The sequence below is a fragment of the Chelonia mydas genome, chromosome 18 (genome assembly GCF_015237465.2).
Source record: "Chelonia mydas isolate rCheMyd1 chromosome 18, rCheMyd1.pri.v2, whole genome shotgun sequence".
Classification (NCBI taxonomy): domain Eukaryota; kingdom Metazoa; phylum Chordata; order Testudines; family Cheloniidae; genus Chelonia; species Chelonia mydas.
In genome coordinates this window covers 2,309,518-2,593,999 of record NC_051258.2, presented here as the reverse complement: position 1 = coordinate 2,593,999, position 284,482 = coordinate 2,309,518, and the positions used below count along the sequence as shown (strand labels likewise).

General features: G+C 53.2%; 2 protein-coding genes, 2 long non-coding RNA genes and 1 pseudogene across 11 annotated transcripts in view; 2 read left to right on the top strand and 3 right to left on the bottom strand.

Annotated features, from left to right (window-relative positions):
• The window catches only part of LOC122463284, a 6,206-nt gene extending 3,359 nt beyond the window's left edge, over positions 1-2,847 (bottom strand). The window contains exons 1-2 of the long non-coding RNA XR_006286480.1: positions 2,836-2,847; positions 1,917-1,921 (exon numbers count right to left, since the gene is read on the bottom strand). This is a non-coding gene — a long non-coding RNA (uncharacterized LOC122463284). The remainder of the gene's footprint in view (positions 1-1,916; positions 1,922-2,835) is intronic.
• Positions 2,848-16,611: 13,764 nt separating this feature from the next.
• Positions 16,612-35,511, top strand: LOC122463255. The gene is made up of 3 exons (XR_006286439.1): positions 16,612-16,627; positions 19,095-19,097; positions 35,281-35,511. It is a non-coding gene; the product is annotated as an uncharacterized LOC122463255 (long non-coding RNA).
• A 40,627-nt stretch (positions 35,512-76,138) lies between these two features.
• LOC102946568 lies at positions 76,139-80,104 on the bottom strand (annotated as a pseudogene).
• Positions 80,105-139,392: 59,288 nt separating this feature from the next.
• Positions 139,393-202,934, bottom strand: LOC102939603 (40S ribosomal protein S2-like). The gene is made up of 5 exons (XM_007068398.3): positions 202,875-202,934; positions 201,114-201,609; positions 200,268-200,277; positions 192,099-192,199; positions 139,393-139,529 (listed from the first exon to the last, which is right to left on the bottom strand). The coding sequence occupies exons 1-5, from the start codon at positions 202,932-202,934 to the stop codon at positions 139,393-139,395; spliced, it is 804 nt and encodes a 267-aa protein (XP_007068460.3).
• On the top strand, positions 142,565-275,295 carry PHC2 (polyhomeotic homolog 2). Of its 8 annotated transcripts, XM_043531750.1 has the most exons (16): positions 142,664-142,962; positions 190,677-190,732; positions 211,993-212,211; positions 228,731-228,889; positions 229,883-229,960; positions 231,054-231,218; positions 236,269-236,358; positions 236,888-237,191; positions 250,643-251,103; positions 251,451-251,616; positions 267,044-267,246; positions 269,420-269,549; positions 270,967-271,081; positions 271,502-271,643; positions 272,406-272,697; positions 273,793-275,295. In XM_043531750.1, exons 3-16 carry the CDS (start codon positions 212,080-212,082, stop codon positions 273,945-273,947), a joined length of 2,592 nt encoding a protein of 863 aa, XP_043387685.1. In that variant the 5' UTR covers positions 142,664-142,962; positions 190,677-190,732; positions 211,993-212,079; the 3' UTR covers positions 273,948-275,295. The 8 variants fall into 8 exon arrangements, with proteins under 8 accessions (XP_043387686.1, XP_037737132.1, XP_043387685.1 ...); XM_043531751.1 differs by lacking the exon at positions 190,677-190,732 and having other exon boundaries at positions 142,565-142,962; XM_037881204.2 differs by lacking the exon at positions 190,677-190,732 and having other exon boundaries at positions 142,653-142,962; positions 236,203-236,358.
• Positions 275,296-284,482: the final 9,187 nt, after the last annotated feature.

Genomic DNA, 284,482 nt, shown 5'->3' with positions numbered 1-284,482 from the left:
TCGAAGGCACCACACCTAGGACAGGGTGGAGCGCTGGTGTCGAGCTCCAGGTGAGGGGCCTGCTTACACCCAGAATTTGCTAGAGAACCAGCTGAGTCCCTCACACCCTCCCAGACAGCTCTCCAGGCGTCTTTAATCCACAGGCAGCACTAAGGTGCTACCATGCTTGGCGCTTTGCCAACAGAACAGAAGCATTATCTAGTTAGCTCAACCCATGCTGGCAAGTTTTTGAGACCAACCACTGTCACTCTCTTCATTAATGTATCTGAGTCCCCTATGTCTCTCTCTCCACCACCACACAGCCTGTACATTGCAAAGCACATCAGCTGGTTCTCTCCTTGGGTGAATACCACTCCCATGACTTCAAACACACCCACATTGCCATCTACAAACAGGTTTTCATGCACACCAGATTCCTGTTGGCTTTAAAAACAATATGTGAAGTTGTGCCTGAAGAAATCAATCACCCTTTTCCTCCTCAAAGAGAGACTTCTCAGCACAGGTCTACAGTATTGCACAATTCAAAAGGCTGAATTCCTTCACCTGGGCAGCGGAATGTGCCTTCAGCAATAGGAACTTAGAAGAATCAAAGTCTATGATGCCTGTAAGTAAACCTCTGAAATTATGATCATAATCCTCTAGTTTATTAAAAGGAAGTGAGTGGCTAGTGATTTGAGCAGAAGGACTGGAAGTCAGGAATCCTGGGTTCCATTCCTGATTCTGCGAATGATTTCTTTTGTAACCCTGGCCAAGCCATGTTTAATGTTTGTAAAGTGCTCCTGTGAAATACACTGCAGGAGTACAAGACACTGTTATTGTCCGTAAAGTGACATCTGTATACACAGTGCTGCTCGCAGTTCTGCACCACAGCAAACAATAACAATTAAGATTAAGAACATAGAAGCCACCTGGCTCATACTTATTTGGTCACACTTCATATTAAGATTCATCTGCATCCGATGAAGTGAGCTGTAGCTCACGAAAGCTTATGCTCAAATAAATTTGTTAGTCTCTAAGGTGCCACAAGTCCTCCTTTTCTCTTCATAAATAGTTAGTAGATTTTATTAGCATGTCACAGACATGAATAGGCATTACAGATTATTATAAACTGTCATAGAATAAGAGGGAAGGTCTTCTCATGGGTTGGTAACTGGTTAAAAGATAGGAAACAAAGGATAGGAATAAATGGTCAGTTTTCAGAATGGAGAGTGGTAAACAGTGGTATCCCCCGGGGGTCTGTACTGGGACCAGCCCTATTCAACATATTTATAAATCATCTGGAAAAAGGGGTAAACAGTGAGGTGGCAAAATTTGCAGATGATACAAAACTACTCAAGATAGTTAAGTCCCAGGAAGACTGTGAAGAGCTACAAAAGGATTTCACAAAACTGGGGGACTGGGCAACAAAATGGCAGACGAAATTCAATATTGATAAATGCAAAGTAATGCACATTGGAAAACATAATCCCAACTAAACATATTAAATGATGGGGTGTAAATTAGCTGTTACCACTCAGAAAGAGATCTTGGAGTCATTGTGGATAGTTCTCTGAAAACATCCACTCAATATGCAGTGGCAGTCAAAAAAGCAAACAAAACATTGGAAATCATTAAGAAAGGGATAGATAATAAAACAAAAAATATCATATTACCTCTATATAAATCCATGGCAGGCCCACATCTTGAATACTGTGTGCAGATGTGGTCGCCCCATCTCAAAAAAGATATTTTGGAATTGGAAAAAGTTCGGAAAAGGAAACAAAAATGATTAGGGGTATGAAACGGCTGCCATATGAGGAGAGATTAATAAAACTGGGACTTTTCAGCTTGGAAAAGCGATGACTAAGGGGGGATATGATTGAGGTCTATAAAATCATAACTGGTGTGAAAAAAGTAAATAAGGAAGTGTTATTTACTTCTTCTCATAACAATGCTTATGCTCTGATAAGTTTGTTAGTATACAATCATAGAATATCAGGGTTGGAAGGGACCTCAGGAGTTTAACCCCCTGCTCAAAGCAGGACCAATCCCCAACTAAATCATCCCAGCCAGGGCTTTGTCAAGACTGATCTTAAAAACTTCTAAGGAAGGAGATTCCGCCACCTCCCTGGGTAACGCATTCAAGTGCTTCACCACCCTCCTAGTGAAAAAGTTTTTCCTAATATCCAACCTAAACCTCCCCCACTGCAACTTGAGACCATTACTCCTTGTTCTGTCATCTGCTACCACTGAGAACAGTCTAGATCCATCCTCTTTGGAACCCTCTTTCAGGTAGTTGAAAGCAGCTCTCAAATCCCCCCTCATTCTTCTCTTCCGCAGACTAAACAATCCCAGTTCCCTCAGCCTCTCCTCAGAAGTCACGTGGTCCAGTCCCCTAATCATTTTTGTTGCCCTCCGCTGGACTCTTTCCAATTTTTCCACATCTTGTAGTGTGGGGCCCAAAACTGGACACAGTACTCCAGATGAGGCCTCACCAATGTCGAATAGAGGGGAACGATCACGTCCCTCAATCTGCTGGCAATGCCCCTACTTATACATCCCAAAATGCCATTGGCCTTCTTGGCAACAAGGGCACACTGTTGACTCATATCCAGTTTCTCGTCCAGTGTAACCCCTAGGTCCTTTTCTGCAGAACTGCTACCTAGCCATTCGGTCCCTAGTCTGTAGTGGTGCATGGGATTCTTCCATCCTAAGAGCAGGACTCTGCACTTGTTCTTGTTGAACCTCATCAGACTTCTTTTGGCCCAATCCTCTAATTTGTCTAGGGCCCTCTGTATCCTATCCCTACCCACCAGCATATTTACTTCTCCTCCCAGTTTAGTGTCATCTGCAAACTTGCTAAGGGCACAATCCATGCCATCTTCCAGATCATTTATGAAGATATTGAACAAAACCGGCCCCAGGACCGACCCTTGGGGCACTCCGCTTGAAACCAGCTGCCAACTAGACATGAAGCCATTGATCACTACCCATTGAGCCTGACAATCTAGCTAGCTTTCTATCCACCTTATAGTCCAAAGGTCTCTAAGGTGCTACGAGTACTCCTGGTTTTTTTGCAGATACAGACTAACATGGCTGCTACTCTGAAACAAGAACTAGGGGTCACCAAATGAAATTAATAAGCAGCAGGTTTAAAACAAACAAGAGGAAGTATTTCTTCACACAACACATAGTCAACCTGTGGAACTCTTTGCCAGAGGATGTTTTGAAGGCCAAGACTATAACAGGATTAAAAAAAGAGCCTAATAAATTCATGGAGGATAGGTCCATCAGTGGCTATTAGCCAGGATGGGCATGGATTGTGTCCCTAACCTCTGTTTGCCAGAAGCTGGGAATGGGCAACAAGGGATGGATCACTTGATGATTCCCTGTTCTGTTCATTGCCTCTGGGGCACCTGGCATTGGCCGTTGTCAGAAGACAGGAAACTGGGCTAGATGGACCTTTGGTCTGATCCAGTGTGTTCTTATGTATGTATAAGCCCATCACTAGAAGGTGTTATAGATACTTATGAGGCATGGTTATAAGTACAGCTGGTTGGGAATTTTTTGTTAGCCATTTATTAAAATATACAATTCTTTATAAAACATGTATACATAGAATATTAATACACAGGGCAACTACTCATTCTAGTTAATACCTGGGCTGAAATCTGAGGCGGGAGTTAGGCAATCAGCTTGGCTAATGGAGAAAGCATAAATTAATTGGAACTGCATCACCCATAAACCCATAGGCCTAGGTCTGATTTTGTATGCTTTAAATAGCAATAATGACCCAGCCCAGGGCAGGTTTATGACGAGTTGTGATTAACAGCCCTTAGCCGTACAGGAGATCATTCATACAAATAAAATGCCCTGCACTACTATAACTATTGCTTAAGTACGAATCCTGGCTTTTGATGGCTTCAAACAACCTCACTGAGGTTCGTGATGCAGAGGAATAGTTTGCAAGATTGGCATTAAAGAGGACTCTCTAACCTAGCAGACAAGGCAGAACAAGATCCAGTGGCTTCAGGTTGAAAGCTAGACAAATTCAGACTGGAAATAAGGAGCCAATTTTTAACTGTGACATGATAAATCATTGGAACAGTTTATCCCTGGTTGTGGTGGCATCTCCGGCACTTGAAGCCTTAAACATTTGTTTAGGGATAGAATGGAATTTGTTGTGTTTTATATGTACTATACATTCTAGCTCAGCTGGAAGTTCTGGGTGCATGGTTAGAACTATTAGGTGAATTTCTCTGGCCTGTGTGACTCAGTAGATGAGACTACAGGATCATCTATGAATTCTGATGCATCCAGGGGTGAAAGTGAAATTGATCTCTTACTGCTACAGGGGCCGACTTTGGCCCCCCAGAAGGGGTGGCGCCTCAGCGGAAGGGGCGGGGGGGGGGGGGTCAGAGTCCACCAGCCACCCTATCTGCACTGCCCGGCCTGGGGCTCCAGGGGTGATTTAAAGGGAAGCGCCAGCCCCAGGGCAGCAGCTCCTCTCCCCCCTCCACCCACTCACCACGGCAGCGCTTTAAGCATGGTCTGCTGCCACGACAGCGCTTTAATGTCGCTGCCCCTTTTGCACCCCCTGTCGGTGGCCCTGCCGCTAGGGACTCGGCAGGGCTGCTGAGGGAGGCTGAGGGAGACATTAAAGCCAGCTGTACATGCTGGTACCGGCAGCCACGTTTTACCGGTACGCCCTACTGGCCCGTACTGCCTTACTTTCATCCCTGGATGCGTCCAAGAGTCCAGGCCTCCTTGAAGCAAGCCCTGTGGAGCTGTCGCTAAGTGGACATTGCAGGCCAAATTCATCCCCAGCGTATCGTCATTGAATTCTACAAATTAGATCCTAATTAGGCTCCAGATTCTCAGGAAGAATTTCTGGAGGAGCCACCCTGGCCTCATGGGAGGGGAAGCTTGCACTGCAAATAGGGTCTGTGCAGTATCAGTCTGTGGTTAAACAGAAGCCTTCCGCTTCCATATTACTGCTTAGCATTTCCCTGGGTCAAAGCACTTTACTAATCAGTGCTTCTCCGGGGCGGCTCACTAGATCCACCCCGGCTGGCAGGTGGGGAAAGTGAGACACAGCGTGGGGAAGTGTCTGGCTCAAGGTCACACAGAGAGTCAGTGTCAGAGCCAGGAATAGAACCCAGGCATCCTGCATGTAAGTGCATGGGCCCAAACAGGGAGATAGCATCACCTTAAACTTTAAAGATTCCAGGTGATAACCCAGGGAGAGTGGAGAAGGAGCCCACAGCAGGTCCTGTGGGGAATAATTTGCAATGATTGCAGAGGGACTGATTTGCAAACTTTTGGGTTTGGCTGCTGTTGTGTTAGCACTGCAGACTAATGCTAATGCCCGCCAGCACACCTCCACTGTAGCCAGTGAAAGTCCTTTTTGAACAGCTGTGGCCTCTGCTCCCCTCCCTTGAATGGTTTTGCACAATCCCTGGAGGCTTGGGACCATGGCACCGCTGTGAGTCATCAGAAGGAAATAAAAGCACCAGAGACAAAGACAGAAAGTGTCTGTCATGCAAATCACTGTAATATACATGTCGGGAGTGGGCGGCTGAGAGTTGCTTCCTGAAATACTTTCATCTGAAGTGGAGCAATAAAATGACTGGGTAAAGCACCTGGCTCAACCCTATTCCATGCACTAGGAGCTTGGGGTGGTCGTGCATCGACTTTCCCACACTTTGCTGGGGAAAGTCAACGTAACCCTTGTTCAGATGAGTGCCCTTGTCCGTATTATTTTCCCTCCTCCACCTAAGCATGAATGGACTTTTCCCCGATAGTTGAACGGGCTTCCAAACCCTCTCCTGGGAAGGGGGAGGGTCCCAGAGCCTGGGCTCCAGCCTGAGCCTGAACAGCGACATGGCAATTTGATAGCTCTGACAGCAAGTCCGCTGATACGGGCCAGATCTGCGTGTTTACCTGCGGTGTAGACAGACCCTTAGGGGTCTCTCCCCTGGGCTTGAGAGAGGTCAGCAAGCAGACAGCTCTTTCCCTACTCGTGGCTCGCCCTCCTGAAGGGAGAGACCGCTTATATACTGGCCTCTTTCCCAGACCTAGTCCTGGTTGGCTGAGGGCGAGGGGAGCCTTGCTCCACCCCACACTGCAAAGCTACTGGTGCCAGGCCCTTAAAGAAACAGTAACCCAGGTTTTACCCAGACAAGAGTTATTACCCTGGGACCTCTCCCTCTCTCCCAGCTTCTGCCTCTGCCGTTCCCTAGTTGGTCACCTGCTCCAGAATCCTTGGAAGCATAAAGGATTATGACCTGGAACAGGGGTTGACTGGTCCTGGTCTCTAATTCCTTCTTAAAGGGGACAGCCCACTTTGTTACAAGCATCCTCCCTCCCATGCACTGGTGCCTATTTCTAAGCCCTAGATTCACCAGCCTTGGTGCCTGGTGCAATTCTTCAGGGATGCTCTTGTGTTTTTCAAACTGTTTCTTCCCCAGCTAATCAGATCTCTCATTCCTGATCTGTATTACTTACCATAAATGAAGATTTGTTAAGGCATCTCTGAGGGGTTAATATTTAAAATGTCCGTCACACCCTATTGGCTTGCAAGAACTAACACCTCCATTTGCATGTGTCAGTATATTTTCAGGCTGACATGCAAGGAATCTGGCTGGCAATGAAAGGGCTAATCCAGCATTACGTGACTAGCTGAGCATTAGCCCTGTGTCAGGGTGAGTCAATACAGAATATTTCACTCTTGCTTTCCCTGACTCTCCAGTACCAGCCCGTCTGAGGGCAGAATGAGCCACACGCTCATAAATGCCCAGAGCATGCTCAGGCATCTAGCTGACTAAACCATCTCCCAGCTTCTTGCCCAATGTCTCCATATGGAGTCTTTTACCTGAAAATATCAGCGTTATACTTCACCAAAATGGCATAGGGCTTCTTCATAGAGTGAGCCTGCTAAAGGCGTGTACTTTACGTGCCTTTTAGAGCTGTGTCCATACGATGATCTTGCTGCGGCCTGCTCCAACAAGCGTATCCGTTAGTATTTGTACAAATACCTTACCTAACCCCTGACAGCTCTCTGTACTCCAGTAACCCTTTCCCATAGCCCTGTGGCACTGCTCCAGAGGAAGATGAGATAACTGGCTCTGTGGATGAGGGGAAAGTAGTGGACATGTTATTCCTTGACTTTAGCAAAGCTTTTGACACAGTATCCCACAGTATTCTTGCCAGCAAGTTAAAGAAGTATGGGCTGGATGAATGGACTATAAGTAATGGTCTCAAGTTTCAGTGGGGGGAGGTTTAGGTTGGATATTAGGAAAAACTTTTTCACTAGGAGGGTGATGAAACACTGGAATGCGTTATCTAGGGAGGTGGTGGAATCTCCTTCCTTAGAAGTTTTTAAGGTCAGGCTTGACAAAGCCCTGGGATGATTTAGCTGGGGATTGGTCCTGCTTTGAGCAGGGGGTTGGACTAGATGACCTCCTGAGGTCCCTTCCAACCCTGAAATTCTATGATTCTATGCTGTCAGCCATGACATCCATTCTGAGACTGTTTGCTGGAGTCTCAGAGAACTGGCCACATTGGTTTTGCTCCCATCTACCAGAATCCTCTTTTTTTTTTTTTTGCAGCATGGAGCAGAGACAGAGGCTGGTCTGCTGGATAGGGAGCTAGCCCTGAGAGACCTGGGTTCTATTCCCCACCATGGACTTCCTGTCTGACCCCAGGCCAGTGCTTTAAGGACAGAATTTCAAAGGTTTTTGGGCACCCAACGATGCAGCTAGATCTCGTGACTAACCAATTTATTTGAGCATAAGCTTTCGTGAGCTACAGCTCGCTTCATCGGATGCATACTGTGGAAAGTGTAGAAGATCTTTTTATACACACAAAGCATGAAAAAATACCTCCCCCCACCCCAGTCTCCTGCTGGTAATAGCTTATCTAAAGTGATCACTCTCCTTACAATGTGTATGATAATCAAGTTGGGCCATTTACAGCACAAATCCACCCCACCCCATTCTCTCCCCCACCCCACACACAAACCCACTCTCCTGTTGCGAATACAGACTAACACGGCTGTTACTCTGAAACCTGTCAAATCTTCTAAGTGCATTTGAAAATCTCTCTAGGTGCCTAAATACCTTTGAAAATCTGGCCTTTAGTCTGTGTGTGCCTCAGTGCCCCATCTGTACAATGGGAATAACAGCACTGCTGGAGCCTTACCGAGGGGCTAGGAGGAGAAATAGGTTAGACATTGTGAGGGGAAGCCTCAGATACCATGGTGATGGGACTACATAAGTACCAAAGGTACAGTGGGGACATCTCTATACATACTAGCCCTGCCCTGGGTCTGACCCCTTCTTTCCACCTACGCCCCCAAATCTCCCCCTTTTCTGAATGTAACCTGGGCTCAGTGCTTTGCTGTATTTTTTCTGAATCCCCTGTCTGTGTTTTCCCTAAAACAACCCCTCCTCCCTCTCCCACCTCCAGGGAGGGATTCCTCTTTTACAGCTAAACTTCCATACCCTTCACTTAATCACCAGCTCTTTCTTCTCTTAAGATATCTTATCTTAATCACCAGCCCTTAATCACCTGCCTCTGTTTGTAAACAAAATCCTGCCCTAGGGGCACCTCTCTTCTGCACAACTTAAATTTCACGTTAATGCTAGGCTGTAGCTAAGAGCTCCACCTGGGAGCTTGCACACCTGAATGAAATGGGGGCTCCCGCCCTCTCCTGCCCCCCTTAATTGGCACCCCTCCAGTATCCCTCTCTCCTCTGCTGCTGCTGTGTCCTCCTCCTTCCCCAGCCAAGGAGGCAGTGACCATCCACAGCACCACCCTCCATCCCAACAGTGCAACCCTAATCCCAGCCTGGTGCAGAGGGGAGGCACCGGCAGGACTAGAGTCCACCCCTCACTCACCCCACAGCAGAGGCTCTTGTTCCATGGTAGTGGGCCCAGCTCCCCCTGTTTCTGGCGTTGAGACCCAGTGCACGGCGTCGCAGCACCACTCAGGGCTCTGCTAGAGAAGTATGATTTTGGCAGCTGGCCTTGCTGGATGTGGAGATTTCAGCAATTCCAGGTGACTTCTGATTTAACAGAGAACATACAAGAATACCAGAGAAAAGCCCAGATACTTGCCATAGATGATGCTGATGGTGATACCCTATGTGCCCTACCCCTCACTGGTGAGGAAAAGAACAAATACACCAAAGTGAAAAAGGTGTTTGATGTCCATTTCATAGGCAGATAGAATATTATATATGAAAGGGACAAATATAATAGGAGGTGCCAGGAACAATGGGAAACAGCTGAGGCGTTTATTACTGCAGATCATAGGCTTGCTGAACAAATATGGAACGTTAAAAGAAGAATTAATAAGAGACCAGATAGTCGTTGGTATAAGAGACACCAACTTATTAACACAGCTTCAGATCTGACACTAAAAAATGCTATAGCAAAAGGGACAATGCAAGAAACCCTAAAGAAACAGCAATGTCACTTACATGCTACCAGCATAAGGGAGACAGCATCAGACAATATTGACACAGTAAAGAGAAAAGACCCAAATGTGAAAGGAGCAATCAGACCAAATTTACAACATAAGAACAGGTAGAGAGTGGGAGACCAAAGAACCTTATAGGAGGGAAAGTGGGCAAAGCTGTGGAAGATGTGGCAAGACATCAAGTCACAGCAGGCAACAATGTCCAGCAAAAGAGAATGTAGAATGTAAAATGGGACTTTTTGCTATAGTGTGCAGGTCACTAAAAGTAGCAGAAACAATCAATGACAATGCGTCCAGACTATATCCTCAGTAAAACAGATAGCCCCATAGAACACAAGCATGAATCTAAATGGTCAAACCTTACATTTAAAATTGATACTGGGGCAGCAGTCACTGCAATTCACAAAAAAGATTATACTTGATCCTAGGAAGGAGATCTGCAAAACTCAGATAAGATTCTTGGTAGAGCTAATACCACTACATTGGATGTTTATGGCCAATTCCATTGACAAAGCATGGAAAGTTCTTCAACAAATAGTATATGTAATACAAGACCTCACCCCACAATTTACCCAAGAATTTAAGGATATCATCAAATCCTTCCCCAAACAACTCCAAGAGAAACTCTACACCCTCATCCCCCACAAATCCACCCCAGGGACCTTCTACATGTTCCCCAAGATACACAAACAAGGGAACCCAGGCAGACGCATCTGATCTGGCCATGGCATTACTGAAGGGATATCAGGACTCATAGAAACCATCCTCAAACCACTCATCACACAGAGGGCCAGCTTCCTCCAGGACACAACTGACTTTCTCCAGAAACTCCGCAACATTAACAACACCATCCTCGCCACCATGGATGACACTTCCCTATACGCCAATATCCCTCACAATGACAGGATAGCTGCCAGCCTCAAATATTTACAAGACAATGGACAACACTCAGCTTTCCAAACACATCGCCAAACTCATCCATAACAACTTTACATTCAACAACAAACACTTTGTCCAAACCATGCGAGCAGCCATGGGTACTAGGATGGCTCCCCAATATGCCAACCTCTTCATGGACCACCATGAAGAAGAATTTCTGGACAAATGCACCACAAAACCAAGTATACATGTGAGATACATTGGTGATATTTTCATCCTCTGGACAGAAAACCTAAACTCCTTCATAAACTTTCATCACAATTTCAACCACCACAACCCATCCATAAAACTCTCCCTAGAACACTCACACCAGCATCAACTTCCTGGCCATCACAATCAGCTTCAACAATGGAACTCTACAGACAACTATATACAAGAAACCCCTGGATCACCATACTTATCTTCACAGCTCCAGTAACCACCCCAAACACACCAAGATACCTGTTATCTACATCCAGGCCCTCAGATATAACACAATATGCTCGCAGGAGAAAGTCCAGGATATACATCTTAACACACTCAAAACTGCCTTCACCAAACACTCCACCAGAGTAGTAGATCACAGCACAGAACAGGCCACCCAAATACCCCAAGAGAACCTGCTTCAATACAGAAATAAAATCCCCTCCTACCGCACACCCCTACTTGTCACCTATGACCCCACACTGGAACGCATATGGGGTATCATCAAACAGCTACAACCCAAACTCGATGGGGACCTCATCCTGAAATAAATCTTTCCTGAGCCCCTCTTCTGGCCTTTAAACAACCCCACCAACCTCTCCAAGCTCATCATCAAAAGGAAACTCCCCACAGACCAGGACCCACCAACTTAAAGCAGCACCAGACCCGGCCAGAACAACAGATGCAAAACCTGCAGACCTCTCTCCACTACTGCAATCAACATCCTCCACAACACACCTTTCACGATCCATGGGCCCTACGCATGCCTATCACAAGATGTGGTGTACTTCATCCAGTTCACTAAATGCCCCGATAACAATTATGTGGGTGAAAATAGACAGTCACTGCATTCTGAATGAACTCCCACAGGAAAATGATCTTTTCACAAACCATTCACTCCATATCTGATCTCTCTGTCCTCATCCTCAAAGGAAACCTGCACAACATTTTTAAAAGATTAGCCTGGGAGCTTAAATTCATAATTTTGCTAGACATTAAAAATCATAGGCTGAATAGAGACACTGGATTTATGGTTATTACAACAATCTATAACCCACTAACAACCTGCCTCCAACTGCTTCTCCACCCCTTTCCACCCTATGACTGGAGGGGTGTTAACAGGCCACTTCACCTTGAACGGTCCCTTGAAATGTGTGTTAACTACTTATGCTAAACAATCTGTTCCATCTTGTATTTAGCTGTGACATTGAATACATTTCCCAGACTTGAAGAAGAACTCAGTGAAAGTTCAAAAGATTGTCTCTCTCACAAATGGAAGTTGGTTCAATAAAAGATATTATTACTTCACCCACTTTTCAGAGTAGCAGCCATGTCAGTCTGTATCCGCAAAAAGAACAGGAGGACTTGTGGCACCTTAGAGACAAACAAAATTATTTGAGCATAAGCTTTCGTGAGCTACAGCTCACTTCATCGGATGTAGCTCAGGAAAGCTTATGCTCAAATAAATTTGTTAGTCTCTAAGGTGCCACAAGTCCTCCTTTTCTTTTCATCCACTTTGTCTCTCTAATATATAATACAAGGACTAACAACTTTCCTACTAGAGTTGCCACCAATACAAGGACACATAGTAAAGAATTTGTAAAGCATTAATGTCAAAAAGCAAATTATATTAGTGATGTATCTACACGTCTTCACAGGGCTAGAAAAGCTGTTAGGGGAGAATGAAATAAACCTGGATCCATCAGTGACTTTCTGTGCTCTCACAGCCCCATGCCACATCCCTGTGCCCTTGCTAGGGAAAGTCAAAGAAGAATTAAAGAGATTGGAAGATATAGGAGTTATCTCCCCGATAGAAGAACCCACTGACTGGTATATGGGAATGGTTGTAGTACCGAAGTTCAATGGCAAAATCCACATTTGTGTGGACCTTACACAACTTAATAAAGGCATGTTCAGAGAAAGACATGTTTCCTGCAGTTGTCTTTGATCAGACATTAGTTCAGGTATCAGACCAAAGTGGTCTCAAGGTTAGATGCTAGAACTGACAAATCTCCCTTTCTAATGATGCCTATACCTTTAACTATATTCATCATACCATTAGAAGGTACTGTTTCAATTGTCTTCCATTGAGGATATCCTCAGCACCAGAACATTTCTAAAAGAGAATCTCTCAGATTGTGGCAGGTTTGCCTGGCACCCTTTGCCATGCAGATGATGGGTTAGTATACTGCAGAAATAAAAGTAAACCTGATGAGAGACTATATGCAGCTTTGAGATGCTTCCAACAAGTTGGCCTTCCTTTGAGAAATGTGAATTTGGAAAGGAGCAGATATAATATGTAGGCGACATAATTAGCAAACAGGGAATTCAGTCAGATTCAGACAAACTGAAGATATTATTCGCCTTACCCAAACCCCAACATGTTTCTGGTGTAAGAAGATTCCTGGGCATGACAAATAATTCTGGGAATTTCTTACCAAATTTAGCTGATCTAACAAAACCCTTAAGAGATCTGCTTAATGATCACATCCATCTAGGGAAGCACATAACAAAATGCATTTAATAAAATAAAATACTAATAAACTAAAAGAACTACTGAGATCTCTGTAGCTGTTTAACTCTACTCAGTTAAATTGTCCAACAACAGTAGCAACAGATGCATCTTCAGATGGTTTAGAAGCACTGCTCACACAAAAGCAGCCAGAAGAAGACCAGAAAACTTTCTATGATTCTTCAGTTATATTGACTTGGCTATACTTACATAGACCTGCAGGTTTCAGAGTAGCAGCTGTGTTAGTCTGTATCCGCAAAAAGAAAAGGAGTACTTGTGGCACCTTAGAGACTAACAAATTTATTTGAGTATATTTTATGGCTGACTTAGAACAACGCTTCCTCAGCTCTCATCCCCTAATGCCCCTACTCTACTTGTACTACATTGATGACAACTTCATCATCTGGACCCATGGAAAAGAAGCCCTTGAGGAATTCCACCATGATTTCAACAATTTCCATCCCACCAACAACCTCAGCCTGGACCAGTCCACACAAGAGATCCACTTCCTGGACACTACGGTGTTAATAAGCGATGGCCACATAAACACCACCCTGTACCAGAAACCTACTGACCGCTATGCCTACCTACATGCCTCCAGCTTTCATCCAGGACACACCACACGATCCATTGTCTACAGCCAAGCTCTACCATACAACCGCATTTGTTCCAACCCCTGAGACAGAGACAAACACCTACAAGATCTCTATCAAGCATTCTTACAACTACGGTACCCACCTGCTGAAGTGAAGAAACAGATTGACAGAGCCAGAAGAGTACCCAGAAGTCACCTACTACAGGACAGGCCCAACAAAGAAAATAACAGAACGCCACTAGCCATCACCTTCAGCCCCCAACTAAAACCTCTCCAACACATCATCAAGGATCTATAACCTATCCTGAAGGATGACCCATCACTCTCACAGATCTTGGGAGACAGTCCTTGCTTACAGACAGCCCCCCAACCTGAAGCAAATACTCACCAGCAACCACACACCACACAACAAAACCACTGACCCAGGAACCTATCCTTGCAACAAAGCCCGTTGCCAACTGTGCCCACATATCTATTCAGGGGACACCATCACAGGGCCTAATCAGATCAGCCACACTATCAGAGGCTCGTTCACCTGCACATCCACCAATGTGATATATGCCATCATGTGCCAGCAATGCCCCTCTGCCATGTACATTGGCCAAACTGAACAGTCTCTACATAAAAGAATAAATGGACGCAAATCAGATGTCAAGAATTATAACATTCAAAAACAAGTGGGAGAACACTTCAATCTCTCTGGTCACTTGATTACAGACCTAAAAGTGGCAATACTTCAACAGAAAAACTTAAAAAAACAGACTGCAGTGAGAGACTGCTGAATTGGAATTAATTTGCAAACTGGATACAATTAACTTAGGCTAGAATAAAGTCTGGGAGTGAATGTGTCATTACACAAAGTAAAACTATTTCCCCTTGTTTATTCCCCTCTACTGTTCTTGTCAACTGCTGGAAATGGCCCATCTTGATTATCAGTACAAAAGGTTCCTCCCCACCTCTCCCCCCCCCGCACCCCACTTTCCTGCTGGTAATAGCTCACCTTTCCTGATCACTCTCATTACAGTGTGTATGGTAACACCCATTGTTTCATGTTCTCTGTGTATATAAATCTCCCCACTGTATTTTCCACTGCATGCATCCAATGAAGTGAGCTGTAGCTCATGAAAGCTTATGCTCAAATAAATTTGTTAGTCTTGAAGGTGCCACAAGTCCTCCTTTTTTATAGACCTCATTGGCACAGGTCATCCAGAAACTAAAGGCAGTGTTTGCTGGACATGGAGTTCCTGAAGTCCTCATATCAGATAATGGACTGCAATTTACCTCTGAAATTTTGCTAGCATTTGCACAGGACTCTTATTTTCAGCATCATATTAGTAGTCCACATTACCTCCAAAGCAATGGGGAGATGGAGAGAACAGTGCAGACTTTAAGAAGACTTCTGCAAAAATCAGTGGACTCATATAAAGTATTCCTGGAATAACAGTCAACACAGCTGGCATCAAGACTATTTCCAGCAGACCTTCTCATGGGGAAATAACTAAGGGTAACCTTTACCTATGACGCTAATACAGCTTAAACCTAAAAGTGGCCCAACCTGAAGGAATTTTGAAAATGAGATGCTGAAATAAAAATGCAGCACCAACAAAATGTCAGTGTTGAGCACAGAACAAAGGTACTACCCAAACTAGAGACCAGGGAACAAAATTTGGCTCAAAAGCTCCCAGACATTTGGAACTGGTGGAAACTCGGCAGAAACTCCCCCAGATCCAAAGGAGGAGGAACAGGGGTAAACAAGGAGGAACTGGGCTCATCATCAATATTTCCTGACACAGCAAAGAGAGGATCTGGTGTTATCTGGACTGGTGATCTGCTAGCCAATACCTCCAGTCCCAGACACAACCCTAGGAACCTCCGTCTTGCAGTGTTCAGTTATGCCTGCTGGATGCTGCAAGCTTATATATATATAAGTCAATTTAACAAAGAAATTGATATGTTCCAGGCTTGTTATCCCACGGAGAGTCTCTGACGCTTCAAACCAAATGCACTGCTTCAGGTAGAATAAAAAAAATTAACAACAACTATGAAAGATAGATTTTAAGTGATTATAAGTCAGAGCATAACTAGTCAGATTTGGTCAAACGAAATAAAAGCAAAATGCATTCTAAGCTGATCTTAACATTTTCAATGCCCTTACAAACTTAGATGCTTCTCACCACAGGTTGCTCTTCACCCAGGCTCTCCCCTTTGATCAGCACTTCAGTCGCTTGGTCTGTAGGTGGAGGTGGAAGAGAGATGAAGAGCATGGCAAATGTCTCTCCCTTTTACCAAGTCCTTTCTTCCCTCTTGGCTTCCTCCCCACTCCCCCTTCAGAGTCAGGTTTGCATTACCTCATCACAGTCCCAAACTGATCAAAGGAAGGGGGGGTGACTCACTCGAAAGTCCACCAGTTCCTTTGTTGTTGCCTAGGCCAGTGTCCTTAGTTCCTGTGAGGCTGGGCTGGGTTTGTCCCATACATGCCCTGATGAGGTGTGAACTGCCCCTCTGCCTCTGGAGAATTTTTGCCTGGGCTTGCTTTGAGCCATGAGGACACATTTTCAGCCTCATAACTATATACATGAAATTACAATCTATAACATTACTGTAACAATGATTACTATAGCAATACCATAATAACAATGCTCAGTACATCATGAGCCTTTTGAAGACACCTGACATGACAAACTTTGCATTAGATACCTCACAATCATATTATAAGAATGAATATGGGGGTGCTGGGTTTTCCCCCGAGGTACAGAATGTCACACTGGGGCCTGCGGTTACTCTGCCAGGAAGTGACCGCCTTCACAGGGAGCTCAATGCACAGACTCAACAGGAGTGAGAACATGGTCTGGAAGGCTGATCAGCTCACCTCAAAGACTTGCTCTTTAGAATGCTGCTCAGGACTATCTGAATGGAATTGATAAGGGGACAGAGCAGTGTAAACAGTTTTAATTAATTTAAAGGGTTTTTAATTGTTTAGTTCATTTATCATTTAAGTTTTAATCTTTATTATAAAGAAAGAGAGATGTTGAATGTTTATAGAGTTCTTGGTCTTCCAGTTACCAGAGAGGATGTGTTACAAGGGTGGCTTAATAAAAAGAGGGAATTTTCTAGTCACTGCTTAAAGCATGGCTCTTTGTGTTTATATCCTCACACTACATAGTGATGGTCAGGCTTCAACTCCTCCTCTCCTCCATCACTCATTCCATAGTTAACAGCCTTCAAGTATAAACACTTAGGCCAGATTTTCTGCTGGTGTCTATGGTGCTACCCCATCAGCATCAACAGAGTTTACACTAGCTGGGGATCTGACCCTTTGACTCCGGCCATCCCAGATACAGTGAATTACAGCAATTCAGTCTGGGGAGACCTGTGCATGGATCTCTGTAGCCAGGTGCTCATCTGAGAAGAAGAGAGAAAGTCTCCTGGCAAGATGAAGGTGGCAGGAGGCATTTCTGGTCATTCCTGTTCAGGTTCCTGGATTATTTATGTAACCCTTCTGCCTGTCAGAGCTGGCAGCAACAAGGGCCGGGTTCAGTGTCTAGGGGTTCTGTTCCAATAACACAATGCAAAACCAGCTTGAGCCCCCACACAGTGACCTACATACCACACCCCCAGGCACCTCCAAAAGGCAATACTTCCCCTCTCACAAGCACAGAGTCTGAGTGTAGCAAAAGCCTTTTAATAACAGTGAAAAACAATGTGGCATTATGTTGGGGAAACACCACCAATAGCATTTGTAATACAAACCATGAGTAAAACCCACCCCAGAAAATTGGGCCATGTCCTTTCCCTTTGGTTCTTGAGTCCAGCAAACCCCCAAATCACCCAAGGTCCCAAAAATCCAACAACCCAAAAGTCTCTGTCCCTGGTCAGTGCAGCCCCAGAGTTCGAAAGTTTATCTGCAGAGTTTTACCTCCCAGCCTGGATGGAAATGGTTGGGGGGGGGAGGCTAAGGGGCACCTTACATGGTCCAAAGCCAACTACCCTGCCTCTCCCTGGGGTCCACTTCACCAGCCGTACCACGAGTCACTCTGCTCCGCCAGCCGCTCCACTTCACCAGCTGTCCTACAAACCGCTCCACTCCACCAGCCGCTCCAGCCGTCCCATGAGCTGCTCCACAATCTTCAGGCCCCCACACCACTTAACAAGGTACTCAGTGACTTCAGCTCTTAATAATTTTAGCTCTTTATTGATTTACAGCTTGTGGTAGGGGAGCCTCAGTGCTGGGGCACCATTAGCCCAAAGTGAATTCAGCTCAGCAGCCTGTAATTAGACTCCTAGTAAAATCAAAATTAGCTCTGATATTCCACCATGAAGAGCAAAGCAGGTACAACTACTGTTTCAGACTCCACCCCCAACTAATACTTATCCCCAGCCTCTCAATTCACTGGGTTTTGGAACCCATGACCTTTGCCTGGCAAGTGTTGTTTAGTTGATGGCGAGTCCCTCCATCATAACAAAAGGCCAAGTACAGTTCCTCTGTCCTTGATTCACATAATCAGGATAACAACACTTTATTCTTCTTGCCCCAGTAACAGAGAAACTGGGGCTCCTACAGCAGCCAAAGTGACCATCTAGGCAGGGTGGGTGTGCCTATGCAAATGAGATCAGCCCCTAAAGTCCTTTTCCACAACCCGCCAAAACTCACCACCAGATGTCAGGGTACAGCTCATCCTGACTCTGCTTACATCTAAAAGCCAGGAAATGATTTGTTTCTAGAGCTGCCTTTATTTAGATCTGCTCATTGTGTCTCCTAAGCATAAGGCTGAAATGAACAGCAGGGCCAAAGTCTCCAGCGGGGGAGAGAGATGCAAACAGAGAGCCGAGAACAATCTAAATGCCAGTGTTACAGCTGGCAAAGGAGCCAGCCGAAAGGTGGGTGGCAGAGTGGCTCTAGCTGAGGTGGGAGAAGGGATAGCACCAAAGGGTTACAATCTTTCTAAGGCTTGGCTGGGCCGAGCCTTTCGCGTGATGTCCTGTTACTGACATGACAAGTTACTAGAGATCTCAGGGCTTTGTTAACCTTGGGAAAGTGCATGATTCCCCCCCACCCCGCCCCATCTCTTTTAGGTTGCCAGTAGCAACTACCCAAAGACGTCACCCCAGGCTTAAGGCTTTTCCCAGCAGCTCTGCGGTGTTTATTTTCCCTGCCTTCGCTTAGCGTCAGGCGCCTCTTTAATCCACGCCTTTCATCTGCAGCACATTTCCTTCAATCAGTTCAAACAAAGCAAAGTGATGTGTATCCGGGAAAGGAGGGCTGCCCACACCAGCAAAGGGGATTCATTCTAGGAGGATGGATAGCTCAGTGGTTTGAGCATTGGCCTACTAAACCCAGGGTTGTGAGTTCAATCCTTGAGGGGGCCATTTAGGGATATTGGGGATTGGTCCTGCTTCAAGCAGGGGGTTGGACTAGATGACCTCCTGAGGTCCCTTCCAACCCTGATATTCTGTGATCTGATCCAGGGCAGCCAAGGCTGGGGCAGCCTGGACAACCCACTGCCATTAGTGACTGGTCAGGAGGTGGGAACCCCCCACTCCCTTGGACAGTCAGGGTTCAAGATGTTCAGAGTCAAACCCACTGCAGGAGTCTGAATGTCAGGACACTCCCTGCAGCCAGCCAGCTGGGAGGAGTTTAGGAAGAGGAGCTCAAGGCAGATGGATGGGGGGAGGTAGCACCAGTCAGCAGCTGGGTCACTACCTGGGCTGGCCGCATTCCAGAACTAGTAGCAACGCAGAGCAGGGCTAGCAGGTGCATGGGACCTGCAGTAGAGAGAAGAGGGACTTTGGCTCCATCCTTGGCCTTTCACTGATCCCAGCGCAGACCTGGCAAGGGCTCTCTGTGTGCCATGTAGATAACCAAGCAGCACAGCCCTGCCCCCTAATGCTCACAGTCAGGTACCTCCCAGCATTGAATCTCAAGAGTGTTGGTCCAAGGTGCGCCAATAACTGGAACACAATAGAGTAGAGAGAGAGAGGCCTCTGCAGAAACTGAACCGTAACATTATCCAGAGATCCCAAAGCCAGAGAGGACCATCTAGCCCAACCTCCTAGCCAAGGCCAGAGACCCTCCCCCAGGGACCCCTGCATCCTGTCCAGTGGCCCAGCACTGCTGGGTGAGCTACCTGACCCCAGAGAGAAGGTCCATGACCCGAGAATGGAGGAGAACACTTCGAAGAAGGAGAAGGTCTCAGCATTGAAGGGGAGAAGGTCAGCGAGTTAAGGAGGAAGCGTAATGAATTAGAGGGGGAGGAGCTGAGCAAGGAGGTTAGAGGCAGTAATGCACAGAGCCTGATGGGCGGAACAAGCGGATCGTCTCATATTGACAGGTTTCAGAGTAGCAGCCGTGTTAGTCTGTATTAGCAAAAAGAAAAGGAGGACTTGTGGCACCTTAGAGACTAACTTAGTCTCTAAGGTGCCACAAGTCCTCCTTTTCTTTTTGTCTCATATTGTAACTGCCCTGCCCAAGGGTGGAAGGGGACATGAGAAGCCTTCTTTCCCTCCCGTGGCTCAGGAGAGCAGGTACTGCCACCAGCTCGAGCCACCCCAGGAGAGTAGGAGAGGCTGGTGGATGCAGGTCCAGCAGGTTGGATGCAGAGGCTGTTACCCTTTCAGCCCAAGAGGTTAGCCAATGGTCAGGGCCTTGCAGGTTGTTTGCACTAGGAGAAGAAATGGATGAGGGAGTCAGGTATTTCTTTGATGCAATCCTATTTATTTACAAAGACCCTACACTGTCCTGTTTTCCTGAACACAGGAGGAATCAAACAACAGGAGACAATTTTTTTTGCTCACAGTCCCATGCCCCTTTCCAGCCAGCACTTAGCCCAAAAGCTCTCTCGCTTTTTCTCAGGGTCACACAGCCCATGCTTCTCTGGTTGCCTGTGATAATACTTTGCTGCTCCTCTGTCTCTCTCTCAGGCAAACAATGCCCTGATCCCCGTGTTTGTATTCATAGAATATCAGGGTTAGAAGGGACCTCTAGTCTAATCCCCTGCTCAAAGCAGGACCAGACCAAGTACTGCCCCTTATTTTTGCCCCAGATCCCTAAATGGCCCCCTTAAGGACTGAACTCACAACCCTGGGTTTAGCAGGCCAATGCTCAAACCCCTGATCTATCCCTCCCCCAGTCAATCCCTCCACCCACACAGCTCATATTCCCGATTGGCCTGTGTTTGGGTGGTGGTGGGGAGGGGTTTGTTGGCTTCTCTTGTTTCAGCTCTCTGTTCCATAAAGGAGCTGAATTAATTTTACATCTACCCTGAATGAAGCATGACTGTTATGCCCACCAGCTGCAATGAGGTTTTTACCCTGTCCCCAGGATAGTGAGGATATACACACGCTGCTCCCATTTTAAGTGTGGTTGAGCTCCCACTGCAGCAGGGACTAGCTGAGAGCCACCGGTGGGATTCCAGCTGGCTCAGGCTCTTGGTCCTGCAGTGAATCTGCATTTCCCCAGCATGGGGCTGGGCCTTAAAGGTACAACGTAGTCTTTACAGGGGGTGCTGGTGAAAGCGGTTCCTAGGGTAATGTGCCACACAGAGCAAAAAACAAATACAACTGGTGCATCCACCCTTACAGATGAGATGCTGCTCCTCACACAGCTAGACCAGAGCAGGGAGGCTGTAATCACCACTAGATACCCTCAGTGCTGGCAGTCAGGGAAAAGTCACGGCCTCATTTACTAAGTGTTTCCTCTCCCTAGTTATGCAGTAGTAAGGTCAGTGTGCCTAGGCCAGGGCGTGCGGCCTGGCTAAGATGGGAATGCTGAGGATCCTCTAGAACTGAAGTCCACACAGGATGGATCCCGGGAGCCTTGTTGCTGCATTTACTTACCTGAGCCTAGTAAAATGGCCTGGAGGAAACAATAAGATGATCGTTACTCTTGGGAAGGGCTTTATTAATAACTTGGCATTACTATATTGGAGGAATTTGCGTAGATACAATTTAGATTGATCAGATGAGACTGCTATTCCCCTTGTTCCTTAACAGCTGACAAGCAGAGTAACGAGCTCCTTGGGTTGCCAGCAGAAACTGGTGGGTTGGAGATAATAATATCAAGTGAACATTGGCTGAAGATTTGTAGCCCCTCAGGCAATGAATATGCCACTCTGGGCTCTGCTTCCGCATCCATGTGAGACAGCAAGGAAAGGTGCATCACAGATCGAAGCCAGAAGCCAATAACCTGGTGTGGAATGGGTTCAGTTACTTAATAGGAATATAACACCCGTGAATCAAACCCTTTTTCCTGATCCTGATCTTGGGGAATGTTCTCATTTGAAACTATTCACCAGAGAATTTGTGGAAACACATTTTTATTTAGGTGCATTTCTATGTATTCAATCACCTACATGAGATACCCAGTTATGAAAACGGCGCCTTCTGTGTGAATCACACAGGAATATAAAGGGAAATATGTTTTGCACCCCTCAACCACACCTAACTGTGCAAAGGCATCTGTCTTTATCTGTCATGCTTACCCAGTAAGGAATTTAAGGCACGCAGGTGTCAGGCCAAAGAATAAAGGTATTTCAGTCTGACCCATGGTCATATGCCTGACACAAGGAGGTGCGTCTCAATCCATAGTTTAATTGCATCTGATTTGTTCCCAGGAAGATGGTTATGGTGTGGCAACAGCTGGTCTCAAGTTGCAGTGGGGGAGGTTTAGGTTGGATTTTAGGAAAAACTTTTCACTAGGAGGGTGGTGAAGCACTGGAACGGGTTACCTAGGGAGGTGGTGGAATCTCCTTCCTTAGAAGTTTTTAAGGTCAGGTTTGACAAAGCCCTGGCTGGGAAGATTTAGTTGGGGCTTGGTCCTGCTTTGAGCAGGGGGTTGGACTAGATGACCTCCTGAGGTCCCTTCCAACCCTGAGATTCTATGATTCTATTCCATTGTAGCCTATTCCCTTTCTCAGGTGGGACTGGATGTACTGGTATAAACACCTTTATGCAGCACAATTGCAGCCGCACAAGGCGTGTTGCACGGCTTTAACTCTCCCACCGAGTTAAGATGGTCTCACTCTCTAGTGGAAGCAAGCCCTAAATGAGCCACTAGGACCTACAGATTTGACCAGCAAAGTTACTCAGCCAGCCAGCAAAGCAACACAATGTAACACGCATGTGCCCCTGTGAAATTTCTCAACAGGTGCCATCTCCATGGGCACATCTGGAACATCCGGCGGTACAGCAGCTGCAGTGTATGTGGACATGTCATGGGGCCAATGGCCTTCAGGGAAATTAGGGCCTACTTGGCCCCTGAGCACCCTGTGGGCTACACTGGGAGCAGTCACGTGCTCCAGGGGGTGCCCCTTTAGCTAATTGAATTGGAGGAGCTGAGGTAGGCTATATAGGAAGTTGCTCTAGGGAAAGGGAGCTCTCTCCAGGGAGACCCTGTGGTTGCTGCAGGCTTGTGGAACAGGCCAGGAAGAAGGGTTAAGGTTGCCAGTAAGAGCCCCAGGAGAACTGTTAGATCCCTGGGGCAGGGACACAGTGAGGGACTCCTGTCAGTAAGCCCAGGAAAAGGGCTGGTGTCTACCTTGAGAGCAGAGATGCCTACCGTTTGAGCCTGGCTCCTGGGAAAGGAGGAGGAAGAGTGTGCTGGTGAGGAGAGAAAGGCCCTGGATGGGGGCAAGCCATGAAGAGGCTCTGAGCTGGAGTAGCAGAACAAGAGACTGAACCCCAGCGTAGTGGGCCCAGCAGCTGAGTGTGAGCAACAGGGAGGGCTGCTGGCAGTATGCAGATGAGAAGAGGCAAGAAGATGATGACAACTCTGGGAAGGAGTGAGCTGGTGCGTGGGACTGTCTCTTTACGCTGGTGTATTGGTTACTGATAAATAAAGTCTCCCCTGGATAAGGTATTCTTGAAGGCAAAATCTGAGTCGGGTCTGATTTATATAGTTAGAAGGGGAAACTGAGGCACAGGCCAGTGTGTAGGCCTGTGACAGGGCACATCTGAGATTCCCAGCAGCACAACAGGTGTTCTGCCCTGATGGCACCTGGTCCATGTACTTGGTCACACCTCAAGACTGTCCAGCAGTAGGAACGGCGTCCTGACTTAGGGCACCTCTTCACTGGCAATGTTAAAGTGCTGCCGGCTCACGTAGTCTCCCAGCGCTCTAAAAAGCCACCTCCACGAGGGGCGCGGCTCCCAGCGCTGGGGCACCGTCTACACGGGCGCTTTACAGCGCTGACACTGTCAGCGCTTGGGGGGGTGGTTTTTCACACCAGTGAGCGAGAAAGTTGCAGCGCTGTAACATGTCAGGGCAGACAAGCCCTTAGGATCTGCTGAACTCCGTGCAACCGTCCCTTTAACGGCCAAAGCTGAGGGCAGGAGCTGCCCCACCCATGGAGCAGCAGAGTGGCTTGTGCTCACTGAAAGTCGTCCACCTGCAAGTGCCCTGCTCACTGTGCTGGCCCAGCTGGCCTGGTTTGGGGATGGGGATGGGCAAAGCGAAGCATCTCCCTGGCCAGCTGCCAAGCTAAATTTCTCCCTCAACGCATAAAGCTCCTTAGTGCCCAGCCATCAGCCCAGTATCTGTCGGATCAGCAGGGGCCTGGGAAGAAACATGATTAACACTGAGGGGAGGGGACCTCACCATGCTGCTCTCAACACATTCTGCCCCCTCCCTTCCTTTATTTTTAATTACTTTGGATTTAACGAATTCTTGGCAGGGTCCCTCAGGCCCCTTTGCACGCCTTGGGCCACATAATCCCCTGAATGAGGCTCCCTGGGAGCAAGGTCAGTGTTGGTGCCACTCTCCTTTGCGGAGCTCGGGAGGCAGCTTTCCCACTCTGGGCAAGCACAAAACAGACCTCGGCGAGAACAATGCAGCCCAGGAGAAACAACAAACACCCCGGCCTGCATTGTCTCACCGGGTCCGATTGCAACTGCAAGCACTGTGCAGAGATCCTCCTTTGTTAGCACCCTCTGGATTCATCGCCCTCCTGCTCATGTCTTCCTCAGCACTGGGTCTAGGGAGGTGCTGCGTGCTGAAGACAGAGGGGGAGCCAGGTGAGTGCCAGCAGTAGGGGGGGCAGGACACAAGTGCTGTAATAACACCTCCGGGACATTGGGAGGCGCTGGCTAGGCAGGGATGTTTGCTTTGCCTGTAACTGTTGTAGTCACCGTGCCCCCTCCCCAGCATGGCTGGCCCCCTTCCTGCCTCTTGGAGCCTGGCACTGCCCGCAAGGGTGCGCTGGAGCGAAGTGGGAAGGGGCTGCCCCAGCCACCCATCCACCCAGGCCAGCTGTATTCTGGCCCAGAGTTTGCACGGAGAAGCTGTTGGGAGGACATCTGCCGGGGAATCTATCTAGTGTGGCCACTGCCGAAGGGGATCAGCGTCACCATGCCCTCTGTGTGGGGGCTGGGTTTCGTTGACTTCAGTGGGCACTGCAGAGCTCAGACCCTCTGCACAAAGCTATGTCCAGGGTGCAGTTAGCCCTGCAGACCCTGGGAGGTGCAGTAGGAACATGGAGGCAGACAAGTGGCCAATGGAGATGGCTAGACCCTGCTGTAACCCAGACCCATGGCCACTGCATAAAGTGCCTCCAGACCCAGTGACTTGGCCCCATCACCCCCCTGCCTGCGGGCTCCAGCCCTGGCCGGTTGTCATGCCTGGAGCGGCTGCTCTGCGCCTGAGTGACTGAATCTTCCAGCCTCGTCTCCGCAGCCATCTCGTTCTTCTGGCTGATCCCCCGTGTAACTACAGCCAGACCCACTATTGGTCTGGCCATGGGACTGAGAGCCAGGAGACCCCAGAGCATGGGGACAAGACTCACTGGCAGGTGCTCACAAGGTTCAAGCATGCTGAAGTAGGGACCAGTGCTAGGGGAAGGCCCTGCCCTGTTTGGGGGCATGGCAGGTGTGCTGGGGGGCAGAGAGGAGGCACGTTCCCTGTGCACTTGCACGAGGAGGGGGCACTGGATAACGTGCCCACGGGGCTGGGGTCTGCTGGCTAGGGACATGGCAAGGCCCAGTGTGTATGTCACACTCAGCATGTGCTAAATGGGAGAGCATGATCTGCCGTTCCCCTAAGCCGGCTGGATGGGTCTCACACTCCCTTTGGCTACGTCTACTCTATGAGCTGCGGATGCGATTTCCCCGCTCGAGGAGACCTAGCGCGACTGTGGGTAGCAGCGGCGGAGGTACGGCTGAGGCAGGCTGACTACGTACCCACCTGTTTCCCGTAGGTTTCACCCCCCAGCTCAGTGCACACGTAGCCTTCCAAGCCAGCTTCACCCGGCTTCCTGCCCTCACTCCCCCATGCCTATGTCTGGCAAGGGCAGCATTTTGCCCAATGTGTCCACATAGGCAGCTAGGTAGAGCCTCTGGAGTCAGCCTTACTGAGCTATCAGTGTGTGTTAGCGGTCAGGAGTAGCTGGTCTCTGCACGCCTCAGGTGTCAGGCCTCCTTCTACAGCACCCTGTGTATCCACCGCGCTTACCCTGCAGATCTGACTTAGTTCAGACAAGCCTTGTTCTTCCCTTGGGAGTCTGTGATCAGCAGTGAATACAGTGACCTGCCAGCCTTCTTAAACCAAAGTATTGTTCACGTCGCAATAGGCACAAATCATACAATAAAAGGATTGTACAACCACAATCTACATATCATCACCTAGGCAGGCCTAGCTTATTCAGACACCCAGCAGGTGCCTGTGTCTTAGTCTAGTTCTCCTGAACAGCTGCCCCCTCTCTTGAGAGACCCCTTTTAAAGCCCGATAGTCTTTTTGATCTCCGGTGTGTGCTGGCTTGTTCCTGTAATGGCTGTCTCTCTTCACAACTGTCACATCTTTGTGGTGAAGAAACTTATCGCAAGCTCTGTGTTTCCTTCCGTCTTGTTTCGCCATACAGCCCCTCGTACAGTAAGATCCCAATATCCGGCTCAACAGACAGTATTAGTAAATTAGTACAGGGACGCGCCGCATCCACAAAGCCACAGTCACACAAACTACAATGGCCTTTAAATGACCTGGTGTGATCGGGGTCCCCATCCTCTGTCCCCATCCTCCATCCATCTGATACCACAGGGCTGGCAGTCTGCATTTTGAGAACAGCTTGGACATTTTGCCTGAGCTTTGGAGAATGATGCTGAAGTTCTGGATTTCATCCACTCGTTGAGTGATGCTCATCTAGATCCATCCTCTTTGGAACCCCCTTTCAGGTAGTTGAAAGCAGCTATCAAATCCCCCCTCATTCTTCTCTTCTGCAGACTAAACAATCCCAGTTCCCTCAGCCTCTCCTCATAACTCATGTGTTCCTAATCATTTTTATTGCCCTCCGCTGGATATTTTCCAATTTTTCCACATCCTTCTTGTAGTGTGGGGCCCAAAACTGGACACAGTACTCCAGATGAGGCCTCACCAATGTCGAATAGAGGGGAACGATCACGTCCCTCAATCTGCTGGCAATGCCCCTACTTATACATCCCAAAATGCCATTGGCCTTCTTGACAACAAAGGCACACTGTTGACTCATACCCAGCTTCTCATCCACTGTAACCCCTGCAGAACTTCTGCCGAGCCATTTGGTCCCTAGTCTGTAACGGTGCATGGGATTCTTCCATCCTCAGTGCAGGACTCTGCACTTGTCCTTGTTGAATCTCATCAGATTTCTTTTGGCCCAATCCTCCAATTTCTCCAGGGCCCTCTGTATCCTACCCCTACCCTCCAGCATATCTATCTCTCCTCCCAGTTTAGTGTCGTCTGCAAACTTGCTGAGGGTGCAATCCACACCATCCTCCAGATCATTAATGAAGATATAGAACAAAACTGGCCCCAGGACCGACCCTTGGGGCACTCCACTTGATACCAGCTGCCAACTAGACATGGAGCCAATGATCACTACCCGTTGAGCCTGACAAGCTAGCCAGCTTTCTATTCACCTTATAGTCCATTCATCCAGCCCATACTTCTTTAACTTACTGGAAAGAATACCGTGGGAGACCATGTCAAAAGCTTTGCTAAAGTCAAGGAACAACACATCCACTGCTTTCCCCGCATCCACAGAGCCAGTTATCTTGTCACAGAAGGCAATTAGATTAGTCAGGCATGACTTGCCCTTGGTGAATCCATGCTGACTGTTCCTGATCACTTTCCTCTCCTCTAAGCACTTAGAACTGATTCCATGAGGACCTGCTCCATGATTTTTCCAGGGACTGGGGTGAGGCTGACTGGCCTGTAGTTCCCAGGATCCTCCTTCTTCCCTTTTTTAAAGATGGGCACTACATTAGCCTTTTTTCCGTCATCCGGGACCTCCCCCGATCGCCATGAGTTTTCAAAGATAATGGCCAATGGCTCTGCAATCTCATCTGCCAACTCCTTTAGCACTCTCAGATGCAGCACATCTGGCCCCATGGACTTGTGCTCGTCCAGCTTTTCTAAATAGTCCCGAAACACTTCTTTCTGCACAGAGGGCTGGTCACCTCCTCCCCATGCTGTGCTGCCCAGTGCAGCAGTCTGGGAGCTGACCTTGTATGTGAAGACAGAGGCAAAAAAAACATTGAGTACATTAGCTTTTTCCACATCCTCTGTCACTAGGTTGCCTCCCTCATTCAGTCAGGGGCCCACACTTTCCTTGACTTTCTTCTTGTTGCTAACATACCTGAAGAAACCCTTCTTGTTACTCTTAACATATCTTGGTAGCTGCAACTCCAGGTGTGATTTGGCCTTCCTGATTTCACTCCTGCATGCCCGAGCAATATTTTTATACTCTTCCCTGGTCATTTGTCCAGTCTTCCACTTCTTGTAAGCTTCTTTTTTGTGTTTAAGATCAGCAAGGATTTCACTAAAAGAAAAGGAGTACTTGTGGCATCTTAGAGACTAACCAATTTATTTGAGCATAAGCTTTCGTGAGCTACAGCTCACTTCATCGGATGAAGTGAGCTGTAGCTCACGAAAGCTTATGGTCAAATAAATTGGTTAGTCTCTAAGGTGCCACAAGTACTCCTTTTCTTTTTGCGAATACAGACGAACACAGCTGTTACTCTGAAACCAAGGATTTCACTGTTAAGCCAAGCTGGTCGGCTGCCATATTTACTGTTCTTTCTACACTTTGGGGTCGTTTGTCCCTGTAACCTCAATAAGGATTCCTTAAAATATAGCCAGCTCTCCTGGGCTCCTTTCCCCCTCATGTTATTGTCCCAGGGGATCCTGCCCATCAGTTCCCTGAGGTTGTCAAAGTCTGCTTTTCTGAAGTCCAGGGTCCGTATTCTGCTGCTCTTCTTTCTTCCCTGTGTCACGATCCTGAACTTGACCTTCTCATGGTCACTGCCTCCCAGGTTCCCATCCACTTTTGCTTCCCCATCTAATTCTTCCTGGTTTGTGAGCAGCAGGTCAAGAAGAGTTCTGCTCCTAGTTGGTTCCTCCAGCACTTGCACCAGGAAATTGTCCCCTCCACTTTCCAAAAACTTCCTGGATTGTCTGTGCACCGCTGTATTGCTCTCGCAGCAGATATCAGGGTGATTGAAGTCTCCCATGAGAACCAGGGCCTGCCATCTTGTAACTTCCGTGAGTTGCCGGAAGAAAGCCTCGCGCACCTCATCCCCCTGGTCCGGTGGTCTCTAGCAGACTCCCACCACGAAATCACCCTTGTTGCTCACAGTTCTAAACTGAATCCAGAGACTCTCCGTTTTTTCTGCAGTTTCATACTTGAGCTCTGAGCAGTCATACTGCTCCCTTACATACAATGCAACTCCCCCACCTTTTCTGTCCTGCCTGTCCTTCCTGAACAGTTTATATCCACCCATGACAGTACCCCAGTCATGTGAGTTATCCCACCAAGCCTCTGTTATTCCAATCACATCATAATTTCTTGACTGTTCCAGGACTTCCAGTTCTCCCTGCTTGTTTCCCAGGCTTCTTGCATTTGTGTATAGGCACTTGAGATAACTTGCTGTTTGTCCTTCTTTCTTAGTATGAGGCAGGAGCCCTCCCCTTTCGCGTTCTCCTGCTCGTGCTTCCTCCTGGTATCCCACGTCCCCACTTACCTCAGGGCTTTGGTCTCCTTCCCCTGGTGAACCTAGTTTGAAGCCCTCCTCACTAGGTTAGCCAGCCTGCTTGCGAAGATGCTCTTCCCTCTCTTCATTAGGTGGAGCCCATCTCTTCCTAGCACTCCTCCTTCTTGGAACACCATCCCTTGGTCAAAGAATCCAAAGCCTTCTCTCCGACACCACCTGTGTAGCCATTCGTTGACTTCCACGATTGGACGGTCTCTACCCAGGCCTTTTCCTTCCACGGAGAGGATGGACGAGAACACCACTTGCGCCTCAAACTCCTTTACCTTTCTTCCCAGAGCCACGTAGTCCGCAGTGATCAGCTCATGGTCTTTCTTGGCAGTATCGTTGCGTGGCCACGTGGAGAAGCAGGAAGGGGTAGTGATCCGAGGGCTTGATGAGTCTCGGCAGTCTCTCCATCACATCATGAATCCTAGCTCCTGGCAAGCAGCAGACTTCTCGGTTTTCCAGGTCGGGGCGGCAGATAGATGACTCAGTCCCCCTGAGAAGAGAGTCCCTGAGAAGAGAGTCCCCGACCACCACCACCACCCGCCTCCTCCTCTTTGGAGCGGTGGTCGAATAAGGCAACTTTATACCAGAATAACTGCACGTCTGCAGCCGCGCTCTGGGTTTTAGAAGTAGAACGATGTTGGTAAAAAAAATCTCATCCCTACCTGAAATAATGGTACCAGTGCAACTGTGGGCAGCCACTCTGAAACCTGTGGGCTTTATGTGCACCACAACGGCACGTGCCCTCTTCACCAGCACAGATCCCAGACCTACGTGTGTGCGTGCAGGGCAGGTCGTCATGCGTGCTCCTGACTGTCTGCAGGGGTCCCTCCAGCTCCCAAGAAGGCAGGATGTGCAAGCACAGTGAGCGCTTGTGCATTGTTGTGGGCACAACTGCGGTGCTAGTATCTGAGCATTTGTCCTTGGGTGTGAAGAGCAGGTGAGTCTCTCATGGAGCTCCCCTGGGCAGCAAACATTTTAGACAAAGAAAATCAAAGCTGCTCATCCAGTGTTTCCTGCACAAAGAAACGTTACATTCCAGGTGCAGAGACAGGGACTGTTAGAACTGTCCACAGTGGATTTGATCTGGTTTTTGCTCTGCCTCCGCATACCTTAGAGGCCTGTGTCCATCTGAAGGAGAGGGGCTCTTGCTAGGGGAGCACAAGGGAGGGGCAATGAATAAAGTGGAACACCTCCATAACAACTCAGTTGGCATCTGATTCGCAAACAAGCTGGTAATGGTGCCCCAAACCGGCTGTGATTGCAGGCAGCTTGAAAAGGAGCTGGGAAACCACAACCAAAGCCTAGGCATCTTTCCCAGGGAGGGTTTCTTTTGGAGGAACTTGTCTGAAGTTTGTGCAGGCCGGGGCAGCCCTGCATGGTAAAGGTTGAGTGACAGTCTTAGCTCTTTATTATAATCAGAGTGCCAAGCCGGCCAGAGGAAAAGCTTTATTTTAAGAGGGTATTTCTTAATGAGGCAGTATCACAATTCAGCATGATTCCCAGCAGAGAACCTACGATCTTTAATCCCTGGGCCTGAGAGTTTGTCACAGGGGTTTTGCTCAACAATCACCAGAGAGTATATAAAATCAGTTCTTACTTCTGGTGGCTAAGGTCTTCAGAGCCCCTCCCACACGTACACACTACCAGAGACAGAGGCCCCAGTAGACTCCTCAGCCTCAACACAGTCCCCTCAGACAACTGTCCCCAGCTTCAGCAGCTCCACCTGTGCTCCCATCAGTCTGCCCGGAGTGATGGAGTCCCGGGAGCAAGAAGATAAACTTGGTTTCTGAGGAGAAGGGGGCTCCTTACAGACAAGCTATCATCCCTCTGAGCTTCCTGGATGGGGGAGGGGAGAGCAAATTCCCATTCGTCCCCCTGAGACCCAGGCATTAAGGCTAGGATTCCCATAAGCCACCACATTGCCACCTCCTACTGGCAGACATCTCATCCCAAGAAGGTCCATCCAGAGGCAGCGTGGAGTGGAAGTTACAGTGCTCCCCCACCCAGGGGAGCATTGTGTAGTGGTGGATCTGCATGGGGGGCAGGCACTGATGACACCATGCAGTTCAGTGTCCCTTTCTCACTCGAAGGGAGCTATTTTCCATGCCAGGGGTATTTGAAAGGGAAGCTGAGAACTGATGAGGTACTGATGCAGTGTAAACTCTAGAAATGGCTTCTAAAGCCTCATCCTTCACCCACTTTGTGCCATGGGACCTGGTGGTTACAGACGGTCGGCTAGAATGCAGGAGGATCTCAATCAACTGCATGCAAGTGATGTGAGTGCAGATTAATTGCCCCTTGCTCAGCATCGGGGGGATGGGTCAATGAGTGACGTTCTGCACTAAGGGATCTCTTGTCGTTGGGCTTCTCATGCCTCCAAATGTCTTTCTTCTTCCAGATGTAGCAAATCTTCAAGCTCCTCATTCCAAAAGCATTTCAGAATCATTTTCCCATACACCTCTGTCTTGGCTCTGTGGATTTACAGGAGAGCAGAAGGAAGAACAGACCTTGGCTTTCAATTCAACGCAGCCACACAAATCTAGGCTGTTCACTCTGCCCCTGTTCCCCAGCTGCAGCCTGAAACTCGTGGAGTACAAAAATTAAGGTTCCATAGTTGGATCAGGTAATTTCACCTATTGTTTCTCTCCTGATCTCTGAGGTGAAGACACTAGCAGAGCTGGATTAAGGCACAGGCATGTGCCCAGGACTCCAGCTCCAGAGCCACGTGATTCCATCAGTCTTTGCCTCATGGAGAAAAGTTTGGAAGTGCCAGTGTAACTGGTGCAGTAGCGTCTGCCTGAGTCTGCAAACAGCCTGAAACAATTGCTCTGAGAGATGTACTACCTCATGCATCTTACCGGACATCTGTCACACCCAAATGAGGGAGGAGGCCATGGCAGTGGGGCCCCCACGATGAGCCCTCGCAGACTGCCTTAATCCATTCCTGGCCACTAGGTCACACTGTACCACAGCTTGATGCCTGATTTCGGTCCCAATGAAGTCCATGTCCTTGCCATATTTCAATGTTATTACACTGAAGCCATGGCCTGGCTCTCAGAATGCAGGGGAGAGCTGAGCAGTGCGGGTGGGAAGGACAGCTGTATAGGGGGGAGATGTCCCTAGACGTCACCCTTTCCCCCTGCCCAGGAATGCACAACCGTTCGGAGAGTGTAGGGCAGCAGTACCCTTTACACAGGGGAGCGGTCTGATGAGCGTGATGTGATTTATACTATGGTAGAGGCCTCAGCTGAGCTGTGCGTCCCATTATGCCCAGGGTGGCAGCTGGGCCCTCTAGGTGCTATTGTAATACAAACAATAGTCGTCATTACCTGGGTTTTAGGCCTTCAGAGCAAATCTACCAGGACTCGAAGGCAAACACCCCGTGGCTGAAGCTCAGGGTCCACCTGCCATGATGGCAGCTCAGTGCAGGGTCATGCACCAGCACCAGGGCTTAACGACAGGTTTCAGAGGAGCAGCCATGTTAGTCTGTATCCGCAAAAAGAACAGGAGCACTTGTGGCACCTTAGAGACTAACGAGGCCTTCAGCCAGCCAGCCTGGTCTGGGATCTGGAAGCTGCGTCACCATAATCAGGGAAGCCATTACTTAGCCCAGAGAATCAGTGTGTGGGGGTCAGTTCACCGTCCAGACAGGACAGAGCCTGCACACAGTGCCTCCCTTGTTCAGAGCCCTGGCCCTCGCTTTCCATACAGCTGAGACAGTTATTGCTGCCAGGCGAGTTTGTGTCTTTTACACCCCCTTATTTCCCTGAGCAGCCTCTCCTGTGGGACTCTCACACTCATTATCCCTCATTAGCAAAGCATCAGTCTCCCTTTGTTTGCAAATGGCTGATTTGCCATGGAACAGGGCAAGCTGTCACTGCCCATTGCTCACTGGCCTTCCCTCGCCAGGCCCATGGCTGAGAATGAGACCTGGCCTTCAGTGTCCTGCCTAAGCTCCACTGGGGCAGAACAATTTAATAAAGAGGCAGGAGTCCAGAGGCACAAGGGGTTGCTCTATCCTGAGCAGCCCATTGCCTCATCGCTGTGATTGTGCACGGTGGCAGGAAACAGCCTGGTGCTTCTCATTTCCTAGGGGATCATGGCTGTAGGGGCCAATTCCACTCCTGCCGGTCACTTAGGTACAAGCGCCAAAACAATGGGTGAACTTTATGCAGGCGTGGAGGTTCAGCTGCTCTTCGGGCCAGGATGCAGGCTGCGAAGGTCCCTGAGGGAGCAGCTCCCCTGTGAGAGCTCCAGCATTTGCTGTTTTGGCAAGTTGGAGAATCCCAAGAAAACATCTGTTTTATCACAGCATTCCCATGCTGCTGGTCCCCAGTGTCTGATGATACCAGATCACACACACGCACTTACCGAATAGCCATTGTTATTGGCAGTCAGGCATTACAGTGTCTGTGTGGTGATGGCAGCCCAGTGTGACACTTTCCAGGGGGACCCAGTGCTGTGAGGCATCTCACCCTACCTGCCCATAGCTTGAATCATAGAATCATAGAATATCAGGGTTGGAAGGGACCTCAGGAGGTCATCTAGTCCAACCCCCTGCTCAAAGCAGGACCAACCTCAACTAAATCATCCCAGGCAGGGCTTTGTCAAGCCTGACCTTAAAAACCTCAAAGGAAGGAGATCCCACCACCTCCCTAGGAATAGAATCATAGAATAATGATGAAGCAGCTCCCTGAAACCCCAAGCCTCTGGCAGCACCTGCACTGCCTTCCACGCCTCTGCAGGCTAGTCTCTCTGCCTCCATTTCCTCTCCTCTCCTTTATCTGTCTTCCCTATTCTCACCAGAAGATCTCTGCACTAGGGACTGCCTCTGACTCTGTATTTGTCCAGTGCCCAGCCCAATGGGGCTCTAATATCGGTTGGGGCACACAATATATGGGAATAGGACAGTGTCCCTGTGACAAATGAAAGGGGATCGGGGGGAGCTCTCCTTTATGGACCCAGCCAGCCAGTTAGCTATAAAATCCCTCTTAGTAGTTGTTCTCTACTTGCTTTACCTGTAAAGGGTTAAAAAGTTTCCCTGCATAGTTAAACGGAATGATTAGGGGTCTGGAGCACATGACTTATGAGGAGAGGTTGAGGGAACTGGGATTATTTAGTCTGCGGAAGAGAAGAATGAGGGGGGATTTGATAGCTGCTTTCAACTACCTGAAGGGGGGTTCCACAGAGGATGGATCTAGACTATTCTCAGTGGTAGCAGAGGACAGAATGAGGAGTAATGGTCTCAAGTTGCAGTGGGGGAGGTTCAGGTTGGATATTAGGAAAAACTTTTTCACTAGGAAGGTGGTGAAGCACTGGAATGCGTTACCTAGGGAGGTGGTGGATTCTCCTTCCTTTGAGGTTTTTAAGGTCAGGCTTGACAAAGCCCTGGCTGGGATGATTTAGTTGGGGATTGGTCCTGCTTTGAGCAGGGGGTTGGACTAGATGATCTCCTAAGGTCCCTTCCAACCCTAATATTCTATGATTCTATGAGTGGGCACCTGACCAAAAGAGCCAATGGAAAGGATAGAACTTTTTAAATTGGGAAAAAACTTCCCCTTTGTCTGTCTGTTGTTCTCGGGGAGAAGTAGAGACAGGGCTGGAACTATGCTGTAAGAAGTTTGGGGCCAGGTATGAAAAATCATCTGAATCAGACCTAGAAACTACTCACTTGAAACCTCCAGATATGTAAGTAGTTCAGGAAATGTCTAGGAAGATGCGATTAGCTTTATTTCTTTGTATTTCTCTATGGCTTGTGGACTCCACTGTGCTAGCCCCAAATGTTTTTGTTTTGCTTGTAACCTTTAAACTGGACTTCAAGAAGGTTATTCTTGATGCTTAATTCTTGTAAGTGGTTTTTTTAAATCTAGCAATAGCATGTGTTTTCAAATGTATTTTCTTTCTTTTTGTCTTTAATAATATTTACCTTTTTTAAGAACAGGATTGGATTTTGTGTCCAAAGAGGTTTGTGAATATGCTGTTTAATTAGCTGGTGGCAACAGCTGATTTCCGTCGTTTTCTTTTTCAGCTGTTTCCTGGGGGAGAGGTGAGGAGGGTGTAAAAGGGCTTGAGGGTACCCCACAGGAAGGAATTCCCAAGTGTGCCTTCCTGGGTTCTCAAGGGGGTTCTGCACTTGGGTGGTGCAGCATCTACCCATCCAAGGTCAGAGAAAAGCTGTAACCTTGGGAGTTTAATTCAAGCCTGGAGTGGTCAGTATGAATTGTTAGAATCCTTTACGGGCCCCCACCTTCTGCACTCAAAGTGCCAGAATGGGGAATCAGCCTTGACAGTCTCTTTAAATAGTTTCAAGTATCAGGGGGTAGAAGTGGTGTTTTACCTACGAAAGCTTATGCCCTAATAAGTCTGTCAGTCTCTAAGGTGCCACCAGACTCCTTGTTGTTTTTTCAATAGATTGCATGTCCTCTAGTGGCACTCACCAGGTTCTATATTTTAGAAGCCACCAGAAACCAGTTTGAATAGCAGCATGTAGCTGGGCCGTGCATGTTTGGGGATAGTTAGAAAACATGGTGATTTGGGACTCAGTGCGGCGTCTGTGTGCTGATTGGTATGTACAGATCAGACAGAACAACAGGGCATGCAAGTGCTATATGGAGATGAATAATAATAGTCCACTTCTATTTCTTGCCATTTCATTTCCTCTATACACACACATGGCTTTTGATTACAGTGGAAGTAGCAGCAACAGCTGTCATTACGGCGGCCTAACGGTTTCCATTTTATCCTTGTTTTCAGTCATTTTTACCCAAAACTTACACCTTTTGGGCTGAGATTTCTCTTGCTTGGTCCCTGCCCAAAGGTCTCTGGAAAACCTGAACAAAAGAGTTGAGTTGCACCATTCTGGGTTCCGAACCGAGGGAAGCTGTGGAGCTGCTCTGCAGTAACGGGCGAATTCTGTATGTTGACCTGGTCATCGGGACATTCAGGACTATCCAGGTTTAGCTTAATAGCAGGATGGAAGGAAAGATGCAGGCAGGAAGCAATGGCTTAAGAAAAGCCACCCTCCACCCTCCTGGGTAAACACTTGAGGGTTGTTACAGGTCAATGGCAAGGCACTGGCTGTGAGGAGTCTGGCTCAGACTCCTGCTGGGTTAGAAGGACTCTGTCTCTCCAGAGAGGGGGTTAATTGCTGGGGAGCTGTTTGGGGAAATGAGGTTAATGCAGGCACCTACTCAGATATCTGAAGAAATGCTTAGGCCTGCTTAGGTCATCATCCCGGGGGTAGGGACTAGGTACGATAGACGCACGAGTAAATGGGTGTTTTAAAATCTTTTTTCTCTAAATGCCTTGTTCCTGCTGTTAAAATTAAACCATGCTTTGGGTTCAGGTGACCGTCTAGTTACTCTGTACCTCTCAGACTCCCAAAGGGAAGACGTGCTGCTCCCAGAACCCAGTTGGACCTGCTGGGCAAGTACAATTGATGCTCAGGTCTGTAGCCCAAGGCAAAGGCCCGAGACCCAAGACCCGATGCCCAAGGGAACGCACTCAGAGAGCCCAGGAAGGGGACAGAAGTCCGCTAGCGCTGTAACCATGACAGAATTGAATAGACTTTTCCCAGTTCTGCGAGTGAAGTGGCTGAGACTGAGAAGCTGAAATTCAGCATGGAAACAGCCCTCCTTGACATTGTCTACAGCAGTAGCAGCAACTGCACAGCTGCTAATTATGATGGGAGCTCTAGGTTCTGTCCAGGGCTCAGTTAAGGTAATCTGAGGTCATGGCCCCAGCCCTGTGAAGCAGTAGCAAGCTTCAGAATTAAGGTGAATGGAACTGTTCACAGCTATTGTTGGGCTACTGTTACAGGCTCTCTGCAAACTCAGGCAGGCATCACTTATACTCAGGTCACATTTTCAACCTTTTCTTTGAGTCCATGAGGGCTAGAAACACACACACACACACACACACACACACACACACACACACACACACACACACACACACACACACAGTGTGACTCCAGGAGCTAGTTCCTAGGCACAGCCTATAGTGTCTATTTCTTTATCTGTCCCTGCTCTGTTCGGAGCAGGTGTAAGCGACAAGGTGTTTTAAATGGAATAGCATCTGCAGGGCTGCCAACATTGGAGCTCTGACAATGTTAGCAAGGTGGGAATGGTCTGACAATCCCCCTAATGTAGACAGGGTTTAGGATCAGAAGTTATTCCCAATTCCATCTTTGAGGAGCAATATTTTCTAAGCAGGATAGGTTATTAGGGCACACGTAGTGCAGTTTCACTGGGGTTACTTCATGTGATGGAGGACTGTGCTGGAGATATTTTGTGTCAGTTTGCATATGCTTGTCCAATCTGTTCTTTCAAGTCCGGCCCTGAGATTGTGCTCCCGGCCATATTTAATTGGCAATGAGCATCTGTATGTGCCATCTGTGAATGCTGCACACAATTCTGCCTCCATACCTTTGCAACCGTCTCCTCCCTGAGACTGGTACTATTAAATCTAGCTGTGCGGGGCCTTCCGGGGAATCCAGAGGGGGCATCCCCAGGATCTTTCTAATCTGCAGTCACTGAAGACCGTGTTTCATGCCTGGCCTGAACAAAGGACAGAAACCAGCTGTCGTGGCACAAATCTGATGTGGCAGAACCTCACTGCCAGCTCTGCAGAGGCTGAGCAGTTTACTGAAGCAATCAGATTCCACAGGCAAGCCTGGACTCAGCCACCAGGAAACTAGGCAAAAAGCCCTACAGGCTGGTCATGGGAATGCCTCAGCTGGCACCCGGGAGCAGGTACGGAAATACTTTCCCAAGGAAGGATTACTTCAGGCCCCCTATGAGGGCCTTAGCCCTCCCCTTTTGTCTCTATTACCAGTGTAGCAGGAGGCCCTGCAGATATAGCCTGTGGGCTCTGGCATCTCAAGCCTCAGGCAGCACTGGGCACTGCATTGCTTTCAAAACTTGCCCCCAAAGGGCATTTCCTTTCTAGGGAATAGAGCTGATCACCTCCAGCTGCCCCAGGCAGCCTGTCATCTGCCCCCTAAAGGACACTTAGAGGGAATCTCAGGTTTAACAATAATAATTAGGGCTGTCAAAAAAGTGAACAGAATGTTGGGAATCATTAAGAAAGGGACAGATAATAAGACACCCACACCCTGAACACTGAGTGCAGGTCTGGTCACCCCATCCCCAAAAAGATACACTGGAATTGGAAAAGGTTCAGAGAAGGGCTATGAAAATGATTGGGGTGTGGAACAGCTTCCGTCTGAGGAGAGAGTAAAAAGACTGGGACTGTTCAGTTTAGAAAAGGAAGTAAGGGTGTTATGACAATAGGGGTCTACACATCATGAGTGGTGTGGAGAGCGTGACAAAGGCAGGGCTATCTACTCTTCCCATAACACACGAGCCAGGGGTCATCCAATGAAACCAATAGGCAGAAGGTTTAAAAGAAACAAAAGGAAGTGTTTCTTCACAAAACACAGAGTCAACCTGTGGAACTCATTGCCAGGAGATTCTGTGAAGGCCCAAGGTATAACTGGGTTCAGAAAAGAACGAGATAAGTTCATGGAGGACAGGTCCATCAATGGCTATTAACCAAGATGGTCAGGGATACAATCCCATGCTCCGAGTGTCCCTAACCTCCGATTGCCAGAAACTGGGACTAGACAACAGGGGATGGATTGCTCCAAAATTGCCCTGTGCTCTTCATTCCCTCTGGAGCATCTGGCACTGGACACTGTTGCAAGACAGGATACTGGTCTAGATGACCCATTGGTCTGACCCAGTTATAGCCGTTCTTATGTTCTTATGAAATGAAACAGACATTTTCCAGTATTGATTGTGCATGGGACATAAAACCTCAGCACATTAAGCCTGCCTGAGCCCTAGGGTGTTTCATGTACCATATGCAGGATAATAATATGAGAGGTCTCCATGTTTTTAAAACTAAACTGGCTCTTTATCAGGAGAACTATTTCCAGAGGTGCTGCAAGTGGATGAGCATTCCAGCCACGTGCACACAGATTGACTTCCTGGGGCCTCTTCAAACTCTTTCCTTTTGCAACCTATACAAGTTCCTCCCTCCAAGGCCATGTCTACACTACAAAATTAGGTTGAATTTATAGAATTCGGTTTTGTAGAAAGCGTTTTTATGCAGTCGATCATGTGTGTCCCCACACAAATGCTCTAAGTGCATTTAGTTGGCAGAGTGCGTCCACAGTACCGAGGTAACCGTCGATTTCCGGAGCGTTGCACTGTAGGTAGCTATCCCACAGTTCCTGCAGTCTCTGCTGCCCATTTGAATTCTGGATAGAAATCCCAATGCCTGATGGGTCAAAACCATTGTCGCGGGTGGTTCTGGGTACATATCGTCAGGCCCCCACTTCCCTCCCTCCCTCCGTGAAAGCAACGGCAGACAATCGTTTCGCGCCTTTTTTCCTAAGTTACCTGAGCAGACGCCATACCACGGCAAGCATGGAGCCTGCTCAGCTCACCGTCACCGTATGTCTCCTGGTCGCTGGCAGATGCAGCAGCTCATTGCCTTTTGGCAGCAGACAGCGCAGTGTGACTGGTAGCCATCGTCGCTGTACTCCAGGGTGCTCTTTTAGCCGACCTCAGTGAGGTCAGTCAGGGGCACCTGGGCAAACATGGGAGTGACTCAGCCAGGTCATTTCTCTTTTAAGTTTCATCTCATGGCGATTCAGTCCTGCTGGCAGTCCTACTGCCCCGTCTTCTAACGAGCAGCCAGGAGACGACGATGGCTAGCGGTCGTACTGCACCGTCTGCTGCCAGCAAGATGTATAAAGATAGATGAAGTGGATCAAAACAAGAAATAGACCAGATTTGTCTTGTACTCATTTTCTCCTTCCTTCCTGCCTCCCTCCGTGAAATCAACGGCCTGCTAAACCCAGGGTTTTGAGTTCTATCCTTGAGGGGGCAATTCTGTTTCTCCTTGATGCAAAGCCACCCCCTCTGTTGATTTTAATTCCCTGTAAGCCAACCCTGTAAGCCATGTTGTCAGTCGCCCCTCCCTCCGTCAGAGCAATGGCAAACAATCATTTCGCGCCCTTTTCCCTGGATTGCCCGAGCAGACGCCATAGCACAGCAAGCATGGAGCCCCTTCAGCTCACTGCAGCAGTTATGACCATTGTAAACACCTCACGCATTATCGTGCAGCTTATGCAGAACCAGCATCTGAAAAACCAGGCGAGGAGGTGACGGTAGTGCGATGATGAGGACATGAACACAGATTTCTCTAAAACTGCGGTCCCCAGCAATGTGGAGATCATGGTGTTACTGGGGCAGGCTCATGCCGTGGAACACTGATTTTGGGCCCGGGAAACAAGCACAGAGTGGTGGGACCGCATAGTGTTGCAGGTTTGGGATGATTCCCAGTGGCTCCGAAACTTTCGCATGCGTAAGGGCACTTTTATGGAACTTTGTGACTTGCTTTTCCCTGCCCTGAAGCACAAGAATACCAAGATGAGAGCAGCCCTCACAGTTCACAAGCGAGTGGCAATAGCCCTGTGGAAGCTTGCAGCTCCAGACAGCTACCAGTCAGTCGGTAATCAATTTGGAGTGGGCAAATCTACATGGGGGTTGCTGTGATGCAAGTAGCCAACGCAATCATTGAGCTGCTGCTATCAAACGTAGTGACTCTGGGAAATGTGCAGGTCATACTAGATGGCTTTGCTGCAATGGGATTCTCTAACTGTTGTGGGGCTATAGATGGAACGCATATCCCTATCTTGGGACTGGACCACCAGGGCAGCCAGTACATAAACCGAAAGGGGTACTTTTCAATGGTGCTGCAAACATCACAATGGATGTTTCACCAACATCAACATGGGATGGCCGGGAAAGGTTCATGACACTTGCATCTTCAGGAACTCTGGTCTGTTTCAACAGCTGCAGCAAGGGATTTCTTCCCAGACCAGAAAATAACTGTTGGGGATGTTGAAATGCCTACAGTTATCCTTGGGGACCCAGCCTACCCCTTAATGCCCTGGCTCATGAAGCCGTACACAGGCACCCTGGACAGTAGTAAGGAGCTGGTCAACTATAGGCTGAGAAAGTGCAGAATGGTGGTAGAGGGTTTTGGACGTTTAAAGGGTCGCAGGTGCAGTTTACTGACTCGTTCAGACCTCAGCGAAACCAATATTCCCATTGTTATTGCTGCTTGCTGTGTGCTCCACAATCTCTGTGAGAGTAAGGGGGAGATGTTTATGGTGGGGTGGGAGGTTGATGCAAATCACCTGGCTGCTGAATACGCACAGCCAGACACAAGGGCGGTTAGAAGAGCACAGCAGGAAGCACTGCGCATAGAGAAGCTTTGAAAACCAGTTTCATGCTTGGGCAGGGTACTGTGTGACACTTCTGTTTGTTTCTCCTTGATGAAAACCCGCCCCCTTGGTTGCCTCTAAATTCTCTGTAAGCCACCCGCCCTCCCCCCTTCGATCACAGCTTGCTTGCAAAGGAAATAAACTCACTATCGTTAAAAAAACACGTATTCTTTATTAATTGATTATAAAAATAGGGAGATAACTCACAAGGTAGCCCGGTGGGCTGTGGGAGGAGGGTAGGAGGGAAGGAAAAGGCCACTTTAAAACTTCTTGAATGACAGCCTTCTGTTGCTTGGGCTGTCCACTGGGGTGGAGTGGTTGGGTGCCCGGAGCCTCCCCCCGGCCCCGCATTCTTGGGTGTCTGGGTGAGGAGGCTATGGAACTTGGGGAGGAGGGAGAGCAGTTAAACAGGGGCTGCAACAACAGTCTGTGATCCTGCTGCCATTCATCAACTTCCACCAGATGCCAGAGCATGTCCGTTTGATCCCGCAGTAGCCTCAGCGTTGCCTCATGCCTCCTCTGATCTTCCTGACACCACCTCTCATCTCAATCATCCCTCCTGTCCTCATGTTCATTGGCCACTTTCCTGTACCATGCTACTGTGTCCCTCCACACATTCTGCTGAGCTCTGTGAGTGCCAGACGACTGCATGAGCTCAGAGAACATTTCATCGCGTGTGCGTTTTTTTCACCGCCTTATCTGAGATAGCCTCTGGGACGGAGGAGGGAGGCTTGAAACATTTGCAGCTGCTGGAGGAAAAAAAGGGAGTGAAGTATTTTAAAAGATACATTTTACAGAACAATGGCTATACTCTTTCATGGTGAACAACACTATTCACATTACATAGCACATGTGATTTTGGTACAAGGTCGCATTTTGCATCTTATATTGAGTGCCTGCAGCTTTGGTGTTAGAGATCACACGCAGTGTTGGGCAACAGAATTTGGCTTGCAGGTGGCTATGGTAAGCCATAGTCTTTCGGCTTCTGCAACCTTCATAACAGCAGCGCCCTCCTCTCCCATACCAAGCAAAGCACGTTGAGTTGGCCATTTAGTGCTGCAGTTTTTCTGTTAACGTGTAGCAGCAGAAACCAAACTAACCCCCTCCCCCATCCAATTCTCTGGGATGATCGCTTTTCCCCTCCCCCCACCGCATGGCTGGTATCAGGGAAGATCCCTGCTAGCCAAACACGAACAGCTCAGCGCCAGTGCCCTCCACCCCCCCACCGCGTGGCTAACTGCGGGGAGGATTTATTTTCAGCCACAGGCAAACAGCCCAGTAGGAAAGGCCACCTCTGAATGTCCCCTTAATTAAATTCCCCTATTTCAACCAGGTTACCATGAACAATATCACTCTCCTGAGGATAACACAGAGAGATAAAGAACGGATGTTGCTTGAATGCCAGCAAACACCGGGACCATACGCTGCCAGGCTTTGTCATGCAATGATACCAGATTACCTGCTACTAGCATGGCGTGGTAAAGTGTCCTACCACGGAGGACGTAATAAGGCTGCTGTACCCAGAAACCTTCTGCAAAGGCTTTTAGAGTACCTCCAGGAGAGCTTCATGGAGATGTCCCTGGAGGATTTCCGCTCCATCCCCAGACACGTTAACAGTCTTTTCCAGTAGCTGTACTGGCCACAAATGCATCCCAAGTCCTCAGGGCTACTTAATCATTAAAACACACTTGCTTTTATAATGTGTATTATATTTAAAAAGGTACACTCACCAGAGGTCCCTTCTCCGGCTTCGTTGGATTAGGAGGGTATTTCAGTCAGGGTGAGAAAAAGATCCTGGCTGTTGGGGAGAACGGTGTGCTGTGTGCTCTCCCCAAGCTCTTCCTCCTCCTCCTCATCTTCCCCATCCACAAAATCCTCAGGCATGGTGGAGAGTATCCCATCATTGGAGTCCAAGGACAGGGGTGGGGTAGTGGTGGTGGCCCCCCTAGAATTGCATGCAGCTCAGCGTAGAAGCGGCATGTCTGGGGCTCTGTCCCAGAGCGTCTCTTTGAATCTTTGGTTTTCTGGTTTGTCTGAGCTCCTTAAGTTTCACACGGCACTGTGTTGCGTCCCTGCTGTAGCCTCTGTCCCTCATGGCCTCTGAGATTTTTTGAAATGTTTTGGCATTTCGACTTTTGGCATTTCATCTGATAGCACGGATTCCTCTCCCCATACAGCGATCAGATCCAGTACCTCCCATTCGGTCCATGCTGGAGCTCTTTTTCAATTCTGGGACTGCATGGTCACCTGTGCTGATGAGCTCACGTGATCAAACAGCAAATGAGACTCAAAAGTTCCTGGGGCTTTTCCTGTACACCTGTCCAGTGCATCCGAGTTCAAAGTGCTGTCCAGAGTGGTCACAGTGGTGCACTGTGGGATAGCTCCCAGAGGCCAATACCTTCAAATTACTTCCACACTAACCCTAATTCGAAATGGTGATGTTGATTTCAGTGCTAATCCCCTCATTGGGGAGGAGTACAGAAATCGGTTTTAAGAACCCGTTATGTCAAAAAAAATGGCTTCGTTGTGTGGACGGGTGCAGGGTTAATTCGACGTAACGCTGCTAAATCAGACATAAATTCGTAGTGTAGACCAGGCCCAAGTTCCATGCAGATTTTGTTACAGGATGTATCCCATGGGTCCAGTTAAAAGGGCATTTCTGAGGCTTCACAGATATCCTGAGTGTGGGAGCCTGCCTTGGAAATCTCAAGGATGGGCCAGTCAGAGCAGAAGTCTGACCACCTGTGTGGCACTTATGGTGATGTGGAGAAAAGGAGATTGTCATGGACAGGACACTTCAAACTTGGTTGGCTCCTCAGCCAGCCATGGAGCTGGGCTTCTTCAGTGCTTCCAACACTATAGCAAGTATAGTATATATATAGGCGTGGGCAAACTTTTTGGCCCGAGGGCCACATCTTGGTATGAAAATTGTATGGTGGGCCATGAATGCTCACGAAATTGGGATTAGGGTGCAGGAGGGTGTGAGGGCTCCAGCTGGGGCGCGGGCTGTCAGGTGGGGCCAGAAATGAGGAGTTCAGGTGCAGGAGGGGACTCCGGACTGGGGCAGGGGGTTCGGGTGCGGGGGGAGGAGGGGAAAGGGTCCAACTGGAGGTCCTGGCTCTTGGGTGAGGCTGGGGATGAGGCATTTGGCATGTAGGAGGGTGCTCCAGGCTAGGACCAAGGGGTTCAAAGGGCGGGAGGGGACTCTGGATTGGGGCCGGGGGTTGGGATGCAGGAGAGGGACCAGGGCTGGGGCAGGGGCACGGGAGGGGGCAGGGGTGAAGGCTCCGGGTGGTGCTTACCTGAAGCAGCTCCTGGAAGCAGCGGCATGTCCCCCTTCCAGCTCCTATGCAGAGGTGTGGCCAGGTGGCTCTGCATGCTGCCCTGTCTGCAGGCACTGCCCCTGCAGCAGCCAAATGGAGCTGCAGGGGTGGTGCTTGAGGCGGAAGCAGCGTGTGCAGCCCTGTGGCTGCCCCTAAGTGTAGGAGCCGGAGGGGGAACATGCTGCTGTTTCCAGGAGCCTCGGCATATGCGCGAGGAGCGGTCTCTGACCCTGCTCCCTGGCTGGAGCACGGGAGCAGGGCAAGTGTCAAACGGAGCTTGAGGGCCAGTTTAAGCTGGCTGGAGAGCCGGATATGGGCCCCGGGCTGTAGTTTGCCCACCACTCCACTATAGTAACTATCTGGCACTATAGTAACTGAGCACCTCCATGAGCACAACCCCTTTAAAAGCAGGTCTCTGGTGGAGCAAGGTTTCTGGGGAGACAATGTTAAATCTGCACCAGTGCCGCAAAAATGATCTTGCAGAACCCTTCAATATCTCTGACTCCCCACCACAGCCTGGGCGAGTGGCACTTGTTAGGGGACACAGCAGCTGTGTCAGGAAGCAGCACAGTAAGCCAGTTTGGTCAGAAGGGTAGCTGGGTCTGGACTGACACAGGGGATTATGGGCTCAAAGAAAGAACAGAGTTACTAGTGAAAAGAGGCCCTTAAGGAAAGGATTTTCCAAATTCAAACACAACATTGACCCAGCTAGGTCCGGAGTTTTCAATCTTCCCCAGGCCACAGCCCCCTTTTCTACACCAGGACCACCCTCCCATCCAGGCTGGGACCTCGCTAGCACCCCCTTGTATTTAGCAATGCAAGATGGTCATGACCCCTTGATGTCTGTTTGCAGCTACCTGAGAGTTGTGATCCCCTCCCCCCCATGCAGCTGAGAATCCCTCATCTAGTCCAGTATAATTACCCTGCTGTGACTTAGACCACTTGCTCCAGAGGAAGGTCAGAACATCCCAGCTTCATGCACCTGGCCAACCACACACCATAGAAACCACATTGTTCAAGGTATTTTGAATAAATCGGAGCAAACAATGGAAATACACTGCTGGGCACAAGCCTGGCCTGGCAGGGAATGGCCTAGATAACCCAATAAAGGAGTCATAATTTCTAACCACTGTGATTCTAGGTTGGAGAAATCTCTTCCTGATGATCAGCATATGCTGAGAGACATCCTTTTGTAGATTTGTACAGCTAGTGAACACGTGTGCAGAGTGTGAGAGGAAGGGCTGGAGTGGTGGGAGAGATTTGTGGGTGGACCTAGAAGTGAGAGAAAGGATGGAGGGAAGAAGAGAAATTAGGGGAGGGAGAATGGAAAAAAGCCCAGAGGAAAGGTCTAGTAGTGGGGGAAAAGGAGATTGCCAGGGATTCTCCTACTATTTCGCTGGGTCTCAGTGGGCCACATGTCCCTATGGGACAGTCACCACTGGGTGGGCAGAAGAATCCCATCAAAGAGACTATGAGAGGGACATCTCAGAGGGTTCCTTTGGGGCTTGATTTGGGTTGCCAGGTATCCAGTTTTTACCTGGAACACCTGGTAAAAACGGGACCCTAGTGGCTCCAGTCAGCACTGCTGCCTGGGCCGCTAAAATTTCAGTTGGTGGCATGGTGGGACTAAGGCAGGCTCCCTACCCGGCTTCGCACAGCTCCCAGAAGCAGCCAGCATGTCTGGCTCCTAGGCGCAGGGGTGGCCAGGAGGCTCCACATGCTGCCCCGGCCCCGCGCACTGGCTCTGCAGCTCCCATTGGCCAGGAACCATGGCCAAGGGGAGCTGCGGGGAAGCTCCTGTGGGTGAGGGCAGTGCACAGAGCCCCCAGGCCACCCCTGCACCTAGGGGCCACAGGGACATACCGGCCACTTCTGGGAGCCGCCTGAAGTAAACGCCTGAAGTAAGCACCCACACCAGAGCCCGCACCCCACAGACCCAACTCTGCTAGAGGGACCACCCAGTGACAGAGCCAATTTTACCCTGGGAGCCTGGGCAAACATTTTGCACCAAATCATTTTTTCAAAAGAAAATTCGGTTTTCCGTAGCAATTTTCTCAGAAAGCGTCTCTTTTCCTCCAAAAATGTGGTCAGAAAACTGGAAATTTTGTTAAAAAACTGAAAAACAGTTTTCCGCTGAAAATGTTGAGTTTTCAACAAAAAGTTGATATTTTCAATGACAAAAACATTTCTGACCAGCTGTAGTCAGGGGACCCAGGAATCAGCTGGATCATGGTCCCTGAGAACTCTGAGGGGCACATCAGTGGGTTAGGTGGAAACTAACACGCCAGAAGGACAAAGATCTCTCATCACTGGCACCAGAGGAAGGAGGCTCCGTGACCTTATTGCCCAAGCACAGAATCCTTGTGCCTGAATGGGCCCAGGCCATTACGTGAGTCAGTGAGGTGGGCCAAGGCAAAGGAATGACCAAGGTTGGTCCATAATTCCCTGAGGAATGTGGAATAAAAGGCAGCCAATGATGTCACTTTCACATACTCCAGGTTTTAACCAGAGAGGAGACTCAGAAGTCATTGCAGCCTAATCCTTTTAAGAAGGAATTTAAATCTTACCTAATTAATTTAATTTTTATTGATGTTTTTGACTTACAAACTAAGGTCCTGCTCCAGCAAACGCCTTTGACTTCAGTGTGCTTTGGATCAAACTCTAAGACAAAAAGGCCAGAGAGATAGTCAGAGTAACAACCAAAATTTCCAGGAGAGTAACAAGCAAGCAGAGCATGAATTCTGCTGCATTGAGCTGAGCAGGCATGCTTATTGGCTAAGAGCGCGTTCTCGTTTCCCAGTGCTTACAGGTTACTCAAATCACTTCCCTGAAACAGCTACAAAGATCGGCAAGATTTAGAATGAAAACCTCTAGAAAATGCTTAGGAGGACCTGATGGAGATCAAAGGATAAACCAGGAGTAATTCCACTGCTAGTCAAAGAAGTTACACTGGTATAAAAGTGGTGCAAGAGGAGAAAACAACAGGAGATGCCCTTTGATGGAGGGCTAGAGCATCAATTTACTAAGCCTTTGTCTACACTGGCAATTGAGCGACACAACTTTTGTCGTTCACAAATGCTTACCTCCCCCCCCCGCCCCCGGAAAGACAAAAGTTTTGTCATGGCAAGTGGCAGTGTAAACAGCACATTGTTGGCAGGAGCGCTCTCCTGTCGACAATGCGAACCCCGCTTGTAAGGGGTGGAAGTATTTTGTTGGCAAAAGTGCCGACAAACAGCGTTTACACTGCCTGACTTTCAGCGACACGGCCACGCCACTGAAAGCTGTGTAGTGTAGACAAAGCCTAAGTAACAGGCTATGGAAGAGCCTCTGGTCTCGATTTGTCGAACTCAAGGTTTTTTTAATATTTGCCGAACTGTAACCCTTGGGCTCACAGTAACCACCGTGCATGTGCTGCCTTGTCAATAAATTGTTGGTTTTGATTAATTCTTTGATGGCATCAAATGTAAGGCAACATAATAATCCTGGGGGCTGTCTACATGTATAAGTTGCCCTGGTTTAACTGAAGGGGGGAACTTAAACTGATTTAGTTAAACCAGAGCAAACCCCAGTATGGCAGCTCTTATTTCAGTTTAAGGGTATGTGTTCACTGCAGATATGGTGTGTTTTGGTATCAGGATTGATATAAAATCTGAGTGGAGAGAAGGCACAGGTTGTTCTGACCTTGCTGTAGCCTAAACCCCAGCTGGGGGACATAGGGTGACCTCAGCTAAGCGCACTGCGGTATAACAGGGCCTTGTTCCCATTCGGGTTTTACACTGAGACAGCGATCGCCAATTCCCCACATCTGTGTCAAGCCACAACTTTTTTTCGCAGTGAAAACAAAATCTGAGAGCAGCTTTCCCCAATTGAGTTTAAGTTGCCTGGGAGCAGGTTGAAATTAAACCAAAATAAGCTGCTCAGCCTGAAATCAAACTGTCCACACAGGGGTTTGCACCAGTTTAACTAAACTAGTTTAACAATCAATTTACATTAAAATGGTGCAAAAAGTAGCAGTGTCTCCCAGAGACTCAGCACCCAAAGGAGAGTCCCTGCCATAGGCTATGTCTTCAGTGCCAAAAAGCTTGTTTTTACTGCCTTTGTGCTCTTCTCTCTGTCTGTATTTGTCTGTTGTCTCTTATCTTATACTTCGATTATAAGCTCGTGAGGGCAGGAACTATTTTTTTGTTCAGTTTGTACAGTGCCTAGCACAATGGCATCTTGATCCATGACTTGGGCTCCTGAGTGCTATGAGAATACAAACAAGAAATAATACATATATTGAGATCTCTAGCTTGATGTGAAATCCTAGCGAAGACGAGGCACAGGTAATGTTTACCTTGAGGTAGCTAGTCAAAGTCAACACAACTCCCCACGCCTAAGAAGCTGACCTCAATTAGCTAGAGACACAGAGGTAAAAGCTACAGCACTTTGTCTCCACTAGGACTTTATAGCAAGAGCACTATATATATTTGCAAAAACTTTCCAGGTTTTGATTTAAAAAGTGAAACCATTTTGGTTTGCAGGAACAGCTTTTGATTTTTGAAAACCGAAAACAATTACCCAAAATGGAATATTTTCCAGTTTTTAGGTTAAAAAAAAGATTCTGTTAAAAAAACAACAACTCCAAACCCCAGACAATTAAAATGGCCAATTTTTGTCTAAAAAAAACTTTTCATGGAATAATTGTGCCTCATTGTAATGAGATGCAAGTTTGCAGATGACACTAAACTGGGAGGAGAGGTAGATACGCTGGAGGGTAGGGATAGGATACAGAGGGCCCTAGACAAATTGGAGGATTGGGCCAAAAGAAATCTGATGAGGTTCAACAAGGACAAGTGCAGAGTCCTGCACTTAGGACGGAAGAATCCAATGCACCGCTACAGATTAGGGACCGAATGGCTCGGCAGCAGTTCTGCAGAAAAGGACCTAGGGGTTACACTGGACGAGAAACTGGATATGAGTCAACAGTGTGCCCTTGTTGCCAAGAAGGCCAATGGCATTTTGGGATGTATAAGTAGGGGCATTGCCAGCAGATTGAGGGACGTGATCGTTCCCCTCTATTCGACATTGGTGAGGCCTCATCTGGAGTATTGTGTCCAGTTTTGGGCCCCACACTACAAGAAGGACGTGAAAAAATTGGAAAGCATCCAGCGGAGGGCAACAAAATGATTAGGGGACTGGAACACATGACTTATGAGGAGAGGCTGAGGGAACTGGGATTGTTTAGTCTGCGGAAGAGAAGAGTGAGGGGGGATTTGATAGCTGCTTTCAACTACCTGAAAGGGAGTTCCAAAGAGGATGAATCTAGACTATTCTCTGTGGTACCAGATGACAGAAGAAGGAGTAATGGTCTCAAGTTGCAGTGTGGGAGGTTTAGGTTGGATATTAGGAAAAACTTTTTCACTAGGAGGGTGGTGAAGCACTGGGGTGGGTTACCTAGAGAGGTGGTGGAATTTCCTTCCTTTGAGGTTTTTAAGGTCAGGCTTGACAAAGCCCTGGCTGGGATGATTTAGTTGGGGATTGGTCCTGGTTTGAGATGACCTCCTGAGGTCCCTTCCAGCCCTGATATTCTATGATTCTATGATGCGACACATGGTCCAAAGCAAACCCTTCTGCTTATTCCAAGACAGGCTGAGGAGATTGCAATGGAGAGGGGTGAAACCCAGCAATCAAGCAGAGACCCATATTGGCCAGATAGTGTCAAGATGCTTAGGAGGAGGGATATCCCAGGACTCAGCTGGTGAAGCCTGAGAAGAGGACGTCATCCCAGCAGTCAGGTCTGAACAAAGACACACAAGCAATGCCATATCGTCGTCTCTCTGAACTTAACAGGGGCTTTGCCATTGCTTTCAACTGGACTGAGGTTTTGGCCTTTCGGGCCGGACCCGGAGTGAAGTCTACCCGACATCAGAACCTGACCCCACCCCAGGAGCCGGACTTGGCAGGTCCACCTCTGCATGAAGAGGGCGACTGGAATGTTTGACTTAGCATCCGGTGCAGGGAGGCGTTGCCGTGGGCCAGGGCAGAATGTCCGGTGCTGAAGAGTTCATGGACCTTCCCGTCCCTGCATTATTTACCCGGCTAGAATGCAGCAGGCACCCAACTGTTCTGTAGCATCCGTCAGAAAGCAAAACATTACGGTAAGTGAGTGGCATGTGACTCACCAACAAGCCAACAGGAAACGATTCCAGCCCCACCACCTTGGACCAACAGCTCTGCCTCTGTCTCTGTTCATGTTTATTAAATAAAAACTTCAAACCAAACCCCACACGTCACAGTCACAATGGGTACAATGCACAGCTACAAAAGAAAACATCCGACCCTTCCCCATGCCAGACTCTTTGTCCTGAGAATGAAAAGGTCAGTTTGATGCCACAGGCCCTTGTGCCAACTGCCATTTTGCCAGACTCATCTGTTTTTTCTCCACCATTGCTAGCCGCTGAACGACTGCACAGGTAGCCCTGCACCTGAAAAGAGGCCAAAGAGCTCTGCTCTCATTGACACAGAACTACTGGGGCCCCCAGAAACTATACGGCAAACGTCTGTCCGGCCTCCCTTGGCAAGGTTACTGCTGAATCCTCTGGTGTCTGGAAAAGCCTAAAAGTCAATCGTCTGTAAGCCTGGTCACAGGGCCGTGGAACTCAGTGCTGAGGGCAACACATCGCAGACGTGGATGTTAAAGGAGTGGAAGAGCGGAAAGTGTTCCACCATCTCCTCCCTAGGGGCAGCCTTTATCTGCTATGTGCTTCCCTGGTAGGTGACCTCCCGAAGAAATACCCACCACCGTATATCCCTGTACAACATGCCCTCTCTTTCCCTTTGCACCTTGGTGTCACTCAGTCTGGAGATGACTCTGCTCCCAGTCCTTCCAGGAGCACCACTTACCACCCCGAATTCCAAAGAATTAACGAACACGGGGCCAATCTGCACTCCTAGCCCTGAGAGCTGGGGCTTGGACTGGCCTTGCAAGAGGACAGAAACTGGTGAGTGTAATCTGCCACAAGGTAGCAATTTGCTGACTCCCTGTGTGTGTCTGGAATGCAGCGGCAATGTGGACAGACAACCACCTTCAAGATCCCATTTGGGGTCTGACGGCCTTAGCAATGTATGAAAACACAGAACAAGAGCTCCCCACACCCACTTTAAAGGGACAGTTCTTACATTAGGGAACGTACAGACCTATGGCCAAAGCTTCACAGCTGTAGGTGGAAGGTCCCTGTGCTTTATGCAGCATTTCTGGCTAGAGCCACGGCTTAGTCCACAGGAGCAAGTGCCTTGCAGCTCCACTCTGCCTGAGCTGCTCTTTTAGTTCTATGTAAAACATCAAAACCTCAGCCAAGCTTTAATCTTTACCGCTGGCTGGGGTGCATGGAGTGGGATCCTGTCTAGCCTCCATTCATTCTGCACGGCTGTAAGGACAGAGATTGCACATCCCATGTCATAGAACATCAGCTCCCAACCCTTCACCCCTTCAAAACTGGTTGTGTTTCCTTATTCCTCTGTGGACTATGCACCTTTGTGTTGGGACACAGACTGACAGCTCCATCACCTTGAGGTTGGAGCTCTGGGTACCCGCCCCATCAGTCTGTGTTCCTTTCTAAATGAGCTAATGTGTGTGTTATCCTGCATCAGTAACCCTCACACCCCCCTGTGGTATAGGCAAGTGCAGTATTAGCACCCCCATTTTACAGAGAGGGAAACTGAGGCATGGAAAGGTTAAGGCCAATTTATTTTCAAAACTGGGTGCCTGAAACTAAATCAATAGCCTGGTTTTCAGTATGCTGGTGGCCTGCAGAGCCCAAGAGTCTGCAAGCGAATGGAACCTGTGTGCACTACACACCAGTTGTGGCTTTGGCGCTGCAATCATTTATGAAGGCTCTATGTCGGCCTGGCCAGTGGGGTGTTTTCTGTATAACTACATTAATCTAGCTCGTCAGCAGTCTGTCTGGAAGGGCAGACAGGAAGGAAAGGAGTGGCTCAAGATAAGCTGTTCAGCAACCCCCTGAGAATTGTTAAAGGACAATTGCAGAGCCATTGGCTCCGAGGATTGGCTCAATCAGCTCCTGAGCCTACAGGGCTGGTTTGGCCCCCATGGATCATAGGCCCTGGACACAGAAGAGCCAAAGAACTGGGGGAGGATTAAAAAGGACCCTCTCTCAGGAGAGGGACGGAAGTTGTTTGAGGGAACCAGACTCAGACACAGGCACCCGCTGGGGTACCTGAAGAAATGAGCTCTGCCTAGGTCATCATCAGCGGATGGAAAGGTGTTAGGTGAGACAGACATGCATGTAGATGTTGTTTTAAATTTCTTCTTCACGTATCCTTTGTTCCTCTGGCTAAAACTAAACAATCGTTGACCTGGAGGAAGGCTCTGGTGCCAACACTCTTCACAGCCCCGCAAAAGGAAGAGCCAGAGGGACCCGAATTCAGTCGGACCTGCAGGGGAAGCATGCTGGACACACGGGGCCGAGTCTGAAAGTGGGAGAATTGTGAAATCCCCCCATTCCCCCAGAGAGGTACAGGCACAAAGCTGGAGATCCGAGAGGGTGCATCAGAGAGACCACAAAGAGAACAAAAGTTCAGCTAGCCCTGTAACCATGACAACCTCTAAAAATCGGCCCCATTATTTAGATTCTCAAATCTGGATTTAGGTGCCAACTTTAGGCACACAATTCTGACTTAGGTGGCTTGCCCTGTGGTCTCATAACAAATCATTGGCAGTTACAAATATAGAACCCAGGTGTTCTAACTCACACCTCCTTGCCCTAACTCCACAAGGACACACCAAATGCCCCATCACAGGGTGCAGACCTGCCCAGGGCACTGACAGCAACCAGGAAAAACTAAATCAAGGAAGGAGGAGAAAGGGGCACAGAAGAAAAGAGTTCCATTAAATATCCTGGATTGCATCACAAGCTGTATCCTGAGACACCACCCTGCCCCGTCTTCCCTCCTACTCATTTTGGAATATTGTTCTTGAGATCAAAGAAGAATATGCACTCACACCCAGAGACATTGTGGTATGCACTCACAGCCAGAGACACTGTGATATGCACTCACACCCAGAGACATTGTGATATGCACTCACACCCAGAGACACTGGAGCAAAGGCAGGGAGGTGAAGAACAGAGCAATTCAGGGGCAGAACCATGAATAAACCCCAAATCTCCTCATCTTAGGCCCATGATGACGGCACTAGCCTGGGTTTAGTCTCTTCCTCTTCTACATACACGGCACTTAGGGCTTGTCTTCACTGCATAGCGAACCCAGGTTCTCACCCGGTGTTGCCCCTAACCTGACTCTCCTCCGCACACAAACCCCTAGCGCCCCAGGGCGATGGTGCTTTACACCTGGGATAGCTGGCCCACCCTGGGGCACAGGCAAAAGCCCAGGTACTGCTTTCGCTCAGGTTGGTATATCACCCACTTTGCACTGAAGACACAGGCTAAACCACGCACGTGCTGATAGTCTAGCAGAGCCTTCCCACTGTCCCCCTGACCCCCGTGTACCCAGAAGGACAGACATATTCTCTCACAATTCACTGGGAAGGAATCACAGGGCGGCTGGGCTCCCTGATGCACCCCCAGAAGTCCTAGTGACACCCCCAGGGGAGCGTAGCCCCAGCGATGACCCAGTAACCCAGGCTGGGCTTTGCAGTGTGGCTGCTCACACCCAGGGTAGGCTAACCCAGGTACTAGGGCCCAGGAGCCAATTGCTCAGGTTATGTTTGCAGTGAAGACATACCCGTATCTTTCTGTGCCTCAGTTCCTCCTCTGTAAAATGGGGGTGAGATCCCTGCTCTGCCTCCCAGGATGTGGCGAGGTTAAACACATTAAAGTTTGTGAGGCCCTCACACTAGTAACAGTACAGTAACGGAGCTGTATAGGTATCTGGGATGCTCTAACCACAAGACCATCCCTCATTTTCCTTCTACCCACTATGACCCTTGCCTGATGCATTGTGATCCATATGTTCAAGCACTCACCAGGGCTGCTTATCAGCTCCAAGGAGTGAAGCTGAGAGGGCAGCCGTGCAGTCTCTCATCCCCCATTGCCCATGCTGATAACAAGCGGAATATCCAGCTATTTATAATGAGTTATCCGAGCTGAGCCACCCAGAGGCATTGTGGCTGGTGTGCGTGTTACCACTGCTCTCTACTGGAATCGGACTTGCTTAAGAGTTTTAGTCCACAGTTTAGCCCTTTGCTACCTATCCCTGTGAAAAAGGAGCCCAGCCTTCCAGAGAGAGGAGCCGCAAGGTCCCGTGCCATAGGCTCTATACATTCGTGGTGGAGCAGAGCCTGCAGAGAAAGGCTGCAACCAGGGCTAGTGCCAACATCAGCTGCTGATCCCGTTTGTACTTTCCTAACAAAACATTGTGTCCCAGTGTGAAGAGAGGGATTATGGCTGACTAACACCATCCCAAAATACCTATTCCAGAGCTTTCTTCGACTGTTACTCAGTGTTTGAAATATGCACACCTAAAAGTTACTATTTAATAAGAAGATTAAACCCCTTTGTTGTTTATTGGGTCATTATCAAGTTAAAAATCATGGGCCAGATCCTACATGTAAACCCATGTAGCTCCTCCTGTATGCCAAAGCTAACATGGAAATAACTATAAAGAACTAATTCACTTTTCATTCTTTGTGTTTGTTTTAGTTTTTGCATTCCTTTCATCTGGGACAATGAAATAAATGTCCCAGATGTCAATTTCATGTTTCTTGCTAGTCAATTTCACTTTCAGGAATCCTTTGCAGGAGCTACCAGTAAAATGATGCCATGTCTGGGTTGCAAAGCCTGTTAGGGAAAGTTTGATTGTTTTTTTAGAACAGCTGTTTCCACAGAATTTCTTTTATAGCATGGAATGTGCTCTCCAAGTGTTGCTAGAATTGTTTGTTAATATTTGAACATCAAATATAACCTAGGACTGAAAAAATAAAAACTGCAAGCCAGAATCCAATTTCATTTCAGTTGTTTAAATATTAAAAACAAAAATGATGTACCTGATTATGTGCATAAATTAATGACAATTAATGGGAGTTAGATATCTAAATCCCTTAGGCGGCTTTCAAAATCTCAGCCTTAATGTACATAATTGTAAAACCTCTGTTTGGGACCAGTTTTGACCTGACTGTTCCCCAGTCGTAGAAGATTCATAGACTCACAGATTCTAAAGCTAGAGGGGACCATTATATCATCTTGTCTGACCCTTTGTATAACACAGGTCAGAGAATGTCACCTAGTTATCCCTATATTGAGCCCAATAACTTGTGTTTGACGAAGGCCGATTGTCCGTTCCAGCAGGGCATCCAGTCTGGATCTGAAGATTTCAAGAGACGGAGAATCCACCACCTCCCTTCACAGCTTGTTCCTGTGAACCACGCTGCCCCAGGGTCGGTCTCAGCGTAAAGACTCCCGCTATGTGTCTTTTTTACAGCAGTCTTGCTGTGTGACATGTAATAATTTAAAGAAATACACATGTAATAGCGCATAAATATTTTCTCTTCTAGCCTTGTCCCCCTGGCCAGTTTGTGACCTTCTGTCAGGGTGCATGTGCACCAGTTTCCTTATGACAGGCCCATGGCAAGACCTTGTGTACAGTAGTGTTTTGCCTACACGGCCCCGCTCCACAGCTGGACACAGTAGCAGGACTCTTGCTGCCGCTGCTGCTAAGGCTTTTAACAGCTGTGTTCTTAGCGTTGCCAACCCTCCGGGACTGGCCTGGAGTTTCCAGGAATTAAAGATTACTCTTTAATTGAAGATTATATCATGTGACTAAATCTCCAGGAATACATCCAACCAAAATTGGCAACCCCTCCCTCCCACAGCTTGTTACACTGCGAAACAGCTGTTTTGCGGCGGCAAGCGCTGGGAGGAGAAGCGGGAACGTCGCGCACTCAGGGGAGGAGGCGGAGGCAGAGGGGAGCGGGGGTGTGGGGGCAAGGAGGAAGCTGACGGTGGGTGCAGAGCACCCACCCATTTTTCCCCGTGGGTGCTCCAGCCCCAGGGCAGCAACAGAGTCAGCGCCTATGCGTTGACCTAACTCCGTCAGTGTCTACACGACAGCATTGCTCCCGCCGGTGTAATTCGTCCATTGCGCCAAACTAATGACTCCACCTCCGTAAGAGCCGCAGTGCTAAGGCTGAGGTAGTTAGAACGGGGGTGGGCAAACTTTTTGGCCCGAGGGCCACATCTTGGTATGAAAATTATATGGTGGGCCATGAATGCTCATGAAATTGGGGTTGGGGTACAGGAGGGAGTGAGGGCTACAGTTGGGGAGAGGGCTCTGGGGTGGGGCCAGAAATGAGGAGTTCAGGGTGTGGGAGGGGGCTCCGGGCTGGGGCAGGTGTTGGGGTATGGGAGGGGGTCAGGGGTGCAGGCTCCAGGTGGCACGTACCTGAAGCAGCTCCTGGAAGCAGCGGCATGTCCCTCCTCCGGCTCCTATATGGAGGTGCAGCCAGGAGGCTTGCGCGCTGCCCCATCCACAGGCACTGCCCCTGCAGCTCCCAGTAGCCACAGTTCCTGGCCAATGGGAGCTGCGGGGGTGGCACTTGGGGCGTGGGCAGCACGCACAGCCCCTTGGCTGCCCCTAAACATAGGAGCCGGAGAGGGGACATGCTTCTGCTTCTGGGAGCCTCAGCACACGCGCGCAGAGTGGCCCCTGACCCTGCTGCCTGGCTGGAGCATGGGAGCAGAGCAAGCCCCAGACCCTGCTCCCCAGCTGGAGCTTGAGGGCCGGTTTAAACCAGCTGGAGGGCCGGATGTGGCCCCCGGGCTGTAGTTTGCCCACCCCTGAGTTAGGGTGATGCAGTATCTATGTAGACGCTGCATTTCTTACATTGCCTGTTGGCTGTCAGCCCCAGACGGGCTCACAGCTGGACTCCTGCTGCCACCGGGGGCTGAGCCAGTTCTCAGCTCTGGGACAGGAGGGGCCTCCAGCTGTGAGCCCCACACTGGGCTAACAGCTCCAGCTGTCAGCCCCGGAGTGAGGGTGCGGGAAGCCAGCTGTCAGTGTCCCATACTGCCCCACTTCAGTAGGTGGAAGCTCCTGGTGATGACACGCACCACTGGCAGAAGGAGCAAGTGTGGACGTGAACCACCCCTTTCATTACTGTGGTGGCTGTGTGTCGAATTCAGTCGACTTTATTTTGTAGTGCAGACATGCCCTTAGATCCCAGGGTTCAGGCCCTGCAGACGGCCCAGCCAAAGCCAAGCTCTGTTTTGTTACTGAGAGGTTTCTAGGGTGACCAGATGTCCCCATTTTATAGGAACAGTCCCAATATTTGGGCTTTTTTTTATATGGGCTTCTATTACCCCCCATACCCTGTCCTCTGGTCACCCTAGAGGTTTCTGAGTGACTGATTGTTATGGTGCCATTATTATTCCTATTGCCATAATGCCTAAGAGCCCGAGTCATGGACCAGGTCCTCATGACCCCCCGTTCAAGGCTGGTCACAGCCCTGGTCTGTACACACTGTTTTGGCTTGGTCCTGCAAGCCGTTTCAGGAGCAGCAAGTTGATTGTTCCAGCACTGACAGCTCTGCTTTGGAAAGGGCGTCCACCCTTCTGCTGCAGCATCTGAGCCAGCTCCCAACTAGTGGGGCTCGGGGGGCAAATGCCCCCATGGGTAGGTTATTCCATGATAGCCCGCTACAAGGTTTCTGCCTCTGAAGCATCTAGTACTGGTCGCTGTGAGAACCAGGATCTCAGACCAGTTCAACCACTGGCCTGATCTGGCAATTTCTATGTTCCCAAGAAACCACATACAATGAACTACAAGTCAAGGCTACTGCAAAAACAAAGATGCTATTAGGGAAAATCCTGGGCTGGGCTGCATCTTGGGGCCCCATGGCTGTGATCCCATCCCTTTGAAAACAGCTCTGGTGCAGCAAGGGGATGTCATCTTGCTATACAGCTTTCCGTCCCCTAATGCACAGGAACTTCGCTCACATGTAGCTTAAGCAATTTCCACATGAGTTGGCGTTATTTAAATCACACACAAACAAGACCCAGGAGAATGAGCACAGAGCAGCTCCGAAGGAGAGCAAGGCCAGAAAAAAGGGGCTAATTGGCTAGATGGTTTTCAGTTTCCTAATGGCATTCCATGCCTGGTGTATATTTATCTGCTTTCCAAGTCTGATACAGAGCCTCAGCCAGAGTCACCAGCGACCCTAGCTACCAGGTGCTTGCTCAGTGCCACTGGATGATACAACACGTGCCGATTTCTCCTAAATGCAGAAATGTGCCCAGTGTCCCCAGGCTATTGACGCACATTCCAAAGAAGATACGGAACAAATTGGGATGTCATTTATTCATTGTAAAAAAACAGTACTAGCTCTGCAGGCCCCTTTCGATGAATCTCGTACAATTCCTGTAATTACCACATTCTGCAAGCCACTCAGGCCAGGATCCACCAGTGACGGGTGTCAGTGCAAATCTCCCTCAACTTATACTCCAAAAATCTTCATGACAGCCACAGCAGACAGTCGCCCCTGAGGAATGTGCACAGGCTAGGTGTGAAGGGGGTGTGAGAAGCATGAGATTGTAGCTCTGGTGCTGTGAAGAGCAATGTGGTGTTTGCAGTATGTTTCATCATCATCTGGAGGCCGAAGGAAGTTCCTGGCAAGGCTCGAGTCTGGTACTGAATGGGCTGTAGTATGGAGATAGAGGTGTCCCATTACTTGGCATTTCCTTGCTCTTTAGAGTTTGTTTTTGGGGGTATCACACTTCCCCAGATTTCATTCCTTTGAAACGAAGTTTTTGCTTATGGAATGACCTGACTTTTTAATACAGCAAATGTAGGAGAGTTATGGGGGAATAGAAGGGGCACAAGGATGTCCCCCGAACTTTCCCTGTGCCGTGTGGGGGTTACAGAGTGAGCAGGGATGTCGAATGCACAAGAGCTTTTCACAGTGTCTGTGTTTGAATCTCTTCCTTTGCACAGCTGAAAATGAGCCTTGCCCAAGTGTGATAACCTGCCACGAGAAAGGTAATGGGCGGGGTGGGGGGGCAGGTGTTTGACAAATGCTGGAACTGTGCATGTGGCAAGTGGGGCTTGAGACAGGGGCATCAGTGCTAGGCACTGTGAGACCCCTGGGCCCCAAGCATACTGGGCTGGGGTATTCGCAGGCGACCTACTCCCGCCCGCTGGAGCACCAGAGGGCAGTCCAGAGCAGAGCTGCTCTTCCAGATGTTACAGCAACTCGGCTCACCTCCCCCACCCACTGCATCTCAGCCTGCCAAATAAACCAGAAAGTGTCGAGCTTTGAAAACCTCCACAAGACCTTGGCTGACTGCACAGCAAGTGTGTCCCCAGCCTACCCCCAGGGGCTGGGACCCCATCACCCGGCACCTCAGGGCACTTGTTCTCCCAGACACCAGGTTTGGAGCATCGAGGGCCAAATGCTGCCATTCCCTCCTTGGCGGGCACGTGGCACTTTCACAGGCCTCAGTGGCGCTGCAAATGGTCCAGCCTCCGGCACCCCGTCTGACAGACCCACCCACACCCAGCTCCTTTGCTGAATGAATGCCACTCTCCTGGGCAAGCCAGCACATGACTCCGTCGGATTCAGCACACAAAGGTGCTGAAAATGACTCTGCCTTGAATGGTCCCTTACAATATATGCTAACAGCTTGGGCTAAACAATCTGTTCCCCCTTGTATTTAGCTGTGATGGTTGCCGTGCCTTTCCCAGCCCCCGAGCAGAGCTCTGTGTGGTCCACCTTGTCTCTACAATACAAAGAGAAAAAGAAACCCCCACAATGCTTTACTGGAGAACCTGTCAATCAACTGATATTAATGAGTTTCAGATGGTGGGTTCATTGCTATTAATGAGTGTGGGGGTGAGCAAATTACCGTTCATAATTTGTAGTAATTAATGTAAAATAGTGGTGGGCTAAAGTCAGGAATGTTCCTGAGCAGCCAGGGAAGCTGGTGGGGTCATTGATACTACTGAGTGACTGGGGTGTTAGTCGGCTAATTAATATTGATGAGAAGTGGGGCTTGGGTGCTGTATGTCAGTGAGCAGAGGGGGTTGGTAGGATAATTAATATTAATGAGTTGCGGGGCCGGTCACTCATATTAATACATTTGGAGAGCTGGGATTTTGCTGTGTAAGCAGGTTAGCCGTGAATCTCTGGCACAGTAAAATTAGTGCCCTAATTGCAATGAGTTTAATTTCCCCCCAAAAAACCTCTTTTTAAGTAGAAGCGTATGGCTGCTCCAGTGTCCTAAGCCCTAAGCCGATTTGTGAACCTTCTCTCCACAAACAAGCCCTCCCATTCAGGCAGGTGCCTTGGCTCTTGCTTCACTGCTGTGACCAAGCCATGCTGTGGGGTCACCCGAGGTAACCCGGGCTCTTGTCTTAAGGGAGATTCCCTGGAGTGGGTGCATGGCTGGGATGGCAACAGCTGCTGGGAGGCATTGTGGCAGCCCTGCACCAGCACACGGGGTCAAGCTGCAGTACAGGGGATCACGAATGGTCTGTGGAGCCGTCTGTCAATACGTCATTGGCTCAGGGACCATCCATCCTGACACCCAGCAGGCTGGCCTCATGGGGGGCCATCAACAGGGTCCTTGGGGATTTTCTGCCCCCTCACCTGCCCCCTCTGCTGCAAGGCTGGGCCCAGCAGTCTGTGCTGGGAGCTGCACACAGTTGTCAGACTGTGACAGCCCTTTCCACAGCACAAAGTCCCAGACAAGCCAGGGCCTGGCAGTCACTAGCCCCTGATGAGCTTTCTGTCCTCCCTGCTCATGCCTGGGTCCTTTGTCCCATCTCCAGTTGTCCGGTGGCAGAAGCCAGAGCAGCCAGCAATAGTGGCATAAACGTTCAAAGCAGCTGTCTTGCTAATTCCACTCGGTTTCCAGAGAGACTGGCCATTTACCAGGGGAGCACGGTGCAAACACTATGGCCTTCTCAGAGCTTCACAAAGGCAATATGGGCGGACATCAAAACCACCTGCTCCAAGAGGACATATCCTTGACACCTGAGCTAGAGGAGAATCAGCAAATAGTTTGGGCAGAATAGGGTCTATGATGCACAGCTTAGCAGTACACTGTAGACGGGTCAGTACTTTGTGAATGGATGGATGGATAGACAGACAGACAGAAGACCAACAGCATATTGGGCTGTATAAGTAGGAACATTGCCAGCAGATCGAGGGAAGTGATTCCCTTCTTTTTGGCACTGGTGAGGCCACATCTGGAGTATTGCATCCAGTTTTTGTTCCCTCACTACAGAAAGGATGTGGACAAATTGGAGAGAACCCAGCGGAGGGCAACACAAATGATTAGGGGGCTGGGGCACATGACTTATGAGGAGAGGCTGAGGGAACTGGGCTTGTTTAGTCTGCAGAAGAGAAGAGTGAGGGGGGATTTGATAGCAGCCTTCAGCTACCTGAAAGGGAGTTCCAAAGAGGATGGAGCTTGGCTGTTCTCAGTGGTGGCAGATGACAGAACAAGGAGCAATGGTCTCAAGTTGCAGTGGGGGTGGTCTAGGTTGGATATTAGGAAAAACATTTTCACTAGGAGGGTGGTGAAGCACTGGGATGTGTTACCTAGGGAGGTGGTGGAATCTCCATCCTTAGAGGTTTTTAAGGTCAGGCTTGACAAAGCCCTGGCTGGGATGATTTAGTTGAGGTTGGTCCTGCTTTGAGCAGGGGGTTGGACTAGATGACCTCCTGAGTTCTCTTCCAACCCTAATCTTCTATGAGTCTATGATTCTAAGACAAGACAGCCAGATCAGTTCTGTGGACTTTAGGCTTATAATGTGAAATTGACCAGATTACAGACAGTCTGTACCTGGCCTTCTGTGCCATTGAAACCCTTACTGTGGAGTTTGAGGCTGGGGTTTTCCATGGAGCCCAAGGGAGTTTGGTGCTTCAATGCTGTTTGATGGTGGAGCCGAGCCTAAGCTTTGCAGAGCCTTGCGCAGACCCTGGCAACAGAGTGATTTTTGCCTGAAATGAACATTTGGACGTTTTTGACACAATAAGCAAAACTTGGTGGGATTCAGGCTGGCCAAGCTTGTCTTAAACTTCTTCAGTGCAGACAAACAGAACAAACTAAGGAGCTGCTGTGATGGAAAGGGAACAAATACCTGATTCAACAGCTTGACACACTTCCTAAATCCAACAACAAAAACATACCCTGATTCAACGGCTGCGTCCCACTTCCTGAGATTAAAACCAAGCTGAGTAGATTCACATGGGAATGGCTCGGAGCCCTGAGTCACAAGCAGAGTGTGTAGGCTGCTCCATCCCTGGCCCTAGGGAAAAGGACAAATGATGCCAGCTCCCAGACTGCAGCTCTGGGTCAGCTGAATGCAGCAGGCACATGTTCAAAGTGCTGAGTGTTCTGCTCCTAGGCTCAGGTCCCTGTCCATGCCGGATCCTCTTTATTTCGGTGGGGCGGGTGTTTCACTGCGATGGGACATGGACAAATATACATGGAGAGACGGGACTGAGATGCAGCAGTCACACAATGAGCTGCCATGTCTGGTGAGATGACGTAGAACTCATCACCCTTCTCTTAGGAACAGGCTACTAACCCGCCATGGATTTTCCTGTGGGTCTCCCAGCGTTGATCTACATGTATTCTCTGCTACAATATATTAAGAATGACACGAATTAATGAGCCGGGTCTAAGAGGCGTCTAGGTATTGTGCTGCCCCCTGCACTAGGTGCCTTTTACTCGGTGTGGAATCCCATCTGCTTAGCCAGTGATGCCAGCACACCTGACTCCCAGGGAAGGGAGTGGTTCCTTCCTAGCCCCTGGGGCTGGTATTTAGCACCACGGTCTGCAGCACGGGCGCTGTTACAGTGGTGGGGTTGGGGTTTACTGGACGCTGGGGATCCTGGGGACAGTGAAGAGAAGCAGCGTGGTTACCATCCTGCAAACCCTTTAGAGATGACTATGGGGTAATTAGTCCTGCTGGGTCCCAGCCTGTGGGCCAGCAGTCAGCAATGAGCTGTCAGTCTCCTGGCTGGAAAGGTAGCAAGCAACGGAGAAGGCAAGCAATCAGCTGCATGCCAAGAGGGATTTCCAGCACAGAAGGCTGCATGGTACACACCCTGGGCGCACCCCGCTGGCCTGTTCCCTGCCTGCCACCCATCCTCATTCAGCTCCCATCTGGCCTGGGGGCCTTACTTCACCAACAGCCACTCCCAGCAGATGGCTAGAATCATCAGGCCAAGCAGCGCATCATGCTTTCCTTGCCTGCGGTGCGGTTTCTCCCAGCCTTCCTGTGGGACCTTGGGCTAGTCCCTTAGGCACCAATGTGCAAATTTACGGAAAGCTCCAATGTCAGGGGCCCAATTTCAGCCACCCAATGCCTGATTTTCCAGAGATGCTGAGTACCCATAACTCGAGGGGAAGCTAATGGCACCTGGGGGAACTCAGCATCTCTGAAAATCAAAGCCCAGGAGCTAAAAGTGGGACCCCAAAAAGCTCTCTGTGGTCACCGCCCTGGGAAATGGGGCTGATACTTTCCTCCCTCCCAAGGGCCAAGAGGAGGGAGGCACTGGGGCTGAGGGGCTGGGTGGAAGGTGGCTGGCAGAGAAAGGAGAGGGTGAAGATGGGAGATGGATGGGAAGACAGAGAAAGCAGGAGGGCAGATTTCACACAGGCCATGAGAGTGTAGGTAAGCCCTGAAACCCAGGGCATGCTGGCAGGTGAGGCATGAGGATTGTTGCTGGAGCACCAGGAGGGTAGCTGGGGTGGTGTCCGGTCAACACTCGGTTGGAGCTTAGAGCGTTCCCAGAGCTCTGCTTTGTTCTGTAGCCGCTTCCAACTGGCTGAGCAGAGCAACAAGAGCTTCACAGCACCCGGCCCGGACTCTCCAGCTGGGCAGCTCGGCTGTGAAAGGAACAGGCCACAACACCACACATGCCACGTAGGTGGATGGTGCACCAAGGAAAGGGTGGCGGGCAGTCTGCCAAGATGGGGGCTGGTGCACTGAGGTAACATATGACACACGGAGGTGGTGAACAGTACACTGGGGCGATGGATGGACGCTGGCCATGCGGGTGGATGGTGCTCTGGGGCAGTGGATGGACACTGGCCATGGGGGTGGATGGTGCTCTGGGGCAGGGGATGGCACGCTGGCCATGCGGGTGGGTGTTGCTCTGGGGCAGTGGATGGACACTGGCCATGCGGGTGGATGGTGCTCTGGGGTGGTGGATGGACGCTGGCCATGCGGGTGGATGGTGCTCTGGGGCAGTGGATGGACACTGGCCATGGGGGTGGATGGTGCTCTGGGGCAGTGGATGGACACTGGCCATGGGGGTGGATGGTGCTCTGGGACGGCGGATGGCACGCTGGCCATGCGGGTGGGTATTGCTCTGGGGCGGCAGATGGGCACTGGCCATGGGGGTGGATGGTGCTCTGGGGTCCCAGTCTGTGGGCCAGCAGTCAGCAATGAGCTGTCAGTCTCCTGGCTGGAAAGGTAGCAGGCAATGGAGAAGGCAAGCAATCAGCTGCATGCCAAGAGGGATTTCCAGCACAGAAGGCTGCATGGTACACACCCTAGGCTCACCCCGCTGGCCTGTTTCCTGCCTGCCACCCATCCTCATTCAGCTCCCATCTGGCCTGGGGGCCTTACTTCACCAACAGCCACTCCCAGCAGATGGCACGCTGGCCATGCGGGTGGATGGTGCTCTGGGGCGGTGGATGGACGCTGGCCATGCGGGTGGATGGTGCTCTGGGGTGGTGGATGGACGCTGGCCATGCGGGTGGATGGTGCTCTGGGGTGGTGGATGGACGCTGGCCATGCGGGTGGATGGTGCTCTGGGGCAGGGGATGGTGCACTGGCCATGCGGGTGGGTGTTGCTCTGGGGCGGTGGATGGATGCTGGCCATGCGGGTGGGTGTTGCTCTGGGGTGGTGGATGGACACTGGCCATGCGGGTGGATGGTGCTCTGGGGCAGGGGATGGCACGCTGGCCATGCGTGTGGGTGTTGCTCTGGGGTGGTGGATGGACACTGACCATGGGGGTGGATGGTGCTCCGGGGCGGTGAATGGACGCTGGCCTTACAGGTGGGTGGTACATGGAGGTAGCCGATGGAGAACTGGGCACTGCACAGCATGCTATGATGAATGACGGTGTTTAATCCTCTGTGAAGGAACAGGAACAAAACAAGATCCATTTTACGGAGTGGTTTTGCAGTCTGAGGGCTTGTCTGTACGGGAGGCTGGTGCACAGCAAGTTGTGGTGGAAATGTATCGCACACGAACCTGCTGTGCGCTAATTGTGCATGTGGACCCTGCTCCCATGCACTAAACATTGGCTGATGCCTGGTGACGTTCTCCCATTTCATTCAGCAACAGATCTAAGCGCACTAAGGAACCTGCAGCGCACTGGAGCAGGGTACACAAGACCAGGTAGTGCGTGGCAGGCTAGCGTGCTGTAGATTGACACCCCATGTGCCGTGCCCTGACTCTCTGTATAGACAAGCCCCAAGATCTTTCCTGCGACTCTGCAGAGGGATGGCTAGCTGACTCGGAGGCTCCATCTCCCTGGAAACCTGTGGTCCTAGGGTCACTCTCTGTTTCAAAATACATTGACAAGTTTGTTCAAGTTTCTCCAGGTTGGGAACCAAGTGGATTTCAGCTCAAATGAGAGCGTGACTGTCAGAGTATGCGAGGCCAGGGCCTTTTGCCCAGAGCTCACCCTGAGCTCCCGCTTTGTCTGGAGGTTTCAGAGTAACAGCCGTGTTAGTCTGTATTCGCAAAAAGAAAAGGAGTACTTGTGGCACCTTAGAGACTAACCAATTTATTTGAGCATGAGCTTTCGTGAGCTACAGCTCACTTCATCGGATGCATACTGTGGAAACTGCAGAAGACATTATATACACAGACACCATGAAACAATACCTCCTCCCACCCCACTCTCCTGCTGGTAATAGCTTATCTAAAGTGATCATCAAGTTGGGCCATTTCCAGCACAAATCAAGGTTTTCTCACCCTCCGCCCCCCCGCCCCCACACACAAACTCACTCTCCTGCTGGTAATAGCCCATCCAAAGTGACCACTCTCTTCACAATGTGTATGATAATCAAGGTGGGCCATTTCCTGCAGAAATCCAGGTTCTCTCACCCCCTCACCCCCCTCCAAAAAACACACACACAAACTCACTCTCCTGCTGGTAATAGCCTATCCAAAGTGACCACTCTCCTTACAACGTGCATGAAAATCAAGGTGGGCCATTTCCAGCACAAATACAGGTTTTCTCACCCCCCCCCCCTTTCCAAAAAAACACACACACACAAACTCACTCTCCTGCTGGTAATAGCTCATCCAAAGTGACCACTCTCCCTACAATGTGCATGATAATCAAGGTGGGCCATTTCCAGCATAAATCCAAGTTTAACCAGAACGTCTTGGGGGGGGGGTAGGAAAAAACAAGGGGAGATAGGCTACCTTGCATAATGACTTAGCCACTCCCAGTCTCTATTTAAGCCTAAATTAATAGTATCCAATTTGCAAATGAATTCCAATTCAGCAGTTTCTCGCTGGAGTCTGGATTTGAAGTTTTTTTGTTGTAAGATAGCGACCTTCATGTCTGTGATTGCGTGACCAGAGAGATTGAAGTGTTCTCCGACTGGTTTATGAATGTTATAATTCTTGACATCTGATTTGTGTCCATTTATTCTTTTACATAGAGACTGTCCAGTTTGACCAATGTACATGGCAGAGGGGCATTGCTGGCACATGATGGCATATATCACATTGGTAGATGTGCAGGTGAACGAGCCTCTGATAGTGTGGCTGATGTGATTAGGCCCTGTGATGGTGTCCCCTGAATAGATATGTGGGCACAGTTGGCAACGGGCTTTGTTGCAAGGATAGGTTCCTGGGTTAGTGGTTCTGTTGTGTGGTATGTGGTTGTTGTTGAGTATTTGCTTCAGGTTGGGGGGCTGTCTGTAGGCAAGGACTGGCCTGTCTCCCAAGATTTGTGAGTGTTGGGTCATCCTTCAGGATAGGTTGTAGATCCTTAATAATGTGTTGGAGGGGTTTTAGTTGGGGGCTGAAGGTGACGGCTAGTGGCGTTCTGTTATTTTCTTTGTTGGACCTGTCCTGTAGTAGGTGACTTCTGGGAACTCTTCTGGCTCTATCAATCTGTTTCTTCACTTCCGCAGGTGGGTATTGTAGTTGTAAGAATGCTTGATAGAGATCTTGTAGGTGTTTGTCTCTGTCTGAGGGGTTGGAGCAAATGCGGTTGTATCGCAGAGCTTGGCTGTAGACGATGGATCGTGTGGTGTGGTCAGGGTGAAAGCTGGAGGCATGTAGGTAGGAATAGCGGTCAGTAGGTTTCCGGTACAGGGTGGTGTTTATGTGACCATTGTTTATTAGCACTGTAGTGTCCAGGAAGTGGATCTCTTGTGTGGGACTCCAAAGGAAACAGGCATTGTTTGGCTAATGTGGGCGATAGAGCGGAGCAGTGCAGCTGATGTGCTATTGCCAGGAGATGCGGTGCCCCCAGGAAGCAGCCAGAGCTGCTGGAGGCTGCCTTGCTTTCCCCGAGGAGTGGGATTTCTTTCTGTGTCCTTTCTGAAACAACCCTCCTTTCACCGATGAGAATATCAGCTGCCCTGGAAATCGCTGACAGCTTTGGACCACATCTCAGCCCACACACTTCTGCCCGGGTCATGTATTGGCTTGGATTACTCCACCCTCTCCCGCCTGATGGGACAGCAGGGTCCTGCGGGTCTCCATCGCATCCATCACTGCCCCGGGCACTGATTACGATGAACACGTCTCCACCCGTGGGTTCTACAAGGACAGACCATCTGTGCCAGCATCTGGGACTTCAGCTCATCGAAAGGAGGGACGGGAGGGCTTGGGGGTTGTGACTGGGAACCCTGAGTCGCAGGGTCACTGATCTGAATCCAGCCTGGGTGGGACGACATTGAAAGCTGTTATCTTTGGGTGCCTCGTTATTGGTCTGCGGGAAATGAATTGGCAGGTTTCAGTCCATTTCCCAGGACACACCACACCCCCTGCAAGGGGCTCAGCAGAGACGGTTGTTGCAGGGTTCTCACACAGCTCCTGCTCCACGGGGCCAGCGAGCGTAGCAAGCAGATCCTCCTGATCCAGCCCTGCTGTTGCTGAGTGTGGTGCAGGCATCAAGGAAGGAGGCAATGCCCTCCTCCAGTCCGGGGCTCTTGGGGGGCAGCTCAGCCCACGCTGCAGATCAGAGCAGCCTTCTAGGGCTAAGTCACCTAGGCTGGGATTTTCAAAGGGACCTAGAGGAGTAAGGCACCCACTCTCAGAGACATGCTGTGTTTAACTCCAGTGTCTCTAAGGGTGGAATTTGGTCCCTGGGATTTGGGCCCAGGCTCTATTTGGTGCCTTTGAAAATCCCAGCTTTGGGATTGCCTCAGTTTCCCGATCTGTAAAATGGAGATAATAACCTACTGAGCTGCTTTCCCAGGGTGTTGTGAAGTGCTCTGTGATCCCAGGTGTGTGTGATTATGGTGACTGTGATTGGAAGAGCTGCCTGCTTACACGCTGGTCAGACCCAGAGAGGATATCACAGCCTAGCTCCCTTTGACAAATGCACCATGTGCCAACAAAGAAGGGGCTGAGCCAAAGCCCACCAGCAGAAAGCTCTTCTCAGGTTCCAAGACAGCATCTGTGGACTGAGAGGTCAATGCTGAGGACTGGAGCCATCTGGATAAGCAGGGCCACTGGATGGGCCTGAGCCATGAAGTCAGGAGTCAGAGCTTTGGCTGCAGCTCACCTAATGTTAATAGCCAGCTCAGCTGCTGTCTAATCATAGAATCATAGAATACCAGGGTTGGAAGGGACCTCAGGAGGTCATCTAGTCCAAACCCCTGCTCAAAGCAGGACCCAATTTTTGCCCCAGATGGCCCCCTCAAGGATTGAACTCACAACCTTGGGTTTAGCACGCCAGTGCTCAAACCACTGAGCTATCCCTCATCACAGATGGCCCCCTTCTGGCTTTAAAGCCTATGATCTCCGCAGATTTGTCCTGTGTTACCGAAGGCAGAGATTGAGCCTGGATCCCAGGGTCTGGTCATGGCTGATGAGCGCAGGGAGGTGTTAGGGGCCCTGCGGTGCTACCTCCCCTCAGAACTGCGCAGAAATGGGTCCATGCTGCTCAATGCTGCAGTAACTTCAGCTCTGCCCCAGCACCCTCTTGGAGAATGGGCATTGGCTTAGAAGCGGACATTGCCCTGGCTGCTTAGGGAGAAGGGCTGCATGAAGGAAAGGGAGGGACAAGGAGCAGCATGAAGGCTCCAGAGTATCTCCAGGGAGGCTCAGGTATGTTTACACTGCATTAAACCCGGATCTGTGGGACCGGGCTTGCTGACTTGGGGTTTCCTAACCCGCGCTTGAGCATCCACACTGCATTGTACAACTGGACTTACTATGGCTGGACCTGGGTCTCACAGCTGTTAATGTGTCCACACTGCACTGCGCAGACCTCCTGACTCAGGTCTGTGGCTTGAGCTGCATCCATACTGCAGTGTGACTGGGCTTGGACCCGAGTCACAGTGAGACTCACCCCACTAGCAGGGTCCTAGGACCTGGGTCCTGCTGACCTGAGTCAGGCTGATTTGTGTATGAACAGAAGAGGGGCTTGAGCTCCAACCTGATGCAGGGCCCAGGCTTAGTGGGCAGCGTAGACACACTCTGCAGGGCTTCTGCAAAGGCCCTGGCATGGGGAGTGCAGCTAGGCCTCCGACAGCTCTGCTGAGTCCCTCCTGGGCAGGTTTCCCCACAGGCCGGAGGCCAGCATTTGTGTTTATCACTAGACAAGAGCACGGCCTGAATTTTTACCTGCACAGTTTGAATTGCGCAGTGCAGTGGTTTCTTACACGGCTGCAATGGGGCATTAGCTCAGCAAGCGCAGGCAGGGGAGGATTCAGCTCTCCAGCCTGGGGATTTCCAGGGTGAGACACTTTCCTCTCCTGAACCAGAGCTCGCTGGATCTAAATCCTTGTTACCTACGCCCACCCCCTGGTGAACGGCACTGGTGCAGGGGGCCTTCCTGTCAGGAGCAGAGCCAGGGGTGAGAGGAAGCGTGGCCAGGGTGGTCTCGCATTGGTGAGTCCCTGCTGCTGCAATGGGCGATTGCATCGGGGGTGCAAACTAAGGCAGTTCTGAAGGCTGCTCTAGCCAGCTCTCGAGAGGTGACACTCGCCTGGGCCAGCCCTCATCTCCACTGCGGAGCAGTTCCCCCCTGAGAGCTATTTTCACCGACTATCAATGCACATATCACAGGAGCTACCATCCAAACACAGTGGCTCCTACTTATTCATCCATCACCAACACAGTTAGAACACATGGACCAGCTTGGATCAAATAAGAAGTGGGTGAACCTTCATCCAAACCCTGAAATTATGATCAATGTGGCTATTAAGCCATGTCCAGCACCTTTAAATTGAGAGGTCGTTTTGCTCCGAGCTGCTGCAGCATGTTATGACCCCTCAAACACATGGCACTCTCCCCTGGTGACTTTACCTTTGTTCCTTCTTGTTGTTTCCTGGACTCGGAAATAAAAGTCATTCCCAAGGAGCCTATGGCTGCTGTGTGGGTGGGAAAACAGGCAGAGACAACCCTTCCGAAAGACTCCAGTGATTTCTGGTGTGTTTCCTGTTCAGTTTTTGGCTCCCTTTGCCCTTCCTACTTCCCAAGGGATCTGGAAGGGAAAGGCCTGAAGTATCCCAAGAGCAGCTGTTTGTGTGAAAACTCCATCACAGTCAGAGGTGGGAAATACAGTGGGTGCCAGGCAGAAGAAATCAACATTTACTGCCGTGGGCAGAGGGTGATGTGATGGGGCCTGGGCTATGGCTCTCCATCCTGCCCAACAGCAGGGAGATCAGGTCAGCTGAGAGCCATTAGACGTTTGTGACAGGTTTCAGAGTAGCAGCCCTGTTAGTCTGTATCCCCAAAAAGAAAAGGAGGACTTGCGGCACCTTAGAGACTAACCAATTTATTTGAGCATAAGCTTTCGTGAGCTACATTGAATGCATCCGATGAAGTGAGCTGTAGCCCACGAAAGCTGATGCTCAGATAAATGGGTTAGTCTCTAAGAGGCCATAAGTCCTCATTAGACATTCAGCGTGTTGACTCCTTCCTGGATTTGTTCACTGCAGATGACGGGCATCCCTGCGCAGAACGAGCACACGGCCCACCGGCCCTCAGGCGTAGCTGGACTTCACTGTGACTTTCAAACAACACCTTCCCCAGCTCTTCCTCCTGCACTGGAGGAGGAGCTCCTCACAGACACCCACAGAGCCACTTCCTTGTCCCCCTAAAGATCTCTCCTTTGCCGGGACACCTACAAACCACTAGACAACAGCTCCACTGCTGCTGTGCTGAGCCCACGGCCTGCCATGCTGACCAGTCGCCTCTGTTGCCTTGCCTGGCTGTGTTCACCTACTGGCTGTGTTTGTACAGCGCCTGGCACAGCAGGGCCTGTCCAGGCCTGGGGCTCCTGGGAGCTACCATGATTCACAGGTACAGTGGCCTCAGGCTGGCCACCTGCGCAGGCTGCACTTCACCCAGGATGTACAAGTCCTGTTAACCCCGAGCCTCTACAAGAGCCACCGCAGGAAAGCCTCGGACGGGTGACTCCAGCTAGAACTCCAGCATCCCAGCAGGGCCTCAGCCTAGCTCTGGGGCCTGCTTTCTCCATACACTCCCCTGTCCTCCGGCCTAAATCACCCCAGCCCAAAGCCACTTCCCCACCCAGCCTTCGGTTCTCAGGGTGAGCACAGGGAGGCCAGGTGGGTTGGGTTGGACACTAGACTGGGACTCAGAAGACCTGGATTCACTTCCTAGCTTTGCCACGGGGAGACCTGGCGTCACTTCTCTTGCAGTGCTTCAGTTTCTCTACCTGTAGAATAGGGATAATGATAGTGAGTCCCTTGCTAAAGAGCTTTGAGATATTTGGGTGAAAAGAGCTAGGTGCTATTCTCTTTGTTCAGCTCCCAGCCTGTGTCCCCTGGAGCCAGCCTCTCTGCAGGCTCTGTCCAGAAGAGAGTGATCCTAGTGCATAAGTACCAGGCTGGCTGTGCCTGGAGTAGCCAGCTCCTGTCCTGTGCTGCCAATGATCTGCATCAAACCCCGAAATCCTTGCTCTGCCATGCTCTTGCTCAGCAGGGCTGGGGATGTGGTGACTAGTGCCCGGAGCAGCTGGTCATGAAATGCCTCCTCCTGGATTATTGGGACAGGGAACCTTGATATGAAATACTCCAGGAGGAGGCATTTCATGACCAGCTGCTCCGGGCACTAGTCACCACATCCCCAGCCCTGCTGAGCAAGAGCATGGCAGAGCAGGGATTTCGGGCTTAATCCCAGCAGTGCTGCTGGAGTTGAGAGTCCCAGCTGGGAATGCTCTGGGCTTCCTAACTGCACCTGAGGTGCTCAAGTGCATTGGGGGCTGGAGAGGCTGAGAGGCTGGAATGGGGTGACAAGCTGGGGAGCTGTGCAAAGAGGAGCTGCCCAGTAGAGGCTGCTTGGCTGAGTCTCCTGTTTGTTTTGAAGTTCATGGATCCTGATGCTGCATGAAGGGGAAGCAGCTGGAGATTTTGCTCCTTTGTTTTGAATTGATGGTGCTAGATAAAGCCTGGAAATTAACTTGACATCCCAGAAAGGGTTTTCTCCATGTGATCTGGGGGTCCCTCGAGATCCTGCCCTGGCCCAGCCACGTGTGATGGTCACAGCATCCTCCTCTGTGTATTGCCCAGTAAATACTGGAAAGTCAGATATCAAGGGCTGCTAAATTATGATTGTCTTCTACGTAGCAAACAACACTTCCCCAGAGAGATCGGGGCCCCCCTGGCGGAGTGCTGCACAGCCCCCTGTGCCAAAGGGCTTACAGTGTAAACAGACAGAAAGGTGGACAAGGAAGTCAGGATACAGAAAGTAGAGGTGACTAACCACGGGTAGCACAGCTGGTGTGGGGCTAGAACCCAAGTCTGTTGCAGCCCAGGCCTGTTGCCTACCCGTAGGTCCATGCTGTCCCCTGCTTCCCCTACCCCAAACAGTCCCTCAGAATCCCTTCCAACAAGACTTTTAGCCCAGTTCTCCAGGCCTGAGACATCAGAGCAAATGAACATGGGGCTGCTTCCCTGGCTGGAACCACCGGGAAGTTTGCCCATCACTCGGTGCCAGGGTAGAATCTGAAGAGCACTAAGACATAAGGCTGGATCCTGCCCCTGTGCTCTGGGTTAGATACCTCTGGTGTGCGAGACTCCTTGGCTGCCCGTCATAGCATCATGAGGCAAACTAGGCTGCATGGTCTAGCGATCTGACCACAGGCCCAGGAGCCAGGACCCTGTGTTACTCAGCCTGATCCCCCAGTGACGTGTCCTTGGGGAAGTCACCTGGAGCTGCTCGGGAATTGTTTTGGAAAATGCTGATTTGTCAAAACCAAAACTTTTTGCAGGAAAGTGTCTGTTACGACAGAGCATTCAGCAGGAAGGTCAAGAGCAAGATCTCAGAATAGTCAATAGCCCATTGGGCTACACACTAGTTCACAGCCCTTCTCTGCCTGATTCAATCCATGGCCCCCACCCCCCGCACCTGGGGCAGTGCCTTAGCCATGGAGCTATTGGTCTCCCTTGTTTCTGTCTGTGAAAGATACTTATATGGCCCCATCACCATAACCTCTGAGCACCTGGAGAGCCTGGGCGGTAGGGCAGTGATATTCCCCCCACTGCATGGAGGATGGCCTGAGACAGAGTCTAAAGCCATCACCTTCAGTGGATGTGAGGCTCCTAAATACCTTTACATCCCTGTCCCAAAGTGACTTGCCCGAGGGCTCACAGGAAGTCTACAGCAGAGCAGGAAACTGGCCGTGGGCGGGCTCACACCCTGACCACTGGCTAACCCGTCCTCTTAGAATCATAGAATATCAGGATTGGAAGGGACCTCAGGAGGTCATCTAGTCCAACCCCCTGCTCACAGCAGGACCAATCCCCAACTAAAGCATCCCAGCCAGGGCTTTGTCAAGCCTGACCTTAAAAACCTCAAAGGAAGGAGATTCCACCACCTCCCTAGGTAACGCATTCCAGTGTTTCACCACCCTCCTGGTGAAATAGTGTTTCCTAATATCCAACCTAGACCTCACCCACTGCAACTTGAGACCATTACTCCTTGTTCTGTCATCTGCTACCACTGAGAACAGTGTAGAGCCATCCTCTTTGGAACCCCCTTTCAGGTAGTTGAAAGCAGCTATCAGATCCCCCTCATTCTTCTCTTCCATAGACTAAACATCCCCAGTTCCCTCAGCCTCTCCTCAGAAGTCATGTGTTCCAGTCCCCTAATCATTTTTGTTGCCCTCCGCTGGACTCTTTCCAATTTTTCCACATCCTTCTTGTAGTGTGGGGCCCAAAACTGGTCACAGTACTCCAGATGAGGCCTCACCAATGTCGAAGAGAGGGGAACGATCACGTCCCTCGATCTGCTGGCAATGCCCCTACTTACACATCCCAAAATGCCATTGGCCTTCTTGGCAACAAGGGCACTCTGTTGACTCATATCCAGCTTCTCGTCCACTGTAACCCCCAGGTCCTTTTCTGTAGAACTGCTGCCGAGCCATTCGGTCCCTAGTCTGTAGCAGTGCATGGGATTCTTCCATCCTAAGGGCAGGACTCTGCACTTGTTGAAACTCATCAGATTTCTTTTGGCCCAATCCTCTAATTTGTCAAGGCCATGTCTGGCTGTTTGGGGAGGCACAGCCTCCCTAAACCTATGCGACCTGCTACCCATGCTCCCAGGCCCACACTCTGACCACCCCGGGACCAAGCTGGGAGGAATTGGGCTACGGTGACTCTAGAGATGGACACGGGGCCAGAGTGTTTTTATTCCCCATTGCTGGGCCGGGCCACTGCTACGTCCAGAGCCTCGGTAACACCCACACCAGAGCACCCCACGGCCTCCTCGGGCCCATGTGGAGCGTGGGTGTCCTGCCCCACAACGGGCCAGTGAGAGACAGGACAGCAGGTGACCTGAGTCAGGCACAGGCTAGCCCAGGGGAGAGGTGGGGTGCCCGGCTGCCGGGGGGCAGGCCTCGTCCAGGGGCTATAGGTACTTGTAGGTGACCCTCTCGGGCAGGGTCTGCACTTCCAGCCGGACGGGGCACTTGTAGAGGAAGGAGAGCAGCGTCTCGGTGGAGCCCACCAGGAAGTATAACTTGTAGGGCGGCAGGCGCTGCAGGAAGACGGCGCAGACGACCAGCACGTTGGTGCGATGCTTCAGCACAATCTCGTTGGCCAGGCAGCCGTGGAAGGTGCCGTAGATGAACTTGCAGATGAAGACGTCCTCCACGGTGCGCTCGGCCGCCCCGCCCTCCCCATCCAGGTTACCTGCAGGGCAGACAGGGCAGCAGGGGGTGAGGGGACAGCGCCTAGTGCCCCATGCCCACAGGGCACCTTTAAGAGATGGTACGAGCAGCACCAGCCAGAGCAGGGGGCTGCATGGGTGCCCGGCCAGGCACTGCATCAGGATCTGGCCACGGAACACACATCTGCCGGGGGACAGGGACCCCTGCTCCCTCCCCTCCCCCATGCCTGGAAAAGAGCTCGGGGAGGGAGAACGGCCCATGCCCAGGTTGAAGACCCCTCACCCCCTCTTGTTAAGTCAGAGGGGCCACACAACAGGGGATGCTGAGGGGAGCGGGGCAGGAGCACTGGTTGTGGGGGGAGCTCCCAGCTATTCCATCCCCGGCCTCTCCCAGCAGGGGGCGCTGTAGGGAGCAATGCAGGAACACTGGCTGTTGGGGGGGGGAGTGCCTCTCCCAGCAGGGGGCGCTCTGGGGGGGTGGGGCAGGAATGCTGGCTGTGCGGGAGCTCCTGGCTTTTCCAGCCCTGGCCTTGTTATAGTAGGATTTTATGTTTGCATTTTGTATAATTTAAAATAAAAAATAATAATGTAGCATGTATTACATTTATTGATGTATGATTTGACTATATTTTGCTAGCTATTCTTTTTGAAAGCAGAAAGGAATGGCCTAATGGGCCATTGGTAAAGATGCATCAGCCAGAATTTGTATCGGAGCTGATTTTAAGGCAGTAACAGACCTTTTAGGGTTACCATTTTGTTGTAGGTTTAGTATTTTAAAATAAGTAAAATGCAATGACTTGGGTTTTTTTGCATTGCAATTTGATGTTTTTGTTTAAATGCTTTGTGTAAATTAATTCTGTGTTGTGTGTAAATGAGGAACATGTGTGTTAAGAAATAAGTGTAAAGGCCAACGCTGAACCAGATGTTTTAGGGGAAAACTGAGATGTCAGGGCACGAGGAAGCTGCAATACGCCTATGGCAGAGAAGGGCAGATTGACGACTTTAAAAATAAGACCGGCACCTATCAATGGGGACAAGATAGCTGTGATTAAAACCAGAATGGGGTAACCTTTTAAAAGACTTAATAAAAAATAAAAATAAAAAAACAATGTAAGAAAACAAGCACTCGTCAAAAAACAACTGATTACAGCATGATGGGAAAATCACTATGGAAACAGGGGGCCTGGCCATGAAACTTTGGGTTCATCCTGCCAAGTCTCTGTGTGTGTGTGTGTGTGTAAATGCATATGCTAATTGTTGCATTTTTAATAAACAGGGTGTATTGCTCTTTCCCCTGAAAAAGATCCTGTGTGCTTCTTATAAGCATAACTGCCTCTCCCAGCAGGGGGCACTGTGGGGAGTGGGGCAGGAGCACTGGCTGGAGGGGAGCTCCTGGCTACTCCATCCCAGCCTCTCCCGGCAGAAGGCATGGTGGGGAGCAGGGCAGGCACTGAGAGACAGGGAAGCCCAGGTACCCCCAGGGCAGCAGCTGGCGGGTCACTCACTGGTGTGCAGGGAGAGCCAGCCCTTGCGATGGGCAATATAGTGGGGCGGGTGGGCCTGTTCGTACGTCACCGGCTTGTCTCCTTTCCCGACTCGCACTCAGGCCGCCCGGTTCTTCTTTTCACACTGTTGCTATGTCGAATGGGGGCAGCACAGAAATTCAGTGAGTCCTGCCTTGTGGTGGGTGACCTAGAGGCTGGTTTATTTATAGTCCTGAAACCAAAGTGGAACCAGAGCACCAGCAAACTTCACATCATTTTAGTTCAAACAAAATACTCTGTAATATTCTTTCATCATCTGTCTGTTTGGGCAGAATTAGAGACCCCGGCTCCATGTTTAATAGAAACCAGAAAAAGCTGATCTCTCTGAAATCTCTCTGAAATACTGTTTAACCCACACAGATTTTAAGTGTTGCCATCACGTCTGTTTGGGGAACTCTCCTGTTTCCTCAGCAGCGTGTGACTGCAACTCATAGCCAGGCATGCACCTGCTGGGGAAATGAGAGGTGACTGGTGACCCTGGCTGAAAGCTTTCAGATGTTGTTAATAATTTAATGATTTGCATGGCGCCTTACACTGTAAGTGGGATCTTTCCTCCAGATCACTCCATTCAAAGTAGCATCACAAATTGGTTTGGACAGAGGTGCTGAAACTGGGCGGGGAGGGCTGCCACACCCCCTGGCTTGAAGTGGTTTCCATCATATCCAGGGTTTACAGTTTGGGTCAGTGGTTCTCAGCACCCCCACTATACAAATTGTTCCAGCACCCCTGGGTTTGGAATTGCCTTCTTTGGGCACCCAAAGCTTTGGAAGTTCGGATGCTCAAGGGATGCAGGACTATTCACCACCAATAAATCCCAGTTCAGAAAGCCAGGCCACACGCACGAGTATTGTGTCCAGCTTTGGGCCCCCCACTACAGAAAGGATGTGGACAAATTGGAGAGAGTCCAGCGGAGGGCAACACAAATGAGTCCATGCTCAAATAAACTGGTTAGTCTCTAAGGTGCCACAAGTACTCCTTTTCTTTTTACAGATGATTAGGGGGCTGGGGCACATGACTTATGAGGAGAGGCTGAGGGGACTGGGCTTATTTAGTCTGCAGAAGAGAAGAGTGAGGGGGGATTTGATAGCTGCTTTCAACTACCTGAAAGGGGGTTCCAAAGAGGATGGAGCTCGGCTGTTCTCAGTGGTGGCAGATGACAGAACAAGGAGCAATGGTCTCAAGTTGCAGTGGGGGAGATCTAAGTTGGATATTAGGAAAAACTATTTCACTAGGAGGGTGGTGAAGCACCGGAATGGGTTCCCTAGGGAGGTAGTAGAATCTCCATCCTGAGAGGTTTTTAAGATCAGGCTTGACAAAGCCCTGGCTGGGATGATTTATTTGGGGTTGGTCCTGCTTTGAGCAGGGGGTTGGACTAGATGACCTCCTGAGATCTCTTCCAACCCTAATCTTCTATGATTCTATGATATCTGGTGCTATTCTTAACTCAGCTCGGTCTCACCCATTAAGTATTAGAACGGAAAAGAGCCGTGAGAGTCATTCAAAACACACCTCTGGAGCCCCCTTGTCCACCCCCTGCTAGTGCAGGGTCCCTCGTTCCTGTGCATTGGGGCATGCTTTGTCCATGCCAGACTTCACTGGGCCAAGCAATGAGAACTGCCCCTGGAGACCATCCCCCACCCTAGCACATCACCCAGATGGGAAGTTCTTACTGATGGTCCCTGTCTTGATCACATCCCCATGCTCCCTGTATCAGCCCCTTGTGCCACCTTGAAGAATTCTCTCCTTCCTCATTCTAATCCGCACCAGTCATCTTGTGCCAAGCTGTCATTTAATTGAGCAACTGGCCAATCAGTGCATCCTGCCCCTGAACTATGTTGTTGCTTTTCTCTGAATTAAGGGCAACCTCTTACTCTTTTCCGGCACTGAGGCGCCCAGAAGAGTGTGCCATTCCGGAGTGATCTCTGGGACATGCAGCCACGGGCTGGGGCCAGGCAAGTGGGAACAGGAGGGGAGCAGGGGCCTGGCAAGTGGAAATGGAGCCTGGAGCTGGGAAGGTGAAGGTATCCCCTGCCTGGGGGTGATCACTACGCCCAGAGCGTGACTGTGCACACAGCAATGGGAAGGCTGCTGTGAGGGACCTTCTCAGACTATCTGGCTCCATCCTGAGCTCCTTGTAATCTTCTCTTTGTTCGACTAGCAGCCAAGTGCTGGCAGAGCAAACCCATCCGTGCTTGGAGGTTCTGCTCAACTCAGAGCCAGGTTTCAACCCCCCACTTTCCAGAGTCCTGGGGCACCCTGAGCATGGGGTTGGCCCAACCCTACTGGAGGCATAAGTCTGCTCTGGAACATAAAACTACTGACAGTGTCTGCATTTGTTATGTGGCCACTGGCCCCTTAAAGACCAGAATGACAACGAATGAAACCTGCAATGCCCCTGTGTGAGGCCCCTAGGCAACGAAAGAGAAAATGAAATAAAAATAGTAACACCCCTGTAGCACTCTCCCCCAGGAAGCTGTTAATGGTGGAGCACAGTCAGGGATGCATCATTATCACAAGAAAGAAATCTGGGATCAGAGGAGCCTCGTTAAAGAAAGATGCCTCGTTCCCCAGGAGAGAGCGGCAATTAGACTGCAAATGAATCAAGAGAGACCAAAAGCTGCTCATGCACCGTCCTGTCAGTGCATGAGCACAAAGGCTTCTCCTCTTCTGCAAAGGACTGGGCTGGTTTAGAGCCCCCGGCGCCGGGCGCTGCATACACGCTCCCTGTCCCGAGGAGATGACGCACAGCGGAGGAGAAAGGGAGTGTTATTACGCCACTGCACACGTGGGGAACCACGGCAGAGAGAGAGCAAGTGACGTGCCCTGGGTCAGAGCTGGGAACGCAGAGCCCATTGCTCTGCAGAGCCCCTCTGAGAAACGCGGGTGAGTGACTCTCTCTAGCTGTATTTCTCCAAGGCAGGCTGGACACCTGCCACTCAGAGCTCAGGAGACGTTCCCAGCACCACCTGGCTCTGGATGGAGCTGGATGGAGCCGCTCTTCCTGTGCCTCTCAGGAACTGCAGGGAGCTGGGAATTTGAATCAGACCAGATGCACCAAAGGCCGGCTATGTCTATGTCTGAAAGCGGTGATGGTGTGAAGACGCGCAGCACCTCTCTGCCTGCAGCCCTCGCCCTGCCACACTGGTCCTGACTTCTCTCATAGAGACTCGGTGCAGCAATTTTCAGTGACTATTGTGTGTGTGAAGAGACAGACAAATACCCCAGGGCGAGCACCAGGCAGAGCCCAGACAGGTGATGTACACGCTACTCCCACCCAGCTCTGCAGCCTCCTGCTATTCCAGCCTGGTCTTCCCACAGCCCCCCGCCCCAACTGTTCCATCCATGCCCCCACCCCAGCTCTGCCAATGCCCCAGCAGCCACTCTGCGCTCCCCATCCTCAGCTCTGCCGATACCCCTGAGTTCCAACCCACAGGCCCCTGCTATTCCAGCCCTGGGCTCTCTACACGCAGCTCTGCCAGTGCCCCTCCATCCCAGCCTGCAGACCTGTTATCCCAGCCCTGGGCTCTCATCACACAAAGCTCCGCAGAGGAACCTCAGTCCTAACCTGCCGCACCCTCATCTGTCCCAAGAATGAACATTGGCCAAGTGTGCTACGTCACCTCCGTTTTGATCCGCCTTGTGTCCTAACCACAACAGACTTTAAGGCAAGTCTCATTTGCCTGAAGGGCAGAACCCGGCGGTTGGCATGTGAGGATCTGTGGAGACGATTTGCTTCTGAAGAACAAATTGTCACACAAATCCTAGTGATTAACTTGCTCAGATTATAAATCCCCTAAACATGTCGAGAAGGCAAAGTGACTTCTCAAAATACTGAAGTCAGTTACATGTACCTAACAGACGTGAAACAGACTCAACCCACTGGCAATCCCAATCCTTCCCTTCCTGCCCTGTCGCAGCCCCATTCACATCAGAAAGCACCCGGGTCCATCATCCCTTGGGATGCCCTGTGTCCGTGCTTTGTTTGAAATGGTACATTGCTCTTTTTTTTTAGCAGAAATATTAAACAAGCCCAAGGATTTAGGCCCAGATCCACAGAGGTATTTTGGCTCCTAACTTTCATTGAAATCAATGAAACTTGGGATCATAAATCCCTTTGAGGATCTGGGCCTCAGGACAGGGGAAGCTGCCAGTCTCTGGGGCTTGCACACTGGCTAGAGCTTTTGGTTTCAGGTGTGTGGTTTGCACAAATGTTTCCCCACTTTTGCAAAATAAAATTTACCCTTGTTTTTCAAGGGACATTTCCTGTTTGAAACCCCACCCTCAAAGTGTTTCAACGGAAATGAAACCCCTGCTGGGTGCAAACAAAGATTTGTGCTTGAAAGGGTTTCCTGTTTGGCTCTTGAGGGCAAGCAGGGGACTAACATCAAATGAATACCAGCAGCAGCTGAGGGCTTGTGCCTGACTAGAATCAGTGGAGCTCCAGCTGAAGAAGCATCAGCCAGTGCCTTCAAGGTACGGGCCTTGCTAGGTGCTAACTTAACATCTGATAGAGAGTTGTGAGCGGGCAAAACTCCCAGTGTCCTGAGGCCTAGATGAAAGCTGATCCATGCACTTGCACCAAAAGAACTCACTCAGTGCAGTTCACAGCTCAGTGATTTCCCTGCAAATTCGAGAGGGGGGACACTCTATTATTTTAGATTAAGAGCATCCTATTTGGATGCAGTTTATCACCAGGTTTTAGCAATTTAAGCCAAACTGAAAGAAGCCTCCTCTTAACTGGAGAGAAGAGCATCTGCTCGTGGGGTTAGTGACCTTGGCTTTTAAACTGATTTAAGGGAAGCTGCTGTTACAGTCTCAGGCAGACAGACCTAGATCCTCAAAAGTATTTAGGCTCCTAACTTCCCCTGATCCACAAGGCCTCACTGAGGGGCTCTGATGCAGCATGTTGAGTGTGCAGGTCTGAACCAATTAATTCTCCTGACCAGCACCTCCTAAACAGGATCCGAACCTCATCCCTGTTGTGTGGTTGAGTCTGGGGAACAGAGGGGTGAGCTGATTGGCCCAAGGTCACGGACAGGAAGAGATCTCCTAAGATTCTTACTCCAAGGCCCAGCTGTGTGAGCTCTATCCCTCTGGGCACCTCTGTCTCCAGGACTGACCTTGTCTCCGTCAGCAGTGTCTGAGCACCTCACAATTGGTAATGGCTTTATCCTCACACACCCCTGAGAGCAGGGCAGTGCTCCTATCCCCAATTGTACAGAGCAGGGACTGAGACCCAAAGCAACTGCGTGACTGGCCCAAGGACACAGGATTTGAGGGTAGAGCAGTGAAATGAACTTGGCTCTCCCAAGACCCAAGCGGGGGCCTGCACCACTGAACCATTCTTCCTCACACTCATCCAAGAGAAAAAGCCGGGGAACTAGTGACACACCCAGTCCATAAAGCTGGGATCTGAGACCATTGAGGCAGGCAGACAGAGCAGCCTGGTGATGCTGTGGTTTTGGCCAGCTCCGACTCTCTGCCATCAGGAGGGTGTTTCACTAGAACAGGAGCACTGACAAGCCCCTAAAAACCTGAGGATCTGGGCCGCAGTCCTTTGGTTTGGTTAAGCTCCTGCTGGCCTTCATGCTACTAAACATCTTGCGGCTCCCATGAACCAATGTCCCCTCTAATTTTTAAAAAAGCCGGAGTGTTGCCGCCGAAGCACAAAATAAAAAAAAGCCCCCCCCGAAGCCGGAGCGCGCGCGGGGTTTAATATCTGTGAGCGCGCGCACACGCACCGCTTAGAGGGAACAGTGCCATGGACCCTGCCCATTTCTGGCCCTTCTGCCCTGTGAATAAGGCACCGGGCTCTTGTGCTGCCCGTGACAGGGGTAGTTCATCCCACAGGTGCCGCAAGGCCGGGTCCGTGCCCTTCCGAGGCCTGCCCACCGCAGAGACGAGGCCTTGGCCTACCTGAGCATCCGGGACAGTCCCCAGATAGAAAGAGGTGAAACTCCTCTGCTCTGTGAGTCCCTGGGAACGATTCCCGCGGCCCAGCCCCCGAATACAACTTCTCAGCCCATCAGTCTCAGTGATTATTTCCATTGCTCTTGTTCCTCACAGCCCCAGACCTGGACCAGGCTCAGTACTGGGTTTACAGTGGTGCCAGGCCCAGACTTCAAAGGGCCCCCGGCCCGGTCCAGCCCGCTCTGCTATGTTGCGTCCTGAGGCCCCCAGCCCGCTGGCTCCTCTGCACCCCCTGGTCCTCCCCACTGCCCACCGCTCACTCCTGGTGGCTCGCAGGCCAGCCAAGGGCTCCCCTACACCTGCTGGTCGGACCCCAGTGCAGCTCTGGCTCTGGGTAGTCTCTGCTGCCCACCACCTGTGGGGGCCCCGCCTGCCTCCCTGGAGCCGAGTGGCCTGGGACCGATGGAGAAGTCAAGCCAGTCTCAGCCAGTGCAGGGGGGCAGTGGCAGGGGGGACTTGGCAGTTGGCTGGGTCCCTCCAGGTAGGGTGACCTAACTGACCAGCCAGGGGCTCGCTCCAGCTGCCTCCGCGGCCTGCAGGACTTGCCAGAATCACCGCCACCCAGGGCTGACCCCCCATCAGATCCATGCCCTGTGCTACTCAGAGCCGAGGTTGGGGCTGAGAGCCCCCCCACAACTGTGCACCAGTGCTCCAGGGCTGGGGCAGGGGCTGACCTCTGTCCCTGCTCCCAGCTCTGCACGCCACTGCCCAGGGCTCACCCGAACTCCTTGCACGGCTGCCTGGGGCTAGGACTGACCCCACCCCCCTGAGCTCCGCTGACCCCCCCCAGCCCCACTGCCTGGACCTCACATCGCTGCCCCACCCCATGTTCCTGCAAGCCCCACTAGGGGGGTGTATCCAATATGACATTGCATTCTATATGATTTTATGAAAATACGCTAATGAGTATGAATATAATATAACTAGAATATGCTTCATGCAAAAGGTCTCTTGTAAGGTATCATTACAAAGCTTATAATCTACTGAGTGTGGTCATCCTATTTGTATAAATGTATCACTCTTGTATCTGAAACTCTTGTATATGAAATATAAGTCTGAGGGCCTATTGTAATTATGCAAAGTGTGGGCCATTAATGGTGGTTTGGAATCTAGATGGCTCCCATCAACTAAGACAATCGACTACAGATGGCTCTGTTTACTTGTAAGTCTTCCTGTGTACCTGTGTGTGTTACAGTGACATGTGTTCATGGCAGCTGAACTGGAATCCATCTTTAACCTGGTGCTTTTCCATTTAGAAGGAGGGGTGGGAACCCAGAGAGGGACAAAGGATTCCCGCCTTGTGCAAAAGCGATATAAGGGGGTGGAACAGAACAAAGGGGGCGTCAGTCATGAGAAATCCCCTACCTACCACCTGAGCTAGGACAAAGGCTGTACCGGGGAAAGACTAGGAAGGCATCCGGTCTGTGATAGAAGCTTATTGAAACATCTCTGAGGGTGAGATTTTGTCTGTATTGAGTTTTCTTACTGTATTAGGTTTAGACTTGCATGTTTTATTTCATTTTGCTTGGTAATTCACTTTGTTCTGTCCGTTATTACTTGGAACCACTTAAATCCTACTTTTTGTATTTAATAAAATCACTTTTTACTTATTAATTAACCCAGAGTATCTGTTAATACCTGGGGGGGGGGGCAAACAGCTGTGCATATTTCTCTATCAGTGTTATAGAGGGTGAACAATTTATGAGTTTACCATATATAAGCTTTATACAGGGTAAAATGAATTTATTTGGGGTTTGGACCCCACTGGGAGCTGGGCATCTGAGTGTTGGAGATAGGAGCACTTCTTAAGCTGTTTTCAGTTAAGCCTGCAGCTTTTGGGGAGGATGTTGTTCAGACCTGGGTCTGTGTTTGCAGCAGGCCAGGGTGTCTGGCTCAAACCAGGCAGGGCATTGAAGTCCCAAGCTGCCAGGGAAAACGGGTTTAGAGGTAGTCTCAGCACATCAGTTGGCAGTTCCCAAGGGGTTTTCTGTGATCCAACCCGTCACACCCAGCTTTTTTGATACACAACATTTGTTCATTTGCTCTTGCCAATGGGACAAATGCCCTGGTCACCCTACCTCCAGGCAAGTTGGTCCTGAGGGAGCCCGGCTGGGGTTGGGGCAGGCCCTGGCCTGGACGATCAAGCAGCTCCTGAGAGGCCAGAGCGATTCCCCACCCCAGGACCAGACTGGCCCCAGCTGCACTGCCAGCTCAGCCTGGCAGACACAGTCACCTTCCAGCAGGGCTGGTGAGTGTGCCCGGGGGGCAGGCAGGGGGAGTGGGTCTCTGGAGGGGCCTGTGGTGGTGGGGTGCTGGGCTGTGAGGGGGCACTGGGCAGTTGGGGGGTCTGTGTGGGGGCTGTGTAGTTGTGGTGGTGGGGCTGTGGGGAAGGGCAGTGGGGGGTGGGGGAGAGCTACGTTTTGGGATGCTAGGGAGTGGGGGTTCTGTGAGGGGTGCTGGGCAGTTGTGGGGGGCTATGGGGGTGCTTGGCAGTAGTGGTGGGGCTGTGGGTGGGGGGCACTGGGCAGGGGTAGTGGTGTGTAGGGCGCTGTGCATTTGTGGGGAGCCTGTGGGGGAGCACTCGGCATAGCGGGTCTGGGGGCTGTTGGGCAGAGGGGTTGTGTGGCATGGCATGGGCCTGCCCCCAAGGGGAAGGGTCATGCTGGCAGCACAAGCCTGGGTGGGCCAGGGTATCTCTGGCGATTGCTGGTTTGTAAACAGTGCCCTTGCACTGGGCTGGGCAGAACGGGGCCACCCCCGCCATGTCATGCCCCATTGCCCCTGGCCAGCCCTTCTGTTCGGGGACTGACCTCCCTGCACCATGCTCCATTGCCCCCATAAGTAAGTCCACAAATAAGTTTGGCAGTGGGCCCACAAATGGTTAATCTGGCCCTGGCCCTGCCCCATGGGCCCCTTTGACTTGCTTCCCCTGCGTTCTTGGGCTGAAGTATCCATCACTCCTTACAGCCCAAGTGAGCAGTCCTGGGAGAGTCATAGACTCACAGACTTTAAGGTCAGAAGGGACCATTATGATCATCTAGTCCGACCTCCTGCACAACGCAGGCCACAGAATCTCACCCACCCACTCCTGTAACAGACCCCTAAACTATGTCTGAGCTATTGAAGTCCTCAAATCATGGTTTAAAGACTTCAAGGTGCAGAGAATCCTCCAGCAAGTGACCCATGACCCATGCTACAGAGGAAGGCGAAAAATCCCCAGGGCCTCTTCCAATCTCCCCTGGAGGAAAATTCCTTCCCAACCCCAAATATGGCGATCAGCTAAACCCTGAGCATGTGGGCAAGGCTCACCAGCCAGACACCCAGGAAAGAATTCTCTGTAGTAACTCAGATCCCACCCCATCTAACATCCCATTGCAGGCCGTTGGGCATATCTACTGCTAATAGTCAAAGATCAATTAATTGCCAAAATTAGGCTATCCCATCGTAACATCCCTGCCATAAACTTATCAAGCTTAGTCTTGAAGCCAGATATGTCTCTTGCCCCCACTGCTTCCCCTGGAAGGCTGCTCCAGAACTTCACTCCTCTGATGGTTAGAAACCCTCATCTAGAATCATAGAATATCAGGGTTGGAAGGGACCTCAGGAGGTCATCTAGTCCAACCCCCTGCTCAAAGCAGGACCAATCCCCAACTACTTTCAAGTCTAAACTTCCTGATGGCCAGTTTATAGCCATTTGTTCTTGTGTCCACATTGGTACTGAGCTTAAATAATTCCTCTCCTTCCCTGGTATTTATCCCTCTGATATTTTTATAGAGAGCAATCATATCAGCCTTCTTTTGGTTAGGTTAAACAAGCCAAGCTCCTTGAGTCTCCTTTCATAAAACAGGTTTTCCATTCCTTGGATCATCCTAGTAGCCCTTCTCTGTACCTCTTTCAGTTTGAATTCAGAAAGGCAGGACTGGCCACCGGCTTCTGGGAGAGCTGCGCCCTGACTTGCTGTAAGCACCCTCCACGGGATCCAAATCCTGGGTGCATATCACCCCATCCAGCACAATACGTCCAAAGGCCAGTCCAGGACCCCAGCTGGTTACCGGGGCCTGCTCACCGTGCCAGTGTGGGGCTGTTACAGTATGTACATTATAAAGTCACTCACGGTTTTGCTCTCTATGGAGTCTGATCAAGTCAGTGCAAAGGCCTCCGACCTGGGGGCCATAAATTACCCAGGGTTTGATATACCTCTGTTTGCATAAGAGCTTTCTCTCTCCCAGCCAGGGTCTAATCCAGGCCAAGCCAATGCCATGATCTCCAAGTGCCTGTCCCAGAGTTACAGCGCCAGAAACAGTGGAGTAGGAGAGCCAGGGAACCATGGAGGGGACGACAGAAAGCCAAGAGCAGGGTGATGGGGAAAGGTCAGTGAGAGTAAATTACTGTGCAGATATGGGCCAGCCTTAGGGGAAATGGTGCCCTGGGTGAACTTGTATTTTGGCACACCTGGCCCCTGTGGGCATGGCGCACTCCCTTGCCCCTGACACCCGTGGGTGCCCTCCCACTGCCCCTGGTCCCCATGGGCTCCCCAGGCTCCCACTCCTCCTGCACCCCTAATCCATGAACTGGCCCCCTTCGCCCCAAACCCTGTCCCCCTCCTGCACCAATGTGGGGAAACTGACCTGGATGCACAGAGCAGCTGACCTGCTGCTCACTCCCCCCGCTTGAACGCTGCTCCTCCGCACACCCCTAGAGGACTTTTGTGGAGAGTGAGGAGCTCCCTACATCCAGGTCACTTTCCTGACCTGGGCTGCGTACGGGGAGGGCAGGGGAGCAGCAGCTCCGGATGCCTCACAGCACAGTCCAGTCCAGCTGGGGAAAGTGACCTGGATGCAGGGAGGACTTGGTGTTGCTCCTCGCTACCCCCCTCGCAGTCCCTAGGAGGGCGCAGAGGAACATTGCGGTGGGGGAGGGGAGGAGTATCTATGCATCAGCACTTCCCCCCCACATGCAGTGCTCCCCTGCCAACTCCCATGATTGCATCATGAGTCTCATGATAATTATTAGTTTCCTTAAAGCCCCAGCTCCTGGAGTCAAGTGGGTCTGTGATGATTTCAACCTTCATTCTTAAAGAACAAGTAAGGGGACGTCCACAGTACGAAATTATTTCAAAATTATTCTATTTGAATTTTCAGAAGCTATTTTATACATTCGGTCTTCTGTGTCCCCACTAAAGCGCGTGAATTCGGCAGATTGCATCCACAGTACCAAGGCTAGCATCGAATGTTGGAGTGGTGCACTGTGGGTAGCTATCCCACAGTTCCCGCAGTCCCCGCCACCCACTGGAATTCTGGGTTAAGCTCCCAGTGCATGGTGGGGCAAAAACATTCTCGCAGGTGTTTCTGGGTGTGTGTCGTCAGAAAGCTGTGGCAGACAATCGTTTCGCGCCTTTTTGGCGTGCAGACGCCATACTGCTTTCAACAGATGGTGCACCGCTGCTCTCCTGCTACTATGAATCCACCTCTCCAACTCAGCTCTGCTCGGCCATCGTGAACCGAGAATCACAGCTTCCACCGCCAGCTCTTCTCTCCTGCTATTGCCACGCTTCCGAGCTTCTCCATGTTGTCTGTCCTGGGTTCTCACCTCCATGAAAGCCACAGAAGACAACCATTTTCAGCCGCTATTCAGCTACCGTGAACCAAACAGCACAGCTTCCGCTGCCACTCTGCTCTCCTACGTTTCATGCCCTTTTTCCAGGATTACCCATGAAGGTGCCATAGCACGGCAAGCATGGAGCCCGAACAGATCCCCGCTGCAGTTTTGACCATTGTAAATACCTTGCGCGTTATCCAGCATTATGTGCAGTACCTGCAAAACCAGGTGAGGAAGCGACGACAGCGCAATTACTATAGTGATGAGGACATGGACACAGATGGCACGGCATGTGGTGATTGGGAGATCATGGTGCTGTTGGGTCCGGTTCATGCTGTGGAATGCCAATTCTGGGCCTGGGAAACAAGCACAGACTGGTGGGACCGCACAGTGTTGCAGGTATGGGATGATTCCCAGTGACTGAGAAACTTTCGTATGCGTAGGGCCACTTTCATGGAACTTTGTGACTTGCTTTCCCCTGCCCTGAAGGTCAAAGACACCAAAATGAGAGCAGCCCTCACAGTTGAGCAGCGAGTGGCCATAGCTCTCTGGAAGCTTGCAAAGCCAGACAGCTACCGGTCAGTCAGGAATCAGTTTGGAGTGGGGAAATCTACTGTGGGGGCTGCTGTGCTGCAAGTAGCCAAAGCAATCACTGAGCTGCTGCTATCAAGGGTAGTGACTCTGGGAAATGTGCAGGTCATAGTGGATGGCTTTGCTGCAATGGGATTCCCTAACTGCATAGACGGAACGCATATCCCTATCTTGGTCCCGGAACACCAGGGCGGCCAGTACATAAACTGCAGGGGTACTTTTCCATGGTGCTGCAAGCACTGGTGGATCACAAGGGATGTGTCACCAACATCAGCATGGGATGGCTGGGAAAGGTGCATAACACTCGCATCTTCAGGAACTCTGGTCTGTTTGAACAGCTACAGGAAGGAACTTATTTCCCAGACCAGAAAATTACTGTTGGGGATGTTGAAATGCCTATAGTTATCCTCGGGAACCCAGCCTACCCCTTAATGCCATGGCTCATGAAGCCGTACACAGGCACCCTGAACAGTAGTAAGGAGCAGTTCAACTATAGGCTGAGCAAGTGCAGAATGGTGGTAGAGTGTACGTTTGGACGTTTGAAAGTGTGCTGGTGCAGTTTACTGACTCGGATAGATCTCAGCACAACCAATATTCCAATTGTAATTGCTGCTTGTTGTGTGCTCCACAATATCTGTGAGAGTAAGGGGGAGACATTTATGGCAGGGTGGGAGGTTGAGGCAACTCGCCTGGTGGCCAGTTTTGCACAGCCAGACAACAGGGCAATTAGAAGAGTGCAGCGGGGCTTGCTGCACATCAGAGAAGCTTTGAAAGCTAGTTTCATGACTGGCCAGGGTACGGTGTGAGAGTTGTGTTTGTTTCTCTTAAAGTTACCCGCCCCCTATATATACGAAAGGAAATAAAGTCACAATTGTTTAAAAAACATTCTTTGTTATTTGTTGCACAAAACATTGAGAGAAATCAGAAGCTAGATGGGGGAGAGTGGGTATTGGGTTAGGGGGGTGGAAGAGGAGGGAAGGACAAGTCCAGAAACCAAATTAAAATTTAGGATATGACAGTTTTCTGCTGCTTGTGCAATCCTCTGGGGTTGACTGTGTGGGTCCCCGTAGCTCCCCCCCCCCCCCCCCCGTGTTCTTGGGCATCTGGGTTAGGAGGCTATGGAACTTGGGGAGGAGGGAGGGCGGTTATTCAGGGGCTGCAGCGGCAGTCTGTGGTCTTGCTGCCTTTCCTGCATTAGATCCACCATACAGCGGAGCATGTCAGTTTGCTCCCACATGAGCTTGACCATAGCATCCTGCCTGCTCTCATCGCGCACGTCCCTCCACTCTTCATATTTATGTAATGCTTTACATGACTCCGCAATTGTTTGCCTCCACGCATTCAACTGGGCCCTATCAGTGTGGGAGGACTGCACGAGCTTGGCAAACATGTCGTCCCGAGTTCATTTTTTCCGCCTTCTAATCTGGACCAGCCTCTGGGACGGAGTAGATAGGGGCCGCGTTGAAGCATTTGCACCTGCTGCGGGAGGAGAAAAAGGGAGGGTCGTATTTTAAAAGTCACATTTTAGAGAACAAAGGGGACACTGTTTCTCAGAGAAACAGGCAATTCATAGTACACAGCACATGTTCTTTCTGTACAAGGTCTCATTTTGCCTCTTATACTGAAGTGCCTGCCACTTTGGTGTGAGTAAGCCGGGCAACAGAATGGCTGGGCAACAGAATTCAGCTTGCAGGCAACTTGCAGGCTCTCTGGGATGATTGCTTCACACAACACCCTCCCCCCCCCCCACACACACACACACCGCAGGGCTCCGAGGAGGCTCTGAGCGGGGATGAGCCCTTTAAACTAAACATGAACAGCTCAGCACAGCTGGGTTTCCCTCCACCCCCCACTGCGTGGCTCTGATCAAGCTCTCACTCACCAGAAGTGCCTTCTCCAGGGTCATGGTCCGGGAGCATGCTTTGGGAGTAGCGGAAGGCAGTTGGCTCCAGCGTTAAGAATAGTTCCTGGCTAGGGGGGAAAACAGATTCCCCACTTGCCGCCTGTACACTGTCCTCCTCCTCCTCCTCCTCTTCGTCCTCCAAAAACTCATCCTCCTCGCTCCGTGCTATTCCCCCCTTGCAGATGTCCATGGACAGTGGTCGGGTAGTGGTGTTGTCACCCCCCATAATTGCATGCAGCTCACGGTAGAAGCAGCATGTATGCGGCTGTGACCCAGAGCACCCGTTCGCCTCCCTGGCTTTTTGGTACACTTGCCTGAGCTCCTTGATTTTTGTATGACACTGTTCTGTGTCCCTGTAGTAGCCTCTTTCCATCATGGCCCTGGAGACTTTAGCGTACATATTTGTATTCCTTTTTTTGGACCGTAGTTCTGCCATAACAGATTCATCTCCTCAAAATGCAATGAGATCCAGTACCTCCCATTCAGACCATGCTGGAGCTCGTCTGCGAATCCGGGACTGCTTGGTCTCTTGAGATGGTGGACTCTGTATGGTCGCCTGTGACGGTGGACTGTGCTGATGGTCACCTGTGCTGATGGTGACCAAACAGGAAGTTCAAAAGTTTCCTGGGCTTTTACTGCCTACCTGGAGTTCAGACTGTTGTCCAGAGTGGCCACAAGGGAGCATTCTGGGATAGCTCCTAGAGGCCAATATTGTCGAATTGCATCCACGGTACCTGTAACCCAGAACTGCGATCTCGATTTTAGCGCTACTCCACTTGCCAAGGCGGAGTACAGAAATCAGAGTAAAGAGCCCTTTAAATCGAAAAAACTGGTTTGGTCGTGTGGACGGAACCAGTTTTATTTCGAGGTAACTCGGCTAATTCCGAAATAACCGCGTACTGTAGACCAGGCCTAAGTGTCTAGTCCTTGTGGCTATTGGGAAAGCTTTAAAATGAGACCCCAGAGCACCCTAAAGGCTCAAACAGCAGAAGGCGAATAAAAAGACCCCCCCCCCCCCAGTCTTTTTACACAGTCTCAGGATTTTAAAGCCACTCACAGGATTTTTGGTGAGCCTGACTCATGATTTTTGAACCTTTGGGGTTGTCACTACTGTATTGGGCAGTTCTGCTGCAAGCTTTGTGTGGAAAACCAGCCAGCAAAGTCTCAACTGTTGCAAGACTAAAGGGGGTGGAGGTAGGGTGCAGAGCCCTTTTGGTGAGGCTGCCAGCATCTGTCTGTCCATCCAGCCTCATACACATCCGTCCATCATCTAGGTTCTCATGCCAGCGAATGCCCTGGATGGGGGGATGTTCTAGAGAAGGCAAGCTCTCCCAGCCCCCTACCCCTGTGTTGGCACTGCCCTGCCCTGGCCCTTTCCCATTCTACCACTGTGCCCTGCCCTGCACAGGCCCTGTCCCCTGCTGCGCTGGCCTGTCATTGAGCCCTGCCCTCCCATGGTCGCTGGCCCCACACTAACTTTGCTGGGTTCTCAGAGTGGCCCAAAGCTGACGTTTTGCAGACAAACCGGAGAGAAGTTGTTTCCCTTGCAGCCTGCAGCCTTTTCCTGTGCGGGGCTTTTCTGCTTTGCAGACCATGCCCTGAGGTTTCTTAGCAGCTTGTGCCAGTCGCTCTGGGCTGTGCTTCTTGCTCTAAGGTAGCGTGACTGGCAACGCCCACAGCCCTCAGAGCACCACATGGTGACGGAAGACCCGCAAAGCAAGGAGCCACATGGGCCTGCCTATGTCAGCAGCAGAACCAAAGCAGAGAGCGGTAATGCTGTGACCAAACTGACATGCACTCTGCTCCCCGCAGCACCTGCACCCCCCAGGCTGGGCCCTTCGGAAAATCTGCCCACTTACTAAGGTGCCTAAGTGGGAGCTGAACTCCTTCGGGAAGCCAGTTGTGGGTTTTGAGCCCCTCTGAAGAGTCCAGCCCATGTGTGTCAGCCAAGTGTGGGGGGCAAAGCAATTGGGGAATCAGCCTCCCACTGTTCCCCGATCTTGCCCCCAAGCCCCAGCCTCTCTCTGGTGTCCCCCTCTTGCTTTTAGTGTTGACCACTATTGACACGAGCAGCGCGGGCTCTGTGCAGACATAACACAGCAAGGGGCTGACCCCACAGGAGCAATGCTGCAGAGCTGTGAGCTTCCCATGGGGTGGGCCCCATTTGGGGGCCTTGCACACGCTGCCTCCACCTGTCAGGCTTAGGCAGGATCCGCTGGGCCAGATTCAGCTCTCGCTCCAGCGATGCAAAGCCGGCGAAGCCAGAGCAGTCGCCAGCAGCCAGGACATTCCAGTGAATCCGAGCCCCAGCTACACATTACAGCCCTCTGTATTACAGGCCATCTCTGCTCAGCTCCTGCAACCTTAGCTCACCCCCACCCCGCCTGCCAGGCAGGGGAAGGAGAAGTTGGGGCTGTCACTGAGTACTGTTTCTACATATTTCCCACGACAGCACCTGCTGCCTCGATGACTGTCCCACAGCTCCTTCCCCTTCCCGGATGAGAATAAGCACCACCACCACAAGCACCTTTACACACGTATAATGGAACCACAGGGGGTGGGGGGGAGTTGAGACCATTCTCCTACAATTCTTCCAGGAAGACAAGGACTCGCCCAGGGCACCCAGGGGAGCCTGTGGCAGAACGGGGCCTTGAACACACATCTTCCAAGGCCCAGGCTAGCACCCTAACCACCACCCCCTCCTTCCCCTCCCTGGAAGTGGAACCAAAATAACTATTTCAGTCGTAATCCCCACCCTTGGTTATTGGGTTTGGACTCTGGCTTTGGTAGGAGAGGGCCTTGTTTTGATCTCACGTATGCTGATTCCTTACTGGCTTAATGATCTCTATCTAGAGACACTTTCATGCCGAACTAGGAGGGTCCCCCACCGACTTAACATTCAGGGTGAGAACTACGATCAGTGCTGTAATTGCAGCTCCACTCACCACAAGAGACAAGCTCCGCGGCTCCTGAGTCATGTGGGACTTTTGCAAATGTTACCCTTGTGCTCTAAGCTGTTACGACATGTACACAGAGAGGCCGGCATACGACTGGGGTCTGTACACGGCCCAGCGCAATGCGAGCCTGACATTGGTCGGGATCTGTACAGTGCCTGGCATAATGGGGCCTGATCTTGGTCAGGGTCCGTGCAGCACGTGGCACAGTGGGGCACCTGCCCTGATCTTTCTTGGGGTCTGTGCAGAGCCTGTCACAGTGGGGCCTGATCTCAGCTGAGGTTTGTACAGTGCCGGACACAATGGGCGTGATCTTGGCCGGGGTCTCTAGACACTACAGTAACACACATGTAGCTTTTAATTGAAGTCCTGTCCATGTATTAGATACAATTCTGACTCCTAACACCCATTTCCAAGGTGCATTAATCTCGGCCTCCTGCCTTTCCTTGTTTGAGCACCGTATGTCTCTCTGTATTTGTCAAACAGAACCCGAGCACCTCCTTGGGACAGGGCAGCAGAGACACTACCTTCCTCCTGGGAGTATGAATCCCCACACTCCACCACCGCGATGCGCTCAGGGCTCATTCCCAGAAGCTCATGCTCTTGAATGAAGCTTTTGAGCTGTGTGTGGTTCAGTCCAGTTACAAATAACCCACGTGCACTGTTCCTTTAAAGACCGAAGGCCAGGCCTGTCAAAATATTGACAGTATCCTCTCCTTGGGGTTGTTGCTGAAGCCCCAGTGCTCTGCAGGCTCCAGGCCTCCATCCGCACCCACGCAAGCAGCACAAAGTTTGCGTCATTCGGTACCTTGCAGAGGGCTGAGATAACTCGCAATCATTTGAGTGAGCAGAGACCAAATGGCCTTAGAAGAGAACCTGCCTCTGTGTCCCTTCGCCTACGGAAGTTAAGGCCAGAAAGTCTCACCAGGAGTCTAGTCTGACGGTCACCTGCTGCATAGCCCAGGGCACGGATTTTAACCCCGGGATGCCTGCACTGGGGGAGTTTCTCTTCCCTACTGCGTAAGTGAGGCTGTCAACCCCAATCACTTGTGTAGCACTAGAACCTACCCTTTAGAACAGGGGTCTCCAACCTTTTTATCCCCAGGATCACTTTTTGAATCTAAGGGTAACCCAGGATCTATCCCACCCCTTCCCTGAGGCCCCGCCCCTTCCCCAAAGCCCCACTCCACTCACTCAACCACCCCCACTCTCCGTCACTCGCTCTCCTCCATCCTCACTCACTTTCACCGGGCTGGGGATAGGGGGTTGGGGTTCAGGAGGGGGTGTGGGCTCTGGGCTGGGGCTGAGGGATTTGCAGTGTGGGAGGGGGCTCTGGGTTGAGCCTGGCCAGGGGATTGGGGTGCAGGAGGGGGTGAGGGGTGCAAGCTCTAGGAGGGATTATGAGTGCAGGAGGGGGCTACGGTCTGGGGCAGAGTGTTAGGGTGCAGGAGGGGGTGCAGGGTGCTGGCTCTGGGAGGGGGGTCAGGGTTGTGGCAGAGGGTTGGGGTGCAGGAAGGGGTACAGAGTGCTGGCTCTGAGAGCAGGGTCAGGGCTGGGGCTTGGGGTGCAGGAGAGGGTTCAGGCTACAGGAGGGGGTACAGGGTGCTGGCTCCAGGAGGGGGCTCAGGGATGGGGGTTGGGGTGCAGGAGAGGGTTCAGGCTACAGGAGGGGGTACAGGGTGCTGGCTCCAGGAGGGGGCTCAGGGCTGGGGCTTGGGGTGCAGGAGAGGGTTCAGGCTACAGGAGGGGGTATAGGGTGCTGGCTACAGGAGGGGGCTCAGGGATGGGGGTTGGGGTGCAGGAGAGGGTTCAGGCTACAGGAGGGGGTATAGGGTGCTGGCTCCAGGAGGGGGCTCAGGGCTGGGGCTTGGGGTGCAGGAGAGGGTTCAGGCTACAGGAGGGGGTATAGGGTGCTGGCTCCAGGAGGGGGCTCAGGGATGGGGGTTGGGGTGCAGGAGAGGGTTCAGGCTACAGGAGGGGGTATAGGGTGCTGGCTCCAGGAGGGGGCTCAGGGATGGGGGTTGGGGTGCAGGAGAGGGTTCAGGCTACAGGAGGGGGTATAGGGTGCTGGCTCCAGGAAGGGGCTCAGGGATGGGGGTTGGGGTGCAGGAGAGGGTTCAGGCTACAGGAGGGGGTATAGGGTGGTGGCTCCAGGAGGGGGCTCAGGGATGGGGGTTGGGGTGCAGGAGAGGGTTCAGGCTACAGGAGGGGGTACAGGGTGCTGGCTCCAGGAGGGGGCTCAGGGATGGGGGTTGGGGTGCAGGAGAGGGTTCAGGCTACAGGAGGGGGTATAGGGTGCTGGCTCCAGGAGGGGGCTCAGGGATGGGGGTTGGGGTGCAGGAGAGGGTTCAGGCTACAGGAGGGGGTATAGGGTGCTGGCTCCAGGAGGGGGCTCAGGGATGGGGGTTGGGGTGCAGCCTCCCACCGGGCAGCACTTACCTCTGGCGGCTCCCGGTTGGTGGCAGATGCAGCGAGGCTAAGGCAGGCTCCCTGCCTATCCTGGCCCCACACCGCTCCCGGAAGGGGCTAATGTGCCCCTGCGGCCCCTGGGGAAGGGGTGGGGGGCATGTGGCTCCGCATGCTGCCCCTCTCTGCAAGCACCACCCATGCAGCTGTCCCTGCCAATGGGAGCTGCGGGGGCAGTGCTTGCAGGCAGGAGCAGCGCACAGAGGGAGACCCCCGCCCTCCCCCCGGGGCTGCAGGGCTGTGCTGGCCGCTTCTGGGAGCAGCATGGGGCCGGGATAGCCAGGGAGCCTGCCTCAGTGGCAGCCACACTGCACCACCAGAGATCACGATCGACTGGGAGATCCTCTAGGTTGGTGACCGCTACTTTAGAATGACCCCAGCTTGGCTGAGTGCAGTTCTGTGCCTGGCCTCTAGGAGGTGCATCCCGCACAGGTGCACCCCAGGAGAAGGGGGCTTTAAGCCAGCTTTGAGCCCCAGGAATACTGGGCTGCTTGGGGGCTGTAAAGGCTCCTGATATAACTTGGGCAGCCATGCTAAGTTACGGCCGGGTCTGCCTTTGAGTAGCTCAACAAGCCCGAGCTGCCCAGAATGGCCATTGTGCCACGTGCCCTTCCCTGCCCCTGGCCGGCCCCTGCGCCAGGGCTCACGAGGAGGACTGTGGCCTTGGAGAAGGTTTGGCGAAGAGCTTGGCGAATGGTTCGGAAGCTGGAGGCTCAGGGGAGCTGAATCCATTGAGAGCAGCCAAGAGACAGTTCGGCGGTGATGTGATCCGTCTGAAAGGAGATTTCTGACGGCAGCGGGAGAGCCACTGGCTGGGGCTGGGGCTGAGGCTGGATACATCCCAGTCAGCAAGGTGCTGTGCAGTGACACTGACCAAGCTTTGTAGCCTGGCAGACAGGTTTGGGGAGCGCCCAGACTGGCCTTTACAGCTGTTGATTACCGGGTGGTTGACAGCTCTGCCCCCATCCCCCGAGGAGCGGAGGGGAGCTCCCGCTGCTGGCTGAGTGTGACGCTGCCTCTGGGTGGCTGAACCCAGCACTCGCTCACTCCGCTGCACAGCTGATCAACACCCGGGCGTGGGAAGGCTGCTGGGCGGAGAGCCTGGGGCTGGGGCTCAGCTGCGCCCATCCCGAGCAGGCTGGGAGCTGGCGAAGTGGAAACCTGGTAGTTTCCCCCAGTGGTAAGTTGGGGATAACTTCCCCTCCCCCTTCCCCTCAAATGAGACCTATGCTCCAAACACCACATGTTCCAAGCAGGGGGCGGTCCATGGCGGGGGACAATGAGAAACAATGTGCTGAATGATGAGTCCTGGCAGGAGGGGGTGAAGCTCCCCGTGGCTCCACCTGCTCTCCCCAGCACTGAGCAAGAGGCCATTCATGTGCATGCGATACCCATGGCCCACTGGGTCCTGGGTGGCACCGATTCACCCTGGACGAGTCTCCTGCCTGCAGGCAGGGCCTGGCACCCACGTTGTGCTGCCGGCATGTACGGAGGAATCTGGGGAATGCACAGTGGGACGGGGAATTCGCCAGCTGTTAACAATCTGCCTGACTACAAAGAGCAGATGCCACTAGCAGATGCCTCTCCCTGTGGTTGGCATTTCCACACGGCCTCCTCTGGACTCTGCCTACGGAGCTCAGCAGTGCCCGCTGGAGCGGCACAGTCCCTGGCAGAGATGCATGAGGAGGTGAGCGCTTACTGCTTCCTCCCTGGCTCTGAGCTCTCCAAGTCCATAACCCCCGCCCCTGAGAGCCTCACAGAGACTCTGTTCAGTTGGCACTTTGGGGTCCCATGTTCTCTCTGAGTGAATTTCGTATCACACCTGCCCATGTCACAAGGCAGCCCTGCCAACTCTCCCTGGGCACTGAGAACCAAGCTGGGCCCTGTCCACCTCCTGCAGCGTCCCCAGTAATGACCATTCTGACAGGACAAACTGCACCCCCAGGCCCCAGTGCAAGTCCGCTGCCTCCCATTTCTACCCTCAGCAACACTTGGGAGAGCCCTTTGCTTTCTGGGGCCTGCACAGGTTCGCAGACTGGAGTGCACTAACCGGTCTAGCTCCCCCTCTCACAGCTGGGTTGGCCCTGGGGGGCTAAGGAGAGTAAAAAGCAGCCAAAGCTTCTCTTTGCCCCTGAATGTCGATCAGACTCACGCTCTTGTGGCACAGGGCCAGGAGAAAGAAGAGGTCACTTGTGTATAGCCATTTGTCAAAGCAAAACCACATGTTGACTTGCCCAAAATGACATGGTAGCTAAGAAGAGACTCCAGGCTCCCAGTCCTCTGCTCTAACTACCACACTACACTCCCTTCCAGAACCTGGAATAGAACCCAGGAGTCCTGTCTCCCTGCTCTAACCACTAGACTGTACTTCCATCCAGAGACAGGGCTAGAATTGTCAAGTTCTGGCTCCCAGACCCCTGTTCTAACCACTGGGATTAGCCTTGTAGACACATGCAGCTTGCAGAGGCTGCAGGAATCCATGGCACTGGGTTCGTCGATACTTTCACTCAGCCTTCTGCCTCTGGGTGCCGCTGCCAATGCACAAACCCCTGTGACCCGCTACAGCACGTACATGCGCCAGCTAGCACTTGGTGCCCTCATCTGCAACCAGGGCTGTATTTCTGTACCATGGATCTAAGGGTGGCCGTGGGGCAGCATGCAAAGCCCCTTGCCAAAGCAGGAAGCCGTCTCCCACTTGCTTCTCCTCTGGTGCACACGGGAAGGAGACAAACTGAGAAAGGGAAGGTTTCAGAGTAGCAGCCGTGTTAGTCTGTATCCGCAAAAAGAAAAGGAGGACTTGTGGCACCTTAGAGACTAACCAATTTATTTGAGCATAAGCTTTCGTGAGCTACAGCTCACTTCATCGGATGCTGTAGCTCACAAAAGCTTATGCTCAAATAAATTGGTTAGTCTCTAAGGTGCCACAAGTCCTCCTTTTCTTTTTGAGAAAAGGAAGATACTTTAGGAAAGAAAAGGCTCCACCCCAAGGCAGGGTCTTTTCATCACAGCAAGAGCCCTGAATTCCCAAGGCCTGTCATAGGAGGGCAGCTAGTACCCCCTGGTGGCAAAAGCTAAAACATTCAGCTCAGTTACAAGGGAACCTTTCACAGCAATTCCATTAGAAGGCTGGTTGGAAAGGGCTCCCACCTCTGAGGGCAAAGGGATGCCTTTGCAGTGAGCTAGACCCCAAGACAGGGAGTGTTACCTGTGTCAGCAGCATGACAGGTGGGGACTGGGTGTGACTCTTAGCCAGATTCTCATAGAATATTTCCCAGAGCCCACCATGCCATCTGCTACCACTGAGAACAGTCTAGATCCATCCTCTTTGGAACCCCCTTTCAGGTAGTTGACAGCAGCTATCAAATCCCCCATCATTCTTCTCTTCCGCAGACTAAACAATCCCAGTTCCCTCAGCCTCTCCTCATAAATCATGTGTTCCAGCCCCCTAATCATTTTTATTGCCCTCCGCTGGACGTTTTCCAATTTTTCCACATCCTCCTTGTAGTGTGGGGCCCAAAACTGGACACAGTACTCCAGATGAGGCCTCACCAATGTCGAATAGAGGGGAACGATACGTCCCTCGATCTTCTGGCAATGCCCCTACTTATACATCCCAAAATGCCATTTTGGCCTTCTTGGCAACAAGGGCACACTGTTGACTCATACCCCGCTTCTCGTCCACTGTAACCCTTCGGTCCTTTTCTGCAGAACTGCTGCCGAGCCATTCGGTCCCTAGTCTGTAGCGGTGCATGGGATTCTTCCGTCCTAAGAGCAGGACTCTGCACTTGTTGAACCTCATCAGATTTCTTTTGGCCCAATCCTCTAATTTGTCTAGGGCCCTCTGTATCCTATCCCTACCCTCCAGCGTATCTACCTCTCCTCCCAGTTTAATGTCATCTGCAAACTTGCTGAGTGTGCAATTCACGTCATCCTCCAGATCATTAATGAAGAGCAGCCCCTGACCCATGTCCCCACTCCCCACAACCCCACACAGGGCAGGTGGAGGGTCCACAGCTCCCCACAACTGTCCCCTCCCTGCGCCACTCTTACCCTGGCTGGGCTCTAGTTTCTGGCCTAGCCGGGGGAGTGGCCTTGGCGGGAAAAGAGGGCAGGGGGCCGGGCTCATGGAGAAAAGTGGACGGGCCATGGCCCCTTGGCCCCCGCTATTCCAGTGCCACTGGCTTGTGCCCACCCTCCCCTAGAAGGCTGCGGACCCCTGGTTGAGAATCACAACAGCATCAGGCTGGAGTCAAGGTTTGAAAATATTGACTGCAGCTCAGCTCTGGACAGCTCTGGCTGAATTTAAGCCCTGCTCTTAGCAGCTCTGTACAATCCATGAGCAGAAAGTGGCCACAAGTTTTCTATTCGACAGTCGAAGAACATGCCTTGTGACATCAAAATCAATGGGACAACTTGTGTGCTTAAAGCAAGGCATGTGCTTAAATTCCATGCTGAATGAGAGCTTAAATCACTGTGCCTTGGTTTCCCCAGCTATAAAATAGGAGTGATACACAGCAGGGCCATGCAGGTAAATTAAAAGATGTCTGGGGATGCTCAGAACCTCCGTGATCGGAGCAATGGAAATAGCTGAACAGAGATCATCTTCCTTTACCTTATCACCTCACAGCATTTAATGTATTGATCTTCCCAGTCCCCTCGCAGCTGGGGTGGCGCTTCCAGCCCCCATTAGATAGACAGGAGCTGGGGGACCTCCTGATTTGCCCAAGGCCACATGGGGATTCTGTGGAACAGTAGGAAGTGACCCGCACCCATGACAAGTGCCCTAACCACTAAGCTTTCCTCCCTGTCACCTGACATGCTCTTCGGCACCATTTTCTAAACTCCCCAGTGCAGATTTTCCCACTTTTAGAGCTCCCAGCTGCTTCACCCAGTGACTTTCTGATTCTTTAATGTCCCTGCAAGTCTACACGTGCCTGCAAACCAAACTGGGGGCGGAATTTGCATGAATTTTCCTGGCAGTGTTTCCACCGATTTCCCCCACTCCTACAGCTTTTTAATGTTCTTTGTGTTGTTGATGCCACTGTGATTGCTGAGTGGCTTCCAGTGCGGAGGGCATCACACACAATGCGGAGCCCTTCACAAGTAGCTAGAGGCACTAGGTGCTTTTCTGAGTCACCCACACACGTTCCTCTCTACAGCAGAGCAAGAGGCAGCGTGGGCTAGTGGGCACGGCATGCAGGATATCTGGGTTCTATTCCTAGCTCTGCTATTCATGTGCTGTGGGACCTTGGGAAAGTTGCTTCCCCTCTCAATGCCTCAGTTACCGCCCATCCTTGGTCTTCCCTGTCTAGTTAAGTGGTAAGCTCTTTGGAGCAGGGACTGTCCCTCCCTGTGCATTTGTACAGCGCCTAGCGCAATGAGGTTTGGCCCCCACATGGGGTGCTGTTATCATACACATAACTCAGTGTTCATGTTATTGTTACACTAGTTGGGTTCATCCCCAGGGAAGTCAAAAGAGCTGCATCTGCTTACACCAAGGATAAATTTGGCCTGTTATGCTTTTGATCGACGTAGGAAGATGTAACTTAACGCCGCAGGCGTTCAGAAGATCTCTCCGGCTTTTCCTTAAGTAGAGTCCTAAGGGGAACTGGGATGCTTGCGACTGACTTCTGGGCCCCCTGCACACACACCTAGAGACAAGACTGTGCCCTAAGAACTCATTCCTGGGGAACTAGTCACAGAGGCCTGTCTGATAACTGAGCTGGGAGGGACGAGTGATGCTGGGGGGTTTCGGTCTCTCTAGGACTCGACGCTTTGCGTTCTGCCTGGTCATGATCTAGATTTGAGCACAAAATCTGGATTCCTGCCAGATATCTGGCCACATTGGGGATTATACCAATTGCCCCACCAATTCCATCCTGTCGCCACCTGGGCTTAATGGCAATGGACAGGGGTTCAAGACAAGTGTAAATGGAGGAATTAGTTTAGTTACCAACTTTGTCAAACACAGATGCCTTAAACCAGTGCTACTCAACCTGCGGGTCACAACCTCCGGGGGGTCGTGGAATGGGGTTAGGGGGGTCACAAGCAGGGATAACAGTAGGGGGTAGGATGCAGGGTGACACCCCTGTGAAGCTAATTTACATGTTTCAGCCCCACGCTGGGCTGAAACTCAGAGCCCCGAGTGGGACTGAAGACCGGAGCCCTGCACCGCAAGCCACAGGGGGCTGAAACCCCAAGTATAAGGTATGGGGTCAAAAAAATTTCTGAGAGGGGGGGTCATGGTTTTTTTAAGCCCAAAGGGGGTTGCCAGCACAAAAAGGTTGAAAACCACTGCCCTAAGCTAACCTAGAAAGGAGGGTCCTACACCAGGAGCAAACTTCTCTTACTTGGAAATCTAATGGCCAGCTGGCGAAAGGATCAGTTGGTGGAGTCTAACCAATGGTAGGCGGCACAGACCCAGCCCTGCAGCCCTATGCTCAAGGCCTCATTAAAGTCACTGGGGGGGGGCACAGGTATTGCACATTCAATGTCTGTAGCTATACGACAGTTCAGATTCTGGTTTCTCTCTGCTGAGCCTGGCTCCTCTGGCGGGAGCTGCCACTTAGTGTTGGGTTCAGTGTAAACTCTCCAGGAGGAGACACACTGCGCTCTTGTGACGTTCCCCTGGTGTAATCTGGACCGGTGATCTGCTAGGTCACTCCAGTCCTCGACTCTGGGAGCCAGCCTCACCCTGCTCTGCTGTGAGAACCCCCACTCCTGGGCTGTTCTCACACAGCCTCCGGCATGTGAGCTGCTCCTTGGATTGTGCAACCGAATGACACTAGCCAATATCTCCGGTCCCAGACACAACCCTAGGAACCTCCCTCTTGCAGTGTCCAGTTATGCCTGCTGTACCCTGCAAGCTTATATGAGATCATCCTTTTAACAAAGAAATTGATACGTACGAGGCTTGTTGTCCCAAGGGGAGTCTCTGACATCGTTCAAACCAAACATACTGCTTCAGGTAGAACAAACAAACAAATTTATTAACTATGAAAGATAGATTTTAAGCGATTATAAGTCAAAGCATAACAGATCAGATTTGGTCAAATGAAATAAAAGCAAAACACATTCCAAGCTGATCTTAACACTTTCAGTGCCCTTACAAACTTAGATGCTTCGCACCACAGACTGGCTGGTTGCCCTTCAGCCAGGCTCTCCCCTTTGATCAGCACTTCAGTCGCTTGGTGGTGATGTCTGTAGATGGAGGTGGAAGAGAAAGGAAGAGCATGGCAAACGTCTCTCCCTTTTATCATGTTCTTTCTTCCCTTTTGGCTTTGCCACCCGCTCCTTCAGAGTCAGGTGAGCATTACCTCATCACAGACCCAAACTGACCAAAGGAAAGGGGTGACTCACTCGAGAGTCCAGATCCTTTCTTGCTGCCTAGGCCAGTGTCCTTTGTTCTTGTGAGGCTGGGCTGGGTTTTTCACTTACATGCCCTGATGAGGTGTGAACTGCCCCTTTGCTCTTGGAGAAGATTTTTCCTGGGCTTGCTTTAAGCCATGAGGACACATTTTCAGCCTCATAACTATATACATGAAATTACAAACGATAACATTACTATAACAACAATGCTCAGTACATCATGAGCTTTCCAAAGACATAAGGCATTACAAATTTTGCATTAGATACCACACAATCATATTATAAGGATGAACATGGGGGTGTAGGGTGTTCCCATGAGGTACAGAATGTCACAGCTCTCTCCTGAAAACTACTTTTCTTCCTTCTTGTGCGGAACCCCCAACCCCCAGCCTGTCTTCAAAGGGGCCAACCCTACTCCTGAGCTCTGACTGACTGGGTGAGGGGAAGCAGGGAGAGGAGTGGAGAGGCCTCTGTCCCACCCCCATACCCCTAGTTGGTGGTAGGAAAGCTCACCCAACTCCCTGCTTCTAGCCCTCCTCCCATTGGAGGGTGTGGATGCCACTCCTGACAAGCAGCTTAGTCCTGCCCAAGCTGGCAGAGCTGAGTTCCCTTGACAAGGAGCTGGTATGGGAGGGGAGATTGCAGGGACACAACAGGCCCAGACACAGCCAGATGAGGCCAATTTTTACCTCATTTCGGTTTTCTGACACTTTCTTCCCAAGGCAGAAAACTCCCCCAAATCCCACAAAGTTGGAGAGAAACAAATATTTCCAGTTGGGACCCAAACCATTGATGTGATAGAAAAACTCCACTCAGCTGCAGTGTGTGCAGTCAAAGAAGGCGTCTACTTGGTGTGGGTGGAGGCTGGAACTTTCTCTTTGTTCTGGTCATCCAGCTCCTAGCACCATGGGGGGTTGCTACTGCGGTTTCTCTGGGCTGCTGCAGTACAAATAAATAATTACAACCACACTGAGCCTGAGGGATGCTGCTCCCTGTATGCTCCAGTCAGCCTGGCAGTAGGAGGGAGCTTTCAGCAGCATACCTACACCAAGAAGAGACCCAGCAGAGACCGGGGCTCACCCCACACCCAGGTGCCAGCCAGAGGAGCAGAGGGGCTGAGCTGGGCAGGCAGCTGAGTCAGGGTTCTCTTGCCAGCTAAGGTCTGGGATTCAGTGCACTGCACTGCCCAGGGCAGCTGTCTGGATGAGCATGAGCCACTCCCCTAGGGCTCAGTGGGTGCCTCTTCTGAATGCCCGTGGTTCCGTCCTGGCCTGCCCGAGGGCTGATCTAGTGATTGGTGCTGCCTGAGTGTTGCCAGTGTTCCAGGGCCAATTCCTGCTTCTCAGAAGGCTGTAGACGGGGATGGAGCGGGTTGGACTGGTAACGGGGCAGCTGGGGTTCTCTGCCCCACATGGGTGGAGTCTGGGAACATCCTAGCATCTTGGGGACCTCCCCAGCGCACCTGATTAACTTTGCTCTCTTTGTTTCAAACAAAAGTAATTCCGACTCCAAGCCCATTTGCTCCTTGGCTCTGGGAGAAGCAGGCACAGCTCTGGCCCTTCGTGCTGCAACCATTGCAGCCCGCACTGGAGTGTGAACGGGCATCAAGCCAGATGCAGGGAGGGATGAGACAGGAAACAATTCCATTAATTGATGAGCCACGTGGTTACACGTAGGAGTCCCAGCCAGGGGCTAGGAGCTGTGTTTGTGCAGTGCCTAGCACAACAGAGCAGGGTGAGGAGCCATCCAATAATACGCTCCTCTCTGTCTGTTGCCAAAGCTCAGAGCTGTTGTGACCGGCTGGGTCCGAGGGCAGCGCAACTGTCTGGTTTTAGTACCTGGCTCCGGCCTTTATTTGTACTGACAGTAACATCTAATCATGGCAAACGCGATTAGATTAGACGTTAAAAATGCAGAAGAAACTGAGGCCCAACCCTCAAATATTAACTAATTAACAATTGATTAACTAACTACCCCTTGCTGCTCTGAAGAGCTGACAGTCTAAACAGACAAGACATATTGTTAGTCCTAGTTTATAGATGGGAAACTGAGGCATGGAGAGACAAGACTTGCCAAAGGTGATGGGGGAAGACTACAGTAGCACCTGGAATGGAACCTAATTTTACCCTCCATACTTTAACTATAAGCCCAGCCATCCTCTCTGCCACTGGTTGCTCTATTGACTTTATCTTATTGCAATTTTTCAAACAGAATTGAACAAGACAATAAAAGGACAAGAAACTTCCCCACCCCCTCACAGCTTGTTCAGCTCTGTTAAACCCTAGAGCCCATGGGGATGGGCGCCTCAGAGAACTACTCACAAATCAGACACCCAGAGGGACTCTGAAGCTGAGAAGTGGGTAATTGCAGGCAGAGCAGAGACACACCAGTGCTGCCCTCCAGTGGTTTCAACAGCTGGAAATGCCTCTAAAAGAGAGAGCCACACAACAAAAACACTAACCCAGGAACCTATCCTTGCAACAAAACCCATTGCCAACTCTGTCCACATATTTATTCAAGTGACACCATCATAGGACCTAATCACATTAGCAACATCACCAGGGGCTTGTTCACCTGCACATCTACCAATGTGATCTATGCCATTGTGTGCCAGCAATGCCCCTCTGCCATGTACATTGGCCAAATGGGACAGTCTCTATGCAAAAGAATAAATGGACACAAATCTGACATCAGGAATCATAACATTCAAAAACCGGTAGGAGAACACTTCAACCTCTCTGGCCACTCAGTAAAAGATTTAAGGGTGGCAATTTTGCAACAGAAAAGCTTCGAAAACAGACTCCAACGAGAAACTGCTGAGCTTGAATTAATATGCAAACTAGATACCATTAACTTGGGTTTGAAGAGAGACTGGGAGTGGCTGGGTCATTACACATATTGAATGTATTTCCCCATGTTAAGTATCTCACACCTTCTTGTCAACTGTCTAAATGGGCCATCTGGATTATCACTACAAAAGTTTTTTTCTCCTGCTGATAATAGCTCATCTTAATTAATTAGCCTCTTACAGTTTGTATGGCAACTTCCACCTTCTCTGTATGTATATATTTTCTTACTATATGTTCCATTCTATGCATCCGATGAAGTGAACTGTAGCTCACGAAAGCTTATGCTCTAATAAATTTGTTAGTCTCTAAGGTGCCACAAGTCCTCCTGTTCTTTTTGCGGATACAGACTAACACTGCTGCTACTCTGAAACCCACATTTACTTTGTGCTCAGGGAACTGGCTGTGGCCGGATGGTCGCACAGATCAGGGCTCTGTCTAGAGTTACTGAGGAAACTGGCAGACATTTGAGCTCCAGGAATTAGGCTGGACAGCTGGGTGCAAGGTCCTGTCCCTGTGTAATGGGGTCCTACAGCAGCTTTAGGGGACGGGGTGGGACAGGCCTGGCCTGGCCTCTTTCCAGGGTGATGCTTCCATATGTGTGCTCCTAGGGAAGTAAGTCTGGATGACTGTTCACAGGCCTGATCCTGTGAGGGGCAGAGCTCCCTCGGCTCCCAGTGAAGTCAATGGGGAGTGAGGGCACTCAGCACCGCCCAGGATTGGGCCCCGAAGGAGCCAGGCTGGGTAATAAGCATAATAGAAACACCAAGGTCCCAGCCCACTCTTGGGGAGAGGGGAAGGAGCTGGGAGTTAGCAGCCCACACAGGGGCCTGTAGCTGGGTGTGACAGAGCCACAGGTCCGATGCTCTGTAACTGCTCAGCAGGAAGCCAGCCAGGACTCTAGGTAGCATGGCTCCCCTCAGGTACGTGACCAGGTGTCTGGTTTTCTACTGGAACGCCCAGTCGAAAAGGGACCCTGGCGGCTCCGGTCAGCTCCGCCAACTAGGCCGTTAAAAGTGCAGTCGGCGGTACAGCAGCCCTAAGGCAGGCTAGTCCCTGCCGGTCCTGGCACCACGCTGCGCCATGGAAGTGGCCAGCAGGTCCGGCTCCTAGGCGGCGGGGGGGGAAGCGGGAGGCATGGGGCTCCGCACACTGCCCCCGCTCTGAGCACTGGCTCTGCACCGGCCAGTGGGAGCTGGGGTGGTGGTGCCTGTGGACGAGAGCATTGCACGGAGGCTCCTGGCCCCCCCGTCCCGCCTCGGCACCAGACCTGCTAGCCACTTCTGGGGAGCCTGCCTTAGCCCCGCTGCGCCACTGACCAGGAGCCATCCGAGGTAGGCCTGTGCCCCAACCCCAAGCCCCAAACCCCTGCCTCAGCCCTGAGCCCACACCCCCAGCCCAGAGCCCTCACCCTTCCACTCCACCCCTCTGCCCCAGCCCAGAGCCCCCTCCCACACCCCAAACCCCTCATCCCCAGCCCCAACCCAGAGCCCGCACCCACAGTCCAGAGCCCTCATCCTTCCACTCCACCCCTCTGCCCCAGCCCAGACCCCCCTCCCACACCCCAAACCCCTCATCCCCAGCCCCAACCCAGAGCCCGCACCCACAGTCCAGAGCCCTCATCCTTCCACTCCACCCCTCTGCCCCAGCCCAGACCCCCCTCCCACACCCCAAACCCCTCATCCCCAGCCCCAACCCAGAGCCCGCACCCACAGTCCAGAGCCCATACTCCCTCCCACATCCCTACCTCCTGCCTCAACCCGCAGCCCCCTCCCACATTCCAAATCCCTCAGCCCCAACCCCCAGCCTGGAGCTCCCTCCTGCACCCCAAACCCCTCATCCCCAGCCCCACCCCAGAGCCCACACCTGCACCCTCACCCCACCTGCACCCCAACTCCCTGCCCCAGCCCGGAGCCCCCTCCCACACCCTGAACCCCTCTGCCCCACCCTGGAGCCCACACCCCCAGTGAGAGCCCTCACATCCTCCTGCACCCCTGCCCCAGCCCAGTGAAAGTGAGTGAGGGTGGGGGACAGTGAGCCACCGAGGGAGGGGGAATATAGTGAGCGGGGGCGGGGGCTTGGGGAAGGGCCGGGCCTCGGGGATAGGGGCGGGGATAGGGTGTTTGGTTTGGTGCGATTAGAAAATTGGCAACCCTACCCTCAGGGCACGCTGCCCAGGGCAAGGAGCCTGCTCGGCTTCGGCCTTCCTGGTCTGGCCTCGGAGCATTCAGCATCCCTGTTCCCACGGCATCCTGCCCCTTGGTGGGGGAAGCCAGAGGGCCCTGCACCCCAACTTCGCAGACAGATGTTGTAAAGCAGAAGGGTTGATTGGTCCACGGGAACGCAGCGCAGCATAACGCTCGGTAGCTCAGAAGTCAGTGACTTTCCAGACCCAGAGGAGGAAGAGGGTATGTCCTGCCACTGGCAGAGAGCATCCCCTGGGCTCCTGGTGCAGCAGTCCTCCCAGTCTGGCCAGGAGCTCTAGGAGACATGGAATTACACTGGCCTAGAACACATGCCATTTCCATACCAACCCTTTGTGGCTGCAGCCAGAATGGGGGCACGCAGACCCATCCAGAGGAACCGGGTGTTCAGATAAGGATCTCAAGGCATGGCTGCTTCCCTGGACCCCTTGGGCCTACAGAATTGGGCCATGGGCTAGATGGGGTTTACTCTCTAGGCCAGAGGTGGGCAAACTATGGCCTGCAGGCCACATCCTGCCCGCGGGACCTTCTTGCCCGGCCCCAGAGCTCCTGGCCCAGGAGGCTTGCCCCCAGCCCCTCCCCTGCTGTTCCCCCTCCCCCACAGCCTTACCTCACCGTGCCTCCAGTGCAATGCTCTGGGCAGGGGGGCTGCAGAGCCTGGCCTGACCCTGCTGCGCCGCCATCCACCGGTGCTCCAGGCAGCGTGGTAAGAGGGCAGGGGGGACTGGATAAAGGGCAGGGGAGTTCAGGGTGGTGCTCAGGAGCCGGGGGTGTGGATAGGGGTCGGGGCAGTCAGAGGGCGGGGAACAGGGGGGTTGAATGGGGCAGGGTCCCGGGGGGCAGTCAGGAAGGAGAGGGGGGGTTGGATGGGGCAGCAGGGGGCAGTCAGGGGCGGGAGTGCTGGGGGCAGTCAGGGGACAGGGAGCGGGGGGGGAGGGGGCAGGAGTCCGGGGGGGGACAGTCAGGAAGGAGGGGGGGGTTGGATAGGGTGGCAGGGGGCAGTTAGGGGCAGGGGACAGTTAGGGGCGGAGGGTCCGGGGGCGGTCAGGGAGACGGGGTGGTTGGATGCGGCAGGGGTCCTGGTGGGGTAGTCGGGGGGGGGGTGTTGGATGGCGCGGCGGGGGGCAGTTAGGGGCAGGGGTGCCGGGGGCGGTCAGGGGACAGAGAGCAGGGGGGGTGGATGGGGCAGGGGTCCCTGGGGGGCCGTCAGGGAACAAGAAGCAGGGGGGGTTGGATATGGGGCGGGGGCCAGGCCATGCCTGGCTGTTTGGGGAGGCATAGTCTCCCCTAACTGGCCCTCCATACAATTTCAGAAACCCGATGCGGCCCTCAGGCCAAAAAGTTTGCCTTCCCCTGCTCTAGGCACTGCCCTGTCAAGGGCTGGGACAAAAGCTGAATTCCCCCAGGAGTAGTCCTGGGAGGCACAGATACATACCCCGTGAGAAATAACGTTTCTTCCCTGCTTCTCTTTTGCTCCTGGGAGATGGTGACTTACTGCTGGCCTACACCCAGACCTGACTGAGTCTCCCTCAGCTGAACTGCACTCGCTGAGCAGGGGTTGGGGGTGCCAAAGGCCACTGGAAAAGAGGGACGGTGGGGTCAGGTGTTTTTACCTGGCTCTGACTGATGGTGCTATGCCATTTGACCCGTGCATTCTCCACTGCTTAATGACACAGCTGGTGAAGACTCAACTGAGAGTCTTTTGCTGTGGATTAGAGCTGAAATCACTGATAAGCCTTGGACCCGCTGTGGGACGCGTCTCTGGGGTAAGAGACGCCCAGCCTGCACTAGTAGTGAGGCTTCCCCACTGAGAGCGGCGTTAGGTGTTGGGACCTCAGGACAATTCAGAGGTTGCGGTAGAGAAGGCAGCGGTGGAGTGAGCCAACAGGGGAGTGGGCAGCGGATGGTGGAGTTTCTTTTCTACCCTCTGACTCAGTGCTTGTGAGAGGGGAAGTGTTGCCTGTAGATGCGCCCCAGTGGTGTGTAATTTTCCAGGGTTCCTGGGTGAGGGCTTGAGACGGTTCTATGTTGTATTGTTAAAAAGAAGCCTGTTAGGGGGCTTATCCCTTCACCCACTTCCTTCCCTGGTCCTTCTCGCATGAACAGAGAACAAGCATACCCGAAGTCCAAAGGTGCAAACAATTTGATGTTTATTGGGGTGAACTTCCAGCAAGCATGATTCCAGTTTCCTTCCTTAGTGTCCTCCTTCCCAGCTCTGACACCACAGAGCCTTACACCTGTGTCCCTGTTCCCATTCCTGCCCTTAGCCAAACACGATTCCAATTTTCTTACCCCCATTCCCTGTTCCCATTTCCCCCTTTAGCAAAACATGATTCCAATTTCCTTACCCCCATTCCCTGTTCCCGTCTCCCCCACCCACACACCCACCCCCTCACTTCCTGATTGACTGCAGACTATATAATAAAACTTGAGTTCTGCTTAGCTATACCTTAACCAATCATTTTCCGGAAATTTAATGAACCAACCCTAACATATTGTAACATGATTATGTAACCAATTATATCCCACCACCTTAATTAGTTTACACCCAGCAAAATTAATTATACAGCAGACAGAAACAATCACAGACCCAGACAGAGATTATACAGACAAACAATAGCAAAGTGGGAACTATAATGACAAAACAATACAGAAGTGAGGATTTCACATCCCAGCTATTGATAAGTGAGTTCTCGCCAGACAGGATGCTATCAAACTAAGTTTCCTTTTACATTTTCTAGGCACTTCCCTTTCTCTGGAGGTGATAGGCACTATCAGGACAGGATTGTATCCTAACAGCCCAATAGCACCTTCTTTCAATGTGACTAGTTTGGAATGTGAGGATGTGACCCTTCACTTTCCAGCTTATGGCTGCCTCTGTCGCTTAGCCAAAGGCCTTAGCCTAAGAACAGGGCCTCAGACTGTCACAGTAAGAGAAGGACCTTACACTGGCAGACAGGGATTTTGATTCTTTCTTTTATACCTCTAACTAGCCAAGTGATAAGAATACACCTAAATTCTTCGAGTACAGGCCTTTACCGACAGGCCTGAATATCTATATCCTAACAGAGCCCCTAGATATTGCACCCGGCCCTTGTTGCTGCTGACTCCACCTGGCAGAGGGTTACACGTGAAAAGCAGGGGGCAGTGAAACAATTCATTTACACTGGACTCCCCATCTCACCATCTCTCCCGTTGCGTCTCTCAGGCACGCCACGATTCTGTGTGTTCTAACAACAGGGCACAGCTCTGCCTCTGGAGCACGCGGGGCTAGGAGCAGGTGTTTCAGCCGTGGCAGCTCAGGCAAGAGGTTCGTGCTATAAGGTTGAGGTAAGAATTTGAAATGACTGTGCTACAGAGCAGGGAGCACCAGCACTGACAGCTCCTGCAACTGGAGCAGTGAACAGCCGGCCTGCTGGAGCCTGTGAGATGAACAAGTTATGAGAAGACAGAGAGAGGCTGAGTGAAAAGGCAGAGGAAGACGGCAGAGGCTTGTGATGGCAAACCCCTTCCTACCTGGCAGCGCGAAGGCCCCTGCCCCAGGCTGGTGGTCTCCTGGGAGCTGGTTTGGAGGAAGGGTGCTCAGTCTCCCAGCCATCTTCGTGGGACCAGTTGCGGGAGGAGAAGCAAGTTTTCCCCTGTGCGTGGTGGTGAGCTTTGAGTCACAGGGTGTGTGGGTGGGGGGGTGGATGGGTGTGGGTATGTTCCCTGTACAGTGCAGATCCAGTACCACTTCCATGCACTGCTCCTTCTCGCCCACAGCACCCAGCACACCGTCTCCATACAGCCCAGCAGCGCCCTTCGCAACCACCTCGCTGCAGCTGGGAAGGGGAATCATTAGAGATTTGGTCAGATAAAAATCCTGACCCAGAGCCTCTCAAATGCTGTTGATGTTGCCCCATCCTCAAATAATCCCCCTCATTGACAGGCCCCAGCCCCCCCAATCCCCACTCCCTACCAGACCCCTCCCCCCACAACCCCAATACTGTCAATCTCATGAGATTAAAAATCATGAGCCAGACCCCTGAAAATCCTAAAATTGACCCAAAAGATCATGAGATTTTTTCCGGTCTGTCTCTTGATCGTTGACCCCCTCCCTCCCATCTGGCCCCAGTCTGCGGTGGACAATCAGTGCTGCCCACGTGCCGATATGTAGCGGGGAAGGGGATCCTGGCCCTTCTGCAAGAGCTCTCACCCCCACATCTGCCTGTCCTCTGCAAAACAATTGATTCTGCCCCCACCCAGTCCCCACCCCCACTGGTGCAGCCCCCCCAGCTTGCCCTCTGATGCTCCTCGGGTGCCTCAACCTCCCTCCCAAACTAACAAATGTATTTGAGCATAAGCTTTTGTGAGCTACAGCTCACTTCATAATCTGATGAAGTGAGCTGTAGCTCACAAAAGCTTACGCGCAAATAAATGTGTTAGTCTCTAAGGTGCCACAAGTCCTCCTTTTCTTTTTGAGTTTGCTAAAGTCTGCATTCTTGAAATCCATTGTCTTTATTGTGCTATTCTCCCTCCTACCATTCCTTAGCATTGCCAGCAGAGGGCTGCACAACTCCTTAGAAAGCCACCTCTACCTCTCCCTATGCTGACACAGGCAGGGCACCCTGACCTCCCCAGAGTGGCCACGGCAGGGGGCGGGGGTGGGAGGTGAACAGCAGTGCATGCGGCAGGGATACTGCACTGAGTCTGTGCCCTGCTTTGCTCTGCAGTGTTGCACCAGTGACTGTCACTGAGGCAAGGCAATCCCGCAGTGACTGCCAGGCCGTGGGCAGGAGCAGCTGAGATGCCGGTGCTGTGTGAGATCCTGCTTTTGTGGTGGGGGGAGGGATAGCTCAGTGCAAGGGAGGGATAGCTCAGTGGTTTGAGCATTAGCCTGCTAAACCCAGGGTTGTGAGGTCAATCCTTGAGTGGGCCATTTAGGGATCTGGGGCAAAAATTGGGTATTGGTTTGAGCAGGGGGTTTGACTAGATGACCTCCGGACGTCCCTTCTAACCCTGATATTCTATTCTAAACCCGCTAGGACACACTGGGCCATGTAAACATCCCACGGAGTCGGGGGGACTTGGCTGCACCATGGCATATTGCCCCTTTAAATCCAGCTGGCATTATACACGGGATAGGAGGTGGGAGCCCTGAAAGTGGCACTCTTGCTACGGGAGACAATGCCATGCCAGGGACCCTGGGCTGGGACCAAACTGCTGTTCCCTGGGTTACAATCACACCGAAGTGATGGGAGCCAATAACATGTTGCTGCGTCCCATGAGAGGGGCCGGTTCCCGTGGCATTTTCAGCGTGTGTTCCTTCCACCTGCTCAGTGCAGGGAACCCTGCAACCACCACAGCATGACAACCCCAGCTGGGGACCTGGGCTCTTTAGCTCAGATTTAATAATTTTATTAAGATGATGTTGAAGTAAAAAGAAAACGGCACAGAGTTTAAGCATAGAAGTTTCTGGTTATCAGGGAATAAGGTACAGATTATCAAGGGGTGCGAAATTCGGTTTAGGAACGGATGGCGTAAGGAATACATAATCTGCAATCTCCCCGATTGGGGGTAAAAGGTTAACAGGTCAAAGTACAGACATTGAGCTATGGGGGTATGCTGTCCATATAATGGCTATGTTCAGGTGTGGAGTGTAATGAGTGGATACGATGATGAGGATGGATTTACCCTCATTTGGTGGGATTTAATGTTCAGTGGGTTTATGGTTCCAGTTCGTATGGTCCAATGGAAAAAGCCTCTCAGTCCCTTTCCCACAGTGGGTGCACAATGTCGTACCGGCTCACACCTCCTGGTGCTGTCGGTGGCCGGTGATGTGTTCGATGTAGATGTCCCTGGACCATCGGATGGTGTCCGAGACCATGAGGCGCCGCATGAGCCGTGTGTAGCGTCGACCGATCCCACAGGTCCGCAGCACACGCTCGTTGCAGGGGTCCCAGGCGCCCAGGGCTCCGACGATCAGGGCGTCCATCTGCACCTCGTAGCCCTTTGCTCTCAGGGTGTTGGCCAGGGGGGCGTATTTTTCCAGCTTACGAGCTCGGGCTTCTCGGAAGGCCAGGGTCCTGTTCTCAAAGAAGACCGTGACGTCGATGAGGGTGATCTTTTTCTGGGCCTCGTCGGTGACGACCACGTCGGGTCGCAACTGGCTGTCAGTGCCGGGGATGGCACAGTTCACGGTGACCTCCTCCAGGCGCGGGGCGATGGCTTTCACCAGGCGGTTCTGGATGGCGTTGTGGTACAGCTGCCAGGCTCTGGAGTGGGGCTTGCAGCTGCACAGGACGTGGGGCAGGGTCTCGTTGGAGTAGCCGCACTTCCTGCAACGCTCGTCTTGGTTCCCGTGGCGGACGGCTCCGTTGAGCGGGACGCAGTTGAGCCGGGCACGGTGGATGAACCGCCAGTCGGCGAAACGGGTGAAGCCGCCCCCAGCGAGGAAGTGGTTGCTGGCACCCCACTTGCTGGTCAGTTCGAAGACTTTACCCTGGTCCGGTTTACGCTTCAGGGTTTACATGTACAGTGAGTGGATGGCTGCCTTCAGGGTCCTCTCCATGCGGGGGACATTGGCACCTCCATTCCTGTGGGCGATGTAGACCAGCTTGTTGCTGGCTCTCTGGGGAAGGAACAGCCACTTCTTCACCAGCTACCGGACGATCTTGTCTGCCCGGGCTCTTTAGCTCAAACTACAGCTGGTTCTTTTCACTCTGGAGGTCTCCTGTTCATCCCAGTGTAACAGCCTCAATAGCATCTAGAGACGCCAGCTGAGGCCAGGGCCCCACTGTGCAGAGTGCTGCAGAGAGCGAGAGACAGTGCCTGACCCAGAGCTCACGATCTCAGTAGCCAAGGGCAATATTATTAGTCCCATTTCACTGATGGAGGAACTGAGGCACAGAGAGAGGAAGGGACTTGTTCAAGTCACACCCGGGGGTTCTGGCAGAGCCCCGATTGGCCCCAGATCGCCTGCATCCAGCACAGTGCCTTAATGCAAGACCATCCTCCTCGTCCACAGCAGCAAGCTTCCAGCAAAGTAATAACGCACCAGCCATTAAAGCAATAAGGTCTCCTTGGCCCCTCGGGAGCCGATGTGCTTCTGGAAGGTGCCAGGTGCAGCTGTGACGGTAGGACAGTGTGGCGCCAACCTGCACATGCCAATCCCTGGGGAAAGGGTACAAGTGGACAATTGCACCTGTAAGCCCTGGACGCCCCACGTCAGGACCCTACGGGCCAGCTCAGGCCCCTCCACTTCCGGGGCTCGCCCTTATCCAGAGGAACTACGGGGAATGTCTACCCTGCAAAACGAAAACTGCATCCACAAGTCACAGAGCCCGGGCCAGCTGGCTCCGGCCTGCACTACAGGGCTAGAACTAGCAGGGAAATATTCGGGCTTGGGCTGGAGCTGCACTCTTAGGCCCACCCCCGCGCTGGGCCTAGGCACAGAGGGTCCAGCCTTACGCTGCAGTTTTCCAGCCCCAGAGCTTGAGCAGGAGGCAGGTCACCCAGGTTCTGAGTCTTTGCTACCGTGGGCCTATTTTTGCACGTTGGACATCTCCTCAGGCTCCCCAGAGGTGCGGGGCACCCGCTGCTGGGCTCAGTGACTCAAACGCAATTCCTCCCTGTGACTGCGGCATAGCCTGAGACCAGGAATGGCTGCTGGGGGGAGGGAAGCATTGCCCAAACTCAGGGGATCCTGAAAAGCCCTTGGACCTGAAGTCCCTGAGGAAGGATGGTGCCTGCTCACCAGCTCAGTCGGGGATGGCAGCAGGGACCCCCTGAGACGTGGCAGGCCCCGGCTCAGCCCTGTGACCAGTGGTGGATGCCAGGGGTCTGCACAGCTCATGGAGGCAGGATTGGGGCCTTCTAGGCAGATCCTCGGCTGCTGTGAACCAATGCACTGACTCCCGGGGAGCTGATTTGCAGATCCGGCTGAGGATCTGGGCCTGTCTCAGGGGTCTGGCGATGTACGCAGCCTAGCCAGCTCCCACCCACTGTCTGGCACCAAGGGCGGCCAGATCGTGGGAGGCCTGGTAAAGGCGGCCGGGGAGGAGGGGCATTGTACCCCCATTAGCTCCTCCACATCCCCAGTGAGTGAGCTCAGCTCTGCACAGGCTGTGCGGGAGAGGAGCAGCTGATTTGATTTGGGGAATTTGGGTTAAAGATAAAACCAGATATCATGGAGATCTGGGATTCGCGTTCAGGAGCCATCTTTGTGCTTTGTACTCTGCCCCGTCTAGAGCCAAGCTGCCCAGTTTTCAGGCAGGAGTCGTTCATCCCACCAGGAGCTAAGAGGACAAGAACAAGTCTCCGTCTGGAGGGAGCTGAGGCATAAGCTCAGTCGCATCTGCCACGCAGGCCTGTTGCTTTGGACAGGGCCTACAATATTTACATCCCTGCTGGTCAGAGGGTTGGGTCCACGTGGCTCCTTTGTTCTGTTATTGGTGGTGGTGGATGAGAAATAGCCGGTTGCCAGCCTTGAAAATTGAAGCCACAGATTGGCCAGTGGAATGACGTCATCGGCAAGGCAGGCACCTGGGTGAGTTGGTGACTGGACACATGGGGGAATAGGTGAGAAACTGCAGATTTAGGGGCTTTCACTCTCAATTGGAAATTACCTGGGGGGGAGATGGGAAGACAGGGGATGGGGGAGGTAAAGCCCTTGGATTGTTTTGGCTGAATGTGATGCACCCAGTTAGCCAGAGCTCCAGAAATCGTGCCCCATGGCATGGCTTGCTGTACCCATGATGGGACCCTGTCTGAACACAGGAGTCCCTAGGAGAGTGTGGCTTTTTGGCCCCTTAGAGTGGCTGGTCCACTTACGAGGTCTGTACGTTGGCTGCAGCTTCCAGCTAAAGCCCTTCTCGTGGTCGAGGCTCACGCTTTTAGATGCTGGGGTCAAACATGCTCGCATCTCACGCTGGGTTGGGACTATGTGCCTGGGTCACAGAGACATAGACTATAGGTCCCGAAGGGGCCACTGTGCGCATCTCATCTGGCGTCTGGTATTACATCAGCCAGGGACCTGCCCTGAGTCAATTCCTGGCTTAGCTAGAGCAGCTCTTGTAGAAGTCCATCCAGTCTGGATTTAAAAATAGCCAGTGATGGAGAATCCACTAGGACCAGTGGTTAATTACCTTCCTTGCTCAAAATGTGAACCTTTTTGCCAGTCTGAATCTGTCTAGCTTCAATCTCCAGCCATTGGTTCTTGTTATAGCTTTGTCTGCTTTGGCAGACCCAGAATTGGACTGTGTTGCTGTGCTCCAGCATAAAACTGACCCATCCCACCCCAGAGGTGGCTGCATTTTCTTGCAAAGGGATTGGGGATGAGAGGAGCTCTGTGATTGTGATTAGCTCTGTCTGTGATTTAGGGAGCAAGGAACAGAATCTAGGATGTCTGAGGCTGGGAACAGCCATGGAAAAATGGGTGACCGTGCCTGACGTGCCCACACCCTTGAAGGTGTGGGTGAAGGGCCTTGCTTCCCAGATGTCTGTCACCTCCACACCTTTGATCTCGTCCCCCAGCCACTGAAGCACAGCTGTTCCAATGGCAGTGGCTCATGCCCAGCAGCAGCCCTTAATGAGTGATAAGCTAGCAGCAGTGGCCTGTCATGACAGTCTGTAATTACCTAACACTGACAGCCCCAACTCTTCCCAACTCTGAGAAGTGCTTGATGTTCCCTGACTCCTCCACTCTCAAAGGGAATCTTTCTTCTCTGAGCGCTCTTCAAAGGGCTGGCAGGGCTGTAATTACTGCGGGGAACTCGTGTGGCTCAGCTCTGCTCTCTCTGACTTGCAGATCTTGGAGTTCTTCAGAAACCATTTATTTGTCATGCCAGTGCCCTTGAGTTCTGTGTATCTGTCTGGCCACCTGTCCCTCTCTGACCATCAGTATAATTCCTAGAGTTCCTTTTATCCCAAAGATCTTTTCAAAATATACAGCTGGGAATTGGTGCTGAAATGCAGCCACCTCTGCGGTGGAGCATAGCAGCTTTATATCAGTGCGTAACAGCAACACACAACTGTAGGACATGAAGCATCCTGTATCCTGTTAAATTTGCAGCAGGAATTTTGGGGATAATTCCAGTTTGGGCACTGAGGGTATTAGTCCTAAGGGGATGTATGATGGCAACGGGTGATGGGAAGGATCTGCAATGAACCTCTTACTCCCAGTGAGGCTAATCATGTGGCTAATCTAATTTATTTTGCCTTTTTTCCCCACCTCACCTGCAGCCTGCCCACTAATCCTCCCCCCACCCCTAGCTGGGGCTGCTTCTCACATTCCAGCCCTGAGCAGCTGCCAACGTGCCATGAAAACATCTTGTATCCCGCCCAGGTTACACTGACTGGCAGCGATCAGCCTTGTGCCATGATGATGTGATGATCTGGCCCCTGGTGAGGCTGAAGGGCTAGAAATAGATGCGTTGTGCAGGCTGGGAGTGGTTAATTCATTGGTGTTTCTAGTACTGGTTGAGCCCAGCCTAGGTATGTTAGAGCCCAGCATTGGGATTGCAGGGGGGCTGTGGGTTGGGATTGAGGGGCATTGGCAGAGCAGCGTAAGGGTAGATTAAAGCTTGTGCTATTAGCCTCTCAGATTGATCAGCGCCAAGCTTGCAGGCCCATCTATAATGCTGGGCTTGGAGTCTGTTTTCAAGAATAACAATTCCAGGTGGAGGTTGCCTGTGTCTTGGTGACGTTCCTGCCCGTTCCCCCTTGGGCTCCGGTGCCGGGCACCTGGGCAATTGCCCTCACAAAGGATTTATTCCTTTCCCTGGGGGTCGTATCCAAGAGCCCCTCCACCCTTTGTCTCTGACACCCTGGGGGCTGGCGGGGGGCTTCCATCCACAGGGATGGTTCCATACCAGTCTGCCTGTTGGGCCTGTGTCTCGGCTGGCTGGGTCTGGCCAGCCACTCAGTCCACTGTCTCCTTGTCTCCAGGGCTTTTCCCTCTCAGGCTTCCCCTCCTGGTGTATTTCCCATAGCTCACCACAGTGCCCTTGTGCTCTGAATGCTTAATGGCATTTGCATGAGCCTGGGAAGCATTTGCATGAATTTTGTTTCCCTCAGCATATGTCACATCGGCCTCTCCCCTGGGCCAGGAAGGGGACAGTGGGGTTTCTAGCATGGAGGGGAGGGGATTGGCCTCTCCCACTGGGCTAGGGTGCGGCGAGGGCCCATGGGACATAGGTGAGCGAGACTGGTGTCCTCAGGGCTCACCACCTCCTCGCCGCCTGCTCCCCCAATCGCCTCGACACCGCAGCCGCAGCCGCGGCCAGCAGCCTGTTCTGGTTTGGAGGAGAAGTCTGGCCTGGGGGGTGGGCACCAGGGGAGCCCAGCCTGGGGTGCAGAGGGCAGCAAAAATGAGCCATGCTCCAGGCCTGATCCTGCAGCCTGACCTAGGGGGGCCAGGAGCTGTGGCTGCTCCCTGCTCGGGGGTCTCTCCATGCAGTGGCTGGGAGGAAGGGGGTCTGACCACAGCACCTCCACATTCCTGCTGTTCCCAGCCCCTGGGGGCCACTGTGGCAGGCAGGGTGAATGAGACCAGCTGTAAGCGACATATGAGGGGTTCAGGCTCAGCGTCCCTGCAGCCCTCAGCTCCCCCCATCACCCCACTATGTTCTGTGCCCGCCCATTGTGCTTGTAACGACTGTGCTCCCATGACAACAGTTTGTTTCTTTCTGGCTGAAAAGGAAGGTCCTTTCCAGGACCTCCATGGTGGCGTTCTCAGAAATGCTTCCAGCTCCAGGCGCAGGGCCAGGTGGGCAGGCAGAGCTTCAGAGCGTCAATGCGTGGATGAGACGATGGTGTAGAGAGGAGGGTTTAGATTTGTTAGGAACTGGGGAAACTTTGGGGATAGGGGAGCCTATACAGGAAGGATCCAGGCTGCTGGCACTAAACATTAAAAAGGTTGCAGAGCAGTTTTTAAACTAAGAGATGGGGAAAGCCGATCGCTGCAGAGGCACACGTGGATCGGACAGAGACTTCTCTTAGAGGAGAGTCTAGTGATAGAGATTCTCCAGGTTTTAGTCAGGAGGAGAGGATGAAAGAGGACAAAGTATGGGCCAGATCAAACGAGAAACATTCACATAAAGAATCTGACACATCAGAAAAGGGCAGACAAATAAACAGTGACAAGTTTTTAAAGTGCTTGTACACAAATGCTAGAAATCTAAATAATAAGATGGGTGAGCTGGAGTGCGTTATGTTAAAGGAGGATATTCACATAATAGGCATCACAGAAACCTGGTGGAGTGAGGACAATCAATGGGACAAAATATATCGGAAGGACAGAACAGGTCATGCATGGGCAGGGGTTGGGGGGGGTGGGGAGTGGCACTATATGTGAAAGAAAATGTAGAATCAAATGAAATAAAAATCTTAAATGAATCCACATGTTCCATAGAATCTCTATGGATCGTAATTCCATGCTCTAATAAGAATATAACAGTAGGGATCTATTATCGACCACCTGCCCAGGACAGTGATAGTGACGATGAAATGCTAAGGGAGATTAGAGAGGCTATCAAAATAAAGAACTCAATAATAGGGGGGGGATTTCAATTATCCCCATATTGACTGGGTACATGTCACCTCAGGACAAAATGCAGAGACAAAATTTCTCGATTCTTTAAATGACTGCTTCTTGGAGCAGCTGGTACAGGAACCCCCAAGGGGAGAGGCAACTCTCGATCTAGTCCAGAGTGGAGCACAGGATCTGGTCCAAAAGGTAGCTAAAACAGGACTGCTTGGAAACAGTGACCATAATATAATAACATTTAACATTCCTGTGGTGGGAAGAACACCTCAATAGCCCAACACTGTGGCATTTAATTTCAGAAAGGAGAACTATGCAAAAATGAGGAGCTTAGTTAAACAGAAATTAAAAGGTACAGTGACTAGAGTGAAATCCCTGCAAACTGCATGGACACTTTTCAAAGACACCATAATAGAGGCCCAACTTAAATGTACACTCCAAATAAAAAAACACAGTAAAAGAACTATAAAAGAGCTACCGTGGCTTAACAGCCATGTAAAAGAAGCAGTGAGAGATAAAAAGGCATCTTTTAAAAAGTGGAAGTCATATCCTAGTGAGGTAAATAGAAAGGAACATAAACGCTGCCAAATTAAAGGTAAAAATGTATAAGAAAAGCAAAAAGGAGTTTGAAGAAGAAGCTAGCCAAAAACTCAAAAGGTAATAACAAAATGTTTTTTAAGTACATCAGAAGCAGGAAGCCTGCTAAACAACCAGTGGGGCCCCTCGACGATCGAGATACAAAAGGAGCACTTAAAGATGATAAAGTCATTGCAGAGAAACTAAATGAATTCTTTGCTTCAGTCTTCACAACTGAGGATGTTAGGAAGATTCCCAAACCTGAGCCGTCTTTTGTAGATGACAAATCTGAGAAAATGTCACAGATTGAAGTGTCACTAGAGGAGGTTTTGGAATTAATTGAGAAACTTAACAGTAACAAGTCACCAGGACCAGATGGCATTCACCCAAGAGTTCTGAAAGATCTCAAATGTGAAATTGCAAAACTATTAACTATGGTTTGTAACCTGTCCTTTAAATCAGCTTCTGCACCCAATGACTGGAAGATAGCTAATGTAGCGCCAATATTTAAGAAGGGCTCTAGAGGTGATCCCAGCAAATACAGACCGGTAAGTCTAACGTCAGTACCGGGCAAATTAGTTGAAATAATAGTAAAGAATAAAATTGTCAGACACATAGAAGAACAAAAATTGTTGCATGAAAGTCAACGTAGTTTCTGCAAAGGGAGATCATGTCTTACTAATCTATTAGAGTTCTTTGAGGGGGTCAACAAACATGTGGACAAGGGGGATCCAGTGGACTTAGTGTCCTTAGATTTCCAGAAAGCCTTTGACAAGGTGCCTCACCAAAAGCTCTTCCGTAAATTGTCGTGGGGTAAGAGGGAAGATCCTTTCATGGATTGAGAACTGGTTAAAAGACAGGGAACAAGGGGTAGGGATAAATGGTACATTTTCAGAATGGAGAGGGGTAACTAGTGGTGTTCCCCAAGGGTCATTCCTAGGACCAATCCTATTCAACTTATTCATAAATGATCTGGAGAAAGGGGTAAACAGTGAGGTGGCAAAGTTTGCAGATGATACTAAACTGCTCAAGATAGTTAAGACCAAAGCAGACTATGAAGAACTTCAAAAAGATCTCTTAAAACTAAGTGATTGGGCAAGAAAATGGCAAATGAAATTTAATGTGGATAAATGTAAAGTAATGCACATTGGAAAAAATAACCCCAACTGTACATACAATATGATGGGGGCTAATTTAGCTACAACTAATCAGGAGAAAGATTTTGGAGTCATGGTGGATAGTTCTCTGAAGATGTCCACGCAGTGTGCAGTGGCAGTCAAAAAAGCAAACGGGATGTTAGGAATCATTAAAAAAGGGATAGAGAATAAGATGGAGAATATCTTATTGCCCTTATATAAATCCATGGTATGCTCACATCCTGAATACTGCGTACAGATGTGGTCTCCTCATCTCAAAAAAGATATACTGGCATTAGAAAAGGTTCAGAAAAGGGCAACTAAAATGCTTAGGGGTTTGGAATGGGTCCCGTATGAGGAGAGATTAAAGAGGCTAGGACTTTTCAGCTTGGAAAAGAGGAGACTAAGGGGGGATATGATAGAGGTCTATAAAATCATGAGTGGTGTGGAGAAAGTGAATAAGGACAAGTTATTTACTTGTTCCCATAATATAAGAACTAGGGGCCTGTCCTAACCATAGGGGTAGCCTAAATTCCTCCTTACCTGTAAGGAGTTAAGAAGCTCAAGTGACCTGGCTGGCACCTGACCGGACAAAAGATACTTTCAAACCTGCGGGGGAGAGGTTTTGTTTTGGGTTCTTTGTTTCTGTGGCCATTCGCTCTTGGGACTAAGAGGGACCGGACATCATCCATGTTCTCCAAATATTCCAGAACAGGTCTCTCATATTTCAAACTTGTAAGTAACAGCCAGGCAAGGCGTATTAGTTTACCTTTGTTTTCTCAACTTGTGAATTTTCCCTTTGCTAGAGGGAGGTTTATCTCTGTTTTGTTGTAACTTTGAAAGTAAGGCTAGAGGGGGTTCCTATGTGCTCTTTGAATTTTCTGCTACTCTGTAAGGTTAACTACCAGCCTAAGTTTACAGAGATCATAGAATCATAGAATATCCGGGTTGGAAGGGACCTCAGGAGGTCATCTAGTCCAACCCCCTGCTCAAAGCAGGGCCAATCCCCAATTTTTGCCCCAGATCCCAAACGGCCCCCTCAAGGATTAAACTCACGACCCTGGGTTTAGCAGGCCAATGCTCAAACCACTGAGCTATCCCTCCCCCCCTTAGTCATATCATATCCCCCCTTAGTCTCCTCTTTTCCAAGCTGAAAAGTCCTAGCCTCTTTAATCTCTCCTCATATGGGACCCGTTCCAAACCCCTAAGCATTTTAGTTGCCCTTTTCTGAACCTTTTCTAATGCCAGTATATCTTTTTTGAGATGAGGAGACCACATCTGTACACAGTATTCAGGATGTGGGTGTACCAGGATTTATATAAGGGCAATAAGATGATTCTTTTACCTTTTGCTCTTTAAATAAAATCCTTCTTTTTAAGAACCTGACTGATTTTTCCATTGTTCCGAGACCCAGGGGTTTGGGTCTGTAGTCCCTTTCTAACCAATTGGTTAGGATATTATTCTCAAGCCTCCCCAGGAAAGGGGGTGTATAGGCTTGGGGGAATATTTTGGGGGAATAGGACTCTAAGTGGTCCTTTCCCTGATTGTTTGTTAAATCACTTGGTGGTGGCAGCGATCCCAAGGCAAGAAGGGAATCTGTGCCTTGGGGAAGTTTTAACCTAAGCTGGTAAGAATAAGCTTAGGGGGTCTTTCATGCGGGTCCCCACATCTGTACGCCAGAGTTCAGAGTGGGGAAGGAACCCTGACAGGGCCACCAAATGAAATTAATGGGTAGCAGGTTTAAAACAAATAAAAGGAAGTTCTTCACTCAGCGCACAGTCAACCTGTGGAACTCCTTGCCTGAGGAGGTTGTGAAGGCTAGGACTATAACAAGGTTTAAAAGAGAACTTGATAAATTCATGGAGGTTAAGCCCATTAATGGCTATTAGCCAGGATGAGTAAGGAATGGTGTCCCTAGCCTCTGTTTATCAGAGGGTGGAGATGGATGGCAGGAGAGAGATCACTAGATCACTACCTGTTAGGTTCACTCCTTCTGGGGCACCCGGTATTGGCCACTGTCGGTAGACAGGATACTGGGCTGGATGGACCTTTGATCTGACCCAGTATGGCCATTCTTATGTCCGAAGTGAAGAATTCCATCTGCATGCACAGGACGGACACTGGGGGCGCTTGAGCATAAGGAGGGCCAAGCATTGGGCATTACAGAGAGATAGCGCCCCGACATCATTGCCCCAGCCTCCCTCATCGTCTTGCCCCAGGTCTCCTACCCATTGCCCATTGGCCCTTCCCATGGCCCCCTCTCGTTAGGATATAGATATTGAGGCCTGTCTGCAAAGGCCTATACTCTAAGAATTTAGGTGTATTCTTATCATTTAGCTAGTTCTAGAGGTATAAAAGAAAGACTCAAAATCACTGTCTGCCGGTGTAAGGGCCTTCTCTTACTGTGACAGTCTGAGGCCCTGTGCTTAGGCTAAGGCCTTTGGCTAAGCGACAGAGGCAGCCATAAGCTGGGAAGCGACCGGTCACCTCCTCACATTCCAAACTAGTCAATTGAAAGAAGGTGCTATTGGTCCAGTGTAAATGAGTTGTTTCACTGCCCCCTGCTTTTCACGTGTAACCCTCTGCCAGGTGGAGTCAGCAGCAACAAGGGCCGGGTGCAATATCTAGGAGCTCTGTTAGCATATAGATATTCAGGCCTGTCGGTAAAGGCCTGTATTCGAAGAATTTAGGTGTATTCTTATCACTTGGCTAGTTAGAGATATAAAAGAAAGAATCAAAATCCCTGTCTGCCAGTGTAAGGTCCTTCTCTTACTGTGACAGTCTGAGGCCCTGTTCTTAGGCTAAGGCCTTTGGCTAAGCGACAGAGGCAGCCATAAGCTGGGAAGTGAACGGTCACATCCTCACATTCCAAACTAGTCACATTGAAAGAAGGTGCTATTGGGCTGTTAGGATACAATCCTGTCCTGATAGTGCCTATCACCTCCAGAGAAAGGGAAGTGCCTAGAAAATGTAAAAGGAAACTTAGTTTGATAGCATCCTGTCTGGCGAGAACTCACTTATCAATAGCTGGGATGTGAAATCCTCACTTCTGTATTGTTTTGTCATTATAGTTCCCACTTTGCTATTGTTTGTCTGTATAATCTCTGTCTGGTTCTGTGATTGTTTCTGTCTGCTGTATAATTAATTTTGCTGGGTGTAAACTAATTAAGGTGGTGGGATATAATTGGTTACTTAATCATGTTACAATATGTTAGGGTTGGTTCATTAAGTTTCCGGAAAATGATTGGTTAAGGTATAGCTAAGCAGAACTCAAGTTTTACTATATAGTCTGCAGTCAATCAGGAAGTGAGGGGGTGGGTGTGTGGGTGGGCGAGACGGGAACAGGGAATGGGGGTAAGAAAATTGGAATCGTGTTTGGCTAAAGGCAGGAATGGGAACAGGGACACAGGTGTAAGGCTCTGTGGTGTCAGAGCTGGGAAGGAGGACACTAAGGAAGGAAACTGGAATCATGCTTGCTGGAAGTTCACCCCAATAAACATCAAATTGTTTGCACCTTTGGACTTCGGGTATTGTTGCTCTCTGTTCATGCGAGAAGGACCAGGGAAGTAAGTGGGTGAAGGAATAAGCCCCCTAACACTTCTCAGTTATAGTTACCTCTCTGCTCTCCCAGCTGCCCCCTCCCCAGATGATCCCCAATCCCCATCCCTGCCCCTGGCCTCCCAGCTCTGCAGTGCTTCTCAGCCACATCCCCGGAGCAGCATAGCTCAGAGCAGAGTCCTGCCCTTCCAAATCCCTGCTCAGGGGCAGCAGAGCCCCGTCTCCCTCTGGAGTGCAGCAGTTCAGGCCCCAGGTCCCCTCCTAATTCACTGCTGGGCTGGGCAATACCTCAGCCCCAACACTCAGGGACAGAGACAGATGGAAAATCCAGGTTTCAGAGTAACAGCTGTGTTAGTCTGTATTCGCAAAAAGAAAAGGAGTACTTGTGGCACCTTAGAGACTAACCAATTTATTTGAGCATAAGCTTTCGTGAGCTACAGCTCATGAAAGCTTATGCTCAAATAAATTGGTTAGTCTCTAAGGTGCCACAAGTACTCCTTTTCTTTATGGAAAATCCAGATGGGTTTGCTCCCAGGCAGGGCCAAGTTGCACATGGTCCCAGGTCAGCTACCCCACTCCCTGTGTAGCAACCCCTCTGGTGGCTCAGAGGGCACACACTGAGTCCTGCCACTCAGTGCAGGGAGAAAGCTTCACTCTTCTGCTCTAGTGCTTGTAGGCAAGGGGAAAAACATAGCGGTAAATATGTGCGCTATGATAGGTGTTAGGTCTTGGCATTGACTCTGGTGGGAAAGGTACATGCACCCTGCTGAGCTATCGCCCAGATCTCAATTCTTAGCCAAAGAAACTAAAAAAATCTATAAATAAAAATATGCCAGATGGGAACCACAGCTCTGTCCACTGTGCCCACGGACCTGCTGGGGATCTTCGCTAGACGCCACAAACAACAAATTGGGTCCCCCACAATTGCATCCATGCCCCACTCTCAAGCAGTGTCTCTAGGGGCTAATGCAGGGGTCTGGGGGTCGAGGGTCCTGCATTCTCTCAACTTGTCTCCTAGCTCCAGGTTGCTTCTCCATGCTGTAGATTGGTGTAACCAGAATATCCACTGACACCCACTGAGGAGCGTTTCTTCTTCCCATTCTATTTTTGGTCACATGGGGGAGGGCAACACCACATCATGTGCCAGATCCTCCAGCTGGGGTCCATGGGCGCAGCTCCACTGGGACGGCTCCCCCAAAGGTATTTGTGTAGTTTAGGATTCAGGCCCAGGCCTCAAAGGTATTTAGGCTCCTATCTCCCCTTGATTTCAAGGGGAGTCAGGTACTCAAATACCGTTAAGGATCTGGGACCTCATTGTCAGCAGGATCTGGCCCCAGTCAGTTATTCAATTACTTTTACAATTATTTTCCTGTGAAAACATACGTTTAAGCAGAAAGTGTGAGGTCTCCTGTTTCTGATATTATTCAGTGCAATAAACTTTTCAGTCTCAAAGGAGGTCGGTGTAATGTTTTATGCCATTTTCTGCCAAGCTGCTCTGCTAATTATTTCAGCCCTCTGAAGCCTGATGCTTAAATTCAGTAATTGGAGTGAACAGAGTTACCTCATTTTCTTCCTTAATAAAGTCCATTCTCCTAGCATGTTCCTCATTAAAAGAATCTGTTAAAGTGTATGGCTAGACCTTTCTCTCAGCCCATGGATTTGCTCCGGACAATTTAAAATGGACAATCTATTTTCCATTTAATTCGATGAACATAGAAATTGCCAGACGGGATCAGACCTGAGGTCCATCCACTCCAGTGTCCTGTTTCTGATAGCAGCCACTACCAGCTGCTTCTGAGAAAGATGTAAAAACCCCACAGTAACAGTTGTGGGAAAATCTGCCCCCACATTAAGTCTCATACAGACCCCTGATTGTTATAGGTTGACTGTTCCTTCCAACATTTTTGTTAATTTTAATGATGATATTACTGGATATTCTTGTTATCCACATATATGTTCAATCACTTTTTGAATGTTGCTAAGTTCTTGGCTTCAACAACTTCCTGTGGCAATGAGTTCCACAGTCTAATTACACCTTGTGTGGAAAATAAAATCCTTTTTTCTATTTTGAATTTACCATTTTGTAATTTAATTGAATGAATTCTATCTTCCGTTATTCCAGCAGCAATCATTCTCAGATTAGCTGCCCAACAAGACTTGCTTGAATACTAATGCGGGGTTCCCCCAGGCCCTGAATCAGCATAGCACTTAAGCACATGCTTGACATCAGTGGGACTAAGCATCTGCTTAAGTGTTTTGCTAAACAGGGCTGGAAGTGATTTGCTGAATTGGAGCCTTTCTAACTTGAAACCTGCCTAAAACTGGAGGTGCTGCCGATAGCAGGTGCGTAAATCCAATGATACATAAGCTGTGTGGAAGACTGTTTTGTGTTCTGTGGTTTCAAGTTGGGGTCCTGCAATATTCACCTAACGATGCCCCTCTTTGAGTCCTCTGTGGGAACTGAACCCAGGACATCTAGACCTAAAAATCATAAGCCTCTGCCACTTACACAAAACCTCCAGGCTTGTGAATTGAAAGGCAGTAGCAGTCTCATAAACCTCCACACATGGGCTAGGCAGTCAAGAGGGATAAAGCCGCACTGTTAGCATGGGTTACGTTCACATTAGGTCTCATTTTTCTGGCTCGTGGATCTACTGATAAAACAAATAAAAGTGGTAGCAACAGACATTACCTGTGCACAGAGTATTTCTTTAGTGAGGGGCCATTAGAACACTAGCTCCTGGGGAGAAGTGTAAGACATTCATTTATTTTCTAAAATTGGGGACAAATTTATAGTGCGCATATGGTCCATTGCAAATAACCTGGCCTCTCTGCATCAAACAGCACAGCAATTTCCTACTTCTTTGATTGGACCAAGCAGATGCAGTTCAGGGGCAAATTTTCAAGAGCTTCCATTGTTCTCTGTGGGGATTCTCCATTGTTATCCATGGGATCTGCAGGGTGCAGGAGCTCTTCAAAATACCTGGCCCTCAATTGCACATCATGGACTATCAGAGTACTGCCCAGTAACAATGCCTGTCTGATCTCTGTGTATCGGTTGTTTGAGTTCAGTCTCTGTTGTCACTGATAATTTAACATAAATGTTAATGTCTCCATTTAAAGGAGCCATCCGTTGGAAGGATCCCCAAGCATCTAAGGGTTTGCTCACCCTGTGTGTCAGGGTGATGATGGTTGCTTGCTGCATCTCCCTGAGAGAATTCCTTTCCCTCAAGCTCCAGGAAAGACTCTGCTTCTTAAGAGAATAGGCTCTTGACTAAAAGTTGTAAAGAATTTGGTGGTGGAGCCCTGGGCTCTTCCCAAGCTTGGGGCAGAGATTTTCAAATTAAAACATATGAGAACTGGGCATCCAGATCTCCCAGGCAGCTTTGTAAATATCACCCTTAAAATTATATTACTTCTGGATTTGGCACCAATGCAACTGCGACTGGAACGCTGCCCTGGTGTCCTCGATTCAAGGATTGGAAAAGGTTCAGAGAAGAGCCAGGAGAATGATTAAAGGATTTGAAACCAGGAGATCTATCCATTTAACCTATGAAAAAAGAAGGTTAAGGAGTGATTTGATCACAGCCTAGAAGTACCTACATGGGCAAGAGCAATTTGATAATAAAGGGCTCTTCAATCTAGCAGACAAAGGTCTAACAAGAGCCAATGGCTGGAAGTTGAAGTTAGAAATACGGTGCACGTTTTTTAACTATTGGAACAACTTGCCAAGGGCTGTGGTGGATTCTCCATCACTTGGAATTTTTAATTCAAGATTGGATGTTTTTCTAAAAGACCTGCTCTAGTTCAAACAGGAATTAATTCAGGAAAGTCCTAGGGTCTCTGTTATGCAGGAGGTCAGAGCAATAGGCCCTTTTGGCTTTGTCATGTCTGAATTATGAAAATTTGCTTTATTTCTTGGTGTGCAGTCAGAGAGCGAGAGAGTGAGAGAGCCATTACCAAACACCGCGTATGTCAGGGGAGAGGGAGCAGAGGAACATAGGGACACAGAAGTAGAAGAGAAGAGGGAATGAGGAGGATCTAACATGAACTATGTCTGTGATCCCTCCCCTACAAGGATACACTGATTATTGCACCTAAACATTTACCCTAAATTCAACCGGGAAAAGTATAAAGAAAAGGAGGACTTGTGGCACCTTAGAGACTAACAAATTTATTTGAGCATAAGCTTTCGTGAGCTACAGCTCACTTCATCGGATGCATGTAGTGGAAAATACAGTGGGGAGATTTAAATACACAGAGAACATGAAACAATGGGTGTTACCATAAACACTGTAAGGAGAGTGATCAGGTAAGGTGAGCTATTACCAGCAGGAGAGCGGGGGGGCAGAGGGGAAATGGCATTGTGTTCTGCACGGCTGAGGGCAGTGCAGAACACAATGGGGCAAGTGATGCTGCTTTTCCACAATTTCAGCCCGTGCACGTCGGCGGAAGCACTCTATGTAGAAGTCCAGTCTGTTGTTTCGACCTTCAGGAGGAGTCCACCCAGAATCCTTCTTCTTTTCTCAGTAGAGCGGGCCAGTGATCTCCCTCCACCTATCCCTTTAATAAGCATATAAAGGGGCACCCTCCACTCTCATTAACAGAGTTTTGAAGGATTCCCAACCATCCCCTCCTTGTGGGAGAGGGAGGAGATGGAATGGGTCTTGCTGGCAGACCGCCGAGCTCTCGCCCCTCCACTGAGCTAGTTGCAAAGCACTCAGAGCCTGGGGCGAAAGATGGTCCAAAAGGGAAAGGTTCTAGAGGGCCAGAGCCGCGGGGCCATGAGATTCCTTTAGCTCAGAGGTGGGCAAACTATGGCCTACGGGCTGGGTCCGGCCCATCAGGGCTTTGGATCTGGCCCGCGGGATTGCCACTGCCGTGGCGCCACAGGGCTAAGGCAGGCTCCCTGCTTGCTCTGGCCCAGCACCACTTCAAGAAGCAGCTGGCACCACATCCCTGCGGACCTTGCGGCCCCTGGAGAGTGAGGGGCAGATGGATCCGTGGGCTGCCCTGGCCTGCAGGTCCCCGCCCCTGCAGCTCCCATTGGCTGGGAATGGGGAACCGTGGCCAGTGGGAACTTTGGGGGAGGTACCTGCAGGAGAGGGCAGGGCACGGAGCCCTCTGCCGCCCATCCCCCAGGGGCCACAGGAACATGGTGCCAGCCACTTCCAGGAGCAGCGTGGGGCCAGGGCAGGCAGGCAGGGAGCCTGCCTTAGTTCCTCTGTGCACTGCTGCCACCCTGGGTAAGTGGCACCAGGCTGGAGCCTGTACCCCAAGCCCCTCCTGCACCCCACACTCCAACCCCCTGCCCTGAGACCCCTGCCGCACCCTGCACCCCCTGCTGCACCTCAACCCCCTGCCCTAAGCCCCCAACCCCTTGCCCTGAGCCGCTTCCTGCACGCCGCACCCCCTCTGCACACCGCACTCCCTCCCGCACCTGAATCCCTTGCCCCAGCCCTACATTCATGGCCCTGCATGCAGAGTGCAGGAGGGGGCTCAGGGCAGGGGGTTGGGGTGCAGGAGGGGTTTGGGATGCGGGCTCCGGCCTGGCGCTGCTTACCTTGAGTGGCTCCAAGGTGGCAGCGGCACGCAGCGGGGCTAAGGCAGGCTCCCTGCCTGCCCTGGTCCCATGCCACACCCGGAAGCGACCGGCACCACGTCCCTGGGGAAGGGGGGACAGAGGGCTCTGCATGCTGCCCTTGCCTGCAGGTACCTCATTCCCGGCCAATGGAGGCTACGGGGGTGGAAATCCCACAGGCCGGATCCAAAGTCCTCATGGGCCAGATTTGGCCCACGGGCTGTAGTTTGCCCACCCCTGCTCCAGACAAATTCTTCTTCTACCCCAAAGCCCAAAGTAGCAGCAGAGTGAGTTCTTCTTCGACTGCTTGCTCATGTGTATTCCACAGTAGGTGTGCGTGCTCGCCACGTGCACCGGTGCCGGAAGTTTTTCCCTTAGCAGTACCCATAGGGGGAGCGCTGCTGCGACCCCTGGAGTGGCACCTCTATAGTGCGCTATAAGGGGAGCCACGCGCTCTCCCCCACCCTCAGTTCCTTCTTGCCGCCAGTGAGGGTGCGTCGGAACTACGTGCTCCAGCTTTGCTTCGCGGCAGCTCATCCCAGAACTGGTTGTTCATTGTGAGTGGTACCTGTGCGCGCTAGTTCAACAAGTTTCGGTTCAGTTAGTTAGCGTTCAGGCCGGGGCATGCCCCGTGCCCCCGGGTTTAAATCGTGTGACTCTTGCAGGCGTTCGATGCCCAGAAGTGACCCACACACCGACTGTCTCCGCTGCTTGGGTCAATCCCACATTAGCAACCCCTGTAAGATCATAGAATCATAGAATATCAGGGTTGGAAGGGACCTCAGGAGGTCATCTAGTCCAACCCCCTGCTCAAAGCAGGACCAATCCCCAATCAAATCATCCCAGCCTGAAGATCTGCAGGTCCTTCAAACCTAGAACCAAAAAGGAAAGAGTCATTAGACTTCAGCCCCTTCTCATGGAGTTGGCACTGGCCCCAACTCCAGTGCACCGAGTGGATCGGGCACTGGGCACCTCGTCTTTGGTGCGCAGTGATCCCCCTGCACCTTCCAGTGGCTGGCACCGCTCTCCGTCTAAGAAACAGAGAAAGGCCCCATCTTCTCAGCGGCATTGAGAGAAAGCAAGGGGAGAGGCTAGACCTGAGTCGGGCAGCCCCATTTCCCCCCCACCGCCCCAGGCTCCAGAGCTCCAACTCATGTCAAGCGGAGCAGCCTGGTTGCGTCGACTCAGGCCTCTCCGGATGTCTGAATGCCTTCAACTCCGGAGGCCCTGCAGACGGCCCAAGACATTATGACTCTGCAGGTACCTGGGGCACCACCGGCACCCGGGCCCCACTCTAGAGGCAAGCTGCCGCTGGGCTCTAGGCAATAAACCCGGACCCAAAACAGATCCCAGTCAGGGGACCGCTCTGGGGCCTGCTCACTGCTCAGCGTCCTGTCAGGGCACAGTCTCCAGCCTCCGCTTTCGTCACCCCCTAGGCTGGCTGGTCAGGTGCCATCGGATCGGAGTTCCAGGCACCGCTCCACGCTGAGCAGAGAGTATCGACGGGACAGGCACAGGCGCCATACACGCTCCCCTTCTCGTCGGAGCTACCGTAGCCGCTCCCGACGCGGGCACCATCGCCATTCACGCTCTCTCTCCTCGAGGCACCGTGCCCACGACTCCCGGTGGGGATCGCCAGCTCCGCATCATCGCGGATCTAGGCGTCGCAGTGTCTCGAGAAGTAGTGGCTCGAGGCGGCACCGTTCCTTGACGTTGGAGTCCTGGTCCAGTGGCAGACGTCGTTCTCGGCACCATCAATCGTACCGCTCCCATGGTACCGATAGGTCGTTGGTAACCCCAACCTCGACCTACCCGCAGCCCCCTACGTCCCAGCCCAGCCAACCCGACCAGCTGGTGCCACCAGTGTCGCAGTATGGTCAGTGGCAAGGGCCCCCATGGCAGGGACAGTGGTGCCAGCCAGGAGCTCATTCGGTAGCAAGGGCGTTGGAGGCTCCCTCCACCTCACTATCCAGGCCTCCAAGGGATAGATCGGCAGGTCATGGATCCTCAGCACCGCACGTGGAGTCTGACCAAGGGGTGGATCCCACGGCGCTGGCCAATGTGCAGAGATCCAGACTGGCCTCCTCCCCCTCGCCGGACGACAAGGTTGCAGCCCCACCCCCCTCCACACTGTAGGAGGACTTCAGGGCTCACCAGGCGCTACTGAAGCGAGTAGCGTCGAGCCTCCAACTCCAGGCTGAGGAGATGGAGGGACCCTCAGACTCAGTCTTCAATGTCCTCTCGTCTTCGGTACTGGGCAGAGTGGCCCTGCCGCTGCACGAAGGGGTGGCTAACATTTCCAATGCCCTCTGGCAAATGCCAGCCTCCCTTGCACCAATATCAAAGAAGGCAGAGCGCAAATATTTTGTGCCCACAAAGGGGCACAAGTATCTCTATACCCACCCGGCCCCCAACTCCCTCGTGGTGGAGTCTGTAAATCGTAGGGAGAGACAGGGTCAACCAGGACCCACACCCAAGAAAAAGGACTCTAGAAGGCTGGACTCGTTTGGTAGGAAGCTTTATTCGTCGTCCAGTTTCCAGCTCCGGGTGGCCAACCACCAAGCCCACCTCAGCCGTTATGAGTTTAACTTGTGGGGGTCACTGCACCAAATTCGAACCCTCCCTTCCAGAGTGTGAAAGGAAGGAATTTAAGGAGCTTGTGGAGGAGGGTGCTGCTGCCGCAAAGGCTGCTCTGCAGGCAGCATCGGATGCAGGTGACACGGCTGCTCGGTCCATGGCCTCGGCGGTGTCCATGCGCAGGGCGTCGTGGCTACTGCTGTCCGGGCTCTCTGCGGAGGCACAGTCTGTGATGCAGGATCTTCCCTTGGATGGCAAGGACCTGTTTGCGGAGCAAACAGACGTGAAACTTCATGGCATGAAGGTCTCACGTACTACCCTACAAACCCTCAGGCTTTACGTCCTGCCTGCCAAGGACAAGCCTAAGCCGCGGGCTCCCGCCCCGGCTCCTCAGCCAAGATACGATCCAGGCCTATAAGAGGTCCAAGACCCAAAAGAGGCGACCTCAGAGGCAGTCTCACTCTGCCCCGCAGCCTGGGCCTCGAAGGGCAAGCAGCAGGGCAAGAGGCATTTTTGACTGATTGCAGGAGGGTACCCGGGTGCCTCCTGAGAGGACCCTCCTACCAATAAAGTTTGCCTTTAGCAACCGCTTGTGTGCGTTCCTTGCGGAATGGTTCCGAATAACATCGGACCCTTGCGGTCCTCAACACCATTTCCCAGGGCTACACGCTACAGTTTGTCTCACCCCCGCCCTCTCATCCCCCTCCCTGGTACGGCAGGGAAGACCCGTCACGTGTATCCCTGCTAGAGCAGGAAGTGGGTTGGCTCCTCAGCTTGGGAGCTGTGGAGAAAGTTCCAAGGGAGTTCTGGGGAAAAGGGTTTTACTCCCATTACTTCCTTATCCCGAAGGTGAAATGGGGGCTCAGGCCTATCCTGGATTTGCAAGACCTCAATCAGTTCATGGCCAAATGCCGGTTCCACATGGTCTCTCTGGCATGTATCATACCCTCTCTGGAACCTGGCAATTGGTATGCGGCCCTGGACCTTCAGGATGCATACTTCCATATCCATATATTCGAGGTGCACAGACGCTTTCTTCGTTTCTTGGTTGGACAGGACCACTACCAGTTTACGGTCCTCCCATTTGGCCTGTCCACCACGCCCAGGGTATTCACAAAGTGTATGGAGGTCTTAACGGCCTACCTCAGATGCTGAGGGGTCCAGATATTTCCCTATCTCGACGACTGGCTGCTCAAGGTCAGCTCGCGGTCTCAGGTACAGGACCATATGGAGCTGCTCTTGGCTACGTGTGCCAACCTAGGCCTCCTAGTAAACAAGGCGAAGTCGACATTGGTTCCGGTGCAGCACACAGAATTCACAGGCGCTCTCCTGGATGCCTCCAAGGCCACAGCCTCCCTTCTCCTGGGCAAGTTCCAGACCCTGAAGGGGCTCATAGCCTCGGTCACAGAGTTCCCCATGACCACGGCCAGGGCATGCCTGCAGCTCCTGGGCCACATGGCGGCATGCACCTACGTGGTCCGCCACGCCAGACTTTGGATGAGGCCCCTCCAACTCTGGCTGGCCTCAGAGTTCTCCCAGGCCCGGGACAGGTGGGACAAAGTCCTCACGGTACCGATGCTGGTGATCGCCTCGCTAAAATGGTGGTCCTCCCCGGTCAATATGCTCCAGGGGATTCCCTTCCCTTAGCGACCCCATCGCTAGACCTAGTGTCCAATGCATCAGATTTGGGCTGGGGGGCCCACGTAGGGAACTTACAGACCCAAAGGATGTGGTCGGCCTCGGAGGTGTCCCTTCACATAAATGTCAAGGAGCTCAGGGCAATACTCTTAGCCTGTGTGGCATTCAGCTCACAACTGCGTGGCAAGGTGGTCAGAGTACTCATGGGCAACACCGCCGTGATGTTTTACATCAACAGGCAAGGCGGGGCAAAGTCCTCAGCCCTCTGCTAGGAAGCCCTCAGGCTCTGGGAGTTTTGTATAGCCCATGACATCTCCCTGAAGGCTTTCCACCTGCCAGGCATCAACAACACACAGGCCGATCACTTGAGCAGGGTTTTCTCCTCCCAACACGAGTGGTTGCTCCACTCGGAGGTCACTCACCAGCTCTTCCAAGCGTGGAGCACTCCCCAAGTAGACCTGTTTGCAACCCGACAGAACCGGCGTTGCCACCGGTTCTGTTCCGGGGTGGGGGGGAACATGATCTCCGATGCCTTCCCCCTGTCATGGTCGGGTCAATTCCTCTACACCTTTCCGGCATTCCCCCTCATCGGCAAGGTCCTGGAGAAAGTGAAAATGGACAAGGCACGCGTCCCCCTGATCGCCCCAGCTTGGTCCCGGCAGCATTGGTACGGGACCCTCCTGAGCTTGCTAGTGGCGCTCCGCCCGGACCTACACTCCCAGGACCAGAGCCGCCTCCTCCACCCCAACCTGGCCACCCTCCATTTGTCAGCATGGCTGCTCAATGGCTAGATGCAGAGGAGAGAAGGTGTTCAGAAGGGGTCAGGCATGTCCTCCTAGAAAGTAGGAAGCCATCCACGTGCCAAGCCTACCTGGCGAAGTGGTCCAGGTTCTCCAGGTGGTGGGGGAGTGGGGTACTTCCCCAGGATCTGCCCCACTCCAACTTATCCTTGAGTACCTCCTTCACCTTAGAATTCAGGGTCTGGCACCTTCCTCCGTCAGGATGCACCTGGTGGCTATATCAGCGTTCCATCCACCGGTCCAGGGCTGCTCAGTTTTCCTCCATGCCATGACCGGGCGTTTCCTCGAGGAGCTAGATCAGTCCTTTCCGTATGCTAGAACCCGTGTTCCTCAGTGGGATCTAAACTTGGTGTTATCCCACCTCACGGGGCCCCCGTTCGAGCCCCTGGCCACATGCTCCTGGTCTCACCTTTCATGAAATGTAGCCTTCCTCGTGGCTATCACGTCAGCCCAGCGGGTTTCAGAGCTCAGTGCCCTGACCTATGACCCCCCCCCCACATGGTCTTTCACAAGGACAAGGTTCAGCTCCACCCACACCCTGCATTCCTCCCTAAGGTGGTCTCCGCCTTCCACATGAGCCAGGACATCTTCCTGCCTGTCCTCTGCCCCAAACCTCATGCCTCTAATGAGGAATGCTGCCTCCATACGCTCGATGTGCACAGGGCACTGGCTTTTTATCTGGATCGGACTAAGCCATTCCTCAGGTCTTTGCAACTATTTGTTGCTTCAGCTGAGCGAATGAAGGGTCAACCGATCTCCACCCAGAGGCTTTCCTGGTGAATCACATCGTGCATCCACACATGCTATGACCTAGCAGGGCTTCCCTCACCACCTATCGTGAGGGCACACTCGACAAGGGCTCAGGCCTCGTCGGCTAACTTTGTGGCCCATGTCCCTGTCCAGGATATCTATAGAGCTGCTACCTGGTCCTCAGTTCACACGTTCACCTCGCACTACGCGATCGTCTCCCACGCCAGGGATGACGCTGGTTTCGGTGGAACTGTGCTTCAGCCAGGGAATCTGTGAACTTCTACCCACCTCCATCAGACATAGCTTGCAATCACCTCCTGTAGAATGCACATGAGCAAGCACTCGAAGAAGAAAGGACAGTTACCTGTTCCGTAACTGGCGTTCTTCGTGATGTGTTGCTCATGTCTATTCCACATCCTGCCCTCCTTCCCCTCTGTCGGAGTTGTCTGGCAAGAAGTAACCGAGGGTGGGAGGAGCGCGCGGCTCCCCTTATAGCGTACTATAGAGGCACCACTCCAGGGGTCACAGCAGTGCTCCCCCCACGGGTACTGCTAAGGGAAAAACTTCTGGCACCGGTGCACATGGCGAGCACGCACACCTACCGTGGAATAGACATGAGCAACACATCTCGAAGAACGCCAGTTACAGAACAGGTAACTGTCCTTTTTGATGCCAGACTTTCTGGCTGGCCCTAAGGCAGCAGATGCTTCCTTGGGCCACCCCAGATTAATAGGCTTACCTACCCCCGAGCAATTAGACACAATTAACAAAGTGGCTCCATCCTAATGTGGTTCTCCTTCCCCATCCCCAGGCAGGCTCAGCTCCCTGAATGCTGGGGGTCAACACCCCACCCCTCCAAAAGCAAGGCACCAGAGAAGGAACTGCCTTGCTTCCACTGAGCCACATTTGTTGCACAAGTAGCCATCTGCGTTTCCGTCATTCCCCGGGCTTGGAGAGCACATGGGTGGATTCCCCTAGATAGAAAGACATGGCCAAGACCAGCTCATCTGCCTAATAAGGAGTCAATGAATGTATGTTCTCGAGAAGCAACCCAGCGCATCGGGCTGTGTCCTGTCTCCTTCATTCTCCTGCAGCGATGGAGATGACAGGAACGGGCTCCTCTGTGCCTGGGAATTATTTCTGATCCTGATAGAGGGCAATGTCACTTTGGGAGCTAACGAGCTAGCCTGCCCTGCGGAGCATCTAGCAGGGACACTTGGCTGCAGGTCCTGCTCTAACACAGCCCGTTCCTCGCAGACACATTGTGAGGCCCTGCGTGTTTAACAGGAGCAACAAAATAAACAGAATAGAACAACATGTCCCCCAGCTGGGCTGCAGCCTCCTTGCCCTGACCCCAAGAGCCTAGGGCCAGCCTGGGGCACACAGGGGTGCAGATGACTTCTTGGGTCTCGTGTTTATTTGCCATACAAAAGATGGCTTGCATCTCCCCATTGAGCAGCGGGAAGGGAGAAGGCAGGTGTCTCACTGCCCTACCTCCCACTCTTCCCATGCAGTCTCACATGCACACGGACACCAGTCCCTGAGTGTGCGATGGTATTTCCAGAGCTTCCCCAGCCAGTGTGCCCAGGACACTGTCTGGTTAAAATGTCAACCTGGACAACCTGTGGGTGGGTAGGACGAGGCAGTGCTCCAGTGGAAGCTACTTCCACCCCTTAGTGTCGGTAGCGTACTCAGGAGCAGGGCCTAGGGAGGTGCTCAGGCTGATTCGCCACCACCCTGTGTCACAGAATTCACTCACTGCTAGTGGTGCCTCCTCCTGGACATCCTGGGAATTAGCTGTGCCAGGCATTACACCCTCTTCTGGCGGTGTCTTCCCCGGTCCTATCTCACCCTGTGGCCCCTCTCGCTCTAGGAACTGCAGCCTCCTCTTTGTGACTCGGCCCTCCAGCCGGGTCACCACACGCTTTCCCCTTCCAGGGGCATCAAAGTCCCGCTGGATGAAGTGGCAGTCTACCCTTCACAGGTCTGACCATGCCTCTCCTCCAGTGGCTGGCAGGGGAACCCGGGCCTGCCTGCCCTCTACCCTGGGTTCCAGCCCAGGGACCCTACCTCTAGCAACAGTGGCCTGCTCACTCCCAGGCCGTGTTGCTCTTCCTCCTGCCCCCTGCCCCCCGGGTTTGCCAGTCCTGGCTCCCTCCTCTCAGGAGTGATTTCCTGCCCTTTCCCAGTAGCTGCTCCCCTGCCTCCCCATCTGACGGCAGCTTCCTGGCTTTAGAGGCCCTGCCTGTTCCTGCCCAGCAATCAATCCCTGCTCCCTGGCTCTTCCTCCAAGTGCAGCCTCTGGAGTTAATAGTCCTGCCTGGCCACCTGAACCCCTTCCAGTCCCGTGCGGTGGACACCCCATTGCACCTTGCCACCATTTACACTCGTGCAAATGGCTTTAACCCCCTCCACCTCATAGCAGGAGCATTTGACACCCACACTGCACTGGTGTCACTTGACACCCACGCTGCACAAGATGGAGGGCGACAGAGAACTAGAGCCCCTGTGAGGCAAAATGAGGCAGCCCAGACTGCATGAACTGGCAAGCCAGTGGGCACCACAGCATCTGGCTGTGACCAGCAGCCTCCATAAACAATCCCTTTTACACCCATTCCACGACAAACATGGGCCCCGTGCCGCTGGCCTAACAGTGAGTGGGGGCAGAGCCCAGAGCGCCAAAAGGAGTCTCAAAGAGGAGTGATGCCAGCTCACTGCTAGTGGGGCTGGCATCTGCCCCACATAATCCACATCTGGCCAGTGAGGGTGGTGTCTGCCCAGTGGGCTGGCATCTTCCCCACACCTTCAGTACGTGTCCAGCAGGTCCAGCATCTGACTCGCACCACCAGCATCTGCCCAGTGGGGACAGTATCCATCCGGTGGGCTGGCGTCTGTCCCACACCACCAGCATCTGCCCAGTGGGGACAGTATCCATCCGGTGGGCTGGCGTCTGTCCCACACCACAGCATCTGCCCAGTGGGGCCGGCATCTGCCCGTCGGCATTGGCGTCTGCCCACTGCCAGCGCCGGGCTGGCCAGCGCCTGGCGGCAGGGCTCTCTCTGCCCTCCAGATCTCTTCGCCCCCGTCATGTCGGTGGGGCTCAGCACTTGAGGAGCTGGGCTGTGTGGCAGAACGGGGTCAGGGTTTGCGGGGCCGATCCCCCCGGGGCAGCTGGGGCGCTGGGTGGCCCCGCGTCCCCCAGCCACAAATGCCTCCCCCCAGGCGCTGTGCTGGAGCCATGGCAGCTCCATGGGGAGGGAGTTCTGCTCTTCCCCACACCGCCCCCCTTCCTCCTGCCCCTGTTGCTATGGAGAGTGGCTGAGGCCTGCAGCTCCACTGACCTGCCAAGGCTGTTTCCCAGGAGCGGGAGGAGGCAGGGCCAGGCCAGCCCGGCTGGAGCGGCCATTGGCGGCGCCAGGCACGTGAGCCACACTGGAATGCTAATGAATTATGGCATTTTTCTCCCCTGCTCGGCTGTCTGACGGGGAGAGGCAGCAGGAGAGCAGGGCACCGCCAGGCGCCCACTGGTAGGCGACGAGGTGTGGGAGCCAGGGAGCAGCTGCAGGGCCCGGCGCACTGGCTCAGGCTGAGCTCTGCTGGCTGCAGGCCCCTGGCCTAGGGGAGCCCAGCCAGAGCCCACTCCACGCACAAGCACCTTCAGCTTAACCCTTCGGAGGCCAGACTGTCATGGCTGGTGGGAGCAGCGCGCTAAGCTGCTTGGCACATGCCCTGCACACGCGCAGGCGGCAGGTACGTACCGCGGGGCCCTGGCCCCGGCAGCGGGCTTCGCACCTCCCGCTGGCCTTCCAAGAGCCGCAGGCTGAGTGCGTGGCTCCAGAGCACGTGACCCAGAGTTGTCTGGGCCCAGGGCGTGAAAGGGAGCAGAGTTCGGTGGGTAGAGAAGGCAGCTGGGAGTCAGGACTCGTGGTTCTCGTCGCTGAGTCCCTGCCCTGCTCTGTGCCTCAGTTTCTCTGCTTGGGGTGATCATTCTGGCCCAGCTTTGTAAGGCACCTTGAGATGCTTAAATGAAATGCACCAGATAAGTGTAAAGGATGGCTATTACTTTAAGCAGCCACCAAAGGGACCTGTGAGGTGTCAGTCACCTAATTAAGACAGGACTGTAATTAAAGGCTGAACATAATTATAGTAGGAATGTTTGTGGCACCTTAAAGCAGTGACCTAGGACAGGGGCATGCCTCCTGGAGGGGCGTTTGCTTGCACTCATTCCTCTGGACGAGCATGCTGGCTGATCCCCCATGCCTGTCCCTGTCTGCAAAGGGTTAATACTTAATCTTGTCTCTTGGTGCCCTTTCTCTGCTGCCCTCCCTTCCCCATATGGCATGCTGATTAGCTCGTGTCCACAAGGACCATGCCATGGGGACAACCCCGGCTCCGTGGCAGTTGCCAGGGAGGGAAAGGGAGCCAGCACAGCTGGCTGTGACTGTCTGATGGCTCTGCTGAGTGCCCTGTAGAACATTTCACTTTGATCCCCTAGTGCCGCTGATGCAGGCTCGGAGCCGATGGCAGAGGGAATTTTTGTGGCTCTGGGGTTGATTGTTGTTTGTTGCTTCTCCATGTGCTCTTGGTGGAGATAACCCAACCCTGGAGTAGGGTGACCAGATGTCCCGATTTTATAGGGACAGTCCAGATTTTGGGAGCTTTTTCTTATATAGGCACCTATTACCCCTCCACCCCCTGTCCCGATTTTTCACACTTGTCCTCTAGTCACCCTACCCTGGATTCTCTCATGCACTCGTCTTGGCCCAGCAGCTGCCCCGGGTCCTCGGCTGGTGAAACCCTGATGTGGATCCCCAAGGCTTGCGGAGCACAGATCTGCCTTGCTGTACACAGGGGACAGATCTGCCTGCGGTGCCCCTTGTGTACCAAGAGCAGGCATGGAGCTGTGGTTCCTGGGCATTCCCAGCAAAGTGCTGATAGATTACACAGCTCATTCCTTGAATGATCCTTCTCCACATGGCTCTTCGCTCCCTGGTCTGCCTGCCACTAGCCCATTGAGGCCGCTTGATGGGTTTGCTTTATGGCAGCCTGTCCAGGCTGGATTGTTTGAGACATTTTTATGGCACAGACCCAGGGGCAATCAGCCGGTGTGTTCATAGCTGACCTTAGACATCTCAAGGGTTCTGCCCCTCCCCCTGCCCTAGGACACGGTGGATTTGTTACAGCTGTTTGCTGGATGAGCTTCTCTGTGACTCCCGGGTGACGGATTCCTTCCTTTGCCTGTAGCATTCTCCACCTGCCTTACCTGATGATTGTATCAGCAGGATGCTCCAGGCCAGCTCTAGGGCATAGCCAGGGTTAGGGCCCTTCCTTCTATGAGTGGATCTGCTTAGAGAAAAACAAAGGAGGAAAGAGAAAAGTAAGTGGCTGGTTTCCTTACAATGCCCATTCTCTGCCACTCCTTGCTCTGGGTATCTCCATTAACACAGTCATAACTTGGGCTAGGAATGTCACTACTAAGCACAGGCCTGGGCATCCAGTGCTGTGGGATCTGTTCCCAGCCCTGTAATCCCTTCACCCCACGGGGCCCCAGCTTTGGCATCCATGAAATGAAGTTAGTGACGCTCACCCACATGGCAGCAGGGGCTGTGAGGCTGAATTAATTCATGGCTGGTCCCATAGAACATGGACTGTGCTGTTGTTGTTTCATTCTGTATCGGTTTCTTGCTTCCTGGGACTGGAGGAATGCTGGCCCACCAAAACCAGAACACGACTCTTAGACATAATGCTGAGCAGCGACAGAGAGCAGGATGGGATGTGCCTGCAGCTTGCTGGATGGCTGGCAGTAACAGCTAGAGCCGCCCCGCTTTGAGGACATATTTCCTGTTGTGTATGGCTTTACTTGCCAGTAAAGAGTAGAGAGTAGATCCCTGGGGCTCTCATAATCCCCACTTGATTCTTCACAGCTTGGAAATCTCAGGCCAAATCCTTCTGTCCAGAGCCTCACTGAAGTCCGTGGGAGCTTTGCCTGTGAAAGGATTGAGGGATCAAACTTGCACTCATTGGGGTTGATGGCAAAACTCCTATGGACTTTGACATCAACAGAATCTGTTCTGGAGCACAGGCTGGAGGATCAGGCCCTCGGGGTGTGAGGAGGCAGAGGCGTTGAATGAACCTGTGTTATGCTAGCACCCGGAGACCGATGTTGACTGAAGGTTCCAAGATCTGGCTTGGATAAGCAAGCTCTTTGGATCCTCTTTGGGCTGAACAGAGGCCAAGTCCAGAGCCTTTCTCCTGGTTTTTCCACTGAGACCTGAAAGCTGATTTCAAGGAGGTGATTTGCAAAATCCTTTCTGGTTAAAGCTCCGAGCACCAGACAGACAGCCTGGGATGTGACTGCAGGCAGGACCCCAGTCTGCGAGCTAGGGCAGGCCATTCCCAGCTGAGAGCTCATGTCCCCGCTGGCCAGGGAGTGCCCAAGTTGGTTGACATGCAGGCTCTGTGTAAGGCATGTCCACTCCAGAGTCTCACCTGATTGGTTGGTAGGTTAAGAAGCTAGACTGTGCGTGTCAGCTTTTTACAATAAAGCATCCTGAGTGGAGGATAAGCTGACCGGGCTGGTGAGCGCACAGGCCTGCTTGGAACAGAGGGTGGTGTGGAATATGGATATCGGAGTGGGTAGCTCCCTCCTCAGGAAAATGAATATCACACTCTGGGATAGGCGACGTGCTCCAGGGGAAAGCACAAGGCCAGAGCCATGGTTCGGCCTTGCGGTGTGAGCTACAGGGACACCGTGTGTCCTTCTGTCTGCAAGGTGGAGGACGGTTTCTCCGTGGCGTCAGTGAGAGTGGTGAATGGGAGGGATGAGTGGCATGGCAAGCAAGTGAAGGGTCCCTTAGCTGGCTGTTCTCACCCTTCTAGGGCTTTGTGGGGCTAAGTGTTTCACTTACACAACCTCACCTGGTTGCTAGTGACTCTTAGGATACGTCCGCACTACAGCAGTGCAGCTTCGGCACTGCAGCTGTGCCACTGTAGGACGATAGTGTAGACGCTTTCTCCATCGACGGAAGGGAGGTTCCACCAATGTAGTTAATCCACGTCCCTGAGAGGCGGTCACTAGGTTGATGGAAGACTTTTTCCATTGGTCTAAATGCATCTACACCAGCAGTTAAGTCAAAGCATGACATTTGTCATAGCCCGGAGTGATGTAGGTAAGTCAGTGTAATTTGTAGGTGTAGACTTGGCCTTATTGCACAGGGAGGAAGGATGGCCCAGTGGTTCAGGCAGTGGCATGGGACTTAGAAGAACCAAGATCAAGTCCTTGCTCCTCTGCGGACTCCCTGTGTGAGTGGGGGCAAGTCATCTAAGCCCTGCTGATTTCAGTGAGAGCTGGGTGCCTCTCTAGGATCTGGGCCATAGCTTCTGGGTGCCTCCATTCAGCAGCTGTAAAGTGGAGATAATGGCTCTGTGGAGCTGGGCTAGGGAAGGTGCTCAGATAGTCCAGTGGTATGTGCCTTGTAAGTAACATGGGGGGGGATTGTATAGCTAATGCTTTTCATTGGGAGATCTCCAAGTTCATCAATATCATTAGCCCCATTTTACAGATGGATAAACTGAGAGAGAGAGAGAGGGAAGGAACATGCCCATGGCTGTACAACCCCTCAGTACAACTGAGAACTGGTCTCTCAGCTAATGCCCTCGCTCTAGACCATAGAATCATAGAATCATAGAATATCAGGGTTGGAAGGGACCTCAGGAGGCCATCTAGTCCAACCCCCTGCTCAAAGCAGGACCAATCCCCAACTAAATCATCCCAGCCAGGGCTTTGTCACGGCTGACCTTAAAAATATCTAAGGAAGGAGATTCCACCACCTCCCTAGGTAACCCATTCCAGAGTTTCACCACCCTCCTAGTGAAAAAGTTTTTCCTAATATCCAACCTAAACCTCCCCCACTGCAACTTGAGACCATTACTCCTTCTTCTGTCATCAGCTACCACTGAGAACAGTCTAGATCCATCCTCTTTGGAACCCCCTTTCAGGTAGTTGAAAGCAGCTGTCAAATCCCCCCTCATTCTTCTCTTCCGCAGACTAAACAAGCCCAGTTCCCTCAGCCTCTCCTCAGAAGTCATGTGTTCCAGTCTCCTAATCATTTTTGTTGCCCTCCGCTGGACTCTTTCTAATTTTTCCACATCCTTCTTGTAGTGTGGGGCCCAAAACTGGACACAGTACTCCAGATGAGGCCTCACCAATGTCGAATAGAGGGGAATGATCATGTCCCTCAATCTGCTGGCAATGCCCCTACATATACATCCCAAAATGCCCTTGGCCTTCTTGGCAACAAGGGCACACTGTTGACTCATATCCAGCTTCTCGTCCACTGTCACCCCTAGGTCCTTTTCTGCAGAACTGCTGCCGAGCCATTCAGTCCCTAGTCTGTAGCGGTGCATGGGATTCTTCCGTCCTAAGTGCAGGACTCTGCACTTGTCCTTGTTGAACCTCATCAGATTTCTTTTGGCCCAATCCTCCAATTTGTCTAGGGCCCTCTGTATCCTATCCCTACCCTCAAGCGTATCTACCTCTCCTCCCAGTTTAGTGTCATCTGCAAACTTGCTGAGAGTGCAATCCACACCATCCTCCAGATCATTAATGAAGATATTGAACAAAACTGGCCCGAGTACCGACCGTTGGGGCACTCCATTTGATACCGGCTGCCAACTAGACATGGTGCCATTGATCACTACCCGTTGAGCCCAACAATCTAGCCAACTTTCTATTCACCTTATAGTCCATTCATCCAGCCCATACTTCTTTAACTTGCTGGCAAGAATACTGTTGGAGACCGTGTCAAAAGCTTTGCTAAAGTCAAAGAACAACACGTCCACCGCTTTCCCCTCATCCACAGAGCCAGTTATGTCGTCATAGAAGGCAATTAGATTAGTTAGGCATGACTTGCCCTTGGTGAATCCATGCTGACTGTTCCTGATCACTTTCCTCTCCTCTAAGTGCTTCAGAAGTGATTCCTTGAGGACCTGCTCCATGATTTTTCCAGGGACTGAGGTGAGGCTGACTGGCCTGTAGTTCCCCGGATCCTCCTTCTTCCCTTTTTTAAAGATGGGCACTACATTAGCCTTTTTCCAGTCGTCCGGGACTTCCCCCAATCGCCATGAGTTTTCAAAGATAATGGCCAATGGCTCTGCAATCACATCCGCCAACTCCTTTAGCACTCTCGGATGCAGCGCATCCGGCCCCATGGACTTGTGCACGTCCAGCTTTTCTAAATAGTCCCGAACCACTTCTTTCTCCACAGAGGGCTGGTCACCTCCTCCCCATGCTGTGCTGCCCACAGGGAGTTGACCTTGTTCGTGAAGACAGAGGCAAAAAAAGCATTGAGTACATTAGCTTTTTCCACATCCTCTGTCATTAGGTTGCCTTCCTCATTCAGTAAGGGGCCCACACTTTCCTTGACTTCCTTCTTGTTGCTAACATACCTGAAGAAACCCTTCTTGTTACTTTTAACATCTCTTGCTAGCTGCAACTCCAGGTGTGATTTGGCCTTCCTGATTTCACTCCTGCATGCCCGACCACACTGAGGGGATGATCTTCAGCAGCTAACGGCAACCCAGGAAGGATTTCTCAGGTTGCTTTCCTAGAAGCTAAATAGTGCTAACAAAAAGCTTACGGTTTGAGTATAAAAATGTAGGGGAGGAAAAGACCCAGAGGAAAGGAGGAAGGGGCTAGTAGGCCTGGTTGTGTTGGGGGCCCCTGCCAAAGGAAGGAAGCAGCACCAAAAGGTTGCCACAAAATTCTTTCTCTCATGGTACGTTTGAGTAGCATTCAAAAGGTGGACTGGGGACCCGAGCCTGTGAGGTGCTCTGCACTCTTAGCTCCCATTGACTTTGGAGATGAAAGGACATTCAGCACCGTGCAAGTGCTGGGCCCATGCAGCAAATACTGGAATGGGCCATGTGTGGCTGATCATACTATCCAGCTTTTTTATATATATCTGAGTGTAAGTCTATGGCCTGGAATTTCACAATCAGGATGTACCTGGAAAGAGTGAGAAGGCGTGTGACCATCCATGTGTCTGATCTTTGCCATTGTTCCTTTAGGGCCCTGACATTTTCTGAAGCACTAATGAGATTTTACCTGTGATCTGAGTCTTTTTCTATTGCTTCTAAAGTTTCTTCTCTGAGAAGTGGCAATGAAAGGGAGAGAACTTTATTGAGAAGGCTTTGATAAAATGCAAGAGCGAAATTCAATAGCTGGAGTCTTGGAAAGCTGGCATTTGTGCCTGCTGATGAATACAAACCTGCAGCACTCAAGTAGTGATAATACCTAGCTCTTATCTAGCACTTTTCAGCCCTAGAGCTCAAAGCACCTTAGAGTGCAGGTCAGTATCATTATCTCCACTTTACAGGTCAGTGATGTGACTGACCCAAGATCATCCAGCAGCCCAGTAGCAGAGCCAGGAATATAAACCAGGCCTCCTGAATCCCAGCCCAGGGCTCACTGGTTTCCCCCAGGTCTCCAGTGTGGAAATTAGGGCTGGGAACCTCTCTTCTTCCAGAAAAAAGATTCTGCAGCTCAGAAGACAAAAACATTGATTGACATGAGTGAGTGTCCTGCTCCGTGACTGAATGAATCGGCTCAGACTCATGTGGAAAAGTTCTATAGCATGTTTACAGCAATAGATCTACAGAAATCGAATGCGATGGATATAAATTGTTCTAGGAAACCTACAGAATTTAATAGAAAATGAGATCCTGCCTATAGTCATTCTACAGAACTCTAGAGCAGGAATAGAATTCTCTAGCATGGTCCAAAAAGGCTATAGAAAAAGTAATCGTCTGTTAAAAATCTGTGGGCCAGATCAACTGAAGATCAGCTTTTTCTATAATTTTTCTGAGCCATGCTAGAGAATTCTATCCCTGCTCTAGAATTCTACATTATGATTTAAATTCCTATAGACAGGACTCATTACCAGATGCTCCATCTGGACTGCAATGACTCTGTGCAGTTAACTAGTAAATTGGAGGGGTTGTTGATTCACCTCTAAATTACCTGGAGCCTGGATAAAAAGAGAAAAGCCTAATTAGCCCATCTAGTTCCTAGAAGACTTGGATCCATTATTCTTTTACCTGCATGGACTCACCCAGCCACTCAATAGAGACTAGGCAGCTCTTGTAATTAACAGAGCCAATCCTCAACTGCAGTGACTGATTCTGAGACAATTACTGAATGGCTAGAGACCAGCACTCCCTTCGTTTGAATTACACTCTCTGTGTAATGTGCAGTGCTCTTCTATTGCTGGAAGCCATGCTACCTTTGGGGTGCGATGTCACTGGGCCTGAGGGCTTGTCTACACTGGCACTTACAGCACTACAACTTTCTCTCTCGGGGGTGTGAAAAAACACTCCCCTGAGCGCTGCAAGTGTCAGCGCTGTAAAGCGCCCGTGTAGATGGTGCCCCAGCGCTGGGAGCCACGCCCCTCGTGGAGGTGGTTTTTTTACACTACACAAGCCGCAGCAGCGCTTTAACATTGCCAGTGTAGACTAGACCTCATAAACCAGGTAGAGTCAGGCCTGATCAAAATCTCTAAGGGACACCTCCATGTTGTAGGAGCTGGTGTTAGGGATTCATTGCTGAGTACTTGTACTTCTGAGTCAGAAATGTCCCAAGGGATATTGGGAGAGCAGAGATATAAAATCATGGCCTGCCCACTTGTATCTTTGTACGGGCCACCATCTTCCGCTCCCACTAGGGATCCGAGGGGCCTGAACCCAGGAGACTCCACACAGACATATAGGTTGGGGTCAGGAGCGGGAGCCTGTCCACCACCCTACCCATCTGGCTGACGGAGTCTATGGCCTTGGGACCCAGCAAGGGAGCTAGACACCGGGACTTTTCCGCAGTATCCCCCTGGTTCAAATCACCAGCCTGCTCAAAGGCAGTGAGGTGGGCATCCACATCCCACCCCCCTTAACCAGGGGCAGCAATTTAGTCTCAAGGTTCCCTGCAGAACTGGCACCCCGGGGTCTATCCCCACTCACCCCTGGGAGGTCCCCTAGGCCTCTCCGCTCCACCATCACCAGTTCATGCTGCTGCTATGTCTCCTGCAGCTCTTTCTCGGGCTCTCGCTGTCTCTCACAGTCCTCTTGCTCTCTTGGACTCAGCTCTGATCCCCCAGTTGGGAACCCGATCATGAAGACCCTCGTCTGGTCGAGGACAGGAGTCTTGAGGTTGCCTGGCTACTGCTCCAGCTGCTCCAAGATCCTCTTGTAGCCCCATATGGGTCAGGAATCTGCTCCTTAGAGCGCTCATAGTCCTCCAGCTGCACTATTAACTGTGCTTTGGAGAACTTTCCAATGCACAACCCTCTCTTTTTGCACAGGGTTACAATGTCCTTCTTAAGGAGACGGTGACAGGCCGTCACTCCGCTGTTCCCAAGTTGCTGTGGACTCACAGGCCTGTGTACTCTCAGCTCCCCACAGTTTCCAGGGAGAATCCCTAGTGTGTCAGCCCTTCTTGAGGTCACCACCTCTTTGCCAGGGTCGAGCTGCAGACTCCTCCGCCCCTGGGACCGCTAGCTGCAATCCCCAGGGGGACCCTGTTAGTGCAAAAGTCCTTCTTGCTGGTCACACACTGCCAGGGGTTAATTGCCCCCTGAAACCGTCCCTCTCTGAGCCTTCGGAACTCCTGGTCCTCATTATCCCCCCTTCATTTTACTGTTCCCCAGTCAATTACTGCAGGAAACGCCATCCACGGGGTGCAGTACATCCCACCTTTGCCACCAGTTGTCACGGAGTCACCGGGCGATGCTCTGGAACTGCTCCCTATGAAGCCAGTCAGGACTCTGGGGGAGCCTCCTCTCTGTGAGCAGACTGTCTCCAAGGCAAAAAGCTCACACAGCTTCCACCTTCCTGGGTCTGACCTCAGGGCATTCAGCATCCCCTTCCACACCCTGCGCTCCCCACAGCAAGTCCGCACAGGTGGGGCTCCTGGGGAAGCCAGAGGGTCCTTCACCCCAATTCCACAGTCAGCTGTGACTCTCAGCCAGCCAGTAAAACAGAAGGTTTATTAGACGACAGGAACATGGTCTAAAACAGTGCTTGTAGGTACAGAGAACAGGACCCCTCAGCCGGGTCCATTTTGGGGGGCAGTGAGCCAGACAACCCCGTCTGTACTTCACTCCATGTCCCCAGCCAGCCCAAAACTGACTCACTTTCCAGCCCCTCCTCCTCTGGGCTTTGTCCCTTTCCCAGGCAAGGAGGTCACCTGATTCCTTTGTTCTCCAACACCTTTAGCTATCACCTTGCAGGGGGGAGAAGCCCAGGCCATCAGTTGCCAGGAGACAGAGTGTTGGCCATTTATGTACACTGGCCCTTTGTTCTGCAACAATTACACTCCCTTATCCCACCATCTAGAGACTTAAGAAATGCATAGGGGAAACTGAGGCACACCTACAGTATTCAGAGGAAACATTAAGAACAGTCCCACTTCGTCACACACTGACAGACCCGCAGTTGTCGCCGGGCGGGATTGAACCTGGGACCTTTGTGCATGAGCTAAAAGCCAACTGCTTGTTAACTAAGGCTGCAGAGCAAACTCATAAGCTCGCTCTCTTTCTAAGTGGTCTCAGTGCCACTAGATGGGTCAGAACACCACACCCAGAAGGTGTGTGGGTTACATTTGCCCATCCCTTGGTACCTCTTGTAAGACTTTGTAGTATCTTGGACAGGTACATTCTATCCAGAACTTAGGTTCTGCCTTCCACATCAATTGGATACAGTATTCTTCACTTCCTGTCCTCGGCTTGGATCGTGTCACTGCGTGCTGTTAAACGGCTGGTGCTTTCCACTTCAGCAGTGGCTGCACTTCAGCAATGAGTGTACGTACTGGGCCATTGCCCTGCAAAGATGCAGCTTGTATTGTCATTATGCCAGTACAATGGGTGGGAAGCTCTAGAAGACCAGACAGTCAGATTTCGCACTGGCGTAAATGACTTGCCAGGATGCAGATTCACGGGTAATCAAATGCTCTGGGACCCTTCCGGGTGAAAGATGCTGTAGAAATGTCAGCTCTCGTGACTGGTTATTCAGAGATTCTAAGGCCAAAAGGAACCACTGTGATCATCTAATCTGAGCTCCAGTATAACCAAGGCTAGAGAGCTCCCCACAATAATCCCTAGAGCAAAGCTCTGAGAAAATGTCCAATCGGGAGTTAAAAATTGTCAGTGATGGAGAATCTAGCACAACCCTGGTAAGTTGTTCCAGTAACCACTGGATGAGAACCATTTACCCTCCCTGTTAAAAATGTGCATCTTGTTGCCAGTCTGAATTTGTCTAGCTTCAACTTCCAGCCCTTGGCTCGTGTTGAATCTTCCTCTGCTAGACGGAAGAGCCTGCTATTAAATATCTGTTCCCTGTGTAGATACTTGTAGACGGAGATCAAGTCACCCCTTCACCTGCTGTTTAATAAATGGAACAGCTGGAGCCCCTAGACTCTGCTAATGGTGCAGGGTCAGCCCTCCGAGGCAGAGTCAGCCCTTTGTCCCTCCAGTCTGCAACTCTGGGGCCTTGTTAGATGATCAGGTTGCAGCAGAGACCAGGGTGGTGCTTTCCGGCTGGATCCAGCAACAAGACTGAGGCCTTTTCTCCAGAGTCAGACCTTACTACCATTATCTGCGGCACTTGAGCCTAGACTGCTGATGGCTTGACATGGGGCTGCAGCCAAAATTCAGTCAGAGTAGAATGTATCTGGCCATCCCAGGACCTCAGTGCACTGTGACCTGTATTGGCTGCCTGCGGGACTCTGGGTGGCTTAGGGTCTCAGGTCAAGAGTAACCTAGTGCCTCACTGGCATTCTGTAATCAGAGGAGGGGTTCCCTTGGGAGGGGGAGGGGGCTGCTGGCACAGTACCCTCTACGTGAGAGCCTCTTCCTCTGAACCCTGGGTGCCAACCTGCTGGAATCTTTGGCTTCTCCTTCCCTGCTGAGAGCCGGGGGAGGCTGCAGTGTGAGGAAGGGGGCATCCTTTTTGGCACAGCTGACTGGTGTGTTTTTGCCATAGGGATGTGGCTGAATCTGGGTGGGTCTCTGCAGTTGCAATGAGTGGCTGTGAAAGTGCTCAGAGCTGATGTTCTAGCTCTGAGAGCTGTTGGGAAGGGCCTTTTTTTTTAAACAAATCCAACGGCTGGAGAAAGGCTGGCCCAGTGGCTGGCGCACTAGCCTGAGCTGCTAGGAAGAGGTGAGCTCTAACCCAGACTCCCTGTGTGACCTTGAGTAACTCATTACAGCTCCATGCCTCAGTTTCCCATCTGTGCAATGGGGCTAATAGGCCGAGCTCGCAGGGGTGTTGGAGGATAAATGCGTTAAGGGTTGTGAGATGCTGTGACACAGCAGTGATGGTGGCCATGGGAGTACCTGAGAGAGGGGAAATGCAGGATTTCAGCACAGGTCCTGAGATGTGGCAGTCAGAGCCCTCAGTACTCCAGGGCAACTAAGAAATCACTGGAGGCAAGATTTCTAAAAATGGCCTAAAGTCAGGTTCCTGTATCCTTAATCAGGCACCCATTTTCCGCAGTGCTGAGCACCCAGCGACTTCAATGAGGTTACTCCAGATCCGCCAGTTCATGGAGCTCAGACTCTGGCTTGCTCGAGAGGAACAGCTCCCTGCTTGAGATGTCTGTCTGGTACCAACCTGCTCTCACCCTTTGGGAACTGGGTGAGGAGGACACTGGGCATTGCAAAGGGAGTCTGCAGAGAGGACAGGATCTGGAGTCAGTCAAATGAGCTTAGCTGAAGCCTGTGTCTCTGTTTACTTCACCGCGAGCCACCTGTGCTGAGGGACGGGAGCTTTGTAGTAGGGACTTTCTTCCTGTTTGAGGAGAGCGGGAGGATTGCTCTCACTGATGAGAAGCAAATATATGCGAGATCTCGGCACGTCAGGGAAATGCTAATACATACAGTCAATTCCTGCGTCTTCCTTTGTGTGGCTGGGGCTAAGAAACCAAAGCCCTGTGCTGCATGCACCACAAGCCCATCCATCTTCTCCTGCCTGTCTCATGGCTCTCCGTCCTCTCTCTGCCCCTAAAACAGACCTGTCAGGGGAACGACCCCCATCCAACTCGCATTGGGGAATGGGAAAATGCAAAATATCCCTCCAAAAACCTCACCCCCTTTGCCAAAATCCAGCCCCTCCCCCATCTCCTAGCTTGTTGCCCCTCCCCCTCATGAGCAGGGGCTATTGGAAAAGAAAAAACATGTTGGAAAGAGAGTGAGTGCCCAGGGCACAGCCAGTGGCCCCTGGGCATGGCCTGGGGGAGCCTGCCATGCTCTCCATGGTGCCCAGGCACCTCAAAGTCCTCTCCTGGGCTCTCCGTGGTACAGCTGGCCAGCAGCAGTCTCCAGGGTGCTGTCCATGGTACGCAGGTCTGGTCAGTGGTGCCCTGCAGTGCTGTCCGTGGTACACAGGTCTGGTCAGTGGTGCCCTGCAGTGCTGTCCGTGGTACACAGGTCTGGTCAGTGGTGCCCTGCAGTGCTGTCCGTGGTACACGTACAGGCTGCGCCGTGGGCCTTAGTTACATGTCAGGCCACGACTCCTGACTGTGAGTGCAGCCCTTCCCATGGCACCATCCACGGGACATCAGTACAGCCCCTGGTGCTCTCCAGAGTGTGCGGTGCCCTGCAGCACTGTCTGTGGTGCTGTCACTGCACAGAGACCAGCCACCGGGCTTCTTGTGGTATAGAAGTGAAGCCCATAGGGGTCTCCTATGGCGAGATCCAGGCTGTGGGGTGCTGCCGTGTTCTGCATGCTGCTCTCCAAGGGTGAGGCTGCAGCCCATGGTGCTCTCAGGGGATATAAGGGTGTTCTCCATGGTACATGGTGCAGTGCCGGTCTCTCTGGTGTCTCTCCTGGCCTCACCTACCATCACTTCTGGAAATAAGGGGCTCTCAGTGTTTCCACTGGAAGGCACTGACTTTGGGAGACATTAATGCCTGGGGGGCTTCTCATTATTCCTCCATAAGTGTCTGACAGGGGAGAATGTCTGTGGTGGTGCAGCCGCGTCGGCCCAGGACATTAGTGAGACAAGGTGGAGGAGGTCATATCTTTTATTGGACCTGCTTCTGTTCGTGAGAGAAACAAGCTGGGGAGCTGCACAGAGCTCTGCTCCAGGGCGGGGTGAGACTGTATCGGGCTCCGAGGCTGAAATTCTTAGCAACCTAGAATTTGCGTCACGAAGCACAACAGTGCAGAACTGTCACTGGCCCAGGGCCATGGGTAGAGCTTTTCCGCGCATCAGGAACAGGCAGTCTGGGGCTTCCTACCCAGTGAGGCTCCAGGTCCCGTTGTTCATGCCGGGAACAGGAGCACGTGAATATGCTTAATCTGGGAGCGGCACATTCTGGGCTGTGTATCAGTAAAACAGTTCCAAGGGCTGCTGTGCCTTTGACCCTTCTAGGTGTGAGCAACCCCAGAGGTACCAGACAGCAGAGATTTTCTCACAGGGACTAGTGTGCCCCAGATACTTTGATCTCCCCGCCCTTGTCTCTCCTTTCCTTTTATCATTCCATCCCCACTTTCTGTCTAGCTTCCCCGGTGGGGCCAGCTCTGCAAGCCTCTCCCAAAGTTGTAACAGGAAGGGTCTCTTGTCTCCATGCCAGGACAGGTAGGAAGGTGCTTGACTAGATTTTGCCCTCCGTTCCTCTTACCCTGGGCCTAGATCCCCAAAGGTACCTAAGCACCTAACTCTCACTGGCATCAATGGGAATTAGGAGCCTAAATACCTTTGGGGATCTGGGCCCTGCTGCCTTAGGCACACCCATCAAATGAACTGCACGTGCTGCAAGGTGCGGGCAGAGGCCTGCACTGGGAGCTTGGATCTGGGCCTGGCCCCCCTCACTGACAGGGCTGTGGGTTCGGCGTAACCTCACCAGTGCTGCCCATGCTGGTGTCAGTCTGGTGCAAAGAGGCGCTCAGGCAGGTCGCAGATGCGGCTGTTTGCTCAGCGCTGTCTTCCCCATTCAAGGAGGATGGAGAGGATCTTACATTTGATGGGAGCGTGCCTAAGGGCTTTCTAAACCATGCTGCTTGTACCAAGCTCTGTGCAGCCTGGGAATCAGCCAGAAGAGCCAGGCAGCCCCTCTGGGGGGACTGGGGAACTGCAACACTGCACAGCACTTCAGGGAATGAAGCGAGGAAGAACCTCGACCCCTGTTGCAATGGCAGGGAGAGAGTTAGGTCAGAAGCGGGTTGTAAAGGGGCCACCAAATGAAATTAATGGGTAGACAAGTTTAAAGCAAATAAAAGGAAGTTCTTCACTCAGCGCACAGTCAACCTGTGGAACTCCTTGCCTGAGGAGGTTGTGAAGGCTAGGACTATAACTGGGTTTAAAAGAGAACTGGATAAATTCATGGAGGTTAAGTCTATTAATGGCTATTAGCCAGGATGGGTAAGGAATGGTGTGGCTAGCCTCTGTTTGTCAGAGGGTGGAGATGGATGGCAGGAGAGAGATCACTTGATCATTACCTGTTAGGTTCACTTCTTCTAGGGCACCTGGCACTGGCCACTGTCAGTAGACAGGATACTGGGCTGGATGGACCTTTGTTCTGACCCAGTATGGCCATTCTTATGTTCTTCTTATGTTAAGTTTGAATTCTGCCAGGGCATTGGGGTGGCATCTTGCCTCTTGCAGACAGTGCCCAGGAATCTTTGCCATCACTGTGTGTGTATTTAATAACATCTGCCACACACCCAACCCATCTCTCCCATCCGTGGAGCGCAGTCCAAGCACCCTGCATATAATGCTGCCTCTTGTAGGAGTTGTTGCTCTGTTCTTAGGAGCACTCCCATAGTCTGCTTCATGCCCGCAGCTCCTGCACTAGACTCCTTTCCAGCAGCCCTGGCACTGCAGTTCCAGCCCCCAAGGGGCTTGTTGTTCCATGGTGCATGACGGGGGACGCCATCAGCCCAAGGTCTCCATCCTGTTGAGGTCAGGCGCCGAATTAGGCGAGTGTTTTGGTAGTCCTGGTGCAAGTGGGATGGCACCTTAATGGCAGGGAGGGCATCACATGGTGACAGGACCTCTGTATGTGTCAGCGCAGCACACACGAGGCAGCTCAGCCCCCCAGTACTGGTTTTTTTAGAGGTGGGGGCAGCAGAGGGAAGTGACTGCCCCAGGGTCACACAGGGAGTCAGTGTCAGATATAGACTCCCCTGACACTCAGTCCCCTGCTCTAATCACTAGGCCACATTGCCACCCTTTCATAATTCAGGATCTCATTAGCACGAGGAGAAGAGATTTGGCCATTCTGGTATCTGCTTCCTAGCCCAACAGCCCCTCCTGCAGCAAAACCCAGTGGCGTGACCTCAGGCCTGCTACCCGCTCTGGGGTTACCAAGTGGGGCCAGTTCCCAGTGTCACTGCGCTGCCCGGGGGCAGGGGCAGCTGTTATTCTTGTCAGGTGATTTTCTGTTATTCAGACTGCAGCGCAGTGACCAGGATTCCCCCCCCCCCTCCCCAGCCCACCACCACCACGGAGCCTGTGCAGCAGAGGGAGGACCCTCCCCCCCACCCCAGGAGGAAACATCAGCTCTTTTAATCACAGAATCATAGAATATCAGGGTTGGAAGGGACCTCAGGAGGTCATCTAGTCCAACCCCCTGCTCAAAGCAGGACCAATCCCCAACTAAATCACCCCAGCCAGGGCTTTGTCAAGCCTGACCTTAAAAACTTCTAAGGAAGGAGATTCCACCACCTCCCTAGGTAATGCATTCCAGTGTTTCACCACCCTCCTAGTGAAAAAGTTTTTCCTAATATCCAACCTAAACCTCCCCCACTGCAACTTGAGACCATTACTCCTTGTTCTGTCACCTGCTACCACTGAGAACAGTCTAGATCCATCCTCTTTGGAACTCTTTTAATCTACTATTAGGCCCCCATTTGCACAGCACAAGCTCCCCAAGGCTTAATCTGCTCCGGTCCCTGCAGAGCCATTGTAGGCGGCAAGCAGCTCAGGCAGATGAGGGAGGGAGGGAGCCTAGAAATCTCTGACATTCCTGCGTGTGTGTCACTTTCCCCTCCCCCAGCGCTGCTGGCTGAGCCCCTCCTCACACCCAGCCTGTCTCGAGTGCTGGCCCAGTCCTGGCCTTTCCAGCTGCCCTGCAGTCTGACCTGTTCTCATGCCTCTCCTGGAGGCCCCGGCTCTCCCGGTGCCCCCAGATTGGTACCAGGGATCGGCGCAGCACCCGCTCAGCGATGGAGTGATGCAGGCAGGCTGGGCCCGGCTCTTGGCTCGGCCATGCCGGGATTACTGTGCTGATAGAGAGGGGAATTGCACCCGCTGCGCCCTGGCGGGGCCTGGTCACAATTCTTAGGGCTTGTCCGAGGAGGGAGAGAATCAAAGTCCCTGGGGCCTGATTCTCACTTCTCTAGAGCCCTTCTGGGCTGCACTGATAGGGGCCTGGGAGGGTTCGTGACTCTAAGTGACGGCCACTCAGTGGCCCCTTGGCCTGCCAGAGCAGGATAAATGAGGATTCAGGCCATTGGCCTGACTTCTCATGCTGCGTATCCCAAAAGCACCTGCTGACCCCTGCTGAGATTGGAGCCCCATTGAGCTGGGCGCCACCCACGCCCCTAGTGAGAGACAGTCCCTGTGCCAAGGATCCCCCCCTCAACAGAACAGACAGACCAGCAGTGTGGGAAATGGGCAGAGAGGAGCAGGCCTGACCCACAGTCACCAGGGATCTGGTGGTGAAGACAGGACTAGAGCCAGAGGGAAGATCTTCAGCCTTGCTCTGGCCCCTGCGTTCTACACCAGCCAGCCACAGTGGGGCAAAGGGGTTGTTGCAGCCATGTCTGGCTGGGGAGGGCTCTTCCAGTGCAGGACCTGTGGCACACAGCTGTCAGGCTGCCCTCTGTGGCCTGTCCCAGGCTGTGGCGGAGGGCTGTGTGGGGTGGAACTGGGGCAGGAGGGATGCCCCAGAGATGGGGCTATGGCACACAGCACTGTGGGGACACCCAGCAGCCCACTGGGCAGCCCCAGGGCAGCTGCTGTAACTTAGGCCCCAGGGCTGTCTGAGTGACACCGGCAGTTTGGCCTGCCCCTACCGCAGCCCAGGACTGGGAGGACCCAGGGGCAGTACAAAGACACCTTACATCCCTCGCCTTGGATGGCATCATCGGCCCAGGTCCCCCCAGTTGGCGTCCTGTGTCCTGCCCACTAGGCCACACTGCCAGGGACAGCCAGCACCTCATGAGGGCAGGCCCCAATGAGAGAAAGCAATGGAAATGTCAACAGCTGAGCAAGTGGGAGGAAAACTCAGAGGGCGAGGGTCCCAGAGGGCTACACCGAGATCTGAAGGGACAAATGGGGAATGGTCAGATCCAATCTCTGATTCCAGTGGCAGGGGGTGGTTCATCGCGGCAAAGCACTTCCCTCTGGGGGTGTGAGAGGCGGCCCTGACACAGGGACACGTCCGGTGGATGGCGCCTGGGCGCTCTCTCAACTTCACAGGTGACCCCAGAGCGTGACAGCTTTCTGTGGGTTCCTGGGCCCCATGCTGAGCCCCACCTGGCATGATCACCGTGGGACACACATTTACGTGGAGGGCATGCAGGCCCAGATGCGGATGCGTAGCTGTCTAGGGCTTTGAGTGAACGAGGCACAAACCAACCTCAACCTTCTCTCAGTCCCTGAACAACCAGGGCTCACAAGTCCTGTCCCACAGCACTGCCCTCACCTCTGGCTGCTGGCCCTCTTGGGGCAGGGGGAGATTGACCCAGTCACTTGCTCCCCACTTCTGCCTGTGCACACAATGACTGTAGCAGTGTGATCTGGGGGCTCCCAAGCCTCCTGCAATGGGATCTGCAGCCAGGGCAGGGGGAGCCGCTGTCTGACCACACACAGCTGTGAGAGGATGGGGGGGAGATGTGACTAAGCTCAGGGGTGCTCAGATCTAAGGGGTTGGTTTGCTGCAGCTGAGAAAAGGGGCCCAGGAGGAGGTTTGGCTCTGGAACAGCCTCCCTGGTCAGGGCTATCTCGCTCCACAGAGACCTCACCTCAGCCTTACCTCAGTCCCTGGAAAAATCGTGGAGCAGGTCCTCAAGGAATCACTTCTGAAGCACTTAGAGGAGAGGAAAGTGATCAGGAACAGTCAGCATGGATTCACCAAGGGCAAGTCATGCCTGACTAATCTAATTGCCTTCTATGACAAGAGAACTGGCTCTGTGGATGAGGGGAAAGCAGTGGACGTGTTTTTCCTTGACTCCCACAGTATTCTTGCCAGCAAGTTAAAGAAGTATGGGCTGGACGAATGCACTATAAGGTGGATAGAAAGCTGGCTAGATCGCCAGGCTCAACGGGTAGTGATAAATGGTTCCATGTCTAGTTGGCAGCCGGTATCAAGTGGAGTGCCCCAAGGGTCAGTCCTGGGGCCGCTTTTGTTCAATATCTTCATTAATGGTCTGGAGGATGGCGTGGATTGCACACTCAAACTGGGAGGAGAGTTAGATATGCTGGAGGGTAGGGATAGGCTACAGAGGGCCTTAGACAAATTAGAGGATTGGGCCAAAAGAAATCTGATGAGGTTCAACAAGGACAAGTGCAGAGTCCTGCACTTAGGATGGAAGAATCCCATGCACGACTACAGACTAGGGACCAAATGGCTCAGCAGCAGTTCTGCAGAAAAGGACCTAGGGGTTACAGTGGACGAGAAGCTGGATATGAGTCAATAGTGTGCCCTTGTGGCCAAGAAGGCCAATGGCATTTTGGGATGTATAAGTAGGGGCATTGCCAGCAGATTGAGGGATGTGATCATTCTCCTCTATTCGACATTGGTGAGGCCTCATCTGGAGTACGGTGTCCAGTTTCTGGTGGGAGGGGACATCAGCAGAGCTGTAGATGACATCAGCCTGAATTTATACCGGCCACTCTCCCGTTCTCTCAGGGTGATGGGGGAATTGGGTGGTGTATAAACCCCACCCTGGTTAATCAGTGGTTAACAGGCACCTTAGCCCAGCTAGGCCCCTGGGTGGCACCACTGGACAGTGGTTATCAAAGCCCGCTGTGGGGAGATGGGCCTCCCAGAAGGCAGGAGCACAGGAAGTGGGGGACAATGACTGGGGGAGGGAGCTGAGAGCAGCCCAGGAGGCCTGGAGCCAGAACTACAGGGTCCTGAGAAGGTCTGGGATGCAGGGCCAGCGGAGCCTGGGCCAAGGCATGCTGTTCTGAGCAGAGACAAAGCCTACGGGTGTCTAGACTGAAGCTGGGGGAATGGCGGAGAGGCGCTACAGGGGAGGGGAGATTCCAGGGAGATGCCTGGCAGGCTGTGCCAGGAAGAGCTTTGCAGACACTAGGGCTGAGCCCCAGCACGAAGCCCTGGGAAGGTGGGTGGGGCTGGGACAGGAAGCCAGGGGAGGCTGCCCAGGACAGGGCAAACCCTAGATACGAAGCTCCAGGAGATGGCAACTTGCCCTGCAGCAGGCCCGAGAAAGGGTTCAGCCTGGAGCTGAGCATGAGAAAGGACCAAGCTGCCGGGAGCCAAGTGGTTCTCGCCATGGCGAGCCCACAGCGGGTTCAGTCACGTGCTGGGAGCTGAGCGAACACTGGAGTGGGGACTGTGCTGAGATCCCTAGTGAGGGGCTGTGGGTCTCAGTGACCCCCAGGAACAGGGGCAGGAGAGACGGAACTTTGGGCTTTGCTTTGTGTGGATGTGGGATTGGAGAACCTGGAAGGGCTGGGAGTGAGAGGTAGGCTGGCCGGAGGGCCGAATTGCTGGAAGGGACGCACCATCACAGGGCTGTGGCCAGGGGCCCTGGGAGAACAGAGATGCTATGCCACACCCCAGCACGAGCGGGCACAAGGGGGAGAGTCTTCCCTCCCACACAGCGCGATGCACACTCTGGGTGTGCTTCCCCCCACCTCATGCCGGGCCAAATTCTCCTCCGCACAAGCTGTGCCCCAATTTGACTCATGGATGCTCCTGACTTGCCAGGCTGGGAGTGAGAGGGGAACCAGGTGTTGGCATTGGGATCCACCCACCCTGCTCTCCCTCTCCCCAGGTGGGAGTGATCCCAGGCCGTGGGAAGGGGACTGTCTCACACGGCTCCAGGGAGGTCGAGCTGATGGCAGCCCAGACAGAGGTGCTGTGCCCTGGCTTGTTGCTTTCTGATGCATGGGGAGGAGCGGGGGGTGTGAAACGTTGTGGGCTTTGCTTAGAAATAGCAGTGTATTGAGTCTGGTGCCCTGAGACTCCTTGGGTATGTCTGAGATGTCTGTTGGGAGTGCTCACTCCCATACTGACGGGGCAGGGGTGTTGAGATGGGATTATTCACAGCCACCTAGGGGATTTGGACACCCAATGAATGGGAAATGAGTATCCACATCTCTCTGAAGGCTTTGGAAAATCCCAGCCTGTATCTTTAACCAAGCTGCCCTTTCTCAGTGAGTCCTGCACTTAGGACAGAAGAATCCCATGCACTGCTACAGACTAGGGACCGAATGGCTCGGCAGCAGTTCTGCAGAAAAGGACTTAGGGGTTACAGTGGACAAGAAGCTGGATATGAGTCAATAGTGTGCCGTTGTTCCCAAGAAAGCTAACAGCATCTTGGGCTGTATAAGTAGGAGCATTGCCAGCAGATTGAGGGACGTGATCCTTCCCCTCTATTCAGCACTGGTGAGGCCTCATCTGCAGTACTGTGTCCAGTTTCGGGCCCCACACTACAAGAAGGATGTGGAAAAATTGGAAAGAGTCCAGCGGAGGGCAACAAAAATGATTAGGGGACTGGAACACATGATTTCTGAGGAGAGGCTGAGGGAACTGGGATTGTTTAGTCTGCGGAAGAGAAGAATGAAGGGGGATTTGATAGCTGCTTTCAACTACCTGAAGGGAGGTTTCAAAGAGGATGGATCTAGATTGTTCTCAGTGGTAGCAGATGACAGAACGAGGAGTAATGGTCTCAAGTTGCAGTGGGGGAGGTATAGGTTGGATATTAGGAAAAACTTTTTCACGAGGAGGGTGGTGAAGCACTGGAATGGGTTCCCTAGGGAGGTGGTGGAATCTCCTTTCTTAGAAGTTTTTAAGGTCAGGCTTGACAAAGCCCTGGCTGGGATGATTTAGTTGGGGTTGGTCCTGCTTTGAGCAGCGGGTTGGACTAAATGACCTCCTGAGGTCCCTTCCAACCCTGATATTCTATGATTCTATGATTCTCCCAAGTGTCCCTTAGGCACTGGAGTTAAATAGGCATTAACGCAAAGAACAAAATCCCAGGATTAAACACTCTGACTAAAATGCCTCTTCTCAGTTACTGCAGCTCTCAGTCTCCTGTTATATCATCATCCCAGCTGTCTGTAGAGTCTCCCATGGCAGAGGAGACCTGGGTTTTTAATGGGAGAAAACAAGCTGAAAGGAAAATAAAACCTTCAAGCCTTTGTCACCCATTATAAAAGAGCAAACAAAGTCCCGACCCCCTTTTCCTCCCCAGAAAGTCACCCCAGAGGAAAGGCGAGGCCCTGTGGGACTGGGGGTTGAGAGCACACAGATTACAGCAGCCCTGCTTTGGCTGCTCCATCAGGTTGGGAGAAGACATGAAAGCGGTGTAATCTGGGGGAGGGGGCAGCAGGGTGGGATTCTGAGCCAGACATCACGGAGCTGAACAGAGCCCCGTGCTTGTGTCTGGATAACCGTTCCGTCTGCTGAGCTGGGAGCCGCTCCGTTCCCCTGGCGTGTTCACAGACCCGGAGCCCTGGGACTCCAGTGTGAGTACTGGTTAGCCCAGCCATGAGTGCCAGGGCATGAGTGGTTAGCGCGCTGCCCCTCAGACACTGGGGCAACATGGTTCCTCCAGCTGAAATGCTAGTGCACTGCACTGGGCCCATCCCAGCGTCAGTGTGTGCACAGAAATAGTTCACTGATTCAGGCACAAAACAGCAGTGAGCTGGTTCCGGTGCCCAGGAAGGAGGAGTTGGCAATGGGATGTTGCAGTGGCTTTCGGGTAAATTTTGTGGGAGCGGGAGTGGCTGGGTTATTCCCACGGAGAGCCTCACAGCAGTTGTCAGCAATCCTGCCACACCCTCCATCTCAGAGTGCTTCACGGATGTCAGTTTGGCGGGTTGCTGTTCCACATCTGCTGGATCTTAAGCCCCCCCGGGAGTTGAGGGGAGTTACAAGTGCTCAGCACCTTTGGGAATCAGGCCAGCAAAGACTGATGCCTCTGCTTCTGCTTCCAGCTGCAGGGCTTTAGCTCAATCCATAAGACATACCCTGAACACTGCAGGTCCTGGGGTCAGACTCTGCCAGCTCCGAGCTGAGCTGGTCCAAAAGCCCTTGCTTGAGCAAATCAGGTCACTAAACGTCCAGTGAGGGGGATACGCACACGCTGTGCTGGCCAAACCGCAGCTGCTAACAGAGGCCGGGATGAGGTGGCTAAGAATGTTTGGCCTCAGAAGGCCAGGAAATAAATCCCAGAAATAGCCTTGACTCCCAGATCTCACCAGTCCCGTGTCCCTGGGCTCTGTGCTGGCTGGCTGCTCCCTCTCACCCCCTGATGGAGCTCTCTGGCATTGCTGAGGGCTGTTTCCCATCCCCATGGCCAGAGCCATGGTCCTTCCCTGCACATTACACAGTTGCTGGGGCTGACTGGATTAGCCGGCTGTAAATCAGTCCCAAGGGTGATAGTGTAATTATAGAGCCTCTCGCTAGTTTACGATCTCATCAGAGGCCCTGGATTGATTCACAACCTGGCAATCCATCGCCCAGGTTCCATATAAATGGAACCAAAGTGCCAAAATGTCGCCCTAAGCAAGGGCAGCCAGCTAAACACTATCCCATAATATTACCCTGTGCCCCTCAAAGGCAGCCAGCAGCTAGAATTCAATAGTGTTGATGTGCAGTAGTGAATCTAGCATGGCCATTGCCAATGGACCCGTCTAGATGATGAATATGGACAGCGAGTGATTTCGCTGTGCTCGCCACAGAGGGGGTGACAAAGAATAGCTCGGCTCCTGCTCTGCTCCGACCCAGCTTGTTGTGTGACTGGGCCAGCCACTTCCGCCCACAGTTCCCCCCTGCCAGCCCCGGGCTCAGTTTCCCCATGAGACGATTCTCAACCCAGATCCCTGATTTCACAGGGCTGCTGCTGCTCCATGCTGGGGAGAAGGGCAGAGGGCTGTGGCGGTGACACAAGGGGATCCTCTCCATCACTTACACCCTCAGGGAACACAGAGCCAAGCTGCTGCAGCTTTGCTCTCGGTGTCTGCAGCACACATCCAGACTCTCTGCTGGCCACAGCACCATCGCCATGTGTTCTGGGCATCTCCCAGAGGAGCTGCAGTGCATCTCTTTTGGACCTGTCCTAGATTCCAGGGTCATCAGGGACCACTGTGATCCTCTAGCCTGACTCCTCGGTAGCACTGGCCAGAGACCTGCCCACAGTGATCCCGACAGCAGAGCTTTGAGAGAAACACCCAATCTTCAGTTAAGCATTGCCAGTGATAGGGAACCCACCACCACCCTGGTCATTGTTCCAATGGTTAATTCCCCTCCCTGTTAACAATTAACAACTTATTTCCAGCCTGACTTTGTCTACCTTCAGCTTCCAGCCATTGGGTTGGGTTCTCCTGCTTTCTGCTGGATCCAAGAGCCTGTTATTAAATATTTGTTCCCTAGGTAGCTACTTATAGACCATAATCAAGTCACCCCTTAACCTTCTCTTTGTTAAGCTAAATGGATTGAGCTTTTTGAGTCTATCACTATCAGGCAGGGTTTCTAATCCTTTAACGTTTCTTGTGACTCTTCTCCGAACCCCTTTCATAGAATCATAGAAGACTAGGGTTGGAAGAGACCTCAGGAGGTCATCTAGTCCAATCCCCTGCTCAAAGCTGGACCAACCCCAACTAAATCATCCCAGCCAGGGATTTGTCAAGCCGGGCCTTAAAAACCTCTAAGGAAGGAGATTCCACCACCTCCGTAGGGAACCCATTCCAGTGCTTCACCACCCTCCTAGTGAAATAGTTATTCCTAATATCCAATTTAGACCTTCCCCACTGCAACTTGAGACCATTGCTCCTTGTTCTGTCTACCACCACTGAGAACATCCGAGCTTCATCCTCTTCAGAACCCCCCTTCAGGTAGTTGAAGGCTGCTATCAAATCCCCTCTCACGCTTCTCTTCTGCAAACTAAATAAGCCCAGTTCCCTCAGCCTCTCCTTGTTAGTCATGTGCCCCAGCCCCCTAATCATTTGCGTTGCCCTCCGCTGGACTCTGTCCAATTTGTCCACATCCTTTCTGTAGTGGGTGGCCCAAAACTGGATGCAATACTCCAGATGTGGCCTCACCAGTGCCAAATAGAGGGGAATAATCATTTCCCTTGATCTGCTGGCAATGCTCCTACTAATGCAGCCCAATATGCTGGTAGCCTTCTTGGCAACAAGGGCACACTGTTCACTCATATCCAGCTTCTTGTCCACTATAATCCCCAGGTCCTTTTCTGCTGAACTGCCGCTTAGCCAGTCGGTCCCCAGTCTATAGCGGTGCATGCGATTCTTCCGTCCAAAGTGCAGGACTCTGCACTTGTCCTTGTTGAACCTCATCAGATTTCTTTTGGCCCAATCCTCCAATTTGTGTAGGTCATTCTGGACCATATCCCTACTCTCCAGTGTATCTACCTCTCCCCGCATTTTAGTGTCATCTGCAAACTTTCTGAGGGTGCAATCCATTCCATCATCCAGATCATTAATGAAGATGTTGAACAAAACCGGCCCCAGGAATGACCCCTGGGGCACTCTGCTTGATACCGGCTGCCAACTAGACAATTGAGCCGTTGATCACTACCCATTGAGCCCGACAATCTAGCCAGCTTTCTATCCACCTTATATTCCATTCATCCAGGCCATACTTCGTTAACTTGTTGGCAAGAATACTGTGGGAGACTGTGTCAAAAGCTTTCTTAAAGTCAAGGTATATCACATCCACCGCTTTTCTCATATCCACAGAGCTATCTTATCATAGAAGGCAATCAGACTGATCAGGCATGACTTGCCCTTGGGGAATCTATGTTGACTGTTCCTGATCACCATCCTCTCCTCCAAGTGCTTCAAAATGGATTCCTTGAGGACCTGCTCCATGATTTTTCAGGGACTGAGGAGAGGCTGACCAGTCTGTAGTTCCCCGGATTCTCCTACTTCCCTTTTTTAAAGATGGGCACTATATTTGCCTTTTTCCAATCGTCCAAGACCTCCCCTGATCTCCATGAGTTTTCAAAAATAATGGCCAATGGCTCTGCAACCACATCCGCCAACTCCCTCACCACCCTCGGATGCATTAGATCCGGAACCATGGACTTGTACGTGTCCAGTTTTTCTAAATAGTCCTTAACCTGTTCTTTCACCACTGAGGGCTGCTCACCTCCTCCCCATACTGTGCTGCTCAGTGCAGCCATCTGGGAGCTGACCTTGTCAGTGAAGACCAAGGCAAAACAAGCATTGAATACTTCGGCTTTTTCCACATCATCTGTCACTAGGTTGCCTCCCCTATTCAGTAAGGGTCCCACACTTTCCCTCACCTTCTTGTTGCTAATATACCTGCAGAAACCCTTCTTGTTACCCTTCACATCCCTTGCTAGCTGCAACTTCAATTGTGCTTTGGCCTTCCTGATTACACCCCTGCATGCTCGAGCAATATTCTTATACTCCTCCCTAGTCATCTGTCCAAGTTTCCACTTCTTGTAAGCTTCCTTTTTGTGTTTAAGCTCACCGAAGATTGCTCTCTTAAGCCAAGCTGGTCGCCTGCCATATTTGCTATTCTTTCTGCACATCTGGATGGTTTGTTCCTGCTCTCTCAATAAGGCTTCTTTAAAATACAGCCAACTCTCCTGGACTCCTTTTCAGTTTATCAACACACTTTTTGAATTGTGATCTCCAGAACTGGACACAGGATTCCAGCAGCGGTCGCACCTGGGCCAAAATAGTGCTACAATAACTTCTCTGCTTTTACTTGAGATCCCCCTGTTTATGCATCCCAGGATGGGATTAGCTCTTGGCCACACCATCACACTGGGAGCTCATGGTCCGCTGCTGGCATCTGACCCGTGTAGACAGTGCAGCCTCCCCTTCTGTGTGTGTTCACAGTGCATTGTCAGCCACATGGGGAATCTCTCTCCACATGACAGACTCCTAGAGCTCCCCAAGCAGGGAGGGATAGCTGTCTGGGCGGGTGGAGACATTATCTGCCTGCACGCCAAAGAAGGGGGACTCATAGCAGAACTACCTAGGATGCTCTTACCAAAGATAGCATGAGTGGATGCATAGACATCCTACCCATATAATACTGTAGGGAAGGGAGCAGCGAAGACCATGTGGCCATGCATCCGCTGTCAGCTGTTATCTCTTGGCTTCCCTATATCCACCCATAGCAGCAATGTGTCTCTGTAAGCCTCCTTCCAGAGCCACTGGGACAATTCCTCAACCCACTCAGGAGTCACCATGCCCGCTGTTGTCAGACCTGTGTAAACAGCACCACAGGCCGCGGGCTGCAGATGTGGTTGTGTCCCCCTCTGGTGGCTGCATTGGGGATAACAGCATACTACTTGCAACTTAGGGGCATTATTCCTCCAGCTCGGGGTAGGGGCTCATGCTGCTGGCACTGGAAGCCTGGTGTACCTGGGGATAAGGTCACGGGCTCACTGCACATGGGGCGCTGTAGCGAGAATGAAGATGCTGACCCCAGCTAAGGAGCTGAGGGTCTATGGGCTCCAATGGAAATCACAGCCTCACCCTGGGGGGAGGGGTCGAGGCTATGGTTCATCACCCAATGGGAGCTCAGAGAGGGAACCTCAGTTTGTGTTGGGGTGGGGCTGTGCTGTGTTGCCCAATGGGAGCTCAGGGAAGGAATCACAGCCTGTTGTGTGGGTGTGGCTGTATTGCATTGGCCAATGGGAGCTCAGGGAAGGAATCACAGCCTGTGCTGGGGCCCTGGGGGAGCTGGGGAGGGATTCCCGCACCAACAGGCTGAGCCAAGAGCCTGCAGAGTGGGCGCCAGGGGGTGAGATGTTGGCAGGGGTGGAGCTGTGCAAAGGGGATGAGGACGCAGCGCAACAATGGGTGAAGCACAAGCATTGCCCCAAGTCAAACCCCCAGAAGTGGGTGGCTGGGGTCTCACGACAGCCAGTGTTCTCATGCCAGTCATGGACTTGACACTGCCAGGCACGGCTGCCCAGGCTGCAGGGCTGAAGCTGACTGAGGTGTACCCTCCAGAGGGGGGCAGATTTGGGGCGGGGACTCCCCTGCCCTTCACTAATGGAGCTCACCCTGCTGCAGCGTGAGGAAGGGAAGAGCAAGCGATGCTCCATTAGGCGGATTTATCTCCTGCTGGATCCGGGTAATAAAATCCCCAGCCAGCCAGGATCAAGGAAATGCAGTAAATTGCCCTGGTTTGTTAAACACCCCAGGCAGCAGCTGGGAATAACAGTGCTGAGATCAGGCTCACTCCGCGGTGGGGGCAGCTCAGCCAGGCACACCTGCCTGCAGAGAGGGAATTCATGCCCAGTTGGCTGCCTAAGTTCTTGCCTGAGGAGTTTCTTCACAAATGCTCTCTCCAGGCCATCTCCTTCCAGGCTCAGCAGCAGGCCGAACCTTTCTGCAGTCAGATGCCCTTAGAGTCAGTCTGACAGTCGCTTCCATGATCCAGCTGGTTGCTGGGTTCTAATCTCCCAGCCAGCTGTTCAGCTGTCAGCCTGCTCTGCTGTGAGCACCAGAGATCTGGACAGCTGTGTGGTGGCCTGTGTGGAACGGGGAGGTGGGTTTCAAGCCAGTGACTGGTGGACAGATGTCCAGGCCACAAAACCCACCATCGCAACTGGCCCTGATCTGCCTCCTGAGCAGAGATGCCAAGGAACAAAGAGGCCACGGAGACAGAACTACCCTCGTGCCCCTGGAGAGCAGGCAGCCAGGTCCCAATCTTAGCGTCCTCTGGACTTTTACTCTAGTAGCCTCAGCGGAGTCTCAAGGCTCATCTACATGGCAAGTGACTGCATAGCAGGCTCAGTGGTGGATTAGCCACCGGGCCAATGGGGCACATGCCCATACCAGTTGGGGTACCCTGGAAAAATGGGCACCCTGCACCCCGACCTGCTCTGCCCACCCAGCGCTCCAGCTGCTCCCCGCACCACAACCCGGCTCCCCGGCTGGAGCACTGGGCGGGTGGAGCGGGGCAAGCCCCCATGCCACGACCCCATTTCCACCGCAGGTGCGCTGGGAGCCGTGCGGGGGAACTGCAGGTGGAAGGAGTAGGGAGGGGCCCGCACTTGCTCTGGCCCAGGGGCTCCACAAAACCCTAATCTGCCCCTGAACAGGCTGGTGCGCTGGAGAGTCAAACCCTGGCTTGCCACCCACTGTGGGGGCAAGCCCTCCCTGGATTCACCCCAGGGGATTGGGCCCAGGGTGCCTGGGGTTCTGGTTCTACCATGGTGGGTGCAATGAATGAACAGTCGGTTGGCTGGTTGGCTGGCTGGCTAGGTCGCGGGCTAGTTGGATAGGTGGCTAGGTTGCTGGCTAGGTGGAAGATGAATTGGCTGCCTGGATAGTCAGAGATGAGATTTATCTGCAGGAGGCCGTTAGAGTTCCCCTGGGAAGACTGATGACGTTTCTTTATTCAAGCTGGTGTCTAACCAGCTGTCTAGTTGGCTGCTCTCCCCAAAGACCTGTTACAGCTTGGGTCAAGTCTTCATTGTTTGTCACCCTCCTCAGCCAGGAGAGACAAGGCAGGTGAGGTTACATCTGTTATTGGACCAGCCACACAGAGCCCTTCTAAAGGAATCAGACAAAGCCACCCAGGAAGGAGCCGCTCGGGGTATGTCTAAACCGCAATTAAAAACCCACGACTGGCCCACACCAGCTGACTTGGGCTCGCCGGGCTGTTTAATTACAGTGTAGATGTCCAGGCTCGGGCTGGGCCCCGGGTGCTAAAACCCTGTGAGCTGAGAGAGTCCCAGAGCTCGGGCTGCAGCCTGAGCCCAAACGTCTACACTGCAGTTCTACAGCCCCTTGTCCCAAGCCCTGTGAGCCCAAGTCTAATTGCAGTGTAGACAAACCCTGTGTGTCTCAGGAGCCATTGCACGGGAGTGACAGCACTGTAGGATAACCTGCCCTACAGGACCCTCTTCCTCCAGGGCACTGTGTGGCAAAGGGCGGGAGGTTGCTGTTTGCCTCAGGACATGTGGGGTCTAATCCAGACCGAGGGCCGCAGTGACAATGTTTGGCACTGTCCTTCTGGCTCCAGCACATGGAGGAGGCGGGGTAGCTTTGCAGATAAAGCATGTAACTGGCTTTATTTCTGGCTCTGCTGCTGGCTCCCTGTGTGACCTTGCACAAGTCACTTCCTTGCTCCATGCATTGGTTTCCCTGTCTGGGAAATGGGGATGACAACAGAGTAGAACCTCTGAGTTACAGACACCTCGGGAAGGGAGATTGTCTGTAACTCTGAAATGTTTGTAACTGTGAACAAAGTGCCGTTCAGGCTCCAGTTCCAGCAGCTGACACACCAAGCCAGTTTCCAGTAGCAGCTGGACTCTCTCCTCAGTGCCCGGCAGCTTTCTTGCAGGCAGCTTCTTTCCCTGGGTCAGACTGCAAGCTTGTCCCCCTCCCGGCTGGGGGAGGGGGGTGAAAACAGTGCCCCGCCTCCCAGCAAGGGCAGGAGAGAGGGGTGAAAGCAGCACAGAGCCCAGCGCTGCTCCTGCTCTGCCGGCTGCCTTGAGCTGGCAGGCCCAGTGTCTTCACTCCTGGATGGCGCGGGGCTGGGGACAGGCAGCCCAGCCGTGCCTCAGGCACAATACAGTATTTGCTTCTTTTTCTTTTTTTGTCTCCACTGCTGCCTGATCGGTTACTTCCAGTTTCACGTGGTGTCTGGTTGACCGGTCAGTCCGTAATTCTGGTGTTCGGATCTTTGAGGTTCTACTGTATTTACCTTCCTCCCAGAGGGGTTCTAAGTCTGTAATGTGCTTTGAGATCCTCCAATAGACGGGGCTAGGGAAGGATAGCACTACTAGAATAAAAGCACCATGGCTCGGTTAGCAGTGTCTGTTTAAGTGAGACTTGGGCCTGGGTTAGCTGAGGTCGGCACCTAAGCTGTCTTGACACGGCAGGGGAACTCAGGGCTGGAATAGCAGGGGGGCTGTGCGTCAGGGCTGAGGAGGATCCATGGAGCTGTGGAGGGGGGATGACCCAGGACTGGAAGAGCAAGGGGGCTGTAGATCTGGGCTGAGGGGCACGGGCACCGGTAAAGCTATTTATGTATGAGGAGCCCAGGGCTGGACCCACAGGGTGGATGCATGTCAGGATTGAAGGGCAGCAGCAGAGTTGTGGGTGTGTGCCTGGGGGAGCCCAGGGCTGGGATGGCTGGGGGGCTGCAGGTTGAGATTGAGGGGCATCGGCAGAGCGAACTGTGTGTGGGGAGCCCAGGGTTGGGATGGCTGGGGGGCTGTGGGTCGAGATTGAGGGGCATTGGAGCTGGGTGGAGAGGCCCAGGGCTGGGATGGCATTTGATGTGCCCATCTGTTTACGTGGCCCAGCCCCACTCAGTTTCACTTGTGGCCTGATCAATCGAACTCAGAGCTTCTTGTACGTGTGATTCCTCCCTGCCGTGGAGCTGTTCAGTGTGTCCTGGTCATTAGCTCCTGCCTGGGCAATCAGTCCCCTGCGATATTAAAAAGCGGCTTCTCGACTCCTTCCCCACTGCAGCCGAATCCTGCCTGGGCTTTTATTAATGGCCATTGCTTTCCCAAGCAGTGAGTTCAGCAGCATTTAGTGAATCAGATGCCTCCCCTCCCTGGCCTCCCCCTCCAATTAGCTGCTTCTCGGAGACAGTTTGCATCTTGCCCCTCACTGGTGGAGATTAATGGCCGGGGAATCCTACTGGACGACCGGCTAAGACACAGAGAGGGAATGAATGGCAGGCGTCCTGGGTACAGGAGACTAGGTGAAATCCATCCCTTTGGGGCCACTTCACCCTGGTGAGGTTGAGCTCCCCAGAGACCCCCGCAGCTCCACAGGGAGACCGTGCTACTGAGGAGCTACCCTGGCGGCTCCCAGCCGGCCATCCCCCCACCATCTGGGGATAGGCTGTGTAGCTGCAGCAGCCGGGCTGACTCATAGCGCTTGCAGCATGCTCGGCGCTGGCGTCTGGAGAGTGGCGCTGCATAGGGGCCCTTTCACTGAGTCTCTCTCCACAGCCCTTGACCTTGCCTCGGCACCAGACATCACAGGGACTCATGACCAGACAGAGCTAATAATCCTCAACGGCACGGTGGGCCCCCAGCTCCTCCGAGCTGGTCAGTAACACTCCTCCCGGCCCTGTGCCCCCACCCCACACAGCCTGGGAACTGAGCAGCAGCCTGAGGCTTTTGCAAGGAAGAATTACCAGTGGATAGGGCCCTAGCCCAGGACTTAAGAGCCTAGATTCAAATCCCTGCTCTGGCAGAGACTCCCTGTGTGACTGTGGGCAAATCACTCAGCCTCCCTGAGCCTCAGTTTCCCCTTTGCCCACTAAAGATGATAGCCCAGTCCTACGCTGGCAGCCTCGCGGGTTGTCAGGATAAGTCCAGTGACCTGCTCAGACAGTACAGAGATGGGGCGGGACGAATAGTGAGCACGACTTTAGCAGGGCGATGGCTGGGCAGCGTTGCTAAGTCAGTGCACAGATCCCCTGCGCTGGGAGGATGCAATGACCCCCGGTTCTCAGTTCTCAGACTCCACTCTGGGGTGGGATCCGCATTCCCACCCACCTGAGCAGGTAGCTGCAGCAAAGAGGGGGATACGCCCTGCTCTCCTCAGGGAAGGGCAGCTTTCAGTTCCCATGCGGAGCTGAGTCAGTCCATTTCCCAGCCAAGCACTCCACTGCCTCCGGGGCTGGTCCTGCCCATGCTGGGGTGGTGATGGCTGGCTCTAGGCTCCTGCAGGAGCCTGGGGTCAAGGGTGGGTTGCGCCAGGTCTGGTGCCTGGCCGTGGCCCTAAGGTGAAAGGCGTTTGGTTCTTTTCCCATTCCCTCCAGAGCAGCAGCATCTCTGGGATTTCCATTCATTCTCAAAAAGAAAAGGAGTACTTCAGACTATCACGGCTGCTACTCTGAAAGCATTCATTCTCAGACGCACGAGCATCCTATTCTCGGGCTCCTGGCTGTGAACTGGAGGGCGATCCACACACCAGTGCAGCTGGCTCTTCCTTGACCTCCCCAGGAGTGCCGCAGAGGCGGCTTGGCCTGTTTACATTTTACTCCACGTGTCTGAACAGGGAACGGTCTGCCCCCCCGACGAGGGCAGGGCCCCAGGACCCAGGACTTCTCCAAGTCCAGGGCACAACTGATGGCCCTGAAGAGTGACGCCTACACAGAGCAGTCCTGTCGACTTACCGGTACAGGGGCCTGGCTCCGGGTCCCCAGAAGGGGCGGGGCCTCGGGCAGAAGGGGCGGGGCTGGGGGTCAGCCTCCTCCAGCCAGCCCATCCACACTGCCTGGCCCGCGCTGCCCAGGGCTCCGGTGGCAATTTAAAAGGGCCCGCGACTTGGGCGGTAGTAGCAGCAGCCGCTGGACCCCCAGGCCCTTTCAAATTGCCAGGCCCCGGGCCAACGGCCCCTTTTACCCCTTTTACCACCCTTTTACTACCCGCAGGGCCGCTGACAGGGTGGGGTGGGGTAGGGGGGAGAGCAAAAGGGGCAGCGACGTTAACGTCAGCTGCATACAGGCTGGTACTGGCAGCCACTTCTTACCGGTATGCTGTACCAGCCTGTACTGGCCCACTTTCACCCCTGATTGTCCTCCAAGGGGCCTAGGTCTGACCAGGCCCCCATCTTAGGATCAGAGCGCTGCTCAGACAAGCTCTCCCCAGCAGACCTCACTCAAGGGAGACATCATGAGCTGCGGCGATCCATGGAGCAGGTCTACCACTTCTCTGCCCCTCCCTTCAAGCAGCTGGGGTTGTGGGAGGGGGTGATCCATCCCCTTGTCCCGCCTCTCCTGGGGCCAAGATGCTGCGAGAGAACGCAGAATGCCATCCTGATGCCGGGATGACAACAGTGCCTAGCACTTTCAGGGCACACCTGGCTTCAGAGTGCTGTATGCCCACTAGTTAACCCTCCCTCCTCTGCGAGGTGGGTGTGATTCCCATTGTACACGTCAGGAAACTGAGGCAGAGAGCGGCAGCAGTAGGCTCTGAGGTTCCAGGATGAGTCTCTATGAGAGCTGGGATTAGAACTCCCCAGGCTCCCAGCCCTGAGTTCAGGCTGCACCTGCCTGCATAGAGCAAGGGCCACACTTTGTATTAACATACCACCCAAGGTCAGGGGCCCACAGTGCCTGGTGCTGTACAAACACAGGTGGGACAGGCCCTGCCCTGCAGAGCTAACAATGTACGTAAATAGACAGAGGGCGAGAGGGGAAACAGGCACAGATGAGGGAAGAGACTTGGCCAAGGCCCATGGCAGAGCCATTGCCAGTCTCCTGGTTCCCAGTCCAGCAGAGCATGCTGCCTCCCTGGGCAGTTCTCTCTGTAATGCCAGGCGCATGATGGGCTCCTGGCTGATCGTGGTGAGAGCCACATAGCTTGATTAAGTCGCCATTAAATGGCACCATTTCCTCCCTCGGATCCCACTCGTTCCCCTTGTTCCCTGAAAAGAGGCACCTGCCAAGGTCACTGGGCGCCAAGACGCAAGTGGGATGAGCACAACTCCACCTGACTCTGAGCTCCGTCAGGCAGAGGAGCCATTGGTGTCCCAGTCACAGCCCCCGCGCCCCTTGGGGAACAGCCCCTGGCTGGCGCTCCCTCGCCCAACCGGCCCCGCAGCACAGAGGCTCCGCTACAGACTTGACAGCGTCCTGACACACTGGGGACCTGCAGATCTGGCAGCAAGCGCTGCCCCAGCTGAAAACTCCCTGGCTTGGGAGGCAGCAGACTCATGTCCTGTGGGACCAGTAACCCCCCTCCCCGGTGGCCTAGGCCTCAGAAGGACTATTTACCATCCCACAACCAAGGCTTGCAGGACATGGGGTGTAACTCTCTACTGTCCAGGAAGGAGCAAGCTGAGCTGTTCCTGAACACCCTTCCTTAGAGCAGGCCGGGAATCCACTGGCCAGGGGCTCCCTGCCACATCACTGGCCTGGGAGAGAAGCAGGAAACATGTCCCCCCGCCCCCAAACTCTTCCCCCCCCCCGCCTCTCGCTACTGCAGAGAGCAAGGATATCCTGGCTGGTGGGCAGCTCAGGAGTGGGGAGGGGCTTCTGCAGAATGGCCAGCTCCCCTGGACAGAGCTGCCCAAGCCGCCTGTGATCAGCCTGACCCCTGCATACTGCTGCAGGGCGCAGACACCCGCGAGGGAGAGGGAGCATGGCAGAAGGAGCCATAGGCCCTGAGGGGTGCTCCACCCTCACTGTCCCAAGGCCCTGCCCCCGCTACACCCCCTCCCTAGGCTCCCGCCCACTGCTCGCAGCTCTCCACCCTCCCCCCAGCCTCTCCATGAGCCTCCAAACAGCAGCGGCTCTGATCAACTGTTTGGCAGTGCCACGCAACAGCTGTGGCTGGTGGGTGCTGAGCTGGAACCCCATGGAGTTGGCGCCTATAGAAAGAGCGATGGGACGGAATGGAGCAAAGCAGGAGCGAGGCTGCACCTGAGGGTGGCTTTCCAGGCAGTGAGATGTGTTAGGTTGGGAGCCATCTGCCGGGGGAGAGGTGAGGGCCCCGTTGCTTGGGCCATTTCAAACGAGACTGGACAAAGCCTTCAGGAGGGCAGATCCGGATCCTCAGAGGCATTTTGGCTCCTAACTTCCACTGGAATCAAGGGGAAAGAGGTTCCTAAATACCCGTGAGCCACCCTAGGTGAAGCTGCCAGGGCTGGCGGTGCGGGGCTGTTTCCTCAGTGGGCTTGGTCTGGTTATGCCCATGCTCTGCCTACACATGCCCAGCACTCTGCTGCCTGTGATGGGGATTCCTGGTTACATTAGGGCCAGATTTTGGAAAGGTGCCTTCTCTTGGTTTGGAGGCAGTGCAGGGTAGGGCCATGTCTGGGGCCCCTGTTCTGCCAACATTCAGACTGAGGTCAGCGAGACCGCTCCCATGGGTGTGCTTGCAGGGTAGGGGGATGGTCTAGTGGAGATGGAGGCTGGACTTGGCCTTGGGTTCAATTGCTAGCTCCACCACAGACTCCTTGGGTGAGTCACTTCATCTCCCCTGAGCCTTTGGTCCCTGTCTGTAAAATGGGGACAATCCCTTGCCTATCTCCTAGGGCAGTTGTCAGGGTAAAGAGCATGAGGCCTGGAGATGCTACGGAGATGCGGGCAACTTGACTGAGTTTGTGTGTGCAACCAGGTACTTAGATGTCTCAATGGCCTATGTTGCACCCACAGAAAAGGCATTTGCAAAGCTGTTTGTAGTGTATTGAAAACTGGGTTACAATTACAACCTATCACTTTAAGTTTTGAGGAGTTTTCTTGTCCTGCTTGCATGCTAGGGAACGTGCAAGGAAGCATGCAATCTGGGGTTTTCGCAGTCTGTCTGCAAAGAGCCAGTGTTGAGCAAGTGGGGTGAGTTGTGCCTCACCACCTGAGGGAGCAGCCTGCTTTGTCTCTCTCTGGTTTAGGTTCTTGTGTGTTCAGGCTCTGGATTTTAAGAAATAAAGTGGTGGTACCTTGCAACCTTTCAGCAAGGATGTGTTCTGTTTGTATCTAGTGTCTCTGTGTGCCATGAACATAATACTGTTGGTGCAACAAGAGGGGCCTGGGATGCAAATCAGCTCCTCACTGGGTCTAACTTCTGATAGTTTGCTGGTGATGGGGCATGGATGGCTAAAGTTTGAGTGCAGCCTCTCCACACTGCTCAACTCTGCAGGCCTGGGAAAGAGATCTCACCCAACTGGCTTTTTGGACTTCTGGGAATGTCCTGCTTCTAGACTGATGAGAGATCCCATAAGAGCAGCTGAGTGAGGGGTAGAGGACCAAGGGAATCCTGGCTCCTGCAGCATCTCCCTCCTTCCTGAGCAGAAGGAGACTCCCATTCTGGTAGTGAAACACTGAAAAAGTATAGCCGGGCCTCCCCATCAAACTGGCAGCTGAGCTCCGGTCAGCGTGCATTATGTGATACCGCATGGCCAGAGGGCAGCAGAAGAGTGTTAGAAGGGAGCCTTCTTCCCTGTAGAGGGAAGAAAGTTTACTATAAATTAATTAAAGAACCTGAAGCCAATTAAAGCACCTGAAGCCAGTCACATGATAAAAACCCCCTGCTTCAATCAGACAAGAGGAGGAGTTGAAGCAGAGTTTGACTCCCTCAGGGAACTGATGGGCAGGATCCCCTGGGAGAATAACATGAGGGGGAAAGGAGTCCAGGAGAGCTGGCTGTATTTTAAAGAATCCTTATTGAGGTTACAGGGACAAACCATCCCGATGTGTAGAAAGAATAGTAAATATGGCAGGCGACCAGCTTGGCTTAACAGTGAAATCCTTGCTGATCTTAAACACAAAAAAGAAGCTTATAAGAAGTGGAAGATTGGACAAATGACCAGGGAAGAGTATAAAAATATTGCTTGGGCATACAGGAGTGAAATCGGGAAGGCCAAATCACACCTGGATTTGAGGGGGGATTTGATAGCTGCTTTCAACTACCTGAAAGGGGGTTCCAAAGAGGATGGATCTAGACTGTTCTCAGTGGTAGCTGATGACAGAACAAGGAGTAATGGTCTCAAGTTGCAGTGGGGGAGGTTTAGGTTGGATATTAGGAAAAACTTTTTCACTAGGAGGGTGATGAAACACTGGAATGCGTTAGCTAGGGAGATGGTGGAATCTCCTTCCTTAGATATTTTTAAGGTCAGGCTTAACAAAGCCGTGGCTGGGATGATTTAGTTGGGGATTGGTCCTGCTTTGAGCAGAGGGTTGGACTTGATGACCTCCTGAGGTCCTTTCCAACTCTGATATTCTACGATTCTATGATTCTATGATTCAGAGTGGATTGGTGTTGGAGCAGAGAGCAGTTTGCAGGAGTTGAAGCAGAGTGGATTGGTGTTGGAGTAGAGAACAGTTTGGAGGGAAGCAGGATAGCTTAGTGGTTTGAGCATTGGCCTGCTAAACCCAGGGTTGTGAATTAAATCCTTGAGGGGGCCATTTAGGGATCTGTGGCAAAAATTGGGGATTGGTCCTGCTTTGAGCAGGGGGTTGGACTAGATGACCTCTTGAGGTCCCTTCCAACCCTGATATCCTATGAAGGAAGAGAGTTTGGAGAAGTGTTGTGGTGGGCTAAGAAGACCAAGACCCTAGGTAAAGGGACACCTGGTTTGTGCAGAGGGAGGGCAGGAAGCCCCACAAGCTGAAGGGCAGGAGAGGGAAGTAGCCCAGGGGAAGGAACTGCTAGTTCTAGTGGTTTACCACTATCCTTAGGGCCTCTGGGCTGGGACCTGAGTAGAGGGCGGGCCCGGGTCCCTCCTTCTCCATTCCACTTCTCTAGGACACTAGTGGGGCAGTTAATACCCCAGTTCAGGGGCAAGAAATGGTGCCCTGAACCCCCATCCAAGAATAGAAAGTGCAAGACCCATCATAGTAGTACCAGCAATTTGCCACAATTAATTGATCTGCAGAGAGGCAGCTGGAGCTGGTTGGGCAATGGCTGGGGAAGGGATTTTATCAACATTTTCCTCTCGTTTGTTCAATCCAAGAGTTTTCTAGCTTTTGACAAACGCTCCTGCAAACAAAATAACATAAAGGCAGAGAAAAATGTAGGTGACATTTTCATGGACTCCTCCTCTTCCCCCATCTATTTTCTTACCAGCTGGTAGTTTGGGGTTTTGGGGTTTTGTTTATAATTTTGGAGAAAATCTCTTGTCTGAAAATCCAAGGGCAGGACATTCTGAGCACCGCAGAAACGAAGGAGTGCGGCCAACGTAACTGACCCTCCCACCCCCTATGTCCTGTTATCCTAGGCCGGGTCCCTGGGCGGGGCTGTGGCAAGCCGTCTCCTCTGTGATCCCCCAGCTCTGCAGAGCCTTGGCAATTCAGGGACAGTGCTGCTTAAGGCTGTCTCTGTGGCAGAGCTGCGGAGAGAAGCCGGGCTGTGGAGAGGGGCTGCAGAGAAGGAACGAGCCCTGTAGATAGCTACCAACACCAATGCAAGTGAGATAGTTCAATATAGTCAGATAATCCCGCACCCACTCCATGTGGCGCGCTGTCCCCCTCTAGTGGTGGCGGAGCCACAGAGTGAGGTTGTTGAGCCTCAGCTGACAGAGCTGGGTTTTTTAGCTCAAGGCAGAAGAGGCTCTGGGTTTAAGATCCAGAGATGACAGGTTCGATCCCTGCAGTGGGATGTTACCTCTGTAGGGGAATGGCTGTGCGACCCTGTGCCAAACTTCTGAGCATGCTCACGCTGAGCGGGATCTTTGCAGGAGCCTGAGCAGAGGGCAGCTGAGCCAAGTGCTGAGCCAAGAGAATTAGTCCCATGAGAAACAGTGGGACCCGGACCACCCTGAGCTCTGCAGCTCCATGGGGCGAGCCCAGCGGATGGGGCTGCCGGACACATCCATTCTCATTTACCCTCCTGAAACCAGATTGAAAAGAAAATTCAATTGTTCCTAATGCCTTCCCCAAATGGCTAATTTATATGCTAATTAGTGAGATAGGAATCGATGGAGCCTGGTGATCAATATGGGATCACAGACGCTGGGTAATGAAATTCATTCACAGCCATGCTGGCCGTGGAAATGAAGCAATTATGCAGAATAAATGGAGATGCTGGGGAGATGGGACTGGGTTCATATTTCACTTGTGTTCCTTCCTTCTCTCCTCCAGCCTGGCCCCCCCATAACCCCTCCGGGAACACTCGGCTCCATTGCTTTCGCGGCCCTCAGGGCAGACTCTTCTTACTGGCTCTGGATGGGATGTGTGCCCTGTATTCCGTGTCCAATGGGCGTTGCTGGAGGAGTCTGGGGCTGACAGGGCCACGGTATTGCACTGTCAGAGGGAGACAGTATCTTCTAGTGAGCAATGATCCTGAGGTTAAAGCACAGGGCTTGGAGTTGGGAATGCGGGATCCATTCCCAGTTTGGTCCTGGGCTTCCTAGGAAGTTGCCAAACATCTCTGGGCCTCAGTTACCCCACCTGTAAAGTTGGGATAACGATCCTGACCCAGCTGCCAGGGGAAGAGGCGTTGCGGTGCAGAAGACATGCAGTGCACTGTGCATGCAGTGATTTGCATGCTGCGTTATTGTCGTCATGCCAGGCAGTCTGAGCAGACGGGGACACCGGCCCTGAAGAGAAGGCAAAACACAGGCGCCAACTCTAGAGCAAGGATGCCCCCGCATAGAGGATCAGCGTGTAAACATAGAACAGGCTATGTTGTGCCTCAGACTCTGGAGGTGCTGAGGGTAGAATCCGGCCCATTGTTTCCTGCTGGAGACCTCAAACGCAATGAACAGGGTCTGCAAAGCAGGCCGCTAAGAGGGGGCGAGTGGGGCCCAGGCCAGTGAGCGGTGAGCGGGGCTGAGCCTGTGAGAGGGGTGAGGTGAGTAGAGCTCCGCTGAGATGGCGTCTGTGTGACCTGCTCACGCTGGCAGTTGAGGGTCTGGGGCAGCACCAGGAGCCTTGAACAGGGAATTCCCCTGCATGGGTGGCTAGTTTGGGCATGCTTGAGGCGGCATGGTGGGCACTGGTCCTGGGGAAAGGGCTGGGTGATGTAAGGGGTCTCCTGCAGCCTCAGTACTGTGATGCAGGTCAGGCTTGTGCCAGGCCTGGCTAGGAAGCCTTTGTGTGGGGGAGCGCAGGCTGTTTTGGGAGGCATGGGCCCCGTGGCTCCATGTGCCTGCCAGGGCTTATCTGAGCATCTAATGTGTCCCCTGAGAGGAGGCTAAGCAGCCTGGACGACCCTGCAATTTCTCCAAACTATTTGCATGAAATACTGCTGGCGAAAAGCCCAGCCCCTGATTGGTTGTTGCTAGGTAACATCATAATCATCAGGAAATTAGGCTGTTTCGCCCCCCCTGCCCCCCCTTCAGAGTGTGTATGCAATTGCAGGGCTGTGCAGAGGCAGGCTGGGGGGAGGGAGTGGAACAAAGAGAGATCAATGGGATGCTGAGGTGTGTGTGGACTCTGTTGGCACCCAACTGCATCCTCCAGCAGGACACGCTGTCTCGCTCCCAGGCTTGTTTCCTCATCGGAAGGTGAACCCTGGCGGTTTGAGTCTCCGACAGCCAAGCCCTGCGCTGCAGAGATGAAGCTGGAGAATGGATCCGCAAAGGCAAGTTTGACATTTGAAGTGGCATTTGAGGTGGTGTTTGCACTGTGGTGGCCATGTGCCCAGAAATAGGGGCATGCGCTGCTAGACGGGGGAGCAGATAAAGAGGAGTGAGGAATAATGGCATGTTGGCTGGGGGCAGGGCTGATCTGTGGGTGGTAATGTTTCCATTTGACTCTGGCTCGTAAATAAACGGTCACTATCTAGAACAGTGCAGGCAGCTGGGTGGGAAACTGGGTCCTCCAGTCGCTTTCCTGTAGAGGGTACTTGGGCAGTAGAGTATTAACAGCTTTGCCTTCTGTATTGTATCACAGGAGCGCATGTCTGGGATTTGTGCATGTTTGTAATATAGATCATTGATGACCATACCATCTAGCACTTTAATAGTACTAGACATTTTCCACGCACTGTACAAATATCTTCCATCCATCATGCCTTTTTTAGGCTGGCTTCCCAGAAGGCTCGCCCCTCTTCTAGGGAGCACACTACACTCCCATCCCCGGTCTGGGCCCCCAAGCTCTCTAAGCCTTTTCAAGCTGCCCTTCACCAGAATTTGAGCCCCGGCTTCCCAGAAGCTGTCATGGCCATCAGTGGGTGCAATAATTTGCCGTAATCAGCGGCTTGGGTAGCTGCTCAGCTGTGCCCATGGCGGAGATGGGCTCAGTAATTGCTTTTTGCATAGTATGCCTAGCCTGTCAGATTGATTACCCCTCCTGGGGTCAGCCGCTCCGCTCTGGCTCTATTCCACATGGGCCTCTTTGGAAATCACTCAGCAATAACTCCAACTGACTTTCCTCCCCACTCTGCTCCCGGCTCAGCTAATCTAATGTTCCCATTAAGGTTCCAGTTGGCTTTTTAATTCTGTTTAAATTTAAAAGCTGTTCACTTAATTTGAATGGGGAATGAATTAGCCTATCTGAGGGGGGCCTTCGGCTGGCTAGGGGATAAACTGTGACTGCCGGCATGGGAGGACAGAAAGCAGGGTCCAAAGGGGTGGTTAGCCACAGCTGCCAAGAGCTGCAACTGGGCCCGCCCACCCCACTCCTGCTGCTGGGCAGGGCCTAGGAGTCAAGGATGCAGAGAGAACAGGGCAGACTCTTTAGCCTAGTAAATCTTTTGTTGCGAAGGGCCACTGTGCTAATGCGGAGGCTAGTCTGGTGGTTACAGACCCTTGAGGGTGAGGTTCACTTCCTTACTCTGCCAGGGGCTCCCTGTGACCTTTGCCAAGTCACAGCATCTCTCTGGACCTCAGCTGTGCAATGGGAGAGCGTCTGTCCAGCCTGGTCCATTTGTAAACTCGCTGGGACAGGTGTTCAGGTGTTTACAGATGCAGACAGGCACCGGGTGTGATTTTCAGAGCACCTAGGCCCAGAGCCTCAGAGGTATTAAGGGGCCTTGCCGCCCCCGAATTCAATGGGAATTAGGGACTTCCCCACCTTTGAAGGGCCTGGCTTCTACTGCAAGCTGGAAAACACGACCCTGAAAGTGTCAAAGGCAAAAGAACCCGAGTGGCTTAGTTTTTGGGCCAGTCTCTCAGTTCTGTGGGTGCCTGACTGGTGGTTTACGAATCCTTTGCCATGGCACTGTTGCTGGCTGCACAGAGGAAGCCATTGACTGGACCCAGCAATGAGTGTTGTTGCTCCTTGAATACCCAGGTACTGCACTACATATTCCTGAGTGCAAACCTACCGGCCTGTCATCTCTTAGCTGTCCATTTACATCTGCACAGAGTAGAGCCTGGCTGGAACACCTAAAGCCCCAAAATGTGAAGTAAATGGAACTGATTGTCATTAATATCAGAAAATTAATCTATTCCCTGGTGCTGGAGAATGGTGTGTACTGCCTGCTTGAGCACACCCATCTTGCCATCTTCAGAGCTCTCTGGTTCACTTTCCCCCATTGTTTTGGTTCCTTAATCTCTTGGGGTCAAAATCTCAGTGGCAGATTCGTTCACGTGCCAGCACTGGAACATGGGGCAGCAGTATGTGTTTGCCCTATTCAGGGGTGTCAGGGCCAGTGCATCCCTGGTATAGGCTGGGGTAGTCCCAAGAGCTGCCTTAAATTGCATCCCTGCCTCAGTGGCTCCTATGAAGCTACGCATGGGCACAGAATCATCAGGGCATAGGTCCACTCAGCCACTGCCACACCAATCTCCTTTCCTTGGCTCGCTCCCCCATCCTGTCCCAGCAAAGCCCCTGCACCTAGGGCTGCTGTTGGCAGAGCTGGCTCTGCCCCACGTTTAGGAGCTCCCTGCACTGGGGAAATTCCCAGGGGGGAGCCGTATGTCTGCTCTGTGACTCTGTTTTCCTGCTTTGGCCCAAGCCCTTAGCCCAAATTCTAGTCCTAGCCTGGTTGTTTCTGTTGAGAGGAGAAATTGATGCTACAAGTCACCTCTGAATTTTTTTGGTATAATCTGGTTTATTTACCAAGGCCGTACAAAGTCCTGTTTCCGTGAACACAGGAGGAGCAAACATCATCAGTTTACTTGCTTAGAAATCCCCAAGCCTGCCCCTCCAGCCAGTTCTGTGCCCAAGAAGCCCTGTCTCTGCTTCCTCTCAGGGTCCCTCTCACAACTGCTTCTGCCGGCTTCCCGGCTCCAACATTCCCGGCCTGCAGCTGGACCACAGCCCCTGCCTGTGCAGACAGCCCATAGCTCAGCTCCGACCAGCTGCGCAGCCTGGGCCTTCGGCAGGAGCCTGCACTCTCTGCAACTGGCTTTGCTCATGAAGAGGCCTGATTGCTGTTTCCATGAAGCCTGGAATAGAGTGCTTGGCACACATTGCCTCTAACGAGGTCTGTGATTGGCTTTGGATTCAAGATGGCAGCCATGAATGCCTTTCAGCACGGCAGACCCCCTTGCACTATCCTGGGGCCATTGGGAAATGGTGAATGGGCCCCTGAGGACCTGACTCCGAACTGCCCTGCACCATGTGTTCTCGTTTACACCAGTGCAAAAGGGATGTAACATGTTGCCTCACCAGAGTGGCCATAAGGTCAAAGGGCACTAATTCATAATGAGCATTTCCCCCATGTCTCCAGCCATGTGGGATTTCCTCGTTTGTTCCTGGCTGTAATGTCTAAGTCTCTGGGGCCTTCCAGGGTGGGTGGTGAGGCGCTGGCCAGAACAGGGGCGCTCCCCTAGACCTCTGAGTAAGGGAAACTGACAAATACAGAAACGTCCCTCCACAGCATGGGAGAAGGCGTCATTTGCAGCATTTCATTTTTCGAAGCAAAGTGAACAATACATGTTAGCTTTGCAGAGAGCCACCGCTATGGCCTTCACTTGGAAAATGGATACGTGTGTGTGCGTGCGCGAGTGTGTACTATGAAAGCACAGTTGTGACTCCAAGTTAATGGGCATGTCATCCATATCAGCTGTTTTTTGACACCCCCCTTAATTGTCAACAGGTATGAGCTATTGATACACATTTTTTGGTGATTAATTTAGGGCAGAAAAGCTTTTCTGTAGAGTTTCCAGCTCTCCAGTATGTAGCTGAGAACTGATGAGCTGTCATTCAGGACCCTTTCCAATATTTTGAAAAGAAGAGAAACATTTCAGCCATTAGAACAATTTCCAGGCCTCACCCCCCCAGGTCCCACCTGCTTAGAATCACTCAGGCAGCTGAGTACAATGGGCCATAACCCCTCCTGGTATAAATCAGTGTCATTCCATTGACTTCAACACAGCCGGAATGATTTACCCCAGCTGAGGATCTGGCCCAAGTGTGAATCAATGGGCTCAGCGTTCAGGGTGGATCGGTGTCAACAGAGCTGTCAGTGACAGATTTATATGTCAGCCAGGTTGGTGAGGCAGCGCTTAAAGTGTAAGCGTATAAAATGGATGCAGGGAAGGCTGAATTGTGGGAGCTGTCAGGCTGCCTCTTCCATGCCCGGGGAGCATAACAGTTCCTCAGCCTCTGAATCAACCAGGGACCTTAAAGCTCTCCACTGAGAGAAGTAAAGCAGTTTCTAACTGAGCTATTGAGGTGATCCAGTGCTGCTGGTTTATGCCAACATTTTCAAACCTGGGTGGCAAAAGTTAATCTATATTTAGGCACCAGTTCCTGGCACCCACTGCAGCTCGTGGCACCAAGGGGCCTTAGAGCTGGCTCACCTGGCCAGCTGGGGACAGCCGTGGCAGTGCAGAGCCAGCGTTCACACCTCCCTTTACAGCCAGCATTGGAGGGTGTGTCCAGGGCAGGGCTGTGGGAGGGGCATGGCTGGAGTGTTAATTTGTAGCCAGTGCAAGTTAGATTAGCCCTGTGGCTAGTCTAACTTCTGCCAGGGTCTGAATCAACCCCTGGCCCCAGGATCAGAGAGTCACAAAAGCCACAGGACTGAGACCCAGGCACCCGAAATCAGGGGCTGCTTTTGGAAATGTGGGTCTTAATTTCCAAGCACTCGAAAGCCAAAGTTTTCAGTGACTCAGCAAGAAGCCAATTTGCTTTCAGCAGCAGAAAACTGTAGGGAGCTTGGTAAGGTCAGTGAGGCCCTAGATCCCGCTCCCCTGGGAGCTGATCAGCTCTGTGGAGTCCCTGGGCTGCCTGGCTAGGAACAACCAAACCACCATTAAACCATGCATTCAAAATGTACCAGCCTCTTAGACTCCTGGCCCCGCCCCAACAGATGGGGGTGGCTGGAGCCCATGTTCTTCTCCGTCCAAACCCTTGGCATTTGTCACACAACAGAATTGCAGTGCATGCCATCTCTCTCCTCCCGGCCTGGCAGAGCTTTTCCCAGCATTGGCTGATGAGACATCTCTAACTCGTGATGATCTGAGGCGGAACCTCTCTCCTTGTGCTCCCCGGTGCTTGGGGCCCTGAGCGGAGAGTCTCTGTTGTGGTCTCTCCCCAGCCCCGGCTATGGTCACTGCTCTCAGGGCTTGGGGCACTGGGTGCCGTGGGCTTCCCCAGCGTCAGCTTATGGTGAGAGATGCTATATTTGGGAAGAGTCTGCCACAGTTTCTCCATGTGCATGTGTCTCTGTGTGTGCATGTGTGTTCATATTACCGCGCGTGTCTGTGTACACGTCACTGCGTGTGTTTGTGTGTCTGTATCACCGCATGTGTGTGTCTCTGATCCATGTGTCTGAGTTCCCAAGGGGGTGTATGTTTCTGTCTGTCACCTTGTCTGCACCTGTGTGTTTTTCTGATCCGAGCATGTGTGTCTCTTTGCTCTGTGTGTGCTGGGGAAGGGGCTCCTGTGCCTTTCCCCTCAGGCAGCTTATTTCACCTCACCCCACACACTGCTCTTGCCCCTCTCTCTGCTCCTTCCCTGTCTTGGTGAGCCATTAGCCAGGCGCCGTCTGTCACTAACTGTTTCCAGGCAGCCAGCGGCCCAGTGACTGACTCTCCGGGCAGGGCTCTTTTTAAAGCTGCCCACATTGTCTTGCTCCTCAGAGTCCGTCAGCTCCGGTCTTGGTTCTGGACCACGGTTTGGGTGGGAGACTCTGCACAGCTACCTCCTGTGCCCTCCCTGCCTGTCCAGCTACCCCTGTGAGGCTGCAGTCAGTGACCTCATCCACTTCCTTGAGGATTTAGGGTCAGGGCTGATCTGATTGACTCTGCCCGGGCCTGGCCCGCACCTCGAGGGGTGGTAACTCAAGTGGATGGCACTGGCCCTTCCTCTCAGGGTAGGGGGGCTGGTGCATTGAAACTAGACCTCAGAGAGCCTGATTTCTAACCCCAGCTCTGCCGCTGGCTCTGTGTGGCCTCAGGCCAGTCGCTTGATGGCTGTGTGTTGGTTTCTCTCTCTCCACTGTGTAAGGGGCTTGTGAGGGTTAATTAGCCAGTGTCTTTGCAAATAGTTTGCATGCCAAAAATGAAATTGAGGGCTCAGGTTACTGAATTAATTGATATAATCTTCATGCAATCTCCATAATTACTGCATGGCTACTAAAAACAAACCAAGCCTCAGAAAGGCAGGAAATGGGTTATTAAGGTGATTCCCATCATTACTAATATTCCATTGACAGTGTGTGATAATCCATATGGTACTTTCCAATACCAGCTGTAACTGGGACCCAGGTGCCTGGTAAGAGTTGCTGAGCACTCTCTGCTTCCATTGAAGTTAAGGGCTTTCAGCAGCTCTGGGGAGGTGCTCAGCACCTTTCAGGGTCTGCCTCTGAGAGCACAGAGTCTGGGGTATGAACAGCTCCCTGCTGGGCTGTCTGCCGGATTGAACCTGGGAGCTCTGGATCTAAAAGTACTGTCTTTGCTTCTGCTTCTGGAGCTACAGAGTCTCACTTCGGGAGCTAGGGCAGGCACAGTATTGCACTGACAAACTAGTGTGGCCAGTCGAGGGGGCAGAGATCCACCTGGGGCAATGGTTAGAGCATCTGTTGCATGGGGAAGGGCTGGCAGCTGGCTTTGCACTCTGCCCGGCCCCCAGACAGCAATGGGGGAATTGCTCTGGTCTCTCCACCCCCCATGGAGCTGAGAAAGTCTGTTGGAAAAAGGAGTCTCTGCTTTTTGTCTCCAGTGATGTTCCTGAGCCTTCCCTCCCTCAGGCACCCTGCAGGAGAGAGCCCCTCTCTGCCCAGCCACCCACTCCAGCTCATGCAGATTGTCCTGTCCTTTCTCACTACAAGGCACTAGAATCTGATCTAAGGAATGGAATTACCATTGGGATTCCTTGATTCAGCTCCCACAAGAGCAAGGAGATTGTACCCGGGGAGGGTTTGGACTGTGGGGGAATTTCGGGAAATTGTAGGGTTCCTAGGAAAGTGAGGAATAGAAGCCTTTGTCTAGAGCAAAGAATAATGGGATCAGGAGTTAGGCAAGCTCCTCCACCTCAAACTCTACAGATGCCTCTCAGCCCTAAGCTGAGATCCCCCCCGCTACTCTTGTCCTAGGTTCTCCACGCTCTGCCACTGCTCCTCAGTCCCATTGCACAGGCCCTCCACTCTTAGTCCAGCCCAGACCCATCCCCCTCGCACCCCAATTCTGCTAGCACCCCTCAATCCTGACTCCAAGCCCTGGGCTCCCCACGCACAACTTTGCCAATACCCCTCAGTCCTGGCCTGCAGCCCCTCCTATCCCAGCCCCAGGCTCCCCACACATATTTCTGCAAGTGTCCCTCAATCCCAGTCTGCAGCCCCTCGATCCCAGCGCTGGGCTCCCCACACAGCACTGCCAATATCCCTCAGTCCTGATCTACAGCCCCCTGTTATCTCAGCCCTGGGCTTTCCCTGCCGTTCTGCCTGTGCCCCCCACTCCCGACCTGCAGTCCCCAGTATTCCAGCCCTGGTTCTCTTTTGTCCCCCAGGTGATGCGTTGGTGACATGGAAAACAGACCAGAAGAACACAGGAGCTGCCATTGCGGTCAGTCTGGTGCGAGCTGGTTCTGGAACACCAATAAAACCTGCTCTGTTTTGCCCAGGCCATGGGCGGGTCCTGCGTGCCAGGCAAGCTGTGGCACCTAGGCCCGGTGGCCTCAGAGAAAGCTGGTCTGGGAGATCACAGCCAGCACTTAATCACTCTTGGCTGTGATTAAATAAAATGAGAACAGATGCCCTAGCCCCTGGCATGAAGGAGGGATTGTGGGGAGGGGGGTTCCTTCCAGGGCAGGAGCCTTTTATCCAGGGCTGCTTGCCAGGTGCCGCCCATCCGTCCCGAAGCCCCTTGTTCTGACATTCCTGGGCAGTAAGAAATGCAAATGTTATTGCTGCTTGCCCCATCCCGGCGGGCGTGTTTCCTGGCCAGGCCCCCCAGCCGGCCAGGCCCCCCTCCCCCTGCCCCATCCCCACCAGGAAACAGGACCCAGACCCCGGCTGCCTTTGAAGTGTGTTTGTGTAAGAAAGGCAGCAGGCCTGCGCCCCTTGTTTGGGGGAGGAGCCGGGCCGCGGCTGGGGAGGTGTGAGGAGAAGGGTTGGAGATGGGGAGAGACGGAGCCGGGTGGGCGCAGCCAGCAGGGATCAGGGCTCCGGTGAGTGTCGTCCCTCATGGTTTGCGCGGTGCTCAGGGAGATGCCCTGGGGTCTCAGAGCAGAGCTTGAGCCAGGGGACCATGGGAGGCGGTGTGTGGAAAGGACAGACCGAAGGGAGGGGACTGTGTGGGGACCAGGCCTGGGGAGATCTGCAATAATGTGGGGAGAGGGAGGTTGGGATGTTAGAAGGCGGCAGGGGGGCCTTGCAACAACTGCATGGATTCTGGGAGGAGGGGGCAGGGAGCTTGTCCCCATCACCCAGGACTATGGGGAAAGGCGCACTTCAAAGCAGCTACTGGACGGGCCTGGTATTCACATGTGGGGGCCACAGCGCGGCTCCTGGATCCACACTGGGGCACCCACATCACTGGGTGGGCATATACACCAGCTGCTTGGGCCCCCAAAGATTGAGGTGGGCATCCAAACGCAGGGTTAGAACAGGCCTGAGCAGGGGTGCTGAAATAATGCGTATAGTGGGGGTGCTGAGAGTCATTCAACCAAACTATAAACCCTATATATAATGGAAACCTCTTCAAGACAGGGGGTGTGGCAGCCCCCCCAGCATCCCTCCTTCCAGCACCTATGGCCCTGAGAGGTGCCCACCTGTGAAAGGACAAGTGGGGGGGGGGGGATGAGCAAGTGTGTTTCTGTGTATTTGTCTGCATGTGGATACATGTGAGTGTAGTGCACATCCTTCGAATAGACGTGAGCCTCTCAGAACCCGGAGAAAGTCTGGAGCATCGGCCTGGCTCTGACACTGACCTGGGACCTGGGGAATCTTGGAGCTGCCCTGTGAGACTATAGCCCTGCAGCACGACAAACCCATATCAACCACACATGCACACTCATCCCCAAACACGACGTGTGCACATGCTCAGCCCCCCAAACACACACACACACCCAAACACAACGCATGCCCACACACTCACGAACACACACACAGCTGCACTCATCCCCAAACACGACGTGTGCACATGGTCACCCCCCAAACACACACACACACCCAAACACACACACACCCAAACACAACGCATGCCCACACACTCACGAACACACACACAGCTGCACTCATCCCCAAACACGACGTGTGCACATGCTCAGCCCCCCAAACACACACACACACCCAAACACAACGCATGCCCACACACTCACGAACACACACACAGCTGCACTCACCCCCAAACACATGTGCACACACACTCTCAAACACACACACACCTGCACGCAAATACTCACCCCAAACACAAACCACACACAGACACACCCTCACACACACATGCTCACTTGTCAGCACACAAAAACCACACACTCACACGTGCCCATTTGCTTGGGGTCCTTGCTCCAGTGGTGCTGGCTGCAGGTACACTCTCAGGGAGTGAGTATTTACCTGCCCAGCTCCTCACCTGGAAAGGGTGGGAAGGGGCGCCGGGGAGAGCAGGCCATGCCAGCTGGGGCAGGTGTGTGCCATGCGATGGGATGGGAGCACATGGAGACGGTGGGACGGATTGATTTTTCCAGTGGACATGAGGCTTGTTATTGCATTAGAGACACCAGCGAACACACCAGCACCTTCCCAGGGGACTGCCAGGTCAGCAGCAGCTGTATTTACCATGGGCACAACAGATAAATGGGGGCAAGGGAGGGGGCTGGGTGATGGGGAGCAGGTGGGGCTGTGCAATGGGGAGCTGGAGAGGATGTGTCTCTCACTAGGCCAAGACTAGATCCCTGTGTCAGACATTGCTGCCTGGCCGGGTCCGGAGCAGCCCATCGCAGGGCTGTTTCTTTTTCCCCCCGTCAGGCAGTGCCAGCTGCAGTGAGCCCTGTCCCAGCTCCCAGCCACAGAGCCCCTGGAGTGGAGGGAGCCCTCTCCTCATGCACTGGTGAATTCATAAGGGCACAAACACCACTCAGCGTGGCACTGACATTTCACAGGGCAGCAATCAATGCGGAGGGTGGAGGGCAGCTGGTGCCAGGCTGGAAGCTCTGCTGGGCTGCAGTCAGAAGGGGCCAGCAGAGCTTTGTGAGAGGCAGATCCACGGTACGCAAAGATCCACTGCCCCCCAGGAAGGCCCCATGGCAGATCTGCAGGAACAGAAATCCACACGCAGGAGCCAGCCTCCCTCCCGCCAGGAAGGGGTTAATGCTGAGGCTGGTGCGCCCTGGTAGGCGCTGGTAACCCTACACTGATTCCACGTCCCTGAACAGAGCCAGGCAAGGTGTCTCTGAAGGGAGCAAAGGTCATGTGTCAAGAGGGCTCCAGCAGACGTTTCCTTTACCCTCCTCCAGTCAGACATGCCCCCCGCCGTCTGTCTATGGGACAGCGTCCACCTGCTGATGTAACTGCTCCCACCTTCTAGAGGGCTGGAGGGGGGGGGGGGGGCTACTTCAGGTGCCCCCCGAGGGCAAGGGTAAATGGAATGTCCTCCTCTTCCTCCTCCCAATTTCCCCTCTTCTGCCCTGTGGGGCATGTCTGCAGCCTTCGCTCAGACTCCCTCCAGTGGGAGCTGGGCTCAGCCCGCAGGGGTGGGGTTGGGAAGTCTTAGAATGAAGTGGGGCATGGGGCTTGTAAGCCAGGGCCCCTCTCCCTGGATGAATGCCGGGGCTGTGTGCGTGCTGTAGGCCCTTTGGGGGGCGGTGTTCCGGTCCGGTTACAGGTGGGGTGCTCCAGGGCCGATGCCGGGGCTGTGTGTGCGCTGTAGGCCCTTTGGGGGGGCGGTGTTCCGGTCCAGTTACAGGTGGGGTGCTCCAGAGCCGATGCCGGGGCTGTGTGCGCTGTAGGCCCTTTGGGGGGCGGTGTTCTGGTCCAGTTACAGGTGGGGTGCTCCAGAGCCGATGCCGGGGCTGTGTGCGTGCTGTAGGCCCTTTGGGGGGCGGTGTTCCGGTCCAGTTGCAGGTGGGGTGCTCCAGGGCCGATGCCGGGGCTGTGTGTGCGCTGTAGGCCCTTTGGGGGGCGGTGTTCCGGTCCGGTTACAGGTGGGGTGCTCCAGGGCCGATGCCGGGGCTGTGTGTGCGCTGTAGACCCTTTGGGGGGCGGTGTTCCGGTCCAGTTACAGGTGGGGTGTAAATCGGTGTCACTCCGTTGGATAAATGGGCCAGATCCCCAGTGTGTGTGTAAATCAGCACAGCTCCAGAGAAGCCAATGGAATGAAACAGGTTTATAGCAGCTGGGTGTCTGGCCTGCTGACACTGAACTCAAAGGCCGTCTGGATTTGGGGAGAGAGAACCCTTGTGCCGGTCGCGGTGAATTGCTTGGGCTATTGCACATCTCCCATTGCCAGGGTGTGTGGATCAACCCTCCTTCCTGCTCTGCCTGCCCTTCTTTGGGGCGGGCGTTTGGGAACAGAGCAGGTTGGGGGCTGGGAGGGGACCAGAGCATTCACCCCACTTTGGAGTTAGCAGCATAGCAGCCAAACACTTAGAGCCCTGTGCGGATACAAAAATGTGGATCCGCATCCTCCAGGATCAACTTGCGACCTGTCCCGCGATCCGCTAGCCGTCTTTTACCTGAATCCGCACCCGCCGGGGGAGGGAAAGGGAGCAAGTGGGGGAGGGGGGTCTTGCAGGGAAAAGGCAGCACGAGGGTGGGGTCTGGGGGTAAGGGACAGTGTGGGGGCATGGTCTCAAGGAGAAGGGGTGGCACGGAGGGGGCCGGCTGGGGGGGAAGGGGCATCCCATCGCATGCTGCTCCTGGGGCTCGCCAGCAGCAGTGCATGTTGCATCACAGTGGGGCAGAGGGATGGGGCTCCGGGGTCCCGCCCGCTCCCAATCCCTGTGGCCGGGGGCAGGCCCTGCTGCCCAGGAGCTGTCGTGCCAGGTCCAGGAATGGGCGTGCGGCCAGTGCTGCTGGGCCGGGCCATGGTGGGGACTCTGGCACTGCCCAAGGGGCCCGAGCTGCTGGATAGGAAGAGGCGCGGTGAGCAGGTGCTGGACAGCCCGGACTCCAACCTGCTGCCCAGCCCCAGCCATTGGCTGCTGCCGCCGGCCCCAAGCGCACTGCGCCCCCCGAGCTGGACGCCACGGGCCAGGCGCGGCCGGTGCATATGGCCCTGCGTGGCTGTATCCACATCCAGTCCACTCTGCGCAAAAATGGCCCGTGAATATCTGCGGATTTGCAGGGCTCTACAACCCGTTGCCCTGGAAGTTCTCCCCTGGGTTTAGTCCCTCTGCTCGCTAGGTCGGAGTGCCCGGCGCCGGCCTGGGGGAGAAGCTGATCGGCAGGGCCGCCAGCGTAGGTGCTCCAGCCCCAGAGCCTTGGAAGGGTTGGCCCAGCCTTGGCACTGATTGTGTTTGAGATGGACAAGGGGGAGGTGGAAAAGGGCAAGTGGGGAGGCCTCTGCTAGGTCGGTTAATTTACGTCAGCCCCTGCTCTGATGCAGACGCTGATTAACCCATTGGGGATCCCAGTGTGATTCTGTAGCAGCAAGCATGGGGTGAGATCCCTGCCTGGGCTCCCAGAGTGGGGCAGCCCCTGCCAGACATGCAAAAAGAGCAGCAAGGCGGCTGCCTCCTGCACTTCTACTGAGGGATCGGGAGAGAACCAGGTATGGGGCCAGTACAGGTCCAAGATCACATATCCCAGCACGTTTGAGGTGCACAAGCAGCAGAGGAAAGAGCAGCTTTATGCATCTCTCCAGCTGCTCCTGCAGCCCATGTCCCCTTGGTGTCCAAGCACCTTGCAGTCCCCGGGGGGTCAATTCTTGCTGCGCCCTACATGTGTGGAAGGATTGTCCCCATTGCACAGATGGGGAATTGAGGCCCAGAACGGCTAAGTGAGTTGCCCAAGAGCCCACAGCTCCATGGCAGATCTGAACCCAGAGCCCCTGACTCCAAGCCCACTGCCTTTACCCTGGTGGCCCTTGGATGAGAAAGGCCCTTTAAGCCATCATGTCCACCCCCTCCACGAGGCTAGCTCATCCCCAGGGCTGTATCCAGCCTAGCTTTATATATCCTAAGTGGAGGGCTCCCAGCCCTCCCCCTGGAGGCGATCCTGCTGGATCTATCTGGAAGTCCTCCCTGAGATTCAGTCTTTGTTAATTTCACCCATTGTCCCTGGCTGTGGCCCCTCAAACATTCTCTCCCTCCCTTTCCAGGGCTTGTAGCGGGTCCCGTGTATCTGGGAAAGCAGGCTCTGCTGGCCCCCTGTAACTCATACCAGTGGTTACATCCCTTCTGCATTTGGCCCCCAGTCTCCAGAGCTGGTCCAGTCCCACGTCCTACAATCCCTTCTCATCCAAGGCAGCCAGTCTCTGCAATGTGACAGTGGGGTCCACAGCCTACAAGGGGGAGAAATATCCTGCATGAATGGGTGCCTGGGCAGGGTTAGGTGTGTCCCTGCCCTGCCATTTACATTATGCAAAGTAGGCACAGAGCGCTATCCAAGCCAGGACTCTCCCCTAGCTTGCCCGGGCATTAGTGCCTGGCACCCACTTGGCCCAGGTGCAGATAGCCCTACAAGGAGCAGGGCAGTGGGGTTCTGGCTCTTGGACCTCACAGGCTCCTCTCGCTGGCACACTGACGCCTTCGTCTCCATGAGAAGGAGAAATTAAATCAGCGCTAGCTGTTGGGTGAGCAGAGGGTGATGGGGGCCCTGGCCGAGTCTGTCACAGTCCCTTGCGTTTCTGGAGGCACTTTGGTTTTCCCTCTGCTCTCGATCTGTCTCCATGGCATGTGCTCCGACTCGTGGCCAACACAACAGGTGCAGCAGGGTGTCCAGCATGTGGCTGTTTTCACCGGCAGTTAAAGCCAATCCTCAGCCAGCACCAAGGAACCAAATGTAATGCTCTGCTCCTGGGGCAGGTTGGTTGGCAGCAGCAGGACTGAACCTGGGGCCTCAGGATCTAAAAGCATGAGTGATTCCTGCCTGGGCTAAGAGGCTGGTCTCCCTGAACCTGGTCTGTGATGATCTCTTCAGCCTCCATATGTGCCCCAGTCTCCACTAGTGGGAGACAGAGTGACAAGCAGGGTGGGTGGGGATTACTCAAACCACACTTAAACTTTGGAGCTGGATCTGCATTGTGCCAGCTCAGATATTGGGGTGTCCACTGCAGAGACTTCAGGACCCAGTGCTCCATGTTCCAACACAATCCACTGGCTGGAAGTTGAAGCTGGAAATAAGGCATACATTTTTTAACAGTGACACTAATTAACCATTGAAACTATTTGCCAAGGATCGTGGTGGATTCTCCATCACTGACAATTTTTAAATCAAGACTGGATGTTTCTGTAAAAGTTCTGCTCTAGGAATTACTGTGGGGCAGGTCTCTGGCCTATGTTCTACAGAGGTCACAATCAGGGCTTGTTCCAGCCTTTTTGCCGCCCCAAGCGGTGAAGAAAAAAAAAAAAGAAAAACCCGATTGAGCTGCCACTGAATTGCCACCGAAGGGGAAGAGAGAGAATCAAGGACTCACCGCTGAATTGCCGCCGAAGACCCAGACGTGCCTCCCCAATAACGCACAGAGTGCCAGCCCTTCGCTGGTGCCTGGAGCCGGCCCCGGTCACAATGGTCCCTTCTGGCCTTGGAATCTATGAGTTTTCACCCCGGTGACCTCTGTGTGGTCCAGCAGCTAAAGCACATGGCTGGGCATAAGAACACCTGTCTTCCCTGCCACTGGCCCACTGTGTCACTCCTCTGTCATGATATAAGAGGGAAGGTCCTCTCATGGGTCGGTAACTGGTTAAAAGACAGGAAACAAAGGGTAGGAATAAATGGTCAGTTTTGAGAATGGAGAGAGGTAAATAGTGGTGTCCCTCAGGGGTCTGTATTGGGCCCAGTCCTAGTCAACATATTCATTAATTAGCTGGGAAAAGGTGAGGTGGCAAAATTTGCAGATGATACAAAACTACTCAAGATAGTTAATTCCCAGGCAGACTCGAAGAGGTACAAAAGGATCTCTCAAAACTGAGAGACTGGGCAACAAAATGGCAGATGAAATTCAGTGTTGATAAATGCAAAGTGATGCACATCAGAAAAAATTATCCCAAGTATATGTACAAAATGATGGGGTCTAAATTAGCTGTTACCACTCAAGAAAGAGATCTTGGAGTCAGTGTGAACAGTTCTCTGAAAACTCTGCTCAGTGGGCAGCAGCAGTCAAAAAAGAGAACAGAATGTTAAGAACCATTAAGGGATAAATAATAAGATGGAAAATATCATAATGCCACTTTATAAATCCATGGTACCTCCACACCTTGAGTACTGCGTGCAGATCTGATCGCCCCATCTGAGAAAGGATATATTGGAAGTGGAAAAGATACAGAAAAGGGCAACAAAAATGATTAGGGTATTGAACAGTTTTCATATGAGGAGAGAGATTAAAGACTGGGAGTGTTCAGTTTATAAAAGAGGCCACTAAGGGGGGATATGATTGAGGTTTATAAAATTGTGACTGGAGTGGAGAAAGTGAATAGGGAAGTGTTACTTACCCCTTCACGTAAAACAAGAACCAGCAGTGTCCAATGAAATGAATAGGCAGCAGGTTAAAAGCAAACATAAGGAAGTATTATTGCACACAATGCATGGTCACCCTGTGAAACTTGTTGCCAGGGGATTTTGTGAAGGCCAAAAGTATAAGTGGGTTCAAAAAAGAATGAGATAAGTTCCTGGAGGTTAGGTCCATCAATGGCTATTAGCCAAGATGGTCAGGGATGCAACCCCATGCTCTGGGTGTTCCTAAACCTCTGACTGCCAGAAGCTGATCCTGGACAACAGGGGATGGATCACTTCATTATTGCCCTGTTCTCGTCATTCCCTCTGAAGCACCTGGCATCAGCCACTGTCTGAAGACAGGATACTGGGCTAGATGGACCCTTGGTCTGACCCAGTGTGGCCATTTTTAGGTCTTACATTCCTACACAAGTGCTAAGTGTTATTTCATTCTGCCTCTGCTTGGATCAGCCTGGAGCATGCTGTGCTGGGCCCTATCATCTCCAGGGGCTGCACATGTCATGGGCTCAAGCTGCAACATTCAGACCCAGACTGGAAAGACCCACGGTCCCCATAGGTGTAGTTTGACTTCCATATTGGGGGGAGGGATGGCTCAAGTCAAGCCAAAGGGGTCACACATGGGATGGGGGGGGATTCCGTGCCTGCCCACAGGGGTGCCATTTCAGATTGCGGGGGGACTGCAACCATGATTCCAAGGGCTACTTAGGCAACTGAAAACTCTAGTGTTTTTGTAGATAATAACTTAGAAATTATCTGACAGGAGCACAAAATCTAATTCCTGTATCAAGAAAGAAAATTAAATATTAGACCCACTCAGCTGTAATACTAACATGTTCTGACATCTTGTGGCAAGTCACTTATGGGACACTGGTTAGGTTTAAATGGTAATGTCTATTCTTATTCAGGTACACTTACTGAAGTCAGAAGGGACCATCATGGTCATCTAGTCTGACTTCCTGCACTTCACAGGTCACAGAACCTCACCCACCCACTCCTGTAATAGATCCCTAAGTTCTGGCTGAGTTACTTACATCCTCAAATCATGGTTTAAGGACTTCAAGTTACAGAGAATTCACCATTTACACTAGTTTAAACTTGCAAGTGACCCATGCCCCATGATCCATGCTGCAGAGGAAGGCAAAAAAAAAAAAAACCAAAAAAAACCCCAGGGTCTCTGCCAGTTTGACTTGGGGGAAAATTCCTTCCCGACCCCAAATATCGTGATCAGTTAGTCCCTGAGCAAGTGGGCAAGACCCATGAGGAAGACACGTGAGAAAGAATTCTCTGTAGTAACTCAAAGCCTTCCCCATCTAATGTCCCATCTCGAGCCATTGTGGATTTATGCTACAGGCAGTCAACAATGGGCCACACACCATTGTAGGCAGTCCTGTCATACCATCTCCTCCATACACTTATCAAGCTCAGTTTTGAAGCCAGTCAGATTTTTTGCCCCCACTGCTCCTCCTGGGAGGCTGCTCCAGCCTTCACTCTTCTGATGGTTAGAAACCTTCACCTATTTTCAAGCCTAAACTTTTTGATGGCCAGTTTATATCCATTTGTTCTGGGGTCCACATTGGTGCTTAACTTAAATAACTCCTCTCCCTCCCTGATATTTATCCCTCTGATGTATTTATAGAGTGCAATCATATCTCCCCTCAGCCTTCGTTTGGTTAGGCTAAACAAGACAAGTTCTTTGAGTCTCCTCTCCTAAGGTAGGTTTTCCATTCTTCGGATCTTCCTAGTAGCCCTTCTCTGCACCTGTTCAGTTTGAATTCATCTTTCTTAAACATGGGAGACCAGAACTGCACGCAATACTCCAGATGAGGTCTCTCCAGTGCCTTGTATAAAGGTATCAGAGTAACAGGCGTGTTAGTCTGTATTCGCAAAAAGAAAAGGAGTACTTGTGGCACCTTAGAGACTAACCAATTTATTTGAGCATGAGCTTTCGTGAGCCACAGCTCACTTCATCGGATCCGATGAAGTAAGCTGTGGCTCACGAAAGCTCATGCTCAGATAAATTGGTTAGTCTCTAAGGTGCCACAAGTACTCCTTTTCTTTTTGTATAAAGGTACTAACACTTCCTTATCTCTACTGGAAATACCTCGCCTGATGCACCCCAGGACTGTTAGCCTTTTCATGGTCACATGACATTGACGGCTCATAGTCATCCTGTGATCAGCCAATATGCCCAGGTCTTTCTCCTTCTTTGTCACTTCCAACTGATAAGTCCCTAGCATATAGCAAAAATCCCTGTTGTTAGTCCCTAAATGCATGACCTTGCACTTTTTTTTGTTTCACTTATCACTTTATTTTGTACAAAAACATTTAAGTAGTTGCCACAGCAGCTGCCTGGGTTCTCTGCACTGAGACTCTGGTGTGGGTCTTAGCCAGATGATCAGTGAATTCCTGATAAGGAGACTTGGTGAACACAGTCTCCTTCCAGAGGTCAGGGGTCAGATAACTGTAGGTCTTGGAGAGTGCTTCAAAGGTGGCTTTAGCAAAGTTGCCCAGTGTAGCAGTACAACCCCTAGCTGAAGCATAGCAGTCATCAATTCCAGCCACCATCAGCAGTTTCTTTGGAACAGGGGCAGATACAATTCGGGTACCATGGGGTGCTGGGATCAGATGCACCAGAACAGACCCACAACGACCAGTAACCTTGCAAGATACACTATGAGGCTTGCCAATCTTGTTACCCCAGTAGCCTCGTCGTACTGGTACAATGGATGGTTTAGCCAAGATGATTGCCCCACGAATAGCAGTGGCAACTTCCTTGGAGCATTTTACACCGAGGCCGACATGACCATTGTAGTCACCAATGGCTTTGCACTATTAAATATCATTCCATTTCTATTACTCCAGTTTACAAGGTCATCCAGATGTATGATATTCCGGTCCTCCTCTCTATTGGCTATACCTCCCCGCTTTGTGTCATCTTCAAATTTTATTAGGACACTCCCACTTGTTGTGCCAAGGTCATTAATAAAAAATGTTTAATCAGATTGGTCCCAAGACTGATCCCTGAGGAACTCCACTAGTAACCTCCCTCCAGCCTGACAGTTCACCTTTCAATATGACCTGTTGCAGTCTCCCCTTCAACCAGTTCCTTATCCACCTTTCACTTCTCTTATTAATCCCCATCTTGTCCAGTTTAACTAATAATTTCTCATGTGGAACTGTATCAAATGCCTTCCTGACATCCAGGTAGATTAGATCTACTGTATTTCCTTTGTCTAAAACATCAGTTCTCTTCTCAAAGAAAGATAGCAGTAACTTGTTACCACCTCTTGAATAGAACAATTGAAACAATTGCAGAAAAATCTACAATTACTTTCTATCATTTAGGCTACTTACTTTTTGCTGCTCACCAAGCTTGGAACAGATCGTTTAACTTTAGGAAACCTCCTAATAGCCCTTTCTTATCTTAATCACCCGTTAATCACTCTGTTATAAACAAAATTCTGAGGACAACACAAACGCAGCTTGTTGGGGGTGGAAGTTTTTTGTTGCAGGAGAGCCAACAGGCAGCGGCCATACTGCGCGACTTTTAGTGGCTTTGTGGCACGGCTGTAGTGACAGAGCCTTGTCACTAAAAGCTGTGTAGTGTAGACGTAGCCTAAGGCTGCCTGGCTGAGGCTTGCATTTTGCCCCATCCATAATCTGCCCATGAAGGCCCCAGAGGCATTTGGATCTCAGCAGACCATAACTCTGGTCTGAAAATGAGGGTGGCTGCAATCTGCTCCTTTTGGGTCAGTTCAGCCTGGCCCACAGGTGTCCACTCCCAGTGAGATGCCAGAGCAGCCCTCACTTGGGCATCATTTGGATGCTGTGGAGGTGGGGGGCCTGGAGAGTTTCCTGTCAGTCATTCAGAGACCTCCACTCTGCTGAGCTGATGGGGCCAAAGGCCGCCTGCCGCCCTAAGAGGAATGACGCTCTGGTGCCCAGTGGAGCAGTTTAAAGGTGCACGGTGTGGAGTGAGGTCTGCAAGGGAGGAAGAGATTTACATCCATGCCATATATCAAAGGGGAGCTCATGGGTCTCTACCGGCCTTTGTCTGCTAACAGCAGAGCAGTTCCTGGAGCTGTAAAACCCACTTTCCCCAGCCCCCCTGCCAGAAACTCCATCTCCACGTCCATTTCCACTGCTGTACCCATCGCAGCAGGATTGCCCATAAAAAAACAACAACATTTGTCTGCTCAAGCCCATAAAAGACTCGAGGGAGCCAGGGCCAGGCTGTGGGATAAATAAACTGGCTTCAATTTCAGCAAGGCTCAGCAGGGCCCTGGGGATTGCGTCGCCTAGTGGAGAAGGTGTCTGCTTCAGTGAAGGAAAAAGGAGCAGCTAATGAGGCTCCATGAGAGACTGCCTCAGAGATCTGAGGGCAGGAAGAGAAGCCTGCACTGGTAATGAGAAAGGAGAAAGAGGCAACCCAAGGAGGATCTATGAGGACAGATCCTCAGCCTACGTAAATCTGTGCAGCTTCATGGATTTCAATAGCCCCTTATTGGATCTGTGCCAGTTTACTCCAGCTGGGAATCTGGCTCATGAGTCAGTGAAGCATCCACTGGAAAAAGAAGGTGGCTGGAGCTGCCGCGTATCCTCAGGCCAAACCCTGACCGAGTCCAAGGGAGTTCTGCTTGAGTAAGAGCTGCAAGGCCAGTGCTGGGGGCAAAAGGAGATAGGGCTTGCCCGAGGGCTAAGCAGAAGAAGGGCTTTGGGGGGTAGCTGTGAGCAGAGAGAGGAGTAGGAGAGGGGAAGTGGTAAATGCCGTGGTTGACAAACAGCAAGGAAGAGAATACATGGCCTGGAACTAAACAGGTCTAGATCAGCATGGCTGGGTGATGTACATGTCCAGGAATTGAGTTTTGAATCAGTGTGGAATAGTGATCAGAGCACAGGACTGGGACTCAGGAGATCAGGATTCTCCTGGCTCTGCCACTGGCCTGCTACGTGACCTAGAAAAAGTAACTTCCCCGCCCCGTGCCTCAGTTTCCCCATCTATAAAATAATGATGATGATACTGCCCTTCTGTGTAAAGCTCTTTGAGGTCTCCTGATGAAAAACACATGATAAAAGCTAGGTATTATTAGGCTTATAGAAGCTCTGGGGCATGGGAGAGCTCCCAGTGGACTGGCAAAGACAGGTGTGATACCCAGCTTCTAAAAGGAAAAACAGGGTGATCCTGGCTATTCATCCCTCCCAAGGCCAGAAGGGACCGTTATGATCCTGTAGTCTGACCTCTGTTTAGCATAGTCCAGAGACCTGCCCCCAAATAATCCCTAGAGCAGAACTTTTAGAAAACCAGTCAGTTTTGAGTTTAAAATGGCCAGTGATGGAGAATCCACCATGACCCTGGTCAATTGTTCCAGTGGATACTTACCCTGCCTGACCGTTAACAATGTACACCTTATTTCTGGTCTGAATTTGTCTAGGTTCAGCTTCCAGCCATTGGATCATGTTAGACCTTTCACTGCCAGACTCCTGGGGGAGAGCAGCGTCTGCAGGGCTGCTACGTCCTCTCCTCGTGCAAGTGGGGGAAGTGGGCAGAATCTGGCTCCACCCCCTCCCATACACAGGAGAGCAGTGCCAGTGCTGGGGGGAATTATGCTGTGCCAGGCCTGGGCACTTCCCGCACAGAGCAGGGGGAACCAGAAGCAAGTTTGGCACAGCATGTCCATCCTCTGGAACTCCCCGTGGTGGGAAATGCGTCCATCCGTGCTGGTGAACAAGGGGGAATCGGGAAGCCCAGTCCCCACCCGCCTTGAACCACAGGCTGCTCTAGCCCCATTCCCACCAAACCGATCTCCTGTGGCAAAACTGCTGTTTGTTTTCTTCAAAATCAGCAAAATATTTGAGACCCAGGTGCCCCATTTGGGGCTAAGCTTGACTGGAGTCGGCCAGTTTGGGCCGTGCCCTGCTGTGCCCTGCAGCATGGGGGCAGGGGACCAGCCACTAGTCCTGCTAGCCAAGGCCTGGGTGAGGCTAGAGTGTAAAGACACTGCAGACTGAGATCTGCAGAATGAACTGGGCTTCTGCCTGGTATCAGTGTCAAAAGGCAAGCGACCAAATGTCCTGACCCTGCTCCCCAGGGTGGCATGGAGCCCAGTGTCCCCACCACTCCCTGGCCAAGTGACACAGAGAGCAAGGGAAGGAAAACAGATGTCACTGGGAAAAGTACAAGGACCTGTAGATCTGGGGCCTGAGCCTGCCGCCACCACACCAGAGTCAATAGCCCAGCCTGGGGAGAGGTGGGCAAGCTGCAGGGCTGGCCCCTGGTGGTTACTCGCTACTGAATGAACAAGAGCTGGGAAAACTCCCACATGCCAAGGGGGTTCCTGGCCATCAGCACCTGCTTAGTCCCAAGCTGGCCGCCTCCCGGATCCCAGGGAAATCACAGACAGACACTTGGCCTGGGACACTGGTCGGGGGGAGCAGTAAATGGCCTAAGCCCATTGCAGTGATGGGAGCCTCCTAGCCCCTGAATCACAGTCACTGCAGGGTCCTGCTGCTCACTCCGGACTCCACAGGGGAGCTGATTTTCATGACAGTGAGAGGGACACCTGGCTGGCTGGCTGGTGCACGCTCCCTGGGCACCATCTGTCTGCCCGACTAACTCCTGCTGCCTGGGCACCCTCTGTCTGTCCAGCTTGTGCCCGCTCCCTGGCCACTGTCTGTCTGCCCAGCTGGCACACACTCCCTGGGCACTGTCTGTCTGCCTGACTGGTGCTCGCTCCCTGGGCACCATCTGTCTGCCCGACTAACTCCTGCTGCCTTGGCACCATCTGTCTTGCCAGCTGCCGCCCGCTCCCTGGGCACTGTCTGTCTGCCCAGCTGGCGCATGCTCCCTGGGCACTGTCTGTCTGCCTGACTGGTGCTCTCTCCCTGGGCACCATCTGTCTGCCCGACTAACTCCTGCTGCCTGGGCACCATCTGTCTGTCCAGCTTGTGCCCGCTCCCTGGCCACTGTCTGTCTGCCCAGCTGGCACACACTCCCTGGGCACTGTCTGTCTGCCTGACTGGTGCTCGCTCCCTGGGCACCATCTGTCTGTTTGACTGGTGCTCGCTCCCTGGGCACCATCTGTCTGTTTGACTGGCGCCTGCTCCCTGGGCGCCTTCTGTCTGTCCAGCTGCCGCCCGCTCCCTGGGCACCGTCTGTCTGTCCGGCTTGCACATGCTCCCAGGGCAATGCCTGTCTGTCCGCTTGGTGCTCGCTCCTTGAACACCGTCTGTCCGTCCGGCTGGCGCACGCTCCCTTGGCACTGTTTCTCTGCCCAGCTGGTGCATGCTCCCTTGGCACACTCTGCTCAGCTTGCACACAGTCCCTGGGCACCATCTGTCTGCCTGCTGGTGCAAACTCCCTGGACACCATCTGTCTACCAGGCTGGCTGTCTGCCTGGCTGGCCCACGGTCCCTCAGCACCGATTTTTTGCCCAGCTGGCACACACTCCCTCGGCACCATCCGTCTTCCAGGCTGGGGCACGCTCCCTTGGCACCCTCTGTCTGCCTGACTGGCGCACGCTCCCTCGGCACCATCTGTCTGCCCAGCTGACACCAGCTCCCTGGGCACCGCCTGTGTGTCCGGCTGGTGCTCGATCCCTGGACCCTGTCAGCCTGGTGAAAATGAGCGAGTGAGTGAGGCTGGGCGAGAACGAGACACAGAGGGAGGGAGGATGGAATGAAGTGTGGGCGGGGCCTCGGAGAAGGGGTCAGGCAGGGGCGGGACAAGGGTGTTCAGTTTTGTGCAAGTAGAAAGTTGGCAACCCTAGCCAGGAGAGAGACCACAAGGTCAGGCCATGGGTCCAAGCACCTGTGAGTCTCGCTCTTCTTTCTTTGCTGTAGCTACTCATGGATGTGTAAAGAAGGAACTCTGGAGGAGGCGTAGGAAGGTTATATTACCTCTCTGTTTGGCACTGGTCAGACCTACTCTGGAACCCGAGATACTATTCTGGTCACCCATGTTCAAGAAAGATGAATTCAAACTGAAACAGGGCAGAGAAGAGCTGCCAGGATGATCGGCAGCATGGAAAGCTGTCTGGAGCCTGGAGAACTGGCGTGGTCAGCCTCATAGAACCCAGCTGGAGTGGGGCTCTGGTTACTCTCTATAAATACAGCAAGGGGTGAACACCAGGGAGGTGAAGAGCTATTGAAGCTGAAGGGCAATGTTGGCACAAGAACAAATGGGGATAAACTAGCCAGGAATCAATCTAGGCTGGACATTAGTAGGTTTCTAATGATCAGAGGAGTTAGGTTCTGGAACAGCCGCCCAAGAGGAGCAGGGTGGGCAGAGAACCTAGCTGTCTTTAAAATGGAGCCTGAGAAATGTATGAATGGGATTATATGATGTTTGATTGCTGCAATACCAGGGGACTGGACTCAGTGACTCAGGACGTCCCTTCCTCTGCTATGTCCCTATGGTGCTTCCCTCATGTAAGCTAAACACCATGTGGACGGACACTGGGATTTCCCCAGGAGTTTAGGGGAGTGAGGTGCCAGATCCCACTGAAATCCGAGGGGAGCAAAGGAGTGTGCTTTGTATTCGGACAAACATGCAGGATTCGGGCCCAGGCTGGCTCTTGTGTTGCCCCAGCTTGTTCTCCCAATTCAGCTCGTAAGCCCTTGTCTTGATAGCAGGGCTGGCAAGTGACTTAACTCTGTTTACCAGGAAGCTGGAGTTTTATTTTATCTGATCCATTCTCCAGTATCATCCTGCAGGGGTATAAAGCAGCCAGTCATTTCATCTCTAAGGGACGGGCTCCAGCTGGATTCATCTCTTGGCACTGGAAGGCAATGGTGCCAACCTTCCCAATTGTATTGGGAATCTCGTGATAGTTGGTGCTTTGCTGGAACCCCAAGCACCTGGGATTAGGTGATACCCCCAGATTCCCTTCTGGTTATAAGGTGACTATCTAGACCTCACGGTTGTGGAGAAAAGCTGGAAAATGTGAACCGTCAAGACGCCAGAACCAGAAAGCAAAGAGAACCCAGCTCTATTATTTTTAAAAATCTCATGATTGTTAAACCAATCTGCAGATTTTAGAGGGCCTGATTCCTGATTTCGGGATGCTTGGGGTTGGCAACGCTGGAGATGCCGTGGCTGAAGTCTCTGCATCAACCCCCTAAAAGTCAGTAGCCCAGCCCCCGCCCTTCACTACTCTCTGGGCACATCAGGGGCAACACTTTAAACATTTTAAAGGGGTGGACCTGGCAACCTGACCATGAGATCTCAATGTTCCCACTCCTTGGTATCATATGGGCCCAGATTCCTTCTGACTGCAGAGACATTTAAGCACATGGCTTGTGTGGTGCACACAGGCCGGAGTGCTATCTGTCTTTGTGTACATAAAATAGACAGAGATGGGAAGGACTCAATGCACAATTTCATACCAAGTGACTCTCCAGTCCAGAAATCTCTTAAGATGAGAGTCAGCATAAGGAACTGGGGCGTAGGCGGTCGCAGCTAGTCTGAGGTCTGCCCACCAGGGACAGGAGTTGCCAGGCCGGAGTTAGAGGAATCACAAGGCCAGGTTCCATAAACAAAAGTCAGGCCAGGGTCAGAGATGTCCTTCCAGCGGGCGGATGAAACACAGACTCCAGGGAGGACTCATTCAGGGCAGAGGGTCTCTTCCCCAAGACCTGGGTGAGAGTGCTGCCTGGCTGGCTTCTGGGCCCAGCTATGTACGTGTACATTCACAGGAACTCCACTGCAGGCAATTGAATCTCCACTGGTGTAGCCAACAGTAGCATAAGGCCCAGGGCTGGGACCTGCCCCCAATTCCTCAGGATTGCTAATAAACCTGCCCTATGCCCAGGATACTCCTACGAGGAGGCACCTGCAGTGCCTTCCAGCCAGCCAAGTTAAACTTCCACAGGCGTCCCTTCACGAAAGTCACTGGTAACAGCACTCCTGGCTGGGCTGTCTGCTGGAATTGAACGCCAGTCCTCTGCATCTAGAGGAGTGACCCTCTATTGCCTGAGTTAAGGGGACAAACTAAGCTAGTCAAAGTCCGTAGCAGCCTCATGAAGCAGCCACTTAAAGGGTGACAAAGAGCCAGATTGTGTTAGCATGGTTACACAAGCGTTTACAGAAGGATGGGATTGTGGTAAAGGCACATGACTGGGTAACAAGACAGCACAGTTCTATTCCCACTAATATGCTGTGCAACCCTTGGGAACTACAAATAAATGGTAGCTTAAGTATAAATCATCATGACTTGATCACATTCATAATATGTAAGCAGAATAAAGGCCTGACCAATAATATATACACTTGGTGCCTTAATAAGGCCAATTTCACAAAGCTGAAAACCATTATGAGCCAGTTCCGCTAGGAATAAGAATTTAATCGACAAAATGTGAATGATAACTGGGAATCTTTTAAGAACACCTTACAAGATGCCCCAAAAGCCACAATCAAGGCCATACTGGTTAAAAAACCAGCCTGGAGTAGAGGAGAAGTGAAGGCAGCTGCAACAAATAAAAATAAAAATATAAAAATGCCGTGAAGGGGAAATTGATAGTAATGAATATAAATCAGAAGTTAGGAACTGTAGAAAATTGATAAGGGAAGCAAAGGGACGCAAGGCGAACTCTACGGCCTGCAGAGTTAAGAACAATAAGAAGGAGTTTTTTAAAATATATTAGGAACAAAAAGGATCCTGACAATAGTATTGGTCCATTGCTATATGGAAATGGTATAGTTATCAATAATAATGCAGAAAAGGCAGAAGTGTTTCATAAATGTTTCTGTTCTGTGTTTGGGGAAAAACAGATGACATAGTCTCAACATATGGTGATGATAGCACTCTTTCTAGTCCACTGGTATCTCTGGAGGATGTTAAACAGAAGCTACTCAAGTTAGACATTTTTAAATCACCAGGTCCAGATACCTTGCATCCAAAAGTTTTAAAAGAGCTGGAAGAGGAGCTTGCTGGACTGTTAATGTTGCTTTTCAATAAGTCTTGGAACACTGAGGAAGTTCCAGAAAACAGGAAGAAAGCTAATGTTGTGCCAACTTTTAAAAAGGGTAAATGGGATGAACAAGAAATTGTCAGCCTGACATCAATCCCAGACTGGATAATGGAGTGGCCGATGCAGGACTCAATTAATAAAGAATTAAAGGAGGATAATGTAATTAATGCAAATTAACCTGGGTTTGTGGAAAATAGATTCTGTCAAGCTAACTTGATCTCTTTTTTTGATGAGATGATGAGTTTGGTTGATAAAGGTCATTGTGTAGAAGTAATAGACTTCTGTAAGGTGTTTGACTTGGTATGGCACAACATTTTGATTAAAGAAGAATGATATGAAATTAACATGGCACACATTAAATGGATTAAAAACTGATAGGTCTCAAAATGTAACTGTAACCTGGAATCATCATTGAGTGGGTGTGTTTCCAGTGGGGTCCCTCAGGGATTGGTTCTTGGCCCTGCGCTATTTCACATTTTTATCAATGGCTTAGAAGAAAAGGTAAAATCATCACTGATAAAGTTTGAAGATGACACAAAAATTGGTTGAGTGGTAAATAATGAAGAGGACAGGTCACTGATTCAGAGCAGCCTGGATCCCTTGGTAAATTGAGTGCAAGGAAATAACATGCATTTTAATATGGCTAAATGTAAATGTATTCAACTCGGAACAATGAATGTAGACCATACTTACAGGATGGGGGACTCTATCCTGGGAAGCAATGACTCTGAAAAAGCAATGGGGGGGAGGTGGATAATCAGCTGAACATGAGCTCCCAGTGTGATCCTGGGTTGCATAAACCGGAAAATCTCTAATAGGAGCAGATCTCTCTATTTGGCACTGGTACGGCCTGCTGGAATCCTGTGTCCACTTCTAGTGCCCACAATTCAAGAAGGACATTGATACATTGGAGGGTATTCAGGGAAGAGCCACAAGAATGATTGAAGTATTAGAAAACCTGCCTTATCGTGGTAGACTCAAGGAGCTCAATCTATTTAGCTTAACAAAGAGAAGGTTAAGGTTAAATTGATCATAATCTATAAGTATCTACATGGGGAACAAATACTTAATAACGGGCTCTTCAGTCTAGCAGAGGAAGGTCTAACACAACCCAATGGCTGGGAGTTAAAGCAGGACAAATTCAGAACAGAAATAAGGTACAATTTTAACAATGAGAGTAATTAACCATTGGACCAATATAGCAAGGATTGTGGTAGATTGACCCACCTTGATTATCATGCGCATTATAAAGAGGGGTTTCAAAGGGAGATGGGCTGTTGCCAGCAGGAGAGTGAGTTTGTATGTGTGGGGGGGGGGGGGGGGGGGGAAGGGTGAGAAAACCTGGATTTGTGCTGGAAATGGCTCTACTTGAGGATCACTTTAGATAAGCTGTTGCCAGCGGGGGAGTGAGGTGGGAGGAAGTTTTGTTTCATGGTCTCTGTGTGTATATAATGTCTTCTGCAGTTTCCACGATATGCTATGCATCCGATGAAGTGAGCTGTAGCTCACGAAAGCTCATGCTCAAATAAACTGGTTAGTCTCTAAGGTGCCACAAGTACTCCTTTTCTTTTTACGAATACAGACTAACACGGCTGTTACTCTGAAATCTCCATCACTGGTTATTTTTAAATTACGACTGGCTGTTTTCTCAAAGCTCTGCTCTAGGAATAATTGTGGGGCAGGTCTCTGGCCGGTGCTGTGCAGGACGTCAGACTAGGTGGTCACAGTGGTCCCTCTAGCCTTGGAATCGATGTGCCTTAGTTTTCCCCTCTGTTTAAAGGGGCAAATTATCCTCACAGCGCACCCCAGAGAGCTGGTGAGACTGGATTCATTCCTCTTTGCAAAGTGCTTTGAGATCCTCGGGTCCCTAGCCAGCAAAGAGCCGGCAGAATCAGCTCCTACATGCACCTTCCTTACGGCAGCCCCGTGTGTGCGTCAGGGGGCTGGGGATGTGTTGAGGGAAGGAAGGGGCAGGGAAAGAGACTGCCTGGAACAGGCTGGTTCCTTGGGGACTGCAGCCAGCTGGCACAGTTTAGAGCAGCCCTAAGTCTGTTCTTACCTGCATCCAGAGATAGGCCGCACCTGGCTCCTGATGCTGTATGCAGCAGAGAATGTGGCCCCAGAATTCCTCATGGCTGCAGCATCTCATCAGCTGTGGGCCAGTAAGAGGGGTCAGTGCCCCAGCTGGGGTATGAGGGGTCGGGACTGCCTCAAGCCTGACTGCCTACTTTTGTCTCCCTCCAGCTCTAACCTGACCAGAATCCCCTTTCCCACCACCTCGGCCTTAGTATTTCCTTCTTCCTGCCCCCGTCGGTGCCCAGGACCGTTACCATGGAGAATGAGCAGCTGCAGGTCCCACCTCCCTCCAGCGCCGCCAGCACCGCCAGCAGCAGCAGCAGCGGGCGCCAGCCGGGGCCCCAGATCTCCGTGTACAGCGGGATCCCAGACCGCCAGACCGTCCAGGTAAGGAGCTGCAGGGTGGGGGTGGGATCCAGGCTGTGCTGCTACAGGGGTGCCAAGGACTGGGCAGGATCCGGGGTGCCCTAGAGCTGAGTGTCACTCTTGGGTGGCTGGGATGGGAGAAAATACCAGGCAACCCCCATGCTCCCCCTTCACATCCTCTTAGAGACCCTGCTCGGCACACTGAGACCCCGGAGCCCTGGTGCTGACGGGACGAGCTCTGCTCACTGCGACCCCTGAGGCACAGTGCTGACGGACGAGCTCGGCACACTGAGACCCCGGATCCGCAGCGCTGACAGGTCAAGCTCTGCACACTCAGACCCCCGAGGCCCGGCGCTGATGGGACGAGCTCTGTGCACTGAGATCCCAGCGCTGACCGGACAAGCTCTGTGTCACATGTATCCGTGATCCGTTGGTACCAGTGAGGCTCTATACACTCCAGCCCTTCGGCGCCTCCTTCTGGGTGAGATGAGGGACACTTGCACCCTCCCCACAGGCATTCCATGAGAACATGAGGTTGGCTGGGCAGACGGTTCTATTCGTGCAGAGGCTTTACCCCATCCTGGTGCTTTCATTTCTGATGGGGCCTTGACCCCTTAGAAAAGTCCTGCAGAGCAATAGGCCTGAACCTAGCAGGAGCTATAGAAATGACTCTGCGATTCTGTATGTTTGTCAGCAAATGGGACTTTTCCACTCACAAACCCTGGGGTCTCTTTCCTTCTGGTGCACTTGGAATTTCTCCCTGCTTGCCTAGGGAGCCCTCCCCAGTCAGGGGACAATCAGCACCCTGTCAGCTCTCATGGTCACTTCCCAGTCCCCGCTGCTTCCCGCCACAGCTTCAGACATTCTGGGGTTCCCCGGTTTTGCAGCCAGAGCAGGGCCAGGCCCCTTTGACCAGCTGCATACAGCAGCCCCCTCACCAGCACCCCGTCAGGCTGTAGGGGCTGTGGTCAAGCAGCGCCCTCTACTGTACTCCAGGCCTCTGACCATGAGAAAGGTAGAGAAAGGGTCCAGAGTGACCTAGACAAATTGAAGGATTGGGCCAAAAGAAAGCTGATGAGGTTCAACAAGGACAAGTGCAGAGTCCTGCACTTAGGATGGAAGAATCCCATGCACCGCTACAGGCTGGGGACCAACTGGCTAAGCGGCAGTTTGGCAGAAAAGGACCTGGGGATTACAGTGGATGAGAACCTGGATATGAGTCAATAGTGTGCTCTTGTTGCCAAGAAGGCTAATGGCATATTGGGCTGCATTAGTAGGAGCATTGCCAGCAGATCGAGGGAAGTGATTATCCCCCTCTATTTGGCACTGGTGAGGCCACATCTGGAGTACTGTGTCCAGTTTTGGGCCCCCACTACAGAAAGGATGTGGACAAATTGGAGAGAGTCCAGCGGAGGGCAACGAAAATGATCAGGGGGCTGGGGCACATGACTTACAAGGAAAGGCTGAGGGAACTGGGCTTGTTTAGTCTGCAGAAGAGAAGAGTGAGGTGGGATGGGCGGGCGGATTTAACAGCAGCCTTCAACTACCTAAAGGGGGTTTCCAAAGAGGATGGAGCTCGGCTGTTCTCAGTGGTGGCAGATGACAGAACAAGAAGCAGTGGTCTCAAGTTGCAGTGGGGGCAATCTAGGTTGGATATTAGGAAAAACTATTTCACTAGGAGGGTGGTGAAGCACTGGGATGCGTTACCTAGGGAGGTGGTGGAATCTCCATCCTTAAGAGAAAAGGAGTACTTGTGGCACCTTAGAGACTAACCAATTTATTTGAGCATAAGCTTTCGTGAGCTACAGCTCACTTCATCGGATGCATACTGTGGAAAGTGTAGAAGATCTTTTATACACACAAAGCATGAAAAAATACCTCCCCCCACCCCACTCTCCTGCTGGCAATAGCTTATCTAAAGTGATCACTCTCCTTACAATGTGTATGATAATCAAGTTGGGCCATTTCCAGCACAAATCCAGGTTTTCTCACTCGGATTTGTGCTGGAAATGGCCCAACTTGATTATCATACACATTGTAAGGAGAGTGATCACTTTAGATAAGCTATTGCCAGCAGGAGAGTGGGGTGGGGGGAGGTATTTTTTCATGCTTTGTGTGTATAAAAGATCTTCTACACTTTCCACAGTATGCATCCGATGAAGTGAGCTGTAGCTCACGAAAGCTTATGCTCAAATAAATTGGTTAGTCTCTAAGGTGCCACAAGTACTCCTTTTCTTTTTGCGAATACAGACTAACACGGCTGTTACTCTGAAACCCATCCTTAAGAGGTTTTTAAGGCCCGGCTTGACAAAGCCCTGGCTGGGATGATTTAGTTGGGGTTGGTCCTGCTTTGAGCAGGGGTTTGGACTAGATGACCTCCGGAGGTCTCTTCCAATCCGAATCTTCGATTATTCTATGTCCCTGGGGCTATTTGCCCCAGTTCCTACTGGGATAGAGAATCTGTCCAGATGTACCTTGAGGGAGGCGGTGAGCTTTCACAACCACGGCCCCGATACCCCTACCCAGTGTGAATGGCCTTCCTGCACTTCAAAAGATTTTAGAACATTACGCCATTTCCCAAGAGAAATTTTGTGGAGCAGGTGGTGGGGGGTGCAGATGGGGAGTGAGAGGGAGGCAGCAGGAGGGGGGTGCAATATCCCCCCTCTCCTCAGGAGGGGGTGGGGAGCTGGCACTGGGTGCTGGCAGGAAATGCTGGGAGCTCCAGAAACACCCCAGCCCAACCTGGGGAGTGGTCACTGCGCAGCCAGGGCTGAAGGGTTGCCTGGGGGGCAGGGGGTAGGGCATTTGTCCTGTGCTCGAGGGGAGATGCACCCCTCTGCTCCCCCCATTCCCCTGACTTATCCCTGAGCCTGGTCCTTTCACAGGCTTCCTGTCACTGAGCGCCTCCCCATGGTGCTGCGGGTCTGAGCTGTCTGGCACCACGGAGTGGGCCTGAGGAATGGCCTGGGCTGGGTCTTCTGTGGCTGTTGGGCTTCTTGGGGGCTCAGAGATTTGCAGCTGCAGAAAATTATCCTGGATTTACCCCTCAAAGCGACAGTCTTTGCCTTTGGCCTTGTCCATACACAGCCTGGCAGCAGGTTGGTCAGACGGGGGCAGATCCCTGTGTGGACACAGCCAGAGTGGTTGGAAGCTGGGTCTGTGTCTTTAGTTCCCCTGCAAAGCGTGGGCCTTGTTTACTTGGGAAAGTTGCACTGGTTTTAACCTAAATCAGTTCTTGATTTAAACTGATGTGGTTGAACAGCAGCAGCCCCGGTGTGGACACATATTCTGGTGTAGTTTAGCCTGCTCGACACACAGTTCTGGTGTCAGTTTGCGGTGTGAGTTTTTACTGATATACCTAAGGCTCCGAGTCTTTCACAGAGGTCATGAAGTCAGGGATTCCATGACTTTCCGGGACCTCTGTGACTTCTGCAGCGGCTGGTGCAGCTGGCCCCAGGGCTGCCCCAGGAGCTGGGGTGGCCCTCGGGCCAGCTGCACTGGCTGCTGCTCTGGTGGCCCCAGGCAGCTAGTCCCAGGCGCTGTCCAGGAGCAACAGCGGTGCCCCAGGCTGCCCCGCCCCAGCAGCAGCGGCAGGGCTCCGGAGCGCCCCCCCGCACAGAGCAGTAGCGTCCGCAGGAGCGCCCCCAGCACTTTTTAGTAAAAGTCATGGACAGGTCACGTGCCATGACTTTTTAGTTATTGCCCATAACCGGTCCATGACTTTTACTAAAAATACCCGTGACTAAATCATAGCCTTAGTTACACCGCTTCCTGCCCCCATCCTTGTGGGGATGCGCTTATACTGTATAAAGGTGCCTTAGACCAGTCTAGCTTATTCCCCTCCCCCATAGGACTAGCTATACTGGGACAAGCACCTTTGTACCTGAACCCAAGGTGGAAGCGGTGATGCTCTAGGCAGAGGGGTTTGCCTCTGGTGGCACTTTCACACCCACAACTGGCCAATTCAGGGCTGGTTCAGGAAGCTCCTGCCTTCCTCGCTGATTCTGAGCTCTTCCATAGCAGTGTCTGTGGATGACGCTTTCTCCCATCTCCAGTTGGCTGAGACACTGTCCCATGCTAGCAGGTGAGGACTTGGCTCTTGTTATTCATACCTTCACCACCTTCCAGCTGGATCTATGCAGTGATAGACCTAGGCACCAAGCCTTCAGCACTTGAGAAACTCCAGCTAGTACAGCCTGTCTACTCAGCAACCTTGAGCACATCAGCCAATCAGTCCATCTCCTGCTCTCTACGCTGCCTTCCCACAGAGCAGAGTCAAGTCCAAGGTCTCAGTCTGTATCTTCAAGGTGCTCAGCAAGCACAGCTCACATTGCGGGATGAAGACCGTGGGCGATAACTGCTCCACAGGTCCTATGGAACGCTCTACAATAATAGAATCGTAGAATATCAGGGTTGGAAGGAACCTCAGGAGGTCATCTAGTCCAACCCCCTGCTCAAAGCAGAACCAATCCCCAACTAAATCATCCCGGCCAGGGCTTTGTCAAGCCTGACCTTAAAAACTTCAAAGGAAGGAGATTCCACCACCTCCCTAGGTAACGCATTCCAGTGCTTCACCACCCTCCTAGTGAAAAAGTTTTTCCTAATATCCAACCTAAACCTCCCCCACTTCAACTTGAGACCATTGCTCTCTGTTCTGTCATCTGCTACCACTGAGAACAGTCTAGATCCATCCTCTTTGGAACCCCCTTTCAGGTAGTTGAAAGCAGCTATCAATTCCCCCCTCATTCTTCTCTTCTGCAGACTAAATAATCCCAGTTCCCTCAGCCTCTCCTCATAAATCATGTGCTCCAGCCCCCTAATCATTTTTGTTGCCCTCCGCTGGATGCTTTCCAATTTTTCTACTTCCTTCTTGCAGTGTGGGGCCCGAAACTGGACACAGTTCTGCAGATGTGGCCTCACCAATGCCGAATAGAGGGGAACGATCACGTCCCTCCATCTGTTGGCAATGCTCCTTCTTATACAGTCCAAAATGCTATTAGCCTTCTTGGCAACAAGGGCACACTGTTGACTCATATCCAGCTTCTCGTCCACTGTAACCCCTAGGTCCTTTTCTGCAGAACTGCTGCCGAGCCATTTGGTCCCTAGTCTGTAGCGGTGCATGGGATTCTTCCGTCCTAAGTGCAGGACTCTGCACTTGTCCTTGTTGAACCTCATCAGATTTCTTTTGGCCCAATCCTCTTATTTGTCTAGGGCCCTCTGTATCCTATCCCTCTGTATACTATCCCTATCCTATCTCCAGCGTATCTACCACTCCTCCCAGTTTAGTGTCATCTGCAAACTTGCTGAGGGTGCAATCCACGCCATCCTCCAGATCATTAATGAAGATATTGAACAAAACCAGCCCCAGGACACTCTGCTTGATACCAGCTGCCAACTAGACATGGAGCCATTGATCACTGCCCATTGAGCCTGATGATCTAGCCAGCTTTCTATCCACCTTATAGTCCATTCATCCAGCCCATACTTCTTTAACTTGCTGGCAAGAATACTGTGGGAGACCGTATCAAAAGCTTTGCTAAAGTCAGGGAATAACACATCCACTGCTTTCCCCTCATCCACAGAGCCAGTTGTCTCATCATAGAAGGCAATTAGGTTAGTCAGGCATGACTTGCCCTTGGTGAATCCATGCTGGCTGTTCCTAATCACTTTCCTCTCCTCAAAGTGCTTCAAAATTGATTCTTTGAGGACCTGCTCCAATATGGGTGAGTTGATCTGCCCTCAACAGGGTTTCCTCAGGGCCAGCGCCAGACTGGGGAACTATCTCCCATGGGGACCTAGGACCATCCCAAACCTCCCAGTCCAGGTGCCAGGTGCTGCTCCATCCTGCCTTCACTGATACAAACACTGAGCAGCCTGGATGTGTAAACAAAACCCTACCAAAACAAACCTCTCCACTGCACAAACAATTCTCTCCTGGGGAGAGGAGATAGACAACGAACCTCACATGTCAAATGTTAGTCACCTGGCTCAACGCATAACTGGCTGGGGCTCAGATACTACGGTGATGAGGGCGAGAAAAGAACCTATTGAGTCCAGGGGTCAGCAACCTTTCAGAAGTTGTGTGCCAAGTCTTCATTTATTCTCGCTAATTTGAGGTTTCACATGCCAGTAATACATTTTAACGTTTTTAGAAGGTCTCTCTCTATAATATATAATTAAACTATTGTTGTATGTAAAGTAAATAAGGTTTTTAAAATGTTTAAGAAGCTTCATTTAAAATTAAATTAAAATGCAGATCTTATCAGTTTAGTGTGATCCTTGCCCTTGCTTTTCCTTGTTGAGGTTTCCAATGTCTGGCACGTATTTGGATACTTTAAGCTGCACACAGGCTTGTGAGTGATCAGTTGTTAACCGGCTCCCAGAGGGACAGAGGACAGATTTCATGTGTGAAAATACCTGTTCACACAGGTATGTGGATCCAAATGCTGAAAGCATTTCAAACGCAATTTTCTTCAAACAATTAAATTTCACTGGCAGGGACGTCCAGCAGGTCAGAATAGAGGCCCCATGATCTCTCTCAGTAGCTTTAAGTGCACTCCGCAGATCTCCAAACTTTGATGCCCACAATTCTGAGCTTTTTAACTGAATGAGCTGCATTTTGAAATCTTCAACACCCATCCACTGAAATAGAGACAAATCCAAGTTCCTTTCATTGAACTTTTCAGGTTTAATTAGAAAAGAAAGCATTGGGCCAAATCGCCGGAAATCTTGAAATCTGTCAGAAAATTCTGATTCCAGTTCTTGCATGTACATTCCAATCTCATTGACACTGACAGTGCAACGTGTCAATAGCTCTTTTACGTACTGGAAGTAGCGGAAAGTCGAAGTTTGAATATCCCGAGAAAAAACTGCTAGTTTTACAACAAATGCCTTCCAGGTTTCATAAAGATCCGGAACCGTTTGCCCTGCACCCTGGAGACGGAGGTTGAGTTTGTTTAGGTAAGCGGTGATGTCCGTTAGAAACATGAGCTTACACAGCCACTTGTCATCATCCAGTTTGGGGTAGTTTTGTCCTTTTTCCGACAAAAAGGCCTTGATTGCATCAAAACAGTTTACAAAGCGCTCCAAAACCTTGCCATGACTTAGCTACCAAATGTTGCTGTGAAGTGGAATGTCATTATAAGCACTGTCCATCTCTCCTAGCAGTGCATGAAACTGTCTGTGAGTCAAAGCAGGTCGAGCAACAAGGATATTCACAATTTGCCCCACTGTAGTCATCACATTATTAAGCTCTGAATTAGAAATTGTAGCACACAGGTTTTCTTGATGGACGATACAGTGAAATTTGCCTGTCAGGCAGCCAATTTGATCTTCAAGTAACTTGACAAATCCCTTCTGTTTTCTGACCGTGGCAGGAGCACCATCTGTTGTCACACAAAATATTTTTCTGATGTCAACTCCTTGTTCTTCAAAATGGTTTACAAAAGTTTCCGCTATATTTTCTCCCTTTGTTGTGCTATGCAGTGGTTTTAGACAACAAAGTTCCTCTTGGATTTCATCGGAAGCACAATATCTTGCAACAACTGCCAAACTTGGAACGTTGTTTATAACCACGCTCTCCTCAACTGCAACGCTAAACACTGCTGTGTCTTTTAATGCAGTCGTCTGCTTTTCGTTAATGTTTTCTGCCATTTCGCTTACGCGTCTCTCAACTGTTCTGGCAGAGACAGGCAGTTCTTTTATTCTAGATATGCATCTTTATTTGGCAAATCACTGAACAAAACCTCCAAACTGCTGAGAAAAACTTCTTTTATATATTCCCCATCTGTAAACGGCTTTCCATTTTTTGCAATGCACTGTGCAATCTTGAAGTGAGCTGTAGCTCATGAAAGCTTATGCTCAAATAAATTGGTTAGTCTCTAAGGTGCCACAAGTACTCCTTTTCTTTTTGCGGATACAGACTAACACGGCTGCTACTCTGAAACCTGTGCAATCTTGTAACTTCCTTCTGTGGCTTGATTTTTACTTACACTTAAGCATTTAAAAACACTGCTTTGCTTCTCATATCCTGCTACTGCCTTTTTGATCGATTCAGTCTTGTCTGCTTTGTCAAGAAAGGTTTTCTCGTGCTTCGTTTGAAAATGTCGTCAAACACTTGATGTGCGACAAACAACACTTTCACAACAGAAAGCACAAACAGCATGGTCCTTCTTCTGAATAAATCCAGATGTGTCTGTCCAAAAAGGCTGAAATGAATGGACATCTAACTTTGCTTTCTTAGGAGCTGACGTTTTGTCAAATGTACCCCTCAACTTACTGTGGGGAAAAAAATCGCCATGCACTTCTTCCACGTGGAGTGATAGTGATGTAAGCGGCAAATCAGGACTTAAAAATATCGCAGTACTGTGGCGCTGGAACAATTTTTAAGGTGGGGGTGCTGAGCTGCGCCCCCTCTTGCCCCCGTCTGCACCCCTCACTCCCCCAGGCTGGGGCCAGTGGGCCACAGCTGGGGGCGGCTGCTGAGCCCCAGGCCGGCGGCTGGAACCCCAGGATGGCAGCAGAGCCCCCGGGACCCCCCGGTGGCCGGGACCCGGGCAGTGTGAGTGCCACTCAAAATCATCTCCCGTGCTGCCTTTGGCATGCGTACCATAGGTTGCTGACCCCTGCTGTAGAGAATAGAGTGGCGTAGAACAGGACAGAAATAAAAGTTCACTGCCTCCCCATTAGGGAGGGCTGTTCTGCTGCAGCCATTCTGGGGTGAGTTACAGTGGTACAAGTTTTGTGCCTTAGACCTCTTCCAGAATGACTGAACAGAAAAAACCCACCCTGAAAGTGACATAGGAGTGCCCACACCAGGGTTTGCACCGTTTTAACTAAAGTGATTTCACACCTTAGGTGAGACTGGGCCAACTTTCCCATGCAGAAAAGCCCAGAGAGGGCAAATTGAACTGATATACGCCAGGCTTACAGCGATACGCTGTTCTCCCACAAAGTTACACAGGTTTCATTAACCCAATTCCAACACCCTAAGGACAGGTCTACACTGAGTCAGCGATCACATCCCAGCCCAGCCTGAGGGCCAGGGCGATGTCCATTGTGTGGACCTGCCTTAGCGAAAGTGGCAGACGTGCTGTGAGTAAGACTAGCCCTGAGTGGCTGAGCCGCAAGAGGATGGTCAGACTCAGGAACGTTTCACGCTAAGAGCTGTTTTTGGCCTTATTGAAAAATCAAACACATCTGGAGAAATTGACCACTATCGACACTTCTCATTTTCCTGAAAATTTCCCACCATATTTTTTTTATCAGAAACCCTTTTGCCATTTGTCACTGGCCAAAACCCTGGCTTCCTGGGGGGGAAATGCAAGTGAAAAACTTCAACAACAATTCTGTAAGAAACATTGGTGAGAACTGGTTCTGGAAATGGGCCCAATGGGAACCACTTTGAAACCGGGAGAGTTCCCCCAAACTTGTTTCTCCTGGTTTTGGAGCAGCTGTAATGATGGGGGCTGGGCAGGGAGAGGGGGAATGTGAATGAAGGAGATGTGTGAAGAGAGGGGGGGATATGACCAGCAGGGGAAGGGACTCAGTCACCCTGTATTTCCTCATGCAGGAGAAATCACCAGGGTGAGTTTTTCTCCCTTGCTGAGCCACCCTGTAACCCTCAGGGTGTGACTTCTGAATGGTTCCCCTCTGCGGAGAGGGACCCCTGGCTGTGCTGGCCTTCCCTCCCTCCCCAGAATTAATCCTGGTCCTGCAGCTGCCGGTCATTTGGAAATGTAACCTCTGCTGCACCCCAGGGGAACCCAGCTCCAGGAGAGAGCCAGCTCCTGACATTCCTCAGATCATTGTGTCCTACAGCTGCTTGTGTGCAAAATCACGGGTGGGACTGAAACACACTGCCTTTCCATTGTGTTGCGCGCCCGCTGCTGTGTTATTGTAGGGTTGCTCATGAGCGGTGTGATGTGCATATGGTTTTGTTATTGTAGGGTTGTTCTTGAATGCTAGGCTTCTGTAGAAGTGAAAATCATTATTATATAATAAAATGTAAGGACCCCCCCATCCTCCCTTCGCTCTGTGACGTGCTACAGCACTAAACTGGTGCTGGGAGAAGCCAGGCCTCTGTCCCTTTGGGATTAAGTTCTGGTGCTTCTCGTTCCTCACAAGGTTTTGACTTGGCAGTCACTTGAACTCCTGATATACATAAGTAATTGGCAGCTCATTAACAGCTTGTTAGGGAGACTAAAAGTAGTGTAACAAAAATAAACCCAGTTGTGCAACAGAGAGATTGCATGTACGAGAGCGCTTCCTAGTTCCTCCGTGGGGGACCCCCCCATAACAGATTGGGGGATGGGCATTCCCAAGTCTGCCCATCCTTGGCCCACCTCACACTGTGCCCTGGCACAGAATAGGTGCTGCCATCGCTCCTTTTCTTTCCTCTCTTCTGCTGTCTCCTTCCCTTTCACTCAGGAGCCCCAGTTCTGCAAAGTGCTGAGTAGCTTCAAATCTCACATGACCAAGGGAAGCTCAGCACTGTAATATTATTTAAAGTCACCAGGTGGCACTGTTACACAGCCCTACAAGTTCTGTCTAAATGACTGAATGGGCAAGTAGATCTTGGAGACATGCTTATTGTTAGTTGTGGTGCAATTCTCTTTAACAGCTGAGTGTATGGGACAGTAATGTTCACTCTGCCTTACTCTGTCTCTGACCGAATCATTTCTTAATTTCAGAGCTGCTGCCCACAGGTCATGGAAACAAAAATAATGCCTGGTGTTAAAGCATTAAAAGCACCTTGTAGGTTTCAGAGGAGCAGCCGTGTTGGTCTGTATCCGCAAAAAGAAAAGCAGGACTTGTGGCACCTTAGAGACTAACAAATTTATTTGAACATAAGCTTTCGTGAGCTACAGCTCGCTTGTGGCACCTTGTAGGACTGGGTTCTAGAGCAGCAAAGGGTGGCGAGCAAAGAGGAGAGGCAGATCTAGAAGGATAAGGGCTACACAGAACAGAACGTAACATATCTTTATCAGCTCACTCCATTTAAAGGCTGCCTGTGAAGCAGTTAGTCACAAAGAGAAGTTGCACAAAGCTCCACACTGACTGTGGTACAGGGGTACAAGGTGTCATCTGCATGGAGGAAGTGCTCAGGGAGGTATTTGGGAGTAAAAATTTCTTCCCTAGGGGAAGTCTTACACTAATTGTACACAAAGGATCCAAACCGCCCTGGCTCACAACGGCAGCACTGCAGGGCCTGGGGTGTTTACTGCAGAATTGCTCTGTAATGGTAAGTAGTGGGATGGGATGAAACTGAGGGAAGGGAAGTGTTCATCTCAGGAAAGCTCCCATGAGGCTGAGATTTCTGAGGGGGTGTGTGTCCACACTAGAAAGTTGTACAGCTTTAACAATATCAGTATAGTTCAAGCAACACAAGCCCAGTGTGGATGTAATTATACTGGCAAACCGCTGCTTATACCATGGGAGCGTCTTGCGAGGGGTTGCACCAGTACAGCTAGATGGGTACAAATCACACACGCACCCCGAACTGAAAAGCTACACCTGTGTACAGAGTAGGCCAGGCTGTGTCCCAGTGGTGGTGTGGGGGGACCCAGTACGGTGACAAAACAAGGGACACAGAGCCCTGCACCACCTGAGGGCTTGGCAAGGGACTAGCTGACCCCTTGGATCTCCTCCAACTCCAGGGCTTGAAAACAACCGGCCCGCACCAGGAGTGTGGCTGGGGGAGGGCCGGCCCCAGGCTGGGCCAGGGGCTGCTTGGGGCTCGACGGAGGCCTGTCGCTGGCGCTGCTGGGCCCGGGGCGGCAGCAGCTGGCCGGCTCCGCCGCAGAGCCGCAGCAGCGCCGGGCCACGCTCTGCGCCGGGGGAGGCGGCCGAGCTGGAGCCGGGGGTCGGGGCAGCTCTTTGTCCCGCACGCCGGCCGGAGCAGCGCGGGCAGCGCCCGCCGGGCTCCCTGGGGCCTCCCGCAGCCAATCGGCCGGGCGGCGGGGCGGCCGGGCGCTTTTCTCCTTGGCCGGGGCTGCAGCCGGGCGCTGCCGGGAGCTCGCTCCGGCGCGGGGAGCGGCCGGCAGCTGCTGCGGCGCCCGCGGGACCCGGCAGCGCCCAGCCCTGGGGCCGGACCCTGCGGCTTGCGGCTTCCCGGCAGCAGGAGCGGCGGCGCAGCCAGAAGCGAAGTGAGTGCGGCCGGGGATGCCGGGGCTGTTTGCGGGGCTGGGTGGAAGGGGCCGCGGGGATATTGGGGAGGCGGAGGTGGAAAGAGCTGGGGGGGGGAGGGTGTATTTGGGTGGGTGAGGGGTTGGGGAAGGATGTGGGGGAGTATTTGGGTGAGGGAAGGAGTTGGGGGGAGTATGGGAGGGGGTATTTGGGCGGGGTTGCGTGGAAGGAGCTTTGCTTTCTGATTTGGGGCCTCAGCAAAGTCAGGGACCTGATTCTGGAACCTGACATTGGGGGACTGGTGCTACTGGCCCCCTGAACCCTCTGCACCCCATGCATGATACAAGAACGGGCTCCCCCGCTCCTGCCAGCCGGTCCCCAGCTCCATGGGGCCTGGGGGAGGAACAGCAACCTCTGGGAATCCGCCCCCTGAGGAGAGAGACATCGTGCATGGCCCTGGGTGCACTGAGGCCTGGCTGTGGTGCCGTTCCTCGAGGGGCAGTGCCCAGAGGATGGGCGCACACGCTTACCACCGAGGTCCCTGAGCCCTGCTCCTTGAGTGGCCATTGCCCCGGGCGGGGGAGGGGCAGACCCCCTGGGGCTGGCACAGCAGTGGTTTATACCCCCGTGGACACACTGGCCACAGAGAACGAGCAACATGCCATGGGTGCCATGGGCCAGGCACAGTGGAGGAGCGTGTGATTTGCGGATACCCCCACCCGTGTTTCTGTGTCTTTGGGGGTTCTGTCAAGTCTGCTCTGCCCCTCCATTGGCTGATCCCCATTAAAGGCCCTAGACTGGGAGGGGTGGAAAGAGGAGAGGGCGTTGGGCTCACAGATGAGTTCAGGGAGGGCGTGCTGCCCTGAGGAGACGGGGGCTGCCCAGGCTAGTGTCCCGGGATGGGCAGAAGTAGCCCAAGGTGGGTGAGTTGGGGAGCAGAGCCGCAAAGGGCTGCGGGGATGAGGGACTTTGACACGGTGTGCAGAGGAATCTAGAGAGGCGGTGACATGGTCTGAACAACGGGCAGGGGGCCTGGGGATGAGTTCAGCAGTGTTTTGAATGGGCTGTGGGGGAGGGGTGTGCCAGGGAGGCTGCAGTGGGGGAGGGGATGAGGGGGCTGGCTCGGCGCGTATTGATAAACCCTTTATTTTAGCCATTGGATGAACTTTGCTGTGTTGCATAGAAGGGGCAGTGGATCTCTATGTGAAGGGGTGGGGGATGAAATGGAGTCTGATCGTTGCTCAGAGGTCCAGCTTGGCCTGGCCCATGGCAGCTGGGATGCTCTGGGCCTGTGGGGGCAGGTTTGCGATCTCTCCGGAGCAGTCATGCAAGTGAGAGGGGCGATCCAGGATCACTGTGCCATGGGGTCTGGGTGTATCTGACACCTGCTGCCATGGTGCAGCTGGAGGTGGGGCTCAGGGTGGCCCATGGCAGCAGGGGGGCAGTGGAGGGGTGCTGAAGTTCGCCTGGCACTGCCCTTGCTCTGTTGTTGAGGTGCAGAGGGGAGCAACGATTTGCCCAGTGTTTTCTTACATCTGTTTTTTCTGTCTCTTGGAGCCTTGTTTGGAGCACTACAATGTTCTCATCAGGATTTTCACCCCCAAGCCAGTGCCCTCTGCTCTCAACTTCAAAGCCTGTTTGGTTAGAGCGGGGAGCTGGGTTCTATCCCTTGCTCTTGGTTTGTGGCTTTGGGCATGTCCCCTCTTTGTGCCTCAGTTTTCACACCAGTAAAAAGGGGGTGAACATTCTGACCTGTCCCAGCATGTTGTTTAAGGTATTGTTTATGAATGTCTGCAAAGCGCTTGAAGGTCATTTGGTTACAGGTGTCTCATAGCTATTAATAAATGCTGGGTGGGTTTATGCCCATGGTGGCAGGACTGTATGGTCAATATACTAGGGTCTAACATGGAACTGACTGTTACCACTCCATTCAGGCCAGAGGTCACAGTGGAGATGAAGAAGGGCTGACTCCACCCCGGATCCCAGGTGGGCTAGAGAGGACCAGTTATTAAGATGTGAGCACATGGCTGGAGAGCCCTAGGGCCAAGTCCCTGCTCGGCCACAGACGCTCTCTGTGACCGTGGGAAAGTCACTTAGACTCTCTGGGCCTCAGTTCCCTCCCTGTACAATGGGAATAACAGCCCTGCCCTGTCTGCCAGGGGGGTGGGAGGAGAAATATATTTAATCTGGAGTGCAGACCTACAGTGGTGGGGCCAGATAACTACCTACAATAAAAGAAAAGGAGTACTAGTGGCACCTTAGAGACTAACCTACGATAGGTAGATATTTGTGATCAGATGACCAGCAGTGAAAGAGTTAATGTGGCCATGTCATTTGCCACTAAGCCTCAGCGTCTGAGGTGAGCTACAAAGACACAGGCAGGTTTGGGCCTTTTTCCTTCTCTCTGATGCAAGGTCTGGATGGTTCTTTTTATGGCTTTATTAACCCTAGGAGGTAGACCAGGGCTGCCAAGGCTTGGCTGGAGGACACCGTGGAAGGCTCAGGGCAGTAGGGTGGAAGTTAGTTCAGTCCTTAATCAAAGGAGCTGGGATGTTGGCTCTTTAACAAAGACTGCTTTTCTGCCAAGGATTTGTTAGGTATGTGAGTTAAATGCAAACCAACCCCAGGGACTGGATTTGACAGCTCTTCCTGTCTGCGGGAACCAAGTGTCACTCTCATGATATGTGTGATTTCATAATGCAACTAGTTCTGTCCTCCATATAGCTCCCAGGGAACAGAGATCATCCGAGCTGGATTTCTGACAAGAAGACAACCAGAAAAATGTCTTTTAAAAAGAGCAGACCTTTCCAAACATTCTTTACTCCCCTGTTCAGATGCAACAAAGGGCACAAACTCTTTATTTTTCTCTTTGCAAGTCACCTTTAGCACCGCATTGAAATGAAAGAGGAAAGCTTGACATCTCTCTCAGAGCTTCTGGGCCTGATCTGTAGCTGGTGTAAATCACCCTACTCAGTGGGGATATGTTGAAGGGCACAGCTGGGGACCCGTCTGCAGACTCGGGCACTGCACACACCTTGCTATGTTTTCCATTCACTAAGATCAAAGTGAGCCTTTCACTGTGACTGACTTGGATTAAGGGAAATCAAGACAAGAAAAAGTAAAGTATCTGGGAGAGAGCACAGTGTGAGTATCTCCTCTGGAATATGCTGCAGTGGCCCTGCCCCACAGAATGGCAGTTCCCCTTCCTGCTTTTGGGCTCCTAGATATTTAAAGGTGCAGTGCACAAAACAAAGCTGGAGCAGTCCCAGCCCCCATCCCTGCCGGCCCTGAGGCCAGGATTTGGTGCTGCTCATAGCAGCTCAGCAATTGCTCTGCTTGGTGATTTGTGAGTGTCTTTGGCTGGGGCAGGGTTAACCCGGCCCCCTGAACTCTGTGTATAAAGCACTGGCGTGGGACTCGGGAGCCCGGAATTCCATTTCCAGCGCAGCCTCTGGCCTTGGACAGTGGCTTCTCAGCTTCCCCAGGAGCGTGGTGTGGGTCGTGTCACTGACCGCTCTGTAAACCCCTTTGAGAGCTGCTGCTGGACAGTGCTGCCTGGGCACTAGACCCAGGTCCTGGCGGCCGGTGGGGAGGACCCCAGCTTCAGCTCTTCTGTTGGAAAGTGTGTTTGTACACGCAGGGCCCGATCCTGTGCGGTGCTGAGTGCTCGGTTCCAGCTGAAAGGACCTGGAGTTGAAAGGACTTGTGCCTCCCAGAAGGCTCTTGGCAGGTCATGTCGGGTCCCGGAGCCTGTGACTGGCTGAGAGTGCTCGAGAACCGCAACCAGGACTGGATCCAGCCAGGCACTCGGGCACTCAGATGCTGCGGGGATCAGGGCTGCAGAGAGAAGCACCCACTACTTAGCTCTAAGCCTGGGGGTCTCTGGCTCTGCTGGGGCTGGTCCACTGTGTAGGTGAAGCATGGTGTGTAAATGCTCTGGTGCAGGGCCATTGGCCAGTCCACTCCCAGATGCCTCCTGGTCCAGGACTCCCCTGGCTGAAACCACTTGGCCAAAGCCCCGTCATTCGCCATAAGTTCCCTGCATTCCCCGAGCTGGCCTCCAGGCCCGGGTCAGATGCCAGACAGGCTGGCCAGAGAAGAGCTGTCAGCCTGCTTTGTGTGGGGTGATGGATCGCCCGGGGGCGGGGGAAGGATCTGAGCGAGGCGGGCAGGCCCCAGGCAGTGATGGATGGGGGAGCCCTCCGCGTCCTGGCCCCAAGCAGAGTAACGCTCCCTGGTCTCTCTGGCCGCCCCTCAGCAAAGCTCCAGAGACGGCTGCTTGTTTTCCGGGCGGCCCAGGGGCCTCCCTCTCCTCTGCTCTCAGAGCAGAACGCAGCCCTGGCTGGAGGGCCCAGGCCCCGGGGCTGTGCCAGGCCCTTCGCTGAGGGCCCCGCTCCGCCGCCTCTCTTGCCAGGTGATCCAGCAGGCCCTGCACCGGCAGCCCAGCACGGCGGCGCAGTACCTGCAGCAGATGTACGCCGCGCAGCAGCAGCACCTCATGCTGCAGACGGCCGCCCTGCAGCAGCAGCAGCTCAGCAGCGCCCAGCTCCAGAGCCTGGCAGCCGTGCAGCAGGTACGGGGGGGGGGGTTGCAAGCACCGTAGGGTGCGGCTGCAGGGGGCGGGCGCCTCTCCCCGCTCCCTGCCGGAGTCTCCCTTCCGGCGGTTTACATCGCCCCCATCCTGCGGGCTCCAGGCTGAGCCTGGGCTCGGGGCCCTGCTAGTCGTACTGCGGTGATGGGCATGGGACAGGGACTTGGAGCCCTCCTCTACGTGCCGAGCCTGTGCCCCACGCTCAGCCATCAGCCGTCCCCACGCACCCCCCTTCTCACCTGCCCGTCACCATGGTATCTGGGTACCACCCATGGATTCCCAAGGGCCATCCCACAGGTGGGGCACCAGGACCCTCTGTCAGGCGAGGAGGAGCCCCTGGGCATCGGGGCTGGGCCACTCAGCCACCTGCAAGCTCTGTGCCCTTCAGGGTGAGTCACTGGGAGGTTGCCCCATGGGCGAGAGGCAGCTGGAGGGGAGGAGTTGGGAACAGGTCCCACTGACCACTCCGGTGCTGCTGATAGGCAGAGATCTGCGCTACCTACCCTGAGTTGGGGACCCAGAGGAGCGTTTTGAACGCTGGCTCTGTTTGTGCCCCAGTGCAGCTGGGTGAACAGGAGCAGCCGAGCCCCTGCAGCCTCCTGGGTGTGACGCCAGCCATCGGAATGGGGGACAAGTGTCTGGCTCTGGGCACGAGTCCTGCCCAGCGGGGTGTGAGCCTGTGTCTGGCTGCGCAGCTGATGCCAGGGGGCACCACGTGTACGGGGTCACGGCCAGAATGAACTCTGCTGAATGACAGGGTTTGTTCTAATTTCATTCAGGAATTAGGTGTGGATGGGTTTTAATGGGGCTGGGGTTTGCAGGGAAACTTTAGAGCAAACGTTTCCAGGGAAGAGCTCTGTGAACCCCAGGCCCCATATTGAAGGGCCGGGAGGGACCAGGGGGCTGTTGGTGCAGGGCCCCCACCTGGGCTGGGCTCCGGGGTGGGGATGACCTGCCTTTTGCTCTCTCTTCCAGGCGAGTCTGGCTGCTAACAGGCAGGGCGGCTCCTCCAGCAGCAATGCCCCTTCACAGACGCCATCCCAGCAGCCCACGGTAAGTCCAACCCCAGGGCAGTGCCCCTCTGCTCTGTGTGGCTGCCCCCAGCACTGGGCCCAGCGGGCTGAGTAACCCCTGGTGGGACCATTGGCTGCTCCAGCTCTTCCTGGGCAGTGATGCCAGGAGCTGCCCGGAGCAGATACCGTCCATGTATTCGTAGGTGCCAATTTCTGCTTCCGTCGGTGGGTGCTTGGCTCCACCCTGACTCCGTCCCTGCCCCGCCCCCATTCCAACCCCTTCACCAAATCTCCGCCCCGGCCCCGCCTCCTCCCCTGAGCGAGCCACGTTCCTGCTCCTCCCCCTCCCTCCCAACAGGCCGCCAAACAGCTGTTTGACGGAGGCCAGGGGGAAGCACTGGGAGGTAGGTTGAGGAGCGGGAATGCGGCGCACTCAGGGGAGGAGGCGGAGGAGGAGGTGGGGCGGGGGAGGAGGAGAGTATGGCTGCAGGTGGGTTTTTCCCTAATTTTCCCCTGTGGGTGCTTCAGCCCCGTAGCACCCACAGAGTTGGCACCTATGCATGTATTAACACACACACACCCCCGCACGCCATGCTGCTGGACCTCCAGGACAGCTCCCTCCGGCAGCCCTGGGAGCAGGGCCCTAGAGCTCTTGAGTCCAGCCACCAGGGGGCACCCCCCAGGACTCACTGTGCTGTGCACTGTGCTGCAGGGCGCTGGGCAGGGCTGGCCTGGGAATTCCCGGGGGTGGGGCGGGCTGTGCAGCTGTTCAGTGAGACGGTGAGGGGCACGGGGCCAAGCCCTGTGGCAGACGGGCGTTGGGGGAGGAAGAGAGTCTCAGCCCCTGTAGGAGCTGAGCATACTTCAGAGCCCCAGTGCCCACAGCACCCATCTCCACCCCCTCCCTCCTGGGCTGGCATCTGGACACAGGGAGCCTGACTGCAGCTGCCCCCTCCTCTCCTGGCCAGAGGCTATGGGACTCCCCTCCCCCACGACACAGCCTCCATCCTCCTTGGCTCTCGGGAGGGCACTTGCAAAGGCAGGGGGATCCCTGCGGGAGGGGAGGGGCTCTGAGCCCGCAGTGGGTCTGAATGGCAGCATGCCCCATCCCACGGCTCCTTCTCTCTCCCCAGATAAACCTGGCCACGTCCCCTGCCGCCGCCCAGCTGATCAACCGAGCTCAGAGCGTGAACTCTGCAGCCGCCTCAGGCATCGCCCAGCAGGCTGTGCTCCTGGGGAATGCCACCTCCCCCGCCCTGACGGCCAGCCAGGCCCAGATGTACCTCCGGGCCCAGATGGTAAGAGGCAGGCGCAGAATGTGCCACATGCAGGCACCACCTGCCCTCCCTCCCTCCCCTGCTGCTTTTAAAGAGAAGCTAGTGAGGGTGGGGGGCCTTAGTGTAAACTCCCCCTCGCTCCCCCTCCCCCAAAGGATCATCGGTCATGGGCCTGCCATGGCGCTGGAAGTGCCAGATCCCTGGGGCTGGAATAGCACCCCTGCCCCATACCCATGTGCAGCTTGGACTGCTACCAGCAGAGGGCAGTGGTGAGGTACATGCAAATTCACACCTGTGAGCACTTCCAATTCTCTCCACCAGAGGGCAGCAGTGACCCTTAGAAGAGCCACCTGCTCTGGTCCTAGCCCCACATGCTGGCGTGTCAGAGCTCCATGGCCACCCTGGTGACAGGCTGGCACAGGGCTGAGGGCTCAGAGGTCGTATCGCTCATCCCCACCCCTCGCCAGCCCTGAGCCCTGCCTAGGCAGTCTGTGTGTCTCATGCCTCTGGGGTCCCCTTGCTCTGCCGCTGTCCCCTGTCAGGCCCCTAACACTCATGCTTCCCCCATGGTGCTGTGCTGCTGGAGAAGCAGGATGGCTGGTGAGCAGCCAGCCCTATGGCTGTCGAGGGAACTCACTCCCGTCCGGATGCACTGTGGGGCTGGACGTGTGCTGGGGAAAGCAGGGAAACCGGCCAGCCCCATGGAGATCCTCAGCACTTAAGAACGGCCATACAGGGTCAGACTAAAGGTCCATCTAGCCCAGTATTCTGTCTTCCAACAGTGGCCAATGCCAGGTGGGAATGAACGGAACAGGTACTCATCAAGCGATCCATCCCATCGCCCATTTCCAGCTTCTGGCAAACAGAGGCTAGGGACATCCTCCCTGCCCATCCTGGCTAATAGCCATTGATGGACCTAGCCTCCAGGAACTTTTCTAGTTCTTTTTTTAATCTTCCGCCCCCCCACCCCGCCCATGGCAGTTAGTCAGGTGGGAGTGAGTCTGTCTGTCTGTCTGTGCGTGCCTCTACCCACATCTGCAGGTCTGTCTGCCTGCCTGAGCTGCGGGGATCGGAGGAAACTGAAGGAAAAGCCTCTGGGGCCTCTTAGCTACAGAAAGTGGGGAACTTGGTGCTCATGGAAATGAATGAATGAGGCTGAAACTCTGGCTAGCACAAGGCATAGGACAGGCTTCTCCCCGAGCTCTGCCAATGCCCCTCAATCCCAACACGCAGCCCCCTGCTCTCCCAGTCCCCTGCACGTCAGCTGGCTTCACCCTATGCCAAAGCAGCCAGCGGCGTGGGTTTCCTGCGGGTTTCTGTCGAGCTGGTGGTGCAGCCCCCTACTGTTCCTTGGTTTGTCCCTCACAGCCCCTGTCCCAGCCCCCTGCTCCCTTTCCCCGCAGCCCTTTCTCCTCCAGCAGCTGCCCTGGGCCCAGGAGTGTCTTTAGCAGCAGTGCTTGGGGAGCCCTGGTCCCCCCGTGTTTGTGCCATAGTTTGGCTGCGTGGCCCTGTTCCAGGTCCTGGGTGGCCTGGCCTTGCTTGTGCCTCCCCTGCGCAGTGTTTATACCTGAGACTCTCTGTGTTTCCTCCCTTTTGGGCTCCAGCTGGAAGTGAGCAGGGGCCAAATGCAGAGGGGGAGGGGCCCCCAGCGTTGGCTCCAGAGCCCCTCCCGGGCCTCCCCGATACCCCAGCAGGAGATGCTGTTGCCCTGGGGCACCCCCACTGGGGTAGGCACAGGGGAACCGGGGTGCCTGCCGGTCTAGCGGGGTGGGGGTGGTGCCCAGGGCTGGGCACTTTGCACAGATGCCTAGGAGGGGAGCTCTGCTTTCTGGCCTCTGCCCTTTCTGCTGGGGTCTGTGGAGAGCCTGGGGCTGAGCCTGGATCGTGCCACAGTCCGCAGGCTGGAGCTGGGAGGGCACCAGGCCATTCCTCCGGGCCTGCTGGGCTCAGGCAGACAGGGGTTTTCAGGGACCCCAGTCATCCGTTATTAGGACGTTTCCCCTCAATGGCTGGGCCACACAAGAGGATAAGAGCCTATTGCTGTTGCGAGGTAGTGAAGCTACTCCTGGATCTTCCATGCTAGAGGGTCCTGGCTCAGAATGCTCCGGGTCTACCCCCAGGCAGCCCACAGGGAGGAGGCTGGGAAGCAGGTGACATATTTAATCTCTAGTCTCTTGGGAAGCTCAGTTCAAATCCCGGCAGCAGCGTCCCAGGATTTCACACTCAGGGGGAAGGGAGGCAGGACTCTCAGCTCCACCTGTTCAGCCTGGATGCAAGACGCCTTTGGGTCAGGGCTGGGCCCCCAGGGGCGCCTGATTTGCAGAAATCAGTCACCTGGCAAGGTAGGGCGCCCCCTGCTGGCCCTGCAGCGCTCACAGCTGCCCTGCTGCCTGCGCACAGGGGAGGGGGCACAAGCGAGTGCTGATTCCGAGGTGGGTGAGGGCGCAGTCTGGGGGGTGCTGCTGGTCAAAGCCCCAGGTTAAGAGGCACTATCCAGGCTGCAGTAGGTGGTGGATCAGGCTGCTTGCTGGCTCCCCAGCTCACAGTGGGTCTGTCGGGGCACTTCCGACTGGTTATTGATGTCAGCAGCCATCGTTGGCTGAGGCCATGGCTTGATGCCTCCTCCCAGAGCCAGTCAGCCGTGAAGAAAAAATATTTCCTGGGGCCAGGTTGCCCCCCTTCCCCCTGCCACCATTGTCCCCTGTATACCCCTTCCCCCCCCCCCCCCCCGCCACTAATGTCCCCTGTGCATCCCCCCAGTGTCCTCTGGGCACCCACACACACAGCGGGTCACAGCCCCCAGAGTCAGGGATATGCACGCGTCAGTCGGGGGGGCACTCCCCAAGACTCAGGTCACTAGGCCAGGGGTTTTCAAACTTTTTTTCTGGTGACCCAGTTGAAGAAAACTGTTGATGGCCGTGACCCAATGGAGCTGGGGATGAGGGGTTTGGGTGTGGGAGGGGCTCCGGGCTGGGGCAGAGGGTTGGAGTGCGGGGGTATGGGCTGTGGGGTGGGGCAGGGAATGAGGGGTTCAGGGTGTGGGAGGGGGCTCTGGGCTGGGGGTACAGGTTCTGGGGTGGGGCTGGGGGTGAGGGTTTTGGGGTGCAGGAGGGGGCTCTGGGTTTGGGGGGCTCAGTGCTGGGGTCGGGGTGCAGGAGGGGGGTCAGGGCTCTGGGATGGGAGTACAGGCTCTTGGATGGGGCCGGGGATGAGGGGTTTGGGGTGCAGGATGGAGCTCTGGGTTTGGGGGGGTGCTCAGGGCTGGGGCAGGGAATTGGGGTGTGGGCTTACCTCGGGCGGCTCCCAGTCAGCAGCGGTGCTAAGGTAGGTTTCGTGCCTGTCCTGGCAACGCAAACTGTGCTGCGCCCCGGAAGCAGCCAGCAGCAGGTCCGGCTCCTAGGCGGAGGTATACAAGCAGCTCTGCACAGCTCTCACCCGCAGGTACCGCCCCCTCAGCTCCCATTGGCCGGGAACTGGCCAATGGGAGTGTGGAGCTGGTGTTCGGGAGGGGGCAGTGCACGGAGCCCCATGGCCCCCCCGCCTAGGAGCCAGGCCTGCTGCTGGCCACTTCTGGGGCGCAGTGCAGTGTCAGAACAGGTAGGAACTAACCTGCCTCAGCCGGTCAGCACCGCCAACCGGACTTTTAACGGCCCGGTCGGCGGTGCTGACCAGAGCTGCCGCGACCCAGCGCCTTCCATTCCACGACCCAGTACTGGGTCACGACCCGCAGTTTGAAAACCACTGGCCTACAGCAGGTGTGACAGACGGACCTGGGGAGGGAATCCCACCGGGGGGTCAGACCCACTCAGCCCGAGGATTCTCTCTCACGCTTCTCCAGCTCGTCCTGCCATAAGATCCCAGTGACCTGACCTGAGCGTCGGGTTCCCAAGTGTGGGGCTGCAGCCGCCTGGGGCCAGGATATTAGTGCTCTGACAGAGACTGCGCAATAGCTCCGTGGAGTTCGACAGCTTCATCCCTCACCACCACCATTTGATCCACTCGCAGAAATTCCCTCCCCCACGCACAATCATCCAGTCACTGCCTCAGTCAGGCGCTCACACCCCACCCTGGTACACACTCACCGCACTCCAGCCTCACGCACTTGCACCCAGAGTCATATACACATGCTCACCCACCCACCCCCAGTCTCTCTCTCTCTCTCAAGATGGTCAGGGATGAAACCCCATGCCGGGGTGTCCCTAAACCTCTGACTGCCAGAAGCTGGGGCTGGATGACAGGGGATGGATCGCTCGATAATTGCCCTGTTCTGGTCATTCCCACTGGGGCATCTGGCTCTGGCCCCTGTCAGAAGACAGGCTACTGGGCTAGCTGGACCTTTGGTCTGACCCAGTGTGGCCATTCTTAGGTCTCTCTCTCTCTCTGTTCAGGTTAAGATTCTGTCATGGGTGGTGTTAGTAACGGTCAGGGACAGGTCGCAGACCATAAAAACTCACTGAAGCCTGTGACCTGTCCCTGACTTTTACTAAAAATACCTGCGGGCGGGGGAGGGCGAACAGTCGGAGCAGCTGCTCCAGCCCCACGACTGCTCCTGCGCGGGGGCTGACCCACCCCAGCCGCTGCTCCGGTGGCTCCTGGGCTGACTGCCGGCCGCTGCTCCTGCTCCGGTGGCACTGGGCCTGACCATCGGCAGCTGACCCAGCCCCACCCACTGCTGCAGCCCCACTGTGGTTCGAACCCTACCCCAGAAGACGTCCCAGAAAGTCACAGACTCGGTGACAGAACTGTATCCTTTGTCATAGACACCCACTCCCCCCATCACACATCCTCACACCCAGTCTCTCACTGTCTCACACCCCCCCGCTCTTCTGTCTCTGCAGTGACCCACCTCCCCTGGCCTTGCCTTTGCCCGAGCTGCCTCTGTGCCCCCAAGGCCTGTCCCGGGGCCGTCCCCAGCCCTGGGGGACTCGGGGCTGCTGGTTTTGCTTTCTCGGCCTGAGCCAGCAGCGGGTGACGTAAAAGGCAACACATTTCATGTAATTTCCAGGCCCAGCAAAGTAACCTTGTGCAAGTAGCTAGGAGCCTAGGCCGTGCTGTTCCTTTATCCCCCCAGCTCATCTTCACTCCTACGGCCACAGTCACCGCGGTGCAGCCCGAGGGCAGTGCAGCCCCCACCTCCCAGCCATCCACCACCACTGCTCAGGTGAGAGACGGCCTCGCTTGCCTGCCGCCCCTGGCTGCGGGAGGGGAGTGGGTGAGGAGAACCTAGCCCTTGGAGTGCCCAGAGCCGGCCCACGCACTCCCGCCAGGGGGTGCCAAGGCACCATCAGCAAATACCTTCCCCATGACTGAGTGTGCTGGGGATGTCAGTGCTGCGATGCAAGGCGCTGGCTGGAGAGGTGGGGCATAGGCAGGAGAGGCGGGTGCCAGGGGGGAGGGGCTATCGGCGGGAAAGGGCATGGGCGGGGGGGGTGGCTCAGAGGGGCTTTTCCACTCTATCCCGCTGGTTCCAATCCAGCTGTGCCCAGGGGTGTCTGAACTGGTGCTGCCAGAGACTTGTGGGTCCATTTCCCGGCGGCTCGGCGTCCACCCCATCAGTCGCTCTCTGGCCCCCAGGGGCTGCGTGAAGAGGCCGATCCTGCCAGCCCAGCCCCGTCCCTGGGATGCGTATCTTGGGGGCTGTGTCTGGGCCCCATGCTGAAGCCTTGGGACCTCCTGCCCCTCTGCTCCAGGTCCAGAATTTGGCCATAAGAGCCCAGCAGACAGTAGCACAAGGAGTGGCTTCCTCCCAAGCCCAGCAACTCCCCACCCTGGCCATGAAGCCAGCTCTAAGCAGCAGCCAGCCGGCTTCCAACACTTCTCAGGGCAAGGCCGCGGGGCCGGCTCCCTCTGCAGGCGCCAAGGGCAGCCAGGCTGAGCAGGCAGCAGAGCACCTTAAAAAGGGAGATGGCAGCATGCCCACCAGCATGGACAACCGAGGGCACCCCATGAGCCGGACAGTGACACCGGTGACCACCCACCCGCTCATTGCCCCAGGTAAGGCCCCAGTGTCCTGGGTGAGGGGGCTGGAGGGCGGGAGCCACACTGTGCAGGGAGTGCAGAGTGGCAGAACCTCTGACCAGTGTGGCTGTGCTGGGTGGTGATGTGGTGGTGACGCATGCCGGTGCCCCACAGCGGTGCCAGTGCCCCACAGCGGTGCGCAGTGCCAGTGCCCTGCAGCAGCGAGTGGTGCCGTGTGCTGGTGCTCTATAGAGACGTGGCGGTGACACGTGCTTATACGCTGTGGTGAAGCTATGGGCCCACACTCTGGTGGTTCTGCATGCTGGTGCTCTGTGGCCTAGTGCCAGGGTTGTGGCTGTGGGTGCTGGTCCCCTGAGGTCAGACACATCATGATGTCACAGTGTGATGTGGCTCAGGGTTGTGCCAAAGTCCCTTGGTTGTTTATTGTTGCACATGCCACGCTCTGGCCGGTGGTGCCTGCTGAGGGATGGAGTAGAAGGCTCCAAGGGCTGGGAAGGGTGAGTGCATCCTTGAGACTGACACGGAGGGGATGAATCACGGGTGTGGACGCGACGCTGGGTCCCTGGGCTCAGCCCAGTTGCCAGTCAATCAGAAAGTGCAGGCCAAAGCATGAAACTTATCTGTAGCCATGTGTGTTCACATGTACATGTGTTGCAAATGATGACTGCTCAGACCCTCTAGCTGGGCTGGGTGGGCAGCTCCCAGCAGTGCTGGCTGCCTGCTCTTTGTCCCACAGCTCAAGCATGTGGACCTATTGCTGCCCACGGGGGATTCCTTGGTCGTCCCTCCCTGCTGCGTGCCAGGCCACTAGCCAATGGCAGGGCCCGGTGCAGTCTGTCAGGATCCTCCCGTTGCTGGAGGATCAGGCCCCAGAATCTCAGATAGATCGTTCAGCCCTTATGGCTGAACTTGGGAAATAGGAGCTGTAACTGGCACAGGAATGTCTGCCTGAGTCTGCAGAAAGCCTGAAACAGCGGGCCAGCTGCTCAGCCCAGGATTCTCTAAACTCAGCCAAGGGGAGGGGAGAGCTGCAAAGGAAACCACTGCAGCTCCCTGATTCCAAGGCTGGTTCTACGCCTGCCCTGACTCCAGTACACGTTACAGGAGCCAGGGGTCTTCACTAGCCTACACCAACAGCCCCCTGAGCGTGTCTGCCAGCTAGGGATTGCTGGAGCACAGTAGTGCTGACACAGCTCCTATGCTGGGGACTGCAGGTCAGGGGCAATCTCCAGCAGGGGAGATTGTGCCACTTTCCCAGCACAAAAGGGGCCAGGTCATAATATGGGATGAGGCTTAATAGTTTGGAGCTGTTCATCTCAAAGATGTGTTGACGCTGAAACCTAATGATGACAATTTTACTCTTTACCACTGCTGAAACCTTCAGCGGATGTATTTATCCCACAGTCCCATGCCACCTCCTAGGTGCCAAAACCTCCCACTTCCCCTCTGGCCTCTAGGATACAGTAACGCCCTGTCAGTGCAAGCAGCTGAGGCAGATGGAAAACAGATGCTGTGGGACAGCCAAGAATGAATTACATTTAATACCAAAATAAACAGCCCAGGGATTCTGCCCTGACTGTCTCATATCCCGATCACCTGGATTACTGTCCTCCCACTGTTACTGTCAGAGATGCAGATGCACCATTGCCAACCGGAGAGCTGCCAAATCTTGGCTGAGCTCACTGTGGGGAACGTGATCCCTTGGCACTTGAGAGCGTGCTGTGTGGTTGGTGCCCTGCACTCTGTGACCCTGTCCCATCATGCCATTCTGCAGCACTGCCCCCACTCCACACCCCCCCTCCCTACCCTGGGAGATCCACAGTGACCGTTTCCCAGGCAAACCCTGCATCCACACATAGGGCCAGTCCCACGTGGCACCAGACGCTGTTCAGCATTGGCTGGCGTGCAGGCCACGTGTTCGGGGTGGGGCGGGGGGAGGGTGTTTGGGGCAGGGGAGTGTGTAGTAGTGACTTGTGAAGGGAGAGGAGCAAGGGTACCGGGGGGACTTTCTGGCTAACCCCTACCCCAGAGAGCCCTTCAGAGGAGGGCAAGGGTTGGTCACAGGCCATTCTGGGAGGAATGGGGCCTAGAGCGGCATCTAGCCAGTTGAAGACACTGAGTGAGCCAGAGTGACCGGAGAGTGGCACCTGGGGGCAGGAGACAGGGAGTGGGCCAATGTGTTCCAGGATCAGGCTGCAGACAGGAGCTGGCTGCAGGGGGAAGCCCCAGATGGAGCAGGGGCAGGGTTGGGAGAGGGAGAGCAGCTGAACAGGGAGGGGAGGCAGTTGGTGGGGCTGGGACAGGCCCAGGTCGTGGGTGCTATAACCAGCCAAGCTGAAGGAACAGCAGCCTGAGCCAGGAGCTGGGGCAGCAGCAACCTGGAGGATAGTAGAGAACAAGGTGCAGGGGGAACCTCACACAGAGACACTTGGGTGGGGCCAGGCCTGTCAGACTGCAGACCCAGTCCAGCCTCAAGCGGAGTTAGAGGGCAGCTTGGCCGGGAGGAGAAGTGTGAGGCCTTTGAGGCTCCCCCCTCCGTGCATGGGCTGCTCCCATGAGCTCAGTGAAGGGGGGATGAGAGGGGTAGCTGGAGGGGTGCAGAGCTGCTCCCAGGGATTGAGAACATGCTTGATGTGGTGTCGCAGCCTGGCTGGTTCCCCACTCTGTACTTACCCAGCGGGCACTGCTTTCTCCTGCCCGTGGGGCCAAAATGACATTCACTGCCAAGCCTGGGCTCTGAATTTGGAGGCATGCCATTGGGGCTAGCTACATCCCAAGACATTTCAGATGCTGGCACACGTCTTCCTGGCTGACTCTACAAGGAGTTTGCTGCCTGGTGTGTCTGGAGGACACCAGTTGGTGGTAGGTCACTGGATGAACATCTGAGGAAGCTGGAAGCTGCAGATTGTCAGCCTGAAAGCAAAATCCTCCCAGTGTCCTTTGCTCTGCAGCACAGGGGAGGTGTTTGGGACTTAAGTTCCCTCTAAGATGCGCACATGCATGGCTGTGCAGGAGGCCACCAAGGGCTGCGCACGTAACTCCCCCTGCCCTGGGTCTGCAGCACGGCAAGGAGACATGCCTCCCTCCCCCAGCTCTGGGGCTGCAGCGGGGAGAGATGCTCTCCCCAAGCCCCAGTGCTGCTGAGGGGAGTCCTCTCTCCCCACTACAGCTCCAGGGCAGCCTGCACCCCAAACCCCTCATTCCTGGCCCCACCACAGAGCTCTCACCCGCCCCCGCACTCCTACCCCAGCCCTGAGCCCCCTCCCACACCCTGAACTCATCATCCCCAGCCCCGCCCCAGAGCCTGTACCCCCAGCCAGAGCCTTCACCCCCTGCCCTCCCGCACTCTGAACCCCTTGACCGCACCCCCGCCTCACATCACCTCCATATTGGTGCACGTAGCAAAATTCATTCCACACATGGATGAGAAAAATTAGAGGGAACGTTGTTTGGGATGCCTGGTTTCTGCCGAGGGCAGCTCTGATCTGCACAGCGTGGAAACCACCTTCAGTAGAGAGGTGCAACGCTTTGTCGGTGTAACTTCGTCTCCCAGATTAGCTGTTGGGTTTGCAATGACAGCGAAGCCTCTCCAGGGATTTGTGGGGGAGCGAACTTGGTGCATGGCAGGAAGCATTTTTTGGAATTAAGGAGCAGACTGCTGTCAGCACCAGTTTTGATTTCCCATGATCCACAGCCACCAGTCACATTGCAGGCAGATGCAAGTGAGGACGCTGTGTCTGCTGCTCTTAATTTGCAGCCTTCTGCAGTCAAGGAGACAGTCACGTGTGCCAGGAAGGCGCTGTCCAGGGCACAGCACAAGGACCTGCCTGCTAAGGATCGCTGTCTGTTGGGACATTTACCAGGCATTTCAGAATCCCCTTACTGGGAAAGCAGTTGCTGTTGAGCACTGGCCATAGACGACTCCCTGACTGTGAACGTCCACCAGCCAGGGCAGGTAGGCTGCTAGTTCCTTTCCAGCCTGTGACGGGGTGTTAACCCCACACCACCCTGAAGGGGTTAAAATGGCTCAAAAGGGCTACTTGGCAGGATGGGTGGCACCTGGGTGTGCTGTAGGCTGGACATACAGCCCTGATTGAACTTGGCGCCCGGCTGGGCAGGAATAGGCTGGCTTGTGTAAAGCCAGGGAGTGGAGAGCAGAAAGGGGCTGCAGGGGGAGAGAGTTGGCTGTCGCTCTCAGGGTTGAGAGAAAGGAGTAGGAAGGAACCTAGGGAAAAGAGCAGCAAGGAGTGAGGCCGCGGGGGCCTTAACTGCCGATTGTAGGGTGCCTGGGCTAGAACCCAGTGTAGAGGGCAGCTCTGCCTTCCCCTACCAGCCACGGAGGGGTGGCACGGCCAGGGGGGTGGACTTTGAAGAGTGCCTGAGGCAGTTTGTTTAGAGAGACTCTGACACCCCGGCAGGGGAGGAACTCTAGTGAGCTGGCCCAGAGCCAAGGCACAAAGAGGAAGTGCTGTGTGAGATTGGGAAAAGGGGGCTGAGACCTCCAGAGGTGGTGTCAGCCCAGTGGGGAGTGAGCCCCAGATGAGCCCTAAGGAGGTGCCAGCCTGGCGAGTGGAGCAAAGCCTGTGACCCTGCTCCAGGCTGAGCATTGCCCGGGCACGTAACAGTGCCGCTGCGGTGCTCCGCCTGAAGAGCTCCAGATCAGAGGCTCCTGAGCAGCCTCGGCGCTGGGATGTGAGTGCCCTGGATGCGAAGGGAGGAGAATGGCTGCTGCACCAGGAGCCCTTGGAGGAGCTAAGAGGGAAGCCTATGGCTTCCCCTGCAGGAGCAGGGACAGAGCCAAAGCCTCCCACAAGCTTGGCCTGAGTTGCCTCCGCAGAGGGGCCGGCTAGCATGTTAGGCATAAGGGACAGTGGGCAGGGGCCTCCCGGAGCAGCCTGGGAGCTGAATCATGCACCCCCAAACCTGCAGTCGCTCTTTCTAGCCAGGCTGGAGTCTGTGTATACCCCGGTGGGTGCCCGGGGAGGGGATGGTGTGAGAGGGGGAATTTTCTGGGGCATTAGGCCTGAATTTTGTGAGCTACTCAAATGCTATCTGTGCCGCCAGCTCCGGCCTACCCCTGTGCATGGAAGCAGACGAATCCTCCCCTTGCACTTCAGGCTGGGGCTGCATCTTTTCAATGGCACTGACCCATGTCTCCAGCTGCCACAGCTTCTCTTCCCCTGCCAGCCGTGTGCCCAGAAGCCATTACCCACTGGCCTCTCCTCCGACAAGTGCTCTCCGTGGGGCGTTCTGGGCTGGGCCTTTCAGTGGTTCAGCCTCCAGGCAGGCTCCCGTGTCAGTTCCTGGGCCCAGGCTCCCCTCTTTGGCCCATGTGGCCTGTCTGAGCTCTGCCCAGCTCCCTGGGTGTATTGGGCCCTTCACTAGACTCCCCAGGGACTCCAGCAGCTGCCTCATTGGAGGCACCTTTTCCTGGGGCCTCCCCAATGCAAACGACTCCTCGTGCCCCCCTGTGGGCTGGATCCCTAGCCCCACCTTGCCCAGAGCTGCCCAGTACCAGCCTAGCGCCAGCTTTACCTGGGGCCAGCTCCTGCTCTGTTTGGGGCTCCCTCATTACCCCCTCCCAGAGCAATTGGGTGCATGGGGAGGGGCCCGCTGAGCAGCTAAACCTCCCAGGCCTGTCCTAAGGGGGCAACAGGGGGCCGGCGTGGTGGGCGGGGGGAAGATGAGGGCACACATGCTACTGCTTGAAGTGGGCTGGCGCCCGGCACTTGCCTTACTCTGGCGCTCAACCCCATTTACCCCCATTCTCTGTTTACTCCCCATGCTCCCCATTCACCCCATGTGACCCCATTCACCCCATTCTCCGTTTACTCCCCGCGCTCCCCATTCACCCCATTCTCCGTTTACTCCCCATGCTCCCCCATTCACCCCATGTGACCCCATTCACCCCCATTCTCCGTTTACTCCCCATGCTCCCCCATTCACCCCATGTGACCCCATTCATCCCCATTCTCCGTTTACTTCCCATGCTCCCCATTCACCCCATGTGACCCCATTCACCCCATTCTCCGTTTACTCCCCATGCTCCCCATTCACCCCATGTGATCCCATTCACCCCATTCTCCGTTTACTCCCCGCGCTCCCCATTCACCCCATTCTCCGTTTACTCCCCATGCTCCCCCATTCCCCCATGTGACCTCATTCACCCCCATTCTCCGTTTACTCCCCATGCTCCCCATTCACCCCATGTGACCTCATTCACCCCCATTCTCCGTTTACTCCCCATGCTCCCCATTCACCCCATGTGACCTCATTCACCCCCATTCTCCGTTTACTCCCCGCGCTCCCCATTCACCCCATTCTCCGTTTACTCCCCATGCTCCCCCATTCCCCCATGTGACCTCATTCACCCCCATTCTCCGTTTACTCCCCATGCTCCCCATTCACCCCATGTGACCTCATTCACCCCCATTCTCCGTTTACTCCCCATGCTCCCCCATTCACCCCATGTGACCTCATTCACCCCATTCTCCGTTTACTCCCCGCGCTCCCCATTCACCCCACACTCTGCCCATGCTGACCCCTGTGCTCTCCTTAGGGCTCCCTCCCCCTCCCTGTTCTTCCCCTTCCTCCTCCTGCTATTATTGGCTTTGGCCACGTGGTCGTTGGTTGCCATGGAAACAGCGGCTTCGCTGTGGGGTATAAATAAATAACAGCCTCCGCAGGAAGGGAGCTGGCAAAGTGGGCGGCTGGGGGGGTAGCAGCAACCAGCTCTGTGTGAGCCCCTCTGACCCCTCTCCCCCGACTGTGTTCTTATGGGCATGGGGGAGCTGGGGCCCCTCCGCCCTTCCCACTGGGGGGCATCCCCTCTCCAGAGCCTGCGGGGTTGTGTCTCTGTGGCCCCAGCCTGGATGGGGCTTTCACAGGCCTTGGCTAGTAGCCAGAGCAGAGACAATGGGCTCTGAGCTCTTGTGAGGAGTGGGGTTTGGCCTCAGCCCGGAGATAAGATGCCTCCTGCTGTGGGGGCAGCTGGGCTGCAGCTCCTCCAGACAATGACTGCAAACCTGAGCCAGCAGCCCCAGCAGATCCCCCTGCAGGCGCCCTGCATTTGGGGGTCTGACTCAAAGCAGACCTGTTAAATGGGGCAACACATTTGGGGCTGAGAGTGCCAAAGCAGCAGATGTGCTCAGGTGGGCTGAGCTAAAGTGGGCAGAGGGGCTCCCTGAGCAACAGATGGCACTTGGCTGCCTGTAGAAATCCCTCGTTGCTTGGAGCTGCTGGGGGGGATCTGGCTGGCTTGCAAGTGGCATGCTGTCTCCCAGACCACTGGGCCTTGCTGCTTGCAGCCAGAGAGGCCTGGCTGCGGTGATCATTAGGGGATACCGTTACTGCACTTGTTAATTCTTTGCACCAACAACCTTGAATCATGTTACAAAGGTGGGGAAACTGAAAAATTGGAGCAGGTTCAGAGAAGAGCCACTAGAATGACTAAAGGATTGGAAAATGTGCCATGTAGTCAGTGATGAGCTGGCAAAAGCTGAAGAACTGGTTCCTTCAGTTGCTCCGGGTCTTGGGCGGCACTGAGGGACCTGTGCTGCCAAAGACCCAGAGAGAGTAAAGGACCCGCTGCCGAAGACCCGGAGCACCGCCGGGTGAGTAAAAATTAAAAAGGGATTCTCAGGGGAGCCTCCCCAGCCGAGAGCTCAGGCGGGCTGCACAGGACGGTCCCGCGGGCTGGATGTGGCCTGCGGGCTGGAGTTTACCCACCCCTTTAACAACCAGTTCTAAACCGGCTTCAAAATTTAACAATCGGTTCGCGCAAACCGGTGCGAACCGGCTCCAGCTGACCACTGCATGTAGTTACAGACTCAAGAAGTGCAGTCTATTTCGCTTGTCCAGGAGAAGGCTAATGGGTGACTAGATCATAATCCATAGTGCCAACCTGGGGAGCAGAAATTTGAAATAGGGTTCTCTTCAATCTAGCAGACAAAGGTCTAACATGATTCACTGGCTAGAAGTTGAAGCCTGACAAATTCAGATTGAAAATAAGGCCAGATTTTAACAGGGAGGGTAATTAACCACTGGAACAACTTACTAAGAGTTGTGGTGGACTCTCCATCACTGGAAATCTGGAAATCGAGGTTGGATGTTTTTCTAAAAGCTACACCCTAGTTAAAACAGAAGTGAAGTCAGAGCAGTCCTATGGCTGGTGGTACACAGGCGGGCAGACTAGATGATTGCTATGTCCCACCCAGTCTTATGAACAGCCCTATCCATAGCTAAAAGGGGCACAGAATCCAGAACCCTTGATTACCTGGCTGCTGCACTCACCACACAGCCTGGGCCGCACAGCATCTTTCTGTACCTTTGGTTAGGAGCAAGAGCTGTAGCTAATAACACTCTGAGGCTGAATCGTGCAAAATAAATGGGTGATCTGGAAGGAGGGGAAAGGCTCCCTTCGCTCAAAACTGTCTGGGTTCTGGGCTGACGCACCTCTACTATACTTACGTTAACCCCATGATATTATTTCTGCAGAAAAGGACCTAGGGCTTACAGTGGACGAGAAGTTGGATATGAGTCAACAGTGTGCCCTTGTTGCCAAGAAGGCCAATGGCATTTTGAGCTGTATATGTAGGGGCATTGCCAGCAGATCAAGGGACATGGTCGTTCCCCTCTATTCGACACTGGTGAGGCCTCATCTGGAGTACTGTGTCCAGTTTTGGGCCCCACACTACAAGAAGGATGTGGAAAAATTGGAGAGAGTCCAGCAGAGGGCAACAAAAATGATTAGGGGACTGGAACACATGACTTCTGAGGAGAGGCTGAGGGAACTGGGGATGTTTAGTCTATGGAAGAGAAGAATGAGGGGGATCTGATAGCTACTTTCAACTACCTGAAAGGGGGTTCCAAAGGGGATGGATCTAGACTGTTCTCAGTGGTACCAGATGACAGAAAAAGGAGTAATGGTCTCAAGTTGCAGCAGGGGAGGTTTAGGTTGGATATTAGGAAAAACGTTTTCACTAGGAGGGTGGTGAAATACTGGAATGCGTTACCTAGGGAGGTGGTGGAATCTCCTTCCTTAGAAGTTTTTAAGGTCAGGCTTGACAAAGCCGTGGCTGGGATGATTTAATTGGGGATTGGTCCTGCTTTGAGCAGGGGGTTGGACTAGATGACCTCCCGAGGTCCTTTCCAACCCTGATATTCTGTGATTCTATGGGGCAGCTTTAAACATGGTGAGAAAATGCTGGAGGCTAAAATGGGTTTGGCATATATTTGACCTAAACGGGCGAAGTGCTTCGGAAATGCTAATTATATTCTAATGAAGAATGTGTGTGTGTGTGTGTGTATGTCACTGCCCTCTGCTGGAACAGATTGCTTGTGTGTCATACACCCCGTAAGGCTAACAGAGAGTTTTTTGGGGCTGGAGGTGGTGAGCTCCACCCCGGCTGTAGCCATGAAGTTGCGTGCACTAGCTGTGTGTAGCACAGGGAAAGTCGGAGGAGCTCGTGGATTGGCTACATCACTGTTGTTATTACCTAGCCTGTGGGGCTGAGGCCCAGCCAGGTGGGACCCACTCTAAACAGTATGAGAGCCCTGGGCGCTGCCCAGCAGCGGAGAGTTTTGGAGCAGTGTGTCCCCACCCACAGTGGTGGGTGAAAGTGTTTTTAACAAAGTGTCAGGGCCCAGCGGGCTGCGGGTGCTGATCTCTGGATGGGGGCCTGGCGTGGGGATGGGGGCTTTGTGTGCAGTGAGGCCCGTGCCCTGGTCCATGGAGATCTCTAGGGGTCTGGGGTGGGGGTGGGGTGCTGAGTTCTGGAGCTGCCCAGGGTCTCCCCAGCTTTCTCGCTTGCACTAGTAAATAGCAGCTGGTTTAGCTCCCTGGCACTGGCCCCACTTTGTCCCCATCTGTGCTTGGCCGACAGGACCTAGCTCCGCCTGCCCTGATCACTGACCTGGCAGCTTTGGAAACACCACCATCGCCCCTCCTGCGCTGAGGTTGCCATGGCAACTCCTCTTTTTTGTAGGCATTTCAAGCAGAAAGGCCAAATCTGCATTTAAAAAGCTGAGGGCGGGTGTGAGGGGATTAGAGCTAAAGGGCCTAAACCAGCCCAGTCCTAACCCCTGCCCTCCATGCACCTGCACCTGCCTGCCCCCGGGGCTAGGCGCTGGGAGCATCAGGAGGCAACTGGGGCCTCGCTGGATGTCTCGCCTGGTGAAGGAAGAAGGGGTTGAGTTTGAGCACCTGGCAGTGCAGCTCCTTCCTGGGCCTGGGTCAGGGACTTTGGCCAGGTCCACACCAGCGATGTGCCGGTTAGCTCTGCCAGCAAACCCTCCTCACCAAACCAGTTTAGCCAGCCAGGGAGTGCTTTGGCTGGTCCAGCTTAGACCAGTTCAGCCAGTGAAATAACCCCCCCAGGCAGGGACCCTGCCCCCCGATCCCTGCACCCCACAGGGAGCCTAGGTAGGGACCCTGCCCCCCAACACTTGCCCCTTGTGCCCCACATGAAGCTCAGAGAGGGACCCTTCCCACTCAAACCCCTCCCCCCTGCACTCCACATGAAGCCCAGACAGAGATCCTTCCCCCAGATCCCTGGGCCCCCACGTGGTGCCCAGACAGGGATCTTTCCCTGGGCCCACACCTCCAGCTATTGTAGGTTGCCGGACTAGTTTGTCTAATTCACAAAGTGGAGAGACCCCTTTAAAACCAGCTTGGCTAGTGTGAGCCCGTGATCTGTCACTGAGGGCACAAAATGCAGCCAACCCCCTGGGGTCCCCTGGAGCCTGCATGATGGCTGGGGGGGTGACTAGGAGATAATAGCCCCACTCCACAATAGCGTGGGGGGGGTCCCTCTCCCTTAGCTGCTCGGGTCAGATCACGTGGCGGGGGGGTGGATCTGGGTTCTCTGCTAGGCTCTAAGCCAACCTCACCTGCTCTGGGGCTTCTGCAACTGGGGGGCAGCTGAGCGCGCTGGGGAGGGCTGAGGGGCTTGGCTGCAGGTTCAAGGCAGCCCCTGGTTCAACTCCCAGGCTGTTGTGTGAGGACTGGATCTAGGCCTCTGCCCTGCCCTGCTGCTACACCAAATCCAAAATCTCCTGCCCCTTCTTCCCCCAACCCCTTCCCTCAGCTCAGGCCTGAAGGGCTCCCCTGAGCTGCCATGGCTGCGGTGTAGCCTGAGGTCAGGTCTTGACCCCCCCTTGCATCCCCCTGCCAGGCCGAGGCGCAGAATGGCCCCCGCTAAGTGCTGGCGCCTGGAGCTCCAGCTCTGAGGACCATCTGCTGCAGCGGCACAGACTTTAGTTCCTGGCTGCTGGATAATTGTGCAGTGGGTGGGCGGGCAGCTTGCAGCCGGAGGGGAAAGGCCAGAGCAGCAGGGTCTACCCTGAAACAAGGGCAAGCCCCTGCCTGGCCAGAGACAACTGCTTTAACTGCTACGCTGCTGAGGACGTGTAAGCTCAATCTTGGCTCCTCTGGACCCTCCAGCCATGGGGATGGGCTGAACTGGGGTTTGCAAAGCTCCATTCCAGGCTCAGACTTGGGGCCCGTGGGTTCCGAACGCACAACGTACAGGGGCGTTTGGGTCACCGGTTCCAGTTCTGGCCACATCTGTAGCTCTAGCCGCTAGGCCCTCCTCGAAGAAGCTGTGGGCCCTTTGCAACTCCCTCACCCACTCTCAGAGCCAGCTCCCCCCCACCCACTCCAGCCCCCCGCCCCAAGCCCACAGACCCAGTCCGAGAGGCCAGTTTGGGAGTGGGTCTCACTGCCAGGGAGGCTGGGCTGGCTGAGAATCATCCCATGCCAGAGCTCTCCCAGTACCAAGCCCCTACTGGCCCCTCAGCCTGCTGTAAACAGCCAGTCTCCAGGTGTCACCCACCTGGCAAGCTGTTCCTTTCTGTGCGTAAAACCATCCCCAAGGCCTCCACTTCAGCTCTAGGTCCTCCATTTAGATGCCCAGGCAATGGGTGCCTGAGGAATGCCCTTGAGAGAGGAAGGCTGGACAGTGGGTTCCTGGCACATAGATGAGCCCTCAGCCCTGTTCTAAGCACCCTGAGATCCCTTAGCCCTGGTGGGTGGGGACAGCATTGCTATCCCCATTGCAATCAGGGAAACTGAGGCACGGACCATGGCATTGACCTGCCCAAGGTCATGAAGTAACAGATCTGAGGTTAGCATCCCATTCACAGGCCTGTGCTAAATGCCCTGCTCTACTGACAGCTGTTACATTTGGCCAAGTAGCCATGCAAATGCCCCGTGTGATCCCGTTTTTCCCCCTCATGGCTCCAGTTCCAGTGGGCTCCATTCCCAAGTCACTGGGGAATGTTCCTAGCTGTCCAGCATGGCTGGCTCCCCCTGGGGTCCGCAATCCCATCTTGGTCTATCCTGCCTCTGCCCCTCACTGGGGATGGACTCTGGGGTTGGTACCTGTCCCAGCAGCCAGGTGATGGTGCAGAAGGCAGAATGGCTCCAGCTGGCTCCCTGGTGGCTGCACTATCCGCTGCAGGGCTGGCAGGAATCACCGTGTCTCTGTGCTGGGGAAGCCGGCTCATCGGGGGGCCGAGACGTGAGGGAAAAGGCACAGTTTTACCTTGTTGCTTTCTGAGCGCTTCCTCTCTGCCAGGAATGGGGCAGGGTCTCACCAACATACAGCACTTTCCCTTCAGGAGTCCTAGGGACCCATTGTATCCCTACCCAAGAGAGACCTGTGCTTCCGACATGCAGAGAGATTTTAGGCAGGATGCGGAATTGTGCTCTACTGAAGCTCTACCCCAAAGCCCAAGCTCCTCCCACAATCGCAGGATGGCCACTTATTTCAAAGTGTTTTGTGGTTGACAATGATATCCTTAGGCATCAGAGTGAACATCCACTGAGCGGACCAGTTCCCATTCCTCGTGTTCCAGCCTGCAGGCTCGGGCACACATCACGCAGCGGGTCACATCCCGAAGCTTTCCCTTCCAACCAGCTGGGCTAGAAATGACCAGCCTGAGGGGCCAGGAGGCCGGAGGGAAGGGTTCTGGTGGCAGCAGCGAGGATTCAGCAAACGGCCTCTGTCCCCATGGGTGACATGGAGTCAGAGGGGGCTCAGGGTCCCTGTTCACGGGAGACCAAACGCCACAGGGCCTGTGCTCTCCCCCTCATGGCAGTTCCCTGCCCGCCTGCCCCTTGCTCATGTGCCTGGGGGAGCAAAGGAGGGGCGTGCCACTTAGGCAGACACAATAAAGCCACCGGAGTTACGGTCCAGCGCCTCATGCATCTCCCCAAGGGGAGTCTGGCCCTGGCTGTGCATGGGAGGAGGGGAACAGAAGGGGCGAGGCACCTTGTGCCTGGGCACCTTGGAGGGCAGGGGTGGCCGTGCCCCCGGTGCAGCTGGAGGGGGCTGGCGGGCGTGGCCAGCCCCGGTGTCTCTGGAACAAAGAGGCCAACGTTCCGTGAGCGCGAGCAGGGGCTGCGCAGCTGGGAGCGCGACGGCCTCGTGACGAACAGCTCTGTGCTGTGCTTCCCCCTCCAGCCTACGCCCAGCTGCAGCCCCACCAGCTCGTTCAGCAGCAGAAGCAGATCCAGCACCAGTTTGTGATCCAGCAGCAGCAGCTCCAGCCCAGGTCTCAACCTCAGCTCATCCAGGGCGGTGCCAACACCTCACCCCAGCTGCAACCACTGCCCCCGCCCACACCTAGCCTGGCGGTGCAGCCCAGCCTGCAGGTGCAGGGCCAGAGCCACACCGCCCCACAGGGCCCAGCCCCTCTGTCCCACCCACCGCAGTGCCAGGCTTCCAGTCAACACAAGCCGAGTGCCAACCAGCCATACCAGCCTGCTCTGCACGCCCCTGGGCTCCAAGCCGTGGGCCCAGCCCAGCCAGCACCTGAGGGCGGGCCTCAGAACGGACACCCTGGGTGCCTGAACCATGCCACACATCGCAAGTTCCAGCATGCCTCAGCCGTGATCCTGCAGCTCCAGCCAGCCATCGGGACGGTGAGTGTGGCATGGCCGGGGAATGTGGTGCCAGCCACTGGGGGACATTGGGAGATTTGGTCCCGGGTTTGGGTTTGGTTGTGATTCGGAGGAGGAAATGTAGGGATCTTACTGTAAATGTTTGATTGTTAACAGTGTCCCCCTCAGCTGGATACAGGATTCTTCTTCACGTCCTGGCCTCAACTGTTGTGGGATGTTTCTGTGCGCTGTTAAACAGCCACCACGTTCCACCCCAGAGGCGCTCGTTTCATTGCTGGGCGACGTGTTGCCTGTATATGGAGGAGCCCTGGGATAACTCAGAGCACTGGCTGCTGTTACACTCTCCTTCTCCCCTGCCGCTCTGACAGCCTCAGCTCAGCATCCAGGAGAATGCCAGGAAGGACGTCCTTCCTGCTGATAAGAACCCGGAAAGCCTGCCAGCTCAGCTGCCACCACCGCCGCAGGCTGCCCTGATGCCCCCAGCTGCACCTCCGGACCCAGAGGTCTCTGAGGGCAACAGGCCCCCTACTCATGGTAAGGAGCCTTGGCTGTGTAAGTGGGGTGTTACCAGGAGTGGCTGCCTTGCCCGCCCCCTGCTCTGAGACATCTTGCGTCCTGGCTCAGACAAAGTGGAGGGGCAGGGCCCTGCTTAGGGAATGGGGCAGAGCTGGATTGCTGGGGAGTGTTCAGGGTGAAGCTGGGGCGTGGGGGGAAGAGAGGCTGAGGGAACTGGGATTGTTTAGTCTACAGAAGAGAAGGATGAGGGGGGATTTGATAGCTGCTTTTAATTACCTGAAAGGTGGATCCAAAGAGGATGGATCTAGACTATTCTCAGTGATAGCAGATGACAGGACAAGGAGTAATGGTCTCAAGTTGCAGTGGGGGAGGTTTAGGTTGGATATTAGGAAAAACTTTTTCACTAGGAGGGTGGTGAAACACTGGAATGCGTTACCTAGGGAGGTGGTGGAATCCCCTTCCTTAGAAGTTTTTAAGGTCAGGCTTGACAAAGCCCTGGCTGGGATGATTTAGTTGGGGATTGGTCCTGCTCTGGGCAGGGGGTTGGACTAGATGACCTCCAGAGGTCCCTTCCAACTCTGATATTCTATGATTCTATAAGTTCCTGAGTGTGTTCTGGGCAGCACCTTGGAAATAAACCACACCCCAAGGGGCTTTGCAGCCTCACTCCCCATTGGATCCCCATGTGCACGCCAGCAGTGCACAGGGCCTATCAGAGAGTCAGAACAGGGGAGAATGCCCCAGGCGCAAAGATACTGCACATGGGCCCCCCATGCCCAGCCCAACAGGCGATGCCCCAGAGCGTGCCACCACCAGGATCTCCATAGGCCACCCAGCCTTCTCTAACTCACGCTGAGGGAGCAGCTCAGCCTACAGGGGATGTACATCCCCCTGTGCCCCATTCTCCGGCTGAGCTCCAGGTGGAGAGAGAGGAGTGCCCGCACAGGGGGTAAGAGGTGCAGGGAGGACGAGGTGAAGAGCTACCGGAGGCTGCTGCCATTGGCAGGAGCTGCAGAGGAGAAGGCTCTCGCTGTGTGTGTGAGGCAGATAGGGGCAGCTCCCAGACTCCAGGGCATCAGACCTGGCAAGGGTAAGTCCTTCGGGCTGGCCCCCGAGCACTGGTAGTTTGGTGCAAAGCAGGTTCTTAGAGGAGGGGTTACTCTTCCTGCTGCCCTCCAAACACCATCAGCAGTCAGTGCCTGCCCGGCTAGGAGACAGTGCCATAGCTCTGGGTGTCCTGGGGTGACTAGCACTATTGGTTGGTGCTGTGGCCGGTTCCCCGGTCAGTGACTCAGTCATGCGGTGGCTTGCCTGTGTTGTGATGCCAGCAGCGTGACGTGTGTCTGGGCAGTAACACCAGCGGGGAATCCCAATGCTGTGGCTGGCATGCCCAGGCGGTAAGAATGGCAATGTAGCAAGCCTGCATGGGTGGTGGCATCAGCCCCATCACCAGGGAATGCTAGGGGTGCAGCAGGTTCCCTGACTGGTGATGCTGGTCCTGCCTTTACAGGGGAGCTGCACTGGTGCAGGTGCACCCGAGAGCTGGCTGCTCCCATCTCTGGGGAGCCATGGCCCTGTTCACCCTGCAGCACGGGCACCGTGCTGATGGGAGCTGTGGAAGTGTCTCGGGGGGGGTGGTTCCAGCAGCATGTTTCCCAACACAAGAGATGAGAGCGAGGTGCTATTGCCACACCTGGTCAAGCTGCACTGAGCACTGCTGTTCTGAACCCGCAGTTGGCAGCTGAGAAGGTTCCCGTTTTCCAGCCTTGTGCTGTTTTAGGACTACTGGCTGGGGTGGAACCAGCCTGGGGAACCTGTCCTAGGCCCAGCTCAACCCCAGGCCTCCTGCACCCTGGCTGTGAGCTGGTGTCTGGGAGCTGTGATGAATCCCTTGCTCCCTACCCTGAGCTGGGCACGGCTTGGCATGGAGCATTTCTCTGTAAGGCAGGAAGCCCAGGCAGAGACATGCCCAGGGCACATCATTGCAGGGTGCTGCCGCACTCCTTAGGCCCCACGTTTCGATCTGGCTGGTTTTATAAAGCCAGAGCCTTTGTCAGGATTTTATTTTGTTTGAATTCCAATGCAAACAGATTGGGGGTCAGATTCCGCATTCCCAGCCCAGCCCTTGCAGCACTGTGCCAGGGCACGGGAGCCAGTGGGGAACTGACCAGCCGGCCCATGGGCAGCAACAGCACAAATTGCAGGTATGTGGCAGGAGACTTCAGCCACCCTCTGTGCTGCAATGAGGTCAGGGGATGCGAACAACACAGGGCAGAAAATGGTCAGAGGAGCCGTCAGGCTAGATCTGTCCAGTCTAGTGTCACTCGCCAGAACCACCCCCGTCAGTGGGGGGCTACCAGACGCCAGGGGCAGGAGGGCTCCTCTCCCCACACCCAGTCATTCTCGTTATTCCAATGTCTGATCGTCCCCAGCCCTGGCTTGTCTTGAACAATCTGACTTGCAGCCAGTCAGCAGACGAGCTGGGGGTGGAAACGTCATGTTCTCCCGGACAGTCAGCCCCCGAAAGCCAAGTGCCGGGGGCATAGTCAGCATGGGGCCAGCCTCATTAATGCCATCTGCCCGCTAAGTGGAGCCAGGCTCCCCGGAGACGCCACGTCCCTGGAATATTCTCCTGGACTGGAAAAGCCACAGCACGATATGGACCCATCTGTCAGGGTCACTGGGCTGAATCCGTCCCCATAGCCTCCTATGGCACAGCATCTTCCTGCTCCTGTCGGGAGGGGACACGGCTTCACAGCTGCAGATGCTCCTTGGGAGGAGCCTGTGTGGGATGTACCATGAGAGTGTGTGTCGTGGGGGGAGGGCATGTATTGGGTTGTGGGGTTGTGTGCTGGGAGTGTGTTGGGTTGTGCAGGGGTGTGTCTTGGAGGGGTGGGGTTGGGTGGGTGAATGGGTGTTGTTGTGGGGCTATGCACTGGGAGTTGGGGTGTGCAGAGCTCTTGTGTGCAGATGTGGTTTGATCATTTATTCAACAAACGAATGTTTTCCATGTCATTTTCCCATGTTGGAACATAACTGCCCCAGTGACTCCATCTCCCATACTTTGCCCGCTGTAGTGGGCATGGGGGGTTGTGCATGTGGGGCAGTGTGCAGGCATGATCACAGAAGGGATCATACTAGGCAAACCTGGCACAGACTGGGGCAGAGTGCCCCTGCATGGGGATCTGCGATGGAGGAGAATTCCACAGTGTTTCCCGGTGGCCCTGCAGCTTGGCCCAACGCAAAGTGTGGGGAGACATTGCCGGGTTAGGCTGGTGGCCTTTCACCCCCACTGTGCACTGATGTAAATGGTGGCACGAGGCTCAGGCCATGGCATCTGGGCAGGCAGGAGAGCTTGCTTCTCAGCTGGGCCTGGGTAGCAAAGAGCAGGTGAGAGCGAGCTGGGGTGAGGTCAGGTCGCAGTCACCATCTCTGTGAAAGACACACACCCAGTCTCCCTCATCCCCCCTCCACGCTTGGTCTAGGCCTGTGCTTTGTCCTTGGTCCCACCAGAGCGCGAACTACCATGGAGCAACCACTCCCTTTATTCTTGGCAACAGTTCTTTTCCCGTCCCTGCCCAGCAGAGACCAGAGAATGGCTGGAATCAGCGCTGGATGCACCGTGCCAGGAAAGCAGGAGGCTCTTGTCTCCCTACGATTCCTCCTGAGTCTTAGCGCAGCTGGGACATCAGTGAAGCCTGGGGTTAGTGCTGCTCAGGTTGGAGCCCAGGGATAGGATGATTGTGGGCTCCACATGCATCCCCAGCTAGCCTGGTATTCCCCAGCACGGGCTCCTGCCTGCAATGCCTGTCCCCATTGCAAATAATGTGGGAGTCCTGGAGTGTGGAAAGTCCTCACTCTTTGTTGCCAGCAACTTTGAAGTCTGCAGGCTTCCCATGCTCAGGCAGGGCCCTGGGCACCCATTCACCTTGCTTTTTTTACAGCACCCTGCAGGATCCCAAAGCACTGCAAGACAGGGAAATAGCCTTATCCCCATTCTCTAGATGGGGAAACTAAGGTATGGACCAGGGATGTGATTTGATTGAGACCAGACAGTGAACCCGGATAGGGAAGAGAACCCAAGACTCGTGACTTCAGTCCCTAACTCCAGTCACTCCTTTACATCTGTACATCTTTACATCTGTGAGCACTGAAATGCAGCTGCGACTGGGGTGGGACATGTCAGTTCACAGGAGTCCTTCCACAATAGTTTAGAACAGGAAGCAAAGTAGAAGAGAGCAGTGAATTGAAACTGCACCTGGAGATGTAGGGAGGCAGGCTGTAGGTAGCCATGTGGAATTTGCCCAGGATGCCCAGGCTAATATAATGCTCTTGCAAAGTGCCATGGGACCTGCACTGCGGAGTGGCCAGAGTCTCTGGTGCATCTCTTGTTTGAAAGAGCCCAGCTCCTGCAAGGTCCTGCTGGGGCACTGGCTCAGAGTCAGCTCTACCACTTCCCACCGCCTTGGGCCGTTCTTTGAAGGGCTCCCACATCCTGACGAGAATCCACCCAAATGAACTCCAAACCACAGCCCCAAAATAGCAGACTGGGGCTGAACATTGTGTGTCTCCAGCAACCAGCGAGCACGTTCGGAGTAGCTACCCTTTGAGACAACACCCCACTTCCCTGGGGAGCTGCCCAGCCTGCAGCCATGTGCTGCATAGCCCAGCTGGGAGAGCCCAGGGCCTAGAAGGCCCGTGGACGGGGAAGCTGGGCTCACAAATCCCCTTGGGTTACAAAGGACAGCCCAGTGTGTAGTGGCTTCAGGGAATTCCCATCTGACCATGCCAGGGGCCTCTAGGAAATTCGTTTGGTGGGTCTACCCTTGCTGGCAGCCTCAGTAGAAGGCCGAGGACTGAGCTCCCCTCTCAGGCAGGTCTGAGGCACCTTGGTGGGGGCAATGCATCGGGGGAGGTTGCCTGCACTGGGGTTGAAGGGCAACAGGCTCCTGGTGCAGCCACTGGGCCTTCAGACAAACGAAATGGAGCAACCCATCCCCGGCCCGGCTGGCTGGCTGAGCTCACAGCTGAATTCAGGTGCAGCCTATGCAGGGCCTGATCCCTTGCAGGGCTGTGCAAATCTGCCCTCTGATCCCATTGACAGCCCCTCCCCCCACCACTGCCTGCTGGGGGAGCCTGTCAGTAGGGGCTCAGCCCACACAGCTGCACATCCTTACAGGTGCTTCCAGGGTTCCTCCGCCACACACCAACCCTAGCTAGCTCCCTTCTGTCTGACTCAGTTTGCTTGGGGGCCTGTCTGGCCTGGAGGGGGATGCAGCATGAGGTTAAAGCCAGTGGGGGCAGATCAGGCTCAGATGGACCTGGGGAGAGCAGGGGTTGCAGTGCTGTCTCTTCAGCCCCCTGATGTGCTCCATCCTGGGCCTGGAGGGGCCACCACTAATGCTGAGGGGGAAATTCATGTTACCCCATTCCTCTGCACAGGATGGGGCGGGGGCACAGGTGGCTTTAAGCCACGTTCCTGCTTCTCAAACCCCTGGCCATGCCCAGCCTCTGGTGTAACTTAGAGCAGCCTCAGGGCCACTCTGATTTTTTCTCATTTCCCACAGCCCAGTGTCGGCCACGGGCAGCAGAGAACAGTTGGAGCACTCCAGGTGCACCCCTCCATGCCTGCTCAGCTCCTTTACAGCACAGGCTGGGAAAGGAGTTGGCCTAGAGTCCTGATGGACATTCCATTCTGCTGGAGGGAGGTGGGCGCCATGCAGGAGGGTTTCCCTGGGGCACCTTCAGGTCCCCTTTTGCCTCCAAAACAGTATAAAGGAGCTGGGAGCAACAGACGCAAGCCCAGAGAATCCAGAGGATTTTTCCTGTCACAAACTGATGCTCCTAAGGGTCAAGTTGGAGCCTAAAACTCTGGAATGTGCCCTTCTCTTTGGAGCCTGGTATGGACTCAGCAGTCCAGCGTAATTTGGAAAAAGCTCCTGCACCTCCACACTGTCCCTCTTCAGGGCGGGAGCAGAAAGGACAGGAGAGTTTGATGCATTAGCCCATTATAACCTGTGGTGGCCATTTAAGGTCATCTGAATCCTTTTGCAACAGAGGGAGTCTGGGCCCCACTCCAGCCTGGGTGGCTATATTCTGCCTGTTTAGATCCCCATGAGGTACCAGCTAAAGAAGCTGTTTTTCACCAAAGTCGTGGAGAATGGGAGAGATGCTGGTGGAGTGGAGAGAAGCAAATGTAGTACCCAAAAGCGAGGAGTGATTTTGGCAGTTACCAGCTGGGAATTGAGCTTCCAACCTGTTCTGTATTGCTGGAGTGGGACAGAATGTGATTTCTGGGTAGACACTATCCTCATGTATGCTATGTCTTCCCACCTGTAGTTACAACGTAAAGAATTACTTCCTCACGCTGCTGCAGTGCTTCCTGTTCTGAAGGACCCAAAAGCACAGGACATAATAGCCTGGTCCAGTTCCCTTATGCCAGTCTAACTCCATAGACTTCATGGGAGTAAGTCCTGATTTACACAGGTGTACGTGAACTCAGAATCAGGCCCTCACTGAAATTCACACACCTCTATGATGGAACGATGCCACCCCCCTTTTTCCCCTGGCATAAGTGAGAGACCAGCTGTGGGCAAGAGGGTGGGGGCAAATTGCCTGCGTACTCCGGCTACCCCTGGCTGCTGGAATGGCCCTTTGGGGCCAGTGGGCAGCTGGGTGTCAACTAGAAAAGTCTCAGAGTAACAGCCGTGTTAGTCTGTATTCGCAAAAAGAAAAGGAGTACTTGTGGCACCTTAGAGACTAACCAATTTATTTGAGCATAAGCTTTCGTGAGTTACAGCTCAAAAGTCTGTGAGCTGTTCTGATTTACACAGGGGGCTAGCTGCAGGACTTGGGAGTCACCAAGGTTATTTGCCCATCACCTCAGGTCCTTCACAAAGTACAGTTCAGATAGACCTTATCTATCTAATCTAATCCAGCCCCTTGTCTACACTACTGAAAAGTGTTGTCAGAAGCTACCGGTGTGGTGCTCTGCTCGTGTTCGGTGATGATAACAGTCGGCTGCGTGCGTGTTCCCTCTGTGTGCTGTCCCAGCTCTGCGCAGATAGCTAACGCAGCAGACCCCGAGAGACCCCAATGAACAAAGACTCTAGTAAGGTACGAAGGCACGTCGGCCAGGTTTATTGCTCAAACGAAGCACAGTGATAGTTCCCTATAGACTCTATAGGGCATACTACGAATTTGTGCTCCCTGGCAATGGACTCAGCTCAGTCAGTGGCGAGACTTTCCACTGCCCCCTAGGCCGGACAAAGACACCACCCCAGGGATGTATCTTATACACAGGTACAAGAAGTTACATAACGCTCCTGACGTATTGAGGTGCAACCCCTTTACGTAATTATGCGGCACCCTTCTACGTAGTGAGGTGCCGCCTCTCACCTTGTACATGTTGGTTCGAACAAAACAACTCTCTCCATCATCCTAGCCTTTTCCCCTGTCCTTGTTATCTATGTGGATGGTATCAGAATGTTCTTGTGCCATTTGTAGACGGTCCTGGTATCCAGTACACTGTCTGCAACAGCATATCTCTATGCAACATCAGCCTTTTCCTTGTCAGCTTCTGTGAGCAGGGCCTGCCTCTGGCTCGCAGCTTAACTTTGCTTTCTGTCAGCAAGTTACTTAAGTTCTATCAGTATAAAAGTGCTTATACCAGTATATCAGGGACCTGGCATCAGCTATACTGGTATATAACTATCTACACTAGGGCTTTTAATGGCATAAATACGCTGATAACTCTCTTAAGTATAGACCAACCCTTAGGATATTATCCAGCTGCCCATCACCATAGTCTCTGGGCACCCTCCACATAAAACCAAGAACAATAGCTAAATCCCTGGTGGATTTCATGGTATCTCTGGCACCCTGTATATTGCAAACAGCTGTTTCTTTATGTGTGTTGCTAAAAACCACATGAAATCTTTATAAGGGAAAGGAGTACTTGTGGCACCTTAGAGACTAACCAATTTATTTGATGCATCCGATGAAGCTCACGAAAGCTTATGCTCAAACAAATTGGTTAGTCTCTAAGGTGCCACAAGTCCTCCCTTTCTTTTTGCGAATACAGACTAACACGGCTGCTACTCTGAAACCTGTCATAAGGGAAAGTGCTTGTAAAATCTCTGATTTGTCCCTCTTTCAGTGTCTCTCACTGTGTAGGCAATAACAAACATTAGCATCTGGTGCTGCCCTTTGGTTACTTCTCAGTTTCAGTTTCACTTTGAGATTCTCAGCTCTGCAGCTTTGGGCTGAAAACGCTGCATGGGGAAGTTTAAAAAACATTGTCTCCCCTGGACTTAATATTTGTTGTTTTTAAGCCATGGAACCTGTTTCTGTTTGTGTTATGAGGTTTGCTTTATACGACCCAAACTGTGCAGTGCATAGGGATAGCAGAGGCCTTTTAACCAGGTGATGCCTGACCCAGGGGTCACTATTGTTCATCTAAAATAACAACCTCTTTATGTAGGAACCACTGCACATTGTCACAGAGACAGTGTCCGCTTGCCAGGGTTGTTTCCTAGCAGTGAGGTTGGTGCAGGAACCAATTGGAAGGCAGGATTCCAAAGACAGGGCTCCATTACATTTATAATACACAAATATCCTGACTCAGTATATTTACAAAGTACTTTACATGTCCAGAGCACTCTGCAAACATTTGCTTTTACAGATGGGGAAACTGAGGCACGGAGCAGCAAAGGGCTTTGCTCTTATACAAGGAGCCAGTGTTAGGGCCGAGTTGAGAAATCAGGGGTCCCTGGTGCCCAGCCTTGTGCTCAGGCCATCAGACTTGTACCTCACACTGTGACACCCACAGAGGATAGGATATAATGGAATTATCAAGCATGTACCTGCTGTCTGTGGAAGTGCCTGATTTGACATCTAGGGTGTGTGCAGTGTGTCTGAGAACGGTGCACGGGAGTGTGTCTGCGCACAGTGGGTGGGTTTGTGAAGAGAGCACGTGTGGGGGGTGGGTATTGTGTATTATGATAGTTTATTCATGGTTACAGGCTATGGTACAATTTTAAACACAATAACTAGTAACACAGCTGACAATCCTTAACAGCATCAGACTGCGCCGCTCCCCCGCAGCCGGCTACCCTGCCATGGAGACGTGCCACCCCGCAAAGAGCCGAGGGCCTCCCTGCTGCGCTGTGCGCCAGCCGCCTCCCGGCACCGCCGGCCGCTGCTCTTCCGCCCGTGCCCGGCCTCGCACAGCCACGGAGCCGTTCGTGGCCACCGAGCAGGGGCAGGGCCCCGGGCTGCCGCCGGTGCCCCCCGGGCTCTCTGCGCGCAGGCCGCGGGAAAGGGGCGCGCTCTGTGCGGCGCAGGGGCTGCTGCCCGCGCCCGGACCCTCCCTTGCGGCCCCCGGGCCTCGCCGCGCGGAGCCGCTTCCCCCGGCGCGGCCAGCCGGGCCCTGCCCCGCGTGGAACCCCCGGGAGGGGGCGGGCGCAAGCGGCGCCTCGCGCAGGGAGTGGGGGCGGGCCCGGCCCGGGCGGCCAATGGCAGCCCTCGCGTGCGTGGCTCGGGCGGCCTTACAAAGAGGCCGCCGCGCCCTGCCCGCTCCCCCCGCGCAGGCTGCGCGCTCCCGCATTGTCCGCGCCGCCCGCCACCGCCTCGCCCGGCGCCCGATCGGCTGAGCGCGGCCGCCCCGCCTGGGCCGGCCCGGGGGATGCGGCCGTTCGCGCCCGCCGCCTGACGCCGCCCGGGAGCCGCAGCCGCAGCGTGGGTCCGATCCGCGGCCGCCCGGTGATGGGCGCCCTGTGAGCGCCAGCGCGGAGCTAGAGCGCGGCGGGAGGCAGCCCGACCCCGGGGCCGGCGGGGCATCGGCGGCGGCTCCTTTGTCTCGACCTCCCCCGATGCGCCGGCGCGGGAGGCCGGAGGCTGCGCTGGGTGCCCCGGGCCGGAGCTGGCTCCGCTCCCAGCCGTAGCGCCAGGGCGCAGGGAGCGGCAGCGGGGCCGGCCCTTTGTTCGTGCCGAGCGCTAGTTCCGGAGATGGGGCTCCGGGGGGGCCGCCCCCTGGCGGGATCGCGGGACCGGCCGCCGCGCCTTTGAGTCGCTCAGGTCAGTGCTCGAGGGCGCCGGACCCAGCGAGCGCGGGGCGCGCTGCGAGCTCGGCTCCCGGGGTCAGCGGGGGACACGCGGGGCGGGCGACCCCAGCTGCCGGTGGCTGTTCGTCATGGGGCCGCAGGGGCCATGGGCGTTTCGGCTCCGAGCAGCCCAGGGGGCCGCCTCCTTGGCGCACGAGAGGGGGTTGGCGGGGGAGGCTGCTAGTCCCGGGCCGGACTAGTTGCCCCTCCGGCGCTGTGCAGCGTGTGAACAATGGGGGAGGGTGGTTGTGCCCTGGGGCTCACGTGGGTCGGGCGACCAGGCTGGTGGGTGGATTGCGTGTGTTGCATCTTTGCTAGATGGAAGCTGTAGCTGGCCCCGGCAGACTGGAAAAAGCCAGATCCGGATGGAGCAGGTTGTCTGGCAACGCCCAGATCTAGAACCTGCTGGAACCCGTGTGCACGCACATTCCTGACCTGGCTTTCAAAGGAGCTGAGCATCCATAGCTCCCAGTGACTTCACCTGTTGCTGGGAGCACCAGCACCGTCAGGCATTGGGCCCCAGAAGTATTCAGCGTTCAGTGCTGATGCAGAGTGAGCCACAACCAACTACAGGCCTGGACGTAATTAGGTGGCTGAAAACTCAAGAGCCAGCTCCTCACACCAGCCTCCAAGTAGAGCGTGAACAAGCCACTCAGCTGAAACTGCCAAACTGTGATCAGAGCTGCATGTAACCCATGCCAGGGAGCAGGGGCAGGATAGGGCCTGGTCCATAAGCCTAGCGTATTGGCATGTGCCAGGCCCCATTCTTCCCTCTGCTCCCAGCCTGGCGGAGTGTAGTGAGAGTGCATTTTGCAGTGCTGCTGCATGGATGGTGATGGGGGAGGCAGTGAGCATGGGGTTTTCTGGTGAGGATTTCCCAGCCCCCAAAGGATCCCTGTTCTGTGTCTCTTCTGCTTCTGATCTCAGAGGGGCTGGTGGGGTCCCTGGAGTGCTCACTGTGCGGCAGGAAGGGGGGCTGGCTGCTTCAGAGGGTTAGAGTCTTGACTCTAGCCCAGGCTGGTAGTGACAGAGGAGTGCTGCTCTCAAATAGCTTCAGGAGCCTCTATATGCAACGAGTTGAGGGGTCTCAGCTGACAGGTGTCCACATGACAAGAAATCCATCCTCGCAGCTGTCACTGTTGGGGCCGCTTGTCTGGCAGCCTCTGCAGAAAAGAAAAGGATGATTGGGCCATGGAGACAGCTCCCCTCTTGCTCCTGGAGGGGGTACGCTAGCTCAGGGAGGAATGATGCTACTCCCCCTGCAGTGCATGGAGGCCTCTGGCAACTTTTTGCAACATGACACTGATGTTAAAGGGGTGTGCAGGAGAAAACAAAGGTCACCCCACCCCCAGCACTGACCAGCCTGAGCTGTCCGTGGCCACTCCGATTGTAAATGCTGCTTTCTCCTAGGGGAGTGTTGCAGAGATGCCCCATGTCAGCACAGAGGGTTACCCCCTGCCACAAGCGCCCTTAGCACAGCAGGAGTCTCCCCTAGAGCATGGCTCCCCCAGCACCGGGACTGCACTTCCTGGGTGGCCAGAGCCTTGTATCTTATCTCACAGCATCAGTCCCAGCTGGGCTTTTGATGCAATTGATCTCCCTGGGCTGGAGCAGCTGGAGTCTCCAGTCTGGTCTGCTTCTGGACTTGCTAATACTTCATCCTTTGTTCCTGGAGAGGCCTGCCCTGGGGTCTGGGCTCCCTGTCCCCGGGGTGCCCTATTGCTTGCTTTGACCTGGATCGTCTCCTTGCCCAGCAGCTCCTGGGACTTGCTCCCAAATCTCTCCATCCCCATCTGCCATCTCCTTTGGCCTTTGCTCGAGGAAACCCCCTGAAGCATGTGGACTCCCTCCTCGGCCTGGCTCCTCGGGGCCATTGTTCTCCTTAACTCAGGCTTCCGCTTTGCTCCCAGTCCCAGGAACCTCAAGGCAATCAGTGACCCTGAACATGTTTGTTCCTTCCTCTGTCTGTGTTGTCTGTCTGTCTAGCCCTATCAGCGGCACAACCCATGGTCTGGGGGGGCCCTGCTGGGGCTGGACTCCATGGACTCCTTGTGATGCGGAGCGCTGCACCCAACCTCACAGGCTTTCCAGCCGCTTCCAGGCTCAGTCCGTTCCCCCTTCTGGCATCTCTAGTCACCCCACCTGCTGACCTCTGATCACACAGACCCTTCTCTGAGCGGAGACAGGGGTTCTGGTGTCCCCATTCTGTTGCTACTTCCCAGCCACCCTCAGCTGGCTTCCCTGTCAATCCTGTCAATCTTCCTTTTCATTCTGGGGCTGAGTGTCATTCCTCCTCCTTGGCAATGGGCAGAGACCCTGACTCCTGCATCGTTAGTCATGTTCTCCTGCTAGCACTGCGCCATCCCTTCTGCCCCCATGGGGGAAGAGGGCAGGACCTCAGTGTTCGAGAGGAGCCTCCCTGTGTCCCTCCTCCACCCGGTTGTGGCTGAGCTATAGGGAGTACAGAGGGTCCTAGCCTGTGCTCAGGCTCCTCTTCAGAGCCTTGGGTCTGTGCCGCTCTCCTCTCATCGCCCTGAGTGCCCTGTCCTGCCCACTGCGCTGTAATGTGGCGGGGGCTGAGGGGCCAGCCTGAGAGGGGAGTGGGGCTGCAGCTGCAGGGGGTGGGGGGCAGTAGGGGGAGGACCCTCAATTCCAGCCATTAGGCAGAGATGTGGGGTTCTCTAATTGCAGACTCTGCACAGGTGGTGTTTTGTTGGCCCCGTCCTGGGGGGAGGGGGCTAACTAGATGATCTTTAGTGGCCCCTTCCAGCCCTACTTTTCTAGGTTTCTCAGCCCCCGCCTCTGCCTCCTGCTGCCCCATCTCTTGTGCCCACCCCACTCCCACCTGCTCCCCTCATTAGCGTAGTGCACAGACTGTGCGATCTGCACACGCACCCACAGTCTGAACCCACCTACTCATACCCAGCGCTCAGCCCACAGCCATGCTCAGCAGCCGTGGCAGCCCGCTTCCACCCCTTCCCCAGGGCAGTAAGTTAAACCACAGCCTGCTTGCCCTGCCTTAGCCTCGCCACACTGTCCTCCTAAGAGCTAATTAGACTCTAGCAGGGGCTGGGCCCAGCCAGCGGCATGCCGGTTCTGGGAACCTCCTGCTCCCAGCCACACTGGGCCCCTTCCCCCTGCATGTGTTTAATGTTTAATGACTGATGTTTGCTGGGAAGGCAGGGGTGGAGGTGGAGGGAGGGAGAAGAAAATGCCAACCTCTGGGGAGGGAAAGGGTGAGTGGGCTGGAAGGACAGGAGCAGGCAGCGATTCCCCCTGCCATGGACGTAAGGTGCACTGATGAGGACAAGAGAGGCTCCTTTGCAGGGGTTGGCGCACACCCATGGGGCTCAGCTCTGCTGGGAACCAGGCCTGCCCTGGCCTGTGCTGTTCTCCAGACATGTAGGGGTTAGGACCCGGACCCGCTGCAACCACAAGGTTTGCAGCAAGCAAATCACCAGGCTGCTGCTCTGAGTCCACACTGTGCTTCCTGTGAGGGATTCTGGGTAGCGTAGTCCAAGGCAGATTTCCTTCAGTGAATAATACTTTGCTACGTGCTGGCGCTGCATGCCCACAGAGCTGCCTTGCCGTGCTCTCAGCCCTGGCTCTGCCCGGGACGTTACTTTGCACAGTCCTACTGAGAAGAGGCGCCTTGGTAACTTGGGGGGTGGCACAGCTTTGCCATGGGAAAGGCTCCCTGCTGTTAAGACAGAGGTGAGTGCCTCCAGGGCCCTGCTGTACACGGATGCCATAAAGCCCCTGCCTGTGCCCTGCTAGCACTGTTCTCGCAGCCTAGCCCCTGCCCAGGTGGCCGGAGCAGCGCCTCGGGGCACGAGTGCTGAGTGCTTGCTCGAGCATGGCAACCTCTGTTAAATGGTCTGGTGGTGGGACAGGCATCCCACGCATGTGGCCTCTTTATGTTTCAGCCCTGACCCAGAGGGGATGCTGTTGCGGGGGGAGGGAGGGGCTTGGACGTCACGGGCCCTGGATCCACAGTGTGCCTGTTCTGCTGAGAGTCTGGCCTTAAGCCGCCCGCCCGCCCCCCCACCCTCTATCAGCCAAAGGCTCCGTAACCAGTTCGTGGGCCCTGCACTCTAATGGCTCCTCCTTGTGTGGAGCAGCCAGGGCTGAGGCTCTGCTAATGGCTAGGCAGCCCTTCCTGTTCTCTACAGATTCTTATACCGCTCTCCTCACCTTAGTATCAGGGCTGGCCGCAGCATAACCTAGAGTAGCCCTGGACAGCTTTGCAGTCTGGATCAATCCAGTATCTCTGTGTTCTCCATGATGCTGGCCCTGCCCTGCCCCTCAGAGACCCTCCTATGCCAGGGGAGCAGGGGGCACTTAAGACAGCATCCAGGGGCTGCAGCAGAGGGGGAATCGCTCCACTACTTGGCAGGGATCCCTTTCGTGCCAGATTATATGCGGGAGCCTCCTCGGAGCACCCAGAGACTCTCACCCCCATCCCAGCTGGCCCTGCTTCCCGCACGCTGCCCTGGCCAGCTGAGCCCTCCCGTAGCAGGAGGAGGCTGGCAGAGGTGAGGGGCTGGAGAGGCCTGCTGCCTGGCACTGGGGGTAGGGCTCTGGTGTCTGTCTAGGCCCCTAGGTGGTCAGAGAAGGATGGTCAGTATGGTCCCATGGGGGATGGGGTCCCCATGCTTCATTGCTTGCCTACCCTGGTTTAAGTGCCAGGAGTGATGGAGTTGGGGGGAGGGGGGGGCTGTGCACAGGATCTGGTGTATTGTAGTGTATCCCCTGTAGAGATCGGGCCCCTCTAATTCCAGATCCTCTGGGCACAGTGGAGACAGCTGCCCACAGACCTCCTGGTGCTCCCCTCTGTTCATTGTGCCTGAGAGAGTCCCAGCTGGAGGGGAGTGAGCTCTGTCCATTGACTCTGCGCATGGGGGTTCTTGGAGAGCATTCAGCTGCATACAATCCAGCCTGTGTGTGCCGGCTGGCCGGCCGGGGGGGGGAGGGTGCCATGTGACTCGCTGCTCTGGGCCCATTCATCCTGCCCTGGGGAACAGCCGGGGAGTCAGCTGTATGGTAATGGCTGCCCCACTGAACGGTGCAGAGGCCTGAATGGAACAGAGGGGCAGATCCCGCACAGGCTAAGATCAACCGCCTTGCCACATGCCCACCCCACCTGGGAGAGCAGGGGGATGGGAGGCCTGGCCCACCCTGCCACTCCTATCTGTGTGTGTATGCTGTCACTGCTCGAGCTGGCTGCCTTCTGCTGTGTGGCAGGGCGCACCCATCGCTGTGTGTGTCACCAGTCGCGGGTGTATTTGTGTGTCTCTCTGCAAGCCCCACCCCTGCAGCTCAATCTCGTCTCCCCCCTGCAGAGCCGGGACAGGACCGTGTTCATGTGCAGAACGACCCCAGCAGCCCCGGCATGACATCAGGGAACGGAAACTCTGCCTCTACTGTTGCTGGCACTGCCCCCCAGAATGGTGAGAATAAACCACCACAGGCCATTGTGAAACCACAAGTCCTGACGCATGTTATCGAAGGGTTTGTGATCCAGGAGGGGGCAGAGCCGTTCCCGGTACGCACCTTCTTCTTTTCCCCCCTTTACCCTGTTCTCTTTTTGTGTTCTCGCTTTGGCGCACGCGCAGGTCCCGCTCCCGCTCTGCGTTTCCCTGACGATAGCAGGAGCCAGCTGAGCATAGGCCTCCAGTCACTGCTGTGCTGCAGCTCAGCCTGAGGGGGGCGCTCACCTCTGCTGTGAGAGAAGCAGACGCTGCCCCCACAGTGGGGTGCTATTCTGGGCCAGGTGGTCTAATGGTTAGAGCACAGGACTGGGGGTCAGGACTTCTGAGTTCCAGTCCTCGCTCTACCACTGACGGGTGATCCCGGGTAAGGCTCCTTTTCAGAAGGGGCCTCTGAATTTGTGTGCCCAGTTTTAGACACTTTGGGCCTTGTCTGGGGTGGTGCACGCCCACAGAGGGTGCTCAGTGCTTCAGGAAATCAGGCCTTAGGTGTGTCCACTGGAGCACCTGAGGCCCCCCAAATCCAAGGCCCCTTTTGGAAAATGGGGGCCTTAACAGCTCTCCCTCTGTTTCCCCATGTGAGCCATGGGGATAATGAGACTTTGGGAAGCGCTGTGAGAGGCGGGGGTGAAAAGCACTAAGCAAAGGGTTACGATTCAAACTTGTTGCTGTTTTCAGATGTGCTTTGAAACCCTTGGATTCACCGTGCGCTGTAGGTGAAAGTGCGGAATGGCAGTTACTGTCTTTGAGAGGGGCAGGGGACACTTCTGGGCATCGATATCAGTTTTATTGTTACAATATTTATTTAAAGGTCCTTGTAAATAAAGTTATTGTTAACTTGTCTGGCTTCCTAGCAGAGCTAAGAAGTGCTCAGGAACTGGGGGTGGGGGGCCTGGAGCCTAGTCAGAGCTTCAGCCTGAGGGTAGAAATCTTATTTATATGACCCCTCCCCCCACTTTGCCGAAGCACTTGGGTCGGTACAGGGAGCGACAGGCCCAGCAGCGCATGGCGTAAAGCGCTCCTGAGGACAGAGCAGCAGCTGCTGTGCGTAAAGGGGTCCGTTCCAGCCACTCTGAACTTGCTCAGTCTCATCTCAGCCTGGTCTCTGTCCGAAAGAGAATATTCCACTTGGAGCGAAAATGGTTGAGCCGCTTTAGAGCGAGAGGAAAAAGATCAACTTTCCTCAGAACAAAACCAAAACCTCCTTCGACCGTCTTCCCGGGTGAGCTGGCAGGGCAGGAGCCAGCCCGCCCTGGGGAGAATAAGCAGAGAGGTGACTGAACTGTGAGACTCTGCAAATTGCAGCAGATGAAATTCATCCCCGCACAGAGGCCCCGCATGAGATACGCGCCCCTCCTAAACCTGCGGGATATCGGTGGTGCCGAGGCTTTCTGCCCGGGGTGGATTTCACTAATGCTTGTGTGTTCATGCGGCCCTTCGACTCAGGCTCCGATCCTGCATAACTGTGATGGGACTGCTCGCAGCAGGTGGGTAATGCAGGATTGGGGCCTGGGTGTGTACACTGCGTGACTGAGGGAGGCTGCACTGAGCACGTGAGCTGGGTGCTGAAGGGGGGAGGCAGGGATGAGGCAAAGATCGCTGCACCCTGTGTGAGGGAGAAATGCACCTTAGAGACACAGGAGAGGGGCGGCTTTTTCCAGTGTGTGGGGCTGGGCAAATCGTTTCAGCCTCTGGACCTGGCACCCTCTAATGCCAGTTTGCCTGGATATGCAAAGTTCCAGCTCCACCTCCAAACCCGAGTGGGCTTCTGCTGTGCCAGTGCGAACAAGGGCGTGCCCCTGAGTAACTCAGCTCCATGCAGGCCAGGAGCTCAGCTTGGAGCCAGCTGGTGCGGCAGGGAGCATGGCAGAGGCAGCATGCTTGGGCCTGAGCAGAAGCCTTGCTTTGCTCTGCATCCCCCTGCCCACCTAGCTGGCCCACCAGAACAGCCTGACTTGGTGGGTCACTGCTGTTGCCCTTCAGTGGCTGCATCCCAGAGCTGCTGACAGACCTACCACTGCCGCCAGCTGGGGGAGCTCTCCTCCAACTCCCACAGCAAAGGTCTGTGGTTTTGGAGCTGAGTTCTAGGCCGAACTCCCCAGAGGGGCAGGGAGCAGCCCCCTCCTTTCCGCCCACCACAGGGTTTTTGGAGGCCTGCCGAGAGCCAGCCCGAGGTTGCAGGCAGAGCAGCCCTCTAATCTGTCTTGCCCTGTGTCTCCGGCTCTCCAGGTGGGGCGCTCTTCACTGCTCGTGGGGAATCTCAAGAAGAAGTATGCCCAGGGCCTTTTGGCCGAGAAACTCCCACAGCAGGACAATACAACCACCACTGACTCTGAAATGGAGGAGCCCTATCTGCAAGGTAGGCCCCGGCCAGCAGAGGCGCTAGAGAACTGTGCCACCTGCCACTGATCCTCCCACGCCACTAGTCAGGGGAGGGAGCAGCTGTCACATTCGTTAAGAGCTGAGGTCGGGGGCTGCCTGATCCCTTCAGAGCCCAGTGGGTGCTGAGGGTCAAACCTCCCCACTGCCCCCATCAAAGGGGGGGGTGCTATGGGATGGCCATTTCACCCTAGCACAGGCAGAGCAGCCCTTGACACTATTCCCACTGGGAAGAGGGGGAGGAGGAGACAGCAGGGAATAGGGTGGTGGGAGCACAGGCTAATGGTTAGAGCTGGGACCAGGGTTCTATTTCTGCCTCTGCCACTACCCTCCTAGGTCACGTTCCCCTTTTGTGCCTCAGTTTCTCCATCCATAAGATTTGGGGGAGGGGATGATGATCCTGACTCCTCTCCCAGGGGCTGTGAGGGCCCATGAAGGCTGCAAAACACTTTGTTCTCCACCCTCAGCACCCTTTTCTCACCCACAAAGGAAGTGCAGAAGCGGGGAGGGCAGATAAGCAGGGAGCTGAGAGGTAGCTGTGCTCTCAACCTTCAGCTTGTAGGCTTATGGGCTGGGGCCAGGGCCTATCCCCTGGGGCCTTTCCTGGGACCCTGGCCTGGTTTCCAGGTTTGGGGGCAGCCTGGTGTCTGGCAGTGGGGGCCAGGACGCAAAGGGGCTGAGTCATTCAAGCCGATTGTGCAGCAACCGTTTGCTAATGTGGGTAAAGTGGTGGTGGGGGGACACGTAAAGGCTGAGACGCCCCCAATACCCAGATGTTCTCCAGTCTCCTCAGGGCTGCTGGGTTAAGATGCAAGAACATCTCAGGATCCCTGTGTAGGGCAGACCCACATGTGCTGCTACCTCGGGCCCGTGGCTCCAGGAATAACACTCATTCGCCCACCCACCAAAAGCAGGATCCCATGGCGCCCAGAGGCAGGCCGGCCTGCCTGTCTGGCATGGGAGAGCCCAGCAATTTGAAAGCCAGAGCATCTGCAGGGTGCCTGTATCTCCTCGTCTGGCCTTTGAGTGGGAGGGAACAGTCAGGGACAGTCACCCCCTCACCTAGAGCAACCGAGGCACCTGCCAGGAGTGGCCTGCTGGGGGAGCTGTGTGGCCAGGGGGAGCGGGGAAGTGGCCTTGCCTATGGTGGGTGGCCTGGGGGGGGGGGGGGGGGGGGGGGGAGGATTGGCTGTGCTGGGGGCTGGTGCTGGCCTGTGGCCCAGGGGACTGCAGATGGTGGCTGTGCTGGGGGGGGGGGGGGGGGCGGTGGCTGTGCCAGGGGGGCAGGGTTGCTCTGTCCAGGCAGTGGCTGAGACCCCACTGCATGCCAGGCTTGTGCAAGCCGTCACTAAGAGCCAGGTGTGTCTGTTGGTCCCTGTGTCCTGCTGTGTCCCCAGAATCCAAAGAGGAAGGGAACCCCCCGAAGCTGAAGTGTGAGCTCTGTGGCCGCGTTGACTTCGCCTACAAGTTCAAGAGGTCCAAACGCTTCTGCTCCATGGCCTGTGCCAAGAGGTAACCACTACTGAGCAGTGCCTGACAACCAACACCCCCCCAACATCCCACCCCCCCCGAGCGGCACCTGACCCCGCTACCAGGCAGCACTCCCAGCTCGGCCGCTGGGCAAGGCAACCCAGCGTTGCCCTACCCCTTCGTGCATGTCATCCCCACTGTGGGTCAAAGCCCCTGAGTCCCACTCCATCCCTCAGCATCATCTGCCTCATGCGGGGGCTAGGGGATCTCCCCCCTCCACGAAAATGTTGGCTCTGGGGGCCGGGATGCTGGCAGGGCTATGCTGTGGCTGGTGCATCTGCCTAGTGCAGGGCTCCCCTAGGCGCCATCTGCACTCATCCGGCCACTGTGGGGAGTATGGCAGGGTTGTGAGGCCGCTGAACTGAGACCCCATCACTGACCCGCTCCTGGCTCCCCTGTCAGGTACAACGTGGGGTGCACGAAGCGGGTGGGGCTCTTCCACCCTGACCGCAGCAAGCTCCAGAAACCGGGGGCGGCCGCACACGGGCGCCGCCGCACCTGCAAGGGAGCCTTACCTGTCCTCAGCAAGGACACCAAGAAACAGGTGAGCTGCAGCCTTCCCCCCAGGTTGGTGACCCTAACCCCCTTCCCTCCCCCAGGATCCCCGGGAGGCAGCTAGTGCATGAGCCTGGAAGTCAAGGACCTGGGCTACCCATTGGCCCTTGGTAAATCGCTGCACCTCTGCAGGCACCCCCTGCTCGCCTGAGGGCTGAGAGGGGTAGTCACTGCTGGAGGGCAGGTGCGTGGAGGGTCTCAGGCAGATGGGGCTACAATTTTATTAAGATGTTAAACTAAAATAAAAAAAAGGTACAGAGTTTAAGCGTAGAAGTTTCTGGTTATCAGGGGATAAGGTACAGATTATCAAGGGGTGCAAAATTCGGGGTAGGATTGGATGGCATAAGGAATACATAATCTGCAATATCCCCGATTGGGGGTAAAAGGTTGATCTTAACCATCAGTTAGCCCCATTGCCCAGTCGGGAGGGAGGGCCAGCAATGTGCTGAGAGGGCGTGGGGGGGAACAGAACCTAAGAACCTCTGGACAGACAATCAACTTTCTGCTGAAGCTGAGACTAGAACGCAGGACTTTGGGCTCCACCCCCTGCCCTCTAACCACTAGACTGCACTCCCTCCAGCACCAGCAATAGAACCCAGGCGTCCTGCCCTAGTTCCCCAGAGGGAGCAATAGGACCCAGGCGTCCTGGCTCCCAATCGTCTGCAGAGCAGAAGAGACTGGGGAGGTGGGTGTTGCATGGTGTGGTGGGGGGCTGGCCCCCCACAGGCTGACCTCTCCACTGCCCCTGCAGACGCCAGTGTCCCTCTCCACGGGCTCGGTGCCGCTCTCCGTCACAGCCTCACTCCAGCTCAACCGCAGCCAGGAGGATTCCAGCCGCTGCTCCGATAACTCGAGCTACGAGGAGCCACTCTCGCCTCTCTCGGCCAGCTCATCCACCTCACGCCGGCGGCAGGGCGAGCGCGACCTGGAGCTGCCCGACATGCACATGCGGGACCTTGTGGGCATTGGGCACCACTTCCTGCCCAGCGAGCCCACCAAGTGGAATGTGGAGGATGTCTATGAATTCATCCGCTCCTTGCCAGGTGAGGGACCCTCCCTGCCACATGGGCCCTGGGCCAGCCAGGGCCTGCGGGATCTTTGAGACCTACATGTCTGGGGTGTTGCTTTGCCCACTGCTGGCATGCAGCTAGCTCTGGGGTGGAGTCCAGCAGCTGTTCTGTGCTATCCAGCGAGGCGGGCTGGAGTTAGCATGGAAGGAGCACGGGGAACCAGGCTTTGACTTCCAGGGAGAAGCTAGTGAGCTCGGCAGCAGGTTTCAGCTAAAGCAAACCACTCTGTCCCCAAATCTGAGAGCAGCTGGCCAGGCTAGGAGGGCCCTCAGCAATCACCCCACCCTCCCTCTCACCTGTGCTGACACTGAGTGCCTGCCTCCAGTGCTGGGGCCTCCGACAGGCCACTGACCCCCCTCTGTCTGAGGCGTCAGTCTATCCTGCAGGGGTTCCCCCAGGGGCATTCCTGCACCCCTTGACTTCTCCTGGCCTCTGCTGCCAGCATCCTTCGGCCCCACCTGTCACTTCCCTGCTCACTGTGAGATGCCCTGACCTGTCCTGCGGGACCCAGGCAGAGGGTTTGTCTGGGCCTCCCTGAGAGGGAGGAGTCTTCCCAATCTCCCTCCACCACAAAAGAGGCACCCCAGAGCCCTGTGCTGACTGCCCTTCCAGTGGGGGGCGTCGGGTTGCGGCGCACTCCCTGCTCCTGCCTCGGGAGCACTGCAGCCACCTGTGGGGTGGGACACAGGAGCTACTTAACAGCTCACAGCAGGAGATTGGGACGGGAACAAAACCACTGTTGGCAGTTACAGCTGCCAGGGGACCCCAGCGAGGGCTCCCCTGAGCTAGGTGTGGCCGTGGTGCCTGGGTAACGTGATCAGGTTCTGTTCTGTTTTTCTGCCAAGATAGTTTCAGCACAACTGGGGCTGCCTGCGAGGGGACAGCACCCCCTGCCAGTCCTGCTCCCCCGCACTGGCTCAGGCTCCCATCCAGCACTGAGCTAGCACGGATCTGCTTGGCGTAGGGAGGTGGTGATGGCTCCCCGGAGAGGGCAGAGCTGGCCGGGGGCAGGGGTGGGTGGAAGGCTGGGCTGGCACCCACTCTGATGGCCTCACTGGCTCCCTGCAGGGTGCCAGGAGATCGCGGAGGAGTTCCGCGCCCAGGAGATCGACGGGCAGGCCCTGCTGCTACTGAAGGAGGATCACCTCATGAGCGCCATGAACATCAAGCTGGGCCCAGCGCTGAAGATCTACGCCCGCATCAGCATGCTCAAGGACTCCTAGAGGCGCCCGCATGCATGGCACGGGCAGCCCACCTAGCCACTCCCACGCAGGGCAGAGGCACCTGCCCACGGAAGCCCTTTGGGAACAGGCTGTAGCTGTCGCTAGGAGCTGGGGGGACAACACTGGGCCCATGAGCTCCATGCTGCCTGGAGCACAAAGGGCCCCTGAATCCCACAGCTGGGGTCTGATGCCTGGATATCCCTGTCGTCCCACCTCCTTGCCGGGGGCGGGAGCCTATGGCTTGCGGGGCTATACATATTCTGTAGCATTAGCTTCCCCTACTGCTGTCCCAGACTGCCCTGCGGTGTACAGGGGAGAGGGGATCCTGGCTGCAGGGCAGGATGGGGCTGTTCAAGGGGCCCCCATGGCCCCCATGGCCAGGTGCTGGCTGGCAATAGTCAGGGCTGGGCTGATTCCCCTCTCCCCACCTAGCTGTGTGACCTACAGGAGCCCCACTGCCCTCTCTAGCCCCTCTGGCACCCCCGGTCACCCCCCAGAACTGCAGACTCGCCACCCCCTGGAGAGGCTGAGGGGCTCACGCTGGACCCAACCCCTACTCTCAATGCCAAACAGGACGGTTGCCTTAAAGTTGTGTGTGGTTGTGGTGCCAGGCATGGCCCCCCGCCCCCCCGGGCAGGCTGCCAGTTCCTGGGCCCCCGTTTGTGCTCCCAGCCTGCGGCCAAGGCTGCTGGGGGTGGCAGCGCGTCCTGTGGCTCAGACTGTTAACTCAGAAGCCAGCGTGTCCCACTGGGGAGGGCTCCTGGGCGGTGGGGGACCTGCTCCTGGGACAGCACAGTGGGGAGCAGGCTCCTGGCTGGCTGTGTGTGCGGGCAAGAGTGCCTAGTGCCCCTTGGCAGGGGGATGCATTGCAGCAGGGCCTGCTGTGTTCCCTGGGCATGGGCGGCGCTGGCCCCAGTGCCCTAAGAGCATCCGTCCCTGTGCTGTGGAGGGGGCAGGTGGGGCTGTCCTTCCAGGCTACCGGGGCCAGAGTAGCTGGCTCATGCCAACAGAGCAGTCCCCCATGCTGGCTTGGGGGGCATCTGCACAGGCCTCCCTGGGGCTTCCCTTGGCACCTGTCCTCAGGCTGCCATAATACTGCCAAGGCTGCCCGCATGCAGCGGGGTGGGGGGCTCCAAGCCCCACTGAGAATCATTCCTCTCTTAAGAGGGGGAGAGATGTAGCTCTATCCTCCCCTCCCTACTGCAGAGCTGCCGGCTGCAAGTGTCCCCCAGCACCTAGGGAGCCACTCCTGGCTCTAGAGTGAGGGAGGCTGGGCTGGGAAGGTCTTTTTAAACCCCTTTTTTTTTTCCTGTTGTTTTTAATAAACGTTACAAAAAACCCCCACAAACCTCCGCTCAGGGGCTTTTCTGGGCCTAGACGCATGCTGGGCGCCAGCCACTCTTTGGCTGGTTAGAAGCAGTAGCGGGGGCTTGGCTAGGTGAAACCTTTCAGCCCTGCCCTGCCCTGAGTGGAGACCCCATCTGGGATATGGTTCGACACTGAAGGCTCTGGCAGTGCTGTGTTCGCTCCGGTTTACCCGGTCTCCCCAGTGATGAGAGCTGGAAAGGGTGGGATGGAGAGGGAGTTGAATGAAAGGGGGAGAGGAGCCAGTGTCAGCCCCTTGGGGTGGCTGGAGCTCATGAAATCCATGAGGAAGGGTCAGGGTGAGAGCAGCTGCTCTGTTGGGTTGATGCTGAGCAGGGCCCAGGGGCTGGAATTCTTCTTTTCACTTTTGAAAATATTTTTCAAAACTGAAACTTCCAAGCCAGAAAGTTGGCTGACCTGTGCCCTGATCGACCAACCAGCTGGGCCAGGGAAGGGGGCAGAGAGTTAGAAACCAACGAATGGAAAAAACACCACACCTCTTGGATGGGCCCCAAACAGGAGCAGCCTCCGCCACCCCCAAGAGTCCTGGAAAACTTGGGAAACCAACTGGTTTCACAAACACAGTTTCTGAAAAATGCCAGTTTCTTGGCAAAACAGTCCAACAACTGCCCCAGCTCTGTTCATATCCTTTGCTCTCCCCCATAGTCACAGCCCAGTGCCTGGCAGCTGAGCCCCTCCCAGTCTTCAATGGATTTAGCCTCATGTAGGGCAGGGCTGTTATCCCTGTGGGGGAAACTGAGGCACAGATCCCCAAAGGTACGTGGCCACCTAACTCACGTTGAGCTCAATGGAAGATCTCACCTCTGAAGATCTGGGCCTAAGAGTCTTCCCCTGGCAGGTCGTTGATCCCAGGTCTCTCCCACCCTAGCTTAGAGCCTAGCTCCCTCAGTATGGCACTCACTTGCCCTTGGTATTGGCAGCACTGTGGATTCTGGCTGCTGGGGGGCAGCAGGGAGTGTGCTCTGTGCCCTGCCATGCTCCAGGATGAAGTGCCCAGGAGCTGAGCATGCTCCTGCCACCTGGAGTTGCTGAGGCAGAGATGGCCAGTGTCTCCTGTCTGCAGCCCTTGTGCATCCCTCTGCTGAGGCCGCATATGCTGGATGCTCCCGTTAGCTTCGGTGGGAGCAGATGCAGAATCCGCTCTTGCAAGGTGCCAGTTGCACCATTCATGCTGTGGCTCAGGCCCTGCTTCAGGTAGCCAACAAGTCCAAAGCCCCCCCAACCCTGGCTCAGTATCCTGCCCCCAGCCCCTTTGCTTGCAAGGGTCAAAGCAGGAGTGCTGGTGGGGCAGTGAAGGGGGCGAGAGGTAGCACCTCGTTAGAATAGAGTCTGGCAGCTTAGCCACCCACTCAGCTGGAGTTTAGGAGCAGGTTCAATCTCCCGCTGGACATTCCCTGGCTATGAATGGTGTTGCAGGGCGTGGAGGGCACAACGCTGAAGGGTTCAATGCTGGCTCCTGCTGCTTGAGGTTTCCACGCCTGGGGGTAAGTGGTGGGTTAACGTTGTGTGCTGATCACGCCCTGGGAGGCTTTGCAAACAGCCCAGGGAACGACACAGCAGGCGTGGGAGAGAGTAGAAATATGAGCCGGGCCACTCATGATGGGTGCTTTAGAAATGGGTCTGATGCAACTTACAGTCAGCCTACAGCACGCTGACTAATGGATGGAGAGCTAGTGCGCAGAGGGGCCGGGGAGCGTCCCGGGCCGTGGCTGGTGCAGGAGGGTGGGGGACAACCAAGGGGGTTCAGAGGTGAGCAGCGGAGGAGTTAGCCCATCTGCTGGAGGTGGGCATGAGAGAACCTTCCACAGCTGGAGGAGAGCGAGAGCACCCCAGGGAGAGGGTTAGCCGTAGTGGCAGCACTGCCAGTAACTAGGGGAAAGGGAAACCCCCCACCAGTGAGATCTGGACCACAAGGGGGAGGGGCCCTTGGGGGGGTGGAGCCAGCTCACAGGGGGCCTGACCCTCTCAACTGAAGTAGGGCAAGTCACCGGAACTTGGGCTGCAGGCAAGGCTCCTGCCCTGCCTGGGGTTAGCCTGGATGATACACCTCTTCCCCTCCTCTGATTTCATGGCCCAGGGCCCTAGGCTGAGTGTGGTCCCACATGTCTCCATGGGGTTCTGCTCTCACCTGCTGGCAGTGCCAGGGTATCGTATCTGGAGTGGGTAGGTGGCAGGCCCACTGCCTGCAATAATGGGGTGCTCTGGGGATCCGCCGTCTGACAACCTAGAGGAGAGCACGTCAATAACCAGGGTGCTGAGCAATGGGGAAAGGGTTAAATCGGCTGGGTGGGGCCGTGATCCCCAGGTACCAGCACAAGGGGGAGGGGCCCTTTGGGGGGATGGCTGGGGTGAGTTTAGCCCACTTTGCAGTTTGCCTGGGGATCAACGAACACGAAGGATTAATGGGCTGCCCCTGGGAAAGCCCATTTGATTTCAGTGGGGCAGGGGATGGCATGCATCCTTGGTAGGGGCAGCTGAGCTCATCCCCATGGCTACTGGCCCAGTAAACTTTCCCCTCCCTCCACCCTGTTAGAGGCTAAGCCTGGGGCCGCCTCTGGCATTTTGAGCCTCTGCTGACACCTAAAGACTGCATGGAAACAACAGTGCTGCAATGGCACTATGGGTCTGTCTACACTGCAGTGGAAGCCTGGGGTTCAAACTCAGGCTAACCCTCCCTTCTGTCTACACACAAATCACACTAACCCAGGGCTTGGACCCAATGGGGGTGGAGGGTCTGAGCCTGAGTCAAGCTGGGACCCAGGGTTCAAGCCGTGTTGTTTTGCAGTGTACGTGCAGCCCCACTGGATTCATGCTCTTGAGTGTGAAAAGGATCCCACAATCCCACAGGACAACTTTCTTTGTCCTCTGGACAGTCAAGTTTGTTTGATAGATGTTAAGTCCAGAAGGGACCATCATGATCATCTAGTCTGACCTCCTGCACATCGCAGGCCACAGAACCTCACTCGCCCACTCCTGTAACAGACCCCTAGCCTCTGGTTGAGTTACTGACATCCTCAATCACGGTTTAAAGACTCCAAGTTACAGAGAATCCACCATTTACATTAGTTTAAATCTACAAGTGACCTGTGCCCCATGCTGCAAAAGAAAGTGAAAAAAACCCCAGGGTCTCTGCCAATCTGACCTGGGGGAAATTCCTTCCCGATCCCAAATATGACCATCAGTTAGCCCATGAACTTGTGGGCAAGACCCTCCAGCCAGACACCTGGGAAAGAATTCTTTGTAGAAACTCAGAGCCCTCCCCACTTAGTGTCCTATCACTGGCCATCGGGGATATTTCCTGCTAGCAGTCACAGATCAGCTACATGCCATTGTAGGAAGTCCCATCATACCATCCCCTCCACAAAGTTATCAAGCTCAGTCATAGAATCATAGAACTGGAAGGGACCTTGAGCGGTCATCTAATCAGTCCCCTGCACTCAAGGCAGGACTAAGTATTATCTAGACCATCCCTGACAGGTGTTTGTCCAACCTGCTCCTAAAAATCTCCAATGATGGAGATTCCACAACCTCCCTAGGCAATTTATTCCAGTGCTTCACCACTCCGACAATTAAGAAGTTTTTTCTAATGTCCAACCTAAACTGCCCTTGCTGCAATTTAAGCCCATTGCTTCTTGTCCTATCCTCAGAGGTTAAGAAGAACAAATTTTCTCCCTCCTTGTAACAAACTTTTATGTACTTGAAAACTGTTATCATGTACCCCCTCTGTCTTCTCTTCTCCAAACTAAACAAACCCAATTTTTTCAATCTTCCCTCATAGGTCATGTTTGCTAGACCTTTCATCATTTTTGTTGCTCTTCTCTGGACTTTCTCCAATTTGTCCACATCTTTCCTGAACTGAACTGAACACAATACTCCAGTTGAGGCCTAATCAGCACGATTACCCTGTTGACTTACATTTACTTTGGGATCCACTATGACCATTCCGCAGTACTCTCTCCTAGGCAGTCATTTCCTATTTTGTATGTGTGCGATTGTTCCTTCCGAAGTGGAGTACTTTTCATTTGTCCTTATTGAATTTCATCCTATTTACTTCAGACTGTTTCTCCAGTTTGTCCAGATCATTTTGAATTTTAATCCTATCCTCCAAAGCACATGCAACCCCTCCCAGCTTGGTATCGTCCGCAAAGTTTATAAGTGTACTCTCTATGCCATTATCTAAATCACTGATGAAGATATTGAACAGAACCAGACCCAGAACTGATCCCTCCGGGACCCCACTCGTTATGCCTTTCCAGCATGATTGAGAACCACTGGTAACTACTCTCTGGGAACAATTTCCCAACCAGTTATGCATTCACCTTATAGTAGCTCCATCTAGGTTGTATTTCCCTAGTTTGTTTATGAGAAGGTCATGCGAGACAGTATCAAAAGCCTTACTAAAGTCAAAATATACCACATCTACCGCTTCCCCCGCATCCACAAAGCTTGTTACCCTGTCAAAGAAAGCTGACTGTTACTTATCATCTTATTATTTTCTGGGTGTTTGCAAATTGATTTCTTAATTATTTGCTCCATTATCTTTCAGGGTACAGAAGTTAAGCTGACTGGTCTGTAATTCCCCAGGTTGTCCTTATTTCCCTTTTTATAGATGGGCACTAGATTTGTCCTTTTCCAGTCTTCTGGAATGTCTGCCGTCTTCTATGACTTTTCAAAGATAATTGCTAATGGCTCAGATATCTCCTCAGTCAGCTTCTTGAGTATTCTAGGATGCATTTCATCAGGCCCTGGTGATTTCAAGACATCTAACTTGTCTAAGTAATTTTTGACTTGTTCTTCCCCTATTTTAGACTCTGATCCTACCTCATTTTCACTGGCATTCACTATGTTAGATGTCCAATTGCCACCAACCTCCTTGGTGAAAACCGAAACAAAGAAGTCATTAGGCACCTCTGCCATTTCCACATTTTCTGTTATTGTCTTTCCCCACTCATTGAGTAATGGGCCTACTCTGTCCTTGGTCTTCCTCTTGCTTCTAATGTATTTGTAGAATGTTTTCTTGTTACCCTTTATGTCCCTAGCTAGTTTTATCTCATTTTGTGCCTTGGCCTTTCTAATTTTGTCCTTACATACTTGTGTTATTTGTTTATATTCATCCTTTGTAATTTGACTTGAGTTTCCACTTTTTGTAGAACTCTTTTTTTGCGTTTTAGATTCATAGATACTAAGGTCAGAAGGGACCATTATGATCATCTAGTCTGACCTCCTGCACAACGCAGGCCAGAGAATCTCACCCACCCACTCCTGCGAAAAACCTCACCTATGTCTGAGCTATTGAAGTCCTCAAATTGTGGTTTAAAGTCTTCAAGGAGCAGAGAATCCTCCGGCAAGTGACCTGTGCCCCATGCTACAGAGGAAGGCAAAAAACCTCCAGGGCCTCTTCCAGTCTTCCCTGGAGGAAAATTCCTTCCCAACACCAAATATGGTGATCAGCTAAACCCTGAGCATATGGGCAAGATTCACCAGCCAGATACTACAGAAAATTCTTTCCTGGATAACTCAGATCCCACCCCATCTAACATCCCATCACAGGCCATTAGGCCTATTTACCATGAATATTTAAAGATCAATTAATTACCAACATCATGTTATCCCATCATACCATCTCCTCCATAAACTTATCGAGTTTAATCGTAAAGCCAGATAGCTCTTTTGCCCCCACTGCTTCCCTTGGAAGGCTATTCCAAAACTTCACTCCTCTGATGGTTAGAAACCTTCGTCTAATTTCAAGTCTAAAGTTCCTGGTGGCCAGTTTATATCCATTTGTTCTTGTGTCCACATGTGTACTGAGCTTAAATAATTCCTCTCCCTCTCCAGTATTTATCCCTCTGATATATTTATAGAGAGCAATCCTATCTCCCCTCAACCTTCTTTTAGTTAGGCTGAGCAAGCCAAGCTCCCTGAGTCTCCTTTCATAAGACAGGTTTTCCATTCCTCAGATCATCCTAGTAGCTCTTCTCTGTATCTGTTCCAGTTTGAATTCATCCTTCTTAAACAAGGTTAAGCCAGGGTGGTCTCTTGCCATACTTCTGATCTTTCCTACACAGTGGGCTAGTTTGCTCTTGTACTCTTAATAATGTCTCTTTGAAAAACTGCCAACTGTCTTCAATTGTTTTTCCCCTTAGACTTGCTTCCCATGGGATCTTACCTACAAACTCCCTGAGTTTGCTAAAGTCTGCCTCTTGAAACCCATTGTCTTTAGTGTGCTGTTCTCCCTCCTACCCTTCCTTAGAATCATGAACTCTACCATTTCATGATCACTTTCCCCCAAGCTGCCTGCAACTTTCAAACGCTCAGTCAGTTCCTCCCTATTTGTCAAAATCAGATCTAGAACAGCCTCCCCCACCCCAGTAGCTTTCTCCCCCTTCTGAAATAAAAAATTGTCTCTGATGCATTCCAAGAGCTTGTTGGATAATCTGTGCCATGCTGGGTTATTTTCCCAACAGATGTCTGGGGAGTTGTACTGTGGGGCCCAAAACTGGACACAGTACTCCAGATGAGGCCTCACCAATGTCGAATAGAGGGGAATGATCACGTCCCTTGATCTGCTGGCAATGCTCCTACTTATACAGCCCAAAATTCAATTGGCCTTCTTGGCAACAAGGGCACACTGTTGACTCATATCCAGATTCTCATCCACTGTATCCCTAGGTCCTTTTCTGAAGAACTGCTGCCGAGCCATTCGGTCCCTAGTCTGTAGCAGTGCATGGGATTGTTCCATCCTAAGTGCAGGGCACTTATGATTATGGGGCTGGAGCACATGACTTATGAGGAGAGGCTGAGGGAACTGGGATTGTTTAGTCTGCGGAAGAGAAGAATGAGGGGGGATTTGACAGCTGCTTTCAACTACCTGAAAGGCGGTTCCAAAGAGGATGGATCTAGACTGTTCTCAGTGGTAGCTGATGACAGAACAAGGAGTAATGGTCTCAAGTTGCAGTGGGGGAGGTTTAGGTTGGATATTAGGAAAAACTTTTTCACTAAGAGGGTGGTGAATCACTGGAATGGATTATCTAGGGAGGTGGTGGAATCTCCTTCCTTAGAGATTTTTAAAGTCAGGCTTAACAAAGCCCTGTCTGGGATGATTTAGTTGGGGTTGGTCCTGCTTTGAGCAGGGGATTGGACTAGATGACCTCCTGAGGTCCCTTCCAACCCTGATATTCTATGATTCTATGTCCTTGGTCTTCCTCTTGCTTCTAATGTATTTGTAGAATGTTTTCTTGTTACCCTTTTATGTCCCTAGCTAGTTTGATCTCATTTTGTGTCTTGACCTTTCTAATTTTGTCCCTACATACTTGTGGTGTTTGTTTATATTCATCCTTTGGAATTTGACCGAGTTTCCACCTTTTGTAGGACTCTTTTTTGAGTTTTAGATCATTGAAGATCTCCTGGTTAAGCCAGGGTGGTCTCTTGCCATCCTTCCTGTCTTTCCTACACAGAGGGATAGTTTGCTCTTGTACCCTTAATAATGTCTCTTTGAAAAACTGCCAACTGTCTTCAATTGTTTTTCCCCTTAGACTTGCTTCCCATGGGATTTTACCTACCAACTCCCTGAGTTTGCTAAAGTCTGCCTCTTGAAACCCATTGTCTTTAGTGTGCTGTTCTCCCTCCTACCCTTCCTTAGAATCATGAACCAGCCTCCCCCCTAGTAACTTTCTCCACCTTCTGGAATAGAAAATTGTCTCTGATACATTCCAAGAACTTGTTGGATAATCTGTGCCCTGCTGGGTTATTCTCCCAACAGATGTCTGGGGAGTCGAAGTCCCCCATCACCACCAAGTCCTGCGCTTTGGATGATTTTGTTAGTTGTTTAAAAAAAGTCTCATCCACTTCTTGTTCCTGCTTAGCTGGTCTGTAGTAGACCCCGCCCATGACATCACCCCCTTTTTTTTTAACCCTTTTTATCCTGACCCAGAGACTTTCAGTAAGTCTGTCTCTTATTTCTACCTCAACCTCAGTCCAAGTGTGTACATTTTTAATATATAAGGCAACACCTCCTCCCTTTTTTCCCTGCTTGTCCTTCCTGAGCAAGTTGTACCCTTCTCTACCAATATTCCAGTCATGCGTATTATCCCACCAAGTCTCCGTGATGCCAACTATGTCATAGTTGTGTTTATTTACTAGCATTTTGAGTTCTTCCTGCTTATTCCACATACTTCTCGCTTTAGTATACAGATATCTAAGATACTGATTTGATTTCCCCCCATCGTCAGTTCTGTCTTGTCTCTCCCTTATTTCTGCTATAACAGCCCATGCTCCCCCCAGATTCTGACCCTTCTCCCAGGTCTCCATGTTTTTGACTTACCTGTGGGCTTTGGTCATCTGACCCCTTCAAACCTAGTTTAAAGCCCTCCTCACTAGGTTAGCCAGTCTGTATCCAAATATGCTCTTCCCCTTCATCGATAGGTGGACCCCATCTCTGTTTAGCATCCTTCTTCCTGGAACAGCATCCCATTGCCAAAGAAGCCGAAGCCCTCCTGGTGACACCATCCTCGCAGCCAGGCATTCACCTCCAGGAAGCATCTGTCTCTGCCTGGGCCCCTACCTTTGACTGAAGGACTGAAGAGAAAACCACCCACGCTCCCAACTCCCTCACCCTTGCTCCCGGAGCCCTCTAGTCACTTCTGATCTGCTGAGGGTCAGGCCTTGCAGGGTTATTAGTGCCCACATGGATGAGCAGCAGGGGGAGGAGTCAGAGGGCCGGATGATCCTCCGTAATGTCTCGGAGAAGTCATGAGGCCAGCTAGGTCTTTTGCCTCCACTGCTCCCCTAGGGAGGTAGCTCCAGAACATCGCTCCTCTGATGGGTAGAGTCCTTTGTTTACTTTCAAGTGAAAACGTGTTGATGGCTAGGAATGTTTTCCCACACTGCACCATGAACAAAGGGCTAGAGATGCCGCCTTTCGGGCTGGAACTAGAAAGTCTGGGATATGGGGTTACAAATCAGTGTAGATGCTCCAGCCATAGGTTAACAAACCCCTGGTCTGCTAACACGAGTTCTACTCACCCTGGCCTGGCACTGCATTGGAGACAGATTCTGTGGGGCCAGGGCCACCTTCAAACCTGCTGAATGTCCAGTCCTATAGCTGCTGCTGCCTGCATGGAGCCAGGCACGAGGCTGGGGCTGAGGCTGAG

Coding starts and splice junctions, on each gene's coding strand:
- PHC2 (XM_037881204.2), top strand. CDS start 212,080: ATGGAGAATGAGCAGCTGCAGGTCCCACCTCCCTCCAGCGCCGCCAGC. Junction 229,961..231,053: donor CGCCATCCCAGCAGCCCACG/GTAAGTCCAACC, acceptor CTCTCTCCCCAG/ATAAACCTGGCCACGTCCCC. Junction 236,359..236,887: donor CATCCACCACCACTGCTCAG/GTGAGAGACGGC, acceptor CCTCTGCTCCAG/GTCCAGAATTTGGCCATAAG.
- LOC102939603 (XM_007068398.3), bottom strand. CDS start 202,934: ATGGGTACAGCAGTGGAAATGGACGTGGAGATGGAGTTTCTGGCAGGG. Junction 201,610..202,874: donor TGGCAGGGGGGCTGGGGAAA/GTGGGTTTTACA, acceptor GATATTTAATAG/TGCAAAGCCATTGGTGACTA. Junction 139,530..192,098: donor CAAGATTCCCCAGGTCCCAG/GTCAGTGTCAGA, acceptor TGCATTCTACAG/GAGGTGATTGCAAGCTATGT.